This window comes from Panthera pardus, unplaced genomic scaffold (genome assembly GCF_024362965.1).
Source record: "Panthera pardus isolate Hobbes unplaced genomic scaffold, ASM2436296v1 HiC_scaffold_1, whole genome shotgun sequence".
In the NCBI taxonomy this organism is placed as follows: Eukaryota; Metazoa; Chordata; class Mammalia; order Carnivora; family Felidae; genus Panthera; species Panthera pardus.
In genome coordinates this window covers 15,755,035-16,043,392 of record NW_026526654.1, presented here as the reverse complement: position 1 = coordinate 16,043,392, position 288,358 = coordinate 15,755,035, and positions in this window count along the sequence as shown.

Genomic DNA, 288,358 nt, shown 5'->3' with positions numbered 1-288,358 from the left:
GTCCTCTTTCTTCAAAAACTCACCAGAATCGAAATTACATGCTTATTTAGTGCTAGTCTGTCTCCATTAGACTATAAGCTCCATGAAGTCGGAGAATATGATCTGTGATCAGCTCAAAGCAGGTAGTAGAGACTCAATTAACATGGGCTGAGTAAATGAACACGATCAAATATTAGTTCAGTGGTTGAATATCTAGTGTGAAATTAATGGAGCGTCAGGAGAAGTAGAATTCTAATAAAATTTGAAATACGGGTTATAACAATGAGATAGGGGAGAGGCTATCCCTGAAGGGGAAATTTAGACTGAATTCTTGTACGTAGCTAATTAGGATATGGGGGTTGGACCAAAGAAAAGATGACAAAAATCAAATTTGCATTCAGTCGACTATTAAAAATTTCAAGAACCTGTTTGCCATTGTCAGATCTCGGATACAGCCAGAGAATGTGGAATGTAGGCTCTCCCAACATTAATGTGAACATATCTTTTTCTTTATTTTTATTTTTTATTTTTTTAATAGATTTTTTTAAAAGTTTATTTATTTTTGACACAGAGAGACACAGCATGAGCAGAGGAGGGGCAGAGAAAGAGGGAGACACAGAATTCGAAGCAGCCTCCAGGCTCTGAGCTGTCAGCACAGAGCCCGATGCGGGGCTCGAACTCACAGGCTGTGAGATCATGACCTGAGCCAAAGTCGGATGCTCAGCCGGCTGAGCCACCCAGGTGCCCATGAGCATATCTTTTTCAAAAGCTTTGAATTGGACTTACTGGCAGGTTTTTTCACTGTAATGGGCAGGCAGAGCTTGTGATCGGGCCGCTGAAACTTAAAAAAGTGGTGGAAAGCAGAGAACTAAGTCAGTTCTTGGCAGTGGGTGAAATGTTTAAGAGCAAGGAAGAGAGAAGGTGGAACAGACAGAACCATGGGCGAGGCCTTCATTTGGTGGTGACGTTGGAATCTGTGTTACCAGTGAAGAATATGGAAGGGAGCAGATCAAGGATACAGATGCATTACGTGGGCTCCTGGGGTGTGTGTGTGTGTGTGTGTGTGCGTGCCCGAGTGTGTTGGTGTTTTATTTTTTATTTTTTTGGTTATTTTTAAAGTTTATTTATGTATTTTGAGAATGACAGAGACCACATGAGTAGGGGAGGGGCAGAGAGAGAGGGAGAGAGTGAGAATCCCAAGCAGGCTCCATGCTGTCAGGACAGAGCCCATCGCAGGGCTTGATGTCACAAACCGTGAGACTATGATCTGAACTGAAATCAAGAGTCAGATGCTTAATTAACTGAGCCACCCAGGCACCCCTAGTTTGTTTTTTTTTTTTAGAAAGCGACAGTAGTGATTTGAAATACTGGGTATTATTTGCAGAAAAAGAAGAAGAAGAAGAAGAAGAAGAAGAAGAAGAAGAAGAAGAAGAAGAAGAAGAAGAAGAAGAAGAAGAAGGAAGAAGAAGAAGGAAGAAGAAGAAGAAGAAGAAGAAGAAGAAGAAGAAGAAGAAGAAGAATCCAGTCAAAGAGTCAAAAATTTAGAAGGTTAAAAGGCTTTCTGAGAAAGGGTTTTAGTCACCCCAAATTAAAAGTCACATTACATGGGATTGTTACAGGAAACAGGTGGCAAATAAATTGAGTCAATTAAAAAAAAAAAAGAGTTCTCTTTGGCTGTGACTGGAAAGGAGATGCATTGTCAATTTAAGTGGGGTCGATGGGATTACTTTCTAAATTCTTATTTGAATTAAATGTGTGCGAAAGCCCAGCAGAACAACCTGGCCGCAGGGCAGGAAAGATGCTGTGGCGCTCACCGCTTTGCTGAGCTGCGATGCACGGCCTCACATGTTTGAAATGGACGACCCCTCTGGGACCGCAATTTATAACATCGAAGTCACTTGTCACACACTGTAAAATAATGCTTTCTCGGGACATATCCAGACTATATTTTAATGAGATGCGTCTTAAGCTCGGCTTCTCATGCTGGGTAGCTTACGGTGGAAAGATGCATCTACAGCAAAACCCGGGATGGCGAGTAACTTGTTCTGCGAGTGTTTTGCAAGACCAGAAACCATTTCTAATAAATTTTAACTGGACCGACGAGCGATGTCTTGCAATACGAGTAGAAGGTGGTGCTGAATGTCACATGGTCACCACCGGAGCCAATGGTTCTTGAGATTTGGAGTGCTTTGGATTATAAACTTGTCTCTGGAATGAATTACGCTCGCAGACCAAGGTTTTACTGTATTTCGAATCTGAAAATAGACAACGCAGAGGGAAGATCTTGACTACGTGTCGGAGCCCTCCAAAAAAAGCAGATGGCGTCATGGAATAAAATTTTCAAGCCGCTTCTTTCGGGGGCGGGGGGGAGAGGGGGCTCTCTGTGAAGACAGGTGCACACCCTTCTGCTAACACAGCACTATCATCCACCGCTGGGAGAGGGGGAAGGTGGAGGTGGGGGGAGAGTCAGTGGGGAGACTGCACTGTGGTCCGGACACCTGCACAAGGAGGAGGGGGAAATGGATTGGGGGGGACGAGCCTCCACCCCCAGTGCAGCTCTGAGAGAGCCTTGGCCCGTCTGAGGGGGGACAGGAAGGGCCTGACTGTAGGACACCTCCATGCTCAGTAGCGGCTGGGAGATGTCTGGGCCAGGGCTGGCTTCAGCATGGAAACCTCAGTGGGTCCCTAATGTGCGGCATCTGGAACCTGTCAGGAAAATGCATTCCTCACACAAGGAGCAGCTTACCCCACAGCTGCCACCAAAGGAGAGGAAGAGCCTCTCTCCTACTCACTTCCATCATGGCGGCCAGGATATCTCCGGGTTCTTTGTAAAACACCAGGTTGGACAAAGCCAAGCAAGCAGAACCGTCCAGTCCTGCAGTGCTATGAACAAGGGAAAGGCATACCTGTTTATCTCTAAAATGAAACTATCCTTCCTCTACTAAGTTGAAATGAGTTTGTCACAGACAAGCCGTGACAAGCCCTGGATGTCCTCTCTCTGACTACCACCGCCCCCCACCCCCAACACACACCCAAAGAAATTTTTCTGAAGAGCTTTTTTTTTTTTTTTTTAATTACAACTTCTGTGACATTTTTAGCAATTGTTCCACTGACCTGGTTGGAAACCCCGTGCGGACCCCAGTCCCACGTGATACAAGCATTTCATTTCGGAAACGAGAAGTCAGGAAGACAGTGGGAAACCTTCCAAGATACTTAACGTCAGGTTGCAGACTTCTTTGGAGGCGAGAAAAGGAAACAAAGCAAACCACACAAGAGGAAAGAAATGCTACGTTCAGTTGTTTTAAAAAAAATACCTGTAAAGTGGCTGTTGCTTGCAGTGGCGGTTGTGTCTGTGTGTGTTTGCCCACTAGTCCTGTGTCACCAGCGTGTCGCTTGGATGGAACATGAAGGACATTTTGAATTACAAGTGGTCTTTTTTTTTTTCTTGCCCCGCATGTCTTTTCTTTTCAAAGTGAAGGCTTCCCGTCCAATGGCCAACCGAATATTTGGGGTCGGGAGAAGGAAATCATCAGAGGGCACCTCATCTTGTGTGACAGCCCCCAGGCGCTGTTTCCTGCACACTTGCAGAAAGCCGGTTTTGGTTAGCACCCAATTGTAGCCGCGGATAATTGGCACACCAGTCCCCACACCCCTCTGCTAACACAATCCTGCCTCCCACCGCCGCGCCCCTACACAGGTTTGAATTGCTGTGACCCCGACGAAAGGGAAAGTGACGAACAGATAGGAGCAAACAGGTTTGTGGCAAATAATGCCCGAGCCAGCTGGCCTCGGGTTTGTTCGTCGCCACGGGGTCAGGGACCTTCTATGGTCTTAATAAACAGAATCAACTAGCTTCATATGTATTTTGGCACTAATCTGTGGCCTATGGCATCATTTCCTGGGGTTTAGTACGATATTAATAAAAAGGCCTATTCCAGATTAAGCACAAATGAATGCTGTACTATAAAACAGTTTTAATTCTTGCTTAAAAAAAAAAAAAAAAACGATATAGGGATAGTGTTGTTTGTGGCATTGACTTGAATACCTGTGCAACCAGTTTCAGGTGAGATTCGCTTCATGTGTCAGTTCCCTACTCGTTTATCCCCTTCAAAGCATTTCTTTTTCTGAAAGTATGAAGTTGAACATAGTGCCTGCCGCAGTAAATCCAGGTTTTAGCCCTTGGCTTTGAAACACACTGAACTCATTACATTTGTTTGTGCAGGCTCTCTTAATCTGTTGTGACAACAAATTAGACTCTGATTTAAATTAAAGCAAATTGCAAAATAATTAGAAGGGTTTTTCTTTCTTTTCCCCTCTTCCTTCTCCGGCCCTAACATCCATCACCTGGAGATCAATCAGATGCTGCGAGGAATTTACTCTTCTTTTCATTCAGGATTATCTTTGGGAAGTTTTAATAGAAACAAGTTTTTGTTAAGTTTACGTTCAGAGCATAGCAAGACAGCTACTAAAATAGAAAGAAAATCACTGTTCCTTTTTACTGAAGGTGTGTTTTCTACGTGTGCCCCCAGTTGTGGTCTTTGCCTATATCGTGAAGTGGGATTGGGGTAAGACGCATCCTAGGAAATAACTGGGTAGGAGATAGGATGAGATCCACAAAAGCACTCTGGTAACTTGTTCCTCCTGGTGCAAAATGTCGATTTCCCTCAAATGTTTCTAACTTCAAACTTCAGACCATGAACTTATTGAAACTGCTGAAGATGTGTTATTACATGTTCTGTATCGTTTAGACTTGCAAATGGAAATAGCAATAGAGGCCATGCTCGAGAGGCAAGTTGTGGAGTCCCATCACCCAAACCCTTCCACCTCCCCCCTCCCTGCATGCCTCCCTTACCCTGCACCCCCACCCCACTCCCTCTGCCCACCAGAGCCCGGCAGGGAGGCCGCCATTGGTGGCGCCGTGGAAGAATGCTTCACCAGTGACGAGCCGAATTCTGGAAGAAGTGCTCATCCCTTTCTCTGAGGCCCATGCTTCGGAAAAGCACAGCCTGAATACACGGAGTGTTCTGGATTAGTGGGGAAGTTCCAGCAGCTACCGAATTGCCCCGGGGAGACAAGCATCGGAGGAGCAAATTCATTCCCAGCAGTCAGGAGATCATGCAACTACAAAATCAGCCACCCACACCACACTGATCATTTAACATCAGTATGACAATCATTTCATTATTATAAGCATTCCTCAATATATATTGAGGAAACAATAACCTATAAAGGGTCTTCAAATGGACCACCGTTTTTACTCCGTAGAGGGGTCTAACTCCACAAAATTTATCATTTCCTCCCTAAAAACGTAGTAAGCATGAGGACACGTGCCCAAGAAAAAGACAACTATAAAGCAGGGTTCGTGTCCCAAATTAGAAAGCTTACGGACTGCGGCGCAGTAAAGCTTGGAGCTACACGCTGGAAACACGTTTTGCAAACTCCTTTAAAGCAAATTAGCGATGATGATAGCAGAACACGAAGGTTCTGGAGCTCGTCTGTGTAATTAACTTGTCTTACTTTAGAAAGTATGCGCACACCATAAGGTAAAACGCGTTCCTGAAATACAAACACATTAGGAGTTCATTGAATTTTATCCCTGGCTTCCTGAACCGAAAGATAAATGTAATTTTGCCAGTGATAACAGGCGCAGCGGAAAGAACGGTTATCACATCTTTATTCCAAGGCCATCCCTCCTCTGCTATCTTTCAAGAGGTACACATTTAAGTACTCCAGAAGAAGAGGGATATGGATATTTACATAAAAATGAAGTCATTTGGAAAAGAAGTGGAGGAATAAATTTCTATTTTAATTTTCACTGCTCCCATTTTTATTTGTACTCTTGTAAGAGGTTTTAGTCCTCTTTTATAATAATTCATTTCAGGAATTGTGTCACTCAATGGCTGACGATTGGGTACCACATTGTATCCGTTTTATTTCCTGTGACAGCCATTGTGACAAAGCCCATTTTTACTGAGATGATTCAACATGTTAATATCAACTCCAACACATGGGAAATTATTTTTTTTTCTCATGGGAAAATGAATGTGACCACAGAAGCCTCGGATTATAATTTGTCTCTTTGTCTCACGTAAATATAAATGGTAATAGAAAACGACGTTACGAAGTGAATTTCCCCATTTCTCCTCTTCCTCTTTTCATGCATAGAACTTGTAAAGGGGGCTTTAAATAAACATGTCTGTTTTGGGAAATGTTATTGTCTGGCGTTGTTGTCTGGGTTTATGTGGTTTTCTTATACATGACTGGAATTACTCTTCAGTGATACCCTGATAAAAAAAATTAAAAAAAAAAAAAAAACCTTCCTGATACAACACTCATAAAAGCCATAAAGTTCTGAGGATTGAAAATGGAAAGACTTCATCTCCAGGGTCCACATCAAAATTGGATTAGCATATCTCTAATTAGGAACTTTTACCTACTGTCTCTAACAAGGTAGATCAGATTCAGAGAAGAGAGCTCCCCTCCCACAGCAGTGGGGAAGGTCCACCAGCAAGAGTCCTCACAGAAAAGAAGGCCATCTAGCACTGGTTTAATCTCCAATTCCTTGAAGACAATTCCATGGTTAGTTTGCTTGGAACACAGTTCACCCCCTATTCAGATTCCTTCAATATGAGGATGCCTCCAGAGCAAGGAAAGCCTTATTTCATTTCTTATACTCCATTATTCCCAAGGCTGATCTGGCTTGGATGTTCTCTCGCTTTGTCTAGACCCCCTCCCATCTGAACTCCGTATCTCTTTACGTAGATCCATGAGCACCATGGATATTTTCTTCCAGGAACCCAGAAATTCAGAGGGGACACGGTCATGTGCTTCCCAGATGCTTTATACTATTATCCTTTCTCACTCTATCATTGAGATTTTCTGAAGCCAATGTCTAAACTCAGGCATTACTACTAAGGAAGTTGCCACTGATCTTGGTGTCCACACATGTTCCCAGAACTGAAGGGAACGACGTTGACCTCTTGCATGGACTTGCTTATCGAGATTCTCCTCTGTGGAACCATCAGATGGGTCTGAAGTGCTCCTCAGTCTACCATCCCATTTGCTTGGAGGGTCTAGGGAGCAAGAATCGTTCAAATTATGCCATGGGAGTGTGCCCCTAGCTGTGTAGCTTGTGAGCGAGTGCAGCGCCTTGATTTACTGGAACCCGGCTGAATGTCAAACACACAGCAAAGGGGTTTTCCTAAAGCCCCAGGAGTGGTTCCTGTATCTACATGGCACACTGGAATGGCAGTCCCATATCTGACATATTGTCCACAGTGGTAAGGCACTATTGTAATCCATGACTAGAGACTAGTTGTACAAATGGGTCCATTTCACACACTCACATGGGGCCTATGTCTCAGGGTATGTGGCTTAATCTGCCATGTTGTATGGTGTGGGATCCTGGCATGAGTCCCAAAACTGTGCAGCATCCTTGGTTTCCATTTCTTCTAGGGTGAGTCCTCATGATTTGGCCCATTCTTGCATCTGAGGTGGTCATCATGCCCCATGGGTGGTAGACCCAATGGGCAAGCATGGTGGTTTGTGCAGCATAGGCTTGATCAGCTCCTGAGTTCCATTCACATTCTCTTTTGAGTGGTTTCCTTCCCATTCACAAATTGCTGCCAGGGACTTCATACCAATAGAGGGGAGCCTTAATGGTCCAATCACTGATCTTCTGGTCACCAAATACGGCTAGCCTGTTTTCAATGGCTACAGCTCTAAATGTGTAGCAGAGAGGTGCTGGTGAGTGTTTTTCACAGCTGTCACTACCATATGGAGTTAGGTCCATTGGATAGGTCATCCTTGTCTCTTCGAACTCAAAATGTGGCCAATCCTGGATAGATATCTGTAGCAGCCCAGTGGGCTCCATCATCTTTGGGATTCACGGATCCATCCATGAACGAAGCCATATAATCATCTGGAATGTCTTCAAACCCTGGACCCACTTGGCAAAGGGAGGGGTGAGAGCACAGGCCATTTAGCCCCCTCCAGAAAAGCAACCACTTGTTCGTGGAGTCAGCTGATTCCCTGGGGCCCTGTTCAGGCTCAGTCTTGAATGTACCATTTCCATTTAATGATGCAGCTTTGCAGAGCCTGCTCTCTCTTCTCAGTAGGATTAGTGAGAATTCATGTGAGGACGGACAGCTCAGGTCTTAGGGTCACATACGGTGCATCAGCGGTCCTGTGCGCTGTTTCCAATAGGGCCCGATAACAGGTGCAGAGCTGCTATTGGAAGTGGGTGTATCTGGCGGCCACCTCAGGTAATTTACATGTCCACAATCAAGAGGTGCACTCACCCTGGTTACAGCCCTTTGCCACAGGCTCCAAACCACTTGCATAGGGGTCACTGAGACCTGTAATTCCAACCATACTTGCAGCCTTCATTAACCCCAATGGGAAGGCCGTGCCATCGCACTTTTTAAGGCCTCTAACACCTGCTGTTGTTGAATGGGGTGCAATTCAAAGGTGATTGGCCCTGATGACTGTAGGTAAACTGGATTAAAGAAGCCAAATAATACCTACAGGTGGTCTATGTTGTTTCCAATAGTCCAACAGTCTTCCTGGCTATGAGTCTCTATCTTGTTGGCAGAGGCTGCTGTGGACAGTGAAACCCCTGTTTAACTTTATTAGCAACAGTCCTCTGACTACCAGTCCCGGTGGTCCCCAGCAACTAACTGTACTTGCCGAGCAGGTCCCTGGATCTCTGCAGGGTTGAGGCAGCTAATGTCATAGTTCAATGACCTCGTACAGTACCTGGTCACTTTATTTCTTAATCAGGCTAGCAATGAGAATGTCATCGACATAGTGGATGACGAGTACTTCTGGAGATAAGTGTGCTTGTTGTAGATCACAGCATATTGCGGGGGGAGTTAAGTTATCTCTGCAGAAGCTCAGCACAACGATCTCCCAGGCCGTTCCATGGGAACGCAAGTTGGTCTTCTTCACCTTTGTTTGGCAAAGAGATCGAGAAAAAGACATTAACTAGATCAATAACAGTGCACCAGTCTCCCGTGTAGGCCGCCACTGCTTTGGTGATGGCAATGATGCCAGGTGCCTCAGTGGTCAATGGTGGTATCTCATCATTCAATCAGTGGTTGTCCATGGTCAACGAGCCAGATGCTGGGTGGTTCACTATGAAGATGTGACAGCCTTCCGGTCTGCTGCAAGTCCTGAATTAACAAAGTAAATATTGTCCACCGGCCGGTGGGAAATGCTGCTTTCGTTGAGTCATTTACCAGGTTGTGGGCGATTCAGGTGGTGAGTGAGAGTGTTGCACCCCAGGGTATGGCTCTAAAACTTTGCGGTGAGGGGGCACACACCCCTGAGGCTGTGGTGAAGTTTGTCCTGCAAACAGCTGAAACGTCACTACCTGTAACACCCTCAGCTGTGAGAACCACCATCACCAATGCCACCAATGGCCTAGAGGGCCCCACCCACAAGCATGTGCAGACTTGTCCACCATGGGTCCTCACATTTGTGCTAAAATCACACAATGCCACCAGCTTTCCCTGTGGAGATCTGGGTTTATTTTCACTTGGTCACCAGTGTCCAACAGCCCCATCAGAGTCTGAATTCCCAGTTTTTCCTATAATCATAGGAGTACAGGGCCACCAGTTCACCACCAGTTTCCCCCCTTCACCACTCTTTCTGCAGGGCAGCCTTGGCCCCTTGTCAGGTGTGGTCAGGGAACTGAGGGCTGCTCTGAAGGACTGGAGACATCTTTCCAGTGCCATCAGTCTTCCTCCTCGTTCGTTTGTGACTTTGACTTTACGATGTTGTCAGAGATCTTCTCTGGGAACCCCATCAACTTCTGCGTTGTGTATTCCATTTCAATGGCCAGGGCTACATTCCTCTGTGCACTGGCTCTGACCCATCCTTTCTTTTCACTCCATCGTTCTTCAAGTTCTCTTTCCAGTCCTTCAGATGCAGCTCCCCGTTTCCAGGCTTCCATCTATTTATGCCTGCCTGGGTGATGAAGCCTGAGGCCATCTTCCCATTTCCACTACAAAGTGATATCATTCAGTGGAGCCTCTTGACCCCTCCCCCCATGGTCATTCCAGGGCACATGAATAGGGAAAGTGGGATCTTTCTTCAAGGAGACCCTGCTGGTTACATACCTCCAGGGCTGTCTGTCACATGAATGTATCATCTGTATCCCCAGGGGCTGGGTCATACAGCCAGCTGTCCATGACTTTACCTGAAGAGAAGTTATGGCCTCATGAATGGTTTTCCAGGGGGTATCACTCATAGGCAAGTCCTCCTCGGTTGGGAATAGAGCTCTCATGCTTGTTGCAACCCGATCAAGAGTGGTATGAATTTATCTCTGTGTCTGTCCTTTTAGTTGTCTTGTTCAACGTGGGCCAAAAAGTACAGCAGCAGGGGGTCAATGGCTGTGACCAAGGGAGTGCCCTGTGGCTCCCCCAGACTGTCCACTGGGCCTCCGACATTTTGATCTAAGGTGCCCCTTCACTGAGCAAGTACACCAATGAACTCACAGCAGACTCTTCTGGCTTCTGTTCCTATCTGTCCAGTTTTGATACTTCACTCTCAGAGAAGGACATCATTTCAATAGTTACCTTTTCAATAATGCCATCATTGGCTTTGCACTAAGTGAAAACATGTCTTAGTTGAGGCTCCCAAGCAACCTGACTGGAAGGAGCTCTCTGCATGGAGGCCCCTGAATTGCCTGAGTTGTGTCCTCCAGCCTCTAGGACACTGTTGGAGCTTTCAGGCAACATGAAGATGGGCAAGAGCCAGAGAATAGTTTCCTTTTCCTTACCCTTTCTAGAAACCCCTCTCACATCTCCACCCTCATCCATGGCACCAGCTCATTTCAGCTGACACAGAGATTGTCTCTACCTTACCTATTCTTGTGTGATCAGAGGGAGGTCAGCACCTCAGTCAGCGTGTCACCCTCTAGGGAGCCAATTCCATCCTGTGGTGGCTGGATTGATGAACCCTTGTGCCTCCACCATGTCCCAATGTGCCTTGTTGGCGACCTTGCTCGCTACACCAAGCTACTGAGCAAGTGACACGTGTTACTCCCAATGGGGGAGAAGCCCTACCTCATGGACACTAGCAAGAAGCCTAATAATGCTCCCTACCAGAAGCAGTAATCCCAGGATGACAAAATAATCCATGGGATGCAGGTGCTGGAGTCACCAAGAAAGCTACAACTCACACAGGCACTGGATGGAAAAATGCTTTCTCACACAAAGACACAGAGCAAGGTCAGCCCCAACAGTGACAAGTCCCCATGGCCAGGGGGATTTGTCCTGTAGCTGACACACAAGGATATTCTTTAAGTACCTCTTACGCTGTAGGTAAAGGACCCTACTCCTTCCCTGCAGGGAACGTATACGACAGTGGGGGTGGCCAATGGCAGCTGTGAGTGCTCTTTGTCTCCCATTAAAGAAACCATCTGGGTCCAAGGCCACTTTTCTGACGCCACGCAAGGGATGAGAAGTGGCACACCCCATATTTCCCCACAGTGTGGATATGCCACATTTTGGATGCCCATTCCTCAGTTGTTGGCCATTTGGGTTGTTTTTGCGTATCTGTCAAAAATAATGCTGTTATGAACATTAATGTCGAAGTTTTGTGGGAAAATGAATGTTTCACACTCTTCGTGCAGACCAGGAGCAGAATTGCTGGGGCTTGTAGTCACTGTATGTTTAAACTTCTGAGACACTGCTCAGCTTAGCTCTAACGTTTAGATCTTTGATCCATTTTGAGTTAATTTTTGCGTAGAGTCTGAAACAGCACAATTTCATGGAAAAAGCTGTTCTTTTTTTTTAAGTTTATTTATTTTGAGAGAGAGAGAAAGTGCGAGTGGGGGAGGGGCAGAGAGAGAGAGAGAGAGAGAGAGAGAAAGACTGAGAATATTAAGCAGGCTCCACACTGTCAGCATGGAGCCTGATGCGGGGCTCAAATTCATGAACGGTGAGATCACGACCTGAGCCAAAGTCAAACACTTAACCAACTGAGCCACCCAGGCGTCCCAATGAAAAAACTATTCTTATCTTATTGAGTAGTCTTGGAGTCAATGTTGAAATCAGGTGACCATAATGTGAGTTAATCTGCATAGTCTGAATCCGAATCCATTGATCTATATGCCTATGTTTACGCCACTAAACACATCATTTGATTACTATTGTTTTCCAGGTAGTTTTGAAATCTGAAAGGGCGATATTCTTCTTTTTCAACGTTTCTTTTGGTGACTCATTGTCTTTTGCATTTCCATATGGGGTTTTAGGATTAGTTTGTGAATTTCTGCAGAAAAGGCAGTTGGGATTTTGATAAGGATCATAATGAATTTGTAGAACAATTTGTGGATCGGTGTCATCAGTACAGCATGAGGTCTTCCGATCTAGGAGTAGAGCGTGGCTTTCCACTTACTTATATTTTCAATTTCTTTCAACAAAGTGTTGCAGTTTTCAATGTATGTCTTGCATTTATTCTTGATCATTTGATTGTTTTGGATGTTAATATTATAACTTCAGAGCTTTCTATACTTGAAATCACCTCACCTGCAAATAGAGATACTTTGAACTCTTTCTTTCTGATCCGGATGCTTTTTATTTCTTTCTCTTCCCTGATTGACTGGGCTGAGATTTTCAGTCCAACATTGCATAGTGGTGGTGAGAAAAGACATCCTTGTCCTGTTGCTACTGTTAGCAGGAAAGCTTTGTTTTTACAGCATTAAGTATTGCGTTAAGTTAGTTGAGTAAAGCTCAGTTTTCATACATGCCTTTGATCAAGCTGAGGGGGTTCCTTTCTATTCCTGGTTCTAGCCTTAGTTTCTATTCCTGGAGTCCTTTTATCCCGTCAAATGATTTTTCTGCCTCAATTGAGATGACCAAGTATTTTGTTTTCTCCATTCTGTTATATGGCGTATTGTGTTAATCAATGTTTATATGTCAAGCCAATATTCATTTCTGGGATAAATTTTACTTGGCCATGATGCATAATCCTCTTTTTGAAGTTTATTTTTATTTATTTTTAGAGAGATAGAAAGCAAGCAGTGGAGGGACAGAGAGAGAGGGAGACAGAATCCCAAGCGGATTCTGTGCTGACAGCTGACAGCACAGAGACCAACGTGGGACTCGAACTCAAGAACCATGAGATCATGACCTGAGCCGAAATCAAGAGTTGGACGCTTAACCAACTGAGCCACCCAGGCACCCCAATAATCCTTTTAATATATGCAATCCATTCTTTAAAAAATTTTTTAATGTTTACTTATTTTTGAAGGAGAGAGAGACAGAGCATGGGGCAAGGAAGGGACAGAGAGACAGGGGGACACAGAATCCAAAACGGGCTCCAGGCTCTGAGCTGTCAGCACAGAGCCCACCACGGAGCTCGAACTCATGAACCATGAGATCATGACCCGAGCCGAAGTCCAATGCTTAATTGACTGAGCCACCGAGATGCCCCTATATGCAGTCCTTTTAAAATATCCTTTCCTCCCGGATTTGGTTTACTAGTACTTTGGTGCAGATTTTTTGTGTGTATTAACAACAAGCATTGGTCTGTGGATTCCTTTTCTCGTGAAGTCACAGTAATACTGGACGCGTGGAACGACTTGGGAAATGTCAAAAAACCTCACAGTCTTTGCAAAGGGACTCCGTGTGAAGGTCGGGGCACACCTTTGACACTCGCCCAGGGAGCTAACGACTCTGTCTTAGCCTCCATTACTTCCTGGTACAGAACTTCAGTGTCGATCAGAGGTTAGCGTTCAAGGCCTTCTCAGGTCCTTCTTGAGCATGTGTACACGTGTGTGACCTTCTTGAGTCAAGAGACGTATGGGGAGCTTTTCAAAGCCCTGTTCTCTTAAGCCCTCATTCCCCAACCTTCCTTCACAAGCTTCTTGTTTTGTCTTTGGTTTGTTCCAGGTCTGATCTGTTGCTTCAGGCAGCAGTGGCTAAAACAGTTTCCTGGATGTGTTTTGGACAGATGCTCACAGGTAACAGCTTCAGACCCTGGTAAGTTCTGAGGTAGGTGAAGTGAAGACAAAGAAACCTTTCGAGCCAAACGTCTAGATCCAGCCACCAGCAGGCAACACACAAAGAATACATGGGAATAAAATAAATGACTATAAATACGTAGAATTCTTTGCAACTGAGGTCAGTTCTGCTCCTTCCTGTACCTGTAAAGGAATCTGGACTGTCATTTTCAAGGCTATCCCTGAGCTGGGAACTGGGACTTGGGAGTAGGGTAAGTTAAAAATGACACATAGCTCTCTGTTCTTGCCAAGACGTGAATACTTTTCTTGCGTGAATTCTCCCTGGTTGCTGCAGCTTTTGGATAATTTCCAGCGTTCTGAAAAAGTTTATTCTCACGTCTCCCCCCCCTGCCCAGTCCTTTCATTGCTTTTATGGAGAGACAGAGCTTTGGAGTTTCTTAATCCATTACCTTTGGTACCTCATAGGAATTTAATCATCCACTTTCATACAAACATTACTGCGCATCCCAGATGGAAACAAATAAAGCCGACCAACGTAAGTTGTGCAAACTTGGAAAGATGCAATCCATAGGCACCATATACATGAAGTCTCCAGTCATCAATTTCTTTTAGTCGTTTTGCTCACATTGTGGATGAAGGTTACTTGATGTATTTAGTATTTTGATTTTGATTTTTCTTAAGTTAGCCTCTAGGCAGTGGCATTCAAATTGTAACACAACAAACTCAAGTAAATATTAGGGCCATAAAAGGGAAAGAAACTGTCTTTATTTCCTTTTACAATAATTCAGGGAAAATCACGGCATGTCTTTATGGGATTTTAGGATTCATGCATCAAAGTGACAGAGTGGAAAGGTAGGAAATGATGTTGTGGTCCCCAGAGCCTGCCTCCAGGTCAGGACCAGATGGCTTCTGTTCTCTCCTTTGTAAGTAGTGAGAGCACTTCTGACCGAAGCTGTGCTGTGGAGGAAAATGTTCACGGAATGGATGTGTGAAATGAAAACCTAATGAAAGCTTCCCTCAGCAAGTTTAGACAGGCTCCGTCTCTAACTTATGAGCAAAAACAAAACAAACAAAACAAAATACACAGGGTATATTCTCCGAATTGTCTAGAAATGGCTTATATGCAAGCACGTTTTCCATTGTTAAAAGCACAACTAAGTGACACACACACAATTAAACCCATAATATGAGCTGTCTTAAAATGACTTTACTGTCAAATAAAGCAAAGAATACTCACTACAAACTCTCCAAAAATGAATATATTAAATTGTATTATGATATTTTTGAAGAAATAGGATAAAATCTTATAATAATTCGTTGTCATTTTGTGCCACTGAATATTTACCGAACAACTAGCACGTGGTAGACATTTTTCAAGATCTAGAGATAAAGGCGGTCTAATAAAATACAGGATGTCCCTTTAAACTTGAATTACAGATAACAAACGTATTGCTAATGTACGTTCGAAATATTGGAACACACAAAACACTGCCCTTTATCTGAACTTCAACTTTAAGTGGACAGTGTGTACATTTATTTTCTAAATCTGCTGAAGTTATAGAAGATACAGCCATAGACAAGATACGAGTACAGCTGCTCTTACGGATTTTACCAGATTGAGAGGTGTAATTAAACGGGCAGGTGCAACCCAGAGAAATGAGTGCAATCAGGATGTACAACTCCTCTTCAGGGTGGTGAGAGAAGTTTTGTGGAAACATTAATAGATGCTGAGTCAAAAATCAAGTTATAAATCACAGGAGAAGAGTATGAGGGAGAAGGGCTCCTACAAACTCTTAAAAGCAGACAGGACCTTCATTGAGGAATTGAAATTAATTCATATTCCCAGGGCATTGAACAGCAGGTGGAAATTTGGTACCTGAATCCTAAGAGCCCATACCCACCAGAGAAGTAAGTCTGTATTGGTCGCAGTTAATAGGAAATTGTAAGAGGGCTTGATGGGATCATTTCTCTGGCTCCAGTCAAGGGATGGACGGTGGAATCAGGCCTAAACCAGGTAATCATGCCAACAATCCATTGTCATGTTTGATGGTAACATAACACCAGAGGAATGAGAAAGGGGATGGAGAAAACCGGACGTCTTTTTGAAAGATCAATTCAAGTTACTGGCTGATGAAATATGGGGGGTGAGTGCGAGAAAGGGGCCAAGAATAATGTTTACGTTTCCACCTTTGGAGACTAGATGCATGGGGTCACCGGCAGGAACACAGGGGATATCAGAGGAAATGAAGATTTGGGAGAGTCTAATTTAGGCAAAATATAAGGGACATCCAAAGGCAGGAATCTTGAATGTTGATGTGAATTTTATGTATATGCACACACACACACACACACACGTTTATATACATACACATACACATATATACACAGAAGCAATAGTATTATATATGTGCATGTAAAATGTGTATTCTATGTAGATTTTGGAACCAAAGGCCATATGTGTGAATCATCAGCCTGCTATTGTACTTGAAGCTTTTGGAATATAACTTCTCACCCAGGGAACAAAGAATAGAGAGAGAAAAATAGGCGACCCACCGAACTACCTATCAGGGACATGGTGGCCAGTGTTCACAGCTCACTGGTTCACCTCCCCTGTTTTTCTTGTAGGTTTCGGGAGAATGTAAAACTTTCTTTGTAAAAATCAATTTAATTTTATATTTAGTGCTATGTTACTGTTAATTTAGTATCATTGTAATTTCAGTATTCTGCCTAATTCCTCCCCAGTAGGACCATGTTTTCAACAAACGCCAGCCTAACTTCCATACGCGGTCGCAACTTCCTGGTTGAGGCTTGTTCTGACACATCTTCCTATGTTTTCCGATTTGTTTCTATCAGCCAGGGGATTGCTTTTCGCTGCTTTGGGAAAGTAGACGTTTATTTTATAGAGAAAGCATGCATGCCTCTCTTAAGGGTAGAAAAAAAAAAAAAAGCGCTGCGTATTTTCTTCCTCAAATTCTAAGGCGTTGTTTCTCCCAACCTGCTTCTGCAGCCCATGAGTTTGTGCACAACAATGAGACGCACAACTGAAATTGCTTCTACCGACTAAGGGTTGCTTAAGCAACAGGCTGTGAGAGGTAAGGCTTCCAGTTTACTGCACTTTCTGAGAGCAACAGTAAATTGAGCATCATGGACTCGTGAACCATTAGATCTGGTAGGACCCTAGAGAAATCTTGTGCCTCATTTTCCACTGACGAAACGATGGCTTGGAGCCATGTATTGATTTCTCTGAAGTCACACAGTCAGCGCTGTCAGATCAGAACCAGACCTTCATTCTTCTGACCTCTCCTCCAGAGCTTTGCTCTGTCTCGTTCCTCGGCCAGCTCTGCCCCAGTCTCAGTGGTACAAGTGCCAGAATGGCACATTTTGAGAGGTTGCCTAGGAATAAAAGCAACAGGGAAAAGGGGGAAGGATCAGATCAGGGAGGAGTGAGAGGAGAAGCGCGGTGTCGTGGAAGTTAGGGAGACAGGCACAGTGGCTGCGAAATAGGTCGCATCAAGACCCAGCACAAAGCTGGCTTCACATGCAGAAGACATGTTGAAACTTGAAATGTGATGGCAAAAAGGGGAAACGGCACCGATATACTGGGAGCATAGTGAGTAAATAGGCTCATTACTTTAGTCAGTAGCTGAAAACAGAAGGTGTTAGCTGGCTGTCAAGGTTCCTCTCAGGCGTGTTGGACCTGCTCTTCCTGTCTGAAGAGAACATCATTCCATTTGAGCAAAGGGACAAACAGGTGCGCATCTTATCTTTACGGAGCATCTTTCTTCTATGAGCATGTTTCAGACCTACATGAATTCTAACTAAAATCCTAAAGCTTGCTATCATTTTCTGCATTTCACAGATGAGGAAATTGAACCTGAAAAATAGTCTCGAGGGGTACTTGGGTAGCTCAGTCTGTTAAGCGTCAGACTCTTGATCTCGACTCAGGTCATGATCTCATGGTTCATGAAATCGAGCCCCAAGTTGGGCTCTGCGCTGAGAGCAAGGGATCTGCTTGGGATTCTCTCTCTCTCCCGCTCTCTGTCTCTCTGCCCTTCCCCACTCTCTCTGTCTCTTTTTAAAAAAATAAATAAACCTTAAAAAAGTAATCAGTATCGAGGGGCACCTGGGTTGCTCACTTGGTTAAGCATCCAACTTTGGCTCAGGTCATGATCTCTCCTCTTTATAATATAACTTTCAAGCCTGGTTTGGCTATTTGAGATCGTTTACAGCCCCATACAAATTTTAGGATGGCATTTTTCTAAATATGTCTCCTGAGGCAAGGGGAACTTAAAGCAAAACTAAACTGCTGGGATTACATCAAAATAAAAACTTTCTGCACAGTGAAAGTAACAACAAAACTAAAAGGCAACCTATGGAATGGGGGAAGATATTTGCAAATGACATATCTGAAAAAGGGTTTAGCATCCAAAATACATAAAGAACTGATTCAACTCAATACCCAAAAAACAAATAATCCAATTAACAAATGGGCAGACGGCCAACAGACACATGAAAAGATGCTCAACATTCCTCATCATCAGGGAAATGCAAATCAACTACAATGAGATATCACCTCACACCCGTTGGAATGGCTAAAATCGACAACACGGGAAAGAGCGAGTATTGGCAAGGATGGAGAAAAAGGAACCCTTTTGCACTTTTGGTGGGAACGCAAACTGGAGCAGCCCCTGTGGGAAACAGGCTGGAGGTTCCTCAAAAAATTAAAAATAGAACTACCCTACGACCCAGGAATCACACTATTGGGCATCTACCCCCAAAATACAAAAAGGAAAACCCTAATTCAAAGGGATGCATGCATCCGTGTGTTTAATGCAGCATTATTTACCATGGACGCAGCCCTGTGTCCATTGATAGATGAATGGGTGAAGAAGAAGTGGTCTGTGTCTATGTATTTTTATCTATCTATCTATCTATCTATCTAATGGAATATATCACTCAGCCGTATAAAGGATGAAATCTTGCCATTTGCAGCAACATGGATAGAGCTAGAGAGTATAATGCTAAGTGCGATAAGTCAGTCAGAGAAAGACAAAGACCATATGATTTCACTCATATGTGGAACTTCAGAAACCAAACAAACAAAGGGGAAAAAAAGAGAGACACCAAGAAATAGACTCTTAACTACAGAGAACAAACTAACAGTTATCAGACGGAGGAGGTGGGAGACGGGGGGAAAAGGGAATGAAGTTTAAAGAGTGTATTTATCACGATGGGAAAAAATCAAATGGGAAGAAATTGTATTGTAAATAAACGTACAAATAAACTAATTATGCCCAAACAAGGGTGAATATCCAAAAGTCATTATTTCCTAATTATTTTACCACATTTGTCTATTAGCCACGCTATTGGAGTTATGTATTCATAATATTTCTGTGGTAGAAATGGGGTATATTTACTGAATATTGCCTCCCAGCTTTGTGTCCGATGATACCACATCAGTAGCATCAGGTTGGCCATGATGGGAGTAGTTATTCAACAGAAATTGGCAAATGCTGCAACTTGAGACTTCACGTCTGGGTTTGTGGACCGCCCAGGCTCAAGAAATTGAAGGAAAAATTAAATACGGTAGAGTACCATAAAGGTGTGTTATACCTCTTATCCCTTTGTAAATCACACAGAATCCTGTCAAATCACGGCTGAAGTACAGGGGTAGGTTGGCCGTGAACACAAGACACAAGCCTTTGGCAAACCTAAAATCAACTGGCTGGCTGGAATTTACAGTGAAGGTATTGTACGCACCGTATATTTTGTTATTAATTGCCAATTACTTGCCATACATTTTGACGTCAATACAATATAATAAACTCACACACGCCCGTGCACACACATACATCTTATTTTTTCTAGAGAGCCAGTTGTTGAACAGTTTCTGGCCCAGCCCGAAGCCAAGGGGGTCAGACTGATGAGGTCAGCTGTGCAGGCTCGCACGGGTCAATATTCAGAAAACAGAAAGGCAACATAGCAGACAAAGCAGAAGCCGATCCTACCAACGAAAAACACTGGGATCATTTCTTGCAGAAGAGTGGCAGCCGCCATGCTGGTTGTAACAATGTGGCCTTTCAGTTGAAAGAGCTGGGAGCAGTATGGATACAGACTTAGGGAAAAAAGAACTGAATGCCCGCGTTCAGGAGATCCAGTATTGCTTACGGAAATGCATGCAAAAGCACGGGATGAGGAGAAGAGGAGAGGTGTGGAGAAGAAACTATGAAAACCCATGCCCGTGTTGCCCCGCTTGCCAGGAGTGGACACCTGTGGGGATAAAATTCCTTGCCTTCAGCTCATTCAAATGCGGAACTCTGGCAAATACTCGCTTTCAAGTCCTCTTGTCATTTACCCATCCTCCCCAATAGAAGTCAACGGGAAGGTGATTTTCTAGATAGGGAGCACCTCAGATGAATTGTAATTCTGCCTGTATGTTTCATTGAATGCATCCAGTACTTTGGAAGCCGTTTTGTTTATTAAGTGTTTCTGCGGTTTTGTTAAAAAGTGGGCTTCCTTTTTCATGTATCTATGGAGTGCTATTGCAGGAAACTGTGTCCTTTAAAAATCAGTCCATCCCCGTGTGAACTCCAGCCACCTTTCATGCCGCTCCCATCATACTCCTTTCTCAACAGTCCTGGGAACCTTCCCTCGTTAGATCCTAAGTCATTCCATCTTCTGTGATGGCAGCTGCTTTCTGGGCACGTTTACATTTTTTCTCTAAGACTTACAAATTTTATTTACAAAGCTAGGAGACATTTTGTGAATCCAATTTCTTTCTCTCCCTTTCTTTCTTTCTTTCTTTCTTTCTTTCTTTCTTTCTCTTTCTTTTTTTCTTTCTCTTTCTTTCTTTCCTTCCTTCCTTCTTTCTTTTTTTGTTTTTTAACTTTTGCTGCTTTAAAACAATTGATTTCATTCAGGGTCTATTTTTAAGGCGAGAAGTTTTCTCACTTTAACAGGAAAAGTTTCCTCTACAAGATTACGGGAGGAAAACAAGAAAAAATAAAGAGTGTTTAACTTTTTTTTTTTTTTTTTTTTAAATAAAGTAAATCCAATTGCAGACAAACAGCTGAAGCCATGACAATGAATACATATTCTCTGGTAAAAAAGCAATGGTAAAACAATCCAATTTCAATTTTTTTCCCTAAATAATTGGACCATAGTATTGCCAAAGGATTATACCCTGACTCCCACATAAGACCAGCTACACAGCAAATTTCACAGGAGATTATGAGAACTTCACAAATCAAATATGGAGATATATTCACCACATGAATATATTAAATACAACACAAAATACGGGTTATATGACAACAGAGTTTTTAATCAAAAACATTGAATTAAGCCTCAGATTCCTGTAACAGGGCAGTCATTTCCACAAATTCAACGGCTTAATAGTACATCCTGGTAAAATTATTCAGGGGATTTATGGCTGGTTGACGTTTTGTACTCCAACAGTGTCATTCTCACTGGCCCCCATTACGAATGGCTTTATTTTGGGTTAAGGACTCATCTTTCCTATAAGACCGTAAGGGTCATCAGGTCAAGGTCTTTACGCTAAGTGTCTTTAGAGCTTTTGCACATTACACATTGCTTGCTTCCTACATATTACCTGGACATACAATATGTAATTGTAAAATGACTTCAAACAGTCTATTTAATAAAGCCACATGAATGAATTACCTTTCTTGGCTGAAATCGCACTCTAAGAACAGAGTATTGACTTCAGCTCTAGCCTAAAGTGGGGCCTGAGAAGTTGCAAAGGCTCAGAGAAGAGCCCCAAAATAATTTTAGGGCAATATTCAGCTGGAAGTCTCAGAAAGCAAGGTGCTTTTAATGACAGTCTACTGGCACTTGACATAGTTGATGTGGGATGAAGAGCTGTTCCCTTTGTTCTGGAAAGCAGAACAACGACGCTGATGATGTGAATTAAGTATGCAGAGGTACTATAATATCTTTTATTCCTAAATTAACCAAATGAGCCCATTGCTGGAGACCGGAGAGCTCTTTCTGCGTTGACTGTGTTAGCAAGAGCCTACAATAGATTTCAGAGAAGCAGGAAAACCCAACTCTGTATTCACTGAGGCTGTTGGGTTGACCAGATTGTGGCCATTTCTCCCTCTAATGACAGTAACAAAGTGTCTCAGGTTGTGTGTGGTGTTGATGGATCTAGAGAGGGAGTGCCAAAGAAGCAGGAGAGAAAAAGACAATCAAAGCATAAAAGAGGATGTATTCTAACAAATAAAAAAAAAAAATACCTGTCTTAAAGTAATTATTTTTTTATTCATAGGAGCAAAATGAAATTTATGTACTTTCTACTTTTATTATTCTAGAATTTGATGAAGCTCTTTCAGAATGTGTTATTAGAGAACAGAAAACAATCTTTCTTGCTCTTATGCAAAAGATAAGTTAGTGAGAAACGAGCTATTAAATCTTTTTAATTGTTCAGTAATGATTAATAAGCTATAAATAATTGTGGTGGTGATATTAACTGATGCCATCACAGAACAATAAATTTATGCAGGGCTTTGCAAAAGCAACTTCAAGTGAGCCTCAGAAAACCCTGGCTTCCGGACTATTTACTTTCACATAAAATATACCACAAACAAATTTAATTAAAAGATCAGAATTATCACTTTAATAGGTGGAATTTTTCCCTCATTAGATCTCTTTATTTGTCTTAATCTATAGATTCACTTTATGTAAGATCAAAATGAATACTGTACCTAACATTTGGTAACACTTGTGTCATATATTGGCCTGATGACAGAAGGTTAGTATATATCATAAAGGTATATACTTAGCATCTTAATTATTTTTATATTTTTATAATCCATCATAAAAATCTGCACAGTTGAGAATACCTTAATACGCTTAAAAGTACTGTCTCACAAATAATTTATTCATGCATTTCTCTATTATTCAACAAATATTTATTTCATGCTTGCTGTGTGTCACTCGTGTGAGATATTATTAGGAATTCAGTCGTGACCCAAAGAGTAGCCCAATGAGGGAGACGGACAGACAATCAAACCATGACAAGAGGGTGTATTGGAGGTAGTGAGAGAAAATGGGAGCAGGGATTTCTAGATAAAGTGGTCTGGGAAGGTCTGTTAAGGACTTCATCCTTGAACTGAACACTGGAACTTAAGAAATAGCTGGCCAGGAAGGAAGAGCTAGGAAAAGGAAGAGGGAAGAGGCTGGGTGAAGCCTCCAACCAATCCAAACCCCCAGCCCAATGTGGGAGCATCGGGTCTAATGAGCCTTTGGCTCCTGGGTGACAGAGGAAATGAATAGCGACTCCATTCCAGTGGGAAGTATTCTTCAAGAAACACCTTTTAGGGAAAGGGATGGAGTTTTGTTTGGACATTTTCTGTTCCTGGTATTTGTGAAGCATTTAAGCGTAGACTTTTGTTGGATCAACAAATCGGAAGTCATGAGACCCAGCAGAGCTGGAGACATAAAGCTTGGCATCATCAGCATATTTATGGACTTAAAACCGCAGGGAGAGTAGAAATCAGGGAACCGGGGGAGGATTCGGATGCTCAGCCTGGAGGGGCCTGGAGCCTGCATGGAGAGCTGGTGTCCTGATTACTGGGAGGCTGTGCTAACGGAGGAAGCAAGCATCTTGCTGCTAAAGGCAGTCGAAGACTGAGGAAGTGGGAACACCTACAATCTCTTATTTCATCAGGCGTGGTTTTATTATGGAAGATGGAAGTTGTACATGGGCTGAGGGGAATGATCCTTCACAATATGATGTTTTCATGTATAAAAGGCGGTCACCGCAGAAACACGAAGGTAGGGACTTGAGCTCTGTTTGATCACAGAATATTTGAATTAAAAAAATATATTTTTAGAAATGGTAAGGATAAAGGGTGTGAAGGTTGGGGATCCAGGGACAGTAGTATTTCCAGGGGACATCAATATTTTTTTTTAATGGAGAAGAGACAGCATGAGGTTTTTAAAAGAGAGTAGCAATACTGTTGCCAGACTTAGCAGGTGCGACCACAGGGTGCCTAGTAAAATTTGAATTCCAGATGGCAAGGAGAAATGTTTTATATATGTGTGCCCCTTGCAGTCTTCGAAAGAACGCATGTCCCTGTAACGAGTGAAGGAATCATGGGAAATGAGGAAATGTCTCGAGCAGACATCACAGAGAGCAGAGACGAAGGTTCTTCAAGACACAAGAGGGACAAGTGTCATGTGAAGCCGCATCAGGCAGGTGGCACTGAATGTGTAAGTGGCGTCAGGCTGCCTAACTGTGGGATTTTCTTCAGGAACATTCCATCGCAGGTATAAGGAAGATTGAGACATAGATTGGCAGTTGGTTGGGTCTATCGAGTTGTGGGTTTGGTGAGCCAAGCACAGTGAAAGGAGAGGAATACAAGGGAATGGGGGGGGGTATTTTTTAAAGAGTAGTTATGGTGATTAAGCTAGATAAGGATATGATTTCAGGGATATTGCAATTTCTGGTGATGAGAACCTTTGTGATGTTGTCTTGGGAATGTGGAACTAAGGGCAATGGGAATAAAAATGTGAGGTGACCACAGAGATGAGAATAACAGGGGTTGGAAATTTTACCAGGCTAGTGGGAGTAAAGAGAAATCTACGAACACACACTACAGCTTTGAGTAAATGAGATAACAGAGTTATCAGGAGGTAGGTAAAGCTATGGTAATGATTTATTTTCTTTCTTTTCTTTTCCTTTGCATGAACCAGCACTCTCCTCTCTCCCCCACCCCAGTTTGGGGACTAGGGAGGCAGGGGGTGCTGCTGCTGCTGAGAACAAGCTTGTTCGCCCCATTTCCTGACAAGCATGTGTTCTTAGGAAGGCATATCAGTATTTCTCTGTGAACTTAGAATTGCATTTTTAAATTGATGGCCAAAATCAACATTATTCGATATGTTTTATTAAGGATTTTCTCCTGTAAAGGTTAAGAATCTATTACAGTGCTTCTCATTATGACATATTTCATTTTGTAAAAAAAAAAGTGTTTCTTTATTTTGTATCCAATTTCATATTTTTCACTATGTATAAAAGAAAATTGAAGTGTAATTCCAGAATGTACAAATCTGCTTTCAATGGAAGCAGGATTCTAGCAACCTATGACCAGACCACCAACATTAGTTGTATAAGAACCGTATCTCTTTATTTTTGTTTTTCCATTACACCCTGTGAGTTCTTATTTTGAACCCCATTTTGCATGCTGGCAGAAAACTTTTGCTGATAATCCAGGAAAACTCAGTCAGTTCATCGTCTTTGAGCCTTTGTCGTGTACGCTTTGCTGATTTTAGGTCCTTCCAACTCCTGTGATTTGCATTTTATTTTCTGGGAGACGAAGTAGTAATGTCTTTTTGCAATTGCAGACAATGAGGAGCACTCCTTGACAATAGCTGAAGTTGGGTGCCTTCTATACACAACCGTCCCAAATAAACTGGGTTCTCACACCTAAGACTGGGGACTGGACCTGGAAGGACAGCAGAGGGCAAGACTTCTTCTGGCCAACACCGTCTTTCACTTCCCCTGAAAATTTTCCTTTTCATTATCTTCCATTTGGAGGATCTTTATCTAGACTCATGGGGGTAGTTGTGGTGACAAAGATTATCTCTATTCAAACTCACATTCTTCCAAAGAATTTGCCTCTTGAAAGACAATCAGCCATTTCCTATATTGTAAAAATGTAAACAAGGGACACCCAGAAATATACACAAATACTATCGTTATTTAATTTAACATATGCATATATGGATGTACCTGCAGATAAACACACAGACACATTCATATTCATGTGTTTGCATGTGTGTGCATGTATAATGTCAGATGGAATTGAGGGCAATAGAGAAAAATAAAGCAGGGTTTAAAAAGAAAGATCTCGGGACGCCTGGGTGGCTCAGTCGGTTGAGCCTCCGACTTCGGCTCAGGTCATGATCTCGCGGTCCGTGAGTTCGAGCTCCGCGTCGGGCTCTGTGCTGAACAGCTCAGAGCCTGGAGCCTGTTTCGGATTCTGTGTCACCCTCTCTCTCTGACCCTCCCCCATTCATGCTCTCTCTCTGTCTCAAAAATAAATAAATGTTAAAAAAAATTAAAAGAAAAGATCTGGATTGTGGGGTAGGGTGGAATGGCGAAAATAGGAAAGCTGTCCCTGATAAGGTGAAGATTCCATAGTGATCTCCATATTCTGGGACAAGTATTCAAGCATGAGTATTTAAGCACTTAAAGCTCTGAGACCTGAGTGACCAGGTCATAGTGTGTGTGTGTGTGTGTGTGTGTGTGTGTGTGTGTATTCAAAAGAGAGACAGACAGAGAGACAGAGACGGAGAAATGGAGGAAAGGAGTGGGGGCAGGGAGGAGGACAGAAGTGGTTGGATACAGAGGTGGGGAACAGGATCAGACCTTCAAGTTCTGTAGGTCATGGTGAAGACTTCACAGTTGAGTGTGAAGGAGATTTCAAACCAACCGTTGGAGGTGAATGGCAGGATCCAAGTTACATTTTCTAAGGATCACTCAGCTAAGTGGAGAATTTGCTCTTAATGGGGGAGCGAGGCTGGCTGCTGGGCCCAGTGAGCAGGGTTATTGCAATGACCAAGTGGAGAGATGATTATGGCTTACCAGATAGTAGCTGGGAAGATTTCAGAGATAGTCAAGATGCTGGGCATATTTAAAGGTAGACCTAAGAGCATTTGTTGACGGATTAGATGTCGGGTGTAGTAAACTTATGAAAAAGAGTTGAGAGTTATTCTATCCCTTTTCAGATGGTGATTCTTAGCACATATAGTTTTATTGATATGCCCATCAGACTCATAAAGCATATCTATCACCCATATAATAGTAACATAGGCATAAGTTTTGTTGATGTACCCAAGAGCAAAAGAGGCATTAAAGTTCCAGCAAAAGTATGTAAGTAGTTGTAATGAAGAGTAGGATTAGTGTTTGCAAAAGGCTTTGTAATGATAGGTGCTAACAATATCGTCAGGACTCCTATATCTCCTTCAGCCATGCTCCTTGGAGTCACTCTCATTTCAGAGAGATCATTTCTAACCACGTGCTACAACCACTGATCGAGTGTAAATGTTCACAGCGGTTTCATCTGAATTGCCAAGACAAAGATTTTCATACTCAGCATTAGAAAATGTACCATTCAGTAAACAACACTCCGCCTTTTCTAAAAAGGATTTTCAATATTCAAGACTATGCCAATTGAATGCAGTGAGATTTAATATTTGTATTATTGGTATGTTTGGTTTGTATATAATCTTAGACACAAAAGTTCCCCATGAAATATACATGCTCTTTATATTATTATACAAATATTTTTATAGTCAGACACGGACGTTTTGAAATTACCTGTGTTCCTTTTCTTTCATCCGCACCTGTCTAATTTCGAATATGGTATTTTTTTTTTGTAACTGCGGTTTCCATGATAGCTTACAGAAATTGTTTTCACATTTTATCTCAGCTTATGTCAAAACTACTTTAAAAGGTGTAAGTCACTATAATTATGGTATGTTGAGGCAATTGAAACCCTAGTGATTAATGAACTTAGCTCTTTAAGTCCTGTGAGTTTTATCTAACATGTGAATCCCAATGTTATGATTTCAATTTCTCTAAAAATATGCTTTGTTGTATTTTTTTCAACTGCAGAGTGGTGTGGACCCAAGTCACCTGTATTAGAACTGTCTCAGAGAGGCAAATATCACAGCTGATGGACTATAGAAAGTAAGTGTACCTTTATTGGTGACCAGAATAAATGGTAACATTCTGGACAAAATGCACCATTCTTGGACTGTCCCCACAGTTTGTCAGATGATGGAACTGAGGCTGGAGAGAGAGATACAATAAATTGCAATTAAATGACAGGGACAGGATCCACCCCTGTTTTCACTGATTTCGACATCTACAGCATTCCTATTCTATCAGACCCTCTTCTAACTTAGTTAAATGAAGTCTGCACACACAACATTTAAGTAGTTTCTAAAGGTCCCACAAAAAACGCGTATATACACATGTCTACCCACATATAAAATAGAAGAACAGAGGATCCTGGGGAAACATGTGCTCACTATGTAGAGTCACAGAAATCCTGCTGTTGAACTCTTCTGGGGGAATAATGAAGGTCCAGAGAAGGTAAGAAACAATCTTCTTACTTCTCACACATCGCTGCTCATTAGCCTGCTCTGTACTACCCCCTGATCCAACCTTTAAGAGGATGATGAAAACTTTGGTAAAAGCACACAACACAGCACAGCAGCAATGATCATTAAAATACACGACAACGGAATCTATGAGATCAGGTTAAGGGAAGAGACACTGATGAGAATGGCAAATTTTGATGTTTTTAATGATTATTTTTATTTTGGGGGGGGCAGAGCATGAGTCAGGGAGGGGCAGAGAGAGAGGGAGACACAGAATCTGCAGCGGGATCCAGGCTCTGAGCTGTCAGCACAGAGCCCGACACGGGGCTCGAACCCACAAACAGTGAGATCATGACCTGAGCCAAAATCAGGTGCTTAACCGCCTGAGCCACCCAGGAGCCCCAGGATGGCAAATTTTAAAATTACTCCCACACATAATAGAAAGAAGTTGGTCCTATTTTCTCATCCGATATGACACATGGGGGGGGGGGCGGGGGGGAAGGTTTAAAATAGCAAATAGAAGCTTCCAGTAGGTGAAATGTTTGAAATACCGAGAAAAATATAAAACCTGTTTGTTGGTGCTATCCTTCGGTGGTGTAAATAACAACGACAAAAAAGGAACCGAATGGGCGTGGGGACAATGTTGTGCTGATGTTAGTTTTTAGGAAAACGCTTGGACGCTTTTGGAATGTAGACTTTATATGTTAAACAGTTAAGTTCATGTAAAACTTGAGCAGAAGGTACAGAGATTCCCTATGTACCACCCCACCCCTAATGTAAGCACAACCTCCCCCTTTCCAGGACTCCCGCACTGGAATGGGACCTTCCCTACAAGCGAGGACCCTTCACGTCCACACCCTTATCCACCCAAGTCCGTAGTGTATATCACAGTTCACTCTTGTGCATTCTATGGGATTTGGTCCCTTCTTGTTAAAAGGTAAAAACACCCGCATGTACAACAGGACAGAAAAAAAATACATCTTGCTGAGACCAGAGCTCAAGAGCCAGGCTGCTTAACTCATCCAGAGCCTAGGGAAGCTTTTCAACCAGGGGGCCAAGTTTAAAGACACTTGTTGCAGAAAGCGAACAGCGTTTGCGGTTGGACCGATCTCCTCTCTGGCTCTGTAACTTTGACTAACTTTAGCTAAATTGCCGTGATTCATTTTCCTTATCTCCAACCTGGCAATCATACCCAACCTCACAGGCCTTTGGGAAAGATTTAAATGAGTTCAGGTATCTGCAATAGTTCCTCTAACACCCAGCGCAAGTGGTCGTTCGGTGAATGATAGGTTTCCCTACACGTTCCAAATCTTGTTTTACTCAAGATGAGGGTGATCAATCCCACCCCTGTCTTCTTCACAGTACAATGGCGAAGGTACACTGAAATGAGTGACATTATTTTATTATCATTAATCACAGAGATCATGGGCTACTGTAAGGTGCCAGCCTCTAAAACAGGTTAAATTTGGCATAATGTAGACCTGCTAATAAATCTTGAGTAAGTCTCTAAAAATTATCAGAAAGCTGACATTTGCATTATTATTACTTATAGAAAACTATCTATTTCACAGAAACCTCTAAATTTACCATTTTTCCCCAGTTAGGTTATTTCTATGGGACTGTCATCTGCATGGGGAAATAGGATGTAAAAGAGGCACTCTCTCTGATGATTTCTTTTTTATCTCCCAGTCTAAAGAATGTCTCTGATATATTAAAGATGTACCTTTAGCCATTAGCTTATGGCACACAGTTTTTTTCTGCAAATTTAACATTGAAATCCAAATTTCTGCCTGTGTTTTGACTAGTATCCTCTTTCTTGACAATAATTTTGAATAATATTCTATTCTTTTGATTTATCGTCTTACTTTTTAAAGTTTATTTATTTATTATTTTGAGAGAGAGAGAGAGAGAGAGAGCACAAGTAGAGGAGGGGCAGAGAGAGAGGGAGAGAGAGAGGATCCCAAACAGACTCCGCATTATCACACCCAGGAGCCCTGATTTCTCTTATTTTTTCACCTATTGAAAGAACTTTCTTCTACTTCTCCATCTATTTTTGCATGCATATAACAGGATCATAGATTTAGTGATTATGAATAACATTCAAATTCATGATTGTAATCTAGTACATTTCTTCTCATTATCCTTTGTATAGATTTACAGGATAATACAATAAATTATGTTATTTTCCTTGGCCTTGGGTTAATTCTATTAGAATCTGAGTTTATAATTTACACTGAAGTGAATTAATATTGGAGTGTTTTGTTGTCGTTTTAGCTTACCATAAATAATTATCTCTATATTCTTGACTGTTGACTTCTTATAAAAGATTAATGTAGAATTAGTGACAAAATGGGATTCTCATCAGCTATAAAATCCCATAAAAATTAATGCTTCCCAAGTTGTAATTTGAAAATTCAAAAGGCATTTGTGATTTAAATCTGTTAACTCTCATTATAAAACGTGTATTTCTGCTTCAGACACGTACATGAGGGCACACACACATTTTGTGCAAGAAGCAAGAAGTGTGAGGAAATGTCTTAATGAACTGGAATAAACTATTTATGCTAATGCATTCATACATTTTTGTGGTTGTTAACATGAATTGTGGGAATATTGAGCCACCATGAGTCTAGATACATTTCTAAAGGTAAAATCCTTTTATGTTCCACCTTCGGAAAAATACCCAATATGTGACTGCATATCATATAAATGGATTTGGTAAGTAAAAAATAAAAATAAAATACAATATTTTCAGACTTCTTTGCTTGGAAATGATCTCATCGAGAGGTTCACTTTAATGCATTTTTTCCACGGAAGTTATAAATTATACATAACACCACATAACACTAAAGCATTAACATAACTTCACAATACAGGTCTATCACTGGTTAAATAAAAACAAAAAAAAAATGAAGGCTTCCTATCTGACAGATCTGACCTTGCTATGGAATTACATATTGGCACAAATTTATTGTTAAAAGCATTTCAATACTAATTGCGTCCTAATTTTCATTTTTGTCAAATATTTGATGTATCCGTTTGTTCAGATAATTTACATATTGTTAGCATCAACCAAAAGCTTGTCTTTGTTCTCCATATCGTAATACAGTCTGTGCCAAAATGTGCCTGTCCCCTGTCCTCAAAAGAGTAAGATATAAATATCTCAGGGTGAAGGGTGGGTGTCTTTTTTTTTTTTTTTTTTTTTTCATTTTCTCCTTGGTTGATACAGCCTACGGGGAGGGGGCGGGCGGAGTTCTAAACTGAACTTCATAAAGGGGAGTTCTACAAAACTCTTTTCCATCCAACTTCGTAGACAGTTATTCACCATTTTACTATTAGGTTTGCCTGGCTCATAGATAAAGAAAAGAATTCTTTCCATATTTTCCATACCACACCATTATAATCTATTTGCTAAGAATGCTCCAGGGGATCTAATACTGCCTTATGTTGTGTGCTTTTAGACTGAGGACCATATGTGGTGCTATCCCAGGAAACAGCAGGGTTCAGTTACAGGGTTGGATGCTTTTTTATTTCCTTACCCTAACAGGCCTTGCATTTATACATTGTTGCTGTCAGTGCTATTTATTTGGAATAATTAGTATACTTTTGGTGCATTTGTTAAGAATGCTATATACAGGCATTATTTCTATGTATCTCAATGTTCACAGCTTGGTAACTTAAAAGGCAGCATTCTGCGGTATATAGCAATGTCACTCACAAATAAATCTGAACATCAACCAAGTCTATTTTGGAAGAGGTAGACATTATTTTACTGCACAGATTGTCTGCCACCTAAAAAGGTGACTGTGGGGGCACTTTACCACACCTCACTGGATAGATTGATAAATGTATATCTAAGGCAAGACTGTATGATCCATTGGGTCTGCTTTCAAAATGACCATAATATCTTGGCTCATAACTTATAATATGAAGTGACTCTAATAATCTGAAGTGTATTCCTGAGTGCATTTAAATTTGAGTTAGTAATTCACATTTAAAATATCTATTCTGAGGCTATTCTCCAATCCCTAGGTTAATACAAAGACTAGGAGACAACTGGTAGAAAAGGACTTAGAATTTCTGCTTCCTTAGAATCAGAATCTGGGAGAACAGTAGCAAATCCTTTGGGGATGTATTTGATTTGGATTTTGATAGCTATTAATTGATCCCAGAGCATTCCCCATAATGGAAGACGACTCTCCAGGGAAGAGGAAATTACCTGAGTTTTAAAACCCCCCCGGGGGAAGGAATATTCTGACTCTAGCACCCTCTAGCCTATCTGTATGACCAAAAGAAGACAAAAAGAAGAAAAGAAAAGAAAAAAGCAAGCTAAAAAATACTTGTGAAGGTCACAGCCCAAGGACTCAACTCCACTAAAAGAAAGACTAGGATTTAATCATAAGATTATAGGGGCACCTGGGTGGCGCAGTCGGTTGAGCGTCCGACTTCAGCCAGGTCACGATCTCACGGTCCGTGAGTTCGAGCCCTGCGTCAGGCTCTGGGCTGATGGCTCGGAGCCTGGAGCCTGTTTCCGATTCTGTGTCTCTCTCTCTCTCTGCCCCTCCCCCGTTCATGCTCTGTCTCTCTCTGTCCCAAAAATAAAATAAAATAAAATGTTGAAAAAAAATTTTTAAATAAAAAAAAAAAATCATAAGATTATAGAAAACTTCTCTCCGAGCCTCACTGCCAACCAACAGAAATCCCATGTAAAACATTAGATTTTAACTGAAGGGCTGGGAGACAGAGACATCTTCTAAAGAGAGTTTTCAGGAAAGTCTACAAAAATAAAGGAAAAGGAAAAGAGGATACAGGGAAATTTGAAAATTCTAGAACTAACAGCTAAAACAAGCATTAAACACAGTCAAACTCCTGGCCAAATTAACATAAAACCTCACACTAAGGGCCTAATTACCTCAACACCTATTAACTGACATCTCGTGTCCGCTTTCAAGAAAAATTACAAAGAAAAAGGAAAACAGCATGAAGAAACAAAGCAAAGATCAGAACCAGTTTCAAACATGATTCAGATGTTGGTATTATCAGACCATGAATTTAAAATAACCAATGACATATGTGCAACCTCAATGCTGATTTCATTAGTTGTGTCCAGTCTAGTAATGAGCCCACCAAAAGCATTCTTCATTTGTGTCAAAGTCCTTTTTTTTTTAATTTATTGCATTTCCTTTTGATTATTTCTTAGCCCTTATATTAATCATGTACTCTACTATGTTGTCTACTTTTTCCATTATAGTTCTGGAACACAGATGCAAAAATCCTCAACAACGTATTAGAAAATTGAATTCAGTGATAAAGAAAAACATTAAACATTACCTCCAAGTAAGATATATGACACATATATAAGACTGGCTTACTATTTGAGAATCAATTAATTTAAGCTACCACATCCACAAGATAAAAAAGAAAACTCATGAGCGTATCAATAGAGGTTGAAAAAATAGTTCACAAGTTCAAATGCCCATTCTTACTAAAAACTCTCAGCAAACTAGAAATAGAGCAAAACGCCCTCAACTTGATAAAACACATGTCCACAAATGTACAGCTAACATCCTACTGAATGGTGAAAAACTGCATTCTCTGGGGAGCAAGGCAAGGGTATGGTCTCACCACTCTGCTTTAACTTCCAACTGGGAGTCATGCGAGTTCAATAGACAATACAAAGCAATAAAGCTATACAGATTGGCCGGTGTCATGATTTTCTCTGAAGAGAACTCCAAAAGAAAGAATGAAAAAAAAAAAAAAAAAAAAAGGAAAGATTGCTGGAATCGATAGGCAAATATAGCAAGGTTGCAGGAAACAAGGTTAACACAGAACAATTCATTTGCTTTTACATATATCACCAATGAATAATTGGATTCAAAATAAAAAAAAAATAACATTGACACTAGAACTAATAATAAGAACAGTAAAAACCCTAAGGTATAAATCTTTCAGATATGATCACTATGTAAGAATCTTGCCTACCACAGGTCATTAAAATATTCTGCAATGTTTTCTCATAGAAAATGTGTAGTTTTATTTTTTATGTCTGTGACTCATCTCCAAATAACATATGGTGTACTTTGTAATATTCAGGAATTCCCCTCACATTCCTAGTTTGTTAAGGTTTTTAATTATGAGTGAGTGTCAGATTTTCTCAAATGCTTTTTCCACATTTACAGAAATAATCATGTGAATTTTTGCCTGGTATTAATTTATTTTTGAATGTGAAGTCAACCTTCCATTCCTGCGCTATATTCTCTTAGTCATTATGGATTAGTCTTTATAAATTACTGGTGTGAATCAGGACCCCAGTTCCTGTGTTTCCCGTAAATTAATCGAGTTCAAGCATGATTCAGTGAAAATATTTTCCATTTTCTATCAAATTGCCTTATTGTCTCTATTAAAAAGGAAGAGACAAGTGCATGGTGTTCTATTCCAAGACTTGCAATTCTGTAACTCTGTTCTATAAATCTCTTCATTTATCCATATGTGAAATTGATACTATGTTGATATTGTGAATATACACTAAGACTTGAATTCATGAGGTGCAAGTCATTCCATTTTGTTTTGGTTTTTTTTTCCCAAGATTATGTTGGCCATTCTAGTTACGATGCATTTTCAGATAGAATTTATAACCATTAAATCAGCACAAAAACCAACACCAAAAATTATTATAACTTTCATTAGATGAGAGAAAAATTAAATGTGAGAGTTAGATAAATGTAGATAGAATTGGCATTTCAAACAATATTGAGTTTTCTAATCTGTATTAGAAATCTGTGTGCTTCTCCATTAATTAAGTTGTCTTTAATCATTTTCAGCAATATTTTAATGCATACCTGTTGTTATATATATATATATATATATATATATATATATATATAATATCTGGATTTCATGTTTTTAATACTATTTTAAATAGAATATTTTAAAATTTAATTTTCCAATTCTTTGTTACTAGTGCACAGAAACTCAATTGACTACATATTGACCTTGTGTTCAATAACCTTGTTACATTCACTTGTTTGTTCTAGGATTTCTTTGAATCCATAAGATTTTACATAAATAATCACATTACCTACAGATAAACATTGCCCTTCTTTCCTTTCAGTATTTATGCCTTTTGTTTCTTTTCCACAATGCATGGGCTGGGATCATCACCCTCAGGGAGAGTAGGAACAGTAAGCATAGACATGTTTGTTCTGTGCATGGAAACCTGGGGTAAAGATTTCTTTAGATGCCAAGACGTATTGGGTATGGATGACAGAGGAGATTTCTCAACACGGTGGCATTTGAATTTACCCTGAAAATGTTTAGAAATTAGCTACAAGGACAAGGGGAGAGAGAAGACCAGAGAAATGCACACAGAGACACTGGGCCATTTTAGGGGAGAGGCAGAGTAGAAATTATGAAGCAGTTGGTTTGCTTAGTGAAGTTCTGGACGTAAGCACAAACATTTATTCCCCCACAGATCTGTATGTACTATGTGTAAAGCATTGGCCAAGTTTTTTTGCCTTTTCCTGCAAAGGTCACTCCCTTTATCTAAGCACAACACCCTCAGTTCTGCTGAGATGAAACACTGTGTGTGTGTGTGTGTGTGTGTGTGTGTGTGTGTGTGTGTGTGTGTATTTCCTGCTCCAGTCAGGAGAAGGGAGATTTCACTGAGACCCCCAGGGCCCTGAAGCTCAGGCAGGGGGCCACTTTGTGGGCAAAAGAAGAGCTGGTGGAGGGGCCTCATTTCACCTTCTTGAGGTTCAGGTAGTTGGTGCAGCCACACTTCTTATGCAGTTGACAGAGTGGGGGTGCGGTTGTATTTCTGGGCTAGCTGGAGGAGGGAAGCCGCCATGATCCCACCCCCCACCCCACCCCACAGGCCAAGGACCAGGTTCAAGGTGGACTCTTTCTGGATATTGTAGTCTGAGAAAGTGTGGCCGTCCTCCAGCTGTTTGCCCACACAAATCAGACGCCGTTGGTCAAGCGGGATGCCCTCCTTGTCTTGGATTTTGGCTTTGACCTTCTCCATGGTATTATTGGTCTCAACGTCAAGGGTGATGGTCTTGCCCATCCGTCTTCACAAATATCTGCATCCCCGCGTCTGCCTCAAGGCCACGGCCACCAAACTACTAGGCCACCTCCTTGAAGAGAAAGTCCCAAGATAATTTTAAGAATATATTTTAATCACCAAAAGTGTCAGAATTTCAATAGGAGCTAAACTGAACCTTCCCAAATTAGGGCTTATACTGAAATTGCTTATACTAATGACTGAAAACGAAAAGGTACACCATGCTAGAGTTTGTAAAGTAAAGAAAGTTGAAAAAGTGAGAAAATTAAAATTTACTCAAGTTTGAAGAAATGTGAAGAAAACTGTAGGGAATACATAATCTGTGTATGAAGTAGAGTGAATATTGGGTACCAAAGGGCCACAGAAGAATCCAAAACTCTCTCCCTCCTTCTCTCTCTCTCTCTCTCTCTCTCTCTTTTTCTCTCTCTGTCTCTTTCTCTTGCACACTTGCATATGTGGGTGCATTTCTGTGTTTGTATGAATATATAATCATGTGAAGTGTGTTATATTGTAGTGTGCAACTCGCTAGTTTCTTCCTTGTAGGAGCTAATTTAGGAGAAGATAAACATGTATTGGGTGTGTTTAAAAAATATTACGTAGAGAATGAATGCTATTTTAGCTAAAAGACTTGAAAACTTCCATGCCTGGTGACAAATACAGTTGTTAAATAATAACTAAGACTGTTTTCCCATTGAAGGAAGTAATTAACATCCAACTTGTGAAACATATAATTTGTGTGAGTGTGTAAATCTATACTCGTTGATTAAAACTGTAATCACTTTTTTTATGGATTTCACTTTGAAATGATTATAAAGACTTAAATGTTGGGAAATGCTATCTACATTGATATTGCCTCAGACTAACTTTCCTAGATCCTAGTCTGCAGGAAATGAGACTTGTGTAGAGAAATAAATAAAATACACCTTTTTTAAAGCGATTTTACTGGCGATTTTTTGTTTTTAAAGAAGTAGCTGGTCCAAAGGTAAATGAGAATTTATTATTTTTTTAGTTCCGCTAGAACCTCTGTACTCAAATTAATTTTCACCTTAATTTTCCTTGAAACGTTTGTCGCCCATGTCCAAAAATTTACATGCAGATAAAAATCAAAACAATTTATAATACCTTCAAATGCATTTGTCAGTTCATTCCTACGGTAAGGCAGAAACAATTTCTGAGAGAAAATATAATCCAATGTTAGCTGGGACAGTGAGAGTTTGATGCTGAGTTAGTCCCATAAACGTTCTTATTCTAATTCTACTTCTAACAGAAAACATGTCTAATTCTGTTTCTAACAGAAAACATTTGGGAGATTTGCTTTGCATGTATGTCCTTAAAGATTGCTTAAATAACTTATGTGACATATATCGAATGCGTTTTGATATTTTCTATATTAGAAAACTGTTAGAATTGCTGTGTGCTTTCCAAGGACACTTCTGTCTCTGGGTAGAGGGTATCCTTAGATGTGAAGTCTCTTCTCCCTTCCTAAAAATTTCCTCCCTATAATTTCTTATCGATACCATTGAACTCCTTCCAGACACAGATTATCACTCTTGCTGTTGACATATAAGGTGAATCTTCGGGATTTACTCTCCTTTACTTTCTGCATTCAGCCAGTCCTGCAGCCAGGGCTCTGAAGAGGCCAGATAACTTGGTGCATATTGCCAAAACTTCGGAAACAACACAAGGAAAATTGGTGAATCACCAAAGTAATAATCAGCAAACGTCTGTTGTGTGCACAGACACAAAAAGACATTTTGCCAACCAGTTACACTCGTACCAAAACATGGAACGAGGCGCGGGGGTATATTGTTATAAAGCAGCTTATACCCTGAGAAGGAGCATCTGCATGCTCCTCACAGTGAGAGGCTATAGAATTCGAATTTTCTTCAATGGTAGGGAATCTGGTCAGCGGTCACTTCAGGTCCGCCTTGGGGAACAGTTCAGGTTTTGCTTCCGACTTTCAGAGACACAAGCAAGGTATGACCTAGGTCAAGTTAGCCTTGCAACGTGGCTCAAATGAAGCTTTGCTGATGAACCTAAAGTGGTTTGTCTGCTCGGGGAATTTTCAAAGCTGGTCTTGTGTTTTTGTTTTTGTTTGTTTGTTTTTTGTTTTGTTTCGGTTTTGTTTTGTTTTGTTTTTTATTGTTAGCACCAATTTCATGAGCAGTCAAAACGCAAATAATTGCACACCTTACTGGACTAATTGCAAACTGATACGTGCTAAAATCAAGAAGGAGAAGTGAGAAAATCAGTGTCCATATAAAGTTACGTGCTAATGCGTACATCTACTCTATCTGTGTGTTTCCAATGCAGAACAACATTGTTTTGGGGCGCATGTATACATTGTTGTCTTTAGTCCGCTTTCTCTGGCAATTCTTGTTAGCACAATTATACTGTTGGGGGGGGGGGGGGTCTCTGGGATGTGAGTGTAATATGGAAAACACCGAGTCACTGTCTGGTTGACCCACGAATTATGACTCCCATAATTCGAAGCTTCGACACAGAAGGCAGTAAATAGTGTTGAACGATTAATATCAATATTGACAAAGTCACATATAATAATATGTTCTCTGTGACTCATATTTTCTTAATGGTGAATTTTAGAGGAAATTTCATTTATTACTCTTTTTTTTTGTGCATAGGACAACAGATAATGGAACCATTAGGGATACTATTTCCAATATCCTCTCATTAAAGATAAATGATCAATTGTATTCTCTTATTTCTAATAAAGAGAGAAAACTTTCCGCCTTTTCTCCACAAGCTAGACATTCAAATGATCAACTTAATCCTTAGTTCATAACAGATTCAGGAATGGTTTCGAGTCTCCTGGGAAATCTCAGGATTAAAACACATCGGAAAGACAGGGCGGACGTGTGTATCACTCTCTCTTGAAGCCACCACCTTCTATGAAAATTCAGACTTAATTAAAACAATAATAATAATAAGAAGAAGAATTAATAATAGTAACAAAAGGAGAGACCAGGACTTATTTTGCAATGAATTAAACCTGGCAACATGGGAAATGTCTAAGCAACATGTTTCTATTTCCATTATGTAAGAATTCAACATTTACACAATATTAAGACATATGTGTATGTATATATGTGTGGGTTACAGAAGAGTTACTGTGGTATATAAGCATAACCTTTAGTTTTCTTTATTGAAATATAGTTTGAAAAGTGTCTAAGAACATTTAATGTTTGCTTTTGACCACAGCAGGGTGGAACTATTATAACAGTCCTGGTCAGAGGGACCGGGCAAAATGAAGTATCACCTGATAAATAAATAGTTGCAAAATGCGAAATCACAAAATTTGAAGGGATGAGGTAGATTTTAAGAAGTAGGCGAAGACTTGCTTCTGGAACTCAGGTATGACTGTGGCTGTCGGCCACGCAGGTGACACAAGCCTGAGTTGAAGCCCCAGTCTTAAGAAGGCTGGATGTTAATGAGTCTCCTGAAACCTTTCTTGCTTGCATGATCTCAGAAGCAGGTTTAATCTAATTTTGTGGTGGACTAAAAATGACCCACACGTGTTCCTCTGGGAGGCACTGACAAGCATCCAATAGAAGATTCATTGAATCCAGAGCAGGACAGGACAGGGAGATACCACAGGAGACACCAGGCTCTCTGCAGAGAGGAACTGTCTCCTACCTCCAGAACTGGCACGGATGGAGAAGGGCCCAGCACATGGTTCCCACTGAAAAAAGGCAAAAATTCAAGAGAACAGTAAGCAGGCAAACACTTAGAAAAGAGCTGACAAACAGAAAAGAGAACACTCAGGTTGCCTTTTTTATTTTTAATAACAAAAATTTGCTATTAAAGAGCTCAAGATCTATCTCATTTAAATGCAAAATAGAGGGCGCCTGGGTGGCTCAGTCAGCTAAGTGTCGGACTCTTGGTTTTGGCTCAGGTCATGATCTCCCCGTTCATGAGTTCAAGCCCCACATCAGGCTCTGCTCTGACAGTGCGGAGCCTGCTTGGGATTCTCGCTCTCTCCCTCTCTCCCAAAATAAATAAACTTAAAAAAAATTAATTAAGTGGTAAATTAAAGAAAATAAATGAGAAATACAGGGTGTTAAAGTGGTTAGATTTTTAAACCTATTAAAATATTTCCAAAGCGATTTCTATAGAACGTAAAAGCTCTCACACCTCAGAAGCCATCAGCTACCCGGAAACATGGCACCATTCCGGCCCCACCTTAACGTGAACATACCATGTTCGTTCTCTTCTCTGGAGTTTTCGGTTTGCTTTCCAACTGCTATTCCACATGTTCCCATAGGAAAAGTGCATGCTCGGAACCTGTTTCCACCACGGAGGAAAAGTGACATCTCCACAAGATACGCTTGCCCCAGGGACAGGGAGAGGCTCCCCAATTCTTTCAGCCGTGCTCATGCCAGTGGGAATCTGGAAGTGTGTGTAGAGATGGGACCCTCTTACCCACTCCACTGGTCTATTTCTATGTACTGAAATACACAGGCACGTCATACACGATAAGCAATCCCCTCCACCCTGCTTCTGTGAATGGCCCCCAGTGCCCAAGATGAACGCGTGTTACTTTACTCATTAGACAAAAACTTATTTTAAACATGTCTACGTGAACTTTATATTCATCCATCAATGCCCAGGTTGAAATTTATTACTCCTAGAATGCCTTTCTAATTTTCTTCTGTATCTAACTTTATATGAAACGTCATGCCCCAAGAACTGTCCATCTGATATTATTATTTATATGTGCCCAGGTTTCCTTTTAAAGCATTAAGTTCTTGAGGTGTATGAATCATATTTCTTTTTTAATTTGTTTAATGTTTATTTACTTTTGAGAGAGAGAGAGAGAGAGAGAGAGAGCATGGATGGGGGAGGGGCAGAGAGAGGGAGAGACACAGAATCCGAAGCAGGCTCCAGGCTCTGAGCTGTCAGCACAGAACCTGATGCAGGGCTGGAAACCAGGAACTGTGAGATCATGACCTGAGTTGAAAATGGATGCTCAACAGAGCCACCCTCCGCCCCCTTGAATTATATCTAAACATTTTCATGTGTCTCACAGGGTCTAGAAAAGTGTCACCCTTAGAAAATATTCCTTCAACTGAAATCAATTAAAAGTTTTATTCTGAATTTGTATGGCAGATAATACATATTTCTTTCGTAATGAGGGCAAGGGATGATGGTTATGTCCCGGCTCTGTTTGTTTGCATTGAAAATACGTAAACGAGGGGTCCGTTTATAAGGAGTTTCCTTTCCAAATCTCTAAGTATCACTTCACACCGTAACCATCCACTAAGAACCAGATGCTGTAAAGCAATGCACCAGTGTTATTTGGATTTATGGGAGATTTGAGAGAAAGTTCAGTGCTGAAATAAAAATACAAACCTCTGGGAACGTGGTGTGCAGGTGAGCTCGTAGGCACTCTGGAAGGCTACATCTTATTTTGATAATGGAGACTCTTACCTTGGTTTTGGTGCCATATTGAATCATGTCAATCCAGAAAGTTGTACTTCAAAACTGTGTGTCATTATAAAAATGAACACTAAGAAATGAAACTGTTCTGAAACGGTTTTAAACTTGCGAGATGTTAACCCTTGAAGTTTTTCCGCGACCCGTGACATCTGTCATTGAGTAAGTGTAGGTCATACCAACTTTAGTTGCCTGAAGAGTAGCTAAATTTATTTGGAATGGCAAGAGACTAAAATTATCTTCTAGCTTGTTTCACAGGGGTGCACCGTCTTTGTTCCTCCTAATTTATTTTTCTTTATGTTAACGTGTCATTGAGTTTAAATATTTTTAAGAACTAATAAAAAAAAGAAGAAAAAATGAAAACCCAGGGACGCCTGGGTGGCTCAGTTGTTCAAGCGTCTGACTATTGACTTTGGCTTGAGTCATGATCTCATGGTTTGTGAGTTTGAGACCCGCCTCAGGCTCTATGCTGACAGTGCAGAGACTGCTTGGGATTCTCTCTCTCTCTCTCTCTCTCTCTCTCTCTCTCTCCATCACTCTCTGCCCCTCCTCTGTGCCCCCTCTTTCTCTCTCAAAATAAACAAAACTTTACAAAAATACCCATATACTCACCTTTTCATCAAATATTATAATTTGGTCTTATTAGTGAGAGCATATTTTTAATGAAGTAAAAAATGTAGATATAGTTGGAGCCCCATTCTTGCCTCTTCCGGTTCATTCTTATTCTTTTCTTTCCAAAAAAGATCACTGTTTTCAATTTGGCATTATCTTTACTACACTTGTTAAAGACGTCTCTTTAACATATAAAATCTTCACATTTCATGTAACAAATTATTGAATACTCCACATCATGACGCTCTTGCCCCATCCATTAGGTATTTTAAAATACATATCCACGTCAGTGCACATGTCTGGCGACTCCTTCTGCCTCCCAGCTGCCTCTCTGGCTAAGGTTGACATATCTTATTAGTCCCTAAACAAACAAACAGACAAAACCCCAGCTTTTGGTTTCAGATTTATTGCCACTTCATCTCTGGTGACATCAACGTTTTTCCATTTCCCAAGAAGTCACACTTTCCAAGAGTTTACTCTCGCCTAGTGCTATCATTTCCATCCACTTTTTTTTTTACATCTGGTCTACTTGTTCAAGCAGACAGTAGCTTAAAGCAATCACTTTCACACAAAAAAATTTTTTTTAAGTTTATTTGTTGATTTTGAGAGCGACAGTGCAAGCGAGGGAGGAGCAGAGAGAGAGGAGGAGAGAATCCCGAGAAGGCTCTGAGCTGTCAGCACAGAGCCTGAGGCGGGGCTCAAACCCAGGAACCGTGAGATCCTGACCTGAGCTGAAACCAAGAGTTGGACGCTTAACTGACTGAGCCACCAAGGTGCCCCTTTTTTAATAAACAACAACAACAACAACAACAAATATATATATATATATATATATATATATATATATATATATATATATAAAACACACTGCTATTCAAACAGTTTTTATTCGTTGTCTGTCTTGATTTCTTTACCTGAGTTTAAAACGATCAATTACGTTATTTTGTGTGATTATTTTGAAGTTATTAATTATTGCCTTTAAGCTTTTGTTTTGCTGTGGTATAAGACACATAACATAAAATTTACCATCTTACCTATTTCTAAGTGTACAGTTCTGGAATTAAACGGTGTTCAAAACCTTTTCATTCCGCCAGACTGAAACCCCTTATCTCTCCGAACCCAGGCCCCAAACCCTGGTTACCACTGTTCTACTTTCTACTGCTGCACATTTGACTACTTTAGAGACCTCGTATATTTGAAATCATACAGTACTTGTCTAATTACGTATGGTTTAGCTCACTTATCAGGATGTCTTCACGTTTTGTTCGTGTTGTAGCACGTGACAAGATTCTCTTCCTTTTTAAGGATGAATAATCTTCCATTGTATGTACATATCACATTTTTTTTTTATCTCTTCCTCCCTTGCTGAACATTTGGCTTGCCTCTACATCTTGCCGGTTGTGAATAATGCTGCTGTTTCCTTTAAGCTTTGTATTGTTGCGTTAGTCTGATTTTCTTCAATGGTAGATTATCTATACCTTGTAACTTTAAAAATATCATTTTATATTAGGTAATCTACAGTATTACTACCATATATCTAAATACAACTTTATTTCTTTTATCTTTCATGTGAAAATCACAGTCACTTGTAGTAGGAAAGAAAATCCTTTTTCACATTCCAGAAAAATGATTAGGTATATACATTTCCTGTTTGTTTCTCCTGAAATTACTATTACACACACATTGGAGATTCAGTTTTTATCCCACATGTCTATAATATTTCTTAACATTTCTATTTTTGACTCTCTACTGATTTTTATATAAATCCCTTATTTCTATCTTCATTACTATTTTTTTACTTTATCATATCCAGTCTAGAATGTGTCCCAATCATTTGATATATTGATTGTTTTTTGAATCTACCTCTTCTTACTTTATATATGTCTGTTTTGTGTTCAAACTCGGATACTACTATAATTTAAGAGGGAAATTATCTTTCAAAGTCAGAGAGTCTGTTATAAATTATGGGAAGAACACAATTCCCTAACCCTGCACTGTTTTATATAAGTATTTGTTATACAACTCGGTGTTAACTATAAATAATGTGTATTATAGTCAAACACAATTATACAAAGAAAAAAAACACAATTATGCTAAGCCTAATTGTCAATCCATCAATTAGGTATGCCAATCTCATATAATAAGCAGTGAACTTCATTCTCTTTCATAAATGATCCTAAGAGTCAGTGGTATGCAAACAAACGGTCTCATCCTTGAAAATTAAGTCTTTTCTGGGGTGGTAGGTAATGTCCACTGACTAGTTATGGGTGATGAATTTGGCCTATTTTTTTGTGCTTCTGGAATATTCTATAGTCTAAAGCAATGTGAAGAGTTAGGAATAATAAGGAGATGGTATGGATCTCTGATTTCAAAATTCGACAGAACCTAATTTTTAGGTACACGTTCAACGCTAAGTTAGCTATTTAAGAATGAACTTAATCCCCAGAAAAACAGTGAAAGATCTGAATTAGTATACAGATCCAAATGCAAACTGTCAGAGATGCTCTTTGAATGCTTTCATAGGCCAGTCAGTGTTTCTACATGTTCTATATTTTAGTCATTAAATACATCTTGAAGAAGAGGTCGCTATTATTCTGCTTTATTTTAGAAGCAAAACTGAGGCTCATAAAATCCAATCATTACCACAAGGTCACATAGTAAGCAGCACAGCTGGGGTGTAAAACTAAGTTCCTTTCCTCCAACTTCAGGGTTCTTATTTTATCATCGCTGCCATATGGAAATACCAACTTGGCGATTCATCTGTGATCTTTCCACTGCCTCTTGTGTTAGTGTGGTTAACTTCCAATAAAAATCTAACGACAACATTTCCTTTGGTCATATCATAGTGAGAATGCTTTGCAAGCTTCTAAGAAAGAAATATCTTTTGAGTCTTGGGTTTTCTCACAGCAGGGAATGCCATTAAGATGTCCATTGGTGTTGCAGCTCCCTGAGAAGAGAATGACAGAATAACTCAAGGGTGGAAGGAGAGATTCCCGGGATAGGTACAAGATCGGAAAAGGCAAACTGAGACAACTCCAAGTTGAATTCCTGTCTGGGGTATAGCAACAACTATCCAGGGAAAGAATAACTCACGGGGTGATGTGGCCCCTATCATACTTCCCGCTAGGTCTGTCACTGTGTTTACCAGCAGAGCAGTGCTGAATTACTTCGGAAGCTGAACAAGGATGCCTGTTCTCAGTGACTATATAGGCGGCCACATTGAAGGGAATTCCTAAAAGGTTGCGTGATGTCGGGACACCCGGGTGGCTCAGTCAGTTGAGCGTCTGACTTCGGCTCAGGTCCTGATCTCAAGGTTCTTGAGTTCAAGCCCCCCATCAGGCTTGCAGCTGAGGGGCAAAGAGTCCACTTCAGATCCTCTGTCTCCCTCTCTCTGCCTTTCCCCCTGCTTGTGCTCTCTCACAAATACATACACATTTGGGAAAAAAAAAAAAAAAAAAAAAAAGATTGCATGAGGTCTTTCTCATCTTCAGGACCAAACTGAAATCTCTTGCCACTTTTTCTCTTGTGGACCCAATGTGTGCTTTACTTTACTTGTTGTTTATTTTCCCATCGTAAGGGAATGGGGATTCCTACCAAATACTTCTATACAGTTTGTCTTCATCATTTGATTGTAAAAGCTCAGTAACGTATAAAATTTTAAATGCACATTACATAAAGCTGTGTATATGACAACCTGCCATAGACCTTGATTGGACGTGTAGTTCATAGAGGAAGAGAATGAGCACGATGGACTTAAAAGCAGAGCACGGGGGCACCTGGTGGCTCAGTCAGTCAGGTGTCCGACTTCGGCTCAGATCATGATCCCACAGTTCATGAGTTCAAGCCCCCGCGTCAGGCTCTGTGCTGACAACTCGGAGCCTGGAGCCTGCTTCGGATTCTGTGTCTCCCTCTCTCTCTGTCCTGTCCCCGCTCCCACTGTTTCTCAAAAAAAGGAATAAATGTCAAAAAAATAAATAAATAAATAGAGTGTGTACTCTTGCTTCACCCAAAAAGCTTGACCGACTCTATGTATTAACGTTGTCTGAGAACATTTACAGTTGGAATAGGATGGATAATCAAATCTTACAAACGTTCATACCCTTCAGTTTCCAATTTCCCCAGTGACATGGAAATTAGCTGTTGAACTAATCAGACTAGAACTGCCAGAAGTTGCTGAGGCCACAGGGGCAGGTCAGCCTGGGGAATCTGTCCACTGAAATTGATGCCATTCAGCCCAATGGGAGCTGGTGGCCAGAGCCTAAGTCCGAGACGATAAATGTGCAGTCTCTTTTCGGCTGGCATGGCTTCCCAAATATTCATACTGATCTTTTCCCTTGAACCTCCTGGGATTTCTGGCTTTGGGCCAGAAATCGGGCAGATCTGTTGAACTGGTCTCTCCTGACATTTTCTCTTTATTATTTTTTCTTCGATAGATCTCTAAAATAGCTTCTGGATAACTTTCTTAAACTATATTTAAAATTCAATAAAACTGAAGTAGGAAATTTTCCAACACAATGGACAAAACTTATAGGGTTGACAGATGCACCTGTAGACTAATGATCTCTATTAAGGTGACAGGAATTCTGGCAGGTTAAGTGATTTATCCAATGTCAAAAAGTCAGTGAAAGGCAAAACTTGGATAGACTACACTAACAATCTATTATTATTATTATTATTTTGCTATCATAATTCCCTATTCAGTTCAGTCAAATATCTAATCTTCGTGGATATCATGAAGGCAATAAGCAGGCCTAAGTTAGACCTAACTCCTAAAAGTTGCTGGTATTCATATGATCTAAAGAGAAGTGACTTTTCCACTCAGTAAATGCAAAGTTCAGTTTGGTCAATAGGATGCGTAGATGGATGTGTAACTAAAACATCAACGTGCCAAACATACCAGAGGATTAAAAGTTACAAGAATGGGCCACTTAAAGCACCTAGCGCTGCATGACAAAGCATTGGGGAATATCACCTCAGCGGTATGCCTCAGTTGCTGTAACATGAATGAGATAGATGGGTGATCTTGGCAATCGTTCTTAGCTCACAGACTACAAAACAGTGACTCAAAGCTAAGGAATACGCTTTCCCAGAGCCTCCTGTTATTCTCAGGGCTACAATGTCAAGGTTACCAAATTCATGAGAAAATCACTGAAAAGCCAGAAGGAACTCGGGTCATCACAGTGCATAACTTTCCTGTTTTGGTGCATCTCACATTTTGGGGGATAATTTGCAAGTTTGCTTCAGGAGTGGGAGTAGAAACTTATGTCATTTCTATCTCTGTCATAAATGATCTCAGGCCCTTGACTTTCCCTACTGTAGGCTCCTCTTAGTTCTCTGTCCAAGTCAATGTTATCCCACTTATCGTTGGTCGATCACTCAATTAAACTAAGCTATAATCTAGCATAGCTCTAGCTGGCAAATAAGTTCCAAATAAATGACAAAAGTTAATAAATACATGCAGTAATATGCATTCAGGTTGAGTCGTTTTTGCACTAAGTGGATGGCTATTTTCAACTTGATGGTACACTCAGACCTTTATACTTTCGGCAAACGAGAGCACAAATCTCCCGGAACAAAGAGAGGAATCAATTCTGAGGCAGGGGCAGAGCAGTTGGGCGGAGTTGCCTTTTCTTCCCCAGGGTGGAGTGCCTCCCCTGTTCTCACTACATCTGGCAGCACAGATGGCAGGAAAATTAATAGGAGGGAGGAAGCATTGACCTCATGTGGATATAAACAAGTCCTGAGACTACACACGCAGACAAATCCGATAATAGCCTTAAAAGAGACCTTGAAAGTTCATTGAGTTCAGCTCCCTGCTGCTGGTAGAGCTGTGCTCAACAAAGTCCGATGTCCTGGGTGAGCATCCTTGAGGTCACGTGCATAGAGATCCTAGAATAGGTCACTGAGGACAGCCATGCAGTGTATCTCCCTAGGTAAGTGTTGAAGTAGGATATGAGCATCTGTTTTATATTAGTATATCCTGGTGGAGTTAGGAGACGAGAAAAAAATGACTACTTACGTGCTCCCTATCACATGTATTCAACCCATTATTGGAATCCTCAGAGACAAAGAGCCTGTACACAGATGTTCACCTTTGAACACATTTGTAGGGTTAACCCAACCAGCTTGTTTCGAGAACTTGCTGGTAGTTCACATCAATCACTAAACAAGTTTTTTGTTGATCGAAGAATCATTGAGCTGACAATGACCTGGGTTTTGTCCAGCCTGGACTGGCTATTCAGACATGGCTGACAAGCTCCCATTAAGAAGTGGCCCCATTGGCAATGGGCTTTAAACCAAGGCCCATTGGAGGGTTTTAAGGAAAACTGAGCTTTTCTGATTAAAGGGATAAATGGGTCTCACGCTGTGCTTTCACCCCTTCTACACGCCTTGAACATGGACTTGATGATATACTGCTACCATGGAAGTAAAGCAAGAGAATTGCAAATTGCTGATATTGTTCCAGCAACTTTCCTGGCAACACATTTTTGTTATATGAAGATAATTAAGTCCTATTTTTGAGCCAGGAACAATCTATTAACTTCATCTAAAATACACCTAATTGATGCACTTGCTAGTGCCTGAATATTCTGTAAAATGTCTTAACTACAGGGGCGCCTGGGTGGCTCAGTGGGTTAAGCGTCTGACTTCGGCTTAGGTCATGATCTCACGGTTTGTGCTGACAGCTTGGAGCCTGGAGCCTGCCTCGGATTCTGTGCCCCCCTCTTTCTCTGCCCCAACCCACTTGCGTTCTGTCTCTGTCTGTCTCAAAAATAAATAAACATTAAAAAATTATAAAGAAAAAAAAGAAAACTTGTTAAAACACAGATATGTGGCCCCAGTTCCATAATGTGATATGATAGGTCCAGTTGTAGAGTCCGACAATTTCAATTTCTAACCAGCACCCAGGTGATCCCATTATTGCTAGTTTGAGGACCACATTTTCAACAGCACGGGCACAAAAGATTTCAAATGATGCTTGTTATTAACACTTCATACATGCACTTCAATATGGGAGAGACCAACTGTCGTTGAGAAAGGTGTTGCCATATGTTCCTTCAAAGCCATCCTTCTATTTCGTATTTAATATGACCACTACATAGCATTGGCAAAATCCTAGTTGATATGTGGATCAACAGCCTGATTTCCCAAACATACAATTCATAAACTTATGCATAAACATGTATAAATAAGTGGCCTCCCTCCTTCAATTATGATGGCTATTTTTTTAGTGGGCCCCTCCATTGCTATCTTTAGAATTCATTATGACCCATTCCAGGCCCTACTGCATGTGAACCATTTTTAAAAATATGTTAGAGCGATTATAAAAGGGCACATGGAATCTAAAATTCACAGAAAGATACAAGACTGTCACGATGCAATGATCACGTTTCAGTTTGGTTTTTTTTGTTTTTTGTTTTTTGTTTTTTTAGTTTCTGTTTAAGTAAGGAAGAAAGCATGTTTTTTACTAATCAGTATTCTTTTCTTCTGTTTCTAGTTTTAATCACACGCACACACACTCACGGACACACACACTCACAGGTTTCGCATGCTGGAGAATGTGGGGAAGATGCCTCTTTACTGTTGATGGAGAGGACAGGATGCTGTGATGAATCTCATGCAGCAGGTGTCTGATGGACTATTATTTAATCTCTGCTTTGGGAAAGAGCAATCAAATGGTAGCTGTTGGTATTTGTTTAATAAAAACTCCAGATGTTGACAACGTTTCCCCATGGCCATTGATACATCATGATTTGCACACAGCTGCTGAAAAACCATCAAGCCCCACTACTTCGTGAATATCACTGGGAATAATTCTTTTTTTCTTTGTGTGTTTTATGCACAGCCCTCATGGCATGACTCACATATTTCTTGGGTGTTAAATTGAGCCCGCTAAATAAGATTTATTCACATTTATTCTCTTACACTTCTGTAAAAAGCTCTATCACACGTTAATGGGGGCATTCTGATGTAACAATAGAAAGTCATCATTTTCAGCCTCTAGTTACCCTGGAAATGCAGCGAGCAACACATATTTATACAGGGCACCGTTTTGGCAAATTGTTCTTGTAAAGAACACAGAACTTTGAACACAGGCTACGAGAGTAAAGCACAAAGATTTTGTTGATTTATTAAAGGGCAATTCAGATTCAGACTCACTCAGCATTTGAATTTTTCCTAGAGTTAAAAAACAAAACAAAACCTTTCCTTACTTTTATTTTTTAAGCAGTCAGCAAATGTCAGAAAGGGGAACATATTAAATTTGTTCCACGTCTGCTGAAATATTTTCAGAATGATTTCTGTGTTGCTTCAGGATTGATAGGTGGTTGTCCCCCAGAGAGCAAAGACGAGTTCTCTCTGGATCTCATAAGCCACACAAGGGGGTGAAGGGGGTCTAACAGGAATGAAAATGGTGAACACAACAAATGTCACATACGTTCCTTTCTTGTTTTTCCGTGCAGTTACTCATGGGCGGGTTCTTGTAAGAAGATGTGGGTAATCCTCCCGAGTCCGGCTTCGTAGATCACCTCAGATCCACAGCAGACCTGGCCATTCTCTCTTTCTCTCTCCTTCTCTCTCTGTCTCCCTCCTCTGCCTCCACGCTCTCAGTGTCAGAATAGGAATGGCTCCAGCCACACATAGCAACGCTGAACTCATCACCAAAATGCGTGTGTTAAAAATCCCATTGGCGACACTGAGTGATTGTAGAATATTGTGTCAGGCTCCTACTGCTGCTGTAACAAATTGCCACACACTTCCGGGCTTAATTCAGCAAAATTTATCAGCTTACAGTTCTGCAGGTCGGATGCACGGGATGGGTTTCAGCTGGTAGAAATTTTGGCGTCACCAGGGCTGATTGCTGTGGAGTCTCTAGAGGAGATGCCATTTCCTTGCTTCTTTCTGGAACCTCCTCCATCCTCAAAGCCAGCAGACAGCGCCTTCCAATGTCTTCCTTGCGCTTCCTTTGCTGTGTCTCATGTTTTCTGGCTCTCCTTCCTCCCTCATGTGAGGGTCCTTGTGATCACATTGGTCTCCCATGGGGATTCCTGTCGAAACTTTTTTTTTTTTTAATTTATCTATTTATTTTGAGAGAGACAGAGACAGCGGGATCAGGGAAGGGGCAGAGAAAGAGGGAAAGAGACAATCCCAAGCAGGCTCCACGTCACAGGCACAGAGCCCGACGTGGGGCTTGAACCCACTAAACCCTGAGATCATCACCTGAGCCCCAACCAAGAGTTGGGAGGTTTAACCGAATTAACCACTCAGGCACCCCTCCCATCTAATCTCTTATCAAAAGACCCTTAACTTCATCACACCTGCAAAGTCCCCTTTGTTCTGTAACATGCCACATTCACAGGTCACAAGGACCATTGCACACACATGGGCAGCTGGGGGTGGAGGGTAGATTATTCTGTCCACCACCAGCCCTACAAAGAGTGTATGCTGTCCTTACAAAGCCCAGATGAGACCATGTCATTCACCCACACTCTTTATAGTTCACTTTCGAGCCATTGCCAATAAAAAAATAATAAATAAATAACCGCTTTGATTTATAAGTTTCAAACTGTTCTTTAAAAAAAATATTTCTAAATAGTTAAATGTTGCAGAGGCCTAAATAAGATTACAAAGAGCCTATAAGATTTAAGGCAGCTATTTTGGGCTAACCTCTACTAATTACTACTAATTAACTGATGATAATGTGAAGATTAGAATGTTAATGCATATAATTTAACATAAACTGATTTGTAATAAAGAATTTGCAATGGATCAGGCATGATTGACACTTTGTCCTGAGGGTTCTTTTTACTCCCTGGAGTTTATTTATGAATGTCATTTTTACTTGATGGTAGAGGACGTAAGATTGGGAAAGGAAACTAGGAGAAAACAGAATATGGAAAGTATAAAATATGGGCGGCAAACTTTCTGTAACTTACTATGTCCAACATGTGAGTAGTATAACAAATGTGGCATGACCGTTGGGTGAAGCGGTGACAAACAGAGAGAGGGCCATCTGAAGTCATATATAACAAGCTACATCAATCGAGAGCAATCGTGACGCTGAGTCACTTTTACGTGAGGACGAGCCCCAATTGTCCTCTCATTGGGCACCTATACGTCTTTGTCTGGGTGCTCAGTGAGCCTGCCCACAGGGCACGCCCTTCGGTGCCTTCTCCAAGATCCTCAGGGTGGTATTCTGAAAATCCTTCCAAACGTGAGAACTCCAAGCTCTTTCTTTTGTTCCTATGGCATGGCGTAGGGCTCTGTGACTTTCCTAAATGTCAGTGAGTGTTTGAAAGACAGGAGTTTATGGATATGAGATATGCAACTCTTCTTTTAAGAAGAAAGGCAACAAAGAAACAGCATTTCAATAATTTTAGGGTGGTGTCAAAATAAGTTGAATGTGCCACCCACATTCCCATCCATTGAAAAACCCTCTTGGGAGTCCATATTCCTCTCCATGTTCTGCCTGTCTCTTTTCTCTCCTTAACTCACCTCCCATTCAGTCCTCAAGTCATACATAATAGCTTTGAAACAATTGTGTCAAAAGCCAAAAATTCCTTCGTTGCTTAAACCAATGGTCTTGAAGTCAGTTATCTCACTGGGTTCCTCAGCAACTGTGAGCCTCCCTGACCCATCTTCTTTCTTTCAAATATTTTCTTTGTGGTTGGTGACCCACACTTTCTTGGATTTTCTACTAAAACTTTAGCTGGTTTTATCAAGTCCCTTCAAAGGGCGGTCATCTCCTACCCAATCCCTTCCCTGTCCCAGTGCATGAAACTTCTCCCTCAAAAGTCCGTTTCATTCACTCTCATAGTTTCCAATACCAACAATATACTGTTGATGGCCACATGCCCCTCTCCCGTAAACCTCTATTGTCATCTCATATAAATGCAATTGTGTAATTAAAATCCTATTCACGTGGCTCACAACGTATTCTAAACTGGTAGATCTTTTCCCCAACCTTGCTTCTCCAGTGTCCCCTCTCTTAGCTGGAAGCTAAGCCCACACTCACATGGCCAACTGGCCTCCCAGTCCTGCTGATTCTATCTCTTAGATGTTTTTCAGCTTCTCCATCTTCTTGCTCCTGCCACTTCCTTCCACCACACTAGCGCAAGCCACTGTCAACTCCATAGCACACCTTCCAGTTATTCTGCTTTCTCTCGTCTGTCTCAAAATCTCTTCTTCACTCAGAACCAGCACCATCTGATAAAGAAGCAAAGGTGGTCTACAAGGTTTGGGCTCTGCCTAAAACTCCAGAATTTGCATTTGACTTTTCCTCTACTTCCAGACACTACTCTGACCCCCAGCCTCCATGCATCACCCTCCAGCCATATTGACTTTGTTTCTATTTCTCCAATACCACAAACCTCTTTTGTATCTCAGGCATTTGCACATCTTATTTTTTCTCCCAGGAACAATGTTTACTTACAACTTTTCCAAGTACATCTTTCTGGGCTTGCCGACTGCGTGTGGCATATCCTTATCCCCACATCGTACCCTCATGTGTATACATCTGAAGGTACATTGCATGATTATTTCATGGACTGTGACCCCGTTCATTTTTCCTCTGCTCCATCCAAGCACCAACATTTCTTCTTGCTTACAGCTAACTTCATAAAAAATATATTTACATGAATATCTTGATAGATGCATGATATGATTGAGAATTCCCTATTGATAGAAGTTGAGGATGGTCAGCTGCAGGGAGAACTGGATGAAGATTCCAAACTACATTGTTCATTGTAAACGTTCTTCCCATATTGAAGCATCCAAGATTGTCCCTCCTGATGACCTTATAAAATAAATCACTGGAAAATAATGCATACGATTTAAAGAAACACTTCCAAGATCTACGAAATAACACATGGATAAAACCAAAATTAAAATGCCAAAATACAAATCCTAGCAGGAAAAAAAAAACAGGAGAAAAAAATAAGCCAAAATGAAGAAAACCAATCCTTAAAAAGAAGAGAAAACATAACCCAAAGCAGACAAATGAAAACATAATTCCCCAGAGCATGAAGCCTGGGACAAGTTCACCAAAGGTAAAGACTGAAGGTCAAGGGAAAGTGCTAGCTGGTAGCCTCTTACACTTCAACCCACATCTGGCAATCCACCACTCTGGCCCCCAGCTGTCCTTTCCAGGTTCACCTGTAAACACAGCTGCAGTAATCTATTGGAAAGATTTAGTACCATTTTTCACAGAGTGAGTTCTTAGTGAATATTGATTCATTGAACAAATTGAAGCCTGAGTCTGTACTTGGACCAAATTACTCCAATAACTCATATTTGTAGACAATTCTAACCTCCAGTCATTGACTGAAAAACAAAGGGGAATACGAATGTCTTGCTTTATCTCTCTCTTTGGATAGATAGATAGATATAGATAGATAAATAGATAGATAGATGATAGATATAAAGAGAGAAACAGTGAAAGAGGTAGACATAGAAAGAACGAGAGATAGATTACCACCAAGAAACATACTGACAAACAAAATAGTTGAAATACAGAAAATAACATCAGTAGTTCACATGTCTTCAATATCAATTTTCTCAGGAAATATACCTGGAAAACAAAGAGAGAGGAGTGAGGAAAAGTACTCTCAATCTCTACAAGCAAAATATTACTTCATGCATTCATTCATTCATCCAAAAATATTTCTACTCTTTACCCTGTAAGTATGTGGCAAACATTGAAAATATATGAGAAAGAGATTATTAAAATTCTTTACTTTCTCGGGGCCTGTATTTTCTCACAAAGACTTACCTGAATCAGTATTTGACAAGCAAGATAACTCTACTTATCAGAGAAGTGCATAATGCCATAATGCAGATTCAAAGTGATTTAAGAATCTATTTGGCCTCACTGAGAAGCTGATTTCATCTTAAACCTGAAGCAGGGGACATTTTGTCCAGACAGGGTTAGGAGGGATACTCGGAGTGTCTCAAACAGAAGAAATACCTATGAGAGTGGTTCTAGGACTTTAACTAGGGTTAGAAACGCCTGGTGGGCTTGTGAAAACACAGATTGCTGAGCCCATCCCCAGAATTTCTGATTCAGTAGGTCTGGGATAGAACTTCAAAATTTGCATCTCTAACTCTCTAACAAGTTCCTAGGTGATGCTCTCTCTGCTGGCCCAGGGATCTACTTGGAAACTATTTCCTTATTGCATTGTTTTCAGATGGCAGAACATTTATCAAATAATGGAAAGCAATCCCACATTCTTAAAAGGTGAAAGAGAATAAGAGACCAGCTCAAGGTGTAGTTGAGAGGGAAGACTGAGACCACACCATGGAGTATCTCTTAAGTTATTGTTGAACGGCTGGTTTAGAGACAATGGAAAACCATCAGAGATTTGACCGGTGGGGAGGGGGGAAATTTAAGTTTGTTTTATTTCAATAATTCTAGCTGCATTTTGAGAGTGGTCTGTGGAAGAGAGTGAATGTAGGTAAGGAAACTGGCGAAGAAGGGAAAGAAGTGTCCCCGGCAGGTGCAATGGAAGGAAAAGCATACAGAGGAACTGTGAATACCAGCAAGAGAATTTTGATGTCATCGTTCATGGTGCTTAAGTGAATTAAAAAGACACCAAAAAACCAGAAAGGGCCTGATAGATTGCTTGAAGTTGAAAACAAACCAGCATCTAAAAAGCTAAGCAGATTGGAGGTTTTGATGAGACCAAATCTAACTTAATTGGGTTAAATAGAAGTAATTGATTCATAATTTCATGGATCTTTTTGGTAGGGAAAAACAGAAGACAGGGAGACTTCTGATTCCAATAAAATAAAGAACTACGATTGCAGGAAAGTCTTTCTACAAATTCCTCAAGACTCTGGATTAAAGATAGCTTTTAAAATATTACAAGGTAGCTCCAAAATAGTCAGCAATAACCACAAGGGCTCTAAGGTAGGAGGAAGCAGGCGACCAGGAAACAGGATGTGTTACCCCGGGTCATCTGGACCCTAAAAAGGCAAGGAGAGCCTTGAGAAAGGAGATGGGTCTCTCTGCCCCATATATTGGAAGGGACTGAAACTCAGGAAGCAAAGCCTTGATTTTTGCAGTGTAATAATTCAGTGAGAAGCTGAGAAGATGCCCAAAAGCTGAGATGGGGAGATGGTATGGCTGGAAGACTATTTCTATCTTGATTTGGGGGTTGAGGATAAGTGTATTTTCCTAGAGAAACTAAAACCTCATGCTTGTACCTTGCATTATATTTATCTGATTTTTCATTACAGGCAAGCTGAGTAAATGCCCAAGCCCAACTTTGAACGTTAAAAATGGGTCCTCAGACAGTGACGTCCTGGCACGAGCAGTGGGTACGCACTCAAGACCAACTTGGAGAAATACCTCAAACACCTAGTTTCTCATAGTAGAAATAAGTAAATAAGGGAGGGAAGGAAGAAATCCTAACTAACAGGAAGAAATTTTCCACCAGGTGGAAAGGAGCAGATACAAAAACATGGAGGATTATCACACAAAACTTGAGGTAACTGAAAAAAATAAAAGAGTAACAAAATCAGTACGCTCAAAAAGGTGTGAAACGAAAAGAAAGTATTAAAAGATGCGAAAGGAGAGACCGTAAAGCATACTTGGAAAAGGATCAAGTTTAGGTTTTGGAAACAATATATGATTATTCAAATTAAATTTTAATGCATGGCTGAAACAGTAGATTAGATATGTTAAAGAGAAAATTTGCAAATTAAATGATATACTTGAGGACATCACGCGGTACGCTAAAAACCAGTAAAGAGGTAGACAATTGGAAATTCTATTTAAGAGACGGATATAGTATTTAATGAGACAGTGACGTATATGAAAACTTTAAATTCCAAGAGGATAGAACAAAATCAACGGAGAAAGGCAATATCAAAAGAATGAAAGAACTGACGAAAAGACAGAAATCTTGATATTGGAAAAATGCAATCAATTTCAACCAGAAATAAAATAAAATATGCCTGGGGCGCCTGGGTGGCCCAGTCAGTTAAGCGTCTGACTTCGGCTCAGGTCATGATCTCACAGTTTATGGGTTTGAGCCCCGCATCGGGTTCTGTGCTGACAGCCCAGAGCCTGGAGCGTGCTTCAGATTCTGTGTCTCCTTCTCTCTCTGCCCCTCCCCAACTTGTGCTCTGTCTCTATGTCTCTCAAAAAATAAATAAATGGAAAAATTTTTTAAATAAAATATGCCTAAGTACATCATGAAAGCATTGGGGCACTAAAGACGAAAGAAATTCTTGGAAGGCACTGGAGTGTCCTTGCTTTTAACCATTGGGCTATAGGCCACATGACTGTCGAATCTCACATTAAATTTAAAAATATATTTAATTATGTATGAGTTACAGAAAATAGGTGAAACATGCTGGTGTAGATAGAGAGTAAATTATAGAAAAACTCAAATAAAAATGAAAGAAAGCTGGAATAACAATATTAATTGCCTACAAAGTAGACTTTAATAAACATAATTAGGGACAACACACATTATTGCAGAATGATAAAAAGAATATGAATAACCAATAAACCTGAGATTTAATATCCTACACCTATGCAAATGTATAAAGAAAACAATATATAATATAAATTTGATAAAATTACTAAAAAAATCAACCAATGTACAAAATAATTAGAAATTTTAGCATCCCTTATTTATGACAATTCTTTCTCAAGAAATCATGACATAAGTGATAGATCTGAAAAGAAATAGAGTAAAATCGCAAATAACAAGATTGATGCAAGAGGTAGAGACAGAGAGGGAGAAGCATCTCAAATCAGACAATAGCTATGATTTTGAAATATCTGTAATTTTGAAGTGTACAAAGAATATTTCCAATTACCAACATAGGACAGAGAAAAAGTCTCAACAAATACTAAGATAGCTATACCATGTACATACATTAAATTGGGGATTCATATTTTAAAACATCCCCAAAGCTTCATACTTTGGAAAATAAAATACATACACATTTAAATAATTCCTGGGTTAGGAGCACCTGGGTGGCTCAGTCAGTTAAGCAACTGACTTCAGCTCCGATTATGATCTCATGGCTTGTGAATTCGAGCTGCAGCAGGCACCCTGCTGACAGCTCAGAGCCTGGAGACTGCTTTGGATTCTGTGTCTCCCTCTCTCTCTGACCCCCCTCTTCTGTTCGTGATCTGTCTCTTTCTCTCTCTCAAAAATAAATACACACCAAAAAAAAAAAACATAGAAGGCTGAGAATTCCGTGATGAATATTTAATTCAAAGAGTTAGAAAAAGAATAAAAGAGTGAGCTCAAGAAATATTGAAGTGGCTCATCAATACAATGTCTAGCAATTAATGAAATAGAAAAGAGAATCCACAGAAAATGTTTCTTTATATCTGAGTTTTTAGAAAGACAAATCCCATGGCTGAAACTCTGGTATGATGAACCCAGAAGATATAAAGAAAACACACACACACACACACACACACACACACAAATCACGAATCAAAGTAATGTGGAATAATGGATTCGATTGCTTAAGAAACAAAATGGTTATATAGATAACTTTCTAACACACATAAAATAGACATTTTCAAAAAGGAAATATTATTAAAACTCACTCAAAATGAAATATAAGACTTAACGAGCCATTTGTGAAATTAAAGCTATAAAGGCTGTAGATTAACATTTACCCTCCTCCCCACCCACCTCCCACGTGCAAAATAACACCAGGCCCAGACAGTTTTATAACCAAGATCTATAAAACCTTAAAAGAACATGTAATCCCTGAGTTATACAAACTGTTCCAGAGGACTGAAAAATGAGAGTTTCCAAATGCAACTGATGAAGCTACTATGGCTTTGATAGCAAAACCAGGCAAGGCTAGATTGAGAAAGGCACATTATAGGCAAATCACAATTAAGAAAATCCGTAAAAAATGTTAAATATCAGCATCCCAGCACTCTTACCAAAATTGTGAAAGTGAATGATATGTCATCAATGAGCCAGACTCACCTAAGAATAGCCAAAATGGTATCATTCACATCAGATAAAATATACATGAAATTCTTCATATCATATTAACATGTAAGAGGGGAAAGGTAATGTGATCATTTCTATAGATACTAACGTGATTAGATCAGCTGCCAGTAAATGAAGCTAAAACAATGGACCTGGAAAATAAGGATAGAAGATAGCTTCCTTTATTTGTTAAAAGGGAACTATAAAAAATCTATCCAAAATAATATCTAATAGTGAAATTTAAGAAACAGTTCTGGCAATCATGGAACAGAGAAAGATCAACACTATTACTACTTATGCACAACACTACATTTGAAAGAGAGTGGAACAAAATATAAGTCAGTAAATGAATAAATATATGCAAAGAAAAAAATAAACTGTTACAAAACCACTGTCCAAATGAGAATATGAGATTCAACAAACAACAGTGTTCCTAAAACTAAGAAACATGCAAATATACAACTCAAATGAGAATACCATCAAACTCCGTTCCATTTCTGAGGGGGGAAATTCTTAAAATATATGTTGGTTTTCAATAGGTACACTTACAAGAATTTGTCAGAGGACTTACATGTTAGACATAGTTCTTGGGGATAGAAATATATTATTCAAAACATTTCTCTTCTCAAAGCAGGTTAATTATTCCATGCAATTTTAAGGACAACTTCAAGTCCCTGTCTGGTAAGCTTGAGAAAATGGATCTTATCTTCTTATGGAGGAAGAAAGTCCAAGGATGGCCAAAACAGATTTAAAGAACAATAAATGGTGTTGGACGTAATGTTTATCCACATTAAAAAAAAAAATACATCCAACTGAATAGTCTAAACAAAATGTAATCTACTAGTTTTAAAGATAGAAACGCAAAAGTTAAAAAAAAAATAGAATTCTAGAAAGAATTTTTATTTATGTTTCTTTTTTATTTAAATTTTAGTTAACCTACAGTGTAATATTGGTTTCAGGAGCAGAATTCAGCGATTCATCACTACGCACAACACCCGGAGCTCATCACAAGTGCCCTCCTTAGTACCCATCACCCATCTAGCCCATCTCCCACCCACCTCCTTCCATCAACCCTCAGTTGATGCTGTATCCTTAAGAGTGTCTTGTGCTCTATTTCTCTCTCTCCTCTTCCCCCCGCACTTTCCATATGTTCATCTGTTTTGTTTCTTAAATTCCACATGAGTGAAATCATATGGTATTTGTCTTTCTCTGATTGACTGATTTTGTTTAGCATAAAACATTCTAGCTCCATCCATGTCATTACAAATAGCAAGATCTAACTCTTTTTGAGACTTTAAAAAATATTTTAGATAGGATCGCCAATGAGGTTGGGGGAAAGAAAGAAAATGCTAGATAATTTTCTGCATGAGAATAAACAAGTGCACTAAATCAAAAGATCATCCACAAATGTGAGATGATATTCTCAAGACATTTAACTGAAAAGGATTAGTACCCTGAATATATAAACAGTTAACCACTGTGCAGAAGTAAAAGAAATTCATAAAAATGGTCAAAAGATATGAACAAGAAATTCTTAGATTTAAAAGCTTAATAAGAAAAGGATATGCAAGTTTATTATTTACACAAGTAAACAGAGGAAATGTGTGCTAACATATCTCATAGCTATCAAGTTGATCAAATCTGCACAAGTCTGATAACTCAGAGTATTGGCAACACTTAGGAACTCTTACCCCCTGACACCCACCATGTGCACAAGGGGGTTTTCCCTACCGCGCTTGTTGTATCATTGTTTTGCAGTAGGAATATAGCAACAACTTCTCTAATATTATGGGAATAATTAATTGTGCTTGAACAGTGGAATGATAATCAGTTGTATAAAAACATTGCCTAACTGTACATTTCATAGTCTTTCACATGAGCAAGATAAAAAAAAAAATCCATATAATCATGATTTGTGTAAATTTTTTAAAAAGTAGAAAGAATGCTATTATTTCTCTATTTCTCCATCACCCTATCTATCTCTTATCCATAGAAAGATCTATATTGAGATATCTATCTATCTATCTATCTACACACATATATACATATATATACATATAGATATATATAGATATAAATATAGATATATATATACATATAGATATAGATATATGTATAGAGAGAGAGAGAGAGATACATATAGATATCTCAAAAAATATAAAATAATCCAGGAATGTGATAGAAAAGAAGAGCTATCTCACTGAGCCAAGAGAGAAGACGAACGGTCTTGTTTTCTTTGTGTGCTTGCTTTTGTTTTTAGAGAAAGAGAGAGAGGGTGAGTCGGTGAGAGGGGCAGAGGAGCACAGAGAGACAATCTCAATCAGGCTCCATGCCCAGTGCAGATCATCAGATCCTGGGATCATGACTTGAGCCAAAATCAAGATTTGGATCCTCAACGGACTGAGCCACCCAGACACCCCAGAAGGGTCTTGTTTTAATGAATATTAACAGCTGCATTCAAAAGAAAGAGGGAGACCGAAAGTAACAATGACAAAATATTAATTGACATGTGTTTGCCACTAAGGTCTCTGCTTTTCAATACGTTCGAAATATTTTATAGCTTAAAAAATTAATCCAAAGTTAAAAAGGCAAGAAGAATGCATGTTTTGTAAGCATACAAAATTACGGAGACCTTCTTACACTTCTGTGTACACATAGTATGCTATGTAATTCCTTACCAAAAGTAGATGTTTAATAAAAGTTAGCTGCCCTCAAGACACCATGCAACAGAAAAGAGAGTATTCGCAGCTTCTGGAAACAAACTGGATATATTACTGCCGCAATTCCTTAGCCACATGACTATGATAGGATTGATACCACAACTGCAAAGCATCTTGTATTTCTTGAATGCCTGTGGTTAGCTAAAAATGTGCAGCCAGTGTCAAAACCAATTCTCTACTTAGAAATTAATTTCTGAAAATATGCCCAATAAGTAAGGATACGTAAAGCACCAGGTGCCTCTGAGAGCACCGCCAAGTCTTTCCAGAAGTCTAGACCCTTGCTCTATCAGCGTGGTCCCTAGACAGAGAGCGTCAGCATCACCTTGGAGCTAGTTAGAAAGGAAGAATCACAGGCACCTTGCCAGATAAACAAAGTCAGAGAATGTGTTTCAACAAGATTTCCAAGTGGTTTATAGATGCATTCATATTGAAAAGGCACTACTATAAAAACATATTGATCGGGATAAATCCAGTTGCTTCTCTGAAGAAGCATGTAATGAGCATCTACTCATTAAAGCGTATCACTTGTTTTGTCCCTTTTCTAAGAAAACAAGTATAAAGAAGAGCAACACACCTTTAATAAAAACCACTTTCATAAAGGTCACTTGTGTCTGAACACAGAAAATTCAAATGAGCTTGAATCTTTCAACCTTCTTATTTTATACCCAATTTAAATCAGAAGGTGTCAAGTCAATCACCCAAGGCTATATATGCAGTTAGAGAACTTTTTTTTTTTCTGTCAAACAAATCAAAGGGAAGTATCCAACTCTTTTAGAAAGACAAAGGACCCAAGCATTGGGCTCTGAGGAGAGATCTGGGTCCACATCATGATTTGGCTCCTGGTTCGGACACAAAAATCTCTGTGGCCCAAGGAAAACCTATCAAGCATCTGTAATCCTTAGCTGCTAACCTGGAAAAGGAAAACACTGCTCCCATTTCTGGGGTCTGTTAGACAAATGAGGACACAGGAGAGAGGAATTCTATTAATGTGAATTTCATTATTGTCTGTCTTCTTCCTGACACCGTGGTTGAGGCAGGAATACTAGAGTGTTCTGTAGTTGGGTAATTCCCTTCCCAGATAGGATAATCCCCTTCCATGGTGGTATTTTTCAAATCTCACCATCCTTTAACGGGTAAAATTTCCTGCCAAGGATAGTTGACTGTGACTATTTTCTCTTTACTTCAGCCTGGTACGAAAATGTAATACTACAGCTTATTTTACTATTTACTTTTCAGTTTTCTATGAAGCTTCATTTCTACAGTATCTTTCCTCTGATCTCTGTCATGAAAATTTCGTTACGAACGAAAGAACAGAAATTTGCAAAAAATGCATCCTATTCAGAGCATAAAATGATTAGTCTTGAGTTTTGATGAAAATTTTCGAGAACTGAAACATTTAATCCACATACCTGGAAATTACAGATTGTCAAATTCATGCACTGCCCCTTACATTGAAATTCTGAAATGAAGGATGGTCACCAGACAAATACAGGAATTACACCCTTGATCAGCTCACCTGCACCAGAAGTCACTGACGCCATAAATATCGAAGAATGTTTGCATGAAAACCTGGATGAATTGCTGGAATTAGGGTATGGATTGGCATGAGAGTGAGAAAATTCTGAAGGTTGATGATTTAGAGAAGGGTCCACATTCTCCTGCGATTTATCTCCAGGAATCTTACGGGTTTCTCATGGAGAAGAGCCCAGGGGAAAAGAAAAACAAACAAACAAACAAAAAAAATCTTAGTGTCCTATCCAGGGTTGTGGGTACGAGGAGAGAAAGAGGAGGAGAAGGTGAGGGACAAGAGATAATTTAGAAATAAGTCCAAGGGATTATCCTACCTGAGGTAGAGAACTACCCAACTACAGAACAAGCTAGTGTTCCTGCCTCAACCAAGGTGCAGGAAAAAGGTAACATGGTTCTGACGTTCACAGACAAGGCTCACAGGAGCACTACAACAGTAACCTTTAATCATAAGATGACAGACTATTTCTCCTACCTCCTACACCTTACTGTCTTCTCAGCGGCAAACTGCATTATAGCTAATGCAATGAGACAAAAGAAAATAAATGTTTTTCAAATTGAAAAAGAAGAAATTAAAATGTCTCATTCTGTACATGCCATGGTTTTCCATATAGAAAATACAAGGGAAAAAAAGCAAATGAAAAGATCAGCACATGATAACTGATGATAGTAAGTTCATCAGATGCAACATCAATATATAAAAGTCAATTGTTTTCCTATATATCAGCAATGAAAAAAAGTAATTTCAAGTTAAAAACACAATGTTCTTTACAATAGCTCCGAAATATGAAATACCCAAGTGCAAATCTAATGAAATATTATGCTATATATTCAGAAACCCTGATGAAAGAAAACAAAGAAGATCTAAATATATGGAGAGATATTTCAAGTTCGGGGATTGGAAAAGTCAATATTACAACATTAATTCTTCCCTGATTGATATATGGAGACATTACCATTCCAAACAAAATCCTAGCAAACTACTTTGCGGATATCAACAAACTTATTCTTACATTTAAATGAGAAGGCAAGCAACCTAAAATAGCCAATATAATATTGAACGAGATGAATTTGTAGGATGGGCACCACCCAACATCAAGACTCACTATTAAAGGACAGTAATCAAGACAAAATAGCATCAGAAAAGCACATACTAATATATCAATGGAACTCTGTAGAAGCCCTGTAATAGACTTCAAAAACATAATCAACAGATCTTTGACAAACGTGCAAAAGGAATGTACTAAAGGAAGGATAGTCTGTTCATCAAAGGATACTGGAACCATTGGATGGCCATGTGTAAAAACCAAACCAAAACAAAACAAAACAAAAAAACTAGACACAGACCTTACAGCTACACAAAAATTAACTCAAAAGGGATCGTAGATAGATAGATAGATAGATAGATAGATGATAGATAGATATTGACAGATAAATAGATACATGTATATAACAGAACTGCAAAACTTCTAGACAGAAACATTGGAGAAAGTCTGGATGACACTGGGTTTGGTGACAGGAGTATTTAGTTACAGCACCAAAAGCACCATCTAAGAAAAAAAAAGTTGCACTTCATTATAATTAAAAACATTTATTTGGCAAAAGATACTCTTAAAACAATGCAAAGTCAAGTCACAAGCTAGGAGACTGTATTTTCAAACCACATATTTGGTAAAGGAGTTATATTCCAAATATACAAATAAAAACACACAAAAAAAGAAATCTTAACTAGAAACTGGGCAATGGTCCTGAACAGATGTCTCACCAAAGAAGATGCACAGGTTGTCCAATAAGCACATGAAAGACGTTTGACCTAATTTGTCTTCAAGGAATCGCACATTGAAACCATAATGAGATACCACTATATACCTACTAGAATAGCTAACGTCCAAAAAACTGACAATGCCAAAATGCTAATTAGGATGTAGAACAACAAGAACTCTCATTCATGGCAGATGGGAACATAAAATAGTGCAGTCACTTTGGAAGACAGTATGGTAGTTTCTCACAGTTAAGCCTAATCTTACCATCCAATGCAACAGTTGTGTTCCAAAGTAGTTCCCCAATTAAATTCAAAGCTTGTATCTGTAAAAGCTTGCACATGAGTATTTACATCAGCTTTATTCATATTGCCCCAAATGAAGTAACCAAGATAGCCTTTAATAGGTGAATGGATAGGTAACTTGTAGTACATTTATATAATGAAGTATTACTAAGTGATGGAAAGAAATGAATCATCAAACAACAAAAAGACATAGAGAAGGGGTGCCTGGGTGGCTCAGTTGGTTAAGCCTCTGTCTCTTAGTCTCGGCTCAGGTCGTGATATCATCGTTTGTGGGTTCATGCCCCTCATTGGCCTTCACAATGACAATGCAGAGCCTGTTTGGGATTCTCTCTCTCTCCCTCTCCTTCTACCCCTCCCCCATTGGCACTTGCTTTCTCTCTCTCAAAATAAATAAATAATTAAAAAAAGACATAGAAGAAAGTTAAATGGATGTTGTTAAGTTACAAAGCCAGTATGAAAAAGCTGCATATTATGTGATTCCAGTTACATTATGGAAAATGTAAAACTATGGAGGCAGTAAAATGATTGGTGGTTGCCAGGGTGGGGCAAGGGGATGGATAAGTAAGGTACAGGGGATTTTTAAGGTCTTAAAACTTTCCATATGAAACTGTAATGATGGGGGCACCTGGGTGGCTCTGTTGGTTAAGTGTCCGACTTCAGCTCAGGTCATGATCTCACGGTTCATGGGTTTGAGTCCCGCGTCTGGCCCTATGCTGATGGCTCAGAGCCTGGAACCTGCTTTGGATTCTGTGTCTCCCTCTCTCTCGGCCCCTCCCCTGCTCACGTTCTGTCTCTGTCTTTCAAAAAAATAAATAAATAAATGTCAAAAATTTAAAAAAAAAACTATAATGATGGACACCTGGCATTATGCATTTTTCCAACCTGTAGAACTTTACAGCACAAAGAGAGAGTTTCAATACATGAAAATCTATTCTGAATTAAAAAAAGTTACTTAGGATCCCCTGGAATCTCAGGAAGAAAAGCAGACTGTGGCAAAAATTCAACTGTATTATAAATACATGAAAAGCTCCCTGAAGGAAGTAGGAGGAAGGGACTACTGACCGGTGTTAACTTTTCAAATGAGTAGCAGCTATAAGACTGAAGGTTGAAGGGGTTGCTAGTAACCATTGTGCTCTGGTTGATGAAGTTTATCCCATTAGGATATGGCTTAACAATTCTCGTAACTATCCGTGTGCCCTGAAGTTGAACAATAAAGTAAAGAAATGAATGAACACTGGATGACGAGAGCCAGGCTCCTCACTACTGGGGAATATGCAGATAAGCGAGGGGGGTGGGAGTCTAGAATTGTCCATATGGATCACTGGAGAAGTCAGTGTTAACTCGTGTTTTGTTAAATACAGATACAGATGGTTCCACACAGAAATATGTATAGACATGTGTACATGCATGGGTTAGTCTGAACTGAGAGTGAGGAAAGAGATGATATCCTAGTAGCAAAGAACCCATCAGATCTTGGATTCTAATGTCATTTTCCAATAACAAGTTCCAGGACTATTTGGAGAAATGACTGATTCTAGGACTGGAGCAGAAGAATAAGCAGGATGAGCCTGGAGCATTATGTAGGGCCAGAAATTAAGGAAGTGCCAAAAAAAAAATATCCCATTGAAGGGCACGTCGTTTTTTTTTTCCAGATATTTTGCTTATGTTGAGCCAGGCACAGTGCTAACTTCTTGCATTGATTTTCTCTTTTAATCGCAATGATTAGCAATTTCCAGGTATGCAAATTGGATAGTTTACCTGGATCATTGTAAGGTCCATCATAGTTCAAATAAGTTACAGAGCTAGGAACCGAACAAACATCTGTAGAAGTCCCAATTTGCCTTTTTTGAAAATAAGCCCTGAGGCTCCTCTACCGGGAATATCGCATTCAGAATCTTTAAGATATGCCTGTGATAGTAGCAAAATCAAGGGTCGTTTGTATGTTCAGGAAGTGTAATCAACTTTTTAAAGGTAGAATGAAATTTTACTGTGACTCTGAGTTACGGTGTGTTGTTATTTGGGGGACAGATTCCACATTTGTGGCAATTCAAGACTGCCTTCTAGCAAAATTCATCACGTAATAAATTATATCTTGGTACTGAAGTAGCAAACCAGTAACTGTTAGGTCATAATAAAGAAGTATCACAGACAACGGAAGAATCTGATTCACGCATCCTGAGAGGCTATTGTCCCTAATTCTGTACAGGGTTTGATACCAAAATACCAAAGATGGAATTGACAACAATTAAGACCAGCCATGATCTCTGTAATACATGAGCTGCGCCCACTGATGCTTCCTCATAGAGCATCGAGCAATTGTACTCACAAGTGGGTACTTGCTCATGCAAATTAATGGTAATTGCAAAATAAATCATAACCGCCGCCAAAAAACCCCCTAGATTCTTCAAATTATACCTAATACATGATCAATTGTTAGTTGATGATTTTCAAAATATTACAAAGTGCTTTTTGAGATAAAGCTTTCCTTCACTATTTTAAATACTGTAGATTTATTTATTCCCAAATTTCTTAAAGATAGTTAATATGGAACAGTGGAAATAACCATGAGGCTATCTTCTGCACAATTGGTGTATCAATAGGGACAGATGTTCCTCTCTGGATTTATGCCACCTATACAATTTTAATTGCCTTTAAAAATAGTTTTAAGCATTGATGCTAGAAGCAAAGCCAAAGTTGGCGGTGAGCGTGTTATGCAGATTCACTTGAGCGTTTTAGACACCGCCTGTCAACAACTATCTTACATTTTCCATTTGGAAAATTATCTTCCTGATAATCACATAAAGAAAATATCTATCAATATTTAATTATTCTACCTTGAAACATGATTTAGCTGCCTTCACTTGAATTTCATTTTCAAAAACACAAAATTAAAGATTAATTAGTATGCAACTCTTATTAACTAATCAGAATTCCAAAAAAAGAGTTTGGTGGTACTTCTCTTCTCCCTTTGGGTCAGTGATTTAATTATATAGAAGGCTATCAAGTTTTTTGCTTTTATTTTTATTTTAGATTCTAACACTATTGAGCTTACGCACAGTGATACGCCATACGGAAATTTTTTTTTTCTCTTTTTCTGTAGTGCAAAAAATAAAAAATGAAAACAAAAACAAGTGGTCAAGTGTAGGTCTAGATAACGCTAGGTACAATGAACCTAATATGTGGTGATTTGAATATTCTCATTATCATCATCATTACTCTTTTAAGTTATTTTTGTGTTTCCTGTATTTAAAGAATCCTCCTCCCGGCTTGTTTCTTTTCTTTTTCTTTTCTCTTCTTTTCTTTTCTTTCTTTTCTTTTTTTAATATGAACATTTTCTTTTCCAGAGACTTTGAGTTTGGGTTTTGTGTGTATGTGCTCAGTTGTTAAAAGGGAATTGTCTTTGGCCATCAATCCATAATGCTTGGAATGTTTCCAGATGGCCACACTGATTTTAACTGTTCTGCTACACAATGTAGATTGTTTTAATGTTGGGCTGGGCTGTCATTGGGACGCTTCCAGAGATAAAATAACTTTAAACCATTTGGCTTTTCTTATCTTTCGTTTCTCATTATTTTAAATCTCTACCATAGCACTCACAGGAGCACCCTACAGTTTAGAAAAAAGAAAGAAAGACAAATACACATACAAATACCTTCTAGACTCATATTTCTCAGCAAGATTCTCTTTCCAAGAAATGTTATCTTTTTGATAAGTGTCCCTTTGTGCTTCTAAAAAAGTTTGAAATTTGATAAGAGTGATAAAGAGCCATTATGTGTATCCTTAAAACAAATAGTAGGTGAGCTATAATTTTTTTTTTCACAAGTTGACCTAAGAATGATAGGCCTAGAAATTAGAGGTGGGACACAAATTTAAATTCTTGTAAACCTTTAACTTCTATTTGAAAAGTAAGCAGAAAAAAAAATAATCAAAAAATAAGCAAATAAATCTCTTAAAAAGTTTGTACATCCAGGAAGAATGCCTTTTGTCAATGGATACCTAAGTGTTCTTTACTTTGTGCCTGTATTAAGTTCATTAATCCACTTACACAAACACTCAGATAGCTATTCCTTGCTGTAATTTTTCTGTTCAGTATCCAGGTCAAATTATGAAAAGTAAAACCCTTGTAGAGAAAGAATCTATATATTAACTTTGTAAGTAATCTGAACTTAGAAAAACAGCATGGCCTCACCAATGTTCTGGCCCTACCCAATTTTCAAACCCTTGGTTCTTTTGCTCACATCTCTGTTTTATTTAACTGCTAGGCTATTAAGAATTCTTAAGGAAGATAACTCACATGACTCACAAATGTAATCCCCACACAATCCAGAACCATTCCTCAACCATAAGGAAAAGGGAGGCATTTAATATTTTTAAAAAAAGCATCCATTTTAATTCAGCTCTGGAACCAAACGATGAAGAAAGGGTACAAATGTAGGCTTTTTGGTATTTTTATATAAAATACCAAGTCCTCAGACAAAACGGTGCTAAAATTGCAGACAGAAGAAAATTTAGATAGATATCAGAATCCGATAGTCAAATGGGAGAGCAGAATTCAATGCTTCTCACCAAAATATATCTTTAAAACGTTTGTACCAATTATATTGTAATAGAGGACATCTTCTTCTTTCATGTTTCTGTAGACGTTAAAGGCAAAAACGGTTAATATGTGAAAGAAATATTTGAAGGAACCGGGCCATCAAAAACATCAAGCTATCAAGGTTTCAAGTTTCTCAAAACCAATAGGAAGTAACATCTTATAAATCAAAAACTAATTATAAAAAGAAAATTACAAAATATAACAGTAGATCTACTTGTGATTTATTTCGACCTTCTCCTTTGATCCAGATAAGAGTTTCTTTTGTAGATCAGATTAAGCGTCACAAGATTAATGGCACACTTAGACATGCATTTGAACATTTTTTCAAGCTAGTTCTTTTGGAGACTTGGTCCTAAAGGCTCGTCTGTAAATTGCCTATAACCGATTACGGTTACATAAACACTTAATAAATGCAAACCCAAAGAACTTTCTCTGTTGCTTCCTTTATTGTTTGCCCCCCCTCTCCACAAACTTCCAAGAGTTTTGGGTTCTCTTGTTATCCAGCAACCACAAGTCTAGCCCCAAACTCATATCCTTAAAATTATATCAGTTCCCTTTTTTCACCTAACTCCTAACAACTTTTCTTATTGGGCTTGGCCATTGATGTCTGCTGAGTGATATCGTACAGTTTTCAAATCAATGCCTCCTCTAATTCCCAAGAAAATTCTTTCTTCTTTTATTGATCAATGATTTCATTTTGGGAACAAGAATTTGTGAATCAAGAATTATTCTTCAGGTACCAGAATAATTCCTGGGCTAAAGAGAATTTCAGAATCTCACCAGAAAGTTTCATATGGAAAAGCGAAAAAGATACAAAATATGTCACCAAATTTTACCACTCTTCTTTTTGTAGTAGCTCTAATTTGAACTATTCAAGCAGGCAGCATTACTTAGATGAAAAAGTGTGGTATGGGGTGTATAGGTAGAATTTTTCACTTATAATTCCACTAGAGATATAACAAAGAGAACTTGCAGACCAGAGTTGGGAAGTAGAAACATAAAAAGAAAAAAGGATTAAGATACAATCAGTTCATTTCCATCTAACACAGCAGGCTACATTAGAAATAATTTACTCTAGTTTCCAGGTTTTTTTGAAGGAACTTCCATGCTGTTCTCCAGAGTGGCTACACCAGTTTGCATTCACACCAGCAGTTCAAGAGGGTTCCCCTTTCTCCACATCTTCACCAACATCTGTTGTTTCTTGTGTTGTTAATTTTAGCCATTCTGACAGGAGTGAGGTGGGAGCTCATTGTGGTTTTGATTTGTATTTCCCTGATGATGAGTGATGTTGAGCATCTTTTCATGTATCTGTTAGCCATTTGGATGTCTTCTTTGGAAAAGTGTCTATTCATGTCTTATCCAGCAATTGCATTATTAGGTACTTACCTAAAGGATACAAAAATACAGATTCAAAGGGACACATACACTCCAGTGTTTATAGCAGCATTATCAACAATAGCCAAACTATAGCAAACTGTAGAAAAAACCCAAATGTCCATCCATTGACTGCTGAATGGACAAAGATGTGGAGTACTCTCTCTCTCTCTCTCTCTCTCTCTCTCTCTCTCTCTCACGCTGGGATATTACTCAGCTCTCAAAAAGAATGAAATTTTTCCATTTGCAATGGTGTGGATGCAGCTAGAATGTATTAAGCTAAGCAAAGTAAGTCAATCAGGAAAGACAAATATCATTTGATTTCACTCATATGTGGAATTTAAGAAACAAAACAGATGAACCTATGGGAAGTGGCAGGGAAGAGAAGAGAGGAGAAAAAGACACCTTTGTTAGTGCAGCTCTAGGAAACCACCTAAATATATCACTTCTTATATTTTAAAACAAACATCTATTTAGAATTTGCTATGCATCTACCATTCTACTAATTACAGATAATGTAAAGACGATGATTGTTTGGGATTGGAAAGTTGTGGGGTGAGGACGATGACTGACTGCAAATGGTTGTGGAGTTTATTGATGGGGGACAAAAGGTCCTAAAATTAGATTGCGCTGATTGTGCAATCATAGGAATACACGAACAACACTGACTCAAACGCGGTATATGAATTTTACTTCAATAGAGCTGTTCAAAAAAAAATAAAACAGACTCTGGTTTCAAGCAAATCACAGTGAGTTTGAGGACAGAGATAGGTAACTATGAGAATTTGTATTTAATTGAAGCATGATGTTGGTGGTCACACAGGAGTGTTTCTCACTAGGATGAAGTGAGGAGTGGAAGAAGTCAGAGAATGTTCTCGAAGAAGATGACAAGAGGGGCAAGTCGCTGATAATGAAGAAGGGCCAAAGAAGAGGTGAGAGAATGGCATTCTAGTTAGGGGAGGACATCCTTACAGAGACAGCTTCATGTCCAAAGATCTTAAGCAAGAAGAAACCAAATCAACATACACCAATCACTACTGAAGTGAAGTAGAAAAATGAAACCTTTAACAGTGAGAAATATACATGGTCAAACCTGAGTTGGCATGTCAGGATATTTAATTTGATTTCAGAGCTTAACATGTCTTCTACTCTTCACAAATTTTCATATATTCATGTCTCTGAGCCTTTCAGCGAGATAAACTCAATGAAAAAGAAAATTCCTTAAAAAACATTATTTTAAAACTCTTATCTACCATATTTAGAGTCATATCAAATTTATCTGAATATACCATTTTTCTCAGGGCCCTTATGAAACATACAACAGGCTGTTTTTCAAAGACATTCTCTAAGCACGTTCTGAAAAGATGGGTTAGTTCTGCTGGCTCGAGGCTTGGGTTCAGCTTGAAGGTCATGCCACATTGAGGCTAAGCTTTTTGGGTGTGAGAGCCAGTGAGGTAGCTCACCTCGTAAGTGAACACTCACATTTGATCAGTGCTAGATCTTTGCTACAAATATGGATCTATGCATGCTTCTTGGGTGCATAAGTGTGGTTTGTGCTTAAAATGCATTACTATGTTCAGTGAAATACGAAAACATGGTAAAAAAAATCTTATGTTAAATATCTGTTGTTGATTTAAAATGTATATGAGAGACACAATAGTACAGAAATAAAGACCATACGTTTGAGAGTCAGTCTAATTTGATTTTGAAGGCCTGTTTCTAGCTGTGGGCATTTGAACAAATTCCCTCGTCTTTCTCTGCCGGTTTCTTCATGTATTAAATGGTGATATCAAAAAACCTAGTCTTAGTGTTGTCATGAGAATTCAATAAGATGATGCAACATGCTTGCTAAGTAGAGTAAAATTTTGTTTCAGGGGAAACAAATAAAAAGGTTTCTGATCTAATTTTTATTTATCAACTATTTCGATTATTGGGAAGTGATAGAGTAGGCAAATTAGACACTAAATGACAGGAGGTTTTGTGTTCATGTTTTTTTTTGCTTCTAATAAATGTATGATACTAGAGAGTTTGAGAATGTTTCCTGGGTCAGATCAATAGAGCTTGAATATGAGCTTCACCATTTACCAGTTCTGTATGGAGCATTTTATTTAAACTCCCTGTACTATACTTTTATTAGCTGTAAAATGGGTAAATATTTAACTATAGTTGCTGCAGAAACTGAAAAAAACACACTAAATGTAATATGGAAAAGCATGCAGTACTCATATGTGATTAAAAATGTGAATTTTTCACAACCTGCCCGCACCACAATGTGATGGTCTACAAGGAGTCCACATGCATGACCATCAGCAGAGGCATGAGAGAGTAGAAACAGACCCGCAGAGCTTCCAGATACAAGTTGTCCTTTCAGACACCAGCTTTAAAACATCCACTCAAGTCACGTTCAAGAAGAAAAATGCACAATTTAAAGGTTTAACCAAGTGTGGAACGTATTTCTCAAAATTCCAGAAAATAAAATTCCATTATTAATTCCACTTAAGGATCCACGGATTCATTTGGCAGTCTAACAGGCCCAACTGAAGAAGGCATGATTAAACTGGGAGATAAACAAGAAGAAACTCTTCAGGGGCGCCTGGGTGGCTCAGTCATTTGAGCGTCCGACTCTTGATTTCGGCTCAGGTCATGATCCCAAGGTCTTGGGATCGAGCTCTCCCTTGGGGTCTGAGCTGACAGTGCAGGACTGCTTGGGATTCCCCACCCACCCCCCGCCCCTCCTCTGCTCACTCTCTCTTTCTCTCAAAATAAATAAATAAATAAATAAATAAATAAATAAATAAATATTTAAACAAACAAATCACAAGAAAGAAAGAAAGAAAGAAAGAAAGAAAGAAAGAAAGAAAGAAAGAAAGAAAACTTTTAAGATGATAATAAAACATTGCATGGCTTAATAAAGGACATAAGTACCAAAAAATATGAGACTCTTTAACTTGCCATTGTAGTACAACAACATCCCCTAACCTGCACAAATCATAGAAGTGCAGCATGATAAAAAAATCACAGGTGAATTGGCCATATAAAGACCAACTTAATCAAAAACTAGGAAATTATCAGAAATTCACCAGGTCTGTAAGGTAAACCGTATGTTCTAAAACGTAGAACTATCCTCTCTAGTGGTATTTATGTTAATAGTATTAATACATCATATGTAATTTTGTCTTGCTATTTTTGAACTTTGCATGCATTCAGTATGGTATATTTTATGTTATGTCTGACATATTTTACTAAACATTGATTTTTGAGAATCATTCATTCCATTCATTACCATTACTGATAGTATTCCTCTGTGTGAACATGCCACAAATTATCTATTTCAGCATTGGTGGACATTTGCATCTTGTTTCCTAGGTGTCGTAATTGTGGAGACGACATTTTGAGGTGTTTCACGTTCAGTCAATTACATTTCAAGGAAACCCGAATGTACACAGATACATGATGGAAATTATTTCAATAAGATATTGATGTAAAAAAAATATATATATATATAATTCCATACCTCCATTCTACCCATTAGTTTTGCCCCCAAACATATACAGTAAATTACAGAAATAAGTTAAATTAAATAAATTACAGAAATAATAATTAAGCAATGGAGGACTGTGGTTGAATCTTTGTTATTGCAGACATGCTGCTTTCTGTGCTTGATAAGAAAATCCTGAGGATGTTTCCAAACTATTAAACACTTTGATTGTCTGGTTTAATCAGATGGGGACAAAGTAATGGAGAGGTTAACCACATCCACCTCTGTTGACCCAACCTTGTTCATCATCTAAGAGGTGTATGCAGGTAAACGGTGGTAGCTACGGTGTACTGAGGGGTTATCCTGTCTTGAGATAGTGAAGAGAGAACAAGTGTCAACTTTTTCACCATGAATCACAAGAAAACACGCTTAGTATCTGTCTCAGGCAAAGTTTTCAAATACTCTAGATATAACTGTAAACATTGACAACATAGAGAGAACGAAGACTTACATAAATTAAGCAAACAAAGTAGTGTCTAAAGAGTTAACTTACATGGTGTACACACCGTGTGGAGAGTACTAGAAAGTTTAACGATGACAATACCCAATGTAGACGGTTCTAACTACTGATTTCTCTAACTATCTTGGCATAATGATACTTAGGTCTATTAACTTTATACCCACAGAAACTGCCCTCTACCAATCATTGCATTCCTGCTAACTACATTTCACCTATCCCTTCCCACAAACCATAGTTAACACTGTAAAGACAGTAATAACTAAAATACTAAAACCGCTTCTGTTTTGTTTCAAAAGGAAAACGCCATTTTTATTATTATATATATATATATTTTTTTTTTTAATTTTTGATGTTTATTTATTTTTGAGATAGAGGGAGACAGAGTGTGAGTGGAGGAGAGGCAGAGAGAGAGAGGGAGGCACAGAATTCCAAGCAGGCTTCAGGCTCTGAGCTGTCAGCACAGAGACCGACGCAGGACTCAAATCCATGGAGCACAAGATCATGACCTGAGCTGAAGTCGGACGCTCAACCAGGCGCCCACCCGGGCGCCCCCTCTTATTTTATATATATATTTTTAGCAAAGTTGCACTTCATGCTCCTTTCTAATTCTAAGGTGAAGTGGTCAGGTGAGTCCTTCACCCAAGAAAATTCACGAGAACAGACGTCAAATTTGCTTTTTACTCACCATGATATATACCGATCCTAGTATATTGCCCAGGCATATATTAGACAATCAATATGCGGTGATTTGTTTGGATACGCCAAGAAACAAATTATAGATGTACTTAGTCAAGGGTAATTGGTATTGGCTAAGTGTTATACTGTAGTGAGGAGTATTTCAAAGTTTCAGTGGCTTTGAACAGAAGGGTTTATTTATTGCTCAATCCTCGTGCTGCATTCAGGTTGCCGGAGTGAATCTGCTGTAGATCTCTGCTACCAGAGTGTCCACCGTTTTATTATGTGTCTCAATGCAAGTTTTCAAGGTTTGCCAGAGCAAAGGAAAAAAGCAGGAGGACTAACACATCAGCTCTGAAATGCTCCCACCTTGCAGTGACGTGTTTCCTAACACTCAATTATATTAAATTCAGGAAGGTGGGAAAATCTAATCCTCTCAAAAGCTCATAGGGTGGGAAGACCCAGGAATACTGATGGGCTGTACTAATGTCTATCTCATCAAGAGACTACAAACGCCATGTGTGCTTGAGAGAGATTTTATTTAGAAGCCTCTAATACATACGAGCATACTATAATTAACTTTAACAGCTGTATCCCTGGGGGATATTATGGGATATATGAGATATTATGGGGTGTGCACCCACACACGCAAACACCTACACACGTTTGCACCCACATGCCTTTACTCCCAACACACCGACACGGTTTCATTGAAAAGAGTTCAAAGACCTCGATTAGAATCCTAGCCGTCTTCTACTGAGTCCATTTGGAGACATAAATTAACCTTTCAAGCCTTATTCCTAACCATGAATAGAACCAGGAATGACTAAGGGGCAAACTACCTCTAGTATGTGGAACATGTCTTTGAATTTTGACTTTGATACTTAATTCCTGAATGGCTATCAGAGACTTCCATAAGTGTCTGATCCTCAATTTCCTTACTTTCAAAATGGAGATGCAGTGTATAGTTTATTCTAAATAAAATCTTCTAAGTGTCAAGTAAGAAGCAATGTGTTTCACAAGGTGTCCTGAAAATATAAGTTAGTACCAAGTATTAAGAATTATGCCTACTTCACACTGTTGTGGTTTGATCACAGACTTTCAGCCTCTGGAACTGTGAGAAATAAATTTCTATTATTTACAAGCCACATAGTCTATGGCATTTTTGATATAGCAGCCCAAACAGATTAATAGGCACACTAATATAATCTACTGCCAATAAATTCTCATTATTTTAACTCTCTAAGCTCTAAGTAATAAATCTGACATAAATGTTACAACAATGATCCTTTTTATATAAACCTTTAACGAATTATTGTGTATCATGGATAAAACGTTGGTTTCTTTGTCATAGTCATCCAGCACCCAACACCGTGCCTGAGACATAATATAAATGGATGTTTGCATTGGACTCAGAACACAGTGAGACCAAACCCCAGTAAGTCCATCCAAATACGTACAACATGGCAAGCACATCATTTAAAGAGAGAAACCTTCAGTTGTCTTCTATGGCATTGTAAATAATAATATCTGATTGACAGAGCTGAAGTGAGAATTAATCAAAGTGTGCCTAAAAACAGCAATTCTCCTTCCCATAAAGCAGATTAAGTTACAACTTAACCTCCCACTCACCAAACCGCCCACTGAGAAGAACTGGAAAAAATTGAGGAAATAGACTGTAGAAGAGCTACTTGGAGGCATTAGAAACCTACCGAGGTTACTAAGACTCAAGGAGCCAAGACCTGGAGATGGGGGGACCTTGCCACCGTGTGACTCTGCACAGCTCCCTGCGGGTCATGTACCAAATCCTCTGGGGTCAGAGCAGAGAGGTGTGAGGTCAAGCAGAAAGCACATCCCCAAGGATGGGCATGGGAGGCACAGATGCTACAAAGTTGACCCCCTTGGAATGATTCTTCAAGAAAACTGGCAAGCTGGAGATAAGAAGGATGATCCGTTCTCGTATATGTCTAGTAACCGCTTCATTTGTTTCATTGGGAAGAAAAGTATAATGAACTAACCAAATTGAGACAGAGGAAAACTATGCTTTGACTAAACATCAGATGCCTCCACAATGCCGTGTCTTTGGCTTATCTTTTCAGAATCCACTTCTTATCTTTGGGCTTAGAAAGTGGTGTTCGTGCTTTGCAAAAAGGAACGGGGAGAGAAGAGCCTCGATGTCACTCTTCACATGTATAGGTGGGATCCAAATACCTCAGTTCTGCACATGTTATTCGGAATTACCAAAAAGAATTCAGAGCTGGGTGTAATTTGCTGTGATGAATGAAAAACAGTTTTGATTGTCAGAGCAGAGGAGGTAAGAGAATATTTGTCAGAAACATCCCCAGTTAATTGTGATAATAGATACCCGAGGAACGTCACAGAAACAGGTTAAGGATCTCAAGAAGGACATGCTATAAAGGAGCTTAATTCATAACAGATGTCTACATTTAGGCTGAGCGAAGAGGTTGCAAGGGCAGGAGTCACTTCCTGACACTTACAGAAATCTATTAGAAATGTACATGGTGACTATAAATGATAATGGTAAATGGTAAATGGTATTATAGGCAGAAACAAGCTTTGAGGTATAGAAATGAGGCAAAACTTCTTCAAAGAATTCTGCTTTTTCTTTTCACATCTCTCCATACTGTTTTCTCGTCTGTCTGTCTGGCAGGCCTGTGGATACTCTGAAGGTCTAAGGGGCTGTCTGTGAATGTGCAGGCCCCTGTCTCCGTGACCATCATTGTGCTGTCGCTGAAATACAGACCAGAAGGAAGGAGCGTACGAGAGATCTGTGTAAGCCCTGAGTTACTACTTGGTCTTTTTGCCATGTCTTTGGAAGTATGCTAACTCCTGGCAAGACTGGAGGTGGAAAAAAAAAAAAAAAAGCTCATGAAAGCAACTCCTCATTCCCGTGGGTGCCACATGACTGAGAATACGAGTCTCCATGCTGAATCACTCTCTCCACCGTGCAATGCAGAGACCCAGCAGGTATACAACTCAAGATGATGTTGGGTATTTGAAAGACATCAATCACTACTCATCTGTTAAGAATACCAGGAGTCATCTGACCCCAGGAGAACCATCGAAATTAGTTGGTGGCAAATTCGAGGAAAACTTCGCTTTTAAAAACATGAAAATAGTGGGCCTATTCTTTTTTTTTCAATATATGAAATTTATTGTCAAATTGGTTTCCATACAACACCCAGCGCTCATCCCAAAAGGTGCCCTCCTCAATACCCATCACCCACCCTCCCCTCCCTCCCACCCCCCATCAACCTTCAGTTTGTTCTCAGTTTTTAACAGTCTCTTATGCTTTGGCTCTCTCCCACTCTAACCTCTTTTTTTTTCCTTCCCTTCCCCCATGGATTTCTGTTAAGTTTCTCAGGATCCACATAAGAGTGAAAACGTATGGTATCTGTCTTTCTCTGCATGGCTTATTTCACTTAGCATAACACTCTCCAGTTCCATCCACTTTGCTACAAAGGGCCATATTTCATTCTTTCTCATTGCCATGTAGTACTCCATTGTGTATATAAACCACAATTTCTTTATCCATTCATCAGTTGATGGACATTTAGGCTCTTTCCATAATCTGGCTATCGTTGAGAGTGCTGCTATAAACATTGGGGTACAAGTGCCCCTATGCATCAGTACTCCTATATCCCTTGGGTAAATTCCTAGCAATGCTATTGCTGGGTCATAGGGTAGGTCTATTTTTAATTTTTTGAGGAATCTCCACACTGTTTTCCAGAGTGGCTTTACCAGTTTGCATTCCCACCAACAGTGCAAGAGGGTTCCCGTTTCCCCACATCCTCTCCAGCATCTATAGTCTCCTGATTTGTTCATTTTGGCCACTCTGACTGGCATGAGGTGATATCTGAGTGTGGTTTTGATTTGTATTTCCCTGATGAGGAGCGATGTTGAGCATCTTTTCATGTGCCTGTTGGCAATCCGGATGTCTTCTTTAGAGAAGTGTCTATTCATGTTTTCTGCCCATTTCTTCACTGGGTTATTTGTTTTCCGGGTGTGGAGTTTGGTGAGGTCTTTATAGATTTTGGATACTAGCCCTTTGTCCGATATGTCATTTGCAAATATCTTTTCCCATTCTGTTGGTTGCCTTTTAGTTTTGTTGGTTGTTTCCTTTGCCGTGCAGAAGCTTTTTATCTTCATAAGATCTAGTGGGCCTGTTCTTAAAAGGGGTTCTGCACAGGACAGTTTATGTGTGTGAAAGAGACAAAAGGGGGCTCCTGGGTGGCACGGTTGGTTGAGACTCTGACTCTTGGTTTCATCTCAGGTCATGAGCTCGTGGTTTGTAAGATCAAGTCCTGTGTCGGGCTCTGCACTGACAGTGTGGAGCCTGCTTGAGATTCTCTCTCTCCCTCTCTCTGCCCCACCTCCTCTCCCTCTCTCTCTCTCTCTTTCTCTCTCTCCCCCAATATCTCTCTCAAAATAAATAAATAAATAAACATTAAAAAGAGAGAGAAAGAGTGACAAGCAAAGCACTAGGACAAGGTACTCCATGGGGCACCTGGGTGGCTCAGTTGGTTAAGCGTCTGACTTTGGCTCAGGTCCTGATCTCATGGTCCATGAGTTGGAGCTCCACATCACGCTCTGTGCTGACAGCTCAGAGGCTGGAGCCTGCTTTGGGTCTGTATCTCCCTCTCTTTCTGCCCCTCCCCCACTCATGTTCTCTCTCTCTCTCTCTCTCTCTCTCTCTCTCTCTGTCTCTCTAAAAAATAAATATCAATTAACAACAACAGCAAAAAAGACAAGCTACTCCAAACATGGTTACCCATGCATGTGGGCATCTACGTGTCCCATAAGAATGATAAAATGAAATATGTCAAATAATAATTTTGTTTTTTAACAACAAATCTAAAGTCTATTTTGTATTTTTAAAATTGTTTATATCTTTATTTTTTTTGAGAGAGAGAGGGAGAAAGAGAAAAAGAGTGGGAGCAGGGGAGGGACAGAGAGAGAGGGAGACACAGAATCCCAAGGAGGCTCCAGGCCCTGAGCTGTCGGCACAAAGCCTGACACGGGGCTCGAACTCATGAACATGAGATCATGACCTGAGCCAAAGTTGGATGCTTAACCGGCTGAGCTACCCAGGTTCCCCTATTTTGTATTTAAAAGACTTAATGATGAAAGTAATTAACTAGTACATCAGTGGTTGTAAGAAACATTGTATGAAAAGTCAAAAAAATAGAAATTAAAAAAGAAAAGAATGTACCACACAACAGAACGATATTGTTGAAATTCAGTCTCTAAGAGTAAAAGAGGAATGGGGTAAAGTCATTTAGATTAATAAGAGGAAACCATTCCTCAACCACACGAAACCATTCCACAAAAATAATATTGTCCTCATGAATAATTTCTTCAAAAGATCAATAATAACAAATGGTCAATATTACTCTTGGTTCTACTCAAAGTTGGTACAGGGAATTGAAAATCAAATGCAACTGCTTTATGCTGTTGTATTTAGGGGATGTGGAAATGGCAGTTTTCCTCAACAGACACATCCTTATCACCAATGGAGTTTACTTAGGTCTTCCGAACTTGTGTAAGTCAGCTTTATAAATGTCATTTTCGTTGAACAATAAAACGCTGTGTGCACATCCAATTTTGTGGTTTGATGAATCCTGTAACACCAGTTCATCGCGGGGAGTTAACTTGCATAGTCATTTGGTCACGTGTGTCACAGGGTCAGACGCTCAGTCTTAGGATCTGCTTCTGAAGTGGAGAATAATTATCAAGGAAAACAGCCAGTACTGTGATTCTCCTACAAGGAGATTTTCAGAGTCTCCGTAGAGCTTCTGTATCCGCCATTGACATTTGTGGCTCATAAAACCCAAGGAGCAGGGCCCCTTCTACTACTTTCTGGAACTGCTAGAGAATTTTACTTGATCCAGACCTGATTTAAATGTGTCAGTTTAACAGGTTTGGGGCAATGGACCAGAGCAACCTATAGAAATGTGTCTCTTTCTTTATGGTAGGCAGTACAAGGTACAGAAGATTGTCTCTCAGAATATCCTCAAATTCCCCAGATCGTTGAAGTTGTCGGAACCCCTCCCACTTGTCAAGCCCTGGACTTAAATGGGATTTATGTCTTTCCTCTCTTATGTGTGGTTTGCAGTCTCCCATTTACCAGATGCAATTAGCACAATGCCCTCAAGGAACGGACAGGGTGGTGTTCTTTGTGCTGTTAACACGATAGCCCTACTTGAAATCTATGTTATTGCAGAAATCAAGAGAACTGACGTTATCCCAATGTGAGAAAGGGTAGTGAGACTGCTGTCCATGGCTCAGGAGGCAAAATGATCTCAGGATCTTTGTTGAAAAGAAAGCATGGCGCCAGGTCAAAATTTGCGTGCCAGATGGTCCAGTAGAGATAATACACCTGTAATCCCAGCTGCAATTTATACCATCACCCAGTTATAATTTTAATAATCCCTAGTCATTCCACAGGCCCACCTGGCTTTTTCACCAGTCAGGCACATCATATAGAGACGTGTTAGGAAACACCCTGAACCCTTCAAGGCATCAGTGATGTTACCAAGTTGTTTTGTGTCCTCACAGAGGCAGAATTGCTTTTGGTTGGGTACTATGAGAGATGAGAAGTGAAAGGAGACAGTTTCCAGCCTTCTACTTGGCCCATCCCAACACAGTAGGTCTTCACAGTTCTGGTAATCCACGTGGAGGTTCCACGTGTTACCAAATATGTCTGCTGTCACTATATATTCTAAAATTGAAATAATAGCAATAGGACAGGCTTGTGGTTCAGTTGGACCCCCCAGAGACAAACTTGGGCCAAGACAACGTTTATCACTTGACTTCCACAAATTTCTACTTTGAGCAATGGATCTTGGTGGAATCTCAGAAGATTAGGATAAAGAGAGATGGCGTAAACTTGTGTCATGCAGGTAAATGGCTACAGATACCTTTCGGGAAAGACTTGTAGGAAGATTCTCAGATATAGATGTGGGAGGCGATATGGGTTCTTCCTCAAATAACCTAGCTTCCTATCAATCGAGGGGCATCAAGTCTGCGAATTGACTTGGTCTGGAAAGTGGGCAAGAGGCAATCAATCCCCATTAATGCAACCCAAGTCAATTTCCATCCAACAGACTCTGAATTATTCAATTAAATATGTCAAATGGGACTTAAAGGGGTGACCCATGTATGTCACCCCTAGAGATTTGTGATGAATTAGCCACAAGCACAGATACCTGAAGGTTATCATGGTAATAAGACACACCTTTATCTGATAGTGAAGGGTCACCACCTGGGCCTCTACTGCTCTGCAATTATTGTTATAAGAATAGTTTTTTATGCAGCAAAACCGAACTAAACTAAAAACAAGTACGCCCAATAGTGCGGCGGGGGGAGGGGGGGGGGAATTAAATAACTGATAAAGTTCATTATTTTTTAAAGTTATTTTCTTAGGGTTTGTGATGTTGGTGTTATCTGACAGACAGCTTTTAAAACATTTCATTTGCTGTGGTTGTTTTTATCATTCTAAATCAATCATCATTTTTACACTTTTTTGTGTGTTGATAACATTATACTTTTTCCTTAAAGAAGCACTTCAAAATTGTGTAAGCCTCCTACCCCACAAAACTTTGCTCAACCTCTGAATCTATTTTGACCAACATCGCCCAGTGCCACCTGTGACCCTTGGAGGAGACACATTATTTCATTTCTTCAAGTCCTTGTGCAAGAGGCATCGTCCAGCCTTATTGCCAGGGATAAGGTGAGGAAATGGGAGGTATGGCTGAGCAGGTTGTACAAAATGAGTCCACACCAACATGCCTTTCTTCTGAAGTTCTTGATTCCTTTAGCACAGGGGCGAGAAAACTTTTTGTAAAGCACCAGATAGTAAATATTTTGGGTTTTGTGGACCATATGGTCTCTGTTGCCATTTTTGTGCAAAAGCATCCACAGAAAATGCATCATATGGGTGTGGCTGTGTTCCAGTAACACTTTATTTACGAAAACAAGCTGGCTGGCCAAACCTGGCCCATGGGCCAACCTGTGATACTATACAGCATGTCCCGCAGCTCTCGCAATTAAATCCCACAACTGAGATGAATCAGGCTTAATTAACTAATTTAGTAATCTATCAATGCCACTCCCAGTTGCTTGAGCTAATATATTAAATCCTTGCTTCTAGGTGTGTGTATCTGCATCTTTTTTTTTTTAATCCTTCTTGGCCTATCCAATCCATTCCAACACATTCCCCAGTGTCTTGTTAATGCAAATGAAGATGTTCTGCGAGTTGTCTGGTATATAGAGTCTTTTCTCCCTGAGGGGACCATCTCTGGTAGTTCCCTCTCTGGGCCTTCCTCGGATGTGACTTTTATGATGGGCCTGAGAGCCGTGAACTTGGTGAGAAGAGATATCCCTGGTCAGGTACCCGTTCCAGGTGCCATCCCCTCCAGAGTTCCATGACTGGGAAGGTCGGGCCTGAGAGCCATGAACTTGGTGAGAAGAGATATCCCTGGTCAGGTACCCGTTCCAGGTGCCATCCCCTCCAGAGTTCCATGACTGGGAAGGTCGGGCCTGAGAGCCATGAACTTGGTGAGAAGAGATATCCCTGGTCAGGTACCCGTTCCAGGTGCCATCCCCTCCAGAGTTCCATGACTGGGAGGGTCGGCTTCTTTGTTCAGTGGGGAGGAGTTGCATTAGAAGACAAGGGCCCTTCAGGGAGAGGTAGGGTTCCAAGCTCTTAGCCACGATTCTGTCTGCTCATGGGTTTCCATTGAATGTGGCAGTAGCATCCTCTTCCTGCTAAGAATCCTTTATGAGAAGGACCCTGGAAGATCACATTCATCAAAGCTGTAATCATGTGACAATTGCAGGTGAGACCAGGACCTAACTTTCACCTTTCTTTTTGGAATAACTACAGAGGATTAAGGCCATCTTTCAGACTGTCTTGATGGCCCTCTGAGTTTCCATCCATGCCCTGAGTTGGGCATACATCCAAGTCTTTCAGTTGGTCCATTTCTCTGAGTATTCTCTCCTTGACCATCTGAGACGGCCAGCCATGCCTTATTTACTACATTTATCACTATAGCTCTGGTGGCTCTGAGTCACATCCATTTGCTCTCAGAACACCTTGTCCTCTGCCTGCCCTCATGATGCCAACGTATGCGGCAGATCATCATGCCCTATTTCTCTTGGCAAGGAGACAATCAGTGCACTCATCCAGTATGAAAGTAATCCAATACCAGAATTCAACTCTGAGGTCTGTTTCCGGAGGCCATTGTTAGTGACAATTCCCATACCGAAGTTCCAGAAGAAATCAATGTAGTCTCAGGAGGGAAATTGAAGAGACCTAATAGAATTTAATGAAATGGCTGATTTATCATGGCGTTAGTCAGCTTATGTTAGCTAACTGTGGATAGTAAGAGCCCCAGGGTCAGGAAAGGGGTGGGGCAGGGAGAGCATTTCCAGATCTGAAGGAACAAGGAAGGGTGCATTTGCTAGAACACCGGAACCAGTAGCTCTAGGTACTGACCAGAAGTTTTGGAAAACTGACCAGAAGTTTTGCCTTGGGCAGGGGAAGGCTACCATGACCAAAATGCAAATTAACAGAGAGAAGCCAGAAGAATGAAAGCCTGGCTTCTCTTTTTTCCTGCCATCTCTGATTGTTGCTGTTGTCTATTGGTTAACACCATCCAGATGACACAAGGCAAGGGAGAAGAGTTGATGCTACCCATAAAGATTGCTTCCTGGGACAGAGCACAGTCAGAAAAAAATGAGTGGAGAGTAGAACTGGTGGGACAGATTGAGAATGTCCAGCACAGAGGCCTCACGTCTCAAATCTCCCGGCCTTTGCAGTTTCTTTATAGGTAAAATAACTTCTGTTCTTTGCTTAAATAATTAACCACTTATAAAGTTTGTGGCTCATAGTAAGTATTTACTAGTTTATAGCTTCTCAGATTATTACTTGAGCTCCACAAAACCATCCAGAAGAACAGGGTATCCTAGAAGTCATGTTATTTGATGTCTAAAGTACTTTGAATGAGTATGTAACATATGCAAAAACACAAACATATGTGTTTTGCATATTATCATCAAAACACGTATAAGAGAATCTGATAATTTGTATTAAAGAGCAACTATATTTAAGGACAGTTAACAGAATAGATATTTAGTAAATGATATTTGTTTCTTTTTATTGCTTGAAACTATACACAAAAATATTCAGAAGGCTTGACTCCAGGTATAACATTTTCTGATGACTAAAATGCTTGCTAAGTATGTGCAGTATATTATTAATCAATCAGTGTTATTTACCACCTAGAGAATTTAAATTTTAGACAATTTCTAAGACATTGCATAACTCTCTGGTCCAAGAGGACTTCTGAAAAAAAAATGTCTTTACTTATTAACCTTTGTGTCAGATAATCATTCCATGAGGGGAAAAAATGATCATCTGATTAAGAATTAATAGTGATCAGTGATATCAAGAGAATTATACAATGATTGTTTAAGCAAAAGTCCAACTGTTGAAGACAAGACCATGGGGAATATTATTGGAGAATTGACTGATCGCTTTCCTGTCAAAGCTGCAATTGCTAGGACGTACCAGACTTGTGGTATCAGTTTTCTTTCCTTTTTCCCTCTGACATATATCATGGTCTGTGTATTAGCAGAGTAGGAAATCTGCTCCCGTTCAGTGTCTTGAATGTGGTCCAGGATGTGTCTTGATGTTCACTATGTTTTAGACATGGATATTCTTAGAGGGAGGGACAATCCATTGTGAGAAGGGGGGAGTTTTCCCTAGTTATCCACCTTGCTATTTAGAAGAGCTTCTCAAGATCGATTTCTGGTTATCACAAGGCTGTTTGCAGCTCCAGAAGATTAATCCAGTGGGAAGGAAATCTTACCAGTGATTCAAGTTGTTTTAGGTAAACCAAAGGGACAAGTACTGACCTCAAGGACACCTTCACCAGAAGGAGAAGTCAAAGCCAACACAGAGCTGTTTTCTTGTGACTCCATTAGTCCAGATAGATGATGACTCACATAGGGGGCGGGGGTGGGGGTGAGGGCTGGGGTGGGGGGTGTGGGGAGTCTCAAAAGCAGAGCTGTAGGAGGTCTTGTTACTTCGCCCAGATGACTAAACTCATAACCAGCGCTGTCACAATTGCCGTTTGGGGTCTTGCTCTATAAAGGTTCAGGTTTCTCAGTTCTATTATTTTCTTTGTAATCTGGGCATTCAATAATTTAATGGTGGTCAAGTGTGCTCAGAGAAGTGCTCTCACAGCCAGGAGAAATTACATGGTGCGGTCACATCCACAGACTGGAAAAGGGCAGATAATTTTCTCTACGGAGAGGACACTTGGGGATAAAAGTGAAAAAGTATAATCTCCTCAACCTGGTTCTGTACATGCCAGTTTGTTTTCTCTCAGTCCAGGCAGATCTAAACCGAAATGCCAAGAGTAAGTCATGGCCAGGGGACCAAGGGCCACATCCAAGGCAAAGTTGCAAACCATCAGAGCCTGTTGGAGGAAATGGGAAGTCTACACCTCAGGGAGAAGAGGACAGTGATTCAGGAGGTGGGACAAGGTGATTGTAGGTGACATAAAAAAGCTACAGATCGAGACACAAAGATGGGAGCCGTGGGTGGTTTTGAAATGGCCTCACATCCTGACAGATTGCCTTCTCTAGTTCTAGGCCCTTGAAATAATTTGTCAGGAGCTCTTTCTGATTGTTTTGTTTTTGGTCTTGTTTTTGGTCTTGTTTTAACCAAAATAGCTTGGAGGGATCCATAGTACTCTGCAGTCTTGGTTCTAGCTGTGCCAGAGCTAGCTGGGCCCTGTAGTTCACATTCTTTGTTTTTGTTTTGTTTTTAATTTTTTTATTTTATTTTTGAGACAGAGAGAGAAGAGCATGAGCAGGGAAGGGGCAGAGAGAGAGGGAGACACAGAATCTGAAACAGGCTCCAGGCTCTGAGCCATCAGCACAGAGCCTGATGCGGGGCTCGAACTCACAGACCGTGAGATCATGACCCGAGCTGAAGTAGGACACTTAACCGACTGAGCCACCCAGGCGCCCCATCACATTCTTGAAGGATAGACAAGTGGTATAAGGTGAGCAGAGAGGGAGAAAGAAGTGAGAAGAAAAGAATACAAGAGAAAGAATAATGAGCATTGGCTTAGTGAGAGCGATGAGGAGCACATTTCTTTCCTCAGGGTGTGACTGAGATGAAATAAAAATGGACCATGATTTCGTCATTGTAGAGGCTGAGTAATTGGAATACATTGCTTCCTTCTACTAGGCTATGTATCTTGTATATAGTTGTGAGATTTCATAATACAAACTTTTTAATAGTTGGAGTTATTGGTAGAAATGGAGCAGTGCCTGTGCGCGCACACACATGGCTATGTGTGTGCCCAACTTTGCACACACCTGCTCTGCGTCTGGGAGAAGGGACATGAGAGCACAGCAAAGGGAAAGAAAGAGTGAAAAACCAAAAGCGTTATATTCATGTAAGAGTAGCCTTCAGGCAGGAGCCTACACTGCATACTTAAGAACAATGACATGCTTCTAGGAAAGAATATTGGGCCACAATGAAGAACTCTCATGACCCGTCTGCACAATGTCATGGCAGGAAACAAGTTAGGCAGTCATCCAAGTGTCCAGGCAAGAAAGCAACATTTGCACTATAAGGTAAGTCAAGAGGACCAAGATGAGGGCACAGACACAAGAAACACAGCAAGGATACGGGTTAGAAAGCTAAGAAACAAGATGCAGAAGGAAAGGGGGGAAGAAGAGAGCAAAGAAAATTTCAAAATGTTTGAAACTGGTGATGGGGGAAATGTTGAACTTGATAATCAGCAAGCCTAGGGAAGACCCTCCTGGAATGCATGGGAGACACAAGAACTGGGAACATTCTTATCAGTGTCACTACTCTCAGCTGATACAACCATATTCAAGTGTTCCTTCTAATTACTGCTCATGCTGTTACACTTCCTTTCCATTGCTACCACCAGTTAACTTACTAAGAACTCAGTGTTCGCACTATTCCTTGTCCAAAATTCCTAAACCTTTCCTTTGAACAAACCTACCTCTCCCTTATTCAAAATTCTACATTTCCCCACTGAGTGGAGAATAAAGTAAAAAAAAAATTAATGTTATATCTTTATTCTCTAGCTCCTACCTTCTTTTCCAGAGCTATTTCCTATTAAACTCAACATGACATTCAATTGAAGTCAAACTAGTCTCCGAACTGAAGCGTGACTTCACTCACGATCCTCTCAATATCCTTTTCCTTTCTTTCTTTTTTTTCCCTTAAAATCATTCTCCATTCCTCAAGGCATGGCTCTCTTTCCACTCTCTCTGTGATCGTTTCTCTGAAAACTAGACCATAATGAAACCCTTCCTCCTCTAAACAACTCCAACATCACACCAAGATGATGGTGTATCTTTGTCAGACACATAAAATTGTATTTGCGTAGAGTACTGGTCACGCAGAGGGAGCTACATTTGCCTCTTCTTGCTTTGTGACCTCCGGAAATATCTTAATCTGAGTCTCAGTTTCTATATTCCCTGTAACTTCCCACCTCAGCCCTCATTAAAGACCAGCTTCGGGGCGCCTGGGTGGCTCAGTCGGTTAAGTGTCCAACTTCAGCTCACGTCATGATCTCAGGGTTCATGAATTCAAACCCCACGTCGGACTGTGCTGACAGCTCTGAGCGTGGATCTTGCTTCAGGTTCTGTCTCCATCTCTGTCTGCCTCTCCCCTGCTCATGCTCTCTCTCTCTCTCTCAAAAATAAATAAACACAAAAAAATAAAATCAGCTTAGAGTCTACACAACCGTACATGATTTAACTTCTGTCTAAATCTCCAGTTTTCAAACCCCTCCCTTAGTCAACTGGCTGCAGCCATAATGGCGTCACTGCTGTTTCTTGACCACACTGAGCCTCACCCACCTCCAGGCAGCCTTTTGTTGGTCTGTTGGCTCTCCTAGGAGATGGTCACAGGGCCAATTCTCCCCTTCCATCAGTCTCTCTTTAATTGTCTCCTTATCAAAGAGGTTTCCCTCACCATCCTAGTTAATGTATCCCTAACACCCCACCCTGTATGTTCCCTGTTCCCTTTCCCCACCTTACTTCTCTTTCCCCTAACATTAATGCCACTTTTCATTGTGTGTGTGCGTGTGTGTGTGTGTGTGTGTTTGCCTGGCTTCCTTCCCTGGGAGGTGATCTCTGTGAGGGAGGCAGCTTTATTCATTAATCTACCCCCAGAGTTAGAACACATAGATTACGGAGAGCACTGGCTTATACTACGCTCCTTATAAATATATATTTTTTAATAAATGAGTGTAGGGGCGCCTGGGTGGCTCAGTCAATTGAGTGTCCGACTTCGGCTCATGTCATGATCTCGCAGTTTGTGAGTTAGAGCCCCGCATTGGGCTCTGTGCTGACAGCTCAGAGCCTGGAGCCTGTTTCAGAATCTTTGTCCCCCTCTCTCCATCCCACCCCTGCTTGTGCTCTGTCTTTCTCTGTCTTTCAAACATGAATAAACATAAACAAAAATTTAAAAATAAATAAATAAATAAAATAAATGCATGTATGGAAATAGAGTGGAATAATCTCTTCATAGTTCTCAATAAATAGAACATTTTATTAACATTATTATTTAGTTGAAGCACTTTAGTCGCAAAAATATTATAAACCTAGCGAACATAGATTATGTGTCAATTATCTCCTTCCTTTCTAGTGGTTTGAACGTTGGTGTGAGCTTTGTAATATCTGTTGTTTTGGAAGGGAAGGAAGTATGACCTACTTCTCAGCTCTGAAGCCATCAGACTGAGGAGATAGAACAGCATGTAATTTTTATTATTTTCTTGACTTGATTCACTTTCCCTACTATAAGAACGGGATCATTCCAGGGGCGCCTGGGTGGTTCAGTGGGTTAAGCGTCTGACTTTGGCTCAAGTCACGATCTCACGGCTCGTGAGTTCAAGCCCCGTGTCAGGCTCTGTGCTGACAGCTCAGAGCCTGGATCCTGCTTCAGATTCTGTGTCTCCCTCTCTCTCTCTGCCCTCCCCTGCCTGTGCTTGCCCCCCCACCTCTCTCTCTCTCTCTCTCCCTCTCTCTCTCTTAAAAATAAATAAACATTAATTTTTTTTAAAAAAAAACAGGATCATTCCATAAAATTCTCCTACTTTTCTTTCCTAGTTTGGTTTTTGGATAGGTTTAGAAGTAGAAGGCTATTTGTGGCTCCCCAGAAAGAAAGGGTGCTATAAAAGGAATAATATTAAGAAGACTGTATGTGAAAGGGGAGGAGGGAATTTGGACTGTCAGACTTGGCATGCTTTAAGTTCTGGCCTTTGTCTACATGAGGGTACTTATTCAAAATGGAAACAAATGAACTGGAATTTTGGCCATCGAATGCATCCTAGCAAACGTGAGTTATGCATTCCCAACTTCAGTAAAACAGTTCACGTGTCCTATAACTGTAATTATTCTCTTGTTTGGGAGACTAAAGCTTACAAGCATGGTACCGGGAAACTCATTTGGGGAAATATTTTCTATAATTTAATCTACTGTTATCTGTAATGCGATTTCAAAGCTAGACCATTTGTTTAGCAAGATGGCCCCTGTCTAATTCTTTGAGTAACTGTATTTAACTGACTTTTTAAGTGAAAGGAGGAAAGAGAGGAGCTTAAAAAAAAAAGGCAACTCCAGTTAAGTCACTGGCTAAGTAGCAAGAGCTAAATAAAGTGGCTAAGGTGGGTACATCTGCATAGGGGTATATCAATAGGTGTCCAAAATCACATTGTGTCTCCATTTTCCAAATTCTAGCAATATAATCTCTTTTTTTTTTTTTAAGTTTATTTATCTTGAAGAGAGAGAGCATAAACAGCGGAGGTGCAGAGAGAAAGAGCGAGAGAGATAATCCCAAGCAGACTCCTTGCTGTCAACACAGAGCCCCACATGAGGGCTCGAACCCATGATCCATGAGATCATGGCCTGAGCTGAAATCAAGAGTTGGAGGCTTAACCGCCCCTCTAGCAATATAATTTCTAATGTTTTTCATTCTGCCATTTTACTCAGCTACAAATTATTTTCAAAATTGTTTCTCACATCATAATCCTTCAATAACCCATTTTTGGTATTTCATTTCATTTTTTTTAACCTTTAAATGTTTCTAGTCTGTAGATGGAACATAAGTGAAAAACAGTAAGATGTAAGAGAAAGAAAACATAAACTTTGCTGGATTTCAAGGCTTTGAAGAAGCAATTAATGGAATGTTGATCTTATCACAATGTAAATATTAACTACCCTTGCTTTAAAAATGTAGGTAGTGGAAATTAAAATAAATGACAATTACAATTTTTTAAAAATTTTTTTCATGTTTATTTATTTTTGAGAGAGAGAGAAAGAGGGACGGAGTGTGAGTGGGGGAAGAGCAGAGAGAAAGAGAGACACAGAATCCGAAACAGGCTCCAGGCTCCGAGCTGTCAGCACAGAGCCCAATGCTGGGCTCGAACCCACAAATTGTGAGATCATGACCTGAGCTGAAATCTGATGTACAAGAGACTAAGCCACCCAGGCACCCCACAAATTTTTATTAAAACGTTTTCTTTAAACAAATGTCCTCTACCCATCCTTACTTCCCTCTGTTCATCTCAAGCCCCAACCAGTTCGGGGCTAAAATAGTTGTGTGGTTTGTCCCAAAGTGTTATGCAAGGTCAGTTTTTACTCTAAACATTAGGAGGGGCATGCAAGAAGACTTTGGTTATGAAATAGAAAAATATATTCACATTAATGTCAACATGAGGTAATTATTTGAACGCTGATTTGAATAGGAAGTCTGGGAACACTTCCCATTCACAGCTAAATGCCTCAGAGCTGTCATACGTGTATATTTGTGGTACATACCTGTTTGTCACAATGTACTTTGGACCGAACTATCTCGATGTACTTAAAGATCCAACATTCCCTCATTGAAAAAAGCAAAACAAAACAAAAACAAAACACAGAAGTATAATTAGTTTGAATTGTTTGTTTTGTTACTTATTGGATGTGAGACTGCGAGCAATTCATCTGAACTCTATGAGTCTGTTTTCTATTTCAAAGAGTTGCTCTGGTGAGTGATGCCCACGTAAGGCATGGTTGGGAATCCCCGGGTCAGAGATGGTCACTCATGGCCATGTGAGCAATGGTCAGTGAATGCCAGCAACGGTCATTGGTTATGTCGTGATTGGTCGACAGTTCACACTGAATTGTCATCTGGAACTTACTTCTGGGGAAGAAATTCATCTGGACACCAGAAAAATCACACCGAATTTCTTTTACATGCAGGGTGCACGAGTAAATTCCGGATTCCCAAAGGTCTTTTTGCACGAAATTTCTGAAGTGTCACGAACAGAAAGCCATTCCCGGGACATCAGTCGTCAGGATGATGTCAGACTAAGATAACAAACATTATATTTACAGATGAGACATAACAGCTACTGCCAAATTTAAATTATGTGAAATAAGTGTAAATGATAAATACAAAAATACAGGTGGTACAATGCAACAATATTACTTAAAATCAGCACTTTTGTTTATTGTTAAATAATTTTTTTTTAAGGAGCCTCATTTAGTTTGGTTTGCAACCTTTTTTTAGCATCTCTCTTTACTTCTCACATATCATTTTTTAATGAAAAAAAAAAGGTTTGGGCAAATAAGAATCACGTTGCTCTCTTTGTTCGGTGATTTCAAATTTTTAATTATTCAGAGAAGTCAAAATGCAAAAGTAAAAATGTAAGCTCCAGATATACCTATGTTATTCAGGAAATGACATTTCACAGAGGCCTTTATATACAACGTGCTCTGTCCTTACAAATAATTTACCTACATCATAAATTTGAAGCATAAAGTTAACAATTGTCGCAATATAAATACTGCAGCCATGCATTAATCATTTCATCACATAAATAAGAAACTAATTATATTTGTTGTGTTGATAGAAACATGTCACCGGACAATTTTTGTTAATAACCTCCAGGGAATTTTTTTTTCCCCAATTTGGGTTTTGCATCCAGTGACATGGAGATGATTTCACATCTATATTTTTGGCCCCATTTAGGCTATTAAACATTATAACCCTGTATTTAGGCTTGCTTCATTAAATATGTATGCTTCCAGCAACCTGATTCCTAATATACATCACTAACATTGTGCGCTAACGGCATTTCTGTTCTCTCTAATGGGTCTGTAACAGTAATGCTACCAAGAGGAGGCTGGGGAGAAGCACAGAAGCCGAAAAACAGCACAGCAAGCTTCTGTAAAATGAGAGCCCAACAATTTATATGTGGAGAAGCTACTGATCGTCTGGAATGTGACACCAAATTAAGCAAGCGAGCGAAATATTGAAATTTATCTTCATTTGAACAACAACAAAAAAAGCAGCAAACGGGGGCAAAGCCGGCTGTTAGGTCACCACGATGTCATAGCAAATGAAGCTAACGCTAGTGTCCCACTAGCAAGCACCATTAGATCCCGATGAGGAATTTTCCTGAGTGATCATATTATTCCTGAAGAATCCTAGGACCAGGTACTTGCGGATTATAACATATATTACCTACATATATATGTATATGTATTATATATAATATAATATATATATTATATATAATACATATATATGTATAAGTTATATGAATATATATACATATATACACACATATATACCATATATATACACATATATACCATATATATGTATATATATATAATATAATATATATATACATACCATATATATTATATATGTAATATATCTATATATATTATTATATGTATATTATATATATATATACATACCATATATATTATATATAATATATATATATATATATATACACATACACGCACACACATACCTACCATATACATACACACACACCCATATATGGTATATATATGGTATATATGGTGTGTGTGTGTGTATGTGTATACCATATACATACACACACATACCATATATGGGTGTGTGTGTGTGTGTGTGTGTGTACGTATAATGATAAATGTTTTCTTCTGGCAAATCAATACCATGTGGATTAGCCAAAAAGAAATCTCCCCATTGTCCTGAATATACTTTCCCCACATTTGATGAATCTATGTTGATAAGGATAATGATGTGCCACATACTGTTTTTGGAACCAAAATACACTGGTCAGAAAAGGCAAGTACAAGTTTCAGGGGTTTCGTTGACTTTTTTCTTCCATCTTTGAACCTCTCCGTTGTGTCCTGAGCTGCCAGCAGCTACCTGCCATGTCAAGATGGATTTTGAGGACCCGTCTTCGTCATCCCTCTGTGCACCTTTCGGTACACAATGAGAGCCGCATGACCAAACAATCCAAGCAAGTGCATTTCCTTAGGACGTTACCCACAATGCTGAAGGGTAGCTGATTTGGGGCAACAGAGACTAGTTAGGATTATCCAACAGTAATTTTTTTCTTTTAAAAAAAAAAGGCTTTATTCAGTAGATCATAGGCTAGATGTTCTGGGTTTGTTTCATTTCGTTTCGTTTTATTTTTATTTTTTAGAAAGTCTAATTGATTTGTTGAAATACAACCTTTAGGTCAGGTCTCTTAACTTACCACCCACATCACAGAAAGTCTGATTATTTCAGCCATTTCAGGAAAACCCTTCTCACTTTCTAATCATGGAATATCGTCAAAGGAAACAAAATTCTAATACTAGTTTTTCCGTCGACAATCCGTGTGACCTTACAACAACCGTGGAAGGTTTCCGGACGTAGATGCCCACGTGCAAAGTCAGTATGTTGGTGTTCAGTTTCATGCTCAGTGCTCCCCTGTGTCTGGAAGTTACCGGCAAGGCTGGCGTGCACCCTCCGAACGCACCCACGGCTCACTTTGTCGACCCCCCAGGCCCTTCTCTTGGGAGAGGTGAGCACTCATGCGGAACCGGGCGGCATGGAGGTCCGAGTTCCTGCCAGCCCCCCAATTTTGATGCCGAAAGTTTTGCAAATGTCCCCAGGCTTTTTTTTATTTTTTTAAAAAAATTTTTTTTTTCAACGTTTTTTATTTATTTTTGGGACAGAGAGAGACAGAGCATGAACGGGGGAGGGGCAGAGAGAGAGGGAGACACAGAATCGGAAACAGGCTCCAGGCTCCGAGCCATCAGCCCAGAGCCTGACGCCGGGCTCGAACTCACGGACCGCGAGATCGTGACCTGGCTGAAGTCGGACGCTTAACCGACTGCGCCACCCAGGCGCCCCCCCAGGCTTTTTTTTAAAGTGCAGAGCTAATCATCCGGCAGAGTGATTTTGTACGCGGGGACACAGTGTATAAACTTTGATCATTCCTAAAGCCAGTACTGAGTTGGCCCAAGGTATCTGAAATACACAGGATAATTTCTTTTCAAAAAGAGCCCAAGTTTTACCAAAAATTTGACGTAATTTACAAATAATGTACCAAAATTCTGTATTGGAGGGGCTGCATTCTATAATTATATGAATAATTTGATTGAGTCAACAAAGGGGAGTACCACCTTATTTAAATTCTTTTTGGTTACTTTGAGGATTTTTAATTATTAACTTTATATACTTTTAAAAATGTAGATATATTGTGAAGAGCGGATACAATTAATTCAGATAGCAAAATCTTCTGCTATTAGCCAAAATACAATAAATTAGGCAAAAATATCTATTTACAATGAAATTCTAATAATAAAGTGATGTTTACCTTGTTAACATTAACAGAGTTCTTTCTGACACACGCTCTTGATTCCATTTCCTACTAGAATACATGAAGTATAATTTGAAAATTAGTTTGAATTTCACTTATTATGGGTGCTGCTTTCATTTTAAATCATTAAGCGTGTGTTTTTTTGTTTGTTTTTAAATGTTTAATGTTTATTTTATTTATTTTGCACGAGCGATATAGAGCGTGGGCAGGGGAGGGGCAGAGAGAAAGAGAGAGAGAGAGAGAGAGAGAGAGAGAGAGAGAGAATCCCAAGCAGGCTTTGCTCTGTCAGCTCAGAGCCCAACTGGGGGTCGGGGTGAGGAGGGGCTGGAATTTTCGGAACCATAAGATCATGACCTGAAGTGAAATCAAGAGTCAAACACTAACCTGACTGAGCCACCCAGGTGCTCCGTGTGTGTGTGTGTGTGTGTGTGTGTGTGTGTGTGTGTGTGTTTAATGAAAAGAAATATAAAATATTAAAGAACAGATGAAGTGGTTAGCATAAGGTATTTAAAATCAGTGAATGTCAGCACCAAGGGAAGAGTGTTTTTTTTTTATACCTCAAGAATGCTAGGCACTATACTTTACTTGTTTTATATTAGATATGCCTCTGATTAAAAGCATATAATAGCACTGCCTTTAAAAGCATACTGGGATTGTGGCCATCATCTTCAACCTTCAATCTTCTCTCACTGCCTCTCAAAAAGTGGTATGATTCTCAAAATCCTAACGGGAGGGTCAGAACGCATTTATTCAAAGAATCGTGAGATATCAGCCATATTCTGATGTTTTTTTTTTTGGGGGGGGGGGCGGTGTGGAAATAAGAAAGAACCCACATCACAAGTTTTGAAAGGGAGACACAGTGTGGGATAAGAAAGTGGATAATAGCACCTACAAATCTAACAGCTGGCTTAGCTACTTCTTAATATTTGTTATATTGGCCTTTCCTCCCATCCGGAAGCTTGATGTCATCTGTAAACAAGGAAACTTCGCTCTGTGCTCTTTTGCTGGATGTTTTATAAAAAACCTCTAAATGGCACCAGCCTTGGGCAATGGCCATGGGCACGCCACACGGCCATTGATGCCAGATGACTCTCCAGTTGTCCTTCCGTGTAATTTAAATTCATGACCTTGCTCTATGAAAAACTGGCACTCCCTTAAGAGAGACCAAGATTTCTTTTGTTTATCAGAGGAATCGGGCTTAATGCTGAGAAGACATATGCTCTCATTGAGAATGTTCTTGCTGTTTTTATTCACAGTTGAAGAGCAAGCAACTTGCTAAGAGATTAAAAAAATAAAGTGAAACAAAACAAACAACAGAAACAATTAAGCTCCCTCAATGGAATTAAATTGACAAACATTTCAGTCAGAGAGATCGACTCTTCAAAGCAGGCCTAGTCCCTAGGCGAAGCTAGAAAGCTGACTTTGATTTCAGGATTTTATTTCCCTTGCTCTAGTTCATTCTTGTCATTTTTGGCTCTTCCGATAATTACAGAGGTGATGGGGGTGAATATGTTCCCAGTCCCAGCTGCCACTTTGCCCTCTTTACTTCCGGGGTGGCCCCACAGGGAGGGTTTCACATTTAGGACCGAAGTAGGTCACCCAGAATCTTAAAATCATGTTATGTTGAATTAGAAATTCTGTAAATTCTGTGGACAGGCTCCTCCCTTAAGGAACCAGTTCTCTGGGCACCTGGACGGCTCAGTCGGTTGAGAACTTTAGAACTAGTTCTAAAGAAGCTAATTTTTACAGATCCTCTGGATGGTAATGGTTTTGTTACCTGTTCCCATTAATTTGTTCATTCCATAGCATTCACTCCAGACTCCCTACGCCCAGTCACGGAGCTTATGACGTGTTCTGCCCCACGACATACTTTGGCCTGACCTTGAGCTCCTGATGCTGCCTTCCTATCTGCACCTGTTTTCTATGACACCTCATCTATGTTTATCCCTGGCTGCCTGGTTTTGGAATCACTATGTGTCTTGCGCTTGGCAAGTAGTAAATGAGTTTATTCCCAACCTCCCGTAGTCTGTTCCATGTCCTTGCTGTGACCTTGTATAAATGGATACAGCACTCTTGGCTTCACAACCTCAGCTTTTCTTTGGCCTTGGCATAGTCACCGCTGGAGCCATCCCATAGACACCCTTTCCTTCGGCTTGTCAGAGTGCCCAAGGCTCTAGTCTTTGCTCGAAAAGTAATACCCTATGAAGCCTATTCTCCAAATACTGATCATTTCAATATGATTAATTAGGCAGGAATGCATGTAGATAAATATACAATATGCTTGAATCCAGTCATTAACAATCATGCCTGTAGAGTGATTTGCAAGACTCTGTTGCCGTGTATTGCAAATAGGCATGTTTCATAGAAAAGAAACGATCCTGTTAACAATGTTGCTCATATAACTTCCTAATTATGTATGATTGGTCATGAGGAATGCTCGTCAAATATAAACATTTTAAATGTTTTCGAGCCTGATAGTTTCGGTAGAATGTAGAGAATAAGGTTTTGTCATCATCTGTTACCTGACCTTTATGTGAATAATCCAGTGGGTGAACGAATATTACGTATTCTCTTTTTGTTCTGCTTCTCACTGGTAGAAAGGGAATAGCAGTTGGAAAAACTTCCATCTCTCCACCTGGAGTCAGTCACTCTCGTTTAGAGAGGCGAAGGAGGCATGGAGAAAGATTGATTTCAGCCAGATGAATGATAAGCCAACAGCTATGCCAAGTAAATGGTACAGTGCAAATAAGTAACTTTGGCATTTACCGATATTCTGTAATATAGGTTAGCACATTTTTCCTAAAAATATTTCTGTTATATATGCAGGAAAAATGTCTCTCTCCATTCCAAAATAAGGAAACCAAAGAATCCATTTAAGAGGCTTTGTCGGGAGGTAAGTTTTATGCTTCTAGTGTTAAGGCAGCCAATTCCACTGGGTGGTAATTATGATTGGCGAACCATTAAGAAATAAAGGTTGATGGGACATAGGAGATTGGTCTAAAAAGTCTGTCTGGGAAATCTTAACTTTATTTACTGAAAAAAAAAAATATAAGTCACCGAATATTTTGAGCTCAGGGATGTTATAATGAAAATTTCATTAAATTTATCCCCTCTGAGGGATTTGTATTGTCCCCATTTTACAGGTGAGAACATCAAGGTTTAAGATTACATTATATCTCTATAAGGTCACACAGACGGAAGCCAGCAGAGCCAGAATTCAAGAGCCTGGTCTGCTTGACAGGTCTGTCCTGGGTCAAAGCTGAAGATGAAACAAACAAACAAACGTAAAAGCCAACGGATGGAGGTGGGGGATAAAAGAGAGAGAGATTTTAAGGATAGAGATGAATGGATTTAGTCATTGTTGACATACAGGCTAATAAGGAGGGGGAAATGAAAAGATAATTCCCTATTTTGAAAGCAGGAAAATGCATTATTTTACATGGGAGGCAAATTAGTATTGCAGAAACAAACTCCGGCATGACAAATACATCTTGGACAATGTTCTTTTACATTATTAAAAAGAAGGGCACCTGGACAACTCAGTCAGTTAAGCGTCTGACTCTGATTTCCGCTTAGGTCCGATCTCATGGTTGGTGAGTTCAAGCCCGATGTTGGACTCTGAGCTGACAGTGCAGATCCTGCTTAGGATTCACTCCCTTTCTCTCTCTGTGCCTCTCTCTCTCTCTCTCTCTCTCTCTCTCTCTCTCTCTCTCTCTCAAAATAAATAAACAAACATTCAAATACATTAAATAAATAAATAAATAAATAAGAATGATTTAGGGCATCATGGTAACTGAACATGTTACTGCATTACAAGTGACTAACATTTATTTATGGCCTCACTTTTTAATTCATAAATTCCTTCGTATGCATTTTTATATTTGATTTTTCGCAACTTCATGAATCACACCCTACTGGTACAGGTAAAGAGATTAAGGCTTAGGGAAGATGCTTAACTTGCTCAACGTTACACAGTGAATGCGTGATCGAGTTGGGGCATAAATTTGTGTTTTCTGATTCCAAATCCAGGATACCGGGAGGTTTTTAGGATACGATAAACAGTCATAAGCACTTTCAACTTCCTTGAATCAAATGGAATACACATAAATCCCAAACTAAATAGAACTAGTTATCCATCTATTGAAGGGCAGCAAGGAGGGAGATTTAGATAAGCTTCTTGGGCATGATTTCTAGTTCACCAAAGATACGAATCCCTCACTAACGCAGACATGAAACAGCCTTATCTCCGAAGCCTGAATGATGCTGATAACCCCCTGCCCGAGCAAGATTACCTGTGACCCATTTACAGGCTGTGAAGGTGGTCTAATGACCTGAGGGGTGCCACTTTAAATTCTAAGTATGTTACCCAAAAGAGCAAATTCAATTAGTCTTCAAATCATACCCTCACCCTTTTTAAAAAACGTCTCTGATCCTGAATGAAGTAGATAGTCTTTACTCCAAAATGGATATGGACCTCTCTCCCACGGTTTTCTCTTTGCTGTGGAATTGGAAGGTTTCCCTGAGCCTGCAACTCCTTATTCCCATTTCACATCTTGTGTTTTTGCTTTTTAATATTGAGAATCCATAAAACCCCTTAAGACTTTTCCTGTAGCACACGTGCAACAATCAGTCTCTGTCACACAGAGAAACATAAGCTCATGTGTGCGTGGCCCTGCTCTATCCCTAGGCGGCTGACCGTTTCTCATCTGAGAGCTTCCTCAAGAGACTCTGTGATTTGGTCTTCAGGCCCAATCACTGACAAATTAAAATCACGTAAGAAAACAGCAATGACAATGGCAAGCTTTTACTTAGCAGTTACTACACTTAATAATTAGCACTTTTTCTATATCCAATGCTTATTTTTATTTGCAATAAAAAGGAGAAAATAAGTGATACTTTGCCAATGAAACTGACCAATCTTCGTGGAAAAAATAAATCTTTGCAAGCCATTCTATATTTCACAGAGACAAGCGGGGTAGAAGGAGCACAAGATGAAAACTCCAGTCTTTATCGGTTCTTCCAATAGCGAATTAATGAGGACAGCAAATTAATGAAGATTTGGAAACAGGGGTCATTGTTATATACTGGGAGAGAGCTAGGAAGAGGAACACAGGTAGTCTTAAAGGAGGAAGAAGGTGGATCAAAACCGTTCACACAACCTCTTGGTCACCCCCACTTGGAGGAATAATTTGCTACATTAAAGATGGCTGCCGTGAATTGTCTTTTAGAGGCAAATCAATGGTGTGTATTGGGCAGTGAGTTACGGAACAGGAAAGCAGGTGCAAGATCCCACGGATTTGGAGGCCTGGGTAAATGGAAAACATTCAAGTCACTTGCTCCTTGCCAGAATTCCAGCAGATTTCTAAGGCAGAGCAGCGGAAATGAGCTGGTTTTGGATGTCAAAGAACAAGTTACCTCAGCAGTCATGTGGTTTGCACGTGCATTACACCTATTTCTAAATCCAAGAACTTGGGAGGGAATATTTTCCCATTTTCTTCACTAGGAAGCTGAAAAATGTCACATAAGAAATATACTCATGAATTGAATTCAAGTTGGACAGAATGAAAAAAAAAAGGATGATGGTTAAATATGTGAACAGGGTTCAACGGTTGCTTAAATGTCATGGGAAGGTAGAAGCAGACCATCTAAGCAACGAAAGCTTGAAAAGCAAACATTTTCCCCAGTGTATCTGCTAATCCTTTTCTAATCACCTAAAACCTTCTAGGAATCATCAAAAGAGTTTTTTTTTTTTTTTTTAAGTTTATTGATTTCTATTGAAAGAGAGAGAAAGAGAGAGAGAGAGAGCACACATGAGCAGGAGAGGGACAGAAAGAGAAGCAGAGAGAGGATTCCAAACAGGCTCCTCTCTGTCAGTGCAGAGCCTGATATGGGGCTCAATTCCACAAACCTGACATGGGGCTCAAACCCATGAACCTGTTAGACCATAACCTGAGCTGAAACCGACTTCGGGTGGTAACAGACTGAGCCCCTCAGGCACCCCATCAAAAGAGTTTTATGAATGGGGAAGTAACATCTAAACTAACTTAATTATAAAGATATCTACTGTAGCATAACTTTGTGTGGTGTGTACAAATAGATATGACATCATCTGAACAATTCTTTTTGATGGAAAAATACATTTTAATAAGACAATAAAGAATAGACCTCATTGGCTAGTTAATATACATATATAGACACATAATACTTGTTATCAGACTTCTACCTGGGTTTGTTTTTTAACTTCATGTATACTCTTAAGGTGTACTTAATACCTAAGTAGTAATTTGTTTACCCGTGGTTTTAAATGATATGCTACAGAATCATTGTAATTGGATATATAGTATCCCCTTTTATGTGATTTAGTCAAATCTTTATCATTTAAAATGTAAATTCTTCTCAATACGCAAACATTTTAAACAATATTTTGCATCTAAATTTTCCTTATAGTAAACTATTTAAAATGGAAATTTAGCATCAATTATACATTTTTAAAAGTTTTTTCCTGCATATTTCTGATTTGCTCACCATTAAGAACCAATATAAACCCTAGCATGACATATGAGAGGGTGTAGCCTTGTAAATCCTGGATAATGTATTTCAATCCCCCATTTTATAGGTAAAACTGGAATTTGATTATTGCCTTTTCTTTCCTTTGATGCTTATTTGCCTATAATGTGTCACGAGCCCATTGGTCATTTGATTCCTCCTTCTTCTCAGCACCAGTTAGGTTCTTTGTCCATTTTTTTCTACTGATATAGTCAGTTAGTTAGTATTAGGAGATACTTAGATATTAAAAATTAATATTTTTAAAAATTGTTAAGGTTTATTTATTTTTGAGAGAGAGTGTGAGCTAGGAAGAGGCAGAGAGAGAGAGAGACAGCGACAGAGACAGAGACAGAATCCAAAGCAGGCTCCAGGCTCCGAGCTGTCAGGACAGAGCCCGACGTGGGGCTCAAACTCACAAACCGTGAGATCATGACCTGAGCTGAAGTCGGACGCCTAACCGCTGAGCCACCCTTAAACATTAACATTTTAGTACTTTAATATTATAATATTTAATTTAATATTATGCTATCCTATTTTAATATTATACTACAAAGGGTATCTATCACTTGTAATGTGACTCCTTCATACAGAAAGTTCGCGTCGCCTAGTCAAATTTACTGCTCTGTCCCTTTCCCTTCTGTCTTGGCATGTGTGCTTCCATAGACCTCCTTTATGCCAACAGCACGTATTCACCTAGGTTTCAGTGGCTATATATATTTATATAATATATATACATATTTAAGTGTTTAATCCATCTGGATTTTATTAGGGTGCATGTTGTGAGGTAAGGGTTTAACTCCATTTTCCTTTTCCGCATGGTTAGCCAATTTGGCCCCAAACCATATGCTAACTCATTTATCCTTTTTCCCCTGATGCAAAATGTCATCTTCGTCATGCTGCCTCCAAGTACCCCTATCACATATATTCAGCCTGTTTATGGGCTCCTTTTCCGTGCCATTTATCTGTCTGTGTCGTCCTGCAAGCGGGTCAGACATCTTACCCGCAGAGCAGGTCGGAAGACATACGACACAGGAAGTTGGCTGAGAGTGGGGGTGCGGGTGAAGGGTGGGAGGGTGCCGAAAATTGTTAGCGGGGAATAAGGGCAGGGGGTTTAATCTGAGGATCAGCAGTGAAACTCTCTGAGCAGACAAGAGCTCTCCTTTCCCTTGACACAAACCGGAGCAGAAGAACTCCACGGGAGGACAGGCACAACCAGGAAGAGAAAGCAAATAACAAGACGAAAGAAATCGAGTTTATAGTTGCTGCCTGGCTCTTCTCTCCACGGTCTCCCCAGCTGAGGAAAGTATGCAGCGTCGCTGTGAGTCTCAGAGCAAGTGACTGAAGTGGGAACAAAGTTAGCAGACTGCCAGTCTGTCTGGAGAGGCAGAAGACTCGCGTTCAAAAGCTTGTCTCACAGATTTGGAGCAGAGTGCTGTTCAAAGCGGTAGTAAATAAAACCCTTCCCTTCTTCGGACACCCCGGTGGCATGAGGGAAGGCTGTCCTAATGTCCCTTCGCAGCCACCGAGAATGTGGCTGTAGTTTTGCATGAACAGATCATGCACGCATGTACGTTTTTAATTTGATATCTAGTATAAAGCTCTGCCAGGAAGGTTTGATGATGTATGAAATGTTGGAGAGTTGGAGAGGTGGGGGGGTGGGATGGAGAATACTTTATTTTTGTGTAACAGATATTCCCTTTTGCACCCTATATTAAATTACAGGGGACATAAAAAATATTACCTGGGCCATTTATGGCTGTGCTCGCAAGCACAAAGGTTTCATGTGAATTTCAATAGGACCTCTCCCCAGGCATAAGATGTGTTCTCCATAGAAGGAGCCTGATGAGATATGATTACCACGATGTCAACGTCTTTCCAGCTCCTGACGCGCATTCCTTCAACAAATCCTTACCCTCCAAGACTATCTCCAATGGCTGGGGAACTTGACGGTTGGGTGCCTTGAAACAATGCTGCCTATTCAAACACAGGAGCTAAGTGTAAGAGAGTGCAAACAATCCACATGTTTAAATGGGCAGAATCAGGGTTCTGCGTGTCTCTGTACCATCTGTGGAGGTAAATTACATACAAATATTTCAGCACCAGAAGGCCACGTCGATGAACACTTCTCAGCAAGAATCCAAGTTGAAGCCACGGAGAATTCTTAAAAAATGTGTTGAGGCCTCACACAAGCTCCCAAACCATCTTCACAAGTGGAGGGCGTTTTTTTCTTTTTCTTTTTTTTTTTTTTTTTTTATTGTGTGGATTTCACCTGGGATGCATCCTGCCTGGCTCAGTGCCAAGGCCCTTTTCACAGTTACCCAGAGAGCAAGGGGGAGGAAGCCTGGCCACAAGAAGCAGGTGGCATCTTTAGCATGCCTGGAAACTTACACCAGGTTTATACAGGAAGAGGGGCAGGACTGGTCCCAGGGCTTCCCTGCAAAGCTGAGCAGGAGGATGTGCTCATTGTACTCATTGCTCTGGAGTAAATTACTTTTCCTCTCCAAGGGTTTCAGGCTTATTGCTATCTTAACGCCGTTGGCCACTTGCCTCTGGAATCATTAAGCATTGATTTCAATTTGCTTTCACTTAATCAGAAGCCATAATTATGAATCGTTTCTGATTGTTGAAATCAGACCGGTTGTTCCTCTGGAAACCTTTTCTTTCTGTCAGCAAAGAGATGGCTTTGCCTTTTCCTGTTTTCTCTTGTTCGCATTTCCTGCGGTAGAATTGACAAAATCGTAAGACATTTAAGGTGTAGATCTGGGTGATTTGATAAATTCACACATTTGAAGGCATTGCCCCACTTCTTTACCTTTTGTATGTGTGGGGAAGCACCTTAGTTCTACTCTCTTAACAAATAGCAAGTATAAAAAATATACCCGTTACACAACCTAGTGTTATAACTCGGCACCGTGCTGTTACATTAGATCCTCAGACCTTATTCACTTTATCCCTGAAAGTTTGCATCCTTTCATGAGCCGGGCCCCCCCCCCCCCCCCCCGCCGCCATTTCCCCCACCCCCCTGCCCCTGGCAACCACGCTTTTACTCTCTGTCCCCGTGTGAGTTCCACTTTTCTATTTTGGATTCCACGGGTAAGTGATAGCATGCACTGTTTGTCTTTCTCTATCTGGCTTATTTCACTCAGCATAATTCCCTCCAGATCTATCCGAGTTGTTGAAATGACAGGATTTTCTTTTTTTTTTTTTTTGAAGGCTGAATAATACATATATGATGTATCGATCGGATTTTCTTTATCCACGACGTGCACCATCTAGATTTCAGCAGAGGTGTCCCCTGCCATTCTAGACCGACCTCTGGCATGACATACCAGTTTTCCTGGTTGCAGCCTGCTTCACCTTCCTCGGGGTGCTCATTACGTGTGGTGCAAACCAGAACATGCCGAATCACCTTGTAATTATTTGCTCACATCTGTCTCTGCCCATTAGGGTAAAACTCCTTAAATTTTCAGACCGAATTTTGTGCCTGTCACGTAGATGTTCAATGGATGGAGAATGGATGGATAATCAGTGACCCTGGCATTGAAAACGAATGTTGTCCGGAGAACAGATAAACAAAAAGAGAGGGATTGACTAGCTATCCCTCCATGCTGGTTGCAGGGTCTGAGATTAAATGATGTTTGACTTTCCTCCACTGATGAGGAAAGAACAGGGGCAAGTACTCTTGCAAATATTTAAATTCCATCTACAAATACCAGTGGGCTACCAGAACTCTCCAGACCAGCATGAGGGAACGTAACTAATGGAACAGGAGGTAATTAGGAAAGTAAACACTTTGACAAAGTATTAAGGAAAATATTCCAGAAGGATGAGCTTCTAAGGTCAAGTGCAGGAAACTTTGGCTTGTATAGTTTAGCCAATGTGAATAAAATTTTTAAAATATAGGTTCTAAACTAAATATTTCTGTGCTGAGCAAATAACCTGAATCATCTAAAAAGCCTTTGCAATTGTGACAATAATTTTAATCCAAACATAGACATGTTAATCTCTATGTATATGAGTTTGGATTAGGGTTCGGGTTATGTAAGAAAACAAACACACACCTTTCCAGTCTTTACTTAACTTTCCAAGTTAATTTCATATCAATCTGATGACTTTTTAATAATTTCTTCATGTTTATAACCTTATTTTTTGTATATAGTTACAGTATTTTTCACTTTAGAATTAATCTGACATCAGTCTGATACAATCAGATGATGCCAACATACTGAAAACAATGTAAAAAAAACCTATCTACTTCGGTTCATAAAAGATGACCCTTAGACCCGCTTGAAAATTCCTATTTGTTGATCTATGTACCACAAAGTAAAGGTCACACACTGATATATTTTTAAAACAATAAGTCAACATGAAATTGCCAAGATGATTTGTTAAGAGCATCCTTTCTGTTTTGTTTTCCTTGAACAAAAGGACTGATAAAAATGAAAGAGTTATGTGTTCTGGGATCTTGTTTCTGGGCTCCTATGTGTCACATAGGGAACACGTGTTCCTAAAGCTCTCGTTGGGCACTAAACAAGTTTCTTTTCGTATGCCTCATTATGACCTGACTTACTGGGGTGGGGAGGACTTCATTTCATTATAAAGTGAGGCTCCCCGAGCAGTTGAAATTTGGTTTTCACCCTTACTGCTGTGGAATCTGAACTAACCAGCACAGCTCCATGATTATTCCTTCCTTCCTTTTCTCAGCATCCCTGTGCTCACCTGGGCATCTGAAAACACTCTTCCTTCCTTGTATTAATTAGTCTTCTCGGGGTGCCATAACAGTGGGCCACAGCTTGGGTGGCTTCAACAGCAGACACTTTTTTTTTTTTTCCCCTCGCAGCACTGATTTCTAGAAGTCTGAGATCAAGGAGGTGGAGGGCAGTTCTTTGTGGGTCCATGCTCCTTGGCTTGGGGGTGGCCACATTCTCTTCCCTGTGTCTTCGCTGTGGTCTTTTCTTCTATGCATTTCTGTGTCCTAATCTCTTCTAATTAGGATATCAGTCCTATTGGATTAGGGCTCACTCTCATTAATTCATTTAACCTTAATTAGCTCTTTAAGACCCTATTTTCAGATATGGTCACATTCCGAGGTCCTGGGGCTTTTGCACTTCAACCTGTCAATGTGGCAGGACAGTTCAATCCATAATGTTACCGAAGCCTCAGAGTTAAAGTTAACCTATTTGGGAGCTCCCCAAGTCTTTTGCAAATATCTCTGCCATCTATTTTCCACTGCGAAATTATCCTTGAAAATCCTCTTTCCATTCATACTCCTTGGGGATCTTATTCAATAAATTTTGACTTTTCACCTCCATAAAGAGGATTAATCTTTTGTTTCATTTAGGGTCCTTGGCTGCAGGAAACAAAATCCACCGAAGCTATTTTAAGCAGGAGGGGATTTATCAAGGGATATTAGAAAGCTCACAGAATCATTAGGAGGGATGTAGAAATGGGATATAGTGTAACCTAAAGCAATGAATGACTCAAGGCCTTCATCAGGGAACTAGAATTGAGGGGAGAACTGTCCAGATACTGACCCCCAAACTGTCTGAATCTTCAACCACCTGTCCTTCCAAACAGCTAAACCATGCTGTTTTTTTTTTAAATTGGCGTTTAGAAATCCATCCCACGTGGGTCCGTCTGAGAAGGACTACTGGGATACTATTGAATTCTGTCTATGAATTGGGAGTTGAGTTCAGTCCATTCAATTCATCGGGCTGTTTACTCGCGTGTGGTGTGTGTGTGTGTGTGTGTGTGTGTGTGTGTGTGTGTCACACTATAGACTAAAATTTAGGGGCAACCATAAATAAGGATATGTCCACCACTCCTCTCTTATGTTAGCCTCACAATCGTGATCATATACAGCAGCCCACATTACATGTCCGCAAGTTCATCTTCTGAAATAATCTTTCCCGTGCACAAACCGAGTCACCTGTCCCATTTCTGGTATCGAATGCTGCAACATTCTAATGAAGGCATTGGCAATTTAAAGATCTTTCAGCACTTTGCCTATGGTTTTGAGTGTGTGCTTCGGTATGTTTTATTTCTCGGGATTCTATCGTAATGTCAGCAGCAAAGCTTAAATTTTTTATAACCAAAATCACTTCTACCATTTGTACTGTATCCTGACAAGATACTGATCGTGTATGAAATAATGTAAAAATATTAACCATAAGTGTAACATCATCTCTTGGGTCCCTAACATGTACTAGGCAATTGCTATCCCATTGTATAAATAAGGACAATGTTTTTAAAAAAGTTAGATAGTTTATCCATTCACACCAATCATAAACAGCCATTTATTCATGAAATATTGAGTAATTCTATGTATATCCTAGTGATTATTCTGGTCACTGAGGATCCAGTGGTGAACAGAACAGACTATGTTCTGGCCATCATGGGATATCTGTTTTGTCAGAAGACAATGAAAAAAAATTTTTTTAAAAATCAAATATATATAATGTCAGTTGGTGTCCAGGGCTGTAAAGGAAAAGGTAGCAGGTTAGGGAAACAGTAAGTGTTAGTGAGTGTGATGGAGACAGGGGTGGGAATAGGGAAGGACTCACTAAGAAGGTGACAAGTGACAAAGGAGACTTACCGGAGAGAGAGCAATGTGAGTCAAGGCTCCAAGGTGGGAAAATGGCCGGCAAATAAAGAGGAGGAAGGCAAGGGCAATGTGGTGTCTGGGGGGAAACCATTAGGAGGTAAGGTCAATGAAGGAGAGGAGATGGGGGGAATGTTGGTAAGACACTATCTAAGCAACATGTGTAACCTGGACTCACTCAGACGCCATCCCTGAGATGAGAATTTGAAGCCAACTCATTTCTTTGGGAGGAGATTCTAGAAGATACTGGTACTGAATGTGAAAGGGAGGGGGCAAACATAGAGTCTGTTCGGGAGCAGGTTACTGCGTAGGGTAACAGGAATCACGCCCTGTTGGGTCACGGGGAGCTGGTAGATCACGTACCTCAGAGCGGCCTTACTCTAGAATATCTCTTCGCCACTTCTGTCCGGCACCTGCTGAGGGCTGTTCCCAGGAGCATTGACTCTTCTGTGCATCCAAACCACCCTCTCACAACCTGTAATCATCAGGTACAGACAGAGGAAGTCCTGAAGAAAGAACCCCAGGCCCTTGCACTGAGGTCTTCAGGTTTCATAATGGAGAATGATGCTGTGGGATGGGTACATAGGAAGGGGGCGCTGACAACGTCTTGACTTTGCTGTTGGGCTGTCCTGAACTCAGGAGTGTTGTCTTAGGTCATCGGGCCGCTGTAACAAAGTGCCACAGGCTGTGTGGCTTACAAATGACAGAAGTCTATTTGTCACAGTCTTGGAGGCTGGAGGTTGGAGATCAAGGCGCCAGCCTGGTCCAGTGAGGGCCTCCTTCTGGTTTGCAGAGGTCTCCTTGGGTCTTCGCATGGCAGAAGGGTCTAGGGAGCTCCGTGGGACCCGTTTCATCAGAGCACTAAACCCATTCGAGAGAGTTCCGTCATGACTTAAGCATCTCCCAAAGGCCCTGTCTGCTACAACCCTCACACTGAGCGTGACGATTCAACATAGGATTCTCGGGGGGGGGACGCCAACACTAAAACTATATCAAATGGCGTGAACAGATACCCATTTTTACAGGTCCCTCTGGCGACTGGGTTGAAATGGGCAGGATGTGGTGTTCAGAGCAGAAACCGGGAGTCAGCTAGGAGCCATCCTCTTGATCATCAAGCAAGGTCTTGAAATCCTGCACCAACAATGTGAGATGTGGGAGGAGAACGGATGTGTTATGAAGAGACAGCTAACAGGATTGTTGATAAATGTATTATGGAAGGGGCAGAAGAAAACGACTATGAAAGGTGTCTCCAAGGAAATGGAAGAATGGAGTTGTCATTTTCTCAAATAGGAGAGATTGCAGGATAAGCGTTTGTTTGGGAATAAGAAAAAGAAGTGTGAAAACAAGAATCTCAAGCCTGAAAGTATCTTTACAAAGTAGACATCATCATTCCAGGTTTTTAGATGAGAAAAGTGTGCTCAGAAACACCAAGAGTTAACAATATTAATAGGTCTTCATATAATATTTTATATTTATATATTTATATATATATATATATTTATCTAAATCTGTATATATATATATTTATCTAAATCTGTATATATATATATATATATATATTTATCTAAATCTGTATATATGTATAGATATAGATATATATCTAAATCTGTATTTAGAACTTAGATTCATTCTTATTCACAACTCTTAACACTCAGGAAGTTTCTCAAAACAAAAGACCATTCAACAAAATGCCCGAAATTGACATAGAGCAAGGAGGCTGAAGGGTAAGTTAAAGCAGTTAGGGTTTATCTGCAATGTAAATAAACTTCAGATAAATGGTTATTCTTTGTAATAAAAGCAAATTCATTTTAGTAAAAATCACGAAGGCAAAATAGGAATTGGTCACATTGTAATAAAGGAGCCATAAATAAGGAATGGTTGGCCACTTTCCAAGAAAATGAGATTACAGAGTGCTATCTTGGTGGCCTCAATGTCTTAATAGTTCCAAATACATTCATCCCTAATTATTCAGAGCCCGATTAGTCTCTGTTCCATTATCTGGGCCACTCCGGCCTCCTTTTTATTCTTTTGGGTTTTTAAGCACTATCTCTGGGTTTACCACCTAAGACCTTTATTAACTGAGGGCAGAGAAAATTACACTGGAGCATCTGGCTAATTATAATTGTTTTATTAAGGTGTGTGTAGGGAATCGACTGATACTTAGGGCTGCCATAAGACTTTTAAAGGTCACTGTGGAAATTATGGAAAATAAAGCCAGCCATGTTTTTAAATTATGATTTGAAATATAAACCCGTTTTTTGAACACCAGATATCTATAATGAAAATGAGCTATCAAGTAGGCTGTATCTTAAATAGAAGTACATTGTATAAGTCATGAAGAAAGAATAATGATTTATGCAAATCTTGCGCTTTATTAAAAGTCCAGTATTCGATAGGAAAAATATTAAAATATCTATACTGATTTTATATGTAAAATTTATATACAAAATATATGTATTTCGGGAGTAGATTCCTTAATGCCCCTTGCACTGTATGCTAACTAACTTGGATGTAAATTAAAAAAAAATAAATAAAAATTTAGAAAAATAAAATAAAATAAAATATACAGATTTAACAGATATCCACAAGCTTTGCCCTGGAGCAAAAAGTTGTAATGGCCACAGTATGTGTTACAAACTGTGTTAAATAGCTGGCTCATGGAACACAGAGCTTCATAGAGTTCACTCCCATGCCTTATACTATATTTCTTTTTATCTGTGTTCCTGTCCTACCTGAAATACATTTTCTGATACAACAGTGCCAGAAGTTACATATTTATGGAAATCCCACGTGCATATTTTCCCCTTCACACCAGAACAAGAGAAATACTGGCCCTATACTTTATAAGAGTTATTCATTCAAATAAATGCAAATTCTTTTTCTACCCATTATTAGTAGTAACATTATTAGTGGTGGTGTTATCGGTTATTGATATTTGGGGAAAAGTAACTTGAAAGCAATCAGAGGTACGGGTATTCTGAACATACTTTATCATTATTATTTTTTTTTTTTACTTTTTTTAGGTTTATTTATTTATTTTGAGAGAGAGAGGGAACATGAGGGGGAGGGGCAGAGAGACAGGGAGAGAGAGAATCCCTAGCAGGTTCCATGCTGTCAGCAACGGAGCCCCACACGGGGCTTGATCTCACAAACTGTGAGATCGTGACGTGACCCAGAATCAAGAGTCAGACGCTTATCTGACTGAGCCACACAGACGTCCGGATCGCATTGTATTTATACCTAAATAATTTAAACAGAGTGATATACTGTGTGTATTCTATTCCCAAGGATAAAGTCAGAGGAAATAAGATATTGATGAATTATGCTTTACCAGAATATATTTTTGATTATTTGCATTATAAGATGACTGGACATTAATGTGACTTTAAAAAAATAAGCACCCTTTTACTTTTATTCTCAGTGCAGTATGAGGGATTTACTGGGGCCCAAGTCCTTTATTGTTCCTAAATATTTGTGTTTAGAAAACTTTGTTGGCAGAGACATTTACCATATCACGGTAAGTACATGTGACAAAACGGGAAAGGCTGGTAAAAACGCATCACTATCGGCCTGTGTAAGCACGTAGGAAAGACAATGCAAGATGATAACAAATGCACAGCAAATTCAATAAATAGGCTGTTTATTTTAAATACTTCACTTATTACCATAAAGTAAATTAAGAAACATGGAAATAACCTAACTCTTCGAACACCGTAGTTATCTTAACGTGTTGTCTCAGTATCGCTTTCAAATAAAGATGTTTGAAATGGTATCTGCAATCTACATTTTTGATCTGCCTGAGTCACTGCTGGCCTCAGCAGAACATTAATGCAAATCTAATGTACCTGCTGGTATGATTAGCTGAATCAAATGATGGCATTTAAGTAACACCTAAATAATCTTAATTAGGATCTTCGACTCAGCTTACCACTTAGAACTCTACAGATGGATAGTCTTAATTATCAGCCTTTTGATTAGGATAACAGCCCTAATCAAGATGATGTGGGCCTGATAGACAGGGGATCAGTAAATTAATGGCTGCTGTTATGTGGGAGCACACGAGGAAAAATAGAGCAGCTTTCTATGAGAGACAGGATGACGTCTATGCAGAGGAATTAATATCGCTAGGGGAAAAAAATCAGAGTAAAGAATTAGGGATTGAGATTAATATTAGTACATCCAAATATAGCTGAGTCCTTATTGTCAACTGATTATGTAAGTTTAGTGTTTACATAAAATTGACTTCATGCGGGTTGTTTTACGAATGTTCCTAAATTCTGTATTGATAACTTGGTAGAACTTAATAGATCTGATATGTGTGCATCAAAACTATTGGGAATGCCTTCCTTATGATAGAAATTTTGAGACGATAAAGCGAGAGACAGGAAGATGTAAACTATTTTTGGTTGCTCAATTTCTCCAGAAATAATTTCTATCCTGAATTTTAACTTTCCAAATTACCACCTGCCTGGTTAGGTAATCATAAACCAATATGAACAAGTGTTTTCTTGTATTTGGAGATGACCTCTTTGATTCCAAAGCCGTCTCTCTTGTTTTGTTGTTGTTGTTGTTGTTCATTTAGTTAGTTATTTAGAGAGAGTGCACATGAGCAGGGGAGAGGCAGAGACAGAGGGAGAGAGAGAATCCCAAGCGCGCTCTGAACTGTCAGAGTTCGATCTCAATGTGAGGCTCCTGAGATCATGACCTGAGCTGAAATTGAGAGTCAGAGGCTTAACCTACTGAGCCACCCAGGCACCCCTTTCCTAAGCTTTCTCAGTATTTAATAAAGAAGAAAAGGAAACACTGTATTTACATTCTTTTTGTCGGACTGTGAATTGATGTAGAATCCAGGGCCTTCACTCATTTTCATTTTGCACTTTACCCTCCTCGGTCTTAAAAATGAAGGCTATTGGGGCACCCAGGTGGCTCAGTTGGTTAAGCTTCTGACTTTGGCTCAGGTAATGATCTTATGGTTCATGAGTTCAAGCATCACATCAGGTTCTATGCTGTCCACACAAAGCCCGTTCTGTATCCTCTGATCCCCCCTTCTCTGTGTCCCTCCCCCGCTCTCTCTCTCTCAAAAATAAGTAACCTTTTTGAAAAAAATATGAAGACTATTGTGTCATTTGAGCTTTTGCCAGAAACTTTCCTCAAGGCTATGGCCCTTGTCCTCAATGTCTAGGGTGCAGTCTAGGCTTCTCCTCAAGGCGTCCTCCCCTCTGCCTCTTCCACCTTCCTTTTAAGGACACACCTGGCACTTTCCTCTTCCACTGGTTCCTGACGCCATCTTCTCAGTCCAGCAGGAATCCAGAATTCGGATTAGTGAAGTTTCGGGGAGCTCCTTGCCTCTCATTGACATTTAAGTTTAGTTTCAGAATTTACTAGTTGGAACCACAAAGTATTGGTAAGTGTAGCAACGGGAATGAAGTATCCATGCCTACGTAAAGCAGGAGACGCTCCTTTGGGTGTGGGTTGGTGAGAACAGCATGAACCTATTCTTGCCCTAGAGGAAGACAAAAGCAACACACTGATCCCTGTTTGCCATTTGATACACTGAACACCCCCCACCGTGGTGAGGCAATTCTGAATTCACAGCCTGTCTGCTTCCTGTATCAGGTGGTGTGTGTTCAATGTTTCCTACTTACATGCCTTATCCTTTGAATAATCCTGATGATGATGGTGATGGTGATGCCCAGTGATTATGGGCACCTGCCCTCCTTGCACACCAACACATGCAGTGAGAGACTTCCCTACACAAAGCCACAAACACCTCACCTGCCAATGTGCTCACTGATTTATCCCAACCCTTGAGAAAGGAGACCTGTGGAAACATCACCTTGAACTCGCAGGTTCCTGACCCTCTGGCGTCTCCTACTTCATAGATTTGGTAGCCACCACGTCTTGTAACTCATCTGCTAGTTTCTCTTCCTTTAAGAATAGCTGCTATTCCTAAATGTTTTTTAAATTAGTTTTTCCCCCAAATTCTGCCCTGGTCATCTTCCCACAAGAAACCCCTGCTTTATCAATTTCCTCCACTCCTAACGGTCAACGTTTACGTCTCTACCCATTAGTATCTTCACACCTTATTCCTTCCATTCTTCTCACCCCATATGCTCAAATGCCTTGCAGGTGCCCCCACCGGGGTACAGTCTCATAGCTTGAACAGCAGCTTGCCCGGATCTGAAGGCACCGTCTTCCTCCTCACCAAGATGTCAGTGCACTCCAAGCTCGGAATCTTGCTCTCTCCTCCTTCCCTGCCATCTGCAGTAGGTCACCAAGGTCTCCTGACCACGCCTCCTAAATGTTTCTTGCGTCTGTCTCTCTTTTCTTATTCTCATTGCCGATGGCACGTGTTCAACCCTCTTCGCCTCCTTCAACTCATCTCTAGCCACCCGCCACCTTCTCTTCCCTGACCCCAGCTCTGTTCAGCACACAACATCCACTCTTACAAGTTGAAATCGCCATCCTTAAAGAGCAGGAGAGAAGCTCTCATAGCTGCAGCATGGAAACAACAAACACAACTTTGACCAAGTCTATTCTGGCACCACCCAGAAACACAAGTCCTTTGCTATCCTTTTGGCCGCTGAGAAAACTTCCTGCCCAGGTCCTCTCTCCCCCATCTCTCTGGCTCCTCCTCCTTTGTCTCACTTACTCAACCTAAGTTCACATCCCAACTCACACCTAGGCTGGCTCCCACCTGCAATGCTCAACACTGCTTATGACTCGCTCTCTGAACTCTACCCCAGTTTCTGAAGTGCCTCCACACTTTTAGGTGTATTTCTTTCTTTATTTTTAATGTTTATTCATTTATTTTGAGAGATGGAGAGATGAGATGAACAGGGCAGAGAGAGACAGAGAGAGAGAATCCCAAGCAGGCTCCAAGCTGTCAGCACAGAGCCTCTGGAGAGGCTCAGTCCCACACACCATGAGATCATGACCTGAGCTGAAATCAAGAATCAGACGCTTAACCGACTGAGCCACCCAGGCACCCCGAGTACATTTCTTACCATCCACTTCAGCTCTTGGGTTGTATTTGGTATACCTAATTTCATTTCCAGGATTTTCTCATTTTTACCTATTGTCTCTCTTTCAACTTACAACAGGAACACTTCCTGACTGTCTGCTGACCTAATTCTTTTTTTAAAAAATAAAATTTTAAATTTTAGAATGGTTTCAGATTGATGGAAAAGTTACAAAAATGGTAGATGGTTCCCATATCCCTCATAACCTGTTTTGCCCATTATTAACATCTGCATTAGTATGCATCATAGAGGTCCCAGAAAGAGCAGAAAACTTATTTTGCTGATTCAGTTCTGATTGTACTTTAATTGTTATGTCATTGAAGAAGTTCTATCTCACTGTGATCTATATGCTAAGAGATCAAGTCCTGATTTAAGTTACTGACATGCTCTTTCACCATTTGGCTTCATTTTCTACTCCTAGATTGTCCAAAAATAAAATGGAATAAAGTAATAAAACGTTTATGTTAAACATGGGTCTTAGAAATAAAAGGAAATATATTATTGTAAACATAAGGCAAGATTATTATACAATTACCATCAGCAAAGGATAAATTTCAACCTTTAGTGGCTATAGCAATCATTCTACCCTTGGATTTGCTTGCCATTACTCACCATGATCCGTAACCCATCATACGTTCAGTCAATAAAGTGAAATTGGAGGCTAATGTTTTACTTTGTTGGGAGGGGTGGAATACACAGATCTATAATTACTATTTTAGCCCCTCCAACATATTCATTTCTTAAGTCATTTTTTTTTAAGTTTCTGCACTCCTTGTGACCATCTGGTCACCCCTGGATCAATCATGCCAAGGAAATGATACAAATGCAAAAAGAAGGGGAAGGTGAGCCTCGCAACATCTATTGGCTGCACAGGAAAAGTGGACAGGTGCCCACAGTGACTAGCTATCGTGTTTGATTTCATAAAGGAAGTAGCAACAGCAGTTAGCTAACAAAATTTAGCAAAATTTACTGTTTCTCGAACTATGTCCCGGAGGAAACTATTGTTTTCTGAAGAAAGAAAATAGAGGAAACAGCGTCCCCTGTTCATTTCACGTTGCGGAATTCAAGTTTAATTTAATTTACATTTTAATTTCATTACATTTATTTTAAATACATTTTAGTAATTCGTGTATTCTGAAAGGTTGTACACGAGCCACAAGAGCTACGACTGATCAGTTCCTCTTGGTCAATACTCAGCTAAGGGGATAGCTTGTGTGGGAGAGTTTTTCAAATATAATTTAGGTGCCACCTAGTTTTCTTAAATCTGCAGAGTTTTTTATTATTTGTTATGTCTAATGAAATGGGCATATCCTTTACAAGTTGTGAATTAAAACAGAAAATACTGATAAAAATCGTAATGTCAGAATACCCTTCACTATAAGACAAAAGTACATGAAAAGCTAACTCCAGTGCTCGTGAAGAATGTGAGTCTTAAGGGCGTGACATGAGCTCCGTAGCTGAGTGTGATGGTTCTATGTCAACATCTGGAAAGTCAAAGCACGGGTAGAAAGTGTGACATGTACAGATGTGGAAACTGGATGCTGTCGGCCCAAGGATCCCCAGTACAATGGCTGTTACAAAATTTCGACAAATAGAGACAAGAATCCACTGGGGCACTTATTTTCCTAAAAACGAAGAATTTATTCAATTCTCCAAGAATAAGTTTAAAAATAGCATTTTGGTTAGGAAGTTGATTTTATAGATCAAGGTACAGAAGACAACAGAACTACAAAGGCATCATGGAGAGTCGCCCTCCTAACAGAACAGGCACAAGTCACAAGATTTCTGAGAAGATATTGATAAATACATCCCATTGGAAAACAGAAAAGAAAAAAAGCTTGTAGCAAATTCTTCAATCACACTTAGACATAACATGAAATTAATTATAGGCGACATGAGAAATGAACTGTTATGCTCTTTGATGTCAGCATACGTGGTATTTTACAGTCAAATAAAACTTAATTTATTAAAAATGTTAATCAAGTCCTGATATATGCAGAACATTTTAAGGAGGAAGTTCCCAACAACTTTTTGCACTAAACTTTCTTGCAGAAAACTCTGTTTCGTTTGTTTCATTATAATCTTTATGTGAGTTATGACTTAGCCCATTGCCTGACCCCACGACGAAGGATATTTTTTACAAGTGGTAACATCGTCTGCATTGCTATGACACCAATGTTTTCTTTACCTTAAAATACACTTCAGGTGTTTTTATTTCATTAGTTTTGAATTATTTATTTCAGTGTTGATACCATGTACGTATCCCTAAAAGGCAATTGATGTCCAAATTTTAAGAAACTCCAACAAATTCTCTACTTTAGCTTTTAGAGCTGACGTTTCTTCACATCGGTTTGCCTTGAAATCAGGTATAGTTTTCTGTTTACATAGAAAAGCATGATAGATGTCGCCGAGGCATTCAAAATGTCATATGTCAAGGATGTGTGCCTCTTTATGATGTGTTTGCTTGGAGTCTATGCAGGCTCTGAGAACTGCTGTATAATTGACACTGGTCTTAATTGTTAATTGGATCATATCAAAATTCTTGTCATAAATCTTTCACAATTTCCCATTCGCTAATTAATTCAACTTGAACTCAATCTGGCATTCATAATAAAGTCCTCAAGACTCTGCTCACACTTTTCTTTTAAGCCTTCTCTGCCATTACTTCCTCTGAGTGGAGACTCCAATCTAGGTTTTCTTTTGATTTTAAGACCATTTCTGTCATTTTCCACTGCCTCAGCCTTTTCCATCTTTCTTCTCAATTGCCATTTTTATACTCAGAGTTTAGGACCCACATTAAATGTTTTCTTCTTATCAACAAAAATATCATCTTCTTTGCTTTTAAATCCCAATAGCAGTTATTTGTATTTCCTTTCAATTGCTTATTACCTTGTGCTCGGTACATCCCAAATGGCCATTCATCTTAGAGAATAGGGACCATGTTATATTTATCTGTTTCTTTATCCCAACCAAAGCATTAAGCCTGGTATCTTGGTTATGGCAAGGGCTCCATATATATGTAGTAAAAAATAATGAATAAACACCGCAGTGTAAATGTAGACAATGCTCCTAATTTTTTTGATAAAGCAGTCTAGTAAGATAATTCTCATAAGAGCTCTAAATGCCAATTCCAATACGTAGACTTAATGTCCTTCCAAAACCATTTTTTGATTTGAGAAGAAAAAAATTAAATTAGTCAACAAGTGGTGTTAAAAAGATAGAAATCCTTGGGGCGCCTGGGTGGCTCAGTCAGTTAAGCGTCTGACTTCGGCTCAGGTCACGATCTCGCAGTCCGTGAGTTCGAGCCCCGCGTCGGGCTCTGGGCTGATGGCTCAGAGCCTGGAGCCTGCTTCCGATTCTGTGTCTCCCTCTCTCTCTGCCCCTCCCCCGTTCATGCTCTGTCTCTCTCTGTCTCAAAAATAATAAAATAAACATTAAAAAAAAAAAGATAGAAATCCAGGGGCGCCTGGGTGGCTCAGTCGGTTAAGCGGCGGACTTCGGCTCAGGTCATGATCTCACGGTCCATGAGTTCAAGCCCCGCATCGGGCTCTGTGCTTATAGCTCAGAGCCTGGAGCCTGTTTCAGATTCTGTGTCTCCCTCTCTCTGACCCTCCCCCATTCATTCTCTGTCTCTCTCTGTCTCAAAAATAAATAAACGTTGAAAAAAAATTTAAAAAAAATAAATAAAATTAAAAAAAATAAAAAAAATAAAAAGATAGAAATCTGGAAAATATAAAAATTTTCTTATGTCACATTGTACATCAGAACAATCCCAAATTGGTGAAGGATTGAATGAATAAATGCATAATAAAAATATTAGGAGGCACAGAAAAATTTTAACATACCTCACATTTTTAACAATATAAAATACACATATAGTTTCTACCAAAAGCATCACAACCAAGGTTAAAAAACCAAAACATTTTTAAAGGTAATATATAAAATAAATATGACAAACTACGGTATCTCTTATATGAAAAAGTTATTACAAAGCAATTGTTTACAAAAGGTGACTAGCCAATATAAAAGTGCACACAAGATATGAATAAGGTTACCCCTAAGAAAAATAAAATTAAAAGTCCCATAAAAGATACTCAACCTTACTAATAATTAAAGAACTACAGAAAGCAAAAATTTTCTAACTAAAAGTCGACTTGCATCTCAAATTAGCGAAGATTTAGATATCCCCAGAAAATGCAGTATTAGTAACATTTGAAGAAATGAGTTTGAAGCCTTCCAAAGTTGAAAGAAAAAAAATCATGCAGTACTCAGGAGGATAGCAACTGGTCGAAGATTTGGAGAGTGCCTTGGCCACATGAATCAAAATATAATTGAGCCAATCAATGACCAACTCTATTTCCAAGAGTGTATCCAACCAAAATATCGGCACAAGTATGAAAAGATCCATGTCTTAGGATATTCCTTTAGCGGTGTTCAAAATATTTGGAAATTGTAAACAGCCTAGCTATCCACTGATACAGAACTGGTTAAAGAATGGCATCCCCAAACAGTGGCAATTAAAAATGAGTTCAGGTTGGGGCACCTGGGTGTCTCAGTCGGTTAAGCATCCGACTTCGGCTCAGGTTGTGATCCCACAGTTCATGGGTTCAAGCCCCGTGTCAGGCTCTGGGCTGACAGCTCAGAGCCTGGAGCCTGCTTTGGATTCTGTGTCTCCCTCTATCTGCCTCTAACCTGCTCATGTTCTGTCTCTTTCTGTCTCCCAGAAATAAATACACGCTAAAAAAAATTAAAAAACTAAATAAATACAAATGAGTCCAGGTGGTCAAAGGTGAAGGAGATTTTCTTAAAGAATAAGGGCAAACTTAGTGGAACCCAAAATAGGTTACCCAAAACTTCAGACAGCAGATATGTATATAAGACTGAAGGGGAATTAGAAGCAGCAAACTTTACTGGATATTTACAAAGTGCCCAATGCTTTATTCTAACTCCACTTTTATTTTTTTATTTCATCTCCACAGTCAGGTCTAAAAAGGTAAATTGTCCGGGGGTCACAACACCAAGCATCAGGACCAGATTTTAAATTCAGGATATCTGATCCCAAAGCTCATGTTCTCTGCATCACACCTGAATTCTGCATTTTGTGCCAGAATTCAGCTTTGTCTTTGAGGTGCTTTTTTTTCTCTGTGTGACCTATGTGTTTTATAGGTGAGGTTGATTACACTACCAGAAAGATAATTATGCTAACCTCTATGGAACTGGCTTCCTTTGAATACTCCTTTTCCTTGTGATTTCAGAGTCCCATCTATAGGAAACGTAAAAATGTCTACTAAAATGTAACTAAGATCAATGAACTGGTATTTTATTATAAGCAAACACACGGCATATACATTGGAATATAAGTTCACACCACTGCTATTGAAAATGTCTATGCATACCTGCATCACACTATTCAAATAATTTCCTATTCTTTTTTCAACTCAGTTACGTCTTTTCTGAAAATAGACACTTAGCATAGCTCTTAGAGATCTCTTCATCCATTTGAACATTTTGAGTGGTGTTTCTTCACCCTTCTAAAAGCAGTTGTTCAAGAACAAGTTACATATATACTATTTATCCTCCAACATGCTTTCCTTCTTTGGGGCAGGATACATTAGTCACTGCATTTGTAAGAGGCCTGAAGACCACAAGTTAGTTATGGAATTAATAGCATGTCAATGGACGAATTCTGTTTTCTACTGGCATCACTCGTCTTCAGGCATTGTAAGAATGCACAAGCATACATCTAAAATCCCTCATCATTCCAGTGAAAAGCACAGTCACACAATTCTTTTTGGCTTCTGAAATATTACAAAATGCCATGATGCCTTTCATATAAAACCTTCCAAGACAAGGTCATAAAAAGCACATATAAAATCTGTTGGCTCAGGGGAAGTAAAATGCTTGGCAAAAGGTCCCCAACTGGTAGCATCCTGTATAGAAATTATTTTGTTTTTCAGCTTACTTTCTGTAAATATATTTATGATCCTTTGTTCTATTTGTGTCTAATGATGCCTAAGTACGGTTGACACCAAAAATAAAATCCAGGTCATGAACTTTAGAATATAATGGGTCATTATTCCAGTAGCAAAAATAAGGGGAAAAAAGTCACATTGCCAAAATCTAAGAAGACCCCACCTTTGTACAACAAAGAAGATGTGAGAATAAGATATGGAAAAGTTGCAACCCAACCACACTCGGCCGTCACTTCCTGGACAGTTATAGCACCCCTGTAACCCACCAGGTGCCAGCCACTGTGCTAAGATCTGGGGGAGTGCAAGAGAGAAAAAGGAGGAGGAAGAGGAGGGGAGGAAGAAAAGGAAGGGGAGAGGGAGGAGGAGGAGGAGAAGGAAGAGGAGGGGAAGGAGGAAGAAATGGAAAAATTGATCTCAACCCAGGATTAGAAATTGGAAAATAAAATCAATGTTGTTTTCCCTCCTTCCACAAACCACCCTACTATGGCAGACGTGGTTAAAAAACAGACATGGCGTCTTGGTGAAAGAGAAAAATGGGAGTCTCAAATCCATGGCCCATGTGTGTCCATTTTCCTGGTGCTTCCCTGCTGTGTTTCAGAGGGTAATTTGGGACCCCTGGGGCTTCCCAGGAACTTTGCAGGCATCTGGAGACGCAGACTCTTTTCTAACAAAGCTAAGACATTATTCGCCCTTGTCGCAATGTGAAAACGTTACCAGAGGGAGAGTCTGTGTTGTGTAAATGGAGGTCCTGGTCCTTGGATTCTCCAGGAGAAGATGTGCATCTTAGGGATCAGTGCTTGGATAAAGACAGCCAGCAGGAAAGTAGCAAGGGCAAAGCCGTTCGTTAAAGGGAAAGTACTTTCAAAGTGGGAGAGCCAGCAGGTTCCCAGAGGAAGAACCGGCCCCTAGTCGTTTGGGGATCGGATATTATTGGGTCTCTCTGGGCTGGGAGGTCTGGGATGGACAATGGGTGGTCTCTAATAGAGGCTGCTTCCAAACATTAGCAAACTCCTCCCTCAGGTTGGAAAGAGGAGTTTTTGACCCTATAAGATTGGTACCAACCTTCATGGGCAGCCTTTCCCTAAGGCCAGGGCCGTACCCACAATGCAAATGCATTATAATGAGTCTAGGGGTGACCCTGGGGCAGAGAAGATCATATGCTCTGCACCTGTGGCTCTGTGGTCTTGGAAACCACGAGGTCAGGATGTTGAGTTCTCCGGCTTTTAACCTGTAGCTGATTTAATCCCATCCTTGACTCCAGCTCACGTCTCTACCATCCCCCCTCTAGGACTTGGGACTCTGCCCCTGGGTGTTCCTTCCACTGCTCAGGTGTAGCTTTTACCTAACACGTGTTGAGAGGTGGCACCTTGTGGGTGTGGGGAGAGCGGCACCAAGCACCCTGAAACCCAGCGAAGCAGCTCCAGTTCCTGGGGTGCCTGACCTTGAACTTCTGTCCCTGGGGAATTGAGGCATCTGCAAGCCCAGCCCTGTCTCGGTGGGGCTCCGTGGTGAAAAACCTCAGGTGGCTGCTGGGTTGTGGGCCGGCCTCCCGTTTTCTCTTATGGAACACCACTATCACATGACAGAGCCGTGCACACAGAACTAAGTTTATTTATGTTCGGGTTTTTGGCAGACTTCCTAAAAAAGCGAATGACGGAAACCTATCACTTCCAGGTAAAGGACCAGCAGTGGGTGCGGGGCAGGCCCTGTCCACTAGGCGAGGAGCCACCCCACCTGGTCCCCAGGCTACCCGACCTCGTCCCCACCGCTCCCTTTGCTGCTGCTGAACTGGGCCAAGAGGAAGTCAAGTGCTGAAATGCTGAGAAGGGCCTCTGAGGACCGGAGGCAATGTGCTTTGTGCTAAAAACTGAGGAGGTGACCGGAGGAAGCCAATGGATTGTAAATTCAAATGTACCTTCCAATCAGAATAGTCGGAAAACAACTTCTGTAATCCACAGCTACTCCCCCATTTTGCCTCTGAAGACCCCTCACCATGTCCAACAGGACATTTTGGGGGTTTCTGCTTAAATCTGTGCTCTCCAAATTTCCGTTCTAGACCCCAGAACAAACATGTCACTTGCATTTCAATGTCTCATCGTTCCTTGGTCAACGTGACAACAGTAGGGAATCATTTGAACTGTGTGAAGGTGCTGTCGTCAACATAAGCTTTACAGCTTCCCAATATTTAAAGGCTTTTCTGATGAGAAAGGATCTGCTTTCGTTTTATATTAAACAGCAAATTGTGTCCATGTTTGGAAAATCTGCAAAAGTCAGTGAACCAGTATTTCCCAAGGACCAAAGCCTCACGGTGTAGAATCACTGTGGGTAAGAGATTTATTCAATGTGCAAGATAGAACGGTGTCTTTTCGTGTAAAGGAATTTAAAAAGTTATTAATATGGTTTCAGACTCCATGTTGCAACAATATACTTTTTTAATTCCATTTGTTAAGCTTTGGTGTGGTATAAAAAAAAAAAAGAAAGAAAAGAAAAAGAAAAAGAAAAAGAAAAAGAAAAAGAAAAAGAAAAAGAAAAAGAAAAAGAAAAAGAATATCCACAATTACCTGAAAAGAATTTCCAACTAAATATCTCTATGAAATCGAGTTTTTTTCTGTATATATATATTTTTATTTTTTTTTAATCTTTATTTCTTTTTGAGAGAGAGAGAGAGAGCAGGGGAGGGGGCAGAGAGAGAGGGAGACACAGAATCCGAAGCAGGCTCCAGGCTCTGAGCCATCAGCACAGGACCCAAATCAGGGCTCGAACTCACAAATGGTGAGATGATGACCTGAGCCAAAGTCGGACGCTCAACTGACTGAGTGACCCAGGCACCCCTTTATCCTATATTTTAAAGCAATGAATTGCCACATATTGAATGCAGACGCTGATAAGAGAATACAGGTTTCTTATATTAAGCCAGCCATTAAAAAGATTTACAGAAATGTAAATAAATGCCATTCCTCTTACTCATTTTTTTTTTGTTGGTTCCTGGAAAATCATTATTTTTAATGACTATTTAACAGTAACATAGAATGTTTTTTGCAGTGTTATTTTAGTAAAATGAAAATATTTTTAATCTTTGCCTGACATAATTTCCTTTTTTTTTTTCAGTTTATTTATTTTGAGAGAGAGAGAGAGAGCATGCAAGCAGGGAAGGGGCAGAGAGAGAGGGAGAGAGAATCCGCCGAGCCTGATGTGGAGCTGGAACTTAGGAACCATGAGATCATGACCTGAACCAAAACCAAGAGTCCAAGGCTTAACCGACTGAGCCACTCAGGTGCCCCTGACTTAATGTCTAATATGGCAAAATATTGGTAGATATAACTCAGAAAAGCAAAAGCTCTTTGGAGTCCTCAATATTTTTTAGAACGTAAAGACCAAATAGTCTGAAAACTATAGCCCTATAGCAACCCAACAAAACATGAGACAAGGATGTACTTTTTTCATATTTGTATAATGAAAATCTATGTATGTTGTTTTAAAATGTCATCTAAAAGACACATGGGGAAAGGAATAAATGTTCAGATACATTTACTCCCTTCCTTCCATTGTAAAGGCAAGCCTGCTTCCAGGAAACTTACTGGAAATGAGATTTCCTTCAAGCACTTCCTGAATAAAGAGGCAAACGCCTTAGTATCTCTTAACATTTACAATGGGCCATGAACACTTTTATAATTTCCATAATACTTTCTCCATGAAGATTTTCTTTTTTTTTTTTTTTTTATTTTTATTTTTTTTTAAAATTTTTTTTTTTCAACGTTTTTTATTTATTTTTGGGACAGAGAGAGACAGAGCATGAACGGGGGAGGGGCAGAGAGAGAGGGAGACACAGAATCGGAAACAGGCTCCAGGCTCCGAGCCATCAGCCCAGAGCCTGACGCGGGGCTCGAACTCACGGACCGCGAGATCGTGACCTGGCTGAAGTCGGACGCTTAACCGACTGCGCCACCCAGGCGCCCCTCCATGAAGATTTTCTAAATAACTGTGATTTCTCTCTTTTTAAAATTTTTTAACATTTATTTATTTTTAATGGACAGAGAGAGACAGAGCATGAGTGGGGAGGGGCAGAAAGAGAAGGAGACAAAGAATCCTAAGCAAGCTCCAGGCTCTGAGCTGTCATAGAGCCCGACACGGGACTTGAACCCACAAACCGTGAGACTATGAGCTGAGCTAAAAGTCAGACGCTTGATCGACTGAGCCACCCAGCTGCTCCAGATTTCTCCTTGTTTGAATTATCTGGGCTTATGTTTATATCAAGCAACTTACCATTTTAATCAAATGCGAATTTCCATTGCTCACTAGGTAACTTTCACTTTCTTTACCTCTAATACGTTTATGGATGTTATTTCCAAAACCAGGATGTAATAAACTTATTTAGGAAAAACCTTACAGTTTGCCCTTCTTTTGAATCCCCTCTGCTCTTTTTACAGTGCTTTGTTTAGATGAGACACTAACCAATATTTCATCTGTGATTGTCAAAAGGAAAATCCCTGTGTCCCAAGTTATTGTAAATGCAGACATAATTGACCTGTAAAAATACTTCCTGTTGCCCCCCCCCCAATTGTTCCCCCTTTTGCTTAAAACAGCAGCTTCCATATGACTATAAACTACTTGGGCCACTTAAAATTGATTATTTTTATATAATAATGATGTTGACAAAATATATCATAATGTCTGGTATGTAGTCTGAGTTTAATTTCAAATAGTTGAGGCTTTGGAGTTCCATATATTCATACATGGTTATTTGTGGTAATCTTCAACCTATGGATATTTGTTAATATTTCACGTACTCTAGCAGATTCCCCATAATCATATTCTATCCCTGTAATCTGTTACTTCAGCTGTTTTTATCATGTCAACACTAGACAGCCTGATGGTTAGTAACATGGGTGTTAAAATGAGTTGAGGGGGCACCTGGGTGGCTCAGTCAGTTGAGCACCCGACTCTTGCTTTTGGGTCAGGTCCTGGTTGTGGGATTTGAACCCCGTGTGGAGCTCTGTGCTGAACGTGGAGCCTGCTTGGGATTCTCTCTCTCCCTCTGCTTCTCTTCCCTGGTCACTCTCTCCGTCTCAAATGAATACAAATGAAAAATAACAAAAAAATGAACTGAGTCATGTTTAAGATTCATGAGTTGACTAGAAATACCGTTGAGGCCACCCAGCTCTTTAATGAACTACGTATGTTCTCTGTTGAGCAAAGTCTTGCTTCACTTCATGTTGGACACGTGGCTTTCGGACCCTGAAACGGTGTCCTGTTAGCTCAAGAGACAATCTGAGTCCAATTAGGTCAGATGAGACCTGTTGCTTGAATTCCCTTGTAGCTGCCTCTTGCGTACCTGTCTTGCAAGGTGCTTTCCTGGCTTATGAAGGTCCCAAGGGTTCGCTTACAGGAAACGTGGAGCAGTGGTTTTCCTGCCTGTGGCTAGTAAACACTGGGATGTGTGACAAAGTTTTGTCTGGAACCAGCTTCCATTATAGCTTATTGCCAGCTATGGAGTTTGTGTGGTAGAAAACCTGCATCCTACCCAAAGTTACTGATCTCTAATAAAAAGAACAGAATTATTATCAATGACCAAATTGATTCAGGTCAGTTTGCAACAATAATTTTTTTTCCTTCCACACGGAATTCAAGGTTGTTTATTTAAATGCCTAAAAGAAAAGGTAACCAATACAGGAAAATCAGTATTCAGAAAGACACTAAACAAAAAAAGGGCAAAATCAAGGAAAAAGTAATCATGCAAAATGTGATATGATGAATTATGTTGCCATACGTTAATGGAAATTTACGTTCAAAAGTATTTTTCATATGCTACCTAATCACTTTTATTTGTTTAACTTGATTTTATAAACAGATAATATTTTTATTTTCAAACCCCAGGACACATTTATTGGTATTCTACACAAACATGGTGTTACATTGGACTGGATAATCAAATCACAATTATATAACTATGCATTTATAAGTAGTCTTTATGCACGTTACAGTTTCTACCTACATTATTGTGAGGAGGAGTTAGTTCAGAAGTGAACTAGATAGGCCAAATCACTTATAACTTTTTAGTACTATTGTAAAAATAACATCTAATTAACTGAGCATCATATTTAACGTGAAAAATGCTTTCCTTAGAAAGGTAGTGAATTGTTAGTTAGGTAATTATACATTTATAGTCTGTGAAATCAGTAATTAAATGGTAACTAAAATGTACTTACATGTTTACACACCATAAAATTACGGTATTTTTAACATACTGTAATTAATTTACATTTAACATACACTTGTGTATGCTTGATTAAATGTCAATTAGGCACCTATTTGTGAAAAATCAACCATTACCAATTTATGGAAATATTAACATAAAGCTAACCATTTTTTCCTTTGAAAAAATTTTAGGTTGGATTAAATGCCATCCTCCAATACAATTTTTTTTACATTTCTCAGAATGTTATATAGATATAGATATAGATACATAGATATATATATATATATGTTATATATATGTTATATATATGTTATATATATGTTTATGTATAATCTAATTAATTGCATAATTCAGGACAAATATTAACTGCAAGTGCCTAAAAAAAAATGAAAAACAAACAAAAGTTTCTTACCCAATGGAGAGAATTTTGTTGCAATAGATTAGTATAGATATTTTAACCAAAACACATTATTAGTTCTATTTCTTGCATTTGTCACTATATTTTCACCCTCATTATTTTCTCTATATTTTCTGACTTTTTAATGATCAATGATCTTGGCCATGTAGAAATTTATCTTAGGTATATTTTGCACAAAGTTCCAATAAAACGCAATTTCATAAAGCTATAATTTTATCACTATTTTTATAACATATTTTTTGGAGAATGAGTATTGCTTATATATAAGTATATATGAAAGACCTAGATTATTTAACCTATTTAAAATGATATACACATCTTTAAATAATGGGGTGTGTGTGTGTGTGTGTGTGTGTGACTTTAAAAGTCCTGTAAAAAAAGGACAGAGACAAAGAAATCCTTGATGGCATTTTGATCGTGAAATTGCTTCTCATATGCTTTAGTACTAATTGGTCTGTAGCTAAGATTTTCACATAAAAGATTCTATGCTTCTCCATAGTAGGTATGACTATAAATTAGCAAAAATTCCAGCATCTCAACTGTTTAAGAAAATTATACATTTCAAAATGGAGACCAGAATTCTGAAAACTCTGGAGGGTAGACACACACACACACACACACACACACACACACACACACCACTGGGTAATATAACAGCTTTTTAAAAATGCTACCATTTTTGCATGAAATTCAACAAGTGCTACCACTGAATTTGACCCTTCATATGGACATCAATCGTGTCATTTTTCCTTATTGTGTCAGTATGAAATTGCCTGTGGATATAGAACAATTGCTTATTGGAGGTTATTTGTTTTTGAGAATCTTTGTTTATTTGTTTTTAAGTTTGCTTATATTTCAGAGAAAGAGAGAGCACAAGTGGAAGAGTGGCAGAGAGAGAGAGAGGGAGACACAGAATCTGAAGCAGGCTCCAGGCTCTGAGCTGTCAACGTGGGGCTTAAACTCATGAAATGAAATTATGACCTGAGCTGAAGTTGGATGCTTAACAGACTGAGCCATCCAGGCGCCCCTTCAGGAAACTCTTTAACAGCGATAGCTATACAGATGTTCTCAAGTGTCTTGTGGAGAATGGTCGTGGAAGTACCTAATGCTCAGTGGAAAAATGATTAGCATTTAATCAGTTAAATCATGTTACATGGTTACAAGTTATAATGTTCCACTTTTAGCACATTTTAGCCAGATGAATATGCTGCTCATATTCACTAAAGTTAGTAAAAGGTGATCAAACAAACCGTGTATGTCGTATTGACAAACAGCTATTAAGGTAATTTTTAGTTCAATTTCAACTGATTATTCTAGCTATTGCTTGGATGTGTAGATTTGTGGCATGAGGTCAAATATGAACAAATACAAAGTGATTCAATCTTCTGCTGAGGGACCATCTCAATTGTCCCAGGAGTAAGGAAGTTCAAGGTCCATCTAGGATAATCTCTACAATGGTGTGTTGGAGGAGGGACCCAGGCAAAGCCTGGCTGCTGACTGATTAGTGTCATCGACCCAAACAAAGGACATCAATACCGAGAATCATGCCCAAACTGGGCAACAACTTTGTGTATTCCCATAATTAGATCTCAAAGGCCAAATCATAGTAGCATAATTAAATTAAAAGCATTCTGGCATGCAGGAACACCAGAAATTGGGTTTTTTTCCCTTATTTTTTAACCCAATTCTCCATTTCCTCCCCAAAGCATCCTGTCACACAAGATGCTCATCAGTCCTCGTTTATTAAATCCTTGAATGGCACAATGAGAAGCCTTATAGCGAGGCATGCGTGAAATAATCCTATTTTTCTCTTTAAAAGCCATTTTCCAGTAGTCCTTATAAGTTATCCCAATTTATTCCTACTTTTGATTTATTCCTAGTCTTTTGCCAAATTCCATCCTCCAGTATGTGTAAATGCGTGCATTTGAAAGAAGGCTTCTCAAAATCAAGATTCACATGGTAGTTATAGAAACAAGTTATCTATATTCCAAAACATTTATAATGAAGCCTGTATTTCTTAACACTCTATAGTAAAAAAAAGAAAAAGTCAAAAAGTCACAGACTAAAATAAGGTATGTAGTTGTAAAAGAATTAAAACCCACAGTCTGTATTGAGATGTAAAATATTTAAGGTAATGCCCCTGATACATAGTAGGAGACATTTCATTTTCTGCTGAAAAGGTAATGTGAAAGCAATTGAGTAACATGTCCTAAAAATGTTAATGTAGCCTCAGTGTTTACTTAGAGAGCATTGATATCATACACCTATAAAGATATATAAATATATGTATATATGTATTTAAATATATCTAAATATGTATATATCCATCCATTTACATAGGAGATGTATTTTATATAGGAGAAGCTTACGAGTAGATATCTGTGGCCTCTGTTTAACCACTTATGTTAAGACTTTAAGTTTATGGTGGTAGTTATTCGACTGTTCTTAATCTAACTTCCCTGTATTTTTATTGACAAAGTTCCAATTCTCTGCCGAAAAACAACACAGATTCAAAATTAAAACACTCTACAAAATTAAGAAAATTAATGCATAATAACGAAATGTTAGGGAGGAATTGATTTAACTATGGCAAAAATATATTGGCAAGTGATCAGTAGCCTGTGGAAAGATATCACTTTGTAGGAAGAAGGCAAAGAAACATCTTGTTCTCAGTCTCCTTGCAAAGAACACTGGAGAAAGACACAACTTTGTCATCATAACTTGGGACAGCATGAGTGGAACTTTCTGAGGCGGTTAGGTGCATCTCACGTCCTCTCCTCCATCCTTGCCCACGCATATCTTCTTTATTTGTAGACAATATAATTTGAAGAAAAACAAATAACAGATGAAAAGGATTAATGATGAGGATTCATGAAAACCTAGAATATCATCTAACTAGGTAAGCACAGAGAGAGGAAAATGCTGGGTGGTAGTCCTAAAGATTTTAGCTTCACATGTTTTTATGATGAATGTGAAAGAACCCGACAGACTCTTTTCGATCCCCTTAGTCACCAGATATTCTTCACATTTATAGAAACAGAAAATGGTGCCATAATTATTAACTTACCTCTGTTAATCAGAATGTGGTAACAACAAGCGCAAATTCTCATGGCCATCATGCAATGAAGGTGTATTTCTCCCTCCCCTGGGGTTGCCGCGGGGTCCTGGATCACTCTCCAGGGCAGCTTTATTCATGACTCAGCAATCCAGGGAGCTCCACATTGTTTGCCCAAACCACTTCATCACAAGTGTGTTTCCAATATCATTGCAATACGGGACAGAAACTGGAGAATCCTCCATGGGTTTTCCGCCACAGCCACAGCCACTAACTAACTGACGCATTTTTCACATTTTATTGACCAGTCTCTATCCCAGCAACAGGGGAAATACAGAACTATGTGCACTCAAAAGGAAAAGAGAAAGCAACATTGACAAATGCTAGTAATGTCTACCAAACAACTTTCTACACATCTGCTGGATGCACAGTAAATGTGGGCTAGCAGTTTGTACCCATTTCTAAATGAGCTCCACTTGCCTTTCAGACAGACAGCAATTAGGATAGTGTTTGTTTTGAAAGCATTGGTACATGCCGTTATGATAAAGTATTTCTTAATTTGTACTTGATCCATAAAAGAATGTGACTAATAATCTGAAGCAACAAAGTAAACAGCTGGAGAAAATCAGCTATAAAACAAGAGTTCGAAGAGATTCGGGGAAGAAATGGGAAGATAACCAAAGGAAATAAAACATACACTTAAAGACCTCACAAAAGAAGGCCGAGAAAGAAATAACACTACCAAGAGTATGGTAGCTACACTGAAATCCCCTGTGATAAAATACAATATGAAATATTTATCCGCTGTGATAAGACCTATGATAAAATATAATGAAGGGAAGAAGAGAGGGAAAAGTGAGGAACGTGAAATACATGGAAACAAAAAATTAGAGGTAACATTGAAATATTGACTGTTGCAGAAGACCAAGAGTGAAATTCACATGACATGCTCAGGTCCCTGGAGGAAAAGAACTGAAGCAATGTAGGAGGAAATATATTCAAACATAGAAATGCCCATGGGAAATCCAACACAGACAGGAAAGGTTGCCCTGGCCAACTGCCCCAGGTAAGTCTCCCCACACTAAGAGTACCAGTCATGGCAGAAAGTCATCTTGGTAGTGGTACCTCCAGCCCCTGTCTGGCCATCCCGGGAGGAATACGACCAGTAGAACAAAGATGAGCTACTCCTACCTAGCTCTGTGGGAAGATTTGGGGGCAAAATAAATATCATTTTTAAGTCATTAAATTTGGGGTCGGTCTGTTAAATAGCCACAGATGACCGTATCTTTGGCATCATTTTGGGGAACAGAAAAGGGAAACTATTCGGTAAAAGACTTTAGAAATCGATTATCCATCAATGAATGTTCATTCGCAGAAATCACTGCCTGAGGACACGGATGAAAGGACCAGCCTCACTGGGCTGAGTCAGGGAATCTGTTTACTGTATAGCTGTGATGACCGGGCGAGTTGGGGTTGGTCATAAACATTGTTGAAGTGATTGTTCGATCCATGTACATAGCTAAGTAATAAAATAATTTCATTTTTAAGGCAGGCTACTCTTGTAATCTTGATAGTGAGGGAAATTTTTCAAAGGCAATAGGTCAAAAGGCAGTTGCCATAGATGCAGGTGAGGAAGGGGAAAGTTATTGTATGTTGAGAACGTCATCTTGTGAGTGATATAAGTATATTAGACGCTATACTTAAATGCACTTGTTATATATTTTGTCCTCTGTAAATTTGGCTTATCAATGAAAATGTTAGAAAGTGTTATTATGGAAATGTAAGTTTAAATAAAACAACACAAAGAGTTTTCCCACCAGAAAAAAATTTTAAGGAAAAATCACAAAAAAAATTACGCAAGTGAACAATGCAAGGTAATAAGAAAGCTACATTTGAAAATTATGAATGATCTCATGATTTTGCACATATTTGACAATTACACTAAGCAAAGTAATAATACGGTTCTCTTAAAAGTCAACTCTGTCAAAATCTGTTTCCAGAGCAAATTATTACATTTGATAGGTAATTCATCTGCTTATATTTTCATATTGCTTAGTGATTTCTAAGACATCTTGCAAGAGATCATGCTCAAGACTTTCTTAGTATTTTAATGGATATAAATTATCGCATTGAGTCTCCAAAATTAAATCAAGCATAGTCAGATATTTTACTTGACATTCAGACAGAAATATTAGGAAATCTTACGTTTTATCGTCTATCACTTTTTTAAGTATTTTCCTTCCAAATGGGTTTTTTTTTTGTTCAACTATCGATAAACACGTCTGCAGAAATAGTTTTCAAATTGTAGGAAAATATCAATTTTCTGTTGTTAATACTTCTTCCTGTAAGTGGAAAAAGAAAGAAATGGGTCTGAATTCAATTCATATGTAAATTACAAATTATTCACATCAGGCAAGTACATTAACTTTTAAATTTTGGATTTAGGGCGTTAGTTAGTCCAGTGCACTGGCTCACTGTACAAAATAATGGAACCACAAAGGGACACTAACATTTTTGCCTTAATGTCTGGCATGTTTATATCAAGTACCAACACTTTGGTAGATTATGCAGCAGACATTTTATAAGTTAATTCATGAAAAATGCCAAGTAAATTTTCCAAAAACACTTTTACCATACTTTCTAATAATAATGCATTTGCAATTTAATTCAGTTCCACAGCAATCCAATTTGCTCAACATTATTTCAAACTTTGTGTTTGCACCAAATTAAGGTCACAATTGCATAAACTTTTAGAGCTGGGAGGGACCTCAGAAGGCACTTAATGAAATTGCTAATTTCACTAATGAGGAGATTGAGGGAAGTTAAAATCATTCGCCCACAGGTACTCAGAATTTATTGTATGGCACGACTCAACTTCCCAATTTGTAATTGTGTCTAATATTTACTAACACAGAGCAGGTACCCATGGTCTCATGGAAACACTTTCACTGCTTTTCAACATAAAAGCATTAAGATGTCATATAAAAATAAAGTTGAAATTCCAAGACTATATTTTATATAATTTTAAGGAAGAAATTTTGATAGGAATGTCATGTTCTCTCATCAAAACATTTGCAAATGAGCGTTTGTACATCTCCGGTAAATTCTTTGCACGTGTTTATATGTACAGCCTCTATTTTTTATCATGTGTTGATATATAATATCTGACACACACGAAAGCTTAACACGTTATGGATTTTAAGTTAGAAAAAGTAATGTACAGAATACGTGTATATCTATCATTTGACGGAAGAAATAGAACATGCGAATAATCTGCATATAATTTTCTGCTTCTCCTTCCCATTTTATTTGTTTTTAAGCTTTATAAAAATGTTCTTAACCTGTACGCAGTCTTCTGGGAGTTCCTTTTTCTCAACTCAAGGCTTCTAACATTTATCTGTGATTTACATGTAGCTACCCTCCACTCATGTTTCCTGCTGTAAAATATTCCAGTTTATTAATATATAGCAAATAATGCATCTATTCTCTAATGAAGTGATATTCTCGGACATATCTTACCCCTGACTCCTGCAGGGAATGTGCAGAAATCCTTCTTAGGTGAAAGCATGCATGAAGTGCTGGTTGTTCCATGTACAAATGCCAAATTGCTTCCCAAAGTGATTGTAACAGCTCATCTTCCCAAAGGAGTGTCTAAAAATTCCTGTTGACCCATATCCTATCCAACACTTCATATTGTTGGACTCTTACTTTTTTCTGTATTTTACAAGCATAAACTGGTATCTCATTTTGGTTGTGATGGATGTTTCCATAATTAGTAGCAAAGTTTGACATACGTGTTTCCTCTTCCAGGAAGTGTCTGTTCATGTCCTTTCACAAAATATCTGCTGGGAAAATGTCTTTGTCTTCATATACATATATTGTAGATTCTAATCCTTGTCAGTTGTGTATGTTGCAAACGTCTTCTCCCAGATTTTGATTCATCTTTTAATTGTTTTGAATGTACAAAACTGAACAGAAATCCTGAATGTAGAGGAAACCCAGAGTATCAGTCTTTTCTTTTATAATTAAAAGACATGTTGTGTCTATCAAGGAAATCCTTCCCTAAAGTCAGAAAGATATCGTCTTATTTTCTAAAATACCTTTGTGTATGTGTCTTGGGAGGCATCATTTCAACTTTAGGCGTTACTTATGTGCCATACAAAAACATACAAATTATTCCTATTTATTCAACAGGACTTTCCATGCCCTCTCTGTTACATAGTAAAGCCCATGTGTATGTTCTGGGGGCTCAGTTCTTTTATATCGATTGATTTGTCTCCCTGAATGGCTATCGTTGTGTTTTAAATTTTGATAATTTTGAAGGGCATATCCACTTTCTTCTTCTTCAGTTTCTTGGCTATTTTCACTCGTTTTAGAATTCGCTTGACAAGGTCCGTGAAAAAACCTACTGGTATTGTGTTGGACTCTTACGGAGTCTGCATTTGGGGAGAATTGACATCTTTGGGACCTGGATTTCTTCCATCTCAGAAAAGGGTACTTACCTCACATAATGAAGTGCCTTGTAATGTAGACTTTTATTTTCTCAGCATATATTTTATAGATCTTTTGTAAGACTTATTCTCAGGGGGCTTATCGTCTATATTGTTAGTGTGTACAATGTTTTTTATTTGTTTGCTTATTTTATTTTTAAGCAGCTTTATTATGATATGATCAATATAATGTATTTTTAATTGGTTTAAAAGCCTTTTAGCATACAGACATGTTGAAAGTGGAGTTATGTCATGATCTTAGATCCGTATGCTATGCTACCCTTCTATTATTGCTAGTAATTTGCCTGAAGCATTTTTGTATCTGAAGGCAGTTAATTAAATTATCTATATCCATTCCTTCCAAATCCTTATGCTTGTTTTCTTCTTTCTTTTTTCCTTGCACTGTTTTGGTTAAAGAGGAGCTAAGAGAGTGGGCATTCTTGTCTTGCTCTTGGTTTTAAAGTTAATGGTTTCCAATGCAGCCCCGTTAAAGAAGTTATACACTTATTTTTCATTTGTTTGCGATGCTTTGTGCTTCCATAGCCACAGTTTGTGTTTTGATGATATCTGGATATTTTCAGCTATTATGTGTTTAAATATTGTATCTCTTCCATTTTTCTCTATTGTCTTTAACTGTTACTTACATATGTTAGACCTTCTCATTTTATTCTCAATATACTTCCGTAATTTCTTCATATTTCAACTCCTTATTTCTCAATCTTCATTTTGTTGTATTGTTTACCTTATTGTATTTTCTAGTTCTCTGTTTCTCTCTTCAACTCTGTCTACTACATTGCGGAACTTTTCTATTTATACTTTCTTGACTATTTCACCTCTATGTACATTTTAGAATCCCACAATACGTGTTGGACTCTCTCTCATAGATTCATGTATTTGATTAACACACTAATTAAAGGGCGCCTGGGTGGCTCAGTCGGTTAAGCTTCCGACTTCAGCTCAGGTCATGATCTCACAGCTCGTGAGTTCGAGCCCCGCGTCAGGCTCTGTGCTGACAGCTCAGAGCCTGGAGGCTGCTTCGGATCTGTGTCTCCCTCTCACTCTGCCCCTCCCCCACTCGCACTCTGTCTCTCTCTCTCAAAAATAAACATTAAAAAAATTTAAAAAAAAAACATACACTAATTAAATTTTTTTTTCTGTCTCTGCAGAGAAGGAAAACGCATGCTTCTTGCTTTGAGACTATGAATATTGGAATTAATGTAAATATTTTAATTAAAATTAAGGAAGTACTCTGTTGTGTGACATTCTACCAGCTAAGTACTGTCTATCAGAATCTGTAGCAATAAAACTGGTTAATTTTATGCCACAATCCTGAGTCTCTGAGAGGTCTCGCCATTTAGGACGTATGAACTTAAAATGCAATCTTTTCTATATATTTGGTCTCTATTCGTTTACCATGACCTGACTAAAGAAGAAATCTTAGTTTATTCTTACTTGGTCATGTTTTTTTGTTAATGTCCACAATCCAAAGAAATAAATGGTGCTACTAATGAAAAACAATGTATAGAATACATGTAGCATAGAAGTTCCATTTGCTTTTAAGTTTCCTTCTTTATTTCTGATAAGGACATCACTGATCGGCCTACGAGGTTGTGTCATTTTTATAAATATTTATATATAATTATTATATTTCGTACTAACAATTCTAGTATTTTCAGTCTCTGAAGATACTGGAAGCTTCATTTACTTATATCCATTTATTTGTGCCAGCTGATTCTCAGTCACAGGTAGCTTTCACCTTTCATGTATTTGTGTCTCTTTATTGGAAATTCATTACTGGACTTTAATATGCAGGAGTTTTATGGGCTTAATCTGGGACCTTCTAGAAGAGATTTGCCTCAGTCAATAGTCAGGGGATGCTACCACCCCTAACTTGTCAAGCCCTGCCTCCCTTGAGGATCCAGTTCTGTCCCCAAGTCCCAGACTCACTTTCCCTGTGCCTCTGATGATCCAACTCTCCCCATTTTCCATCACAGCGCTACTGGATATTGAATCAATTACATCATTTATTTAAGCACAACCTACCTTTCATTCTTCACTGTGCTTGGTAGCTTAATTCTACACTGCACTTGTGCATTGAGAGTTTACTTCTGAAACTGTAATGAATGGTGAAATGCTATTTGAAAATTTCATTTCAGCGAAAATATGTTGGTCTTAAATAAAAACATTTGACATTGTTGAAGGTAATTTCTAAAAACTTAGTAACGAAGATTTTCTAATAGTAGATATTCTTTTAAATTGAGACAACTCTTCTCTGAAGGAAACAAGTCCCAATAACTTACTAAAATATGTCGCTTCATTTTTATATGCTGTAAGGAACTGAACCAAAAATCTGTATGAACTTTACATTCTCCTCCATACTAATTTTAAGCTAATATTGCAGAACTAATGACAGCCTTGAGAAATGCTATTATCAATTCCAGCTGTCTCTTGCATCAAGATACTCTGAATTACAGCAATATTTTAAGAAATGGAGCTCTGAATAAAATCCATTACAGACAAGCTTCTGTTTTAATACTTTTGCAGGCTCCTTTATATTATGGTTATCTCCTTTCATCACCGGAAACATCTTAGGACAACCTGAGTTATTTTACTTCTTTTTTTTTGTTGTTGTTGCTGTTTTATTTTAATTACTTAGTTTTAGATTGTTTTGGCACTGAATCACTGGTCTTACTGAACGACTCACCCACAGTCTCACAGTCTGGACCTTCTCCAATGGATCTATTTGCTAATCCCACCCACCTCCTCCCCGTCTCTGGGATCCACAACTGGTGTGCATCATCTCTTCCGGGTTCTCCCCTTTTTTGAATATGAAATTATAGCTCTGGTAGCTCAGATGTATCTAATCTATTGAGAGTTTTAATAAAAGATGTATCCCATCTATTTTACAGCTTCTTCCTAGATTACTCAGATGAAAATAGACTCCCATGGTCCTGCATCTAATACAACCCTTATTACCCGGTGATATTTGTATTTACACGTGTTTATGTCCTCCATCGATGTCAAATTCCTAAACACAGGGATCTGCTCTACATACTTTGCTGTGTCTGTTTTAAAAGCCTCACTAATTTTTTTTTTTTTTATTTAGCATCTATTGTATACCTGCTACGTGAAAAACATTCTTTATTTGATTTGGTAATTCATAGACTGGATTTGAAATACAAAATGTGACAAAACATTAGATAGGAAATTGGCTTGAAAGGGCTAAAACTTACTGATTGTATGCCACCTTGCTAATAATCTGTGGTTGTTCGATGTTGGATCAATTTTCTTTACTTAAATACTTTTTAAATATTTTATTAACAAATTGTAGGAAACTGTCACATTGTCAACAAAGAACATATCCTTTATTTTTTTTTTTACCGTCAGACTTTCCTCTAGGGAAAGACATATATTTCTGATTACAAATATTGATTCCGGAGGGCCTAAATTACAAACGTAACTTCAAGAAGGCTGAAGATCTCCCCTTGTCTTACTATAGTCCAATCTTCCATGGATGTTTCAACCGGCCCATGCTTAAAATTCTCTCACACCCCACCTGAGTTTTCCAGGCAAAAAATAAAATCGACGCATATACCAACAATGCCAACAAAACAGGGTAGTATCAGTTGCAATGAATTAAAAAAAATCATTTCACCTGCTTGTATATGTTCACAATATTTTTATATAAATATTACTTGTAGAATACCATATTTTTCATATTTTAGTTTAATACCATGTATATAAGCCTAAGCAGTTATAAAACATTTTGGAAACGGGGTTCTTCTAACAGACCCTACGTCCAAATAATCCTTCCCTCTGTGCAGCTTAAGTTAAATGGATCATGTCTCTCTAGGGGCGTCATTTCAGCATGTTTCTTCCCTCCCTGCTTCTCCCCAGCAGATGAGATCGGGAATAATCCTTTCCTTCTTCACTGCAAAAACCACCCCCTTGTCCCTAACTTTATAGCTTTTACCTGTGACTTCATCTATTCTCTCTCTTGTATTAAATTTCCTTTTCCATTTACTCACCTCTGTCCCTTCCAGGACCCACCACACGTGGCTAATATAAAAGAATAAATGGGCACTTAACATCTTCTATACTTTGCTATGTATAACCTATGCATTTTACTCCTGTCTTACGTTAATTGCCTGCGTCCTATATTGTAACATAACTGGAACAGTCATATCTATTTTGTGTACTGTTACACCTTCGCCTACAAGAGTACCTGACATATAATAAAAGCTCCATTAACATTTGTTGAGCGAAGGAGTCGATAAATGGAGTCCACCTTTCACCCAGTAATTGCTGTCAGAAATCTGAGAATTACTCTCATGCCCGTCCCACGAATGTCTCATGCGTGACAAAGTCTTTCCTTTCTAAACTCTAAACCTGTTTGATATCTATCCACTCTTCTGTTCCCCCTACCGTTATGTATATGTGTATTCTAAAGGAATCATTCTACCCGTTGTCTTCAGGACACAGGATGAGCTACTTAGCGTGATAGACCTATCTGTGTGTTATTTGTCCACTAGAATGCATCATTTACCACCCCTTGTACAAATCCCCCTTACAACCAGATGGAATGTTTTGTAGTTCTTTAAAATACAACATTCTTCTGGTCTCTCAATCTCTCTCTGTCTCATAGAGAAATACACACACACATCCTCCATTATACGTCTTGATTAAACCTCTTCCTGAGCGCCCCTCAAAACTCATTCGTGGACGCCCTTTTCTTCTCTTACATACGGTTTTGGGATGATCCCCTCCAGTGGCAGGGCAATACGCCCTTCTATATGCTGACCACTTGTAATTTTGGCTCCCAACTCTTTCTAAGTCCAAGACTTATATATGCAACGACGTGCTCAGAATCTCTGGCTAAAAATGGAATACTAATTTTACATTTTACAGTCCTAAAACATATTTATTAATTGTCCATAACTATCCAGCCCGGATCAAAACCCAACACCACCACGTATCCAACTGCTTACACCAAAGTGTAGGGGTCATCGTTGGCTTCTCACTCCCCTTGTAATTTGTAATTTGGGTGGCTAATTTGGGTGGTAATTTGGGTGGCTTGCACCTTTCAACCAGAGGATGGTTTTAGCCTACCAACGGGTTTCTCTGATTTTTTTTGTAACGTTTATTCATTTTTTGGGAGACAGAGAGAGACAGAGGGAGAGTGGGGGAGGAGCAGAGAGAGAGGGAGACACAGACTCCGAAGCAGGCTCCAGGCTCCGAGCTGTCAGCACAGAGCCCGACGCGGGGCTCGAACTCATGAGCTATGAGATCATGAGCTGAGCCGAAGTCGGATGCTCAACCAACTCGAGGACCGTGATATCATGACCTGAGCTGAAGTTGAGCACTTAACCACCTGAGCCACCCAGGCGCCCCTGGTTTCTCTGATTTTTATGCTTGATCTCCTAAGAACAATTTTCTACAAGGCAACCCGAGTAATTGTTTAAAGTAACCAAAGTCATATAAAATCATTCTCTGGCCTCCCATTACGTTCAAAATATAGTCCCACTTCTCTACCGTAACCGACAGGGCCCTTCATGATATAAGCCCTCCCTCCCTCTCAGATAATTCCTACCACGTCTAGTCTTGTTCTCTGCACCTCAGCCACGCCGTCTCCTTTCTACACCTCAGTCTCAACACCTTCCTCTTTTTCCTCGGGGCTTTTCCATTTGCACCTTTCTCTGCCTGGAAAATTCTTTCCCCAGATTTTCGTTTTATTACTTTATTCAGACTCCTGCTCAAACGTCAGTTCCTTAGGGAAGCAGCCTGTGCACTTGTCAAGTGGACCCTTCTTTGAACCACCCCGAGTCTCCTTGTGGACCAAAGCTCCCTGTCCTCTGGCACCAGGATCATGACTTGATGTTAGCACTCAGCTCAGTCTTTCCTAGGAAAGAGGGTTGCCTCACCCAAGTTATGATCACCCCCGGGGGTAGTCTGTGATGGTGGCTGTGTGACAAGAGGCACCTAGTTCCTTTGCTTCAGTTCACAAAATTCCTCAAAGAGTCATCCCAGCCCTCGAGTTCCACGTGGAATCCACTAGGGCTTTTGCTGTTAGAGCAGCCACTGCAACCCCTCTTTGTGCTTAGTCCTGCATCATTCACACCCTCTAAAACATTGTGTCTCAGAGACTTCCCCCATAATCTTGCACGCCAATAGCCATTCCATAATCTGTTTCTGAAGAAGCCAACCTAGGCCAAAGACCCTATGTCGCAACTCCTTGCTCCATAAGACTTTATCCCAATGATTTGACTCACCTTTTTTTCCTAGCTTTTCTCAACACCTGATGTTAAATTAAATATTTATAAGTTATCTTTGAATACACCACAGCACAACTGGAATGGGATGTCCCGAGGGGCAAAGATTTTTGTGTCTCGTTCCCCACTTTATTTCCATCATCCAGGAAATGCTCCCCATCTACATGACGTGACTGAAGGTGTTCCATGAACACAGTGAGATGCAAAGAAACTCCACTTTATACAGACTTCAAGCACTTGTTAGTATGTTATTTGGTGGTCCAGTCATTTAAAAATGTTCCTCAGACGTCTGTTGTGTTTTAACATAGATCTCTCTTCTGAAGATAATAGGAATAAAATGTGTGCTTGAATTTCTAACACTCACAGTGTTACCAAGAGGGAGGATGGTGCACTAACAAATAAGCAAACACTTTTTCCAATGACTTCAGTGCACATGTACATTTGTCTAAAAGGTGAACTCAGTGTTCAGGGAACAGTGTGTTTACCTTTACCTGGTAGTGAAAGGAGCTACACTAAAAAAAAAAAAAAAAAAAGAGAGAGAGAGAGAGAGAGATTTGAACCAAACTTAAAATAAGGAGTGGGCACTCAATACAGAGGAGGAACTGCAGGTGAACTGGAATCCTAAACAGAGTCCTCTAAATGCGCAAAGGAAAGAAGATAAGAAAGAAACTGTTTTTCCTGACTATTTATGAGTAATGTAGAAGGGCTGCAGTCCGGGAACTAAAAAGACAAACGTGACGTGACGAAAATAGAATATTTTTTTAAGAGTTGAACTGTAAAGGATTTTTGGACAATGTGCTCAGACTGGTGGTGATAGGAAGCCGTCGAATAATGTTACGCAATGGAATGACATTGAAAGACTTATTTTGAAATGGTCACGCTCATGTAACGTTTCATATTTATTAGATGTGGGTGAGAACGTAAGTAGAAGATCCCAAATAGAACAGATAACCCAGAGATACGTAATTATAATAATGTTTACTGGGGCGCCGGGGTGTCTCCGTCAGGTAAGCATCTGGCTCTTGACCTCAGCTCAGGTTATGATCTCCTGATTCATGGGTTTGAGCCCCGCATCGGGCTCCACATTGACAGTGCAGATCCTGCTCGGGATTCTCTCTCTCTCTCCCTCTGTCTCTGCCCCTCCCCTCCTCTGAAAATGAATAAATATACTTTAAATTTCTTTTTAATAGTTGTTTAGAATATGTGACATGGCAAGCATTATTCTAATCTCTTTAAATTGTTTTTAATGTTTATTTTTGAGACAGACAGAGACAGAGCATGAATGGGGGAGGGTCAGAGAGAGAGGGAGACACAGAATCCGAAACAGGCTCCAGGCTCTGAGCCGTCAGCACAGAGCCCGAGGCGGGGCTGGAACTCACAGACCGTGAGATCTCGACTTGAGCCGAAGTTGGACGCTTAACCGACTGAGACACCCAGGCGCCCCATCTAATCTCTTTTTAAATACATTACCCCCCTTAGCCACCCATGAGTTAGTTACCACCAACCATATTTCAGAGGCTGAGGTACATCAAGATGAAACAGCTTGCTCTCGGTTACAAAGTTCCATTTCGCGAAGCAGAAATCAGTCTGTCAATAGATTGGGAAGTACCTAATTTTACTCTGCCAACTTCAGGTAAGCATCTCACCCTCCTTATTTCCTTTCACTCAGTCCTTCAGGCTCTTTCCCCAACTAGGCAAACCACTAGCCACGCTTCCATACATGACTTACTGCTTTCTGTTCGCGTGAATTCATACCCGCAATGAGCGCACAGGCACGTTCGCAATTCTCACCTCACCTTCGAGAACCTTCCAGTACTCTGCCCAAAAGTCTCAATTAAACGCTACGCCCCCATTTCCTCAAGCATTTGAATCTCATGGATATACTAGTGTTTTCACTAGTTGATTAAGTTGTCCCTATTTATCACGTTTTAATTGCATCCTCCTTAAGTCTTCTTAATGCGAGAATTTACATCAGACAGTGAATTCTGCAGTTCCCCGTGGCCTTGATTGAATACAGCTGTGTTTAATGAATCCTGTTTACTGACCTATTAGCAGCTCACGATTCCAAAGATATTCCTGAAGCGCTTCCTTTGCCAGAAAGCCTGCCAGTGGCTGGAAACACTGAGAAGGTCCCAGATCCAGGACGAGGCCTTACGAGCCACCTTTCGGGAGGTGACTCCCCACATGTGCAGGCAGTGAATTTGGCCGAGAAGTGCTCGGGGGAAGAGGACCACCCCTCCACCCCCCCCCCCAACCGCCCCCCCCCCCCCCACCTAGTGGCTCCATGAAGCACCAGAAGTCATAGCTCATTCAGCGAGAACAGAGAGGAGAATTAAGAACTGAACAAAATGATCCAACACCGACCCAGCCCAAATGCCTTACTCCCTATGCTCCCTGTGCCAAAAAGCGTCCTGAGGAGAGCTGATGTTTTCTGTCTGGGAGAAGGTTAGCTGGCTCTGAGCCTTCCTCTCTTGTGTGCTGTCTTCCCTTCTCCCCGCCCCCCTGCTCGCTCCAGGTTTCCCTTCTCCCTCACATAGGTCTCTCTCCCATCTCTTCCTATTTATTTACTTTGCCGTCTTTTTTTTTCTGCCAAAACACATCTCTCCACTTGGAGCAGACTCATCAAACAACCCTCTGTCCGTTGGTTCCCTTGCCTTGGCACTCGGCACCTTTTTAAGATCTTCCAGGCTACTTATTTCTTAACTCAGGGCCTGGACATTGGCTTCCGTATCTCCATTTAATGGCTGCCATTTCTCCTTTCCTTTACCCTCACCCCCTACCAGATTACATTCTAATCATCCTTTGTATTTTACCTCAAATACTTCTTTCTCAAGGCTAAGTGAAAAGTATGATTGGGGCTCCTGGGGGGCTCAGTCGGTTGGGCATCCGACTTCGGTTCAGGTCATCATCTTGCGGGTTCGTGGGTTTGAGCCCCCTGTCAGTCTCTGTGCTGACAGCCCAGAGCCTGGAGCCTGCTTGGGTTCTGTGTCTCCGTCTCTCTCTGCCACTCCCCTGCTCGTCCTCTGTCTCTCTCTCTCAAAAATAAATAAACATTTAAAAAAGTTGTTTTTTTAAAAAAGGCATGATTATATGTATCACAAAGAGCCATTACTATTTTTCAGGGTCTGTTTTATAAAATAAGTATTAATATATATAAGTTTATATGCACATATACTTGCATTTTATGTGTACCTCTGTAACTGTATATGAATTTACATAGGTACACATAAAATACAAATATATGTGCATATACATTTATATGTATTAATATCTGTTTTATACTCATTTAAAGCTAAATTCATATACATGTAAATATTTCTCTCCAAGCTTACATAGTGGTCATTTTTATAATCATCATTTTAGTAAGACGAAACTGTGGGGCAGATGTGCTAAGTAGCTTGCACATGGCCACACATCGACTAGGAGGTAGAGATGGGTTTTGAACTTGGCCAGCTCTGAGTCTGGATGCCAGTGACTGTCGAGTCCCTGAGTCTAGGTTAGAGCTCTCCGATAAATGGTCCCTCAGAACCCTTTACGCCTCCTCTCCTCTCTTCTTTCTACGGGTATTTATTCAAATAATGATGTATTCAGTGCTTTTTTTCTTTTCTTTTCTTTTTTCAGCCAGGCCCCAGGCTCCATGAGGGCAGGGACGACATCTGTTTGTTTTCTAGTATCTCTGTGCTGACACGGGCCTGGCACGGAGCGGCTCTCAGTAAATGCTTGTGCACAGACTATTAGGAAAGCAGTTAATTAAACCAGTTCACAGCACGAAGAATGCCAACTGCTAAAGGTATCTAAGTATAAATGGTTCTCTGCTTGGCTGAATTTTTTGTAGCACGGTAAAGAAAACATGACCACAAGCGACTAAATAAAAAGTGATATTTTCTCAAAATTATCTCTCACCTAGTATTCGGGCCCAAACAAGCAGCTTCTATTACAAGCCCTTTTTCAGCGATTTATTTTGAACCACAAAGTGTCATCTAGAGGAAAACCTATGTCCTGAAATCACCTCAGTCACTGATAGCTCAGAATGCTTGTCAAGGCCACCTAAGGTTCCAGGGAAAATGAGATGAAGAAATTGAATACATACCAATGGCTTTTTTCTTGGGAAAAGCTCCTAATTCCAGGTGTTGGATGTCACTACAAACAATACTTTAGGGTATGTTGAAAAGTAATAAATATTTTACTCACATTATGGAGCATATGAATTTACATTTATAGAACAATTGAAAATGACCATGGTCTGAGTGGTACATGAATCGGTTTTGGTGGCTTGAAATAAAATCTTCGGTAACAGCATCGTATGTGGATCCCCAAAGGCGCTGCAGCTCACACAACTCGGAAGAAGTTGGAAAGATGTGTTATGGAAGGTGGGCAACTCACAGAAAGGACGCATGGGCAATGAACTCACTGATATCCAGGATGCGACTGCAGAGTTTAAATTAAATTCTTTAGGGGTGCCTGGGTGGCTCAGTTGGTTAAGCGTCCGACTTCAGCTCAGGTCACGATCTCGCGGTCCGCGAGTTCGAGCCCCGCGTCGGGCTCTGGGCTGATGGCTCGGAGCCTGGAGCCTGCTTCCGATTCTGTGTCTCCCTTTCTCTCTGCCCCTCCCCCGTTCATGCTCTGTCTCTCTCTGTCTCAAAAATAAATAAATGTTAAAAAAAAAAATTTTTTTAATTAATTAATTAAATTCTTTAATGTACCATGATGGTATGAAAGGTCAATAGCTCTATACGGATAATTGATGATACGCAGGTAAAATTTTGCTTTATACACATACATAATCAAATGATCAAATACATAATTATCCAAATATATTAATATAATCGTACATCATTCATCACAACAATCATAATATATACTATACGATCTGTTATATAATTATGTATAATATACTTATATAATGATCAAGATATAATTTGTATATGTAAATACACTTGATTTTATATATGTATATGCATATGCATATATAGAAAATGTCTTAATATTTATATATTCCTGTTGGCCTAAACATCGCTTGGCTTTCCTTTGGGAAAATCCAACAAGGATTTTTATATTCATGTTCTGCTGACATTCGCTAAAACACAATTTCTTATTCTCCTTCTTCTCTCTACCTCCTCCCGCCACCCCTAGAGAGTCCAGTAGACTAACCTTTTTTCTCTTTCTTTTTTTTTTTAAAGCTGATTTATTTATCTTGAGAGAGACAAAGACAGTGCAAGTGGGGGAGGGCAGGGGGACAGGGAGAGACAGAATTCCAAGCAGGCTCTGTGCTGCCAGCACAGAGCCCGATGCGGGGCTTGAACCCACAAACCGTGAGATCATGACCTGAGCCAAAACTCAGAGCCAGATGCTTAACCAACTGAGCCACCCAGGCACCCTTTGAATAGACTAACCTTAACCACCCAGGGAGACAGCAATTTAGTGCAATGAGGTTTCCATCAAGCCCCAGAGTTGTCCTCCTGAGTGTGGATATGGAAGTGACACGTAAGAAGGAAACAAGCCTGAGATACTTGTTCATAAGGAACAAAGGACCAGTGTGTGTGTGTGCGTGTGTGTGTGCGTGTGTGTGTGTTTTACTTCTCTCTGTGTGTCTCTGTGTCTCTCCCTTTTCTCTTTGTTCCATCTGAACTTTAAAATACTAAACATGGGCTATGAGAGCATTGCAAATTCTATTTATCACATTTATTTTTATCTACGTGAACAAGGATCCTTTTATGAACAGTAACAATTTTGCATAAATTACATTAGAGTCGGATTAACTTTGCTATACGGTTTATTGAATTATATCACTGAAATTTCTTCGTGAACCTTTCCTTTATTTCAGCTATTCAGGTCCCATGATGATAAACTCATAAATGGAAAAAAAATCTAACACATAAAAGAGAACACAGCCTCTGACAGTCACAAGAATTTAGAGATATAATGGCAAATATATAAATACTTTCAAACATACTGTTGTTATGGTTAAGAAGCACATTATCATTTTTCTATCTTCTATCTAATGGTATATTTTTTGTAGTGTACTCAGTTCTGCTTTTAACAAGCAAAACATTGTATAACATTTGTTGTGTAGGTGTATTCCAGAGGTTCTGTCTATAATTGCCGAATTGTCTATAATGTGAACATATCATATTCACAGGGGGATTCTTTAAGTAGAACGTTCTCTTCCTTTCTTCCTAATCTTTATGCTTAGCTTCAAAAAAAAGATGTTTTGAATATTTAAGTCACATATACTTTATTGTGAATAAAATACAATCAAGAGATCTTATATCCAAGAAATTATTTTTTTAGTAAAAGGTTGTATTGTAAGCTTTCCTACTACATTCAGAAATATAGGGACACCTGGGTGGCTCAGTCCGTTAAGCATCTGATTTCGGCTCAGGTCATGATCTCACGGTTTGTGAGTTCAAGTCCCGCATCGGGCTCTCTGCCGTCATCACAGAGCCTGCTTGGGATCCTCTGTCCCCCTCTCTCACTACCCCTCACCCGCTTGTGCTCTCTCTCTCTCAAAAATAAAATAAAAACGTTAAAAAATGAAATATGTAGAAAGGGTATATACATATTCAGTTCTGCAGTAGCTGTTTCTGAATCTCAAGATCTTTTGCAGGAAGAATGGATAAGAAAATGTCCATGGGTTATGCATTCCTCCCTTGCTGGGCACCATGTAAAATGCATCCCTCGCAAAAATTCTATCCGTCAATATGTTTTAAATTGAGTCTTTCTTTCTCCATACCTGTGTGTGAAAGCAACATGTAATATATGGTTACACGCTGTAGATTTCAACATCAGCATCAGTCTGTTTCCTTGGAAATGGTGAGTCGTATTCAAGGAGAACAGGCTGATGTAACCCCTTGCAAGTTCACAGAGACTTAACTCTTGCCAGGTGGGAAATCCACTGTGCTCACTATGAGATTCAGGGAGGTGAGTGCCTCTTTCTCTGTTTTAAGAACTCTGTAAAATTTCTTATGACATTCCCTACCATAATTTCTAGATTATGCTAGAAATTATAATATAATATAATATAATAAAATATAATATAATATAATAGCTAGATTTCCGTTCTCACCTCAATTGGGGGACTAGGATTTCCCTACATTTCCAGGAGATGTCCAGCTCCACAGGGGCAGCCCCGCCAGCTCGGGGAGACAGAGATGTGGAGCCTGGATGTCTGGGTTTGACACTCGCCTCTCCTGTGGACTCTCATGGCTTTAGACGAGTTGCTACGTGAGCCTCTGCCCCCCCCCCTTGTGCAGTTGCAAAATGAGGATAATAACAAATGCTATCCCTAGAGGATTATTTAGAGAATGTAATGTGTTAATAGATGACCACTTAGAATACATTCTGACACATGCGTGTTATATAAGTTAGCCTGAGGATTATTACAGGAACTATTTGCAATGAAAAGCATGCCCTTGTCTCTGTTTTCAGGGAAGGTACTGTGTAGGCGCTAACACAGCTCGTTCTTCTTTGGTTTTCAGTGATAATGCGTGCCACGTGTCAGCGTTTCCATTAGTTCGTCTAGTAAATACTTACTGAACAACTAGGCATCAGACCCTGCTTTTCTAACAAAGACTGAGTTTGAGGACATCAGCATCTCTGAGCTTCAGTGTTGATAAGGCGGGAGTAGGGGGGCGGGGGGTGTTGTAGGTGGGTAATCTCACAAACACAGGAGATAAAAGGTGGCAAATGCATTAGGTAATCATCTTTGCACTGTGAAAAGACAGGGAGGGTTGTTTTGTTTGTTGGCTGGTTGGTTGATTTATTTTGAGAGAGAGAGAGAGAGAGAGAGAATGCAGGTGAGGCCCAGAGGGGGGGGGCGGGGGGAGAGACAGACAGAATCCCAAGCAAGCTCTGTGCTGTCAGCATGGAGCCTGATGTAGGGCTGGATCTCACGAACCGTGAGATCATGACCTGAACTGAATCAAGAGTGAGAAACTTAGCCAACTAAGCCACTCAGGAGCCCCTTGTTTTGTTTTCAATTTTAGAGAAAGAGAGAGAGTGTTCGAGCCAAGGAGAGGAGCAGAGGGAGAGAGAGAGGGGATCTAAAGTAGGCCCCATGCATGCTCTACATAAACCCTACTCGGGGCTTGATCATATGACCCTGAGATCATGACCTGAGCTGAAATTAAGAGTCAAACATTCAAACAACTGGGCTAGTCAGGTGCTCTTACTGAGAGTTTTAGTTAAGGCCATCCTCATATGACCACAGCTAGAACTCTGGAGTCAGTTTGCCTTATTTTAAGAAGTACTATCTGCTAATTATCGAACTTACGAGCAAAAATAAATTTCCCTAGCCTTTAAGTCTCCATTTCCTTTCTGCGAAACATAAGAGATAAAGGGCTTACCTCCCAAGGTTGACAAGGCATTTTTTTTTCACAAGAATAGCTGATGTTGCCAGAACGTTACAAGTCAAGCACTGAGTGGCTGGCTTTCGGTGGATTCCCAAGGACTGGGCAGAAAGTGCTTAGAGTCGTGCCGGACATATTAGAAAATGTTCAGAAACAGCCATTAACATCTTATATCCTTTGACGTCACATGAATCTGCAGCTGGTTGAAAGGATGGCCACTTACCAGCAGTAACGTTTCCAAAGTAGAATTTAGTTTCCTGTCCACGTTCTCAAGGGTCTGGCTGAGTCTGTTACTAGATGAAGGTAGAACAGAGGTGGAAGTCTTCTTTCCCGGGCAGTTTCTGATAGGCAGCTCTGCCTGAAGATATTATGTACTTCAGTGAAGGAGGATAAACCATTAATTTCGAAAGGTCGTACTAACATCCAAAGGTGCCTCATATAAGGGGCAGGGTGAGGGGCGGGTGGTGGAACTGTGCCTATTTTACTTAGTCTTCTCAGCTGAGAGACAAAGGAAGACACGATGGTCTCTACAGCCAGTGATCGGATATCCCCCCCCAGAAGATTAATGAGTCAGGCTGCCCCAAATCCATGCTCATTGGTACTTGGTTAGCTTTAGAAAATCCAGTGATACAGTAATTTTCCTGAAGAGATTAATTTCGCTGTCATGTTCAGAAGGCGAAGAAGGGAATTGTAGGAGACAGGGTCAGAACGTGTAGCACTTCAAAGCAAGTGGAAGGAATTTAATGTTGTTGTTGTTTTTTTTAAACTGATGATAAGCGAGCTAACAGTTTCAAGCATGGGAACGTCATGACACACAATGTGTGGTTTTCCAAGTTCACTTGACTGCTAGGCTGAGAGCACACAGAAGGGGTAAGAGCCAAGCAGAAGCCAGTGAACGGGGCTATAGTGATAGACCAGGCAAGATCCAGAGGTGCCTGGATGAGGTTGTAATAGTAAAAATGCGAACAGTGGGATAGGATGTGTGTTACATAACCTGCACTTCACTTCTCATGCAGCATCCCCGACCTGGGAATGTATAACTTCAGGCAGTAAACAAAAAAAAAGTAGATGCAATGCAAAAAAGTCTTGATTTTTAACTTGAGCAACCCGTTCTACTCATGGAAATAGGGAATCGGAGGGAGGAAATTATTTCAGAAGTGAGAGGATTTAGAGTTGTTTCTACCTGGTTAAAACTGAGATTCGGGTGAGATATTTGTATCACCAGCTAAGCAACTGGATAATGTACCATGCTAGAGTTTGTGTTTGGAAATATTAGACATCGGCTTGAAAATGTTGACTTAGATGTAGCATCTTGTCCAAGAGAAGAGTTGGGGTTGGTTACAATTTGTAATTAAAGTGCTACATGCTCTGACCCTGCCTCATACCATTGTCTTATTCGCCTTCTGAACATGGCTTTGAAATGAATCTGTTAAGCAAAATTACTATGTGAATGGATTTTGTAAAACTAGCCAAGTAACAATGAACACGGGTTGGGAACATCCTGATTCATTAACCCTCTGGGGGATATACTATGTCTGAATGGAGACACCCAACAGGAGAACACATTTAGAGGACGCAAAAGAACCTTGAGGAATGTTACCATTGAGAGGCATTAGCAAAGAAGAAAGAGAGAGAACCATGTGAGGTATGATGAGAGGCAGAGAATGTGGTGTTCTGGAGGCCAAGAGATGAAAGGAAGTTGTTTTTTTTTTTTATGAGTTTTTCTGAGATATTGCTGAAGAAGAACTCAGAGGCCAGTGGATTTGGCAGCATGGACATGTCTGGAGACCTGGATGGGAGTAAGGTCAGTGAGTGACATGGCTGAGTATGTTTTTAATGACAAAAGGAACAGCAAGGGTGAATAGGCAGACATTTCAGGGGGTTTTGTTGAGAAAAGGTGTCCAGAATTGGATTGGGAATTGGAAAAGAAAATAAGGTGAAGGTGTTTTTTTATTTTATTTCATTATTTCATTATTTCATTATTTATTTATTTATGTTTATTTATTTATTTTGAGAGAGAAAGAGAGAGTATGAGCAGCAAATGGACAGAGGAAGAGAGAGAGAGAGAGAGAAAGAGAGAGAGAGAGAGAGAGAGAGAGAGAGAATCCCAAGCAGGCTCCATGCTTTCAGTGCAGAGCCTGATGCGGGGCTCAGTTCCATGAACCATGACATCAGGACCTGAGCTGAAATCCAGAGTTGGACGCTCAACCAAAGGAGACACCCAGGAACTTTTTTTTTTCATTTTTTTTAAAGATTGGGGATATTGGGTCTTGTTTGTGGGAAGGTGAGGATACTCTTATGGAGAGGAAAGAATTAGAGATGTAGAAGAGAAATTGCATAATTGTGAAGAAAATTCGAAGAGAAGGCAATATGGAGTAGGGCATATAGCATAAGAGGAGTAACTGATCTCTGGTAGAAGTAAGGACTTTTATCCTTAGAAGACCAAGGGTAAAAAGTATAATTTTAGAAGCACTTAGGTGTCAATTTTGGCGGTGGGGTGATGAGCACATTTTTAACAAATGCTTTAAAAACTGTTTCCTACTTCAAAGATTGTAGACAGGAAAGCAGGCTTTTCCTGTGTATGACCCCAGGAGGCATCTCTAGACTGTCCCTACAAAGTTGAGTCCTGGACCTCCCTCTTCAGCAGACCTGTGTCCTGTTCAATTCCTCAGCAACCAAGGGTTCAGATCCTGGGGAACTGGTATGTCCTAGCACTCCCCTAGACAGAAACTTGAAGCCAATACACCTGTTCCCCACTTAGAATTGCATTCTTAGGCAAAGAAGTTTCTTTCTGAGACCCTATGCTTGCAGAGCCCGGGAGATCATTTGTGGGATGCCTGGACATGGGAACTATGCACCTACTTAAACATTGCCCGCAAGTTCCTGAGCTAAGCGATACTTGCCAAAGTCATGCATGCAAACTGGAATGGATAGTGCTGTCCTAGTCCACAGCACGCGGTTTAGGCTGGGTCACCCCAATGCCTGGAGACATCCCCTAAGGATGAGGGTAAATTGTCAGAATAGACAATCATCGGGGCGCCTGGGTGGTTCAGTCAGTTAAGTGTCAGACTCTTGATTTCTGCTCAGGTCATAATCTCATGGTTTGCAGGATCAATCCCCACGTCTGTCAGTGCAGGGCCCGTTTGGAATTCTCTCTCTCTCCCTCTCTCTCACTGCCCCTCTCCCACTTGCATTCTCTCTCTTTCTCTCTCTCTCAAAATAAATAAATAAAACATTTTTTTAAAGGCAATAATCCGGGTGCCTGGGTGGCTCAGTCGGTTAAGCGGCCGACTTCAGCTCAGGTCATGGTCTCGCGGTCCGTGAGTTCAAGCCCCTCGTCAGGCTCTGTGCTGACAGCTCGGAGCCTGGAGCCTGTTTCAGATTCTGTGTCTCCCTCTCTCTGACCCTCCCCCGTTCATGCTCTGTCTCTCTCTGTCTCAAAAATAAATAAACGTTGAAAAAACAATTCTTTAAAGGCAATAATCAAGTGGTCACATTGCCTGTCTCTGTGCCACAACTTCCTTGGAGATAATGGAAGCAAACATCCACTGGAGTGTGATGGTGAGTCACTCTGAATACCAGATGGCTCAAAAGGGTGAGTCACCTACTTCCCAGGTGCTCACAGGGTCCATAGGGCACTAAAGCTGATGATAAGGCTGGCTATGTAGGAGGCACGCTAACAGGATGGGAGAGGGGACACATATTTGCCACAAGGCCATAACATTCCCAGGTGGGCAGATCACTCAGAAATCCTAAAACGCCAGGGACATCTCTGGTAACGAGGCTGCCAACAGTTCCATCATGTGGGTCCTTCGCATAAATGTGGATGTCCTTCTGAGCCGTAAGGAGGAGAAAAAGGCAAAACCACTGAGAATCTTTGCCAAGAGATAAGGAAGGCTACTTCCCATGAGAGTGCCAAGTAAGAGAGGAATCTCTAGATCCAATGGACACATCCACACAGTTGAGTAGAATCTAGGGATGGGAGACAGTTAATTTAAAACTCTTATTGCAGGTTTAATTGTGTGAATTCAGTAATTGGGAACAGACAGCCATACCTATTTATTCCTGAATTATCTCCGATGACCACAGGCATATGCCATACAGCTTTCCAAGAAACTTCCTGACAAACTCAATGGTACCCTAGACACCAAGTAGAACCCATTTACTGAAGTTACCCAGAAACAGTTTTCATGGTATCATGGTTACAAGAAAACTACAGGTCATGTGACCAATGCCAGGAAATGGAACTCTCTTCACCCAGGTCTCTGGGTCTAAGTGGCAGGAGAAGGGGGGAGGGGGGGCAGGGAGAGAGGAGCAAGGGGGAAGAAGGTTCATCGGCCAAATCACCACACAGGCTGCTTCCTGCAGCAGAAGCTGATGTGTCTGCTGACCCAAAAACTGGGAGCCAAAACGTGACTTTCCAGAGGAAGCTAAGGAACCAGCATCTCCTGGATCAGTCCTCATTCTGCCCATGAGTCCTGGCACCAAATGGTGCTTGCTGATATTCCCCCGAGCACCGTACACAATACGTTGACCAAAGCACATCAACAGTATGTTCAACGTATGTATCAGTGTATATATCAAATATACACTCACTGCATATTCTTATTGTGACCTGTGATCCATCAATACTTTCATATGTTTAATTCCCACTAACTGTATTGATAACATGTAGTAAGATTAGTTCTCGACAAAGATGATAAGACTAAAAACATTGCAATGTTCCAGCCCAGCAGCTGGAGGTCCAGAATCTCTTGACAACAATCTGTCATCTCAGTGTTCAGATGCGGACAGTCATTGAGCCTTGGGCTCTGACAGTGTCAGGGCTCTACTTCTCCTAGATGATCCATGCAGGCGATTGTTACACCATAGTCAGCCGCATCGGCATCCCTCAACAGTGAGGTGTGCCTGTCCTTTTTCCTGTTTAAATTTATGTTGACTTTATGTAGTTATATTTTTCTAATAGTATGTGACCTGGTTATATTGCTTCTGGTTAATGAAGTGATCAAGATTCCTGTCTTTGGAGCTAAGTTGCAAACACATCACATGATGTTGAGACTTTTCTTCATGAACCTCAGTGAGATGGGAAGAGGCATCAAAGATGATGGATGAGTAGGAGGACCCCAGGCTCGTTTTTTCCCAAGAACACAGCTAGATAACCATCAAGTCATTGTGAATACTCTGAGAAACTGACCTGAAGGCCGACAGAACAACAAACTTCACAACTGAAGGGAGAGAAGAGGTCACATGGAAGAATGCAGGAAGTATGGAGATGTGGTTTAGGGGACAAATGGATCACAGGAGCCATGGTCAGGGAGAAGGAGATTGGAGCACACTGAGGAACGCACACGAAGAACGTTGTCCCAAAGCCATTGGCTTGGAAAATGAGAGAGACTGAAATTCATCAGTTCTTACAACCAGCAGGGCTTAAAGCCTGGAGTTTTAAAGGTCAGCAAGCTTGGCTGAAATAGAGCCAGGAGGGCACTGAGCTGCTCCTGGAGAGAAGGCACAGAAACAACCCTGGATCTGACAGCATGGAAACAGTGATCTGAAAAATGCCTGGGGCACACAGTGGGAGGTTATTTGCTAAAACCACTTCTTTGAGAGGCAGCATTCAGAGAGCTGCCTCTCAAGGAACAAAAAAGCTAGCTGGCACCTTTCCCTCCCCTGCCCCTCAGCATAAACACAGAACCACCTGAGGGAAGCAGTTCAGCTTGGACATTAGCTGCCTAACTTGCTTAAAGCACCACCACCCTGTGCTCTGGCAGGACTGCCCTTTTCCATCAAGCTTGCCTCAGTCCCAGCATGGTAAGCCCCTCCTCTAGAAGACCAGCACAAATGCCTGCCCACACCATATCTGTCAACCAGAGAGTTCTTCAGGTCCTCGATTCTGATGAAGTTGGTGTCACGTCTCACTTCACAAGCAGGCCAATGCACACCTAGCTAAAACTCACCACATTCAGGCCAGGGGCCAAACATTGCTCACTGCAGGCAAGGAGAGTTTCTGCAGATGACTGGCTTGAAGGAAAGAGCAGCCAAACACAGTAGTAGAGTGCCTCTTTGAAGCTCCAGGCCCTGGGCACCACATGACCTCTCTCCACAAAACCATTTCACTCAGGAACAGGAAACATAACTGGATTTTCTAACTCAAAGAAGAAGGCAGAGACTTAGACAAAATGCCAAGATAAAGGACTTTATCCCATATCAAAGAATAAGATAAGACCATGGCCAGAGATCTAAGCAAGACAGATATAAGTAACATGCCTGATGGAGAACTTAAGGCAACAATCTCAAGGATACTTACTGGGTTTAAGAAAAAATTGAAAGACAGGAAGGAGAACTATACCACAGAGATAAAGGACTTAAAAATCTATCAGAGGTGAAGAATGCAATAAACAAGATTGAAAAACACTTGATGAACAGCATGCTGGAAGAAGCATAGGAATGAATTATGACCCAGAAGACAAAGTAATGGGAAATAATGAAGTTGAACAAAAGAAAGATGAATCACGCAACACACGAATAGACTTAGGGAACTCACTTACTCGATCAAACATAGTAACATGCATATACAGGAGTCCCAAAAGAAGAGAGAGAAAGGCGCACAGAAAATTTATTTCAAGAGATAATACCTGAGAACTTCCCTAATGTGGGGAAGGAAACAAACATCAAAATCAACAAAAGCAGGCCAGTACCAAAACATACTGTAACTAAATTTGCAAGATATAGTGATAAAGGAAAAATCTTAAAAGCAGCAAGACAAAAGAAGTCCTTAACTTACAATGGAAAACCCATAGGGCTAGCTGGAGATTTCTCAACAAAAACTTGGCAAGCCAGAAGCAGGTGGCATGGTATATTCAAAGTGCTGAATGGGAAAAAAATTGCAGCCGACAAAGCTCTACCCAGCACACTATCATTCAGAAGAGAAGGAGATAAAAGGATCTTCCAGACACACACACACACACACACACACACACACACACACACACACAAAACTAAAGGAGTTCATGACCACTAAAAGAGCCCTGCAAGAAATATTAAAGGGGACTCTGAGTGCAAAGGAGAGACCAAAAGTGACAAATACAAGAAAGGATCAGAGAAAATCTCCAGAAACAATGTCAAAATAAATAAAATAAATGGCAATATATAAATAACTCTCAAGAATTACTTTGAACATAAATGGATTAATGCTCCAATCAAAAGATGCAGGGTGTCAGAATGGATAAAATCAAACAAACACCAAGATTCATCTATATGCTGCCTACATAAGAATCATTTTAGACCTTAAGTCACCTACACATTGAAAGTGAGAGAGTAGAACAACATTTATCACACAGATGAATATCAAAAGAAAGTCAGAGTAGCAATACTTAATATTGAACAAACTAGACTTTTGTTTCTGTACTGCTTTTATCCTGCTTTAGTATCAATGTGTTCCCTTTATTCCATTATTTGTAAGATGTTGGTAAAGATTGTCGTAAAGATATATTTTTTAAATGTTTGGTAGAATTGACCAGTGAAACCATGTGATCTCGGGCTTTCTGTGCTGGGAGAATTTTGATTCCTAATTCAACTTTTATCTTGTTATTAATCTAAGAAGATTTCCTATTTCTTGCATTTAAGATTCACGATCCAAACATGGTAACTTGTGCATTTTAGGAATTATCTGGTTTTTTTCCCTAAGTTATCTGATTTGTTAGTATATAATGGCTTATAGTAGTTTGTTATCACATTATGCATTTCTGTGATTATCTATTGCTTTCTATTTCTAATTTTGGTTTCTGAGTCTTGTCTCCAATTTTTGCTTAGTAAATGTAGTTACAGCATTGCCAATTTTGTTTATTTTTTTGGCTGTTTGCAGATTTAATCTTGTTCATTTATTTTTTAAAAATCTGGGTATTACTTTCAAAGCTGTTTTTATTTATTCTGCTCTCTATATTATTTAGTACTGTCTGTCATTTCCTTTCTCTACTAAATTTCAGCTAAGTTTCTTCTTTTTCTAATTCCTTGCGGTGTGTTGTTTATTTGAATTTTTTATTTTAATATAAGCATTTTTAGCATAAGTTTCACTCTAGCATCTGCTTTTGCTGCACCCCATAGGTTTTGAAATATTGTGTTTTCTTTTTCTTTTGCTTTGATATATTTTGATTTGCTGTTTGTTTTCATATTTGGCCCATTGCTTGGGCAGTAGTGTGCTGTTTAAGATTTGCATATTAAATAAATAATACTTACATTGTAGATTTTCCAGCGTTGATTTATTGTTGATCTTTAGCTTTGTAGCATTGTGGTTGGAAACTATATTTTGTTGGTATAATTTCAGTCTTCTTAAAGGTGTAATATTTGTTATGTCTTTTTTAATGCGGTTTAACCAGGAGATTCTTCTGTGTGTACTTGAAGAAAAGGTGCATTCTATTTGTCTTGGATGAAATGTTTTATATATGTATATATCTAAAAGATATATATATATATATATATATATATATATATACACACACACACACACCTATATATATATACACCTATACACACACACAAACACACACATACACACATATATTATATACATATATATATGTATATCTTTTACAATCATGTATTTTGAAGTATGCTTCAAAAAAAATGTTTTTGTTGAAAAAATAATAATAACTTTAACTGAAGATACTCATTTAAAATAAATAATATCAAGGTGCCTGGGTGGCTCAGTCAGTTAAGCATCTGACTCTTGATTTCAGCTCAGGTCATGATCTCATGTTTTATGAGTTTGAACCCTGGGTCAGGCTCTGAACTGACAGTGAGGAGCCTGCTTGGAATTCTCTCTCTCTGTTTCTCTCTGGGTATCTCTGCCCCTCCCCCACTGGTGCTGTCTCTCTCTCTCTCTCTCTAAAAATAAACTTAAAACAATAATAAAAATTTAAAAAAATAAAATAAAATGAAGCATATCAAGGGAGGTGGGGGGATGGGCAAAATAGGTGAAAGGGATGAAGAGTATACTTATAATAATGAAAAACGAAAAATGAATGTACAGAATTACTGAATCACTATATAGCACACCTGAAACTATTATAATAACACTGTATGTTAACTGTACTGGAATTAAAATAAAACCTTAATTTTAAAAACTTGGTTTTTTAATTTGGAAATGGTGGTTTGGAAATAGTTTGGAAATTAAGTTGGAAATTGTGGTTTCCACGTTTAGTCCCATTAGTAAATGTAAGTTCATTTTAGTCTAAAGGAAAATGGCTGATAGACAAAGAAACACACTCGCAGTCACACACACATACACACACACACACACTCAGAGAGAGAGACTGAGAGAGGCTTTGAGAGAGCAATCAAGGGAGACACTCAAAGGAATATACATGTATTTCACTGGATTTTGGTAAGTAAATGAACAGTGTTAATTATGTAGGGTTGTACTTATGTTTATACTTTAATACTAAAATACCATCATGATAATGAATACTTGACGATAAATAGTCCTCATGTTTTTAGCGACTAATTTCTAATTATAATGCATGTCTAATATTTTTATTGAGATATACTTTGGAAAAATATTTGACTTTTTATAGTACCAATACATTCTTGGTGATGCATTTAATAAAAGTGTGTTGAAATCAAATAATACTAAAGCAAGTATAAAGATTATGTTTTATTAGAAATGATATTTGGCACTTAGACCAAAATTTCCTAGGGTTCTTTAACAGAATCCTATATTGTTTCAATATTTATTTCTCTGAGCCCCATTTTCTACATCACTAGCATGAAATAACTGCATTTTGATCCCCACAATCTTTTTCTCCTGCACTGCACGATAATTATATATATATATATATATATATATATATATATATATATATACCTCATCTCTCTTCCCAATACCTCCCTTTCTCTCTCTCTTTTTCTCTCCATACTCAAGTTCAGTCATATTTTGAGTCATATTCCTATAAATCACAATTATCCCAAAAGAAAAAATAATCCAAACATTAAAATTTCCATTATTTAAAAAAATAAGAAGAACGCACAGAGAGAACTATCTTTCTTTCTAGAAGAAGCCTTTGAACCAATAAAAATATTCTGTAACAGAATATTACACTCTTGTAAAGAAGGAAAATTATCCCTTTATACACAAAGAATCGTTTCATTTACTACCCATAATACTGGTCTTGATTTTGGAAACCAAAGCAAACAATGCACATTACATTTTAAACGTTATTAAAATTTGAGGTGCCTGGGTGGCTCAGTCTGTTAAGAGTCGAACTCTTGAGTTTGGTTCAGGTCATGATCTCCCAGTTGTGAGACCAAGCCCTACACTGGGATTCACACTGAGCATGGAGCCTGAGTAAGATTCTCTTTCCCTCTCCCTCTGCCCCTCCCCTGCTCATGCTCTCTCTCTCTCTCAAAAAAAAAAAAAAGTTATTAAAATTTAAACAATAAGATATTCAGTTGGAGGAATAATGAGCAATTATCTTAAAAGTAATGTCATGTCATTCTAGAATTTTTATAGCTTAAGACTATCATTCAGATTCAGTAAGTTGATGATGTGTCAGTCATAGAGTCCATATGTGAAAGCACTTTGGGCATGTGTTTTGTATTCTTCTTCAAACAGGAGTTAATATAATATGATTTTATTCAGAGCATAATTTTGTATCAGTGATTCAAAGAGATGTATGTCCATAACGCTGGTAAAATATTTCGTTTCATTTATTATTTCAGTGAATAATAAATCAAATGCGGTGAGAGAATATTTAGGATATCTCATCAGCATGGAGATTCGTTTCTATTATTCTAATATATATAATACATATAGTTTATAACAACATATATTATATATTTACATAATCAATATCCCATTATTAACTATTAGGGGTGTTGAATGATTTCAATAATCCTTCTTTTGTCCCTTATACCTAATTTAAATATATACTTTTTTCAAAATACTTTTGCTATAATAGTATCTTGCTTAGTATTAAATTTGTATATAATTTTGGATGAATTTACTGCAACCTGGAGCTGGCTGCTGGCTAGGTTTAGAGAGAGGGCAGGTAGCAGAATATCAGAACCATATAACTAGGGTGCATATGGATTAAACAAATATGACTGCCATTAAGACCCTGTGCTAATCAGTCAACCAGCCTTGAGATAAAATGCTAACAGAAATCCCATATGAATTCTCTGCTTTCAGTGGTGATTGCTTCTACGTTTGAAATCACCTCTTCCTGCTGTTATGTAAACTAGCTGCTTATACTACAGTCATAAGCTTCCAAAAGGACGGCTTGTTCCGGGAGAGGAACAAGATGAACAAATCTATCATCTCTATTTATTTTCTGATTACTTACTATTTTAAAAAGTCAAAGGTCTTGGGGCATTGGGGTGGGTCTGTCCATTAAGCATCAGACTCCTGACTTCAGCTCAGGTCATGATCTCATGGTTCTTGAGATGGAGTCCCACATGGGGCTTTGCGTTGACAGCCAAGGCTTTGTGTTGGAGCCTACTTGGGATTCTCTCTCTCCTTCTCCCTCTGTTCCTCCCCCAGTAGCACACGTGCATATTCTCTCTCTCTCTCTCAAAATAAATAAATATTAAAAAAATAGATCTCCGTTTCCACTAAAACAAATCATAGTTCTTAATCATAACTTTAAAAGAAACCCCATAATACAAATATTGTAAAAACCAGTGAGGTGGGGCTTTTTGTCCGGAAAGAGTAAACACGTTCAACTTTTTGGGAAAGTATTTGGACAAGGCCAAGGAATAGCCTTACACATGTCTACAAATTTCATCTTTTCTTTCCATTTCGTGGTTTTAGTCTAAGAAACTCTGAGAAATAGATGTGAGAAAGCAGAGACAACAAGTTGGAGAGAGCAATTACAAGCCATTCAATTTTCCGAGTAAGATCAGGGTTTGCCCTGTTGATTTAAATGGCTCTTAAAGGGGACAGGGATTATTTTCCCTGTTACTGATTTAGTATTTACTACATTAGTAGAAAAATGACATTCTTCGTAATTTACCTTCAAAAAATAAAATATAACGATTGTCTCCAAAACCTAGTTTTAGGGGACAGACCTTGAGCTTGAGGACACAAAGGTCATCACGGCTTTTTCCTTTCCGTTCTTGGATTTTGCTGAATAATAAATGCAGCGGCTTCTATGTCCTTCTGATCAAAACCATGTTTGATACACTCTCTGAAAATGAAAACATTTAATAAATATCAAACTTTTATGCTTCAATATTCTTTGTGGAAGTACTTAAGCATTTTGAAGTATTAATCTTGGAAGAGAGAGAAGAAATCCTGGCAACTAATTTTCTTTCAAGGTTATATATTCTTTAATTATCACTTGTCCACAGAAAATAGAAATATCTTATTTAGGGCTCCGAAGTGCACATTCAAGCTGCTGACTCCTTTTGAGAAGTCGGCAAGGTATCTCCAAAAATTCAAATGCAGAAATTGGGTTCGTTTTATTTTATATATTGTATGAATATGACCATGAGATGCCATGTGTATTTATTCATAAGAGGGAAAGGAGTAGCTTGATTTAGGTTAGATCCTGTGTGGGATAGACTCTTTTTTCTGGATAGAGAAGGGTTTCGGGGAGTAAAGTGACGTTAAATAGGCCTTCGCTTGACATACGATGTTTAACCTGTGATTCAAGAACTAGAGGCTGATGTGGTCAGCTGTGTTTGGGGAATATGAGAATCAATAAAATGAACCTGGTCCTCCATTGTCTCCTGAATGCACCCTTTTTTTTCCGTCTGTCCCACCGTTGACTTGGTTTAGGCTCTCATCAGCTTTCCCTGCCCTAACAGAATGGTCTCCTAACTGAAGTTCTCACAGCCATTTTCTCTCTCTTCAAGACACTCCCTGCTTCAGAGTTGTCTATGCTGTTTTGCCATTTCTAAAACATGGACAAATCCACTGTGTCCCAAAGAACTGAAGTCGCATGCTCTCTTTGCCTAAACATATTTATCCAAAGAAAAGTTGGCTCCCCAAGGTAAGTGGCCCCTGGGGTACTGAGAGTTTCTATCGTATAGAAGCACACTTGACCAATGAAGAAACTACATGAGGACCAGACACATAGCGATGATCTCATGTGGTTAGACTAAGGGGAAACAATGTCCCGTTTGTTGGAGGGTGACAGGTAGCAATCTTTTTTATCGAAAAACTCGAAGATCACTAACACTTTCGCGGGCATTATTAACAAAGCCAGCCAAAATTCACTGAGCACTGCATATTGCTATTTCAACTAATTCGATGTGCTATTTCAATTAATGCTGACAATAATCTTAGGAGGTAGGTGCCACTATTCACCCCAATTAAGAAACAAGGAAAGTGAGACACAAACGCAAGAGTCTTTCCTCCTAGACAATCAAGTGAATGTTGCAACCAGGATATGACGTGAAAAAGTCTGACCCCAGATCTGAAGCCTCACCTCCCAATCTGTCTGCTAGATTCAACCTAGTCTGTAGCACTTCCACCTTCTTTCCTTCCCCTTTCCTCCTTCCTACTTTCCTTCTTTCCTTCGTTCTTTCCCCTCTCCCTTCCTCCCTTCCTCCCTTCCTTCCTCCTCCCTCCCTTCCTCCTCCCTTCCTCCCTTCCTTCCTTCCTTCCTTCCTTCCTTCCTTCCTTCCTTCCTTCCATTTCTTCCCATAACCCACAGCCAACCAACCCTGGCAACTCCAAATGCAGGGCTGAGTTCAAGACAAAGAAAGTACTTGACTCATTCACCAGACCTGACTCCAATATACACATGCTGTGCTCTGGCTTAAAGCAGAAGCCACAGCTTCAGCATGTTCTAGCTATAAAAATGGGAGATAGTTTGGCCAATAGAATGACAGAGCAGCATTCTGGGAAAGAAGAAAGCTCACCCTTGGGGATTTGAATCCATCAACCCACCCGTGAGTCTTTTACTTGCTAGCCTATTAAGCTTACTTATTAGCAAATATTTAAATGAGCGTGTCAGGCTTCAGCCACTTCTAGACAAACTACGCTTATTTATACGTGGGTAATTTGGCAAACGCTTTCTGGGAGATGAGCAAAATAAGCCTGTTACTTCAATAAAAATAACTTGCAGTATGGTTGAAGGATGATAAAGTTTGAACTTAGAAGCAAAAATTAAAATTTGGAAAATTTGTCTCCGCCGTCACGAGTTTGACAAATTCCCTGCACTTAAAGACTCTTCTGCTCAGTCAGTGGCGATAGTAACAAATGTGTGGTTTTTTTTTAATTGTATAATGAAATGTGTCAACATTTGGAAGATGTGAATAATTGAGGGCACTAATACCTTCCAAATGACCAATGCGTAATTAGTAAAACATGCATGGATAAAAGATTCATTCAAAGTGACAGACAGATCAATGGATTTTAATGTATCATCGTATGAGGCATTTATTATGGTTTTGGTTGCAACTAACGTTTAAAAAAAAAACCCACCATGTTTTAACATCAAAGAAAAATATCCCCAATGATTTGAAATGGCCACTAAACTACGATAGGTCGTTTGAATCTGGATTTTCATCATATAATTCAATCAAAACGCAGATTGAATGTGAAACAAATGTGAGCCCACAGCTAGCTTCAGTGAAGCCGAACATGAAAGAGATTTGCAAATATGGAGGGCAATTCCATCCTCCTCCTTATTCATAGTTATTTTCATGAAAATAGTACATTGATTATAACACCTGATGGCTTTATCATCCTTTTATGTTAATTTATAGACATTTATATTTTCTACTTTCTAATTTTCTAAGTTGTTTTTTTTTTTTTTTTTTTTTTTTTTTTTTATTTTTGGGACAGAGAGAGACAGAGCATGAACGGGAGAGGGGCAGAGAGAGAGGGAGACACAGAATCGGAAACAGGCTCCAGGCTCCGAGCCATCAGCCCAGAGCCTGACGCGGGGCTCGAACTCACGGACCGCGAGATCGTGACCTGGCTGAAGTCGGACGCTTAACCAACTGCGCCACCCAGGCGCCCCTCTAATTTTCTAAGTTTTAATTTCTCATAAGGAAACGAACTATCTGTGGGGTTGGTTGTCTTTGGGTTTTGAGAATGTAATGAGTTCCAACCTCCAGAATTGAGAATACAACTTTCTGAAGTTCGTAAGAGAGTAAGTTCATAACTTAGTTGTTCCCTATGGTCACCAGGGGACTCTGAGGGTGCAGACAGCCTGGGGAGGGGTGACAGGCTTGCTGAGAGAAAGAGAGGGAGGAAGAGATAGAGGGGGGCGGAGAGGAGAGATTGTGTTAGCCACCCATAGTGATCAAATTAATCCTACAGACCAACACCTTGCCATGTGATCACTCCCACATTCAAAATCCAATCTATTTGGTAATTTTTCTCTAATTTTTAATTTCGCAATTTATGAAACCTCTTTCCTTTCCAACTTCTTCTTTTTTTCTTTTTTTTTCTTTTTTTTTTTTTTTTTTTTCATAACGAAATGCAGTCTAATCCTTTCCCATGTGGCCAGCCAACTGGTTCCTGTGGTTTGGTGGCTTCCTCAGTCCTGCCTGAGGAGCACAGAAGCCCTGTCCACGCTTTCCTGACGGAACCCTCCCGGGTAACTTTTTACCTTCTTTCACTAAGTGGGAATATTTAACCTTTCTAAGTGACTCAGGTTTCTCTCGCACCTTTGGGGGGCTTTCTTATTTCCTCTTTGTCTCTGTATCCTATTTATTCTGTAATTTCTTGGTGAATTTTGAAAAACCGCGGAAGAAACAGGTTTTGAGACTTTGACATGGATTTTCTGCAGACGTGTTGAGACTTTGCGACGTGTGTAATCCAGGCTCTTTTATTTTTCAGATGCAAACACCACAGCTGGGAGAAGCTCCGTGATTGGGATCGTGTGACATATGGGTGACAAGGCAGTGTCACCGCCACTGTGCAGGACCCCATCTCCTCAGGCAGGGTGTTTTCCCTGTGCCCCTTCCCTGGGGGTGGGCTCCTGGATCGCCTTCGTTCAAGGCTGTGTCCTTTCTCCACCCGTGGAAGGGACTCTCTCGTTATTAGTACAGTGACTCGATTGTCCTGCAGGCACAGTAAACTTGCTCTGAGCTATAGCTTCTACAGCTTATACTTTAAAAAGAAAAAAAAATTTCTTTTAAGTTTAATTTTGAGAGAGAGAGCGAGCCCGATGAGGGGCTCAAACCCATGAACTCCGAGATCATCACTTTAACTGAAATAGTCAGATGCTTAACTGACTGCACCACTCGGGCGTGCCTCGACAGCTTCCATTTCTACAGCTTACCACAGATCACGTTCCAAGTGGGTGAAGTCAGGGAGGCAAATGTCTAACTGCAACAATAGTTTTCTTCAAAGATCTGTTTGCCACTGAAGGCAGATTCGAAATGTCAGTATCTTTATTTTTAGGATACTATACATTAGTGGTGACCGTAAGGAAAGGAGAAAGAGAGCATCACAACGTTGCAGTTCTCAGAATGGCAGAGGATCCAAGAATAGCACCCTTCTCAAAAAGAAAAGAAAAGAAAAGAAAAGAAAAGAAAAGAAAAGAAAAGAAAAGAAAAGAAAAGAAAAAAAAAAGATTGGGAGTAGATGGTTAACCAGGTCTGTGTTAAGAAAGGAAAAAGCAAAGCCCAGTGACAAAATGAGGGTCACTGGTGTAGGGACAGCTTTCCAACAACAGCTCACCCGGCAGGGATGCCACGGAGGGAGGGGGAAGGGGAAGGGGGGGTAGACAGATAATAGGAGTGCCGGGTGGTGGAGTGGGGGGTTGTAGAGAGAAGGAAGGAAAAGAAAGCTGAGTAAGGGCAGAGAGTGGAATTGACTCCTGTGATGGCAGCCGGTCTCTTAGAATTGCTGGATATAAGAAGCTCCCTATACTTGCTGGGCAGAATGAGCAAAAATCATGTGATCATCAAGGCCAGTCACCAGTGGGAAGGAGATGCTCGCTACCTCTCCCCTGGTGTTTGTAGACTGACATATGGATAAGGGACTGTCAGAGGAACTGGGTTACCCCTTTTCATGATCCTTCCCAATGCTTCTGTGGAAGTGGATGAGCGTATTGTTGCTCACTGTCTATCAGCTGTCCTGTCCGCAGTCTCTTGGAAGCACTGACCAGTAGAAGCTTTTTAAGACTTAAGTGTTAAACCTTCCTAGGCCATGCAGAGCAGGCACAGGGCATGGCGTAGAAAAGAGGCATCTGTATTACTCGGAGAGGGTGTGCAGTGGGGACAGGCATGAGCCAGGGTAGGGGCAGAAGCCAGGCTCTGGGTTTCTGTGGGGTAAGAGCGATTTTGCTAATAACTTGTTTTATGGTAACTCTTAGTAGATTTCCTTGTGAAAAGCACTACTGACTCAGATTCCTGTCTCCAGCTTCTGCCAACAAATCAATGGCCCCAGTTCTAAGTCTGGGAAGAATGAATGACAATTCCCAGGACAAGTCTGATTATTGGAGTTAAGTAGAAAGAAAGCACTAGGGAAGGTAGGTGAAGGAGGAGGACTGTGCATTAGTGCTGAAGCCACTGGACCTCATCCTGGGCTGTCCTACTCTTATATGTGGGTTTGCATTGTGACCTTCAAGGACGTCCATCATCTCAATTATAAAATGGTATCAGTTGTATTAGTTTTCCTCTGGCTTCCATCACCAACTACGATATGTGGATGATTTGGAATAAAAAAATTTGTCGTCTCACAGCTCTGGAAGCTAGAAGTCCAAGATCAGGATGTCAGTTCCTTCCGAGAGCAAATCAGTTCCATGCCTCTCCTCTGTGGCTCCTTGTTTCTGGTGACTTTTTGGCAATGTTGGGTGTCCGTTGCTTGTAAATGCATCATCCGGATCTCTGCCTTCATCTTTACATAGTGTTCTCCCTCTGTGTGTTTTTGCATCCAGATTTCCCCTTCCTGTTAGAAGAACAATCATGTTGGATAACGGGATACCCTCCTCCGGATTGCCTTATCTTAACCAGTTACATCTGCGACGACCCTGTTTCCGAATTGAGTCACATCTGGAAGTGCGGTGGTTAAGACTTCAACACATGAAGGAGAGGCCCCAATTCAACCCAGGATGCTAATGTGAAAAATAATCTCTCTGAATTTTGTAAGGATGAAAGTACTTGGCGTATAAATGGTCATATAAACAAGGAGGTCAACAAATGAGGTCCATTGTGTGAACATTTATCTGTAAAACAAATGAGGTCCATTGTGTGAACATTTATCTGTAAAACGAAGTCAAAGGTACTGACTTCTGAGTGTTTTCGCTAAGACTTAATGTCCCAACGCGTTAATACAATACTTCTTAGTGTCTAGCAATCCAGGCCTAGGCCGGCATCCGATCCGAAAGTACGAAATGGGATTGTTAAAATTCCTAATACATGCTCTCCTAGTAGGTGTGTGCATATTTTGCCTCTGATCTACTAAGCTACAAACTTCATGTTCCTAACAGGACACTACGTTTCACAGTAAAATTAATGTCAGGCTTTACTGGCACAATAGATATTTCTCTGACTTTTCCTTCTAGGATTGCATGTTTCTCATTAGTGAGCCAAGGACTCGACACTCCTATGTAGATGATGCCCTAGGCCAAGCCCAGCATATTTGTAAGCATGCACAGCCGTGTGCACAGGTTTCGGGAGGCATATTTTAATTAAAAGTATAGATTTATATTTTAGATGGATGAACTGAAAATGTCATGTGTCTCAAAGAGTCTGTCCGCTTTTCTTATAACTCTGCTGATGTGCTGTCGTATGCCTTTTCCTGATATAAATCCTTTTCCTGATGTAAAAATGTCTGATTTGTAAGCTCATTTAGGTTCTCTTTGATGGCGATTTTGGTCAATGCATTCCATATGCTTATTACAAAACGTTTGGAAATGTTATGTCTAAATTCTTTACATATTTGGAACCATCATTATTTTTGTACCATGGGTTGTCAGTTTCATACCCATTGAAAAAGAAGTCACGTTTTCTTTTCTTCAAAAGAAATTCCTTTTTCTTAATATAATCTGGTATCCACCCCCTCCCTGCAAATACAACCAAAGAAAAGTTTTTCCCCCCTCTTTAAGGCCTACAAGAATCTTCTGCTACTAATATTTTTACTATTAAATATAGCTTCTATTGTTTCAAGCTGTATTGAGGAAGTCCATGGTCAATGTTCAAAGTGGATTAAGACCAGTATAGAGGGATACAAAAGAGCGAGCTTAAATCTACACAGAGGGGTGGGGAAGCAGGGGGTCAGGGACTGACTTTAAATCACACACAGGAACAAGTCTCAATCCCGCACTTAATTCAACATAAACGTAACAGCAGAATGAGTTGGTGTTGGCCATTAACACCACTATCACTAACTCAAATGGGAATACACTTGGGAAGGATTTTCCCATTTTACGATAAAAGGGGATCTAAAAAATTTTTTTTCATCATATGTAGCCAAAGAAAATAATTTGGATTTTCAGTATTTGTTTTGACATCTTTATATTAATAATAACGTACGTCTGTCATTTTAATGTATTTCTTAAAACTAAACAATTAGTAGGAGCTTCGCACGGCCCCTCTGTCCACCTTTAAAATACTTTAAGTGAATGTCACATTTGACATAAATAAATCCTAACCAGTTGGGAAATTTCTGTACTTGATATGAGTTGAAATGACCGATAAAATGCCTGGGAAATTGTTTTAAATCACTGGAAGACACCAGGTGTTTCATTAAGGTTAGTTTATAAAGATAAATGCTGTTTAGGTAATTGAGGAAAGGGACACTGACCTGTTTAGCATACGTACGTTTGATCTTTTTTTAAAAAAAAAAAAGTCAAAATATGATTGCATAGATAGACAAAATGTACAGCTGGTAACTTCATTTATATTTGCAACCCACATGTTTAAACATGTGGAGAGATAGACAAAATTCATAACGAAGACTCTCTATTATCACTAAATGAGAGAATTGCTCGTGTTTTAAAACTAATTTACTTTTTCTGGCGTTTTTACTGACTGCTTCCGTTTGTTTTGGCCTGCGCATATATTTCAGATCGTATTCAAATGGTTTCAGAACGATAAGTGTAAATAATTGACCTTTTGCTTTTTATCCTGGTCATGCTTCCCCACAGCTTCTATCTATCGGACAGAGGTCTGTAAGCACGAACCATTTCTCTTGACCACTTCTTGATCATTTCTTTAGAGCCTGTGGTTCTCAACACGTGACACTATTGCCCCCTCCGGGGCATTTCGCAGTATGGAGACATTTCTGGTTGTCACCGCTGTGGGAGGATGTTACCGGAATGTCGTGGATACAGGTCAGGGACGCTGCTAAACACCCTACAATGCACAAGACAGAACCCCCTCCCCCCCCAAATAGTTATCTGACCCCAAATGCCAATAGCGTCAAGATTAAGAAAATCTATAGCAAGTCATTCTAAAATTACATTGCAAATTATTACAATAACGTCGCACTCCTGTAGCGGCCCCTTGTTCCTACATTTATGCCTATTATCTTCCTAAGTGATTGACTGAGTTTGGCATTTCATAGGGAGTGTGTATCTGAAAAATCCAGAAAAAAACAAAACAAAAAATGCTCTAACCAATTGTCTACACAGGTCTGCACCTCAGTCAATCAATATTCTATGTATAGCATGAACATGTGTCTTAACTAACAATTTTCATTACTGTTTTGCGCTGCTGACGTCATCTGCTTTTCTGATCATTATTTTCAACTCTTTCTTGCCCTTGATAATTCATGACATTATCTCAGAATATGTCACAAAACAGTAGTATAAATTTTTGTTCATTTCATGGCTGTTTCAACCATTTGGTTTTTTCCCCGATGCGGAATGGTGGACGTATACACGTGAAATAGGTGAAAAGGCTTAATGGGTGCAGCGGGTTTAACAACTACAATGGTGATGATGATGATGATGGTGACAATGACGACGATGATGAAAGCAACAACGATGAGGACGACGATGAAGAGGACAACGATGGCAATGATGACAATGGTAATGGTGACAACTTAAGCTCTACTACTGTAACTAACATTAATTTTACACATAATAAGGGACACTCAGAGTGGTGAGAACTTAGCACATTTAAATGTGGGGAGGTTGAAAAATGTCCATTCTGGTCTTCCCAGATTGAAGCTCCTCATGGCCATTTTCCTTTCAGTCTCACTTACCCCCTTGGGCTGGCCGAGAGTGAGTATTAGGTGAATACTGATAAAGTGAACACAATGCTTGATGAATTTCAACTCATTTCAGAGACTTGTAGTAAATCAAGTAACCATCTGTTCATTTTATGTGCCACTCATCCGGTTCCACATAGAGCCCCGGTCAGTCCTATTCACAGCTCACTCTACTAACATAGTGCCCAGAACGTGTCAATCTCTTTAAAAATACTTCTCAATGAAGAAAGGAACAAAAATTTGAACTAATGATCCTACCCATCTACCATTTTTTTTTTAACGTTTATTTATTTTTGAGACAGAGAGAGACAAAGCATGAACGGGGGAGGGTCAGAGAGGGGGAGGCACAGAATCTGAAACAGGCTCCAGGCTCTGAGCTGTCAGCACAGAGCCCAACGCGGGGCTGGAACTCACGGACCGCGAGATCATGACGTGAGCCGAAGTCGGCTGCTTAACCGACTGAGCCACCCAGGCGCCCCTCCATCTACCATTTTAACAAGAACAGTACACATGAGACTAAAAATGAAGTCATGGGCCAATGCCACAATCTGCGTCCAAGAAGTTCACTTTAAAAAATTGTTTCAGAAGGATAAGGATGCCTTGGTTCAGTTGGTTGAGCGTCCAACTCTTGGTTTTAGCTCAGACGATGATCTCACTGTTCACGAGTTCAAGCTCCGTATGGGGCTCTGCGCTGAAGGCACAGAGACTGCTTGGGATTCTCTCTCTCCCTCTGTCTCTGCCCCTCCTCCCTGCTCAGTCTCTTTCAAAATAAATAAATAAACAAACAAAAATTGTTAATTGTTTGGGAAGGATAAATGTCATCCATTTATCCTCATGACTCATCATGAGTGTGTGGCTGCATACTTTTGGACAATTTTAATTTTCTATGTATCTATGTATCAACTGTCTATCTATCATTCTATCTATCCATCTATCTATCTATCATCTATCATCTACCCAGTCTCTGTCAAGGTCTCCTGGCTACACTGATAGAATACATGAAAGACTGTGAGTTGTTTCACCTCTTCAAAGTATTATCTGTGCCAGATCTCTTTTTTCTGGTGAAAAACTTAACAAGCACTAGGTATTATAATTTATAAGAAGGAGAGTCAAATGCCATTTCTCTTTGCTTGTTAAAGGGACAGATTTTCATCAACAATTTCTTATTATTACCCACCATCTGTGTGATGGCTTTACATAATTACCTGCATACCGTGTCTTTGATAGGCCGTATTTCTGATAAACAGAAAATAAAATTAAGCTCTCATATGAGATCCATTACAGAGGAAGCTTGGAATAAATATAGTAGATTTAATTTTTCCCTTTCACAAACCTGACAAGGCAGCTGCTGTTCGGCTCACTTATGAATCTTTGTTTAGAATGAAATTCCAAATGATGAAGCATCAGCCTTTAATGACAAAATGTGCTATATGGTCAATTGGAAAGGAAGTGTTTCCCAGGCTTCTGTCTTACATGCATCAAGAATTAAAAGAATATGAGATAATTGAGAATGATAGATAATCGTTTTGTGCCACTGAATTTTAAATCAACACCTGGGTTAGGCACGGCGAGTAGCATCTGAAGCCAAGTACATTCAAGGAAGCGTTAGCATTTGCTTTTAATATTCATAAAGTTTTTACATTGAAGCTTTACAATATGTTCGATCACAGGTGGCACTTTAGGAAATTATGTCATATGATGGCAAATCAGCAGGTGTATGACTATTAGCATGCCAAATGAGACTGGGCACAGGTATAATACTCATCTTTGAAAGAAAAACAGCAAAATATATATTCAAACTGGATAGATAGAGAGATAGATAGATAGATAGATAGATAGATAGATAGATAGATATTCCTGTTATAGGAAGGGAAATAGCTAGGACACTATTGTCCACAGCAATATAATGTCATAAAATTAGTTATGTTGGAGATACGTGGAACAAAATCACAGAGTTTAACAAAGGGAAAATAGCATCATCAATGTATGAAATGGGCGCATCCTAAGCGTTCAGCTGTATGAACTTTGGTAATTCTTTACATTCAAGCAACTGACACCCTACTATATTGAGCATTCCAACACCTCGGGTGATAATTGCCTCCTCTTTTAATGCACCCACCCAAAACCTCTTTTTGATTTGACACTAGAGTTGTGAAAGTATGTGGACATTATATAATGAAATAATCAGTACATCCTTTTGCGTGCCCAGTCTCTTTTTTTTTAAATTTTTTTTTAATGTTTGTTTATTTTTGAGAGAGAGAGAGGGACAGAGCATGAGTAGGGAAGGGGCAGAGAGAGAGGGAGACACAGAATCTGAAACAGGCTCCAGGCTCTGAGCTGTCAGCACAGAGCCCGACACAGGGCTCAAACTCACGGACCCCGAGATCATGACCTGAGCCGAAGTCAGATGCTTAACCGACTGAGCCACCCAGGTGCCCCCCAACCAGTCTCTTTCCCTTAAAATGTCCTCATTGAGATTCATCCACACTACCGCATGGATCTGTAGCGTGTTCATTTTTCTGGCTGACTGGTAGTTTATTACATGGGTCTACACAGGGGGTTCTTGTTCCTGTTTCTGCTTTAATCTAGTTTTCTACTGATAGACAGTTGGATTATGTCTGCTTTGGGGCTCTTATGAAGTAAGCTGCTATGAGTCTTTTCTGAACAAGTCATTTTTATGGACATATGTTTTCATTTACCTTGGATACGTGATTAGGAGTGGAGCTGATACATCATGTTGCCTGTATGCTCAACTTCATAAGAGAGTGTGACCCTGCTCTTCAAAGTAGTTAAACTATTTGATACTCCTGCCCGCAAAATATGAAAAGTGTCGGCTCCTCCTCATTTCTCTAACATTTAATGTTTTTGGTCATACTTCGTTTTTAGTTCAGACATTCCCATGGGTGTAAAACGGTAGCTCACTGAAGTTTTAATTTCTACTGTTTTGATAAAGGAATCATCAACTAATAATGTTGATCTTGTCGCTTGTACATTGGCTCTCATGTTATACATCTTTTTTAATTTTTAATTTTTTTTTTGGTGAAGTAGATATGTCTTTGACCATACATCTAAAAAATATTTTTTAATGTTTATTTTTGAGAGAGACAGAGACAGAGACAGAGTGTGATCAGGGGAAGGGCAGAGAGAGATGGAGACACAGAATCCGAAGCAGGTTCTAGGCTCTGAGCTGTCAGCACAGAACCCGACGTGGGGCTCGAACTCAAGGACGTGAGATCCTGAAATGAGCCATAGTCAGGCGCTTAACCCACTGAGCCACCTAGGCGCCCCTAAAAATAATTTTTAAGGTGAAGTTAACATAACATAAAATTAAGCACTTAAAATTGAACACCTTGGTGATATCCAACACATTCACCACATTATACACAGCATCTCCCTGTAATTCCAAAGCACCTTGATCAACGCAAATCAAACCCCATACCCACTGAACAATGCTCCTGCTCACCACCCATCCTAACCCCTTGCCAACCCCAATCTGTGTTTTGTCTCTATGGATTGATCTAGTCCAGATCTTTCACATAAATTGAATTATATAATGTGTGACCTTTTGTGCCTGACCTTTTCCCACTAGAATGCCCTTGGAAGGATGTAAGGGTATAAATAACAATATTTTGGAGGTTTTCCCATGTAGCCGCATGTATCACTATTTCATTTCTTTTTATGGCTGAAGGATAGTCCATCGTATGTATACAACAGTTTGCTTATCCATTCATTTGCTTTTGGACATTTAGGTTATTTCGACCTTTTGGCTACTGTGACTGGTGCTGCTACAAGCACGTGTGTATATGTACCTGTTCAAGTTCATGTTTTCAATCCTTTTGGGTATACACCTGGGAATGGAATTGCTGCTTTATAAGATAAATTCTACGTGTCACTTTTTTTTATTGTGTCCTTTTCCTTTCCACTGTGGATTTTTGGAATTCTTTAGATATTTTACATAGAAGTTCTTTGTCAAACAAGCTGCAAATATATTTTCTCACCTCTGGCTTCATTCTGTCTTCTGATACATACAGACTTTGGGCTCTCAAGGAGTCCAGTTCATTTTTTTTTTTTTTTTTTTTTTTGCTGTAACATGGGTCATACTATATGCGTGGCAGGTGGCTTGAGGAAAAAAGCCCTTTACAAAATCTGTTGTACTGCAAGCCATAATGGAATGAGTACCAGGATGCTGGGTAAAGCGGTTTCAAGTTTCCTGATCCAGAAGTGTCGTAAGTGGAAAGGAAATGATGATGGTTTTTACTTTCGTTACATGGGACACTAGCAGCTGTGGTGGTTTCCTTTTCAAGACAATTTTTTTTTTTAGTTTTATACCTTTATTTGACGATCAGTGCAGCTACGTCTCATCCACAGTAACTGCCTGTAGGTTTTTGAAACTGGTGACGGGTACATAGGTGACCAATGCATACAGCTCGTTTGTTGAATCTGCCTCCTCGTTACATTTTCTGGACAATCACACCTGGATATGGTCTGGAACGTTCCTCGTCCCATTGGCCCAGACAGCTTTGTTGGGCCTGGCGTCATTGTGGACATCTGGAGCTCCCATATTCTCAAAGGCAGATTTCCAGATTTGTGTGTCTGAGGGGCACGTTTCTTGAAAGCCACTCCTTGGATGTCTTTGAGAATGCTGATGGTGTCTCCTTTGGTCACTACCTCGTGGATGGCAGGATGGCCCTTCTTCTTCCCACCTTTCTTTGCAAGAGCCATTCTGCCAGGCCCTGATTGGAAAACTTTCCTAAGCATGGTTTGGGGAACTACTCTATCAAGCTCGATTTCAGGCCTTGCCCTCTAATACCCCTCCCCAACTCTGTGAGTTATCTAACTACTTTCTTAAAAACCATCCCAGTATAATCCAGATAAACCTGTATTTCCTGCAACAAGAACTTTGACTAACACACCAAATCTGGATTTCACATTTTTTTTTTATTGCCAACTTGACAAGTCCATTATCTGATGTTGGATTACTTTTTATATTTCTGATTATTGAGAGAGCCATCTTTTAATATTTTGTTGGCCTATTTTATTTACTGTTTTGTGAATTTTATACCCTTTGTCCATGTTTGAAAAGGATTTCTTCACAGTTTTCAAAAAAGGGTGGAAATATATCAGGTACCCATCTGCCTCCTTCTACCAGTTAATGTGTTCATTCTTGTGACCATCACCCATTTAACCAGAGCCACAAGCAGTACAGGAACAGGGAAAGGGCTGGTCTGGTTATTTTTCGCCTACCCTTAGGACTTAGGAGAAACGTGATTGGAATGGCCTTCTCCGAGGTAGTGCTCCCTCATACCATATCTAACCTAAGTATTCCCTTGTTTTTCTCTATTGTAGCATCTTCTCAGAACCAGCTACATAGTTTTCAGGGTCCAATGCCAAGGGGGAATACGGAGCCCCTTGTTGGAAAATCATTTACAACTTCGAAGATGCCAGCAGAGCTAGGCCTTCTAAACAATGGACCCTGAACAACCACGCAGGCTGTGCACTGACCAAGCTGGCCCCGCCTCCTCTTCACAGTATTTTCCGGAACTTGGCATTGTGATTATCATTATAATAACTGACCGTAATTTTCTTGTTACGTTTGTTTGATTTCTAGAAGACTCCAAGATCCATGACCACGAGCACCATGTGTTCCACTTCTCCTTTCGTGCCAGCATCCAGCCCGATACTTGATGCAGGAAGTTGAAGACTCAGTTCTAGGTGATTAAACGAATAACCAAAAGAATGGACAGACCAACTGATCTTTATGTTGTAATTTCAACATTCCGGTTGTAATTAAAACTATAGAGAGAAAACCAAACAATTCTGTGTAGCAACGAGGAAAACCCTACCACTCTTGCTTACTGGGAAACTCCCGCACCCTCCATGGTGGTTCTAGGGGTCTCATCCAGAATGAGGCCACAGAAGACTCAGGTTTTGCACCTGATGTGCATTTAGACCCACATCATTTTACCCAATCAAGGTTAGCAGTCTGGGATAATAGGGAGGAACAGCTGATGAAGGGCTCTTAACCAGATTTTGACTTGATTCATTTCAGTTTACTTCCTGATATTCAAGACCCCCCTCCCCAGTCATTAGTCCGTGCATATTGTATACATAACTTACACTCACAGACTCTATCGGTCCACAGAACATCAGCGAGTATAGAAGGCATACAACATAGAATTGGTGTGCATCCCCTTTCATGACACTACTATAGGTATGGTTTGCTCAGAATCGCTCATCATAAAAAAATAATGTTTAATTATTCAAATTAAGACACTTGTGACAAAACAACATTTTTAACATTCACATCAGGTCTTTCTCGTAATTTCCTTGGCTATAATACGAAAGATCACTTTATCTTGAGTAACTTTTTTTTCAAATTACAACATCTTCTTGATTAGAAAAATTCTAAAGCATTGATGATACACTATGTTTACTATCTGTCTATCTGACGTAGTCATGCCAACTCCTGTGCAAAATAATCACTCAGCCCTGCCCTCATTATATTTATCCACTGTAATACTTGTCATATGATGGTTTCTTTATAACTATTCTTCTAAAATTGCTCGGAAACCTCAAAGCCCTTTTCCATCGGGCCTTATCATTTTATCTCATCTGTAACTTCCAAAATCTATCCTCACGTATTTTTTTTCCCCCCAACTTCTCAAATTCTGCCTTTCCCTGAATTGATCTGCGCCAGAGAAATGAAAGAGGTCTGAAGTCTTATTGTTCATTCAGACAAATATGAAGACAAGAGTAGACAAAATTCAGACTGTATACATCACTGTTTTTTTTGCATCTCAAACCTTTTATGCTTTTTTTTCTATTCTGGTGAAGTTAATATGCCTCTGAAACTACTTAATTGGAGCACACGATACGCTTTTATATGGTACAAATAGCATTTTTTAAACTGCTCAGAGACTTTATGTTTAATTAATCTTTTGCAGCTAAACAAAGTACAAAATTTCCCAACATAAATATATATTTGATGGCAAGAAAGGGAGTAGATAAAAGTAAGATCACGCAATTACTGAAAAATCGCACCCACATATAAGGGAAAATAAGCAATTGTCTTCATTTACCCATATTAGTATCTCCTTGGTGTCTGTCCTAAAAAATAAAGAACAGCTAGCATGCAACATGGAACCTTTTATTTACACAAGGCAAACACAGCACATCCTTGTGCTCCTTCTATTCCACTCTTAACTTGGCTTCATAGAAAAATCTTACCACTAAGGGAAAGATCACCACACTGTGTTTCCCTCTGGGGAACAAGCTGATAACTAACCACAGACATTTTTGAAAGCCAGGCTTCCGTATTCACAAACTGCCTCTTACCTGCCAAATATAGTTGATTTCTACCAGTCTAGGCAGGTGATGGAGTCCAATTTCGGTGCCGTTCCTTTCCAAGGCAATGAGAAATAGGGGAAGAGAGCAGCTCTCTCCCTTCTTTGCTAATTGGAATGAAAATGAAGGCTTCCTTTCTCCATTTCAAATGACACCATGTTCAGCCTGCTGAATAAATCCTTTATTGTAGACACTCAATGGAAGAGCAATTCAATTCCATGCTATCAAGAGGGAGTCAAGGGCATTGTCATTGATATTCAGAGTAACAAGGTAACCTATTTTCACAAGAAAGGTCACCCGAAAGACAAACAGGGACTTGAAAAACAGCCTGAGATTCTGAAGACAGTGATCACACAATTGGATGGTGGTTGGGATCCTGGTGCTGGTTTTGTTTGCTTGTTTGTTTGTTTGTTGGAACAAATTATTTTTCTAAGAAGTTCAGCTATATTACAATTCAAATTCTAAGAAAACAGAAAGTATTATATCTTCGTAAAGACCAAGAAATACCCTTATGTTTTTTGTGAGGGTGAAATAAACAGACCAATTTGTAATAGTCTGGAAAATAATTTAGCATTATTTAAAATAAATGAATCTGTTATATAAAACAAATGAATAGACAGAAACATGAAATATGGAATTTGTGCAAATATGAATGCAGCCCACACACATATTTAGAGGCTTAAGTCATGATACTTAGATGTTACATTTTCCTAGACCTAAACCAGAAAAAACAAAGCAGTGTATAGTGGGAATGGGGGTATTTGAGATGGAAAGAGAAAATTGGAGTCAAGAAAAATCCCTTTCCTAAATATATTTCTCTATTCGTGTGCATGTAGGTGCTGTGGTGAGAAAAAATTTTTTTTGAGACTATAATGCTACTTTTTCAAATGAAGTCATGTTAGTTCATTATGTAAGTGTGAATTTCCACTACTTAGATTAACCTAAGACTTAGAAGAGAGGAAAGATAAAAAGAGAAAGAAGAAAGCAGGGAGATGGGTCCACAGCACTGAGTTAGTATCTCAGATCTTCCTTCTTTCATTGAGGCATCAGTGACTTCGAGCCAAACACAAACTCCCCTTCTCCATAAATCCTGGGCTATTTTGTTTCCAGGTCTCCTGTGTGGCCCAGGATACTGCACTATAGGCGTTGAAGCTTCTCCAACGCCGGACTGCTGTCAAGCTTAATTACCTCTACCTAAGATCAACTGTCTGAAATGCGTAAGTCCGGAAGTAATTTGCTGGCTTTAGTATTTCTGTCCATACAGTGACATGAAACTGTTAAATCCACCCTAGTTATAAACATAATTCTAGGCGTCAGTGTTTTACCTTAGGGAAAACCAAATGCATCGTCAAAATAGGGATGTCTGAGGATCAGTGGTCATTCCTCCTATACCTGGTAAAGATGAGGGCCAAACATAAATGTCGGCTGTTTCCAAACAAAACACGGGTTGCGTTCCAAAAGGGACATTGTTTTATGCCCTGCCATCTGACCCCATGCTGCCTTGTGTAAACTCCCTTCCCAACCTTGGCCCTCTTCTGTTTCCTTTGCCTGCCTCCTTTTGTGTCTCACTGCCCTACTCCCACCGTGGCTGTTCTGAGATCTACCCTTGGCTTCGTGTCTCATCGCAATCTTGTTAAATCTCGTGACTGCACATTACAGTTCTCTTCAGATAATTTACCAAATGTGTATTCCACCCCTGCTTGTTTCCTGAGATCCAGCCCCACATTGGTAATTGTCTGCTGGACAGTCACCATAGAAAGTCACCAGCACTTCAAGTTCAGTCTGCCAGTTCTTCCAAAGTCTTTCTTCCAATTCCTTTATTTCTGCATTAATTGCACCAGCCTCCACCTCAGCCATGTTTCAATACTCGGCCTGAGCTTTGACTCCACCCCCTTTTTGTACTCGGAGCATTTTTTACCTAAGCATTAATCTTGCATGGGAGGCATTTTTGCCTCCATTTTTTACAATCCCCCTGAGAATACCCCATGACCCCCTCATAACTTTCCTCAAATCCTTTCCCTCCCATCCAGTGGTTTCACTTACGAACAAGTCTCTACCTATCTCTAGGTTTCTTTAGTCTGAACATTTCAAATGCTTAGACTGGAGCCCTCAGAGGCACCTGATTCTGTTCGATTTTCCAATCTTTCCTCCTACTTGTCCCTTTCAAGTAGGCTTCCCTCAGTAAGGCATTCCTATCTGATGTGCTCATTAGTGGGCCTTGGGTGCCCATCCTCATAATATTTTCTAGCAAAAACAGGAAAACTCGTTTGTTTTTTAACATCTTCACATTTCCGCATTCTTCCCTCTCTTCTATTCCCTGATTCACAGTTATCTTCTCCACTGTGTATTACCCACCCTGAGGCCAAAGATTATTCCAAACTCATCTTCAAAATCCCAATACATAGCAAAATTTTTCATATATCCCATCCGGTCAAGAAAGATTCATTGAAAAGAATTAAATCCTCTGAAAGAATTTCGCCTCTGAATTCACTTTAAAACGTAAGTGTACTGTTATTGTTATATTTAATATTTTCCTCGTAGATTATATTATATTGACTTATACACTGGTGTTATCTCTACCACTGGGATATAAAGTCTTAGTTGGTAAGATTAATCTTTTTTATCCCCAAAGACCCAGAATAGATTATTTCCTATACTAATAAACTCAAACCAAATTTTAAAGAAAATGTCTTTGGGATTTTTCTAAAGGAAATCTATTTAAATAGTTCTTGGTTTATGGAGTTAGGCACAAAATCTCTTTCATCATTTTTTGATGATCCGTTAGCTATGCAGTTCTTTAAAAAGTGTAATAAAAAGTTACTTCGAAATATTAATATTCACGTGAAAGAAAAGAAAAATTGAAGATTTTTTTTTGTACTGTTAGTTGGCAATAAAAACCGTGGAATCAATTAGAAGGGGATAAAGAAGATTTGTTGTCAGATTCTGATGTGAACTTCTGAGCCCTTTTAAGGTTCTGTGGTACTTAAAGCACTGGCCATTTATGATGTTGGAAATGACTGCAACATGTATATCCTTCATTTGCCCTGATCCTTGGTCAGTTGTTGTGACGTGTTTCCCCTCGTCCCCCTTTGATAGAATTCAACACACGCTGTGGCTTACCACTTCGGTGAAGTGAAAATACTAGAGATTTAGAAATTCTGAGCTCCAGGGAGCAGATGGCCATGTCATGTGTTTAATTGTATTGGTTAATGTCATAGTGTCAGGTATATATGTAGGAAATAATTAATAACTATGTGTTAAGTGAACTCTAAATACTTTAATTTGGAGATTGTACCACTTCAACTGTCTAGTTATTGGGATGCACTTTATTTTTTTTTGTTTGTTTGTTTATTTATTTATTTCGGAGAGGGGCGGGGGAGGGCAGAGAATCCCAAGCAGGCTCTGTGCTGGCCGCGCAGAGCCCGACACGAGGCTCGATCTCATGAACCATGAGAGCCTGACCTTAGTCAAAACCAAGACGTGGAAACGTAACCAACTGAATCAGCCAGGCACCCCTGAGATGTACTCTAAACCCGTGTGTCTACGCATGTTAGCATACCTACACATACGTATACCACACACTTCTTTATCATTCGATGCTTTTCGTGCTCGAAGTAGCTAGCAACCTAACCCACTTAGACTTCTATAGAAAAGCCTCATACACAGCCTGGTACAACAATTGCAGACCTGCTGGGTGCCGTCGCATGCTCATAAATCTGATGGAAATCCAAGACGCGCGTCTTCACGTGCGACGTGCTACTGGGGCTGTGGGAACGCAAAAGGGCCCTTCTCTAGAACGTGGCGCCCTTTCTAACACGTCTCTCCCTATATGTTAACTTACTGGAATTTAAATAAGGAAGAAAGAAGCCTCCCCTTCACATAGACTGCCCCTGAAGGAGAACATGGAAGGCTTTCTGTAGTTTTATTTTCTTTAACGTGCCAGTTAAAAGTACATCCTCTTCCTTGGTAATTTTATTGCATGATAATCCTAAAAAAGAGTGAAAACGTTAAGATTTTTTTTTAAAGACTGCTGCAGCTAAACTCCACACATTTGCATCTTCTTTGCACTCAAGGGACTCTATCCAATTGCTGGGAGAAAATCGCATAGCCTTTTTTTATTCCTCTTGTACATGTGGCCAGAGACAATGAAGCGGTGGGTGCATCTAACAAGTACGATAAACAAGTCTAGAGTAGAGCCCTTCCGGGAAGGCAGCTGAGCCACCCTGTGACCCCGTCTGGAGCCATCACTAAAGCGCGATAACCAGGCAGCATTTTCAGGTAGTCAGGCTGCCATGGTTCACCCAGCAGTGACTGGAAGATTCTAAGGGTTCTCCTTTCTTCCCGGCTCCTGCCTCCTTTAAAATTCGATTCCACCTTACAGAAAGATCTCAAGCTTGTGCTATCTGGGCGAAAAGCATACCAAGATTTTGTTTGATTTCAAAAGAACACTGGACGAAAGTGTCTGTTGGAAAAGACCAGAGGATGTCATTTGCAACGTGGGCTCAGATGTTCTACGCCGTTGTGCTACCAATAAAACAAAAGTATAAAGAATCGCTGTGCTGCCCTTTGAAGCTAAGCTTTAGCTCATTTAGAACTTTAAAAGCAGAAATATTTTCCTGAAATGTACAGACAAGTAGATAACAAAGTACCGCAAAGTGCCAACATTACAGCTTTGCTCCATCATTTTTAAAACACAAGCATTTAGTTCTGATTCCCTTTGCTCTTGAAATGCTATTTGAGTTGTTAATAATTAGCTTTAAGTATATAGCTTCAGCGTGCTTCTAACTACCATAGATACATACAAACTACAACTGACACATTGTCCCCACTGCATACCCAGGAGGGTCTGGAAAAAAAGGAAGCAAAACATCTTATTGGATCTTAACATATCCGGGTTTTAAAATCTCTATTTGAAGACATCGGAGGTGGAGAGAATCTAGCAATTGTTGAGCCATTATTATCTGCCAGGCACTGAGCCGGGGAGTTTTACAATGTACACAAAACTTCAAAGTTTAAGTTTGGGAAGAATGCTTACCACCCCCCCCCCCCCCAAGGAGGCCTTTGTGTCTTTCCATGCAGGAAATTGTCAATGGTTTTATTTAATGGGAGATGTAGTTTCAATTCTTATTCTGATGAAAAAGCAGCCCTCCACTGGAAAGAAAAGGAAATAGATGTAGCCATTCTCAGCAAACTCCCTTTTCAAAAGCAAACAAACAAGAAACAAAATTAAAAAGAAATCAATTATAATGTCTCTTATCGAGAAATGCGTAGTGTATTATTATATATAATTTGTCACCGTAAGTGGGTCTGCCCTATCTGAGATGGCTACTAAAGGTTTTCGTATCCAGTGGCACCTGGGTGGTTGGTTCAGTCAGTGAAGCCTTGGACACTTGGTTTCGGCTCAGGTCCTGATCTCGTGGTTTGTGGGTTTGAGCCCCCCATCGGGCTCTGTGCTGAGAGTGTGGAGCCTGCTTGGGATGCTCTTTCTCCGTCTCTCTCTCTGTCCCTCCTCTGCTCACATTCCCTCTCAAAATAAATAAATAAACTTACAAAACATGTAAAAATGAAATGTTTTGATGTGCAGGTAGGTTAACAAAGCGACATTCGTTCCAGCAGAGCACGTAATCAGCCTGCTTTTCCTGGTATGTATTTCCTCGTATGTATTTTCCAGATACATCTCAAGCCTGTATACACACCATCATCACCTAAGGACCTGTGAAAAACATACATCTCCTTCCCAGTCTTCCAGAATTTATAGTGGACTCATCTGAGCAACCAACTTTTCATGACCTGAGCCGAAACCAGGAGTCAGACGCCCAACCCACTGAGCCACCCAGGCACCCCATCTAATTTAATTCTTACAAAATTTCTGAAGGCGTTATATCTACTCATATTTACAGGGAAAGAATGAGGGTCAGGGATGTGGAGTAATGGGCTCAAAATCGTCCACCTAACAGAATGTATTGTGAACAGGGAAGTCTATCTGTAAATAATCCCACATTCATTCCATATATCACACTACATTTCCAGAAGGAAATCAAGTAGGGAGCTATGTCAGACAATCCATAAAAATAAAAGATCCTTGAATGAAGTCTCAAGAGATGCAAAGAAGCAATAACCAAGGAATCTCCAGGGTCCCCACTAGGTCTTATTAATCAATTCATTCAGTAGCCAATTCATTCAGCAATCATTTATTGAGTGTCAACTATGCACCAAGCACAGCATAAAGAAGATTTTACAAAAATATCAATGAAAGAACAACAAATGAAAAGAAAAGGTATAAGGCAATGTGTCTTCATGCTAAGTGGGTCTATTAAACAAGCTATTGTTGGTTGAATTATACACTCCAAAAGATCTACTGAAATCCTAATTCCTTGTACCCATGAATGGGATCTTATTTGCAAACAGTCTTTGAGATTTAATTAAGATGTAAGTGAAGATAAGGTCATACCACGGTAGGCAGGGGTGGGGAGCATTTATGCAATATGACTGATGCCCAAGAAACACAGATACAGATACACACAGTGACAAAGGTCATGTGAGATATACAGATGCACAGAGAGAAGACACCAGAAATTTGGAGCTGAGTAGCTGCAAGCCAAGGAATGCCAAAGATTCCGGGCAACACCAAAGGCTAAGAGAAGGGGATAGAATAGACGGGCCCCCAGAGTTTTCATGAAGAACATGACCTACTCAGAACCTTGATTGAACTTATGGCTTTCAGAAATATGAAACTATACATCTCTCTTGTTTAAACCTCTCAGTTTGTGGTACTTTGGTATGGCAGCCCTAGGAAACTAATAAACAGAGGTTCCCAGTATGTTAATGTCAAATTTCTTTACATTCTCAAAAATTATTGAGGATTCCAAAGAACTTTCGTTTTTATCATCTCTATCAATATTTACTATCTACGCAATTTAGTCTCATAACATTTTAAAATATTAAATAACTTATTCAAAATAATAATATGCCAAAACATATTCACATAAATAACGTATTTAAAAATAACTATATATTTTTAAAACAAAAGAATTCAATTAGAGGGGCATTGTTTCACAGTTTTGCCAATCTCTTTAATGTCTGGCTTAATAGAAGACAGCTGGGTTCTCATACAGGTTCTGCTTTTAATCTGTTTCAATATGTTCCTCTGGGTGAAGCATAGTAAGGAAATATGGCCTCACACAGAAATATAGATACATCATTGGGAAGAAGGAGTATTTACCTAATAATCATTTCAGATATTTGTAGATATTCACTGAAGCTACACTCAAACTCAATTCAGAGTAGTGTCTTATTTTTGTTGTAATGTGGCATCTGAAACCTTATCAATAAATTTTCTGTAGTTTGTTCCATTAAATGCATTGGCCTATCTTGCCTTTTGAAAAGAACTTTTACATGTGTATGATTTTGTAGGATCATGATCCCTTGAAAAAGATTCATTCACTCAGTTATGCAGATCTCCCAAGTGTAGACAAATTTTGTTGTGCAACCCCCCCAAAAAAAATAATAATAACACCTGCCAATGTCAATCATCCCAACTAAAAATACTTGAAAGGCTGTGACAGCTTCAAACCCATGGTGGCCAATACAATTTTTCCAAAATTCTAATTTAGGTTGGACACTCAAGTTTTACTCTTCGTGGTTGTTCTTGTAGTAATATACTCATCTCACTCAGTTTGAAAACATGTCGGCCACATACTCAAATCAGGATGGACACAGTTTGTGCTTTCTTCCAAGTAAAGATGGTGCCCTAAGCTGATAGTTTAGCTTGCAACTCACCACACACTCAGCTTGCACGTGTGCTCTTTCTCTCTTTCTTTCTTTTTAATAAGATGGTTTTTGTCAGTTAAATAGGGGCCAACTGAGAAAGTTTTGCTCAAATATTCTATAGCGAGTTCTACTGAGTGAGTTTCAGATAATCTGACTTTATTTCTGCCACACTAACTACCTCAGACGTTAATATGGCTCAAATTTACCAGAGTGGCTAATGGATGACTAATTTATTTATCACATAAATAAACATGCATAGAAATCGACCTATTCCCCTTGAATATTGGGGGCATAATAGAAGCAGAAGATCTCACCTCCATACCATCATGTGTATTTCTGTCACTGCCATGAAGACCATATCTCATCTTTTACTTCCTGACCTACAACTTGCTTTATTACCTCTCTTTCTCCAAGAATCAGTTCACTTGTTGACTCTTCCTACACATTTCTCTTCTTGTGTTTTATAAGCACTTCATTTTCTCATAGCATTTTAGTCTCACCTATATACCACCACCATTGTATCACTGCATTATCACTGTGCACTCAAATATGTTTCCCAGTGGACTGTGAGGGGCTTAAGCTAAAACACATGCTATTTTTTTTCCTTTTGAGGCTTTGCATCCGAACAACGAGGCTTCTATTGAACATTTGAGAAAAAGCATCAATAATTAATAAATAATTGAATGATGAGGGATCTAATTAATTCCATTTCCAACAGATGACAGCTATGAATAAAGGCAGGATACTTTTCATCCCATTGTAGATAGGATTTAGTTCAATTCCATCATTCTTTGGGTGACTTACATGGATAGCATCAACCCCTTTGGCCAACATAGGCACAGACACGTCAGTGTACTTTCTGACAGCAGTTGCTATTACCTTCTGCCCCCCAAAACAGTTTGCCCTTCAGAAGCGATTTATAAATGACTCCAGGTCGGATGAGGATTGACATTATTTTTTTCTGTTTTAAATCTGTGTTCGAAAAAGAAGAGTGGGGGCCTGTTTAAATGGACCTAGAAAAAAGAGATCTTTGCAACGGGAACAAAATCAAGGTGATTCTCCCCTTTTCCTCTTGAGACTACATGATATATTTGAGCCACCAGAGACAAAGTCGATGGGAGACTGAGTTTTAAGGAGCAGAAAAAGAGTTCTGAGGCTGGACAAGCACACACAGCAATACCATTAAGCCCCACGGTCAAGATTTTCACAGGCAGAGAAGCAGGTTAATTTTCCGATTTACACATTTCCCCAAGAAAAACACAGCATGCAGATATTACAGGACTTTTATGAATTTTCAAGCTTTTATTACTCCAGCTTAAGTCTGCTTTGCTTTTCCATACTTGACCATCGATGCTGGTCTAACTGCTTCAAGTGCAATTCTGCCTGCAAGCAGGTTGAGCGTGACCCATGAACTCTAGGGTTTTTTTTTTCTTTTTCCCCTCCTCTATGATGCAGGAAGCGTCTTCAAAATCATCGTTTATAATCACAACACTTACAGGCTGTAGTTAATAGATGCGAGACTTCATTTTCTCAATGTGAGAACCACGGTCCGCGTTCGCGTTTATTCTCGTTACACGCTACCCACCATTCCTGTGCATGGCACCACATAAATAACGACAATAGATGCATTTCTCTAGATTAAACAAGACAGCTATTGAATGTTTAATTAAGAGCAAAGTGATAATAAGGACATATTTCCAGAGATTCAATCAACTTGCAACACATACACAATCTACCAAATAAGCTATCATAAGATAATTAAAAACTTTAGATAATTAGCTATTGTAATAAGTGCATAGTTAAGCTGATTTAATATTATCTGATTCCCTGGGGATATATCTCCCTAAAAGATGAGCTGGAGTAATATTTCACATTAGAGATAGTATCTATTTTTCATTTATAAATGTTGGGTGTATGGAAAAGTAGCCTACTTGTCTAAAGATGCTAAATATTTCATTTTAAAAAAATCTTTACTAAAATACCGTTGCAGAATTTGAAATGGCACTAAGTTTTGGGTTTAGGGGCAAAGAGTTTAAAAACCATCTGGAGATGCTGAAATAACCTGCATTCATTTATGTTATTTAGGTTGTAAAATCATATTCAATCTTGACCCACTCAGGAAATCGAACATAAACGTCCTGCTGATTTTGACAGTCATACAGCAAAAACACCCTCTAATGAGCATTTAATAGTCCCCAAAAGTTTTGCATTAAGTACAAAGCCCTTTTGATTACTTATTCCACTAATTTAAAGTAAATGCTTTTACAGATGGCATCTGTTAGGCCACAGAACGTGTGTTGCATTCATATGTAGTCATTGAAAATAGATTCCAGCTTTAGTAGAAAGATTGTACCACAAAGATCAAACATGAAACACTGAGTAAACATTTACCAGTGATACGTTTTCTTTAAATCTCTTCGTAAATACTTACCGGCCAAGAGAGTCCCATGCTTAGGGTCTGAGCAGTAATTGAACAATACCTTGGCGAATTAACACCTACGCCAAATGATCTCGACAAAGAAATTGAGCTCCTCACCCTGCCTCGCATCTTCCTAAGTGGAGAAGCATATAATATTTCAGACTCCTTCCAACTGTATTACATTACCTATAGGAAAAATGCCACGAAATGCTTTCAGATGGTAGAGGTGATCAGGAAAATAACAATGGCGTATTACAAAGAAAAACAAAAGAAAACCAAAGAGTGTTTTGCAGGCTGATGAGTATTCTGGTTTTTTTAATTAATACAGTTATTATTATGATTATTATTCGTTCCTTCTGATATCAAAGACATTGTTACAAAGGACTCATGGAAAGAATACACTATGGCATTACGTAACCGAACTTCATCTATATGTAAGAAAGATTATACAAGCAGAAAACACGAAATGAACCCAGTTTTACTGGTGCCTCAGTAACCCCGTTTTCAGTGCTTTGGGAAGCACACCAGCTGCTGGCCCTCAGAGAACGATAGGCTGTAGTAGGACCCCAACGGTTCTCCCATGAACTGAAAGTGAGACCAAGTCCAGCATTTGCTAATAGTGTAAGGAGCTTCTGCTAGGAAAACATAGAAGCCTAACTATTCTGGTGTCACTGGTTTTTAAGTTTGGCACCTCAGGAATATTCAACGATCTTCAGAAGCTGAAAAAGCTATAATACTGGATGAATCCCAACACTTCCTCTCATATTTAGCGTGACTGTGGAAATTGGGCGATAATAACAAATTTACTTGAAGACTTTCTTTCAGCTCTTTTTATTTGCTTCTACGCTAAACCATGTAGCTTGAAAGCCATATTGCAATGCAAATGTGTCAGTTTGTCGACCTTGGCAAGGCTACACGCCTTGTAGAATATTTAGCAGCTTTCCTGATTTTTATCCATTAAATGACAGTGGTAGTCCCCATTCTCACTTGGGACAATCAAAAACGTCTCCAGACACTGACACATTTCCCCTGGATTGAAAATAAAAGCAATCCCCGGTTGAAAATAAATAAAAATAGTCGCATTTCACTAAAATATTTTTAAAAAATTCATTAACTTGGACTGTGTTATATATAAGGATCCAAACATATTTGAAACCACGATAATCTGTCGTAATACTTAACACGACCTTATGATTTTCAGCCCATGCTAACATCTTTAGTCTTCACTGTTTTTAGCAAATATTCATCCTATTGGAAATAGCTTAGGAGAATTTCTAATTTTTTTTCCTCAGTATTTTCCCATAGCAAGAAATGCAGTTTCTTAAAAAGTCTTGGAGAGTTTGAAGATTAGGATGAAACAGGTAGGACTCTTGCCTGACAAATGGCTGAAAAACTGGGATGATTATCTTGGAAGGGAAAACAGCAACAGAGTTTAAATGGAGGGTGGACATAGCTGCTATAAATATTTAAAGCAATGGCATGATGCAGAATCTGGATGACAGTCATCTAGATCTGTTTGCACTGTAAGCACTTACAATTTGCCAAGCAGTTTTGTTACCACAATCCAAGCAAAGAAATATACATGACCTTGATTTGTTTTTTAATTATTTTTCTTTATTAAAAATAGGTGATTATATACACATATATGCAAAGATTTAATGAATTCATGTATGCATAAATGCAAAGATCTATACTTCAAATATTTATGCCAAATGCAACAATGTTCTTTTACAATTAAACAGGCATATTTTTTTTCTTCTGGTATCTAACACAGCTAATTAACAAAATAGGCACTTGGCAATATATTTCTTTTTCTTTTTTTTCTTTTTTTAAATTTTTTTTTTAACGTTTATTTATTTTTGAGACAGAGAGAGAGCATGAACAGGGGAGGGTCAGAGAGAGGGAGACACAGAATCCGAAACAGGCTCCAGGCCCTGAGCTGTCAGCACAGAGCCCGACCCGGGGCTCGAACTCATGGACTGCGAGATCATGACTTGAGCCGAAGTCAGCCGCTTAACCGACTGAGCCACCCAGGCGCCCCAATATATTTATTTTTCAATGTGCCTGATAAAAGGTTTTATTCTCTACATTCAATTGTAGTTATTGAGATTTATTTCAGCTTACCTAAGACATGGATTGAAGCTGGCTTCAGTAATAGTTTAGTCCATGGGATCATTATTAAGCTTAAACTTGGTTTCCGTTTTCAAAACTTACAAGTTAAACACACACACACACACACATATATATAACACATATATATATATATATATATATATATATATATATTTCCCTGAATGAGTCAATATAGTAGCAAGTCATTCCAGTGTTTCTTTATTTTCCTTTTTTAATAAAGATGAAAATGAATAAAGACTAAAATGAAGACAGAGCCACTAAAAACTAATTCCATTCACAAAAAGTAAAAATCTTTTCAGGATTATTTTATACAAACACTGGGTCTTTATCTATTTGTTCTTATCCATTAATATTCTCCAATGTTGAACCTGATACCAAAGTTCTGGTATGTGTCTTGTCCCACATCTGACACATTTGCTTATACTGTGGAATCACATTCGTTTTAACACTGTGCTGATCCAAGAAAATAATCTAATTCATGTATCAGCTCTTCTAGGAAACACCAAGACTCCAGGCAAACTTGCCATTTCCGTTCTCTAGTTTCTATTGGGCTTGAGGTCTGTACGATGACTATTATACCAACCAATTCTACAACATTCTATGGAGCTTGGCCACCCACCCTCACATGATCAAAAGGAAACAGAGATTCTTTGGAAACTAAAGCATAGGCAATGTAAAAAATGTATAGCTAGTATTCAATAAAAAGTAATTCCATTAATATTTGAGAGGAAAAGCCCAAATATTTATAAACTCTGATAACCAATGACATACGCGATATTCCATAGACAGAAGAGATTTAGAAAATTTGTTGGGAGAAACAGGGTTGTGTTTTCTTTCTTTCCTAAGCACAATTCTTAGGAAATTGTGCAGAGATAAAATAATAAACCATGGCTGATTAATTTAACCAACAGTTATGGTTGCACAACTTTTATAAAACTCCTAATTTAACTGATTGACCCCATCTATAAGAATAGACAAAGGAAAACAGATTTAGAAAATGATTATTACCTCAGTCACTGTTTTCTTGTTTTTTTCTGTTTTTAATCATCTTAATATAAATATATGACCAAGTTTAAACCTGTGTGTTGTGCAAGACTGACATTTCTGTTTCTTTATCCTGTAGAAATTTATTATTGATATCTAATCAGTTAGAATAAAACTATATTTTAATTTATTAATCTGATACTGTAACTTATCCTTTCTCTTTGAAATGTATTCAAGGTTGATATTGTCAAAACCACTAATCAGAGTAAAAGATTAATCTCTAATGTAAAAATTGGAAAGAGAGGATTCATGGTAAGAAGGAAAGGTTAGAGACTGTCATAATAGTTAACATAAACTTAACTCTTACTTTCTTAGATTCTGGGGCTGACAGGAGAAAACCAACATTGTCTATCAAAAGAAAGTAAACAAACTCACTAAAGAAACAAGCCTCTGCCTGGCTCTAGGCTCAAGGAGGAAATTGTTGTGAATCATTTCTTTTTTTTTTTTTAATATTTTTTTTAACATGTATTTATTTCTGAGAGACAGAGTGCGAGCAGGGGAGGGACAGAGAGAGGGAGACACAGAATCCAAAGCAGGCTTCAAGCTCTGAGCTGTCAGCACAGAGCCTGACGCAGGGCTCGAACCGACGAACCACAAGATCATGACCTGAACCAAAGTCAGATGCTCAACTGACTGAGCCACCCAGGAGCCCCTGAATCTTTTTTTTTTTTTTAATATAAATACAACATAAGTGATGATCGTATCATCAGCACTACTTAAAAATTCTGATGAATCTTACAAACTCCTATGTAATAGTTTCTTATTGCTGCTGTAACAATCTGCCATAAATTTAGTGGCTTAAAACAACAGAAATTTATGATTTACAATTCTGGAGGTCAGATATCTAAAATGGTTCTCACTGGGATTCAACCAAGTATCAGCGGGACTGTATTCCTCTCTGGAAGCAGCAGGAAGGAAACTATCTGCTTTACCCTTTTCCAGTCTCTAGAAGCCAGCCACATTCCATGGCTCATGGCCCCCTTCCTCCATCTTCACAGCTGCCATATTGGATTAAATTCTTAAACTGCAACACTCTGAGTTGACCGTGCTTCTTCACTCTTTCACCTATAAGGACCACCTGGATAATCCCCAAACCAAGGTCATCTCTCGAGCTCAAGGTCAGTTTATTAACAATCTTAATTTCCCTTGCCATGTGACATAATGTATTCACAAATTCTGGGGACAACCATGGATATCCTTGAGGGTGGGGGCAAGATTCTGCCAACAGCACTCTGTATCTTGGTATCAGCCATTTGGGAAAAATCTAAGTTTTATGATTCTTTGTGTTCGTTGGGGAGGGAGGACTGAGTGGAGGGTTTGATGTAGTAAGGCAAGTGTATTATTTTTTTCATATGCCTTAAGAAAGAGTTGGGTATTGTGATGATACTTTGCACATACCCTACAGTAGCATTTCTCAATCACAGATTATATACAATAGAATGTCATGAATCTGTGAATCTGTGGAAGAGAAAAATGTACAGTTATAGTCAGCTAATACTGAGTTACTCCAAAATAAGGTGTCTATAGGATTTATCACCAAAATATGAACACTTTTGATAGCTAAAAGTGGGTGCAATTGGCACATAAAAGTCAGGTTTGTTTATCTCCAGTAAACTAAGAGGTTATTTTCCCCATATTGATAAGGTCCATGTTATCTTATCCATCAATAAGGAATAGTTATGGATGGTATAATCTGGCATATGTGAATGTTATCACAAAGAATATGATACAGTTGTGAAGAAGGGGCAGTTTAGAAAACAGCTTTGACAGTCACTCTCAGATACCATTTGTCCCATGTGATATTTCAATGACACTGAAAAGCAGACAAATCAACACTAGATCACTCCAGCGATCTTAATAAAATTAAATATGTCATTGTATTTACTGGATGGCACGGTCGGGAGACTTTTGGTATTTAATTATATAAACATGGTAAATCTGTAAGTAGGGACTAAGGTAGAGTGCATATTGAAAGGGAATGGGTATAATGAGACAAATTTTTGAATCCCTATGACACATGTAATATTGGTTATCCTAAGTCTTCTCCTAAATCATTACTGCTCACATCCTTTCTTGTATTAGCTCTAATATAATTACACAGACTTGTATCATACAGTGGTACTCCATTATCTGCCCTTTACCTCACCACACTACCAGTTCAGGCCATTACTCTACACTCTACCCACATGCTAAACATTCTTTTTCTAAGCTAAGCCCTTATCTCAATGCTTCAGATAACCTGATGCTCAGACACTATCCATGGCCTTCCATTTACTAGCAATCACATCTCGAATTCTCAGCTTGGTATTAAATACCCAACAAAGCCTCCCCTAACCTTTGTTGAAAGTCATAGATCTTGGGGCATCTGGGTGGCTCAGTCAGTTAAGTGTCCGACTTCGGCTCAGGTCACGATCTCACAGTCGGTGAGTTCGAGACCCGCATCGGGCTCTGTGCTGACAGCTCAGAGCCTGGAGCCTGCTTCGGATTCTGTGTCTCCCTCTCTCTGACCCTCCCCCGTTCATGCTCTGTCTCTCTCTGTCTCAAAAATAAATAAATGTTAAAAAAGAAAATTAAAAAAAAAGAAAGCCATAGATCTAGATTTTTAAAACTTAAACATAATCAGTTATAAATCCTTTATTTCATAGAGAAAAAAAACAAATATCAGAAAGATTAAGTAACTTGACCAAGGTCATGCTGCTAGTGACAGGTGAAGATAGGAACAAAGGTTGTCTGACTCCCTGTCTGTTCCCTACAAATGCTCCACACTATTTTATATTAACTCAAATATTGCATTTGTCTTGAGTCTTTGTCTCAAAGTCTTCCAAATATGACTTCTTCATTCTTTATGTTTGCATTATTGACAGAAGACTGGGACTCAACACCAAATTATTAAAGATAATTATTATTAAAGATATTAAAGATAAGATCTTATGATATTCTAGAAAGATTTTCTGATGGCTCATGAGAAATCCTGTAGGGTAATAGGATGAGTTGAAAATAAGGCAACCAGAGAAGTACAAACATGGATGGGGCAAAGTGATGCCAGAACTAACACCAAGAATGCAAACTACAATGATGTGTGTGTGACTATAACTTTACTCTTAGCTTTCATGTCAAGGAACATGAAGTGAGAAGGCATGTCAGCAGATGAATTTCATGTTCACAAAATTATTTGTACATAAACAAAGAAGATGCTACAATTGTCCTGGAAAATTATAAATGTTCTGGCAAATAAGATTATTGGAACTTTTCCTAAAGAATAAATTATATAGTAAACTCTATTTTTGACAACACACATACAAATGTTTGCTTATTAAATATTGACCATCAATTTTAACTATTGATCTCACAGGAAAAAAGAGAGAGAGAGATAGGAAGGAAGAAAGGAAAGAAGGGAGAAGGCAGGGAGGGAAAGGAGAAGGAAGGAAGGAAGGAAGGAAGGAAGGAAGGAAGGAAGGAAGGAAGGAAAGAAAGAAAGAAGGGTGAATTTAGGGACTTCTAATTTTAGTTCTGAGATATAGAGCAGGAAAGAGCATCATTCTCAACCATAAAACATGAAAGAAAGAAAAAAAACATGGACAAACTACAGATATAAGACTTTCATAGAAATCAGAGAACCAGACTGCAGAATAAACATCCAATTCCATGTCTGAGGAGAGAGGTGAATGCAGGAAGAAAGCAGGGCCAGAGAATTTGGTCACTAAGACAGATGCCCTGATGTCATATAAGCTGGTAAGAAGATTCAACTAGAAATTTTAGACAAATTACTAAAGGCAAGTGTGGGTTGGGATGAGAATTAAAATGCCTGAAAGCCATCACATCTGCAAGCTTTTTGTAAGAACCCCAGCAGGTATGCATAGCTGAAGAGAATCCAGAGAAAGTCCAGCCACCTCTGAAAACCCACAAAAACTCATCCTCCCTATCTCCCCTATGAAAATAATAATAATAATAATAAGTCCTAATCATCAGAGGAAAAAAAAAATACAACACTTGTAGCCTGAGGGCAGATACTGATTGTGGCTGGAGAAGTGAACAAATAAATGAAAAGCTCTAGCCCCTGGAGATGGGAAGAAATATCTGCTGGGTTCAGCATCCCATGCGGAACTTATTAAATGTGGGCTTTTGTTATTCACAGAATGCTGAGCCTAGCAGATATATCTGTCCCTCCCCCAGGGGAGCAGGAACACTTCTGGGGACCATACCCTCAAGACCCAGGTTTGCAATACCTGCCTGAGACGGACAATCAGAACACCAGAAAATGCACACCATGCTTCGCCTTTCATCAGCACACTAAGAAGCACTGTGTAAATTGGAATAGAATTGGGAATACTGAAAAAGACAAATTCTATAGAGTAAAACAAAGGGAAGATCCAAAGCTGAGCAGGGAAACTCCAATGGGGACCACCTTCAAACCTAACGTATGACTAGATTTACATGTAATGAACACCAAATGCCCAGGACAAAGGAAAAAAAAATATATATATATATAAAATATTAGTGAAACCTTGGATTGTGAGCAACTTGTTCTGTAAGCATTCTACAAGATGAGCAAACATTTCTAATAAATTTTAACTTGATAAACTAGCGACATCTTGCAAGGCAAGTAGTATGTGATGGCAAACATCAAATGATCACAACTGAGCCAATGGTTCTTCTCTCTCGCTCGCTGGGGGATTGTGGGTGATCGTCTCCCTTGCTCAGATGCTCCATCTCAGGCTGCGGTGTTTGGCAGAAATCAGTGATTTTTCAGGATGTTGGCACTAGTGTACGTTTGGTCATTTCAGAGCACCTATGGACCATCCTTTGCTTTCCCACACAACAGTAGGCTTAGAAATGCTTTGCTTCATTCTGGGTCAGGCTGCCTGCAGTTACAGACCCTTTCCTCTGCTGCCTTATTGCCACTTACATTCAATACAGTCTAGGACAAGAGTTGATTAATACAGTACCGTAGTCAACATCCGTGTGAGCGTATAGAATGGCCCCCATGCAAAAAGAGATTGAAAAGAAAGGTGGTAAGAAGAAGGAGACGATTATGGTGGAAGTTAAGAAGGAAATCACTGAGAAGTACAAATGAGGTACGCGAGTGGCCAAAATTGCAAGATTTTATAAGAAGTCGACATCTGCATCTCGTCTGCAGAGGGGGAGGATAAAAAGGAGGAGGAATCCTTCATTTCAAATGAGATTAGAGAGACGTGTAAAATGTGGGAAACAGTGCAAACTTTTGTAGAAAAGCACCACCCGAGTAAGCCTGTAGCAGTGCGAGCGATGAACCCGTTTAACAACAATGCAATGTCACACTTCTGCAAAATCCTCAAAAGGAGGCAAAAGCAAGTGTCATTGGATATGTTCCTTATTAAAGTTGCATGAAAAGAAAAAGATTCCATTGAGCCAAGAGATGTCAGTGGTTCCCTAACTGATAGTGAAAGTCATCTTACACGGTAACCCTCCTCTCTCGTTTCCCTCACACCAGCCATGAAGGTTTTCAAAGGTAAGTGCAGGTTAATTTGTTCATTTTTCTTTACGATTTGTATTTTTCTTATTATTTTATATTATATTACAGTATTGTAATTATTTTTATATGAATGTTTTTGGGTTGTGGAATGAATCATCTGAGTGTCCATTATTTCTTATGGGGCAATTTGCTTTGATATACAAGTGCTTTGGATTACAAGCATTTTTCCAGAATGAATTATGCTCACAAATGTTTTACTGTATATATATATATATATATATATATATATATAATATGTATATAAATTATTTAGCTATTATTTATATATACATATACACATATACATACAGTATGTACACATATACAGTCTGAAGATATCATCCAGACTCAAATACGTTGCAGATGTTAGAACCATCAAACAAAGGATATAAAATAAATACAAAAAGAGATGAAAAATTCCAGTGTAAAAGGTAGATGACATATAAGGTCAGAGAGTTAATTTCAATAAAGAAATGTAAACTATAAGAAAGAATGAAATGGAAAGTTATAATAGGAAAGAAGTTAACAGAGACGAAGAATGCCTTCAATTTGCTCATGGTCAGACTTAACACAGCCTAGGAAATCAGCAGTGAGCTGGAAGATAGAAAAATGGGAATGAGACAGATGGAAATTTAACCAGTAAAACAGAGCAAAATAAAAATCATAGAGAATTCAAGAGCAGTGGAATGATGTCATACAGTCTAGTATATTAGTAGCCTTAGAAGGATAAGAATGTGAGTGCTTCGCAGGAGAAATACTGGACGAAATAATGGCTGTGAATTTTACAAATTCCTGGTAGACACCATACTAGAAAGCTAAGGTTCACTCAATATACAAAACTTGAACGATAGCAAAACAAACAAAAATGCCAAACACACCTAATTATGTACACTTCAGAAACCAAAGACAACAGAAAATCTTGAATGCAGCCAGAGGGGAAAAAATCCTATACAAAGGAATAAGGATAAAATCAGAGCCAACTTTTTATCAGCAACCACATAAGCAAGAAGTCAAACAAATTAAGTGGTTGACGTGCTAAAAGAAAAACGAACTCTTAACCTGTAATTCTATGTACACTTTGAAAATACACTTCAAATGTGAGGAAAAATGCTTTCACAAACAAAAATAGGAAATTCATCGTCAGAAGACGTGCTCTACAAAAATATGTTGAAGGAAATTCTCTAAGCAGCAGAAAAGTGACATTGACTGAAAGTTTAACCCACTCAAAACAGTAGAACATCAAAATGGAATAAATAATGGTGACGTACATTTTTCTCATTTTTTATTGCTGTCAGAGGTAACCAATTTTTAAAACGAAATTTGTATTCAAGTATTTTGCTTTTATATAGAAAACAAATATATGACAAACCTAAGCACAAGGGGTGCAAGAGAGGAATTGATTATGTACTTTTGCAAGGATTTTATACTACATGTGACTCTGGATAACATTATTTGCATTTAAATTCAGATAATTTAAAAATGTGTATTGTAAACCCTAGGACAATCACTGAAATAGACTTTTTAAAAGTTATATTTTTTAAAAGTTAATTGAAAAGATTGAACTGGAATTATTCAAAAAAAAATTCTCCATTCAGACCAGGGAAGGCATAATAAAGGGGAAAAGGGGAAACAAAGAATAAATGGAACAAATAAAAAATAGCTAGCAAAAAGGTACAGTTTAATTTAACCATTGTCATATTAAATATAAAGGATCTAACCACACGAGTTAAAGCATAGAGATTGTAAGATTCAAATATGTATAAAATCAATTAAGCAAATTTGACAAAATAATTACATGTAATGGGATAATTTGACATTGTTAAGTGACTATATTTGGTTATTTTTCTTATATTTTAAGTTTCAAACCAGACACAAATCCATTTTTAAAATATAGTTTTGGTCCCATATTATTCATTTGGTCACTGAAAAATCATTAAAAATTAACTGAAATGAAAATTTAAGTCACATTTCCTTTTTTAATTGGTTATTTTCATTTTGGATACTACTAAGATAATACAAAAAAAATTTCAAAATCTCTCCATCCTTTCAGAAGGATCATATTATTTTTGCCTACTTTCCTCTGTTCATGAAAAGATAGGAATATAATTGCAATTATCCCACTATGTAGACTAATCAATGCTCATAATTCTTACGGACAATTCTAGCTAAATTATTATGAAAGTTTTCTGCTGGGCATAGAACCATTAAAAAAAAGAAGCTAAAGTTCAAGATATATGGAATAATTAAATAGGGTATATTAGTACAAATTCAAGCATAATCTTATTACATATTAACTACATTTGAGAAAGTTTATATATAGTTACACAGAAAGGCAATTGCTTCATTAAGATTTTCCTTAAATTCATCGCCTTATTCTTTTTCCTTTGATATTATAAGGTAAATTGGCTTCAACACACATATTGTCCAATGTGCCAAGAAGGTCAGAAACACTTTCCATAATAATGAAATCCTGTTAATATGAGTATGTCATAGGGTCACTTGGGTGGCTCAGTCTGTTAAGTGTCTGAATCCTGGCTTTGTTTTGTTTCAGGTCAAGGTCTCATGGCTTCGTGGGTTCAAGCCCCACTTAAGGCTCTGAGTTGTCTCTGTCTCTCTCAAAATAAATAAATAACTTTAAAAAATGTATGAGTATGTCATAATGAGAGGAGGCAGAATTTTCAAACCTTAGCATTTGAAGACTGCGAGCTCCCGGAAACATGTACACAATCTGCAGAATTGAAGACTGAGAATGAATTTAATAATTTTGACGACTACTTTCAAATGTTTAAATCATTAATAAGACATTAGGAACATCGTTCTTATAAAGTTTTGCCAATTGATTATTATGTTTTCATGGATAATATAAAGCACAGATTAACTGACCAATACACTCTGGGTTTCTGTTGTTATTTTTTTTAAGCAGATTTGCCTTAGAAACAAATACTGCATTCAGTACAAATAATAAATGAAAATTAATAGTATACAGGTCCTTTTAACACAAGGGCTGTGTCATGTAGTAGAAAAAAAAAAATCTGTGAATAAAATTAGGACACAGCTACTCTACAAGAAAGCATACAAAAAGTGCCAAATGTACTTTCTTTGTTGGGACAAAGAGAGGAAACATTACATTTACCCAAGATAATCTTTCTCTAGTGGATTTTTATTCACCCTGTTCCATGAAGAAACGTAGATATCATCCAAAGGAAACTAAATCTGTGGGCAAGTTATTACGTGTCATTGTCATGATATACTTTTCTATGTCCTATAATTACCTTTCTTTCTCTACCCTGGGCAATCAAATCAAATCGGAATTGAAAGCACCAATTCAATTCTGTCATCCTGTTCCATTGTATGGGGCTGATCCTATTGTGAACCAAAACTCTAAGCAGCCTGGAAATGACAGAAACTTAAATTATTACAGCCCCGATTACTTATTTACCTTCTTATTAATTTCTTTTCGTGGTTGTTTCAATCTTAAGAGGGAATTATCCTGCTTTGTAATTGCCTCCAGGATTTTACTGGAGTCCACAAAACAAGCATTTACCTCCTAACGGTGGCAAGTTCTGCCACGGACATGGGGAGGAACCAAAAAGATGCTCTGCCACCAAAAACCTCAGAGACTGAAAGAGAAACAGATATAAAAATATTTTTACAATAGCATGGGATTTGTTCTAATAAAAACAAGGATTAGGCGTTAAGAAAATATGACAGGAGGCGGCCTGGGGTGGTGTCAGGATATCAAAGAAGGCACTCGTGACAATGGTCTGACAGTGCAGCAGTAGCATTGGTTGGGGACAACAGTCACTTCCTAGACAGAAGGGGCGGCCTTCCCGAGGATCCCAGAAACGGGGTAAATCCAGGGTAAATCCAGAAATCACAAGTAATCCCGTGTAGATTGGCAAAGGAGACAAGTAGGTCGGGGCCACATCATGGAAGCGTTCCGATGCTACCAAAAATAAGGCTAGTTTTGTCTTCTGAGAAATAAGGAGTTGCTGATGAGTTTGACAACAGGGCATGGTGTGTCTACAGCCACTGTGACAGTCCCACGCTTTGGGCACAGAAATGAGTTTGCCAGGCAACAGATGAGTGGGTGCCGAAAGTCAGTCTTCATCCTGCCCAGCCATCTGTGCACTCTGGCAGCGGGCTGCTTAACCCGGAGGGGAAAAAGCACACTTTCTTTGTAATCCTTGGGCAAAAGGAATGCCTCTTTGAAATGTGGTTAGAGACACGGAGATTTGATCGTTGCAATGGCCCGGTGAAGAAAGAATTTTCTCTATTTTAGATTGAAACTACTGAAGCTCGGAAGGGTTAACACTCAAGAAAACTAAAAGGTGTCCCTGAAATACTTTGTATGTAATACCAGCGCAAGTCAACAAATCTTCCAAGAATTCTTTCTCAGTACAGAGGCCCACAGAGGAATACCAAAGGATCAGACCCTAGCTGACCTGGAAATTCCACATTTGCTGTGAAATGACAAGTGTTAATATCTGTATAAAATGTGCATCCACACACTCTATAGACTGAAATTGAACATTCTAGATATCTCCATGTTTTTCTTTATGAAGGTGCTCCAAATTTGCTGTAGTAAAAAACACCCACAAAAACAACTGAAACCCAACACTAAAATTTATCCTTTGAAACAGGAGCCTTAAAGAAGGAAGTATTTTCTTTTTAATTTTTTTAATGTTTATTTATTTTTGAGACAGAGAGAGACAGAGCATGAACAGGGGAGGGTCAGAGAGAGGGAGACACAGAATCTGAAACAGGCTCCAGGCTCAGAGCTGTCAGCACAGAGCCGGACGCGGGGCTCAAACTCACGAACCGTGAGATCATGACCTGAGCCGAAGTCAGATGCTCAACCAACTGAGCCACCCAGGCGCCCCAAGAAGGAAGTATTAAAGGCAACTTAAATTGTGCAACATGTGAATTTTCAACATAAGAAACTGCTTGCTATGCCCTCGTTCATATTGATGCACAGGTTGATAGGCACCTGTTATTGGTTGTGCCACCATTCCGGGATCAGAAGTGACCACCAGGAGCTGGCAACTGTAGTCCTAATTGGGATCCGTTACCTCCTCAGGCTGATGCTTTCTGTGACTCACTCATTTTATTTTCTGTTTCAAAACTGTTGCCTTTGGGAACTGGCTATGCTGTGATTGTACTGGTCTTTTTGTTTTGCATTCTTTTTACGTTTGTAATCACACCCAGAATGCAACATTTATGTTCAGCAAAACTAGGTCTTCATCCACTTCGTGCCATAGACCCCTTATATGTCACTCCATGAACTCATTCCCATGCTCTGTAACTCATGCTCACACTCTGGTAAAAGGTGTTCTGCTTGCTAACTCACGTATTTCCTTTTTAATTTAACAATCCTTGATTAGACCCATATCAAAAGTACTCGTTATGAAAGCCAATGTTTCAAACTGCCCTGGGTGTTCAGAAAAATGCTCATCTCTGTATCAGATGTAACTTCATGCTATTGATAAACATGCAAGCACTCATTGTTTTCTACTCAACATCTCTCTCCTATTTGACAAAACGATTATGAGCAGAAATGTCTCTCCTCTGTTGCAAAGTCAAGAAGTTCAAGGAAATGATGAACACCTGAGCCAGGTCCTGTTTCTTTCGGCGAAGAGACTGTTCTCAGATATAGCACTTGAAGAAAGCATGAGGCTGTGTCTTTCGTCTCTACTCAAAGGCTGAGCAATTGTTCTTTTGTTCAAACTTCTAACAGAAGTCAGAAAATTAGACTGTATTACGAATGAAACTGTGGACGAAAGACAAAGAGAGTCACTCTGATCAGACATGATATCCTACGTAATAAAACCACACAGAAGCACGATGTAAGGTAAGAACATAGAAGATGGTTTTTTAACCAACTATCACATAATAGCCTGAGTTCATCATTTTAATCATGAGTCAACTCTCTACACTGAGAAGATCTAAAAAGGTCAAGAAGCTTTGTAAGTATCATGGACGGGAAGGCCTAACTGTCTTCAGTTTGAACATGGAAGGTGACGTAAAATTAGGGGAGTCACGATCCCAAGAAGTGTAAAACAGGGAAAGGTACATAAGCTTATGCAGTCTTGGTGAAAGGACCATATCCTGGCCTAATGAAATGATTTGTTGACCTCTGAAATTGACATGACGTTCCATGCCTCTGACCTATGCACACACCATCTCTTCTGCTTAGGATGATGTGATTCATGTCTACTTGGCAAAGTCCTACCCATCTTACAAGAGGGATGTGAGGGCCACCTCCTCCAGGAAGCCTCTAGGATCCTCTCTGCCGGGGGATGATAACCTGTGCATGTCAGCAACTGTGAGTAATTATTACATCACCAGATAAAACTCAGAAATTAAAAAAGTGATCAACACATCCCAGAGTGACTGATTCATTTTAAAATGGGAAATATATTACCTTCGGAAAAGATAAAAGCAAAAGATATTTTATAATAAACGTCATAAGCGCATAAAACACTGATGATTTATAAGGGCCAATGATGTAAAGAGGCTAAAGGTAAAATTTACAGACCTAGGGAGCTGGAGCAACAATAAAGAAGAGGAGATAGCTTTTTAGGCTGTTTATATAACATTTGTGAATACTGTAGGCTTTTTCCAATTTTTTCCATGGCACGACTATTAGAAACTAAACTATCCAGTAGACTTCTTCTACCTTTCTTTGTTTCAAATGTGCAATCATATTTTAGGTGTTCTCATATTAGAATTTTTGCAATTTCTTAAATTTCAGGGATAGAACATAATGTATGTCACTGACAGCGTTTCTATGTGTTAAACTATTTTTCCTTGTTAGCATTGCTGGCAATTGGACAATTTAACATATATTAAACATCACTTTGCTTTGTTAATTCAATACTTTTAATATTTATTTCCACTAATAATATTTTAGCCAAGTAAATTTTTAACTAATATGGTAGTCGTTTAAAATGCATTAAGTAAGGAAAACTGTCGGTCCCTGTAGCTGGGTTTTTCCTGAGATAAATCGCATGAGAGTTTTATCAGATGAATTTCTGGGCGGTAATAACCATGGTTACACTCATATGACAGATGTAATGTGAACTATTAATCTGACTGTATAGGATTTCTCTTCAATTACCAATCAGTATTAATCTCAGCAAGTTCCAAGGGCACTCTCACCTTCCAAGATCACTGATGTGTTATATAATTCGTAACCCCGTCTTTAATATGTCCCCAGCAGCACCTAGAATGATATTAGTTAACATCAAAATTTTAAAAATAGCTTATTATATTGCTGACTCCGTTCTCTCAATAAAGGTTAAGACTTGATAGTACAAGTCCTAAAAATAAACAAGTTAAATTTTTCACTTTTCTTTAAATAATGTACTTTAATCTACATTGGCTGAAAACTCACATTTCCTCATCACAATTTAAACAAATGAAAAGATACGCAGCGTGAGTCCCCTTCTCTCTCTCTTTCTCTGCAGTGTACTTGAAAGTGCCCTCCAGAGCCTCTTGGAGCAGAATTCCTAAGGGGGCCTTTGCCTGGGTGACAGTGTGGACTGCTGTTTGGTTTTCAGTTTTTGTTAATATGTAGCTTTTGAGCTTAGGACCACAGGCTACACCAATACAAAGTATGAGTGAAAAAGGAGCATAGCTGATGCTAATTTGTCAGAGTTGCCTCTGTGTGTGTGTGTGTGTGTGTGTGTGTGTGTGTGTGTGTAACTCATGTATTTCCTTACAATAGCGTGACCTGTGTTTATCAAATGAGGAGGGGATCACCCAGCACAAGACTGGCTATGAATTAAATCCCAGACTCTCTGACTCCAATCCTTCCTAGTCACTGTACCTTGTAGGAGGCATATATAGTTTCATAACCAAGGTGCACTTCACATTGAGATGAAGTTCAAAGTCAGATGTTAAAATAAAAACTGCTAAAATTGAAAAATCATCAGTTCAATCTCAAACCATCTTTTAATCACCAGGGCTTGGAAACTTGGCATCTAATTTTGCAAGTATAACTTTTTTTTTCCCCAAGTATTTTCTCTTTTGCGTGGGTGAAGGGGACTATAAGTGGATGAACTGGAAAGGGAAAGAGGGATATTAGCCGAACGAGTCCCCTCCTTCTCTTTCACCCTCTCTCTTATATTCCGGGGCACTAGCCAATCCTTCTCAGTCACAGGGACCCATGATATTGACTCTTCATAGTCTATTCATTGAGGTAATGCAAGTCATTTTAGGTCTTGATCCCTAAATTACTCTTGACATTTACTGTTTGTTCCATTGCCAATGACAATGGCAGGATACTTTTTGCTAGATTTCCATTCTGAAAATACTTGTTTTTTTTTTTTCTTTTTTGAGAGAGGGAGAATGGGGGAGAGAGAGAGAGAGAGAGAGAGAGAGAGAGAGAGAGAGAGAGAGAATCTCAAGCAGGCTGCATGCCCGTTGTGGAGACCTACTCAGGGCTTCATCTCACAACCTGAGCCGAAATCAAGAGTCGGTCGCTTAACTGTCTAAGCCACCCAGGTACCCCTGAAAATAGTTCTTTAATCAAAATTCATAAGTTTTCTTAAGTGAAAAAGAAAGCAAATAGAGCAGCAACATAAATTAATTCATTATTAATCCGGCTTGATTTGAAATTGAATACAAATGCAAATTACTACTAAATAAACAAAAATCACTTTTCCCCACGTGGCCACCTGTCTGGTATGGAATACAAGTACAGACATTAATACCTCCAGGTTTTGGGTGGCAGCAAAATATAATTGTTGGAAAAGGTTTTCAGTAATGCGTTTTCTACAAACAGCTCTGTACTGAAATATCACAATGTAAGCAAATCTCGAAATCTTTTATTTTCACCCACTGAACATGGGTGATAGTTCATAGCTGCCATTAGGAGAATTTTTATGTATGTGTGTATATGTATGTATCTACCTTAGCCTTTGGGAAATCAAATATATTTTGATTATTTCTTCAAGAAATATATTTCTTCTTGAAACATTATAGTAAGATGTGTTGCCATAACACTTGGTTACTTTTAAAAAAGTAAGTACCATGTTTTCTCTGGCAGTTTCATACGTTCATCATATTCTTTAGGATTCTTCTTCTAGAAATTTGTAGAGATAAATCTGTCCCTCTGCTCTTAGTTCTTCTTCACAAGGTATGATAAATTTCCAAATAGGAGATAGTGTTTAAGTTTTTACTTATCTGTTGCTGCCTACAAAATTACCCCCAGATGTACCGGCTTGAATGGTGGTAAACATATTGAAATATACGTGCGTCAGATCAACACATACATCTTAAGTGTACCCAATGTTCTATGTCAATTACATCCTAATAAAACTGGAGGGAAAAAAAAACACACACACCAACCATTTCGTTTGCTCCTGATTCTGAGCTCGGGAACTCAGACCAGGCCCTGCAATGCAGTTCTGCAACTCCACGTGGTCTCTGTGGGGGTTGCTTACGCAGCTGCACTGAGCTGGTGGCTGGAGGTTGCAAAATGGCCTGATTCCATGTGTGGCAGCTGCTGACAACTGCCTGCTGGGAGTTCTGCTAGGGCCGTCAACAGGTGAAGTGGCCTTACCTGTCCTCAATATGGCTGCTTGGATTTTCTCACAGCATCTTAACAGTCATCCACGTGCCTGAAAGCAGATTCTGCACGTCCCCTAAAACCAGCCGTGGAGGTACCATAACTTCTCTCCTGGGGCAAATTATCATGCAAGATAAGTGACAGGTGCATCGGAGATGACAACAAGCAGTAGACCCCATTCACTTGCAAAGTGACCTTGCAAGAAGGCCTTCAGGATGGGGAGTATTGCTGTAGCCAGCTTTAAAAATCCAATCAGCCACAGAACCTTTTCTGACTGCTTCAATTTGAGAAAAGTAACTAAAAATCACACGTATTTTGCACTGTTTATTTTGTTGAATGGTATGAAAGCTTGGGCGTCGCGAAATTCTAGAAAGAGTCGAAGCATGAGCTCATCCGATCTCAATAATTCTGCCGTTTGAAGACTTTATGAGAGCAACGAGCAGTTACAGAAGTATTTTTACCATATTCAAACATACAATTTGAAAAGATCACCAAGGTTGCTGGAAGAGAAAGAAATTGTAGTAGGGTGAGTCAGAGGGGAGACAAGACTCAGTTTGAAGGAGATCTATTAAAAGATGGTTCATGTGACAATCTGGTGGTTTGTAGCGTGACCGTTTGGATGGGGATAGAGAGAAGTGAATGTATCTGGAACAATTTACTCAATTTAACAGCATACCCATTTGTCATATTGTAATATCTCTAAATCCGGGCTATAACTGACTGGCATGCTGATTCGGCCATGTTGTTTTTCTCAGTGTTCAATAACGTGTTCTAGAACATGGGCATCTCAGAGGCAAAAATATACGATACTTGGGGTGGTACCAGGTACATGTAGTAGACAATAGATAATGGTTTTCGTTGAACTGAATGACAGCTAAGTTTGACGAGTCTGTTTTCCCCAATTATAACTGCTGTTGAAATATTATACAGAGGCCACTCAAATGTGTCATGGGATTGATGTGCTTAATTTTTCAACTGAGCTTAAAAAACCATTTCTGGGACTTGACCGCAAATGACCAGGTATGGTCATGTCGAGTTGGCGTAATGGCCTCCCTCGGCATTGACTCATCCAATTTGAGTCATTTAGGTCAAAAATTTGAAGAAATAACTTAAGTGTTCTCGGTAGCAAATGCTTTGTCCAACACGGGGTGGACCATTTTCCCTGCGTTTGGGCGTTCTTCTCCAATACACTGTGAGTAGCAGCTGCAATCAAGAGCAAGCTGTAGAAGGTGAAAATGATGTAAGGAAGCATCACCATCACACCATTGGGACCTTGCCTGCTTTCATTCCAGTCCTTACTAATCAGTCACTCTTCACATGTCATTAACTTCACAGGGATCAAGACTCCCTTCCAAAAATAAGTAGTCTTTTTGAAAAAGACTTAAACTAAAAGACCTAAAAGGCCAAATACCTGGGGTGCCTGGGCGGCTGAGCCTCCGACTCTTGATCTCTGCTCAGGTCATGAGCTCGTGGTTTGTGGGTTTGAGCCCCGTGTCAGGCTTTGCGCTGACAGCGTTGAGGCTGCTTTGAATTCTCTGTCTCCCTCTCTCTCTGCCCCTCCCCCACTTGGGGGCACACTCGTTCTCTCTCCCTCTCAAAAATAAATAAACATTAAACATTTTTTAAAAAGGCAAAATTACCCTAATAGAAGATAAGAAAGCCTCTCTTTCTCCAATATACAATCCAATTACAGATTGAGAAATGGAGATAAACACATCTGTTCTATAGGATGCCGATGAATTCCAATTAATTCACAGCGAGTTAAGAAAATGTCTTCACTGAAGAGAACCTCAGATGCTGTATATCATACCTGAATTCTCATCATATTTCTTTTCTTGTGAGATAATTTAATGCTGTTAAAATTATGATCAAAACAGCAGAAGATGTAGTCCTGTATTTCTTTAAAAATTACACTTTATTTTCAGAACCTCCTAGATGGGAGGACACAACATACTGTCAGATTACTTCAGTCACTGACAGTGAGTCGCAAAATTTGTGTTCTTAGAGTTCAAGCTTTCGAAAGAGTTACTTCTGGAAGTCAGCTCAACCAGCTGGTGTTTGTGGCTTTGTGCGGTTAATTAAATGCTCTTTTGTTACATTGCCTGGAGAGGGCTGTGTGCTAGAGTAGTTACGACTGATTTAACCAACGACTGTTCTCTCTACTAACAAAACAGATCGTATTGGGTTTGATTCCAATGTAACGATCTTCTCCATGTACGGCTAAAATTACTGAGCCTGTGTCACATAGCTACATCTTCCTTTTTTTCCTGCTAAATGAGATGCATTTCCTTTCATCAGACCATATCTTCTCGCTCTGCCATCCTGACGACCAGTGGTGTTCAGCCTGTAGTTTGTGGGGATTAGGGAACCGTCTGAATCCATGAATCAACCTGAAGCTTATCAGCCCATGCCGGAGGGAAACCCGTGATCACGGCCTCGGTACCCAGCAATCAGAGGGCCCTGTGAAGTAACCGCTGCCATGTGCTCACCCAGCCGCAAGAATACTGGTACGCACAGGGCAAAGGCGTTGGAGGTTGGAATATGATGTTCTGTTTGTGAAGTGTTTCCACCTCAAATTATAGGACAGCACTGACGGGTTGTTAGACCTATTAGGCTAAACCACCAGGATAATGATAAGTCCAGTCCAAGCCCTGTGGATTTACTCATAAGTGGGTTGGGTCTTTCCCCGCACAGAAAGCCTTGCAGAATCTCATACTGTGACAGTTTGGATAGTCTGGCGTTTCTAGTGCCTTTTTGCTCACTGTAAGTACAAAAACAAAACAAAAAAATACAGAATTTTATCATCAGCTACAATGGAATCCCTTGCTTATCATAAGCCATTGAGTGCAATAGTGTTTGTACTAGAAAATTATTTTGATCTAGAAAATCGGATAAAAAGAAATTCCAAAGACAGTTCTTCACAAAGTCAAATATATTCTGTAAGCGTGGTGTCATCATACTGAATGCTAGATATCATTAGCATAGAGAAGAGATATCTGATTTAATGTGACAGTACTCGATTTGAGGACAAAAGAAACCCTCGCTTTATGTTCATTTCAGAAATACAGATAAATTGAACCCAATGTTTTACACCTGATTTCCTAATGTAAGATAGAATGATGCAGAAGTGATTTATTTGGATTCTTTAAAATATGTTTTTTTTAAGTTTTATTTATTTATTTTGAGAGATACAGAGACAGTGTGAGCGGGGGAGGGGCAGAGAGAGAGGGAGAGAGAGAATCTCAAGCAGGCTCCGCACTGTCAGCGCAGAGCCCGATGTGGGGCCCGAACGCATAAAACCGTGAGACCATGACTGGAGCTGAAACTGAGAGTCGGACGCTTAACTGACCCAGCCACCCGGGCACCCCTTATTTAGATTCTTTAAAGGCATCCTCCAGAATACAATCTGATGAAAAAAATTAAAAAAAAAACACTAGAAGGTTATTCCTTAGTGTATTTTATTTGCTTCATATTTAATGGGCATCAAATATTATTTTCTCATGAACCAAGTCAGATTTACAACTGAAGTTTCGAGATTTGAAAATAGGGCCCTGTACGTTCATTATTATTTATCATGCATGAACAGCAGGTGTACTAGCAATTTTCAAAATAGTCTCCGTTACCAATGAAGGGCAGCTCATACGGAAGTGGACAGAAAATAGGTAAATTACAAAGCAAATATTCACTGCTTCCACGGGGAAAACGTGAAGGTGCAACAAAGAAATGAAATAAATGATGGTTGTCTACAGAGCGGCAGACAGCTGTCGAGGTAGCATTTAGCAGGAAATTATACGAGAGTCAAAATTCCACAGCAGTCAAGAGAGCAAACCCACAGCCAGGTATTCACAAGAAACTGCGGGAGAGATTTCCACAATGGCACTCAAGTTGCTGATCTGTGTGGTGGAAACGAGTGAGAATAAAAATAACCAGTTAATGAAGATTTGGCTCTGGAAATTATAAGATACCAGATCTGCAGAGACTCACAATTTCTTCAAATCTGCAATTAGCATGTCAACTCCGATACATGTCAGGGTGAGATGTTGACCAGCCCAGAAAGTTTTTGGCAAAATGCTGTGAGCGTCAATGGACTGAAACGTAATGGAGGGACATTTTAAACACACGCTTTGAGGGTCACGAATAATACTTCACTGCCGGTGGGCCTACCGCTGAAAACCTGGATCCTCCAGGATCCAGAAAACAACAATTACAAACATAGAAAATAGAGCAGCTATGTGCTAATGTCTTCCCAACACGCACCCCACCAGTGGCTAATCCACTAATAAACTGTAACTCCCTGACCGATGAATATGGATAAAAACTATATTATATTTTCCCAAGAGGGAAAATTACTGCCAGTAAATCTATAAACAAATTTAGAGAGAGGAAAGCCTTGGAAGTAGTAGACATTAAGACTTTGACTTTGTTTCCAATGTCAGATAGCTCAGCCGCCCCCAACTCATGTGCCTCTTTAGAGATGCCAGGAGACACTGGTAATTGACTGAGAAGCTATGGCTCCTGAAATGCGGTCTAGTGAGAAAGCCTAAAAGAAATCAGATCATTAGGATTGTCCCAGGAAATAAGCATACTGCAGGTTGGTAGACAAAGGATCTGAACAGACACATATTTTTCCCAAAAATAGCAATAATAAAAGCATAGAGCCTATAACAAAAATTTTTTTAAAAAAGGGGAAGAGAAAACCATGCCAAAAATTCAAGGAAGATGTCTAGGAAAAGGGTGTGCATTGCAGAATCCGGAGGAAAGTCTTAGAAGTAGGCATGGCTTATGAGTTATTGAAATGGTCTAAAAAGAACACGCACGCAAAAAGCCAAATTGAAAAACAAAGGCCCGGCGATGAATACTTAGCCATTCAGTGTTGGCATTTCAATCATAGATTTACGAAAGGAATATCTTTCCTCCTCTAAAACACTTACTTTTTCTGATTTTTATTTTTCTTAACATACGCCACTGATAGGGTAACATGGATAAGTTTTAAATCTTTCTTAAAATTAATACTGAGTTACAATATTATAGGAAGCTGATAGATACAGAAATATTGTAAGATTCAGAATAGGGGTGTATGAAACACAGAGGGGTCAATACTAAGTCCTGTATACAGTAAAACATTGCTCAACGTTTTCAGAGCACACATCAAGAATGGAAATGTAACCAACCTAATAACGCTGAGACCCAAACGGGTTTAGAAACATGTCCAACACTACACAGCAAAGAGGCGTCAGAACCTGGGTTAGAATCCATCAGAGTCACCCATTGGGTCTACCTAGGTCTCAAGGCAAACAATGCTCTTTGGAGTCCCTCCCTAATACACATGATTTTTTAAATATTACAAAAAGATATTGAACATCACTAGTTATCAGGGAAATACAAATTAAAACCACAATGAGATATCATTCACACCCACTAAAACGGCTACTACTAGGAAACAAACAAACAAACAGAAAATAACAAGTGTTGGGGGAGCATATGAAGAATTTGGAAATCTTGTGCATGGCTACCGGAAATGTCAAATCGTGCAGCCAGTATAGAAAACAGTGCGGTGGTTCCTCCAAAGAGAATTTACCAAATGATCCACTTCTGGGTCAAGTGCCCCCAAGAAGAGAAAGCAGAGACTTGAATGGATATTGTATGCCCCGGTTCATCGCAACATTATTCACAATAGCCAAAAGGTGAAAGCAACCCACATGTCCATTGACAGACAAATGGATGAGGGAAATGTGATATATCCACGCAACTGAATGTTGTTCAGCCTTGAATAGGAAGGAAATTCTGAAACATGCCTCGACATGAACAAAACTTGAAGACATTCCGCTAAGTGAAACACGCCAGTCACAAAAGGACAAATATTGTATGATTCCACGTACGTGAGATACTTCAAATTGTCAAGTTCACAGAGGCAGAAAGTAGACAGGTGGCTGCCAGAGTCTGGAGGGAGAGGAAACCCACAAGTACGTAGCGGGCACAGAGTTTTGGTTTGAAGACAAACATTTCTGGAGATGGCTGGTGGGGATGGCTATGCCACAGTGTGAATGTACCTAATAACACAGTAACTGAAAATGGTAAATTTTATGCTTTTTGTGTTTTTGTGTGTTTTCTGTGTGTGTGTGTTTCGTTCACCTGTTTGTTTGCTTTTGCTATACTAATAGACCTTAATGTAATGAAGAGGAACGTCGTCTAATCATTGCAATTTTTTTTAAACAGGCGGTTTTAACAACTGTAACAAGTACCTAACGACTACAAAATAGTAAAATAGGAATCAACAGAAGCACTAGGAAATATTGATAAATCAACAATAAGAGTAGAAGATTTTCACAAGCCTCTCTCAAAAATTAAGAGTGCCGGGGCGCCTGGGTGGCTCGGTCGGTTAAGCGGCCGACTTCGGCTCAGGTCATGATCTCACGGTCCGTGAGTTCGAGCCCCGCGTCGGGCTCTGTGCTGACAGCTCAGAGCCTGGAGCCTGTTTCAGATTCTGTGTCTCCCTCTCTCTCTGACCCTCCCCCGTTCATGCTCTGTCTCTCTCTGTCTCAAAAATAAATAAACATTAAAAAAAATTTTTTTTTAAAAATTAAGAGTGCCAAATGGAGCTTTTTATTAAAAAAAGTTTACATATGAACATGAAACTCCAAATATAACCCGTGTACTTCCACATGTCCAAGGGAAAAATGGGTGAATTCCTTACATAAAAGCTGAGTCAGGAGAGATTCCCGGACTGGATAACTCAAAATCCAATTTTTTTTCCACTATGACTCAAAATTAAAAATTGGGTTACATAAAGATTATAAATTAAAACTTTGCATGGCCACAAAGAAATCAACATACACAAGCTACAATGAAATAGTGACAAAAATGTTTTGCAACTTCTCCAAAAAGAGCTTCTAAACATTGAGGAAAAGAAAAAAACACTGGCAAGCCAATAGAAAAAACAGGCATAGGTTCTAAATAAGATGGGAATGAGCTTTAGTCACAGGAAAATCAAATTATACTCATGTATAGACAATTACGATTTCAAATCAGACCGAGTTACCAACCGTCACAAATACTGTCAAATATTCTAAAGTACAATAACTGATTCTCTGTTGCCAACATGTCATGAAACAGGTACTTTCCTACCTTCCTAATGGGAATTCGACAGGGCACAATTCTTATACATGTTTGGTAATATTGCACACTCATTCACACACACACACACACACACACACACACACCTCTGATCCAGCAGTCACTTCCGCTTTTAGGATGCCATCCCAAAGATGCACCGACACAAAGAAGAAATAGTATTGGAGGAAAGCTAGCAGCTGTGCAATGTTTTAGAACAGCAGAAGGCCAAACACAACCCGATGTCCAACACTGAAGAATTGGTTGAATAAACCAAGGTTCATCCATACCATAGATTATGTATATCTATAAGGGGAATGAAGAAAATCTGAAATACGGAGACGAAATTATCCCCAGGATATGTTTGTAAGAGAAAATTTCAAGTACGTAACACCGATTGAAACAACTTTTATGAAAAGTGGAAACATATAAATATACCAATATGCTCCTTTTCCCAAAAAGAAATAGTGGAAGGAGAAATCAAAATCCAATAAAAATGCTCACGCAGGCAAATGGAGAGAAGATTGAAAGGAGAATTAGAAATGAGAATCAGTTCTAAGTATTTTTACATTTTAATTCCACTTAGTTAATATATAGTGCCATATTAGTTTCAGATGTACAACATGGTGACTCAGGGACTCAGTCATCTTTGATGATGACTGCAATCGAAGTCCCAACCCAGAGTACATGGCAAATGTGATCTTGTTCATGGCAATGTGATTCTTGTTCTGGTAATATTCCATTAATGCGTTAAAATTTCAAATTCTATAGCAGAAACATAGGACAGCAAATCTTCCAACCATGACTCTTTGGAAATCCTTGGACGGTAACAACTATATTCCTAGATCGTGGTCTCTTTCAATATTTTTTCAAGTTTACTTATTTATTTGAGATGGAGAGGGGGAGACAGAGACAGAGACAGAGAGAGAATGAGCAGGAGAGGGGCAGAGAGAGAGAGAGGGAGAGAGAGAATCCCAAGCAGGCTCTACACTGTCAGTGCAGAGGCTGATGCAGGGCTCTATCTCACCACCCAGACCACATGACCTGAGCAGAAACTAAGGCCACCAGGTGCCCCTCTTTCAATGTTTTGGGGTTTTTTTTTAGCTTTTTAAGATTACAGTTAATGCACAATGTCACGTTAGTTTCAGGTGCACAACATAGTGATTGGACAAGTCTGCAAGCTACAACATGCTCACCACGAGCATAGCTGCCATCTGACGCCTCTTTCGATGCCCCTCGCACCTCTGGCTGCCACACATCACCACAGCAGGAAGGAGGAGGGAGAAGCTTGTAGGGGGCACGAATGAGAACGGAGAACAGTCACAGTCATGCAGAAAATGATCCTCTTCCATCAGGCCTGGCGTCGGACCATCCCAGTGAACATGGCGTCACCCCAACGACTGAAGTCAGAGGAGACTTTTGGGAGGTCCCAATGGTACTGCAGACAATGATCATGAACGCCCCTTAGAGGAGATGCGTACTGTTATCTGGGTTTGCCTGACCTGTGGGGTTGAGCCAGCGCAGAGCGGGGGTGACCCCGTGGGGACAGCAGAGTAAAAGGCCACTGACGCCCTCACTGGCCTTGAGTGCGGTCAACCAGAGATGGTTCCATGGCTGGCACCTGGCGGCGAGAACCCGCACACTCAGCCAGGGCGCAGGGTCACGGTGGATTGCTGCCAGCCCGATGCTCTGGACTGGCCTGTGTCGACATGTGAAACGGTCATTCCAAATCGGCAGTTGGGCACTGGTGCTGTGAGCTGACCCTGGGAAAGGGACACCGTGGCTGCCAGTAGGGTAGCTTGGAAGCACGTGGGGCGGTGGAACTGAGCGGACCCCCAGGAGCCGGGCCCAGGGTTCCTCGGGGCATCTGGTAGAACCTGCCCACCAGGTGAGTATGGTCCGAGGGGAGAGCCAGTACCAGGGCCCACGTGGGTTCCATCCAGGTGGAGGCTGCCCTCCTGCTGGCCCTGTCCACCACGCACGGTGCTCAGAAGGTTCTAGTCTGGCTGCCTCATTCTGTGTCAAAGCAGTTTAAGAATGCATTGGTTTGGGGGCGCCCTGGTGGCTCAGTCAGTGGAGCGTCTGACTTGGGCTCGGGTCGTGATTCATAGCACATGAGTTCGAACCCCACCCCGGGCTCTGCGCTGACAGTGTGGAGCGTGCTTGGGACCCTCTCTTTCTCTGCCTCTCTCTCTCTCTCTCTCTCTCAAATAAAAATTTAAAGAAGTGCCCTGGTTTTGCCTTCTTTGCTTCCCTCTTGTAGCTGTGGCCAACATGAGACAACGTCTCAGTTATTTACAAACCAAGTAGAGAGCACAACATACTATGCGTCTGTGACCAGACACATTCAGAGAAAAATAAACTGCTCTTTCAATGATCTGCAGCGTAACCCATATTGGTATCTTTATTTTGTAACTATCATTCAACATATACGTTACTTCTTTCCACAAACAGATGCGCTTCCAATGAAGCTTTGATTTTTATGTTTGCACTTTGGAAAAGACTTTTAAAACAAGGAGGGAAGAACATGTTTGTGTTTATCGCAAAACTTTCCATTTTAGTGCTATTCTTCCCACTCTTAGATCCCATTTCAGGCAGTGTTTGCCATCTTACTGATTTAAGTTCATTTATTTGATTGTAACATCGATTCTTTTTAGGAGGGAGATACCTTGATCAAATAATGGGTAAAATGTTGCCTTCTCCCTAGTCGTTAAAGATGTTTGCATACAATGCTAAAAAAAAAAAAAAAATGCTGGCCACCTGCAGGTATAAAAGAAACTCTCTGTATAACATGTGCTGTTTGCAATACACCCCACCCCTCCACTCTCATTATTTTGTCATGAACTCTGCCTTGAACCACTCAGCCCAGTCAAGGCCAGAGCCCCTCCTGAGGTTTGGAGGGAGTCCACTTTTGGCGTAAGCTGAAGAGCTCTCCTAATACACACTGTCTTTGTTTGGGTCTAAAAGGGTTGAGCTCCAGTACAGAAAGCTCATTACATCCACTGTAAGCAAGTGGCCTTGTTCTAAGATTCCCAGGCCGGGTAATCATGCCTGTGAACATGTCTACATCTGAGTCCTCGGTAAGCCTGTTTTCCCCAAGGGATGCCATTTGGTATGAATTAAAATTCTGTCCTCTTGGACATTATTGACATCCGGTCATAACAATTTCAGCAGGAGTGATACATGCCATGTTCTCAAATTGTGAATTCCAAAGATCCCAGTGATACTAAGATTCAGACATCTCCGTGGATTCTTAAGCTGGGTTTTCAGATAGCTAGTGGGCGCAGAAAAGTCAGTTAAACTCAGCAGTGATGGCTAAAATCACAAAAATATGATTATGATTGACGAGATAGATAATAGACACCTAATAACCACCTGTTTATTGAACAACGGGGGCCACTATTCTCAATATTATAAGTATGTGCATATACATGTACGCATGTATCTGTTGCATGCTTATGAATATATCTAAAAATCATATAATAGTTCTATCAGTAGAATGTCAAAATATGAATTTCATTTTCATGTTACCTTCATCGATTTAGCTTTTGGAAACAAATAATAGAGTCATCCACACACGCGAGAAATGTGGAGAAAAGATTTCGGCACAGCAGACATGACTTCAGGAAGAAAACATTATTGGGTTGTAAGTGATTGGCAGCATGGAGTCTATTGAAGTTTTGGAGAGCAAATGTTCTAGCAATGATAAATGCTTCTGGGCAGGTCATCCCCGTCTTTGTTCCAAAGTCACAGACACACGTCTCTGGGTCAGAAGCTACAGAGAGGTTCTCTTGTCTTACCTAATTCTGCCTATATTGTTGTGCCGAGCCAGGGATTTGCTGTCGTTAATGCGTTAGCATATGTCACACTGAAATAGATACTGAATTCTCTTTATAAAATGGCAGTCCATTTTATTGTCATGAATAATGATATTGGTGGTCCTTGTCCCCATCTATTCAAAAAGTGTCCAGACCTCAAATATCATACCTGTCCAAATATCTTTTTTTTTTTTTTTTTTTTAGTTTTTTAATGTCTACTTATTTTTGAGAGACAGAGAGAGACAGAGCACGAAGGGCAGAGAGAGAGGAAGACACAGGATCCGAAGCAGGCTCCAGGCTCTGAGAGCTATCAGCACACAGCCCCACACGGGACTTGATCCCATGAACTGCGGGATCACTACCTGAGCCAAAGTCGGATACTCAACTGACTGAGCCACCCAAGCACCCCAAATTTCTTATTTCTCACTTGCTTGCAAATAAAGTGGAGCACAGAGTGTTACAGAAGTACGTGAACTTGACTATGTTGGAATCTGTAACTTTATAATTGATCATGAGAAGATGTAGTTTGGTGAACTGAATATTTGGAACAAAACAAAGTTATGATAATTATTAATAGTCTATATTTACTTGTACTCTGGTTCATAATTTTTTGTCAGAGTAATAGTTAATTAATCTTTTTAAAATATCTAATCCCGGGGCGGCTGGGTGGCTCAGTCGGTTGAGCGTCCGGCTTTGACTCGGGTTATGATCGCACGGTTTGTGAGTTCAAGCCCAGAGTTGGGCTCTGTGCTGACAGCTCACAGCCTGGAGCCTGTTTCAGATTCTGTGTCTCCCTCTCTCTCTGCTCCTCCCATGCTCATGCTCATGCTCTGTCTCTCTCTCTGTCAAAAATAAATAAACATTAAAAAAATTAAAAAAAAAAACCTAATCCCATCGAGGTGCCTGGGTGGCTCAGGTCGCTGAGCGTTCAACTCTTGATTTTGGCTCAGGTCATGATCTCACAGTTCGTGAGACTGAGCCCTGCATGGGCTCGTGCAGAGCCTGCTTGGGACTTTCTCTCTCTCCCTCTCTCTCTCTCTCTGCCCCTCCCCATCTTACACACACACTTTCTCTCTCGCTCTCAAAATAAACAAATAAACATTTAAATAAACTAAAATTTCTAATCCTGATATTGAAATCCTGAGTACTAACCAAATAGGTTCAATACAATAAAGATAACTGAAACTTTCCCTGATTTTTTAAGTTCATCCACGCTTTCCAAATACCGACTGTCATCATGTATTTCGTCACCAAATGAACCCACAACCTTCTTCAGGGTGAACAGCTCAACCATAAGGTGGAGACATGTTCTGAGGCAAATCACGATACCTGCGTTCCCTTTCTGAACGATCCCGTCTCACAAACTTCTCACAGGGAAAAATCATCACATCTGAAGTCTAGGTGGTGAGCAGGTTCTCACCAGTGTCTGGGGGCAGGGAGGGGAGGAAGCACACAGGAAAATGGATGTAAACGATGTGGCCGTATCGTCTACAAATCCACATCCGTGCGAACATCACACACACATCCACATCCACGCTAACACGCACACATCCGCCCACACTCAGTGCATTATAGGTGTATTATAGGTGCATTATAGGTGTAAGTGTGGGTGTAGCTGGAGACAGAGATCTAGACGGCTGCAGGTGTCGGCACAGAACGCGCCTCACCTCTCTCGTCACTTTAGCGTGCTTTGCGGAGCAAGCAGTGAAAGTGAACCGTCCAAGACCGATTCCTGCAGGCCTGGCCTCCCAGCCCCAGCCTCCTCCTCAAACATCCCCGGAAACTGGCTTTGGCCTGTGCACATGATGGTCCTCTGGCTCCATCAATTGCAGACCTCAGACCCTAACCCCACCTCTGTCCAGTAGTCCACAGAAGATGCTAGAGTTTTCTCAACCTTCAGGGCTGCCGAGGTCAGGTTTCCGGTCACCTGCCCCGTCGTACAGCTAGGCCTGGGAGGAGGGGGGCAGACACCTGCCCTGGGTCACGCTAGTGCAGGGGCTTGGCGTCCCCCCTAACAGGAACACGGGGCTAACAGTATGGGCCTGAAGACAAGTCTGAGTCATGACCCCCTAGTCTTGTGTCCTGGCTCCTGGCCGCACCAGGGAGGGCACAAGAGTTTCCCTAGAGAGTATAACTCGAAGGCCTCAGGGCCCCGGAGCAGAGTCTCTCTGGATTGTGACCAGGCTCTCCTGGCTCTCTGGGCACGGACATAGACCGCCACAGATAAAGGGGGGCCCTCACACCAGCTACTGCTCCTGAAACCCCACGTTTGCCCTTGGCTGGTGGGTGCTATTCGCCCTTAACGTTAGAGCAGGCCCACTTCTTTACCTTCTCTGCCACTCAGACCATCTCCCAAAAAGTAGAATTCCCCTGGAATATCGCCAACGATTGTATCAAATATATGTCCCTGATAAAAGCTTAAGTTTACTTGATTGTATCCTGGAAACAAAAATGAATGGGGGCAGGGGAGGGACTACCGAAGCAGTTCAGGGCGCAGGAGAAGCTGTACCTTGAAGAGTCCCATGGGACGGATCACATTTCACATTTGTGCTAAATGTCCTTATAACTCTCACCTACGTTTCCAAAAAAAGAAATGGTTGCAAGTCGTTACTTATCCCAAAGTACTCATCCCTACAGCTCTCTGTGCTGTCACGCCTGCCTTTCAAGAGGCATCATGGTCGAAGAGCAAGGAGAAAGCACTTTCACCTTTTAGAAAATAATCTGAAGTATTTTCTTAACTACAGTCCCCGGCAAAGTACCAACATATACATGTTCATAAAATGGTTTGGTACGAATGAACGAATCAATGAGTCAATGCATCAAATGATGAAGGCATGGAAACGTTCTCATCAAACTGAAGCCCCTTGACAACTGTCAGGGACTGACATCCTGCAGCACAGCCCAAAAAATACAGTGCCAGGGTTTTGTTTCAAGACACTGTTGTGAAAATAACTCACTTCATACAATTAAGCAGAAGGAAACACTCTCTATAAAATCTTCGCATAATGTTCTTTGTTGCCGGATTTCTTTTTGTAACAATATCATTCACATGTCCCTATAGGGGTGTGGTTTACTTTCCAATTACGCACTGGCCAGTGAGGTCTCTGCAAGCAGAGACATCATCTTATTTTCATTTTGTTTCTTCGATTCCTCCAGAGTCACTGGCCTCAGGCTACAGTTAGTAGAAGTTGCTTTTCCGAATGGTCCAAAAGTATACAATGACCTATCACCAAAATTTCTAACTTTTTTTAATGCGGAAACCCATTGATAAAGAGGAAATGGAGATAAAATAAGTAGGGTCATGAAAACTATATGCTAAATGATATTGTGTCAATATGGTCCTTAAAGATAGGGATCACATCAGGTGTCTGGGTGGCTCAGTCAGTTGAGCCTCCGACTTTTGATTTCTGCTCAGGTCATGATCCCAGGGTTATGGGATTGAGCCTCGTGTTGGGCTCTGCACTGAGTGTGGGGCTCCCTTAGGGTTCTTCCTCTCTCCCTATGTCTCTCCCCAACTCATGCTTTCTCTCTCTCAAAAAAAATATATATATATATAAATAAGGGCGCCTGGGTAGCTCAGTTGGTTGTGTCTGACATCGGCTCAGGTCATGACTCATGATTCATGAGTTCGAGCCCCACATTGGGCTCTGTGCTGACAGCTCAGAGCCTGGAGCCTGCTTCCGATTCTGTGTCTCTCTCTCTGTCCCTCCCCCACTCCCCACTCATGCTCTGTCTCTCTCTCTCTCTCAAAAATAAACATTAAAAAAATTTAAATGTATAAATAAAATAAAAAACATAAAATCTGAAAAAAATAAAGGGACCACATCTAATTTATTTCTGTATCTTTGGGTCCTTGTCCTGGGTCCCATAGCAGCTACCCCATTAATTTGTTTGGAATATTTGTTGATATCTGTAAACATTGTATTAATAAATAGTTGAAAGAATAATTGTGTGTTCCCATTTAGGCCTATGCAATGAGATTTCAGTTCCCGTGTCAAGATCAATGTATCTTTTTTTTCTTTAATCTTTTATTTATTTTCGGATACAGAGAGCGTGAGCTGGAGAGGGGCAGAGAGAGGGGGACAGAGAATCCACAGCAGGCTCTGTGCTGATAGGGTGACGGCAGCAAGCCCAATATGGGGCTCAAACTCACAAACCACAAGATCATGACCTGAGCCAGTCATATGCTCAACTGCCTGAGTCACCCAGGCGCCCAGAGAACAGTGTATTTTAAGTTAGAGTAGAATGTCAGAAATAGGAAATGATTCTTGAATTTTCTGAGACTTTGTAACATTGCACAACTGTCAATACTGGTTCATACAGAATCAGTAGAAGTCACAGATTAAGCTAGAAAGGTCGAGAATAGCCAGGAAAAAATTAAGGGCCTTTATTTTTTATTTAAGTAGTTTGGCCTCTGTGCGGATGGACATAGAAACAGATTCTTAAGTACTTGCCACAGACTTCAATGAAAAGATATGTATTATTGTGCATACGATAGAAAAAGGAAATGGGGCAAGGACTTCCCAGCTCCCTGCAGGAAAAGGTAGTGATTTACATCATTGTGTCTCACCCTCCTTGAGCTCATCTTTTCCCATCAAGGATCTTCCATGGAGTCTCTGGTTCCTTTTTCTTCTATCATCGATTGACTTCTCAAGCTGCTTCTCCGTGAACAGAAAACAAAAAAACAAAACAAAACAAAAACAAAAATCAACAAACCAACAAACAAAAAAACATTGAATCACATGCAGAGACCAATTCTGTGTTCTTAAAATGCAGGGAAGGGCAGCTTTCCTGAGCTACATGTCCAGATAAAGCACCACACTGGGTTTTCCAATGGGAAGATGTGGCCCATCAAAACTATGGAAGAAAAAGTGCATTCAGAGAATACTTTACAAAAAATGATGAGCCTGGGCCTAAATGTGAAGGAACCTATTTTAAACCACCTCAGAAATCATTTTCCAAATAGATCTTAAAAGCCCCAAACTTCCTTTTAGTTTTCTCCTTCCACCTATGGCATGTGAGTAACTATGGTGTCATTTGGTGATGACACTCAGCCATGATCTCTCTTTACTTGGCAATCTTGGGGTCATTTTTAATGTTTTTTTTTTTTTTTTAAAGGAGTTTTTACTCATCTTTTCCTTGGCATGAAAATTCATGGTGCCTCCTGTTAATGCTGCACAAAATCAAATGCTCCCCCACCGTGTGCATCCAAGTCCCGACTCTGTAATGAGCGAATGTGTCTTTGAGGTCCTCAAGCACCTCCAGACGTGCACAGAGGGGACGCCATTTAGCTGGAGACAAAGACAGCGGAATTCAAGACACCACCACTAGGGGGTGCTTGCCCTGGAAAGATGACAATCTTAACGCAACCAGCTTTTACTAACGGTAGGGGGGATTGTCCTCTTTGCCTCTTCCCCGGGGGTGGGGGGGGGAGGTTGGTCTATAACCACCTGGGCTAGACTGGAACTCTTTCCTGGCGCTGTGGGCCACCAAATCCACAGATTAAGAAGTGATGAAGACATTCAGCATCTCAGTCCCCCTAACTGCCCTTCCTCCGAGACTCCCCGCCCCCACCTCTTCCCACCCACCGCAAAGAACGGGAATCTCGAGTCTCGCTGCGACACCGTGACAAATTTCCCTGGGAAGGAGACCCCGTTCATGGGAAAGTGCTTTTTTGTTGTTAGATGTTTAAGGACATCGGAGAGGGTAAACTCAACCCAGAGGAGAATGAATTAGGAATGTGATGTTTTTCATTTTAATCAAGCATCCTGTGTCTGGATCTGCGAACACAAAGTTCACTTCGGAGGCTAAGAAGGCCGGCCTCCGGGTGCGTTTGTTTTTCAAGGTCAGTCACCTTTCGCTCTCGTGCAGGCGATCACATGGGCGCAAGATTCAACTCCTACGAATGTACCCCACAGGAAAACCGATGCTTCTGCGGTCATGCCAACCCAGTTACTTTTCTTTAATGATTCTGGGCTAACTACACACAGCGAACAATGTTCACTAGAAATAGATTAACTCGGTGTTTCAGTGGATGGGAGCTGGCTTCCAACGCTGGCCCCGAGGACAAAAGCCAGCCAGACAAAAGCCTCTCCCCGCTCTTTCGGGCCCTTTGATGCCGACTTTCAGCCCTTCTTTGTGGTGACAGCCTCATCGCTCGTGATTGATCTGAGAACCTGTGCACTTGGATTCCTTGAAACTTTTTGTCTCGGTGTCACTGGCATCTATTTTGCATTCGGGTCCCGTATCTGTGACTTCATCATATCCATATCCCTGCCACCAGATACAGAAGAGCTTTGTTCGGCCTCTCCTCCTGCTGGAGGAGTTTGTCCTAGGGGTTGCTTCTTGTTCTGAAACATGAAAATGTGTGAAGCATAAAACTCCAGCTGTGAATACTTACCTCCCCGCAGTGTTAAAAAGTTCAATATACAAAACACCTGGTTTCAAGTAAAATGTACATCAAGATATACGGCGGAGAGACAGATTTAATATACCCCATAGGGCCCTGGGGCGGTTTTTAAATTAAAGACACAACACACTTTTTTGTTTTTTTCAGATGCGGTTTTACTGTTTTACAAATAATGAGCCAATGAACATGACACAGTCAAAGGGACAGTTTTAAGAAGAATGGAGAGGAGTATTTTCATCTAAATGAAAATCACTGCTCTGTCTCTACCTAGATGCTTTGTAAATGTATTCCTGGTCAGTAAAATTCTTTTTACAAGTGATAAAGGTGGCCAAAAGCCTCGGTGATTTCAATTCAGTAGGAAAGAGTAGCTCTTTAAGCTACTATTCAGTAGCTCTTTAAGTCTAGTGGCCTCCTAAATGTTTATCATGAATATAACTCATTTACTAGGAGATAAAAGTGGCAGGGGGCCCCTTCTAAGGAGAGAAACCCCCGTGTCTCCTACCACGGAAGAGCCCGATTAAGTATGAGGAATTATTGTTAAGGGCTTTAATGCTCCAAAATTAAAGGGCTTTAATGCTCCAAAAATGAAACTCAAGATTTTTTTGACAAAAAGAAAAAAAATTATGGAAAAACATTGCGATTGGAAAAATGGAGAAGACAGGAAACATTTTTCCATGACCGTGACCAGTCATTAATGGGAGAAAATATCTTCAATGTTTTATTCTTTTTTTTTTTTTTTTCTGTCTGAATTTCCCATCTCCAGGAAACAAGAGCAAAGTGGCTGTCCCCAGCAAGCATGGGGAGTGTGGCAGCCTGCGGACGTACAAGGAATCATCTCAGTGTGTAGTCCCCTTCGAAGAATGTGCCAGAAGCTCCAGTGGAAAGTGGATGCTCTGTTCCTGCTTTCCCTCCCTCTGTTCACACCCAAGCACCCTCCTCCGGTTTCTGACCCCTGCTTCCTAAAGTTTCCCACTTCCTAAAGTTTCCATAGCTTCCCACTATGACCACTGGATAGTGATACAGGTCATTCCCCAAAGTCCACTTTAGAAAAGGTGCAAAGGGGCGCCTGGGTGGCTCAGTCGGTTAAGCCTCTGACTTCGGCTCAGGTCGTGACCTCGCAGTTTGTGGGTTCGAGCCCCGCGTCGGGCTCTGTACTGACAGCTCAGAGCCTGGAGCCTGCTTTGGATTCTGTGTCTCCCTCTCTCTCGTCTCCTTCCCTGCTCACCTTCTGTCTGTCTGTCTGTCTCTCTCTCAAAAATTAATAAACATTTAAAAATTAAAAAAAAAGAAAAGGTGGAAAGAGGGGGCTTTAATTCCTCATCCTGTAACATTCCCATGCAGCTGACGCACCGTTGTTAAAGAGCTCAGACCCTCTGACCAGTGACTGAGGAAACAAGCATGATGCAAGTTCCTTGTCTGTAAAGCAGGAAAACATTCGTACCAACCTCATCACGTCTTGAAGAGGATGAGATGAATTCAAACAGGAAAAAGTTTTAGAACAGTTCCTGTCACCAAACAAAACGGAACCCTTAGCCACCATTTCCATCATCATCATGTCTTGGTTTTAACAGACTCTTTGATTCGGCAGCATATACCCACCCTACCGACAACTCTTGGTTCTACTTAATCTCCTGCTGAGCTTTTATTTAAAATATTTGGCAGAAATGCAAAGATACTGATGTTGTATACAAAATACTCATGCGGTCACTCAGCAAATATTTGTTCATCAATTGCAAAGGTGTTCAACCACCAGGGTACTGCCTTTTCGAAACGAGGAAGATGCATGGGATTTGGCGTTTTGGATATCTGGGGGCCAAGAATGGTTCTAGTTTTAGTTTCGCACGGATAAAAATGATGCATCATTTAACATCTCAAACTATAAAATGCATGGTCACAGCCTCATCTGTTTGTGCAAGGGTGCTCCAGAATAATAAAATATTTCTCCAGTCAATTAATTCTCCTGCTCTCTGCAACGATCATTTTGTTCTCCTCATAAAAAGAGCCAACAACCCCTCCTCACTTTTCCATTCACCAGAGTTAGGTGATCTTGCAAGAGTAAACAGAAGCCATTGGATGGGCGAGCTCTCGGTATATGGCAACCTGCGTCAGTAATCTCTTAGCAAACTAAAGAATTTTATTTGTCGTTTTGCCTGAGGCCAGGCTCTCCGTGTATGTTTCAATACTCTTTAGTCTCCGTGCCTCCGCAATGCTTCCACAGGCTTCCACCAGCCTCACGCTTGTTCTCAACACAGCCGCCATCATCCTGGTGGTCCGAGAACATCTCTCTTCTGCTGAAAACCTTCCTCCGGTGGCTCCATCACTTTCAGAGTGAACACCAAAGTCCTGCTCGTGACCTGCAAAGCCCTAGGGCCACAGCTCCCCAGATGGCTCCCTGGAGAGGCAACATCGGATCCCCCCGGAACCTGATAGAAATACGGTTTCTCGAGCCGCACGTCAGATGTGGAATCAGAATTTCTGGGGGTGGGGAAAGCTACAATTTCACAAGCCTGCCAGGTGATTCTGACGCGTTTCTCATCCTTTCCTCTGTTCCAAACTCCCAGTTCTCCATTTTCATGAAACTCCCCAGTCATGTTCCCACCTCGGGGCACCTGTACTTGGGTTTCTCTGATTCACACACCATGTGCCCACTGAAACTCACGCCCTAATGCCTTGCTTCCAAAAAGTATTGACTCAAATGTCACCTTCCCAGCAAGGGTTTTCTCAAATGGCTTGTTTTCCATTGGATCTTCCCCATCTATATGCACTCTCTCTTCCTTCATTGTTAGATGTGTTTTGTTTTGTTTTCCACAGCATTTATTATCTTACCAAATACAAAACATTTTACTTCTCACGTTCGCCTGGCTCTACCACATGAAGGACTCTCCTTCCGGTAACACGTTCAGCACCTTTCACGCGTCTGGTCCCACAGCCTGGAAGAGTGGAAAGGCTGCTCCGAGACGTTGGTTGGGGGGGCGGGGAGGGGAGGGGTCCCATCTGAACTTCGCCTTGTGGGCACTTCAGTTTTTCTCTACACCAGGACGCATGCGTATCTGCAGCTTTTTCTGTATTCGGTGGCAATAAATAATCCCCAAATCTTACGGTCTTAAAACAGTCCTGTTTTCCTTGGTCAGGATCACATGGGGACTCTGGGGAAGGTGTTCTGTTAGGATCTGCTGGGCTTTACTGGACTCTGCTCAGCTCACTGCCACGTTATCTATTTATTATGAGAACTGAGCTGACGGAAAACGCTCAAGGAGCAGGATGAGGTAGAGGGTGCTCGTCGTGTCTCCAAAAGTACCTGCTAGGCTGTGACAAATGTCCGCTCATATCCCACTGGCTAAAGCTGGAAGCATGGCCAACTCCAGAATCTTTGGAAAAGCGAACATATTCTTTCAATAAGACTGGGTGGCCAAGAGAGGGAGAGGAAAACAGTTGGAAACAGATTGCTCGATCTGCCACAATATGTAATCCCTGCAAGGATGAGATAATCTTTCTTGGATTTCAGAGAACTACAGTATTTTTTTCTTAAGTTTATTTATTTATTTTGAGAGAGATGGCGAGGCGAGCGTGAGGGAGGGAGGGGCAGAGAGGGAGAGAGAGTGAATCCCAAGCAGGCTCCCGAACAGGGGAGGGTGAGAGAGAGAGGGAGACACAGAATCTGAAACAGGCTCCAGGCTCCGGGCTGTCAGCACAGAGCCCGACACGGGGCTCGAACTCATGGACCGTGAGATCATGACCCGAGCCGAAGTCGGACGCTTAACCGACTGAGCCACCCAGGCGCCCCAACCGTTTAAACCATTTTAATGTATAGTTAATTCAGGGGCACTGCCTTCCACTATTTTGCAACCATCATCTCTTCTGGTTTTAGGTTTTTCTCATCAATCCAAATGGAAACCTCCTATCTATTCACTCCTCATCCTCTTATCCCAGCCCCTGACAACCACCAATCTGCCTATTCTGGGTATTTCATATAAATGGACTCCTACAATATGGGCCCTTTAATCTCTGGCTTCTCTCACGTAGCAGAATGTGATCAAAGTTCAGCCACGTTGTAGCATGTATCACTAATCCCTTCTTTTTATGGGTGGATAATATTCCATTGTATGGAGAGACCACATGATTATCTGTTCATCTGCTGATTAAATTTGGGCTGTTTCCAGCGGTGAGCTATTGTGAATGGTGCTGCTGAACATTTGTGTGAACATATTTGTTTGAGTACATGATTTAAATTTGGGGGGGGGAGGTCTATACTTAGAAGTGGATATAAGTTTTAATGGGGATTGAGATACGTTAAATGATATGGTAGGGCAATATTTTAGATGATGACAGAGGGTTTTTTTTAACCACATTTTTCTTGTCACCCATATTCCACCCCACCCCCCCACCCCCGCCCGACACGCCAATCTGTTCTTTGCTTTAGGAGGAGTACATATATAGCCTAGAAGAAAGAGTTACAGAATAGATTTCTTTTTTATTTGAGCCAAACATTTCAAATGCTAGAATCAGGCACTTGAGATAAAATATCTTTGACATTCAGAAGATATGTGTTTCAAATATCAGCACTGAAAACACGATAAAATGGGGCATAGGACGTATCTGTAAACAAGAGATTGGAAAGAAAAAAAAGGGGGGGGGCATTTTTCCCTGGCCTCCCACTGGGGGTTTGAAAACCTTAAGAGAAGTGTAATGAGAAGGTGCAATCTTCTAAATAAGCTTTGATTCTCTGGAAAGGACAGTGGTATAGACAGCTCGATTCCACACACAGCTGGAATGCTGAACACAATGGCTGAGTGCCGTGTTCAAGGGGGCGTGCCTGGGCACATCCTCTGAGGCACCCAGCCCAGGGTCAGGGTCACACCACCAGTGACCCAGTGGCCCAGTAAGGGTTGCAAAAACTCATTTGCAAATGTGAACATAGTGACTGGAACCCAGAGTGGGTTGTCAGACATCAGATATCATTGGTAAGAAATGCTGGCTCATGACCTCAGAAGAATTCCATCACAAAAGTCACTGGGGCTTGCATGGTACTTACAGAGTGAAAACCAGTGGTTTAAGCACTTAAAATGGGTTAATTAATTTAATGTGATTATCAATGCTTTGGAACAGATACTTTTATTATAATCCTGTCTTAGGTACAGAAATTAAGGCATAATTAGGGTACATAACTTGCCCAAGATAGCCCGGAGGGGAGGAAGACCCGAAACAACTCCCATTTTCCATCCCCATTCACAGAGAAAGAAAGGGGTCGGGGAATATATGTGACAGAGCATCTGAGGCTGGATTTTACCTTGATCTGCAAAATTACATGTTTTGTCATCAGTGGACATCTGGACCTATCCATTGCATGGTTCTCTATCTACCTGTCTTTCTGTCTCTTATTACATATCAATCTCCACATTTCTTGCACTGCCTAGAGTAGTGCTGTTCACAATAAACATTTTTTTAATGTTTATCTATTTTTGGGAGAGATAGAGCATGAACCAGGGAGCAAGAGGGAAGCAAGAGGGGGAGACACAGCATCCAAAGCAGGCTCCAGGCTCCGAGCTGCCAGCACAGAGCCCGACGTGGGGCTCGAACTCGCAAACTATGAGATCATTACCTGAGCCAAAGTCAGGGGCTTAACCAACTGAGCCACCCAGGTGCCCTTCTCAATAAACATTTTAAAATGTGCTTGAGGACTCGACAAATAAAATCAAGGAATTTATTTATTTATTTTTAATTTACCAAGAGGTCGAAATTGATCGTTACATTCATGATTTTTTTTTAAACAATTGAAATAGAAGCCATTTATTAGCATTTTCTGGACTTTAACCTATCTTTGAAATTTATATTGACTCACAAGTTGAGTGATGTAGCAGAACAACAGTAAGTCTGAAAGCAACAGATTTTACTGGCTTAAAACTTCCAGTTTGGCAGAATACTGAATCACAGAATGTTATATCTAGAAGGCATCAATACTGTCCTTAAATAGATGAAAAAACCTTGGAGGTATAACTGTAACATGGTTCCCATTGCTAAGTAATTACAACAAAGGTTTGAATAGGACACTAGTCATAAAATTCTAAGGTCCCTGGTCTATTCTTGGAGAGTTGAGATGTCCTTGAAATTAGTATAACCTTCTTGTTTTTTATTTTATTTTATTTTTTTTTATTTAGTCTTCCTCGGAAAAGTAAAGTGTTAAATGGGCCAAGAGGAAAAAACAAATCTTTAGACAACCTGGTACACCAATAACTTTATTTTAAATCAATAGGCATGTATCCTTCTGTACCTTACCCCACCCCTGGAAGCTAAGGAATTGTATTAAATCAGGACTATATATTTCTATAACATTAAATTAGACTGTCTGTTTATAAGTCTACACAGGGCATTATTATGAAAACCTCATGTCATTCTCTCAATGACAGCTTGGGTCTCTAACTAATAATCTGAAATTTAGCTTGCATTTACTATAGTGTCTATTTCCATAAGTTCTGTATTAGGTAAAGGAGACATGATATTTATATTTTGAATAATATCCCAACTTTAAAAGTGGAACAAATTAGTCTTGCATGAAGTAGAATGATGGGCTTAGTCTCACCCTGAAAATTAGTAGCACATCTAGAAGCTACTTTTAATGGCCCAATTAACACACTAATATTAGAATTATAAAAAGAACCCATAACAGATGTTCTAATTCAATTTTATCTATAACTTAAGGGGAGTGAGACAGGGACAGATGTTTTGCGGTGTACTTTTTATATACAATGCCCATATCAATTTGGAAGTATATTTTTTAAGGGCATATTTGGGGGAGTCTGCCAAAGTGAGATTGCAGAAGGGTAAGAGTGAGGTAGAGAAGTCCATTTTGTATTTCCAGTCTACATGATGGATCTCTTGGGCCGGTTGTTTTCCGTGTTTTCACTCTTCCTGTCTCTACGTCTTAAGTTTTTCCAACAGGATGCGCAGTGCATTCCATAATATAGAATACACGATGTTCCCGAGCATAACAACAATCTCTAGACAGTGACCATCTAGTCAACTCCCATCTCTGTAAGTGATAGCAGAGGCGGGCTCTACGAAAAAGACTCCCATGGCCAATTCTAGAGAATGCCCTGATTTGATCTGGAAAAAAAATGTACAAAATTGATATCTGGGCAGCATATATTTTAGAATCAGTGCACCACACTGGCAGCCCATTCACAAACACTCTAGGTACCTTGATGCTTCCCAAAGCTGCGAAAAACACAGATTGGATTATGCCATAGTTGTCATTTAAACTCACAGTGGAAATAGTCTGATAGATGTCAACCTGCCACTGGGCTGCTTAATTGTTCTATTTTGCCATGCGCCAACATGAAAAGGTACGATTTATTCAATGTGACCTTATGGACAAACAAATATTTAACAAGTCCTGATTAAAATCCATTGCCAAATAACAATACAGCTTCGATATCAGTGACAGTTGAACACTAACATAAGGATTGCGTGGAAAGCTGAGTTTGAAGAAAGGGATGGCTTGAATTTGAGCTCGCAGGAGCTCAATGCCTTAAAATCCCCTTACCTTGCATTCTGTTAGAAAAGTAAAAAGAAAAAGATTAGAGTGCAATTGGCTAGAATTTCTTCACAAGGTCGTGAAACTGCAGCTTGCTAATTACTTCCATGGATACAAACTATGAGGAGTTGCGTGCAGAAGGTCTGCGCTGGAGAACCATTGAGAAGAAAGTAAAGAAGGCAAGAATGGACAGAGGGCAAAGTTCACATGCAATATGGTTGCAAAGGAGGCTACAAGAAGCTATGGTGCTTAGGGAAACCTTAAGAATTGTCCCACAAGGCGCCTGGGTGGCTCAGTGGGTTGAGTGTCCGACTTGGGTTCATGTTATGTTCTCACGGTTTGTGGGTTTGAGCCCTGCATCGGGGTCTGATAGCAAGGAGCCTACTTGGGACTGACTCTATCTCTCTGCCCCTCCCCTGCTTGCGCTTTTTCTCTCTAGAAAGAAAAAAAAAAGGGTAATACGTGCAGTGTGAGACTTTACCCACCCACCCATAATTCATTAAATCGACTCGGAACACGGTTGGTTGCTGGGCAGAGTGTGAAGTTTAACCCAGGGTGGCGTGGAGAATCAGGGTTCTCTCATAAAGGGTGTTCACTACCTGGCAAATGCTGTCACTCACTCCCTCTTGTCATAAGCTGATCAAGCCTCTATAGCTAATGTAAATCGCCTTTTTTTACCTGTGATTCTATATCCTGGCTCATAAATAAACTATCAGTAGTGCAGCTTTATATATATACGCATACAGAATGTGTCGCCCACAGGACACGGCACAGGGTCAGGCTTCATATTCCAGAAGGTTGGAGTTCAGGTCAGGGATGCCTCCCTGCCCCACTCAAACATTTCACTTGTGCTCACCCCTGGTGTGACGGGCACCTTTAATCTATGCTTAGTCAGCCATACAATATAGGCACCATCGAGAAAACCTATTTTCAAGGCTGAATTCTTTAGCTTTTCTCTTGGTTTAAAGGGGAAGGGTGTGCATTACAAACCAGCCCTGGACCAGAAACCCTGGAACACAGACCGTTTGAAACACGGCCGCCGGCAGTGCCGTCCCTAAGACAGTCTTGAGGTTTTGAGGTTGCGATGAGATCCGGAGGTTTGGGGAACAAGTGTGAGAATAATACCACTCGGGACCTCCCTTTGGATGTAGGCTGTAGTTTGAATTCACTGCGTTCGTCATTTTGCATTTCGCTTTCCCACAAAGGCGTATTTGCATACTTTGGAATGAAAACATCATATCTAATCTCACATCAAACTCTGTAAGCTATTACCATATGTAGTATGTGTGCTCGCGTACTGATCAGTGGCCCCAAAACTTGTTACTCTCCAAGGAACATGTAAATTGCAGACGCATGAGAGCCCTCGTGGAAGGCCGGGCAGCAGTCATGGCCGGTGCGGCGTGATGGTGATGATAAGCGCACCCATGAGGTGGGGGGAGGGGATTGGGTTACTAGTGGTCATGAACTTCTCGAAGACCAGGCTGTGCTCTACTCATTTATTCCTGCCACTGCACACAGTGAATGAGGGAAGAGTGGGGAGGCTGTTTTTTTCTACTAAATAAACAGAATATTTCTTCTGAACTCGTGTGGCTTCCCCTTTAAAATGACTCAAGTCCTTGGGAAAACATGACATTGCTAATGGTATCGAGGGCCAGATACTCTACAAGGCTATGCACCTGTGACTATGCAATAAATCTTGGTTGACTGGTTGACTAGTGTATACAATACTTCTATGGTTCTCCTAAAGATCAAGCAAAGGACTAAGTCATCTTGCAAGGTTTCTTCCAGCCTAATAATTCTGCTTTTGTCTTTCTAGTCACAGATGAAAGATGAGACCCACAGCTATAATATTGCCTGTTTCAATATGTGACCTTTAATAAATGATGCATGGCATTTTAGGCTTTCTACCTTAAGCACACGTGTAGATGGCCCTTTCATTAGGAACTGTGGCCGAGATGCCATTTTGACACCCTGGGTCAGGTGCCTCACCCCCTGGGCTTACTAGGACTTTGAACAAAAGTGCAATCTCATGCCGAATTGCTTCAAGCTAGGTCTGTGGTTGTTACCTCTCAGAAATCACTGTTTATGAGGAAGGCCTCCCCGGGCTGTATTTTTTTTTAAATTTTTTTAACGTTTATTTATTTTTGAGACAGAGAGAGAGCATGAACGAGGGAGGGTCTGAGAGAGAGGGAGACACAGAATCGGAAACAGGCTTCAGGCTCTGAGCTGTCAGCACAGAGCCCGACTCGGGGCTTGAACCCACGGACCGCGAGATCATGACCTGAGCTGAAGTCGGAGGCTTAACCGACTGAGCCACCCAGGTGCCCCTTACGTTAACTTTAATGAGTGACAACAGGATCGTCTAGGGAGCGAAAGCTCCTTGGGATTTGGTACTTAAGGGGCGCGGAACCAAATACTTCTTTCTTTTTCTTGTTCTCCTTGTCTGACTGTGGAATCCGTGTCAGCTCATAGAATATCAGTAAATTTTAGAAATTATTTTTTAAATAAGTAATAAATGACCCATAATCTTATTACCCAGAGGCTACATTCCTCTACTCACATTATAGCGTATCTCCTTATGATTGTTTACACATATAACGTGTGTGTGTGTGTGTGTGTGTGTGTCATAGTTGGTATCCTGTGTGTCCCGTTGCATATCCCAGCCTGTCACTTTCTCGTTTCATACACGTTTATGGCAACATTCTGGGGTATTGTGAGGGCTTTTCTCCATCACAACTGGTCCTCTGAGTGACGTACTTGGTGTCCCATTTCTACACTGTCCTTCATTCTTCAATGCATGTCTGAAGCGCCCCGACTCCGGAGAAACTGGCAAGTCCTCTATGCTCTACGGGACACCTTCTGTCCTTGATTTGAATTTTCTGATGACTCCCACCATCAAAGCACACGAGAATCATCCCTTGATACCCAGAATAATAGCTAGTCTTTTCTTTCCCCCCTCTTTTTATGCTTGCTCCTTAATGTCGGCGGTTCTCCCGAGTTCCTTGTGACGAACCTCTTCTCTGAGTGATGTTGCTCACCTTGAGGCCGACGCTCTTAACTTCCTCTTGTCGTCCCCTCTTGCCACCGGGGTTTCCAAATGTCTGTGCTGCAGATCTTTCTCCCAAATCCCAGTGAGACGAATATTTATTGAGTTCTTGCTACTTGTAACCCGGGGTTGTATTCCTTAGGAATTTGAAGGTAAGTAAGGACGTTATGCCTGACAGATTGTATGGCCAAAGGATGCAGTTTCGCCAGCCTGCTGCATGCATGCTATTTAAAATTCAAAAGGTCCCATTTAGACTGCGTTATTTCCAAATGCAAAGCCCCGTCACCCTCCTGTATTCCCTGCCTGGGTTAAGGACCACTTCGTGCAAACACGCAATAAAGATCAAGCCCTCCATAGACACCCTCTTTCCATCCCAGCGAGCTCCCAATTTCTCTTACGTCCATCTTTCGTTTCAACCTAACTCTCAGTATCTGCTTTTCTCTCTCCAGGGTTGGTACCATAAAATTCTAAATGTTCTCTCTCCTTCCTGCTTTCTCCCCTTAATGCTTACTTCAAATTGCTAACTGAGTGAGCCTTGCTATAAAAATGGTCACTTACCCACTTTTAAAAACATGAACAAAAATCAGGAAGGCAAAATAATGGTAGCCTCCCATTGCCTAATAAATGATTCACCACTGCTTATTGAGCTAAGTATAAAATAAAATTAACTGTAAGTAAATGAGCTTTCTATCTATACCTTAAAACTAAGTGGTTTCAATAAATATTTCTATCTTTGAGAATTCAAGTCCTATTTCTGTATGTGAAAACATGCGATTAAATTCTCTTTAGTCAGGGTAACCACACTAAAGGGGGATATTGTTTAAAGAGGCAGGTTTGCAAACCGGCTAAGATTTTAGATCGAACCAAAATGAAAAGTTTGAATCCAAACTCTGCCACTAACTACCTACATAACTTTTTTTTTTCCTTTTGAAAGAGAGCGAGAGAGCAAGCATGTGTGAGCTGGGGAGGGGCAGAGAGAGAGGGGGACAGAGGATCTGAAACAAACTCCGTGCTGACAGCAGAGAGCCCGATGCGGGGCTCAAACTCAGGAACTGCGAGATCATGACCTGAGCTGAAGTCAGATGCTTAACCAATTGAGCCACCCAGGCGCCCCAAACTATTATTATTTTAAATAGAAGACAGTTTCTTTCACTGAGATCTGAAATTATGAAAAAGACACCATGCTATGCAAATAAATAACACAGCCGTGGTTTGGAATATTTGAGATGATGCCTAAACTTATTTTTACTCAACTCGGGAAAGAACGAGGAAGACAAGTGGTCACTGAAAAAGTTTAGACTCGCTTGCATCAGGTATTTTCTGGCGCCTATGATCTGGAGGCCTGATACCTCTGGACGGAAGGAGCTGAATTCCGCTGTTAGGGTTTTCCAGACTGATACTGCCTTTGAGGGCTGGTAAAGGTTGCTCTACTCACTGTACATCCTTCAAATAGCGGGATCTCTCAGGCAAAGATTTAGGTGGCTCCAAGCCAGATCTCAGCATCCACAGGGGAATAAGATCTGTCACAGACAATATAAAGAATTTGGTTTGATTTAGTCCTGAATCTGGCATTTCCGGCTTAAAAGGAGGCGGGTGAGCGTTCTATCAACTCGTGCAGATGCTGACCACGTCTCTTTCTCTATTTATTTTGTTTTTTTCCCTTCCAAAGGAAAACGTTGTGGATTTCATATAGTTCACATCAGTAGACTTCACCTCCCTTTAAGGGTCTGTCACAAAATAATAGTCACACGGGGACTTCTGGGGAAGCAAAAATGTGTCACTGAAGGCTTCCTTTTCAAGACACTGAGGCCACGAGGAAGACTCCCACAAAACCATTTACTTCTGTGAAATCAAGTGCAAAAGAACTCCAGACTGTGACATCATCCTGGTCATGAGTAAAGGTAACCTGGGAAAGGGACTTGGGGGCATTTGGTCACTGAAGTTTCCCAAAATCACACGATGGCCTATGATTTTCATTCATATTGCTTTCCTACTTGACAGCATTAACATTATTCAGGGAAAAGATCCTACTTATGATCTTGATTGAAAATCTCGGGGTGCCTGGGTGGCTCAGTCCGTTGAGCATCTGACTCTTGGTTTCAGTTCAAGTCATGATCTCGTGGTTTTGTGAGTTCGAGCCCCACGACTGGCTCTGCGCTGACAGCGCGGAGCCTGCTTGGGATTTTCTCTCTCTCTCTCTCTCTCTCTCTCTCTGACCCTCCCCCGACTCGTGCTGTCTCTGTCTCTCTCAAAATAAATAAACTTTAAAAAAGAAAATAAAAGTCCAAATACGGACACGTATATCTGAGCAATAAACCAATCGGAAATGGAAAACTCTACTTGCTAAGATTGGGATCCACCTGGGGCGCCTGGGTGGCTCAGTTGGTTAAGCGTCCGACTTCGGCTCAGGTCAAGATCTCACAGTTTGTGGGTTCGAGCTCCGTGTCAGGCTCTGTGCTGACAGCTTGGAGCCTGGAGGCTGTTTCCGATTCTGTGTCTCCCTCTCTCTCTGCCCCTCCCCTGTTCACGCTCTGTCTCTGCCTCAAGAATAAACATTAAAAAAAAAAAAATTGGGATCCACCTGAGACCAGGCACCAGGACTTCCGTGACACCTGCCAATAAATCTTCAAGCATCGTTTCCTCCTAAGTGCATGTGTATCAGCTGCACCTCCCCTCCCCTCACCTGGAAGCTGTGGAGGGTGGAGTGGGGAGGAGGGGGGGGGGGGGGGAGAAGGTCACTCAAGCCAATAAAATCCCAGACAACCTTTTTGTTCTCTCCACCATCCCTAACGCCCCAGTGCATTTTCTCCCCATCTACCAACCTCTTCTACAATATTTAAAACTAGCATGATACTTTTCTGACTACATCTGCGATACAGCCAAGTCATTCGCAGCTGTCTGTGCGTTTCTCAAAAGCACTTCTGGATAATTCGGACAACGAAAGTTTTGTTTTCACCAGTCCAGACTTTTAAAAATCCTACCTGGAGAAGGCAGAAGTCACACAATAATAACTGGACAATGGAGGCTAAGCAGAGAGCCAGGGGGAGTTGAGAGAAGTAGAGGTCACAGGCTCTCCGTGGAAGGCACCCTGGGGGTGCACGTATAGGGCAAGGGAGACGTCTGCACGGGGGGGGGGGGGGGGGGGGGGGGGAGGGGAGGGAAGGGGGGCCTCCAGTTACTCCTGCTTCACTTTCCAGCCGTCTGTCCCTGAGTTAGCAACTGGGTCTCAGCCCTCTAACTATGCTTCTTTCAATGTGGACCGCTCACGCTGAAGGGCAAGGCCGTTGTCACTGAGCCTCCCGGCGACATTGACAGGCACATTCAGATATGAAAAGTGGATCTTCAGAGGAAAAGCCCTCCATCCACACCCAGCATTATCAGCCTTTCACAAACCAAGTGCACGAAAGCTGGCACGCATCGGGCGGTCACGATCTCATGTGAAGGTAGCTCAAAGTCCTACTTTCCCCTGAGCTTCCGCTGCCATTAGAGTCAAAGCTAACGAATGCCATCACTCCCTTTTTTCCAGTACAATTACTGCATTTTGATAAAACACACTTGGGGCTCTTTCCCAGGAAAAGGCAGCGTCAGTAATGCAGCCTCATACTAATCAAAAGCAATTCTGAACAGAAAACATCCATTTTATGAATATAGAAATGTCCCCTATTATATTTGAGACAGAGTGTGGTGGTGACATCCGGCAAGGCGACAGGGCAAATCTTGAAAGTAATTTGCTGGCCATAAAGAAAATGCTTAATTAGAAAATACGGTTCATTTAGATAACTTTACCATGAAGTAAATGACGATGGCACACGAGTGGATTTAGCTTTCATGTGCTTCGTAGGTTTTCCTTTCCTGGAATTAGGATCGACAAAAATGACTACTCTCCTGTGCATTTTCCAGTGGTTCTTGAAAGAATTATTAGATACAGTACTTTTTATACTATTTAATTTGTAACTGTCTTCAAATGGTAAGAATTTATACAGGTATATTTATATTAGCATTTATTAGAGATAAAAGAGAAACAAAAATGTTCAAGAACCTTTTCAAAGAAAAACATGAAGGGATGTCAGTAATGAACGCTTCTGGATGTGTCACTCTTTTATTCTGCTATTCTAAAAACAAATTTCAATTGCTAAAGAAGGGCCAGGAACATAGCTTCCTTCCATCAGATGGAACATTGCCTTTCTTTTTCTTTTTCTTTTTCTTTTTCTTTTTCTTTTTCTTTTTCTTTTTCTTTTTCTTTTTCTTTTTCTTCTTCTTTTTCTTTTTCTTTCTTTCTTTCTTTCTTTCTTTCTTTCTTTCTTTCTTTCTCTTTCTTTTTGTCTATAATTTTTGGGAAGAACCAACTTGGGAATAATTAGTTCTGCATTTAGTTCTCAAAATGTGAAAAACATTCTTATGCTTAAATGTCATGCAAGAAATGTTTACTGCTTAATATTGCATTCGATTTTCTGGTCAGTGTTATCACCGAATCTCCAATTAGTAATTTAATTCATGGTCATCCTAAAATGAATACTATTGTGATCATCATAATCATATCCATTTCATAGATGAGACAACCAAGTCATGGAAAGTCTCACTAACTTGCCTGTGGTCACCCAGCTAATGAGTAGTAGGGCTGAACTTGAACCTATGTAGTGGAACAACAAAGTTCATGTTTTAATCCTTACTCAATGCCTATTTTTTCTGTTTGGTGCTGTCTCATTGGGATGTTCACAGTAACATGTAACAGGTACATGTACATGACATGTAAATTCCACGTCATTTCACCTTTTTAACAATAAAGAGACTAAGAGAGGTTAAGTAATAAACTAGTTATTATAGAATCAAAGTCAAGTTTTTCTGACTTCAGTGTTTTTTCCCCATAGCCCTATGTTACAGTTAGTGCTTGTGGCTTTGGGAAGCCACGCATAATACCATGACTACTGTATAATTATCAGACTATCAGAAAAGTATTACTTAATATAGCTTTATATACACTTCCATACTTTAATAGTAATAGGTTTTTAGAGGAGATCCATTCCAAAATAAACAAAAAAGATTCTGAAACATATATTAAGAATAAGACGTTGGTGTAATGACATACTAAATGAATAAATGAATTTGGTGTTTCTATTATGGGCAAAAATGTGTGGACCATGAGGGGAGAATTCTTAAGAGTGAGATTTTTATGGTGAGCCCTGTCACCAATTAATTGTTATGAATACCAATTAATTGGTATCAATTTGGAAAGAAAAACCCAAACCAAACAAAAAAACAGCAGATTCCTTTCAGCTGTATCAGTTGTCAAGATAATAATGTTCTCACTGGAAAAAAAATTATTTTTGATTAAAGTGTTTTAACAAAATTACGTACAAACACACAAAATACCTCATAAGCTGTTAAATGAGAAAAACCACTTGCCAAATAGTACAATTTCAGTGTGTGTGTGCATGCATGTTTATAGAAATGCACAGAAAATGATATGTGGAAGACTGACTAATCATCATTAGTTCCATTAATTGGGTTTATATCAAATATTTTGTTAATTTCTATAATATTGGAACTTTTTATAATGGAGAATGCATTACTTTTCTAACAAGAAAAATGACTATATAAAAAATAATTATCTATACATACATTTTACCAATCAAACACTGCAAAGTGTAGCAATAACCCTCAAATTTTGTATAGGAATTAATACAGGCATGAATGTCAGGTAGAAATTAACATCAAGGTAAACTAAAATTCAGGACTGTTTTTTTTTTTTTTTTTTTAATTTGGCCACATTTTCCAAATCTATTTCTTTAGAGCAGTACATGGTTTGTTACTTGTGGAAAACTTCGGTTGCCATTGTTGGGTAAATAATATTCAATAGAACAAAGAAGAAAATCACCATACTAAAGAAATAGTGGGTAGTACATACAAAACTAATAAGATTCAAAGACAAACAAAATAGGGGTGCCTGGGTGGCTCAGTCGGTTAAGCAGCTGACTTCAGCTCAGGTCATGATCTGGAGGTTCTTGCTCTCAATCCCCGAGCGGAGCTCTGTGCTGACAGCTCAGAGCCTGGAGCCTGCTTCTGATTCTGATTCTGTGTCTCTTTCTCTCTCTGCCCCTCTCCTGCTCATGCTCTCTCTCTCTCTCTCTCTCTCTCTCTCAAAAATAAATAAACATTAAAAATAATTTAGGGGCACCTAGGTGGCTCAGTCAGTTAAACATCCCACTCTTGGTTTTGGCTCAGGTAATGATCTCACAACTCGCGGGTTAGAGCCCCAAGTCAGGGTCTTTGCTGGCAGCAAGGAGCCTGCTTGGGAATCTCTGTCTCCCTCTCTCTCTGCCCCTCCCCCGTCTCTCTTTCTCCAAAATAAACAAACACCAAAATATTTTTACAAATTTTAAAAACTGTTTTAAAAGATCAAAAGTAAAATCAAGAGAACTAGATCAGTCTTTGGACTGATAGGGATTTCACGTTTGTTTGCATACATACAAAGAAATGCCATACTGTTTTTACATCATAACACAAAAGGCGTTATATGACATATAACTTCACCATATTTAGAAATCATAAAAGTGAGACTTGAAGACATATTATTCTAATGAGAATTAAAATATTATAAACATGGAGTATTTGATGAAGTATAACAGAAAGTTTGTGTTGCTATCTTTCTATTTAGTTTATGGCACAAGTTTCCTTTATATATTGAATTTCCACATCTATAACCCAATTCTTTCTCCTTCCTTATGGCTTACGCAAGAAGTGTGAGAACCCAACAGAATGAGTATTAAGTTCATCACTGCATCGGTCAGGGGTCCTTAAAGGCATCAGAACCCTGAGAAATGTTGTGGGGAAAGCATAATAGGTATGGATCAGACCCCACACCAGTGTTGGGAGACATGTAACAAGACCTGGAATATAGGTAAGATCAGAGCGGGGGTCCTCTGCTGTCATCAGAGAAGCCAACTATGCCCCAAACTGGGAGCAAGAAGGAAAACTCAAGGGTCATGTCTCAGAAGCTGAGGCTTCTGTGTGGTCAACACTCTGGGTCTAGAGCCAAGCACGTGATCATGGAGTTGGGACCGTTATTGTTCAACAGGATCAGTAGACAGGAAAAAGAGCCATACCCAAACCAGAGAAGAAGAAGGAGCTTCTGGAACCCATCAGGTGTTTCTGTGTTCCCTGTCACTACATCTGACTACAACAAGCTCTAGAAAGTAATGATAATTACTTGAATGCCACCTTCCAATTTCATGCCATTCCTCTTTTGAGCAACTTTTACTTGGAATTGCACATTCCCAGCCTAACTAAATTCCTGCTATATAAATTGCCTCAGTCTGAGAGTACAGGTACATTGATATCTGCTAATGAATTACACCTTCTAGTTCCAGCCCTTCTTTGCCACCATTCTCAACACTGATCCTAGCATGCTCATATGTGAGTCTCTTGGGACAATGGGCGATTAGCAAGCATGATGGGAGCAGAGGCTTGATGGGTGTTCACTCACTGGAACATGCATTCTTGGAACCCAGCTGCCATGTAAGAAGCTCAGGATGCCATCCCTGAAGGCCAGGAACCATGTGGCAAGAAAGGCCTTCATTCCACAGAGAAAGAGACATCCAGCCACCGCGGAGTCGCAGCTGAGCTCAACTATGACAAAACCCACCCACTAAAAATAATAACCACAAGTAGGAATCCAGGCATAACCAACAGAAGAGTCATCCAGACAGCCCACAGAATCTAAAGAAAAAGTCCTCTTGCAAGCAACTGAGTTGTAGTTTAGGTGTGAAGTAATAGGCAACTGAATCGATCACCAAACTAAGGTGAATTCTTCCATCGCCAATAAAAAATAAAAGTAAAACTTAATTTTATCACCGTCACCACAAGAAACTCTTAAAAAGTCACAGAGCTCAATTTAAAAAGGGCTCTTTCATTGAGCCTTAGCTTTGCCATTCAAATTACCGCATTGGTGACACATCAATGACCTTTCAACACAATTAAGACCCGGGGTCACTATAATGTGAATGATTAACATTTATTGAGTATTTACTGTGTGTCAGCTTCTGCATAAAGGGTTTTATTCAGTGAATTCTTACAACTTCATGTTTCAAAGATGATAAATATCTCTTGGTAGAAATGTGAAGGAACTCACCCTAAGGCACAGCTGGATGGACCTGCCAGAGTTCTGGACCTTGGCAGCCTCGGCCAACTTAACCCTCCACTGGAACACTTCTGACCACCCCAGGCGCTTGGGTGTAGGTGACATCTCGGCTCCACATTAGTGCCGAAGCACAGGCATTAAAGTCCTTTTACTTGCTAGCATCACAGCATGTTGACCTGAGCTTGAAAAGGCTTATTCTGACCCCAGCAGTCCTTCCAGAAGTTGCTTCAAGGGACCAAAGGGAGTTAGTTAGTAGAGGGAGGCCATGCTAGAACTCTGCATCATCTTTCCTCGGATGATGGAAAACCTGCTGGGCAGAGAACTCAGGCTCTGTTCCAGCTCCATCCACCTTGCGGTCACATGAAAGTACAGAACAATCCTAAATGCTACCAGGTTTCATTTATTTGGTTTGCACTTGGAAGTTTATTGTTTTTCTCCTGAGGAACTTTGCCACCAACACCATGGGCGTTCCAGGAGTTAGATGTTCTATCTTGGGTTCAAGCGTGACAATAAGGAAAACAGAAATTAAGGAGTATCCTGCCTTTGGTCTTCAGAAAGCTAAACCCTGAATTGGTGGAGAGGCTTCAATACATGAAAGACATGTCTGTGAGTGACAGTTGGAGATTTGAGCCTCCCATGGAGGCTTGAGAGATCCCCTGGGCTAAATAGGAAAGAGATAGATGGAGTTGAAGAAAACACAGAAGCTCAGTGCTTCAAATAGATGACCCATTCTCTGATACCAGGCAGAGGTTTGAGCAAAGGGCTGGGGAAGGAGAAGAAAGGCTCAAAAATGGAAAAGAGTTCATAGGAAATACACGTAAAATATGTCTTAGGCTTCCTGAGAGAGCATCATGGCTTGTTAATGATTGTAAAACAGAGAAATGGCTACAAAACCCTTACCTAGTATCCAAAAGCATCTGCTAATTATAAGCAAACTGAAAGCAGGAGCAGGTCAACAGTCCAGCATGGAGTCTTTTGTGAAGATCTGGTAACATGAAGAATTCTTTAGGGGTGCCTGGGTGGCTCAGTCGGTTGAGCGTCCAACTTTGGCTCAGGTCATGATCTCATGGTTCGTGGGTTCAATCCCCACATCCAGCTCTGTGCTGACAGCTCAGAGCCTGGAGCCTGTTTTGGATTCTGTGTCTCCCTCTCTCTACCCCTCCCCCACTCACTCTCTGTCTCCCTCTGTTTCAAAAATAAATAAACATTAAAAAAATTAAAAAAAAAAGAATTCTTTAGTAAGTCTTCTTGGGCAAAGACTCAAGAACAAATGGCAGACCCACCTCATGAGTCTGTTTGTATAGGACCTCAACATGCAAACAGAGCTTATTTAAATAGAAATGAAGAAGTGCTATTACTCTATTTCCTTAATGCTTTAGCTGTACACATTACATTGTTTCTTATCTACTACAGCCCATGTACAGTTATCCACTCTACAAGGCTGTGGGTAGTTGAACAGATGGTGTAAGGTCAGACTGTAAGATCAGAGGGCTGGATTATTTTCCTCTGGAGGCATTGAGTGACGTGTGAGAAAAGCAGAGAAGAAACAATCAGAGAGAAAAAAAAAATCTATCTATCTATCTATCTTCTATCAATCATCTCAGAAAAATATGATCTCAAGAAGACCAAGAGAATTCAAAAGCTTAGAAAGATCATAACTTGAAGAAGGGGACTTACCCAATAATGTCAAATAAAGGAAACCTTTAAATGGTTTAAGAAGAGACAATGTTTAAAAGATTAAATATAGTAAAAAAACTGGCAAGGGAGCTCTGTGGGGCCTCTCTTATGAAAGCGCTAATCCCATTCATGAAGGGTCCACCCTTGTGACCTAATTACCTCCAAAGCCCCCACCTCCCAATCTCATCACCTTGGGAGTTAGAATTCTACCATATGGACTTTGGAAGGAAACAAACTTTAAATCTATAGCACTGAGATATCTGAGTTAGCAGTGTGCTAAATTCGAAAGGTTTTGCAAGCTGTTGCAAACAGGAATATGTGCTCAGGGAATGGTCACAACGAATGTAAGAACACATGTCAGAGGGTCTGACTATTAAAGACCTGGCAAAATACAATAGTCATTTGAAAGAGAGAGAATCAGTGGGGTTTCAAGTGGAGAAGTGAGAAGGAAGCATGAATGAGAACATGGGCACAGAAAGTACTGGACAGAGAATACATTAAGTATGCAAATCCTAGACTTCAAGAAGCAAAAGGGATGGGATTACATGAAGGATGAGAAGATGCATCTCTTCTTTGGAACTCTTGAAGAAGTATGCAAAAGGGTGTGGAAAGAAGTTACACAAAAGGAAAAGGTGGTGGGGAATTGGTAAACCAAACAGCAGCTGTTCTTAAGTTCATAATAAAAAGATGGAAGCAAGAAGGCAGATCAACCGTGGTGGCAACTAACCATGAGTTCATGTAACAAGAATGCACTTAGAACAACATCCATGCAGAATGAGTAAGAACGTGCGTAGGCTTAATGCCCTGCATGTAGCAAAAAAAAATTAACATTTACTAAATAAAAAATTACAAATGAAAATGATTGCCAAATACCACTGTTGTTTTTTTGTTTGTTTGTTTGTGTGTGTGTGTGTGTGTGTGTGTGTGTGTGTGTGTGTGTGTTTCAGTCCAAAGCTCCTGTGACTGTGTCTCATTGTTTATGGGAAACTCTTCAGTATCTGCTCAGAGTCAGCTGACTACATGTTGCAAGTTCTTCCTCCACAAAATAGACATAAGGGTCCACATTTCCCAGGGTTGTTATGGGAGCTATTTGATGTTTATAATTCCCTCTAGGATACAGAATCTAAAATCTGCTACTCACATATGAAAGAATAATCTGAAAGACCTACTTAAAGTCCATTTGCCCACAGTAAATGACAGGGATTATGTAACAGGTGGAGAAATTTCAATTCACTTATATATACTTTTACTTTATACATTTCTATTTCTTAACCATAGAATCTATGGAACAGATAGATAATATAACCAAATGCTAAGAAGATAAGTCTCCAGAACCAATGAAACTGGCAGGTTGACTCACCTAAGGTAAGTGAATGTTGGAATGTTCCATGATACCAAAATACAAACAAACAAACAAAGAAAAAAACATGGCATGAGACTATAAATAAATTAATACTCCTAAATACATAAAGAGGCAACTTATGTTCATGGAAAAAAATAATTGTCACTTAGGAAACAACTTCCTCCTCCTCCTCCTCCTTCTTCTTCTTCTTTCTTCTTCTTCTTCTTCTTCTTCTTCTTCTTCTTCTTCTTCTTCTTCTTCCCTTTCTCCTTCTCTTTCTTCTCCTTCTCCTTCTCCCCCTTCCCCTCCCCTTCCCCTCCACCTCCCCCAACCCTCCCCCTCCCCCTCCTCCTTCTTCTTCTTCTTCTTCTTCTTCTTCTTCTTCTTCTTCTTCTTTCTTCTTCTTCTTCCTCTTCCTATAACATACTGTAAAACTAAAAGGATTGATCTATAAAGCTAAAAAAAAAAACAAAACAAAAAACCATAACTGTCATGATAGAACTACCTCTCTAGACCATGATATATTTTGGGTTGGGAAGTCCATCAAGAGTAGAGTTCTCTTTCTTTCAATCCTGCCTCTAGAGAGAAGGAATATAAGCTTTTGCTGCTTTGAAAATCAAATTCTTATCAATAAAACCATGATTTACATTAGTTTACTGCAATTCATCTTGTCAGTCCCATAAAGCTGTTGTCAACCCTTGCTGGAGTGATCCCTTGTAAGTGAGGGAAACTGCTTAAAATACCTGCCATATTCCAGCACTGTATCAGGAGCTATGAATTAGATATGCCACAGAGGAGAGAGAAGAATGTTCCTAGCGTGCCTAAAGCAATGGAGAAGTGGAAAGGATCCCTGCCTCTATAACTGCATGGCAGCAAAGAAGGGAAAAACAATTGAGGTGCTATTACTGCAGAATCTTCCACTTAAATGTATGCTATCTTGAATTTTTCATGGCTATTTCAAGTGATTAAGTATTGCTTCCCCAATTTTAAGATCTTTGTGTACCTGAAGTCAGAAACCTAAACGAAAATTCAGCTTCTGCCTCTTTCTAACCTATGAGTTTGGATACTCTACGTCTTGCAGCTTCACTCTGCTCCCGTATACAGCGAGCTGGCATTTGATTCTCCAGGTGGTGATGAGTACATTCCACAGGACAACCTGGGAAACACGGGAAACATGCATAGCCATAACAAGTGCTCAGCATCTGTTTAAGTTGTGGCAGTTTAAAGGAAATGGGGACCTGTGGTCAGTTACAATTCAAAGCATTTTAGAAACCAGGGAGGTAGAAATAAATAAATACCCAGGTCATGCAGCCAATACAAAAGTAGGTATACAATAATTGGCCCAATAACTTTTTACCAACTCATAAAAAAAGTACTGACATCCAATAGTCTGACAGGTAGAGCTTCAAAGTCATCACTCTGATACACAGAATAAGAAGAAGCTGAACAAAGTGAAAATAAACATCTTTTCTTGGGCCCTCAAGAGACATGAAGTCCCAGGCAAACTACCACCCTGAAATCTGACAGGTGAGGTCAACTTACCTGAGCAGAAGCTGCGGGAGACGTAACCCAGAAGGAAGATTTACATGGCAATGCTGATGAACTATGGTAGCACCAAAATGAGATGCTCTCAGGACTGAGTGCTAGGTCAGCATTATACATTTTCATGGGTTTTCCTGAAGAATCTTGCCAGGCTCTTCTAGTGAGGAACCGAGGAAAATCCCGTTTTGGCTTTGACCTGGGGGTGGGGTGGGGTGGGGTGGAGAGTAGCCCTTGTGAAATATGCTCAAAGAGTTTTCCAAAACTAAGGTATAACTGCAGGGAAAGACTTTACCTGAGCCTGGTTGGGGGGGTGGGTGGAGGGTTGGGGGAGGTTAGTGACCTCCCTGCAGGCCCACTAGCCTTCCTGTCTCAACTAAGAGAGGGCTGGGAAAGTTAAACAGCTAAACACAACGCTTTGAAGGTCAGGTCTCAGGAACACAAGCTCACAAACAGATTGAGTTTCTCGAACAATTGCCTCTCCACACTTTAGCACCACACCAGGAGTGTATTTGCAGCTAAAAGTAATGCAAGACGCAGATGCTCTCTGACCAGGAGGATGTGGGGAAGCCCAAAGGCAACAGGGGAAACCAAAACAAAGACACTGGAAGGATCTGAAGACTGGCAACCTAGAGCTATAGCACAGATCCTGTGAAAAACCTCACCATATAGTGGTTTAAGAAGCCAAGTATGGCTGAAAAACATAGTCCTAAATTTGTTAACAGAAGAATAGAGGGCACTCGGAATCACAGCTGTGTTGTTGGAACTCCATGAGGCGCCATCTCAAAAAATCTAAGCAGGGTGGTGACACAATCACATTCACCTTTTAGAATATTTCCATGGCAGCTCTTTGGGAAATGAATTGGGAGTTGTTAAGACTGTGAGAGGCTGGGTGACCTGATGAGGAAAGATAAACGCCCCATTGGGGCCAGTGGTGACCTGGGTGGGTGGACAGGCAGAGCACCAAGCCACAGTGTCAGCAAGCAAAGAAGTCTATGAATGAGGTTAGGGTAGTCGGGAAACGCAACATCAATCTTAGGGATTCCGGTCTGGGCTACCATATGAATGATGACACCAGTGTGCAGAGAAGGAAATTTAAAAAGAGCAACTGAGTTAGAAGAAAAGATGATGGTTTCAATTTTGGACCTAGAGAGTTCAGGCAACTTCTGAGATAATTCCGTGGAGATGCCCAGGAGGCAGCTGAAGACATGTGTCCAGAGTCCTGAATGTACAGCGACAGCCAAATGGAACACCGATGGTAACAAAACCACTCAAGATGATAAAAATGCTCAAGAAAATTGTGCAGAATTATATACTGACCTGTAATTGTTGGACACAGTAAGTCAGAAGGAGAATTTAGAAAGAGTGTCCTGCACAGAAGGCAAGTAAGCAAATGCAATCACAGAGAAGCTTGGAAAACAGAAGAATTTTATGTACGGAATCTCAAAGTTTGTAAAGACTCCAAGGATCTAAGGGGGGAAAAAAAAGGATTACCTTATTAAAGTTTGAGAGTACTTCACTATTCACTTTCTATTTTTGCTAAAAAGATAATGAAAACTAAAAGGACTTCTTCGATCATGTCGCTAATATACCATCCTTCTCGAATATGTTACAATTTCACAAACTAGTGAATGCCAAAAACATAATGCTGGCACACTCCATTCTTGGATACCGTCCCTTCTTCAGTGACAATACAAATTTTCCCATCAAAACACTTTGATTCAATATTCAGAAGTACATCTACAAAGGTGCAAAAGATCGTTTTAATCGGAAACTCATGTAAAGCCAATCACAGATAAAAACAGATGAGACTTACGAGAAAGCCAGTTGGATTCTTTTGCTGTTAGAGGGGTGAGTGGTAAGAGATCGCTTGTTCCAAAGATGGAGGCGGCCATCCCACTGCACCTGCTCTTGTACAATGTGACTTTGACACTCCGTGTCCTCCTCCCCTGGAATCTGGGAGGGCCTGCGGATGGCCTGTAACGGGGACAACACAACAGAAGTGGCTCTGTGTGATTCACGGAGCTGGGTGACACCAAGTGATGCGGCTCTCACCCAGTTCACTGGACTGCTTGTTTCTAGCATTCGGAGCAAGAAATCTGGATTCCCTGAGGTCACTATGCTCTAAGGAAGCCAAGCTGCTTGAAGAGGCAACATGAGGGAGTTTTGTTCAATAATCCTAGTCTTGGCCCCAGCACTGATGAAGGACATGTGAGTGAACAGACTTCTGGGAGATTCCAAAATCCCAAATTCCCAGCAGTGCGGGGTTCCAGCTGAGCCCCAGGTGTGATGTAGGGACCAGCAATCACCACTATCATTTCCTAATTCCTCACCCTCGGGATCAGGGTGCTGGCTGTTCACTTCATTGCCTCTCAGTTACAAATGAACTCTTTTCCCCTGCTCTCTGGTAACAGGGATAGGTTCCCTCCACACTCACCAACTCAATTTGGCTTAAGTCCTATGAGTCTTTGCACTAAAAATCCCTTCCTGGAATCTGAGTTCTGATATTCCATTGTACCTTGTACATAGCTCTATGCTAACACTCACCACACTGCATTTAAACTTTATTTTTCCTTCTGACTGCCTAGATACAACTCCAGGATTAACACAGCATCTGATATCTAGTTTAATACATTTTTTTGGAAAAAGAATGAATGAATGGGGCACCTGGGTGGCTCAGTCAGTTGGGCATTCGACTTCGGCTCATGATCTCATGGCTCATGATCTCATGGCTCGTAAGTTCGAGCCCTGTGTCAGGCTCTGGGCTGATAGCTCCGAGCCTGGAGCCCACTTCGGATGGTCTCCCCCTCTCTCTGTCCCTCCTCCACTCATGCTCTGTCTCTCTCTCCTTCAAAAATAAATAAACATTAAAAACTTACAAAAAAAAAAAGAATGAATGAATGGACAAATGAATGAAAGAAGAACGTTTATGTACCTCACATGGCTGGGGTTTGCACACCCAAACCAATGAGCCCTAGGGACAATTCCAGTTTAAGAAGAACATAAGGTTGCCACTATATTGTCAGATAAAGTGTTTCAAGTATTTCCTACAGTGGGTGAACATAGCACACGTGGAATCTGAAAATAAATAAAGTACTCACCATCTAAATATGGAGTATCTGCTTTGTTTATATGTATCATATGACTGAGCTAGTATGCAAATTCAACTTCCGATCATGATATTTTCATAGGAAAAAAGTATAAAAAAACAAGACACCCCTAAATTAGCAGTTCTCTGAAAATTATTCAGTAAATGTTACGTGATCATGTTAATTATAAATTTAAAAAATGTAAAGTATAAGTTCTTTGTATAGTTGATATCAACACATGTCTTAAGAGAACTTATTGGGAGATACGAAATCGATAAAGTCTCAGTATGTTAGAGCAAAAATGCTAGAAATCAAGTGCCTTTCCTTTCTTTCCTTTTCTTTTGGTTATCACTCTGGTGTATGCAAGATGGCCAGGTGAAAAGGAAAGATAACTTGCTCATTTTTCAGTCATTAAAAACCAGATTAGACCTCTGATTCTTCAACAACGTAGCCATGTGGCATCAGAAGTCCCAGTTAACCATTTGGGCTTTTTTTGTTTCCTCATGTGACAGCCGGTGTAATAACCCTGCCTGTAGGGGGTTGTTCGGAGATGTCAGGAGACACGGCAGGCCATGCGGATGGACCGTGCCTGGTGTGGAGGAGACTCCTGAAATCAAAGAATTAGTACGGGGCTGAGGGGTAACGAGGTGCATAGATCTTGAAGTGAACCTCTAATGCCACTGGGGAAATGAATAACGAGATTTATCCTGCTCGCCTCATAAATTTGATTAATACAATGATTAACTAAATACTATATACTCTGAAGATTAAAAATAGAAGCTGGTCGGCTGATACACAATTCTATTATTTCACAATAAAAGGACACTTAGGCTCAGAGGCTTACATTGAGTTTTTCCCCTAAATAAATATTATTCATCACAGTAAACTAGTATTAAAGATCACACAAATAATGCCAGTTTGGAAGGGCCTGTGAGGCACCACCTTACATCACTCTGAGGTCTTAACGAAGGTTTCACCGTCGCAACCTTGGCTTTCTCTCTCCACCAGGTTTTCCTGATAGTGGATTCATCCTCTGCCCAAAAGTCATTTCTTAATTTCAGCATAATTTGCCATCTGGAGAGGCGAGGAATGAGGAACGGTTTTATTTCCCAACCCAGCAAGCCCTGGCAACTTCACATTTACCAGTTCTTTCTCCAGATACCTCTCTCCTCCAACACTTATCAAAGGACGTGAGATGAAGCCAAGTGGCTCTCAGATCATTGTCCTGCCTGAAAATCTCTTCTCTAGATCATAAGCTTCATGAAGATGTTAAAAAAAAAAAATTTGTTTTGTTACTCTAGGCAGGGTGTTGCAAAACTTTCTGAAACTACATAACAAGCGTTTCTTTTCCGTTAGCTTTTTAATATCACTTTTCTGCTTTTCCTTCAAAGTCTGTCCCAAAAGCCTCCTTGAGACCCACCAGGCTCATGCTCACACCCTTTCCAAGACTCCCTCATTAAACAGCGTCCCTAACACTCTCCTCGTTTCTGTCCGCCCATCTAGTCCCGGAGCTAATGCCCCATGTTTGGGTTGTTAGAATAGCAACCAAGAACTTGCTTCTTGGTACCAAACTATGTTTCAATACACTTTAAACCAGTGGCTTTGAACATCAACAATCGTTTTATTGCTTTAATTAATTAATTAATTAATTTAATTTATGGCAGTAATCTGCTACGTGGGCCAGACTCGGAGAAGGTACCTCGTGTCTGCCCATGACGAATCAGGAGGAGAAGCTGGGACAGTTTGACCCGAGGGACGGGATTCATCAAAGCGTTGCTCATCCCTGCCTGACAACTGATGCTGACTGTCGGCTGGAGCTTCAGATGGGGCTCTGTATCGGTCAGCACAGCCTGCGATAACAAAATACCACGGCTGTTTAACTTAAACAAGAGACTTTTACTTGTCGCAGTTCTGCATGCTGGAAAGTTTGAGATCAAGGTGCCAGCGGATTTGGCATCTGGTGGGAGTCCTCTCCCTGGTTTTCATTTAGCTGCCTTCTCACTATGCTCCCTCTTGGCAGAGAGGGGAAGCTCTGACGTCTGTCCCTCTTTTTACAAAGATCCCATCATGGAGGTCCCCCATCGTGACCTCGGCTAAATCTAACTAACTTCCAGAGTCTTACCTCCAAGTACCGTCATATTGAAGATTAGGGCTTCAGCATATCAATTTGGGAAGACACAATCATTCAGTCCACCAAGGCTGTCACCCAGGACAGTCATGTGTGTTCTCCAAGTTGCTTGGTTTTCCTTCAGCATGATGACTGGCTTCTAAAAATGAGACTCTTGGGCGAGCATAGCAGAATGGCATGACCTAGCTCTGCTCTGACTGACTCTGCATCACTTTCGCCAAGCTCTCTCATCTGGGGCACCCTAAATTCTACTCAGGTTCAGAGGGATAGAATACTCATTCAAAGGGAGTAGGTCAACACCACACAGTAAGAAGAGAGTGCTGAATGGGACCCTTTGTAGTATCAGCTTCAGAAAGGACAATCTACGACAATCTCAGTTGCTGAGATCTCCTTTTCCCTCTAGTGAGAAATGATGAACCCCCACACAGCCCGAGCATTTCTTTAAGTTCTTTAAATGTTTCTTTGTGTTTGGGGATGGGGATGGGGACGGGCAGAGAGAGACACACACACTGAAACCGAAGCAGGCTCCAGGCTCTGAGCTATCAGCACAGAGCCTGGTGCAGGACTCGAACTCACGAACTGTGAGATCATGACCTGTGAAGTCAGATGCTTAATAGACAGAGCCACCCAGTCACCCCAGCCTGGGAATTTCTAAGAAAAGAACTCCCTCCTACCAAAAACACCATCTCCATAATGGAGAGCTTTAATTTATCTCAAAAGATAAAGAAATGTAGAAAGAAAATACCAAGGAAGTGGCAACATGTGTCTTATGGGATTTTGGAATTGCTATGGACAAGAGCCACCACATGCCTCCTATGCTTCCCCTTCCAGAGCAGGAGTATTGAAAGTCCTTATTCTGTGCCCAAGTCACCACTGAATATTCGATGTGTGGTAGGGGAGCTGAGTAGGCAAGTCGTCTCTTTAGGGCACAGCTTTTCCGATGGAAAGGACATCCCTGAAGAGCGGTGTGAAGGAATTGTACTTCAGGAGCACCGTCTACACCTGAAGACGACCCAAATGATGCGGCAGAAGAGCTCCAAGCGGTATCACGAGGGCAGGAGCCTGAGTGTTCTTGGGGGAGGGTTCCGAGGTATTTTGCGTGTGAGAAAGAAATGGGGAGCTGTGGTCCTCAGACAGGCTGTGGCCAATTGTATTTCTCAAAAAGGTCCTCCACAGGAGATCTCACCTCGCGTGCTTTTCCTCACAGGTTAAGTGACATCCCGCCCATCAACTGGTGGACTCTCTGTCCCTTTCCCCCTGGACCTGGGTGGAACTCTGCGAGTGGGGCGGGGGGGACGCTAGTGACTCCCAAGGCCCGGACCCAGGCAAGTCATACTCCTTCTCTTCATCTCTTTGAGATACTGGGGAACCTGGCAGACATGCCCTCAACAGGCCAAGGAGTCACGTGGTAAGAACACGTGCAGGTGTCCCGACAGGCCCAGCTGTAATCCCAGCTGATAACCAGCCTCCACTGTCAGGCCAAGGGATCCCTACACTGATTCCAGTCCCAGCTGTGGAAGAACCCGGCCTTCGGGGCCAGCCCTGCGGAGGCCACGTGGGGAAGGGCTGAGCTGTCTTGCACGGAGCCCTGACCACACTGCAGAACCGCAGGCAAACCAACCCCTGTCGCTTTCACACTCTTGAGCTTTGTGGTGTCCTGTCAGGCTGCACTAGACAAATGGAACAGGCAATGTCAGCTAAAAGGAGACACCCCTGTTGGTTTTTAACTGAGAGGCTTCCCTGCATCCGCCCACTGACCTGGAACTCGTTAATTACTATTGATATTATTATCTGGCGCATCCTGATGAAGCAAACTATTGTTTCACAGTCTCAAGTGGCAGGATTACCCACTTCAACGTAAAAGCAATTCATTTAAGAAGAAATAAAAATGGTGTGTGGGCGCGGGGTGGTGGGGGAGGGGGGGCGGCACACACGAACCCATTGGTTCATTCTGCCTCATCTAGAAAGCTTCTTCCATCAAGGCAGACCCCGAATCCACACACACACGCCTAACGTGATCCTCGAGCACAGATCGCCAACTCAGATTCGTCCTATTGGCCTTCTTACGCAATCATAGGAACAACGTCGTCGGGAAACGATTGCGCTATGGGCCAGGTCTTCCTTGGCCCCAATCTTTCCTTCAATACAAATTTATCTTAGATGACTTTTTGTAAGTTAAGCTTTACATCATTTTTCCCTGAGAGAATTAATGTCAGTTATTCATATATATTCCATATATATATATATATATATATATATATATATATGTCCTGTTCTTAGTCTGGGCGTCCAATTTTCTTCTTTCTCCTCATCCATTCTTTCTGCTCCCAAGCGTTTCCAAAAATTGTTGCATTTCATATCACACTGCCAGCTGCATACTTTACTGCCTTACTAATCTGCAGACATCTCTTACTTGATAACACTTCACACAGCTGTCTACCCCAGGCTTAAATGACTCTCTGATTTCTGAACAAGAAGCAGTTACACAAATAATGGCTCCAGGCCAAGGTCTTTGGCAGTATGGTTTTATCCACCAGGCCTGGCACAGAGAAAAGTTAAGAAAAACGGCTTTTTAATTTCTATTAAGTGTCTACATTTTTATCCTATCAAGTGACAAAGAATACAATTAAAGACTTGCTATACAGCATGTCAAACACGTATTCTAGTGTTTTGTGTTTTTTTAAATCTCATTTCTCTTCCCTTGTGTTTTATCATAGAGACAAGCTTTTCTTTTTTTCTTCTTTTTCCTTCCCTTTTTCCCCCAGTAGAATGTGGCGATGATTCTGGCAACCTTTTCTCCTTTTTTTTGTTAACAACGAAAAAACGTCTAGTCCTTCAGGAGGCTTTTAATTGTTATCAGCTTGAAAGGGCTATCAGGAACCTGGAGTTAATGCCCTCAGATATGGTGAGTCTCGGGAACCCTTTTAACACAGCCCAGGTGCCTTTTCTAATACATCTTGTAAGGGAAGTTACTCATTGAAAAAAATAACGTGCTGAACCATTAAAATGTTTAACATTCAAAAAGCCAATAATAATAATGATTAATAAAAGTATAGCAGCAACACAAAGTATCCAAGAAATCTAATGGCCCTGGAATTACAGAAGATGTGAAAAGTCTCTTTTTTTTTTTTTTTTTGCCATTAAGCAAACAAATCAATGAACTAGAACTAAAACCTTCTTATCAAATAGGCTGACAAAATATACCAGCCAATAAATGTTTTAGAAAAAAAAAAAAAAAGGAAACACAAACCTTATTGCTAAAAAAAATGTCAGAACAAGAACAAAAATGTCTATCAAGCCCTAAGAGCAGAAAAGGGGGTGGTTGCTCAGAACCCATTTTCCTTTTTGTCAGTTTGTGCTCTTCTGGCATCGTTTGACTCTGAAAAACGCAAAATGAATTTCATGTGAATGATACGAGATCATTCCAGGTTAGATCAGAGACAGAAATGAACCATCAGAGGAGGTGGGTAGTTAATTCCTAACCTGCTCCATTAAATTTTGCCAAATCTTGCCATTGCAATCATGCCTCAGGTTTCCTTAATTCTCTTTTATTTGTACCAGGTTCATTATAAACTGTACTAATAAATAGGCTGTAAATGCATCTAAAGCTGTAAGGAATAATGGCAAACACCACTGATAACCTCTTATACCACAAACCTTTTCATTAACTTTTTTTTAACTTAAGTAAAACCTAGAAAAAGAATTCACTGGAACTCGGCAAATGAACTTGAAAAAAGTATTATTTTTGTCGAAATGAGTAGGCTGACTCTCAAAGTGCATTTTAAATTCAGTCCATTGCATTCTCAATAATATCTTAAATATGGGGCAATTATAGCTCTCTCCTAAATCTCCTGACTTTTCGCTACGGGAATATTAAGCAAAATTGTAGATAGGTCTCCAAATTGGATTGCACTTTATCCTGCGCTCTAGACCAGAACCAAGATAGGCTAAGCTTGCCAGTCACAGTCCCCTCTGCATAGGAGATTGTTTTATCAAAATAAGGGAAGAAAAGGAAACAATATGTCTTTTCAAGGACTAGAAACTATGCAAATAGCTTTCAACTGGCCCTTTATGATGGAAATGCAAGGGAAGGGAGCCTGGAGGAGGGGGGCTGGCCCCACTCTATTATTCCCATGGGGGGTGATCTCTCCAACTCGACTTCATCCCTCTGCGTGTGACAGTGAAACTGTCTAACAGCCCAATTCTTTTCACAAGGTGCGAGAAAAACTGTTCAGGGCTTAGTGAATATCACTTTTCTCTGTTGCCATTCTTTGAAATCGCGAGCAACTTCAGTGGAAGAGACACCCAAATCTGGTCCTTTTTTTTTCCCTTGCCACTTTTTACTTCATGAATAAATAAAAGGACTACTTCTCCATCTATACTACGTGCCTCAACCCAGGCTAGAAAGCAGATAGTCTGGCCCTGATCCCACCTCGATCATCTTTTTTTCCAAGACAATATTGCTACATTTGCTGACTCCTGAAGAAGGATCAATTCCCTGTGCTCTAGTTGTGGGATAAATAAACATCAAACCTTGTGTTTTGCCTTACAAACTAGGAGGGTGAATCTCTATTTGTCACCTTTGGGCACTTGGCTTTATGGCCTGTCACAATCAGCTGCTATTTTACGGGTGTGTTTATTTTTCACCTGCTTGTATGTGAGCTGCATGGGGACAGGGAGCTTTTCCTAATTCATGGCTGTGTCCTCCCTAAACTAGACCAATGCCTGATGGAGACTAAGTATTCGATGAACATTTGTAGAGTTAGTACCACTATGAATTACGGAATGAATACATGTACTAAATTCACAAGTCATGTTGATGACGTTTTGGGGTAATGAGGAGTTCATGGAGTCTAGAGCTGATGGCCAAGGAAGAATTCTTATGATTTCATTAAAGCATGGGGACAAGACCCCTGGGCAGGAAGAGCTGCATTGGGGTCTTGATGGGTAACTCATTATATACCCTCAGGTTAGGAAGGGTCAGGGATAGAGTAAGTCTCTGAGGAATTTTGGACGCAAGGTTTCCAGGTCCTTGAGGGGCTAGCTGTGGCTAAGGAAACACCATTTATTACCATTTAATAGAACTTCAGGGGCCTCTGGGTGGCTCAGTTGGTTGAGCATCAGACTTCGGCTCAGGTCCCGATCTCTCTGTTGGTTTGTGAGCTCGAGCCCCATGTTGGGCTCCCTGTTATCAGCACAGAGCCCACTTCAGATCCTTAGTTCTCCTCTTGCTGCCCCTCCTCTGCTCTCTCTCTCTCTCTCTCTCTCCCCCTAAAATAAACATGGAAAAAAATCTTAAAAAAAAATCCTCAGTTCATGAAACTCTTCAGATGCATATCAGGGGCCATAAGCTTGGAGTAGGATTGCCTGCATGTATCTTGGGGCAGTTTGAGATAAAGGAAGTAGACTTACAGGATCCTGGAGGTTGGGATAATGTGAAGCCAAGATTCTCTTTTGCCCCCAGCAAAGTGTCATCATGGAGGCAGCTAAACTCCCAGAGGGAGGTCACTCTGCTGGTTTCAAAGACTTGTCAATGGGCCGTAGGCAGGAAGGGAATTTTAATTTCTCATTTGCCTTAGTTTCCCACATCACCATGGCCAGCAGTTAAAACCCTTTCCTTTGTTCTTTTATTCTTGTGTAGCCAGGAGTGTCTGAGGAATATCACACATATTCCACCTGCAGGTGTGTGTGTGTGTGTGTGTGTGCGTGTGTGTACTTGCACGCGCAAGCAGGAGTCAGCCTATATTTAGCCCTCAGCTTGCCCCATGCTCCCTCATCAATATTAGATGAATAAAATACAATGCAGTGCCTCAGGGTTCCAGGCCTCAAATGTCTTAAAATAATTATTTTAAGAATATTGCCAATAAACAAAGGAATTAGCGTGTTTTAATATATCACCTTTAAAGAAAAACCTGGATAAAAAAATATTATTCCTAATTCTCACATTGATGAAATATTACGAGTGAATGGATTTAGTAGAAAAACACACACCAAAGTGCTTCAAGTCTTTGGTCTTGCCAACCACTATTGCTTCCAGGGAATTCTGGAAAGTTGTGCCTAGGATGTTGAAAGATAACCTTATTTGTCAAGCATTAGAACATGAAGTTCTATATTATATATACAATAAGTTCTATATTATGTATCTAATATATTATTAGGGGAAAAAGTTATTTTGAACTGAAGAGCAAAGAATTTAAAACTCCAATCTCAGTTAATTTAGGAAACAAAAAAGTAAGATCTACTGCACATGAATTAAAAAATCTAAACGGACCCATGAATAATGGAATTCATATTGAAAACATCAGAGAATCTAGCTCCCTCTTTGCACTAAATAAACAGAGCATCCATGTGAAATAGGATAGGTTCCAAGGACCAGGAACTACCAATGAAAACTTACACAAATCATTTCCAAGATTATTTAGGGGAAAAAAAAAGAATAAGACAAATCAACTTTAAAGTTTTCTGTTAGCCTAAAGATCTATGTTGTTCAAGCTCTGACAACGGTACAGTAAGGTCCAACCAAGCAGCTCACTGTGATGGAAACAGAGGACTCTCTAATTAGTCATGAAGAAGGTCCTTGTGGAGGGAAGGAGATAACTTTTTCTTTCCATAGCACGAACTTGTAGACCTCAGGTCATCCGAATGACATCTTTCATTACTGCTGAGGATAGAAATATGCTGTAATACAGAAGTGGCCTCTGGAGAGCTGAGTTATGAATTATTCTACCTCAGAAAAAGGCAGCCACTCACTTTAAAGCATTGCTCTTGCTTAATATCAACAAGATTTCATTACTTCTACTGCTCATACTAGAAAAACCCTGCAATTCTGAGGGTTTATACATGTTTTTTTGTTATAGACCCAATTTCTTGGGGTTGATTTGTCTTTACAATTATTTTAAGTTACAAATGGAATCTATGCTCCCTGGACATAACTTGTCAGCTCAACTGAAAAGGTGTTTTACAAAACAGTAAATCACTTGTTAAGAGTGCGGTACAGGCTTAAAAATGAAGCAACACATTTTTTTTTTTTTAAGTCCGTTAACAGTAACATTAAGGAACTCACTGAACAGTCTTGGAGCCAAGCAAGTTACATTCCCCTTATAGAACCAACTTCATTTATCAAGTCAGAGATGTTCTGATATATGCCATTAATGGTAGCCCAAACAAGTGCTAGAATTATTCACAAGGAAGCATGTGAAGGGAGAAATTCAACATCATGAGAGGCGTTGCCTTCCGAGGGGAAATTCTCATGACCTGGTTTTGATAATTTATGAAGTTCAATCAGCAGCATTTAAAAACTTTGATAATTCGAGATAAGGAAAATAGTAATTTGCAGCCATTATTTTTAAGTGATTCCTAAGTGCCTCATAATTCTCAACTTGTTTCTAAAAGTAGTCATTTTCGTTAACATAAGCAGGCGACAATAGGTGAATCTGTTTTGATAAACTTAAAGTGGTAAAGATTTTTAATTTAACTTTCCCTAATGGCAGAGAAATAAAATGCAGTTTGGAAAAAATAATTCAGGAACGAATTCTAACGGAGGATCTACACTGAACTTGGAAGTGGAGAAAATTCAAATCTATGCATTTTTTGGACACGGGAGACACTGAACATACTGGAGATTATTGTAGGGAACTTGGAATTTAGGCTGTTGGTAAATTCAGACACGACTATCACACGCAGCCTTCTGGCAATATTTTTTTTTTCTGGCCTAATGAATTTAGACACGTGTGTTAGTGAGCAATGTCCTATTCAATTTATGTAGTACTATAATATAAGTAAGTCCTTAATTGGATCCACCCTTTGATAATGAGATCATGGCAATAAAATATCATCAATATGGGCCAATGATAATTAACTATCTCAATCAGGGAAGAATGGATTAATTTTCATCAGGCGTGATTTTCATAGACCGGAGTAGGCTAGGAACAGAGAAGATTCAACCATAATTTTCCAATATTCCTTCCTAACATTGCCTTACCCATCCCGATGTATATTTTATTTTTCTAGCCCTATATGATTGGGTAAAGGTGCAAAATATGAATGGCTCTTCTTACTTCTGTATACACAATGTTAACACCCTTTTGAACATTGGGTACAGCCCATGAATTACAATTTATTAAGGTTAGTTCTACAAATGAGAAAATGGAGATTTCCAGAGAGATTAAGAAAATTATCTAACCTCCAAAAGCTAAAAGAATGATGGAGTTGGATTCAAGGGGATCCCAACACAGATCCTTCCTTCTTCTATTCATATTGAATCCCATATAAACCATGGCCAGGGAGGATGTACTGTCCCTACGAATGGTAATGTTAATAAGCAGTCTGACATTTGTGGGACTAGCAAAATGGCGGCTCTCTATTAGCTCCCTAGCATCTGGCCTGACTTGTGTAGTCTCGTTCCCAATAGTCACAATAGCCCCTCAAACACTCATATCTATTTTATAGAAGAGAGTAACTGAGACTCAGAAAGGCAAGGCCAAGAGGCCATGTTCCCAATGTCGCCTTGAATCTAAAGCTTGTGTTTTCTACATCATGAAATAACTAGTTAAAGAAATGATTCCATAGCATTGCCAATTAAGCTGTTTCACAGCATTTTTTTTTTCTGTTTCTTTCCCGTATTTTTATGGTTAACTATGGATGATCTCTCAGTGAGTGGACAAATGGTTTAATACAATTTCTTTATTGGTACCCACAATCCCATTCAGCCACCTTGACTGAGTTTTTGGAACAAAGTTGATGAGTTGTTTGTAATTCAATAAGTGTCTTGGCTATTGATTAATAAAAATGACATCACAGTCTGCTTATCATATCACGTGTGGAGTAATCTGCCTTGCTCATCTCTGGGGCCAGGTAACTTTTTTGTCATGGGGGACCCTGTTCATCACAGGGTACTGAGCTGTGTCCCTAGCCTCTCCCTACTAGATGGCATACTGGCCCAAATCGCCTCCTGTTGAGAACCCCTGGATTGCATACCTGTCAGTCCTGTGACTCAAATGAAAACTTTAGAACCTAAAATATGTATAACTTACTTTCCTGATTTCCTAGGTAGGAAATTCCCTTTCCTTATCTCCTAGGGGTTTTCTTGGAACTGAGTCACACTGACAATATTTCTAGCATTACCACTAAGTTGTGATAAGAGAAATTTGCCTTTCTTTGACCGCTGGTCAAAATCAGTTAATTTTTCAGAGAGTCAGAAATCATAGGCTAAGACCATATCTCATCTACCTCTTTTTATCTTCCTAGGCTTTACCCTGCAATTTGAGCAAAATGCATGTTTAATTTATTTTTTTAATTTCATAGTACAGAAGTTAACTGCATACCTGGATATAACCTAATTGGGAACACTTTAGAAATATGATATAAATTTTAAGCAACCGATGTAAATTAAGTGCCAATAAAGCCATGAGATGCTTTGGAAGGAATATTACCTCCAAATGTGGCTGTTTTAAGGCACAGGTGCGGTGGTCTTTCACATTGTTAAATGGAAATCTCTTGCTTCGAAAAATAGTAATGAAATGAATAGAAAGAAAACAAAGATATAGGATAATAAAGCATATACCGCCATATACAGCCGAATAGAACATGTGTAAAATATGGGCCATCTCACCAGTTTTTAAATTCATGGTTTTCTACTTGAATCGGTAATTTTCCACTTGTGTTCTAATGTATTCGGTAGCATGTGGCCAAAATGGACCTCATCTGAATCGCTTGCAGGAAGGAAACTTACCTAAAATATAAATAAAATATTCATTAAACTTCTCATTCTGGGCATCATTATTACCCGCCCCCCTCTTTTCTTAAGATCATTCGACCATAAGTGTCACTGGTCATACAGCTATATTCTCCTTTTTCTGTTTCTTTCTCATGGATGACTTAGCACTTAGTTGTTTCAATATTTGCAAAACAGGTTAGAGGGTTAGAGCAGCCACCTCTGAAATACCTTTCTCTCTTCCACATTGGCTTTAGGAGAGTCAGTGGCTACTAGCTCTAACCCACTAGCCTGGGTGGCTCAGTTGGTTAAGCACCCGACTCTTGGCTTCTGCTCACGTCATGATCTCACGGTTCATAAGAGCCTGTTCATGGAGCCTGCTTGGGATTCTCTCCCTCTCTCTCTGCTCCTACCCTGGTCTCTCTCTCTCTCTCTCTCTCAAAATAAATAAATATACTTTAATATATTTTAAAAGGTGCAAAACACCAGAGGCAATTAAATCTGAAATGTTACTTGGACATTGATGGAAAATAAGGAGACATGGAACTTTAGTTACAAGATTTGTAACTAGTAATCATACTCCACACTAAAGACCCATATCTTGATTCTTCTTTTTGTTTTAGATTACTATCCAACTATTTTATATTTTAGAGCCTAATAATAAAGTTGAAATAGCTAAAGAAAACACACCGTATCTTATCTGGAAACAAAGGAGACTGTTTTCACTTCTCAGCAACTCGAAGTCTGCAGCCTAAAGAAAATATGTATGTGCTAAGCACACATGGAGGTAGATATCCAAATTTAATTTAAATACTTGGCAAGTACCAGAAATCACTGCCTGGCTGATAGACACTTCAGATGTCTCTCAGTCTGCTCAGTGTCATTTTTCTAGATTTTCAGATGGAGTCCAGCAAAAATGGTTTACAACGAGCATACACGTTGTGTCCACAATATTCCTTCATTTATTAAAAATAGCAATGAACCTCTGGGAGCTGTCTCATCGTAGCAGAATCTTGCTGATGTTAAGGCAAAAAAAGACATTTTGGGTTTGATGGTTTGTAAAAAGAAAAAGAAAAGACAGAATTTGATTTGGCACATCCATTGCAGCTATGCCCTCCAGAGTGTTTTTTTGTTCCACGGTGTGCATTTTTTTTCCGAGATAGTTTCCTTTTTGTACATAAATAAAACTCAATTGGCATCAGGAAGCATTTTTAAATTACTGGAAAGACCGCAGTGTAGGTCGTGTTACAAGAGTGTTTTATTGGCTTTCCAAATATTGTATTTAAAAATGATATTTGGGTCAGATTTTGTCTGTGCTAAGACTCAACTTACAAGATAGCACCTACATTTAAATGTTGGGACCACCAACATGACCGTACCTTATGCCACCAGATTAATTAGTTTTTTTAGCTATGTTCTGCGCCTCAGAACATAGCTCCTCCTGTCCTCTCTATGCAAATATCTGGACCGCCAGCAAATGGGTCATTTATTAGACAAGTGGTTACTCTGTAGTGGTCTTTCTTTACAATTCAGCTCTACTCATGTTTGCTCATGTAAAAATACAGGTGAATACACTAATACATCACATGTGGGCCATGGGCCTTTAACCAAGCAAGGATGATGTCGGCCATCTGCCTGGCATATGATCTTCACGTGTGCATATGTCAGAGGGAGCACCCAATGGGTCTCACCATGATGGCCAAGTATAGGAGACAGCTTTTGCTTTACGTTTGGAGTGATTCTTGTCTGCCCTTTACATTGATGACAAATACTTGGACAGATTTGAGATCTCTTAGCCATAACATTCTGACACAACATATTCTATTATGCCTCTTTTACTCTTTCGATTATTTACATTTGAGATATCCTTGAGATTACGAAGCAGGTTGATTAAAAAACAACAACAAAAAAGTAGTTCCCAATAGTGAATACATACATGTGGAAATCAAGATCTTTTCCATCTCATACAACCAAACCAAAGAAGAAAAGATTTAAAGGCTACTATTTAAAGCAGAGGCATAGCTAAGGGAAACAGTGGGGGAATTATCACCGGGGTAGAATCTGGGGAGGTACTGAAGGGAAGAAAAGGCACAATAGACAGATAATGTCAAGAATTACTTCAAAATATCAGCCATGGTTAAGGCAATGGCATTTTCTTAAATGTTGTCTCTCACATTTTGGGAGCATTTACCATGTTCCCGAAAGGCAGGTGAAAGAAAGAATATGTCAAGATTTTAACTTTGCAGAAAAGGATATTTTGTGTCAGCTTCACGCCCCGTATCTCCTTCGATAAAAATTAGTCAAAACTGGAAATTTCGCATTTGGCAAGCTTGGAAAATATCTTAGAGAAAAACCAGAATCATATTTTTAATTCCAAATTCACTGAAATATATACTTGCATGTTTAAACATAACAAGACGAGGAAACTTGGAATACAATTAACTCAGAAGAACTTCAAAACGGGAGTAATCCTCTGTTACCCTCGTAAGGTAACTTAGTACGTAGAAATATTCCAAAGCTGCGTCCATCTTATTGTAAAGTAACTTGAACTTCATTTCAAGACTTCATTTCACATCCAGTTTTAGCTGTTACCAAACTGGCAGAAGCTGTAGTTAAAAATTAATCGACCAAGTACTTTGCGAAACTGGAAATACTGTAGGAATCAGTCCTCCGGTCTAGGTTTGTAAGGCAAGACTGCCAAGACTTTCCCCAGGCCTTGGGTATCATCAGTACAACGTAGAGGTTTACAAATCAACAGTGTGCCCTGTCCACGCACCTTTCTTTCCCTGGGAGCATTTCTCCCACCCTCTACCAGTCCTTTCTCTCTAAGACAAGACCAGGGCTGTTCAATTCCTGCTCTTCAGGTTTTTAAACTTAAATATTTTAAGCACAGAATCTTTCACATCGCCCCAAGGTTGCTGTCAATTTAGACTAAGCTATTTAGCTGTTAAGGGTCTTTAAAATTAACATCGTCAACACCAAGCAGGGTTAAGAATGTCTGAGTTCCTGTTTATGCTAAGTAAATATGAAAATATTTGGTATAGGGGCTCCTGGGTGGCTCAGTCAGTTGAGTGTCCAACTTGAGGTCAGGTCACGATCTTATCGTTTGTGAGTTCGAGCCCTGCGTCGGGCTCTGTGCCCACAGCTCGGAGCCTGGATCCTGCTTCGGATTCTGTGTCTCCCTCTCTCTCTGCCCCTCCCCCACTCACACTCTGTTTCTCTCTCCTTCAAAAATGAATAAGCATTTTTAAAAAATAAAAAATAAATAAAATAAAATATTTGGAATAAAATCTATGTATGCCAAAGAAATAATGTGGTAATCTTCCTAGGAAAATATACAACTGGAATAGTACATACTTATTTTGGAATTAAAATCACATTAATTCCTCAAAATGAAAAATCAAGACTCTTCCTGTAGCGTTGCACATTCTTTGATTACGTGATATTCTGAAAAATATTCTGAAAACTATGGGGACAATAAAAAAGATCAGTGGTTTCATGTGGCACCTGGTGGCTCAGTCAGTTAAGTGTCGACTTCAGCTCAGGTCATGATCTCACAGTTCATGAGTTTGAGCCCCGAGTCGGGCTCTGTGCTGACAGCTCAGAGCCTGGAGCTGTTTTGGATTCTGTGTCATCTTCTCTCTCTGCCCCTCCCTTGCTCTCATTTTGCCTCTCTGTCTCTCTCTAAAATAAATAAACATTAAAAAATAACATTAAAAAAAAAAGATCAGTGGTTTTAGGAGAGTAACTAACAATGACTGGACAGACCACAGGATTTTTAGGAAAGTGACAGTACTCTGTATGATATTATGATGATGGATATAAATTATTATGCCTTTGTCCAAACCCATGGAACATACAACACCAGGAGTGCATCCTGAGGTAAACTATCCATTTTGATAGTTATGAAGTGTCAGCGGTCGATTCATCTTGAGTAAAAGATGTACCCTCCCCCAGCAGTGAGAAATGTTGATAATGGAGGGCACCATGCATATGGGAAATCTCTAAACCTTCCTAATTTTGTTGTAAACCTAAAATTGGCCTTAAAAAGGAAAGTCTTAAAAAAGAGAGACTAAATGCCAAAGAAAACCATGTAAAACTGAAAGGCAAATCATCAAGGAAGAGGAATGTTACCTCCTTTTAAAAAAAGAAAAGAGAAAAGACGAGGGGAAAGATAACACAGTGGGGGTGGGTGGGTAATGTGACTTCGTTGAAAGATGGCCATACCAATATTAAGTCATAAAGGAATTGAACCTGAAGGAAACACTATACAATTTTAACAATTAGCAATCAAAAAGCACAATAAAAGTGGCATTACTTTATCATCTTTCCTTGTATGAAAACACTAAGATCAAACATCAAAGAGTCACATAAACTATTAATAATGCGCTTAAAAGGACTGACGTGGGCAGTATAAACAAGGGTATCTATGGTAGCTAATTTTAAAGTGCTGGCTGATTATTCTCAGAGGGCCGCTCAAATCAATTCTAGAAAGAATTGCTTAGTTCCTCATCACGGATCATGTACTTAACCACATGATACAGGGTGCTTATGTGTCATTACTCGCATCGTGTAGCAACAATCCAAAATCAAGAGGGTGAAGGAAAGAACTGGGAAGAGATAGTCCCATAAAAGGAAGAATATATTACAATGTTACACATGGTGTCATCTCAAAAATGCTCTCCCATAACCCTGGAGGCAGAGGTCACGGGGAGAAAGAATCGGGCTTTGAAGGGGTAAGTACAGAGGACAATTAGCTGAAAGAAAGCTGATTTGGCTGTAATGTGTAGCTGCTGGAAAAAGGCAAGGTAAAAGAGCTTAATATGAGGTGTGAGAAGAAAGGAAGTTTTGCTCGTGGCTGTTACTTTTTCTCATTACTGTGTCAGTGTCAACTGTACAACTACATTAATTAATTACATTAATGAAATGCACTCTTGGGGCGCCTGGGTGGCTCTGTCGGTTAAGCGTCTGACTTCAGCTCTGGTCATGATCTCAGGGTTCGTGGGTTGGAGCCCCGCATTGGGCTCTGTGCTGACAGCGTGGAGTTTGCACCTCCCCTCCTCTCTCTCAAAATAAACAAACAGACAAGCAAACAAACATTGAAGAACAAAGTTCATTCTTAAGCACACCAGATATTCTACTGAAAATTTAACTGATAATGTGGGTAATTGTGACTTTTAGAATGTCTAGAAGGGCACAGTAGAGAACTTTATATTCTTGTTCTCTAAATCAAGCAAAAAATATATATATACCCGTACATACACATTCATACGCTGTGCATCAAGTAAAAATGCGTATATATCCCCATTCTCAAATTTACATGAAATACATATACATACACATTCTTGCCTTTCTTTTTTTTTAATGCTTATTTATCTTGAGAGAGAGAGACCGAGCATGGGAGAGGGGCAGAGAAAGGGAGACACAGAATCCGAAGCAGGCTCCAGGCTCTGTGCTGACAGCTCAGCGGGGCTCGAACCCACAAACTGCGAGATCATGATATGAGCTGAAGTCGGTTGCTTAACTGACTGAGCCACCCAGGAGTCTCATAATTGAGAATTTTAAGAAACCACAATGCTTAAGAAGAAAGCCTAAAATGTATTTACAGCTTTGTAAATAACCTCTACGGTACTTACACAAAGAAGCCTCCCTGTATAGAGGAAAATAATAAAGCAGACAGCGTTTTCTAATGGACAACAGAAAAATGTATTACTAGACATTTGTCTGAATGAGTTCAATTACTGACCTACCCTGGATCTATCTACTCTTATAGATCAAACTATTCTGATCTTAAAAGGTTTAACTTTGCTTTCCTAATTCATAGCTGTTTCCTATCCGATTGCCAGGTTTTTTTAAATGAAGGGATTGTGAGAATTTCCACACTGTTTTGGAAGCAGATGTAATCATGCTTCTCCCCCAGCATCTAAAAGGTGGCCTATAACCTAATTGGAAACTCTTGCATAGAGGAATTTCCTTTAAATAGCAATGAGTGGAGTATCTTCCTTTTTTTTTTTTTTTTCCTTGAACAGCTGTAGAGTGTTAGCAAGAATAGTTTCACTTTATTTTCCCAAAATTTGTGCTAAGTGCTAATCAGATTACAAATTCAAATGATAAAATCAAGCTAAAGGGGAACCTTGAAAAACAAAATACAAGAGCAGTCTAGGCAGTGAACAAATAGCCTTAACCTTAAAATTATTATTTTTATAATGTGTACATAAAGAATATTCACTTTTTCCATGAATCATAGTTGCCAGGGCCTTACCTCTCAAATGGAGATTAGACAACACAGTCTAATTAATTCCATGGCTGTTGGAGGCAAAAACTATCAGATTGCAGGCAGTGCATTAACTTGACTTTGCTTTTAAAGACAACAAAAAATTTAAGACAAAAAGGAAGCTTTTGTTCTTCTATCGCAGTTGATTATTTTGGGAATTTACCAATAGAATAATTTTGCTATTTTCCGCTTGTTGTTAAGTGCTTCTTCCCTCAATGCCTAGGTAGGCACAGAAATACCTTTGAAAGCTTGGGATATTGCCATTTCCTGTAAATGTAGCCACACAACGGTGTGAGGTCTAAAGGTTTGTTTCTTTTACATTTTGACAGCTTACATTACACCAGTCAGACTAAAACCAACAGAGAAACAAAGGAAGGAGAGGGACTTTTGGTCACCCTCTTTCCTCCCTTGAAGCACATTAGAGGCTGTCTGAGTTCCCATCAAGGGCATCTGAGCCTTAGGCATCATCTTTTACAAAGAACAGTCTGTCTTGTTAGATGGAGAAAGGGCACAGAATATGCTCCAATGTGCTCGCTTTCTATCCAACTTCCATGTGCATATTCTATGGCCTTGTTACTGCTCTAACTCCCCTCTTTCTCAGTGGATATGAGGGGGGCTGGATCCTTTTGCTTGATGTTGTCCTTGCTACCCCATCAGTACTGACCAATTCCCGTAAGAACCCCTGTGCATCTACGGAGACTCTCTTAGCAAGCAGCACAGGGCACCGGAGCCAGGCGTCCTCAGGAAACCCCACTGTGCCCTGCTCCTTCGTCCAGCATAACCCCATAGTCTGTGATTCCCAGGAGTCGTTATGGTTTCTCTCTCTCCCTTTCAATTCTTCTTCTTTGAATAGTCACCTGGAACCTACTTATTGTTACAGCATCTCTCAAGTGGGCAAGCTACGCTAAACCCAGTCTAAGCCAAGTCTAAGTCAGTTATAGTTAGTTTCCCTTTCTTCTCTCCTTTCACGTTGAAGGTCAGTTTTGCTACATATGCTATCAGCAACAATGCTGACTCTATTTCAATATGTTGTATCTACTTTACTGAAATTCACCGTGTTGCTAAATATAGTGACAGGATTTACCAATTGCCTGAAATATTCTAGTCTTTGTTTCAAGACCTCTGGCTTGATAGCATGGCTTTTAATGTTGGTTAACTCCAGACTCCAGCATTGAATGGAAGCCCTAAAAGAGGGCTCAGGAAGTATTTGCGGAATGAGCTCTGACGGATTTGGTTTCTAAGACCCCCTTGTGGCTTCTAGCAATGTTTTCTTCTTCTGTGGGTAGGATTCAGACCCTCTTTCCCTTTTCTCCAGGTCCTTGAGAGCTGGGATTTTTAAGATTGAATAGATGGTCATCTAATGAAACCGTTGTTTGCTTTTTCATTTTCTTTTATTTTGGTTGTTTTGCTACTTCTCACTTTTTATTTAAAAATTTTTAATGTTTATTTATTTTTCTCTCTTTTTTTAATTTTTTTAATGTTTATTTTCGAGAGAGAGAGAGGGAGAGAGAATGTGAGTGGGGGACGGGACAGAGAGAGAGGGAGACACAGAATCCGAAGGAGGCTCTAGGCTCCGAGCTGTCAGCACAGAGCCCGATGCGGGGCTCGAACCCATGAACCATGAGATCATGACCTGAGCCGAAGTCGGATGCTTAACCGACTGAGCCACCCAGGCGCCCCAATGTTTATTTTTGAGAGAGAGAGAGAGAGAGAGAGAGAGACTGAGTGTGAGTGGGGGAGGGGCAGAGACAGAGGGAGACACAGAATCCGAAGCAGGCTCCAGGCTCTGAGCTGTCAGCACAGAGCCCGATGTGGGGCTCGAACTCACGAGCCATGAGATCATGACCTGAGTTGAAGTTGGATGCTTAACCACCTGTGCCATCTAGGCGCCCATTCTTGCTCTTTATTTTAATAGTGATTCTGAAGCAGCTATAACAGAGGCCAGAGGAAAAGCATTTCTCTACCAGCTTGTTGCCCAGATTCATGTTAGTATTCTTACTGTCCCAGAGATGGCTGCCTGAGAGAATGAAAACATATTTTCTCAATAGGACTCAGGTCATCAAAGTCAAGAATCAATAACCAACACATATTAATGAGAAGGTTTAGCAATTAATTCACATGCATTGACGCTCATATTTGAATATATCATGGAATTATATTGTAGTACTCCTAACTGCTAAATGACATTTGCTTTATTTTAATGCTAAAATGCCTAAGACCTTTTAGGGAGATCAGAATCAGTGGTAGGCTATGCAACTATCCTAAAATTAAAGGCTTGCTTCAGATAATCCCAACGCTGGTAAATGATAGCTAAATTGCTCTCATTCATCACCTCTAAAGACCGAGTATATTAAAATAGCATGTGGAGGCTGTGAATCTCAGTCCAAATCATAGATGTGTAAGAATATTCCATCTTTCTGTTTTCTGTAGTATCAATTGAATTTTGAGGTTAATAAAGTACTGTTCTTAATTTCAAAGTCTCATAGAGTGCAAAAGTGTGTGTGTGTGTGTGTGTGTGTGTGTGTGTGTGTGTGTATTTTATCCCACAGGCAGGGAGATCAGTGGTCATGGGTGTCCTATTCAGAATAACATCACAATAATAATCACTTTATGTTTCCCTTATCCATCACAACTCCTGCCTCTTTCTGAGCCAGACTGGGTACCAAAACTTTTTTGTGAGGTTTACCTATTCATGATCCTCCCTGGCCACCAAAAATAAGCCATACGAGGATTCCCACTGTTCAGTGCTCTTTTCTTTCCCTTTGCCTGAATAATCACTCTCACTCCAATCTGCTGGTTCGGTGTCAGCCTGTTTTTCCCAGCAAACTGCTTCCTGCACTTCAAACGCTGTACGTGCAACTCTAGGCTTAGGTTTTGAAAACACATAAGGAACAACTGTGGGTAATTTGTGCCCAGATGAAGAACGAAAAGACAAAATGCTAACTGAAGAAATTAATGCCTCAAAGCACCATTCATCCACAGTTAAAATGGAAACGGGACATTTACCTTTCTAGTACGTGCTTGCTTCAGTCATGCTGGTCACTGCTCTGTGTTTCATAAGCAACTAACCCAAATTAGCGTATTTCAATTACTAGAACTTAACGTGTGGGGAAATAAAGGGGAAAAGAGCAAAGCAAAAATATGCTCTAATTCTGCCCTGCTAATTAAAATAGCAATCTTGGGGCGCCCGGGTGGCTCAGTCAGTAAAGCATCCGACTTCAGCTCAGGTCATAGTCTCACAGTTGGTGAGTTTGAGCCCTGTTTCAGGCTCTGTGCTGACAGCTCAGAGCCTGGAGCCTGCTTTGGATTCTGTGTCTCTGTCTCTCTTTGCCCCTCCCCCATTCATGCTTTCTCTCTCTCTCTCTCTCTGTGTGTCTCAAAAATAAACATTAAAAAATTTAAAATATAGCCATCTTTATGACTAATGTCTAATATAATTGTTTATTTATTTTTTAATGTTTATTTTATTTTTGAGACAGAGAGAGAGCATGAACGGGGGAGGGTCAGAGAGAGAGGGAGACACAGAATCTGAAACAGGCTCCAGGCTCTGAGCAGCCAGCACAGGGACCGACGCAGGGCTTGAACTCAGGGATTGCAAGATCAAGACCTGAGCCGAAGTCGGACGCTCAACCGACTGAGCCACCCAGGCACCCCTAATATAATTGTTTAAAGTATAATGTAATTTAATGCAAGATCAAGTACTAATTTCCTACAAAGAAGAAGTCTGACACCAGATCTGAATTGATGGACTGATTGATTCCAAATTTGACCACGAGGACACCCAATAAGATGTGAATGGATTAGTGAGAAAAAATCATTGCCAGCAAAATAACTAAAAATATATTCTACAGAACAATGGGCAATAGCCAATAATATCATCATACTAAAAATAATGGCACATATACTTATGATGTAAGATGTAAATGAACAATTCCAAAGACTTAAAACTTCTTCAAGCATGTAGTGAAGTAATCAAAACTCTACAAAATAGTAATTGTTAAAACTATCTCCTGGGGCGCCTGGGTGGCGCAGTTGGTTAAGCATCCGACTTCAGCCAGGTCACGATCTCACGGTCTGTGAGTTCGAGCCCCGCGTCAGGCTCTGGGCTGATGGCTCGGAGCCTGGAGCCTGTTTCCGATTCTGTGTCTCCCTCTCTCACTGCCCCTCCCCCGTTCATGCTCTGTCTCTCTCTGTCCCAAAAATAAATAAAAAATAAATAAATAAATAAATAAATAAAAAAAAACGTTGAAAACTATCTCCAATCCTGGTTAGGTCACTTCCTGTGATGTTATTTTGTGCATCAGGTTTCTGATTTTTGTTTTACTTTTTTTAAGTTTATTTATTTATTTTGAGAGAGAGAGAGAGAGAGCATGAGCAGGGCAGAGGCAGAGAGAGAGGGGGAAGGAGAGATTCCCAAGCAGGCTCTGCACTACCAGCATGGAGCCTGATGCAGGGCTCGAACTCATGAACCACAAGATCATGACCTGAGCTGAAATCAAGGGTCAGACGTTTAACCAACTGAGCCACCCAGGTGCCCCAGTTTTTTTTTTTAGAAGCGTTAATAAACAAAATTACTGACAGTGTCTGAGGTTAAGTTCTGGGGGCACCTGGGTGGCTCAGTCGGTTAAGCGTCTGACTTCGGCTCAGGTCATGATCTCTCGGTTCGTGGGTTCGAGCCCCTCATCGGGCTCTGTGCTGACAGCTCAGAGCCTGGAGCCTGCTTCAGAGCCTGCTTCCAATTCTGTGTGTGTGTGTGTGGCTCTCTCTGTTTCTCCCCCACTCACATTCACATTCTTTCTCTCTCTCTCTCAAAAATTAATAAAGCTTAAAAAATATTTAAAAACAAGAATAGTAAGTTCTGTGTAAAAGTTGGCTAATAGTCTAACCAGCTTACAAATAGTCTGCAGGAAAAAAAAGACTATTACAGAGCCTTTGTATAAATAAAAAAAGGAGGTATCACTAAGTGATACCTCAGCCTGCATGGCTAGCCTGGGTAGCTATCAAATCCTTTCAAGGAAGCGTGGCCCCATTGTTCTGTGGCTAGAACTCTCCCTGAACCCTGGCTGTTTTCACCCAAGCCAAATGTTGAGCTCCCACTGGAAAGAAACAAAACCTGGCACCATTTTGGATGTTACCATTTGGAGAAGGGAGCTCTCCAATAAATGCCAATAAAAAAATGACATTCTAATATAGCTAGTTGTGGGACCAGAAGTCCTTTCCTAATCAAACACCGTCCCCTCAGCCTGAGAATAGAAACATCTTTGAATTGCATGGTATGTTCTACATTCTCCTTGGAGACCGGGGACGAGTCAGACATGCGCACCTTTGACCCAAGAGGGCGAGGCATGCTTCGCCAGCACCTGGACAACCGACTTCCTGTCCTCTTTCTTTCCTTCCTCTGTCTTCCAAATATTTGGTAGTGGGAGTGTGCACAATCAGAGCCCTGCTGGTTTCTCCATTCCCCCTCCCTCAAATAAAAGAGGTTCCTGGTTGAATTTGTGAGCGGCCCTCCCTGACTCCCCTGCTCTGCTTGGGCCCCAGAGCTCAGATTCCCTGGAAAAGGAACCATGCAATAGGACCAGTTGTGGTGCCTGACATAGGGCTAGGAAGAAAATTTGCATCTCCAACTCTCACCCAATGAGTTTAAAAAGGAATTTGTCATTTGCTATCAAAGTTAGTCATGATCAGATGCTGCTTACTAGCTTTAGAAAACCTTCTGCCAAAATGGGAGGAACGAAAAGAAGTAAATAATTGTGTGGGTCACACATAAGAAAACCCACCTAAGGTATTAAGCAGACTGTTAGCAGTGAAAGCCCAATGATGTTAATGGAAAACATACCAACACGGTCCCTCTGTTTGGGAGAATGTCCTTTGCCATGTTTGGAATTCTTTTAAAAATGTGGAGGGAAACATTTAAAGAGTTTAGGGACTGTTTTTATTTTTGCCAACGTGTTACCTTTAATTCCCCCCAAAATGCAAAAAGTTGTTCCAAAAACAACACAGAGTTTTAGAACATTCACCTGTTTCTATAAAAAAAAAAAAAAAGGTAATATTTTGATCAAGTGAAAGTATATATGAATTCATTAAATTTACCATTTACATCATCTTAAAATGTACATATTGCACTTTAGGAAAAAGTTATATGGAAATTGAATTACATCAAGCGAAATCAATGTTTGCTGTTAAGAATAAATTTCAGGGGCACCTGGATGGCTTGGTAGGTGAAGCATCTGACCCTTGATTTCGGCCCAGGTCATGATCTCACGGTTCATGGGATCAAGCCCCACTTCAGGTTCGATGTTGACAGCATAGAGCCGGCTTGGGATTCTCTCTCTCTCTCTCTCTCTCTCTCTCTCTCTCTCTCTCTTTCTCTGCCTTTCCCCCAATTGTGCTGTTCTATTTCTCCTTCCCTCTCTGTCCATATGAATAAATAAACCTTATAAAAGAATACATTTCATATTTCACCCATAGCATAATACAGTTGCTACATGATTTGGGGTGATTGATATACAGCTCACATAAGGATTTCTAGGCCTACTTCCGTCTTCTCTTTTTGTGGAAGGTACACAGTAAAAAATGCATGCACAGAAGGAAACTTCGGCTATCAAGTATCAAACAAGAACATTTGAACTTACACAACAATATCTCTGCGTAAAGCAGTTTTCTAAGTGCTTTCGTTTTTGGGAAATGCTCACTTATAGAATGTTGACTTCTCCTATTAGAAGTTAAGCCTCATCTGCCTTATCCATGTTTCTATAAATAACGGCAGGGCTGCCCCATTTTCTCACTGAAACACACCTGCCCACCAGTAGTCGCAAACATGCTTGTCTTCCTCGGCACCTTCTTAGGCATGATTCCCCCTGCCCTGCAAGCCCTAAGCAGCCCCTAAATCTGCCCCTCGAAGCGATGTTCCAAGTTCATCAGGAGGCTTTTCTCTTCTCCAAAACCATGCTCTCCCCTGCATCCCCAGGCACAGATGTGTGCTTTTGTGTTTTTATTTCTAAGTTTTTTAATGTTTATTTATTTTCGAGACAGAGCGCGCGCATGAGTGGGGGAGGGGCAGAGAGCGAGGGAGACACAGAACGCGAAGCAGGCTCCAGGCTCCGAGCTGTCAGCACAGAGCCCGACGCCGGGCTGGAACCCACACACCGTGACATCATGACCTGACCCGGGGTCAGACAGATGTGTGCTTTTTCACCTGTTTCCCCCTCCACCTGTCCTGTGATTAATTTCAAGTCACTACTGTATGTCCCCGAGCGACAGAGTGACTCCCTTGAAGGTAGTTTCTTCTTCACCTGAATAGCCCCTCGGCCAAATATAGCCTCTGTTTAGCATCTGGAATATAGTAGGTGCTTAGTAAATGTTCATTATAATAGTGAACAATCAAGGCACGCGCTAAGACATTCCCAAACTAAGTAAGGCTGAATTAGAAGAATATTTATACCTCATTACCTTCCAAGAGAAAATTTACATTTCAGATGCGAATTATTTCATTTGTGCTCTGGGAAGCTTACAGTTAAGTCATTCTCAAATGTAAAAGCAGCGTTTGGCTTTTCCTTCTACTGTCAGTCATGAAACAGGAAGTAAATGCAGGTAATCAAGATTTATTTTTGTTTCTAAAACTCCTCTCAGGCTGACCAAACTGGAACTTTTGCTTGAATGGCATCTTTCTGGGGGGTCGAGACGTACGTAAATTCTATCCATATTTTTCTTAATCGATGAGCACTCGGTACATATTTCATGAGCAGCGTTTAAGGGTACCTTGCTGTCTTTTAGTAGAGAAAACGCCAAATATTTGTGTCTCATGTAGTTCGATGCAACTGTGCCAATAAATGACTTGGAGTCTTGTCAAGCTGTGAACCCTGCGACACTCCTCCTTCCCTCCTTCAAGCATTTACACCCAGGCTTCACGGGCTTAATGAAATTTTCTAAGAGAAGCTTGGCTTGCTTTTCATCGTAAGATGTTGGATTTTTTTTTTTTTTTTTTTTTTTTTGATGCTGTGTGTCTGTACAAAGATTGGCTTTTCACGTGCGTAGTAGGAAATGAAAGCAGACATTCACCACCTTTGAGTTTCTTAGAGCCGCCGTTTGGTGCCTAAGTTGCTCATATTCTTAAATGAATTACATTCCCAACTGCTGAAAAGTAAAAGGTTCCCTGGAGACAAGAGGGGGAAATTGTGAGTTTCTCCATGAGCTCCCCAGGGACACTTCCCTTTACTGCGGTCAGCATAGAATAGACTGATCACAGAAAATAAGGTATATCATTTCTTATTTGGGTAGTTTTATTTGTTTCCTTGGGGGCCTTGCCGATCTGAAGGAGTCTCCTCTCTGTCATGGTAGCTAGGGCCCAAGAACCCGGAGGCTGCTAAGCGGCTGTCACCCTTCTCAACTCAAGACCCACTTAATTTTTCCTTTGAATGGCCCGGAGGGTCCCCAATGTTCCATGTACAGTCAAAATCAGACGAGGCTCTCGCAAAATGGTGATCAGCTGTAGAATCCACTGCTGTTGCTAAAATACAGCATTTGGAATATACTTAAATGGGCAAATATTAGCGACTTCGAGTCTTACGATTCCCTAGTCTAGGAATCTCTTCTACTGTGGTCGAGAGGGCAGAAGTTAACGGCGTTTCCTTAGGATGGATCCTTCTCTCCTGGGCATCACAGGGCCTGCCACGCCTTCCTGGTTGTTCTGTGCACTTGGCATCAAAAAAAAAAATGCAGTCGGCATTCTCTTGAAATGTTTTCCCTGGTCATTCTTTTTTTGTATTATTCATGGTCTCCATACTTCCATTATTTGTACGTTAGCTGAGAGATCGCAAAGGTTTCCTCCTGAACTGATCAATGGATCTGATGCCAAAATAGGGGGGCATTAGCCCTGGAAAAAAACCCACTAGAACCAAGGCCTCCCTTCCCCCATCTCTCCCACCCCTGCACTTTCAGAGGCTAGCGGGGTCTGGTTCCATTATGTTCACCTCCTGGACCCTGAGTGGTGAGAATGTACTCCTTCAGAGTTCAACTTCTGTACCGAGAGACAGGAGCCAGCAGGTCAGATCTGGGCCAGCCATCCCTTCATCCAGACTTTAGTACTGCATCCAGAAAGCCTCCCGTTTATCCCGCAGACATTCTAGAAGGCGTTCTTTAAAAAAAAAAAAATTCATTTTTGAGAGAGTGCAAGCAGGGATGGGGTGGGGGGGTGGGGGGGCGGGACAGAAGATCCAAAGTGGGCTCCATGCTGACAGCAGGGACCCTGATGTGGGTCTCGAACTCATGAACTGTGAGATCATGACCTGAGCTGAAGTCAGGTGCTGAACCGACTGAGCCACCCAGGTGCTCCCTCTAGAAGGTCTTCTTGAAACAGCAGTCTCTCATGGCCCCCATTAATTATGAAGAAATTTTGCCAGATGACTCCTACGCAAGAATCCCTGCAGGACAGGAACACAGTGAGGACAAGGCCCCTGCTCTCGCTCCACACTCTGGCTGAGCCACACGCTCACAAATTCGCTCCTAGTTCTAAGCATTTGTCAGCCATCTTACAAAGGACTGATTATCTTTTAGAGGATTACCTCTAATCTTATTTTTTTTTCAGTTTCTTTTTATTTCTTTTTAAAGTTTATTTATTTTTTTTTAATGTTTATTTATTTTTGAGATAGAGAGGGACAGAGTGTGAGTGGGGGAGGGGCTAACAGAGAGGGAGACACAGAATCCGACGCAGGCTCCAGGCTCCGAGCTATCAGCACAGAGCCCGACGCGGGGCTCCAACCCACGAACCGTGAGATCATGACCTGAGCTAAAGTTGGAAGTTTAACCAACTGAGCCACCCAGGGTACCCGAAGTTTATTTGTTTTTGAGAGAGAGAGAGAGACAGACAGAATCTTAAGTCAGCCCAGAGCCCAACATAGGGCTCGAACTCACGAACCACTGAGATCATGACCTGAGCCAAAATCAAGTCAGACGCTTCACTGACTGAGCCGCCCAGTGCCCCTCACACTCATTCTCTCTCTCTCTCTCTTTTTAAAATACCTTCCCTTTTAACATGTTTATATCTATCCCTATATTATATTCATTTCATCCAAGTCATTAAAGAGACAGACGTTGCCTTCCTTGTGCTCGGTGTGGTATCCAGCACTCTCCGTCGGTGACTCCACTGACCGGTGACAATGGCACCTGTTCATGTGGAATTGAGACGGTTTGCAGGGTTAGTTTCTTAACATCGTTTTTTTTTTTTTCCAAAAAACAAACAAACAAACAAACAAACAAACAAAGAAACCAGACCATTTGTAAGTTTCAAAATAAACCTCAGGTCAGCAGGGATAATTATAACTTTCCCGGTTGATTCCCAACCAACACGGACGCATGCACATTGCTTATGCGTTTTTCTCACGGTCTACACCAGCATTTCCAGAGATTGTTTCTGAGGCAAACAGAAGCAAGATGGTAGTCCTCCAATTCAATGCCTATCATTTATATTTGGTGGTATTCTGAAAATGTTCTGGGTTTCCACCTTTTTTACAATGAGTAGACTCAAAATTTCATTCTAGAGTAACTTTTAGTTCACAGTAAAAATGGGAAATGGGTTTTCTCTTTCACAGCGTGGGACCTAAGTTTGTCAGAGGTCCAACTTTGCTCAGCACACACTGTCCCCAATCCTGCACGCATATACCCCTGCTGTGCCACAGGGGAGGGAGCCTGTGTTAGCTTCCTGTGGCTGCTGTGCCAGTCCCCACAAACCTGGTGGCTTAAAACAACAGAAATGTATTCTTTCCGAGTCTGGGGGTTGGATATCCAAAATCAGCATCTCTGAGCTGAAACCATGATGTCGCAAAGCGACGCTCCTTCCAGAGGCTCTAGGGAGAATCTGTCCCTTGTGGTTTCCAGATTCTGGAGGCTGTTGATAATCTGCCTCCCTGTTCCCCTCACCTTCTCCTCTGTCTCTCTCAGGTGACAGCATTAAGGACCTACCTGGATAATCGAGGATCATCTCCCCGAATCAAGATGCCTAATCACATTTGCAAAGACCTTTTTTTTTTTTTTTCCAAATAAGGTGCCATTTATAGATTCAAGGGATTAGGATCTGATCTCTTTGGGGGAACGTTGTTCAGCCTATTATAGAGGCGTAAAGAAAGAGAGTAGAAACCAAAGAGGCGATTTACAAAAACCTCCTTGGGACACTGAAAGCATTGGCTGTGTTACTGCCAGATGTGTTTGCAACACGGGAGACAATGCCTGTGATTCTGGCAGCAACCACTTTGGCATTGGCAGGAGAGATTTCAGATCCGCACATCAAACATGAGAAGCCTCAGAGCAGCGATCAGCTGGCATTAACAAGTCTCATACGGACGGCGGCAGCCATAATTAGGCTGGGCCTTGGCAAGGGTACCTCTTTTGTCGGACCGCACAGTGGCAAAGGCATAATTGATAGATATTAGTGGCACAGCTTCCAATTTCAGGCTTCGGAATCAAGAGCACACATTATGCCAGTGATTCAGAGGAAGCGAGGAAAAATAGGAAACGCGAAACGGAAAACAAGAGAACCAGCTTACGGAGCACTAAAGAGACCCCTCGGACACACATATTCTAAGGAGGAGGTTCCAAAACTATTTGAAAGGATTTTGAAGGAACCTCTCCTTCCATTCCAAGGTCTTTCATCAAGTATGAAACCCTCTACACGGTAAGAAATCCAACCCAAGAATGAGATCGTTACATTGGAATTTTTAACCCCAGAGCCTTGCACATAATAGGTGCTCAATAAACGTGTCTAAAAAGGAACAATTAGGTCACCTGGGTGCCTCGGTCAGTTAAGCGTCTGACTCTTGGTTTTGACTCAGGTCATGATCTCACAGTTTATGGTTTCCAGCCCCGCACCGGGCTCTGCGTTGGCAGTATGGAGCCTGCTTGGAATTCTCTCTCTCCATTTCTCTCTGCTTCTCTCTCTGCCTCTCTCTTTCTCAAAATAAATAAATAAACAAACATTTTTAAAAAGGAATAATTGAATATCTATGTTCATGTGCATTACTGATTAATAGGCAAGGCTCGGGGATTGGTAAATCCTAAATCCAATTTTCAGTTCCCCAAAGATAGAAATATTTGACACTTTGAGTAAAACTTTCTAAACCTCAATTCTCATCACAGCTAAATCATAGATAATAACATAACTTCCCTCACACAAACTCCAAAATGCCCTTTGAAACCTTTTTCATCATGGGGAATGTCCTCTCCCTTTCTTTTTCTTTCTTTCTTTCTTTCTTTCTTTCTTTCTTTCTTTCTTTCTTTCTTTCTTTCTCTTTCTTTCTCTTATTCTTTTTCTTTCTTTATCTTTCTACCTTCCTTTTGCTCTTTCTTTCTTTCTTTCTTCTCTCTCTCTTTCTTTCTTTCTTTTTTTTTCCTCCTCACTGGAGCTGCCAAGAAAAACAGATCAGATGTGGCTGATCAGCAATGAAGGTGAGTCGTCAGAAGTAGAATCTGAGAACCAAACTGGGAAATAATTGGGAGAGGCCTGGCCACTGGCCAGCTCCCCAAGGAAGAGAAGTAAAAATACACAGGCGCTAACACAGAAGGCAGAACGAGGGGTAGGGTTAGCAGGAAAGAACAATATAGTTGGGATGTCAGTGGACTGAGATGTGGAGCATGGTCTTAGGACATGCAGGCTTCCTCTTTGCCCAGAACACAGGCCCGCGCCGGTAGGTGTCATAGCCAGCTTGGGACACTACCCACCGCCTGCATATTTGTGACTCAATGACCTGAGCACAGGAAAAGTAAGCTTGCCACCACCTTTCAGCAAAGGGGACTGCCTGGTGACCTATTCCTGGAGGATGTTGGACCCACATAAAATCATGTTCACTCATTCCACTTGCCTCCGGTAAACAGCAACAACAACAACACATTTTTGAACAAAACCAAAGGTTTTGCTTTTCTTTTTCCCTCCAAAAGACAAATAAGTGTCTTTAGGTTCATATGCTTATACGAGAAGAATCTGGGTTAATGATATACGGTGTCAGCTCTGCCCCAGCATCACATGACCCTCAACACAAAGCAACTGCCCCATCATGGAGAAGTCTCCAAGAGGCCACAGCTTTATCATATCAATACAACATATCGGGTTCCTGAGAAATGCATGGGGAAGTGTGTCCTGACACACAGTGGGGAGAGTTCTATGCCTTCCCCAGCTTGTCGGGGGATTTAGGCTGAATGTTGCTTAAGGCATAAGCTAGTAATGTAGATAATACTACAGTATCAGATGACTCTCTTAACTATTTTTTTGCAGATACATGTTCTACATTAATAATCCCTTACTTGTTTGCATAAAAATTATATCCAATCTGATTTAAACTGAAACTATTAATGTTACCTTAAGGAACTGTTGCTATTCTTTTCTTTTCTTTTTTTTCTTTTCTTTTCTTTTCTCTTCTCTTCTCTTTTTTTCTTTTCTTTTCTTCTTTCTTTTCTTTTCTTTCTTTCTTTCTTTCTTTTGTTCTTTTCTTTCTTTCTTTCTTTCTTTCTTTCTTTCTTTCTTTCTCTTTCTTCTTTCTTTCTTTCTTTCTTTCTTTCTTTCTTTCTTTCTTCTTTCATTTATTTTGAGAGAAAGAGAAAGCATGAGTCAGGAGGGGTAGAAAGAGACAGTGAGAGAATCCCAAGCAGGCTCCGCACTGACAGTGCAGAACCCAATGCGAAGCTCGAACCCACAAACGGTGAGATTATGACTTAAGCCGAAGTTGGATGCTTAACCGACAGAGCCACCCAGGGGCTCGGGAACACTTTCTTTCAAAATGTTTGTCTTTGGCCATCGTTTCATAATGTTTCATCATGGTCATGATACTGACACGTTCAATTAAAATCACAGTTGTCTGCTATGAAAACAACAGTTTGGTTTGGATCCGAAGCCGGTCAGTGCCAGTGTAAGTCACACAGTCCTCCACAATGCAGGTATGATGTTTCCTCATGGGGCCACGGAGATTGCCAATGCCATGCAACAGGAAACACACCCAGACTATGACAGCCTCACATCCCTGCACAGGGTCACAGCAGGGGGTTAAGTGGAATCTCCAGCCATACAAGTCAATCTGACAGCAAGCTAGGAATGCCCCTGTGGTCCACCTATGGGGCACACATCACCCTAGTGGATTGAAAGTTGGTGTATTTTTAATTCCAGTATTCTTTAACCTCTGTGGATATCATTTGGCCCAATTTGGAAATCTAGAGAATCTTAGAGAAAAAAAAAACAAAAAACTAGCAAATTAGCAACTGAAGTTAGGTTTATTGAACCATACTTATTCCCCTGATACGAAGTAATAATTTGAGACTAGACCCCACACATTTTTCATGTATTCCATAATGCAGTTAAAACTTATCTCGCATATTTGATTTTTGTGGGTTTTCCGATGGCCAAATGACACACAACTGAATTTTGCTGATTCCTCTGCACTAACTAGAGTCTGTTGCACTTGGCTTGGCATTCAAGACTTCCCTCCAAACTATTGTGCTGTCTCCATGCTCACCTCCCACCCCAACGCCAAATGTGCTTGACCTTCTACACATACACAATCCTGGTCCTTATACAATGGCTGCTTCTATGCTTACACTGCTTTTGTCAGCCTGTGATGTCTTTCTGTATCTCGCTAACAAATTTCAGTTCAATTGGACACACATGTATTGATCCCTAGACCCATTATGGTGTGTGACTCATAGATCGTGCACATTTGTGTTTGTAAATAAATGATGAAACGGCCATGTACAAATGTTTTCTTAAGTGCTGCAAGGCATAGAAGGATGCAAAGGATATGATCTTTCACCTTGAGGAAATCACAAGCTAGACAGGAAAATAATACTGTAAACAACTATTAAAAATGCATGAAATCAGTTTCATAGTCATGAGGGTGGCATATGAGGCTGGTCTGAAATAAAAAGTGTTGTTGGGAGCTCAGGGAAGGCTTTCCAAGAGGGTGGCATTTTATTTGGGGGCACTGATATTTAAACACAGTAAAACCATGGATTGTGAGTAACTTGTTCTGAGTGTATCCTGCAAGATAAGAAAACATTTCTAGTACATTTTAACTTGGTAAACAAGCGATGTCTTGCAATGTAGTACGTGATGCTGAATGTCACGTGATCACAACTGAACCAACGGTTCTTGAAATTTGCTTTGATATACAAATGATTACAAGCATGTTTCTGGAACAGATTATGCCCACAAATCAAGGTTTTACTCTACAAGGAAAGGCAAAGCTGGTTTTGGAAAAGCTCTCAGCAGTGTCTTCTGGTATGAAGGTGTGAGGCTGGGTATTGAGAACTTTCAAGAGCTGGTTGACTACAACCCCATCCTCAAAGCTCATGGCAAATCTAATTTCCTCATAAAGCTTTTCTTAAGTCCACACTCACTGCCTGCATCCTTCCCTTACTCCCCGAGACTGTATGTTTATTTGGAGGTTAGATGTATTGATCAAGTTAGGCAAACTGAAGTGAAGTGACTTACCACTCTGAAATCTCAATGGCTTTACCCAATGAAGATCATTTCTGGTGTAGGCTCCAACACCATCATAAGAGATCAGGTACACATAATCTTCTCTGACCCCTAAGGCCTCCATGGAGTCCTCCTGTAGACTGTCTATCTACAAAGAATGAGCATGCAGAGGACAGACCTTACAGGAATGTCCATAGAATGTCTCCACCCACATTCAATGGCTGTGACTACCACGCACCCCCAGAGATGTACGGGAACTGGAAAAGGCCATGTTCCTGTGCACCAAGGAAGAATCTGGAAGTTTTGTGGATACACAATATCGTGTGTGCGACACGAGTTCATAATTAATCCAGCACTTGTGACATACCTACGTGTATCTGACACCAGAGCAGGTCAAGTCATAATATCAACTGTCTTTCAAAATGTGAGTATCTGAAAATATCATGAACTATACAGTTCAACGTTTCTAGGTCTCGTTCTAGTTAATATTTCTGCTCAATTCTTATCCATGAGGATTTTTTAAACTTTAAAAAACATCAATATGGTTTCTATTGACAAAAATTCCAATTTAAAGTTTTTCAAGATGGCCATAAAGCCTGGAAACAAAAGTAAATTAACCTGACAAACGGGCATTGGTATTATGTTACATGGTACATTCAATATGTTATCTCCTTAGAAAATGTGTGCAAAATTTTAATGAGCATGGTACATTAATAAGCATCTCTATCAATATATGAAAATGTACCTGATGTGTTGCTTCAGTAATTTTTTTTTCTGATTTTCAGCAATTGAGCATGTGCTTCTGGCATATTCCACTAGAAGTAAATTTTAATCTGTAAAATCAACCTATCAATCAAGATTAAAAAACTTAAAATACACATTTCAAGGCTCTGTGACCATGCTGTATATATTTTTATGATTGCCGCAAAATATTTCAAGGTTACTTTAAGATTTTAAGGGTAGTACCAGTTTAAGATTAAATTTATGGGGTGCCTGGGTGGCTCAGTCAACTAAGCGTCTGACATCATGATCTCATGGCTCGTGAGTTCGAGCCCCGCATCAGGCTTTCTTCTGTCAGGGTGGAGCCCACTTCAGTTCCTGTCTCCCTCTCTCTGCCACCCCCCATCTCGTGCTTTCTCTCCATCTCAAAAACAAATTAAAACATCCAAAAAAATGTAAAAAAAAAAAAGGTTAAATTTGTAATATCTAACTCTTCAGATTAGTTTTCAGAAGCCCTGTGGGCTAAGCAAAAATCTAGGGGTAGACAAGCATGGCGGGGCTAACAGACGCATCCTACACACTGACCTGCCATGTTGCTCTTTTTAACATGATTCTATCCAAAAACACCTGAGACATACCTAGCATTCTGGTTTTCCTTCCTCAATTCTTTCATAACTGTTCTCTACAGAGGCTGTCACCTTTACTGGGTATTTATGCTCTTTTGGGCTCTCACCCATCACCATGAGAAGATCACTAAGATCGTCCACTGATCCAAGGAGACAGATAGAGGCAAACTGAGCAGACTCCCCTCCCCCACACCCAGACGTGGTGAGGAAAGGATGGAGAAAGGAAATTATCTATAAGACACAGGCGACTTGGGATCCTGACCCAAGACATATCAACATAAAATGCCCAATATGTAACTTACTCAAGGTTCTACCTTTGTCTAACAGTAGCATGCATTGGCCCTGAGCACACAGCAAATGAGAAAAACCTTTCTTATTAAACGTTAATCATAAGACAAGTGTTGGGAAAAAAATAAAAATCCAAGCTACTTTTAACTGTCAGATACGTATAAACATAATGAAAAATAAGCCACCAGAGGAGTAAAAACACGTGAGCCCTGGGATTATGACTAAATAAAGCACAGAGGATTTGGGGGGCAGTGAAATTATTTTGAACAAGACTGTAAGGATGGGCACATGTAATACACATTTACCAAAATGCATAGAACATACAACACCGAGAGTGAACCTTAATATAAACTACAGACTTTGGTTAATTAGTGTATCAGTATTGCCTCAACAATTATAACAAGTGTCCCACATGGATGCAAGATGTTCATAGGAGACAAAACTGGGGGCAAAAATTCACATTTGTTAAAACGTTTTGAAAATTGTTTAAAAATTAATGAAAATGTAAATGAACATCAGGGAATTGGGGGAAAAACAACAAAAAACTACGTTGTTACTATCAACTTGATTTCATTGTCTGACCCTCTGTGATGTCTCATCACTGAGAGAAGCCACTGATGTGACTGAGGTGCACGTATTCATATTCTGGAGGCAGACGAATGGTCCAGAATCACTATAAAAGTCGCAGGTTCTGTACGGTTCAAGGCTGCATTCTGAGTGGTCAAACGACAGCAGCTGGCAGCCTGCGTTTGAGCAGCTGCGCAAACCCCCGCCGAGGCAACACGTCCAT